The 288,358-nt window shown below is 46.5% G+C and overlaps 1 long non-coding RNA gene across 3 annotated transcripts; it reads right to left on the bottom strand.

Moving 5' to 3' along the window:
- Positions 1-103,459: 103,459 nt before the first annotated feature.
- LOC138562527 (uncharacterized) lies at positions 103,460-276,959 on the bottom strand. 3 transcript variants are annotated; one of them, XR_011299338.1, is made up of 13 exons: positions 276,942-276,957; positions 253,740-253,766; positions 233,046-233,072; positions 220,519-220,545; positions 202,869-202,895; positions 197,546-197,572; positions 193,111-193,149; positions 158,132-158,158; positions 136,715-136,741; positions 135,495-135,521; positions 134,272-134,304; positions 133,924-133,953; positions 103,460-104,793 (listed from the first exon to the last, which is right to left on the bottom strand). It is a non-coding gene; the product is annotated as an uncharacterized lncRNA (long non-coding RNA). The 3 variants fall into 3 exon arrangements; XR_011299337.1 differs by lacking the exon at positions 233,046-233,072 and having other exon boundaries at positions 276,942-276,959; XR_011299339.1 differs by lacking the exons at positions 135,495-135,521; positions 233,046-233,072 and having other exon boundaries at positions 276,942-276,959.
- Between the last annotated feature and the right edge of the window lie 11,399 nt (positions 276,960-288,358).

Here is a 288,358-nt window from a genome sequence, read left to right as displayed (position 1 = left end):
AGCATCTACACTGCAGACGACATATCTGAAGAAACCTGGTCATTTTTTAAAAAAAAGTAAGTACAGTACTACCTTTATATTGTAACTACTCCTCAAAGAGGTTGCATGGGTTATTTGTTTAATTTGGGCACCAAAGCAAACATTGATTTCTGAACCATTCTACCTACAAATATTCATGTATTGAACAGAGAATAACAGGCAGAATGGCTCACAAATCTCTGTGTGTTTGGAACTCAAATAACATACGTAATCTTTAGAAGGTTAGAATTAGAAAAGAAGTTGCTGTTGCAAGTTTATGGCATTTCGTTTATTAATAATGCTTCTCGTCACCACTAGCCCACTTTGTACTCTCATCTGAAGCACATTGTAGTAGTATACAAACAGTAAAATAGCCTTACCAAATCATTGCAAGCGTCCAATGCACATTCACACACCATGACAAAGAGCTTCCCCATCAGACTCATGCACGCATGCACACAGCACACATACATTGTACAACAGACCAAAGTATGCCTTCTTTTTTTCAACAGACACCAAATAATGCCTACCAAAAAACAACTCTGTAGAAAGGAACGCAGAAGTAGAGCAAATCAAAATAAAAGGGCCCAATCTAAGCATCCATCTGTTGTAGAGTTTGTAGAGAATGTTGGAAGAAACCATGTAATGCAGTCGGTTAGCAAAACAAAAGAAGCTTCAACTACCAAAACTTTACCTCCTCCATCAAAATGTATCACAAAACAAAAATAAATGTTGGCAAAAAATCGGCTACCAGTACAGCTAACAATGCTCCTACTAATCCTGATAGTGTAACAAGAACCCATAGTAAAAACATTATTTTGTCAAAAATGGTTTGTCACAGAGTCCTTCGAAATCTACTAAGAAGAGGACTGAAATCATCCTCACCCCTTAAAACCTACCAAAGAAAGTTAATCCTACAAGCTCTCGTGGACAGTGCAATCCTTCTCAAAAGGAAGTTGTTTATATTAGTGTTAAATAGGATGAAAGCACTAACAAAACTAAGTACCAAACTACAAAAGAAACTCAGCAATAAACGGAATGTGAACAAAAATAATTTGTTTAATGTTTGTGGTGGTAAATGGAGTCACACAACAACCACAGAACCATATTTTAATGAAGAAGCATACAAACAAAATCAAAGAAACACAATTGCCATCAACAGCAGTGGACGAGGGTATGAGAAAATCAATACTACCATCATGGAACAAGAAACACTGCTTACAAAAGTATTCTCTGAAAACTCAGAATTACCTCTCGATTCAGCAGAACTACACCGTCCAGTATACAAATGGCCGTGCACATCAATGTTTGCCATTCCAAACAAAGCTTTCAAATCTTTACGTCAGTTCCTCAATCAGTATGTAAAAGGTAAAGGACAAAAGTAAAATGAAAGTGCTGAAAAATATGGATATTTGTCCTGTGCGCAAATACACAGGACATTCATTAGCCTGCATTTGTGGGCCTATTTGCAAAAGCACCTTCCATGATATCAAAAGGATATCAATACATCATTCAAATGTAAGAAATCTAGTGTATAAAATATACTATGCAAAAAGACAAGCTTCAGAATTAGGCAATTTAAATAACACTCTTCTGCATGGTACACCCAAATACTTACAAGAAGAAATTGACCGTATTCAGAGAAAGTATTTTGGAAGTGAAAGCCACTTACAAAATGCAATAGTTTTAGAACATAGTAGCAACAATTCTGCACATAGCAACCTTATATTACACACATACAGAAAAGAAATAGTAACATTTAAAAGGTCATTGGCTCAAGTACCAAACCATGTGTGTGTGTGTGTTGCCGCAGAACGTTTTTCAAAAGGAACACAAACAATGTAGACATAGCATACAAAATAGAAGACAGTGAAGACTCTAAATGGTTTGAATTAGCTCTCCACCTTTTAGCAGAAAACAAATATGAACTAACTGAACGCCTAATGTGTTGCAGTTACTGTACTACAAAATTAGACAACAACCACACTCCATCACGTGCTATTACAAATAATTTGGAATTGTTCCCACTACCAAAAATCCTGCAACAACTCATTTTGTATGAGAGCATAATAATTCAAACAGTTCACCCATTTCAAGCAATTATACGCCTTCATCCAAAAACAGCAAAATTACCTTCCTCTGAATTGGTGAAAAGCATTTGTGGCAAAGTAGTTTATTTGCCATTAGATCTAACGGAAAATGTACACACTCTAGGAGTGCAACGTTCAATAGAGCATTCTTTAACAGTCTTGGTAAATGGTGTACCAACAAAGGACAAAAAAATTTGGCAACAACTGGTGGATTTACATAAAGTTAGACCAGCATTGCAATATCTAAAAGACAATAACAAGTACTACAAGGAAATAAATATTGATGAAAACTTAAGGGAAACAACTGAAATAATTCAAGAGCCATCAGAAACTGAACAATTTGAACTTCTAGATCCTGCTACAGTATCCACTTTTGGACCATTACACAATGTATCATTTAAATTCCAATGAAAGCATAGATGATGCATTAGAAACTTACCAAATGCGACAAACCAAAGGGTCACCAATGAGTATATGGGAAAAAAGTACAGAAGCACGTGCTTTTCCACTGATATTTCCTACTGGCAAAGGTGGAAGATATGATGATAGACCCACTCAGATTGGGGCATCAGAATACCGCTCATTACGAATGTATTCGCAAGATCCCAGATTTAGACAAAATGTGGAATACATACTCCACATACTCTATGAAAGTGAATTAGCAACACTATGTTATGGAGCTGCACACATTTTGAAACCTGGAAACCACTTTCAAAATATTTCAGCTACTCAGTTAATATAAAAAGTACAGAAAAAAGATGAGGTTTTACAATCAAGTATAACAAATTTGTTTGCAAACGTGCGTGGTACAAAGGAATACTGGTTCCGACGGCATGGAGACGTGCGTTGTATGATCAGAAACCGTGGACCACCGACTTGGTTTGTTACGCTAAGTTGTGCAGAATATGCATGGGAAGATTTACATGAGTTCCTACGCATAGCAAACAGCAACAAAAACAACATAGATATATTAACACCTGGAGAACTTTGCTCTCTAGATCCATTTAATGTGTCAAGATATTTCCATCATCGTTTCATTGCCATGCTACACTTTATTTGCAATAAAACTGTTCCTCCCCTTGGAGAAGTGCAACACTTCTTTTGGAGATAAGAATATCAAGCGAGAGGCGCACCACATATTTACATGCTGTTATGGATCAACGGCGCACCGAAATCTGGTCACGACAGTGATAGCACTGTTTTGCAGTTTATCCAAAAATATGTCACTTGTGAAATCCCTTCACAACGGACACATAGTGAGCTGCATGGGCAGATTTTACAGTTTCAAAGACACAAATGTGGCAAATATTGTTGCTGCAAATACAAAAACAAAGGTAAATACTACACCAAATGCTGCTTTGGTTTCCCTAGACCAGTTACAGAAACAGGTGAAGTAAACAACTTCATGTCTTCAGTTCGACATAGTGTTAAAGTTAAATCACCTAAGAACACGTATTGAAGAATCAAAATATATTAATGATTACATTGCAATCATTGCCCTCTTATGGAATGCAAACATAGATGTGCAGCACATTGCAGGCAATTCAACTGCTGTTGCAAGATATGTTACAGCCTACTTAACAAAAGCAGAAAAAACAGAGCTTCAAGACTTCTGGGATGACTTAGCATCAGACAAAACATGATCACAGAAATTGTACAGCCTAGGCATAAAAATGCTCTCTCATAGAGAATGTGGTGCCTATGAAGCAGCAGATTGTTTAACCAGTACTGCTTTGTATTGAAAATCAGACAACATAGTACGGCTAAGTCTTGGTCCTGCAAAATTTAGAAAAAGAGTGCTGAAATCATATGAGGATATAGAAACAATTGCCAGAAATGATCCCAACAGCCAAGACATTCTAAAAAACAATTTACTGGACACATACTATACGAACAGGAATAGCACTTTAGAAAGCATGTGTCTATACCACATAGCTCAAAACTTTGCATACAAAAATAATGTAAAACCCGATGAAAGCAAACGTAGATATAGAATGACCGATTGTGAAGGGAGCTTAGTTAATCATGCAAAATTGTCATTAAAACTCCTCAACAGAAAGAACTATATTACATGTCTCTGTTACAACTTTTCAAACCATGGAGAAAAGAGGAACACATACTAGAAAACTATGACTGCTATGAAGATGCTTTCAAAGCAAATGAAAGTTCTATCACCGATGTAAACTTTACGCAGTACAAAACAATGTTACACAATGAGCAGCAACAGGAAGAAGAGCTTCAGGCCCAACTAGATAAGGACTCTTCCGACAGTAGTCAACCTTCTGTAACAGGAAGTCAAGAACCACTAGGACAACCACTAATAGCAAATGAGGCTGAAGTAGCTATGGCAGTAGTAGAAAACACCATGGGCCTCATTACGACCCAGGCGGTAAGTTACCGCCTGGGTCGTACCCTTACCACCATGGCATAAACTATGTTTAGGCCATGGTGGTTGGCGGATTTACCGCCCCATTCCAAGGTGAGTGGGGCGGTAAATCACCATTTCCCATTTTACCCTTCCCCATTCCCATTTTTGCCCCATAGGGCATAATGGGAATGGGGAAGGCGCTAATTACGCCACCGTAAATTACGGTGGCGAAATTAGAACCATGGTCCTTTAGCGCCATGGATTTTAACGCCTGCAAAAAGCAGGCATTAAAATCACCGTGGTGGTAAGGGACCTTGTAATCAGGCGTTAAGGGTCGGCGCCGTTTACGGCGCCTTTAACCCCTTAACGCCTGACTCATAATGAGGCCCCATGTATCAGTATCAAGAAGATACAACAAGCAAATGTACAACAAGCAAAACTTAACAAAGATCAGCACATCATTTTTGAAGATGTAACAAAATTAAAATGTACATGGTGTACAACACGAAAATAAAGAATGTACCTGCCAAAATTACAAACCTATACTGCTGTATGTGAGTGGTGAAGCTGGATCAGGGAAAACATTCTTAATCAAAACCATCAGCAAGTTCCTTCACCAATTGACAAACAACAAACTGTCAGCTGTTGTAACGGCCCCCACAGGTTTAGCTGTCTACAACATAGGCGGTGTCACTTTACACCGATTACTACTGCTTCCAGTAGAGCATCAAAATAAATTAGACTATTACAAACTTTCTGCAGAAGCTGCAATGGAATTACACAGGGTATTAAAACAAATGAAAATGCTGCTAATAGATGAAGTGAGCATGGTCTCCAACCTAATGTTGGCTTTGATTCACCTCAGATTACAAGAATTACTCAAAACAAACTACGAAGTGCTCTTTGGAGTAAAACACATTATCATTTTTGGAGATCTTCTACAATTGACACCAGTGAAAGGTGACCCTATTTTTAAAACCTTAGGCCACAAACTCTGCCGGAAAACTGTTGGTAGCATAGGTAATGTCAACCTTTGGCAACATTTCCAATACAGAGAATTAACTGAGAAGATGCAGCAATCTGCAGATCTCACTTATGCCAACATCATAAAAAGTATTAGAGTTGGTGTACTATCGCAAGAAGCACAAGTTGTATTGAAAAACCGGCACATTCATGCACTTTATGGCGATAATGCATGTGCAACTGATGTTATGGAACAAATAGCGCACAAAAATGTCAATTGTATGGCCTTAATGCCAAGCTGTTTCAAATTCAATGAAACAATGTCAAATAAAGAAATGCAACCAATAATGGAAATTAGCGCCACAGACAAACTAGACGTACATGGTTTGACAGTACCCATGTGTGAGCAAGCCACAAGAAGACTGAATAGATAAGAAAATTCAATCTCCAACACAGCTGGGTTGGAGAAAATATAAAAATGATCCTTAAATTGTAGAGTAATGCTTAAACATAACTTGACGTCGAGCAAGGGCTAGTTAATGGAGCACTAGGTACAGTTGTTGGCTTTCAATCATACCCACGTGACAGCCAGCAACATTCAGTTTGTCAATATTCGCTTTCATAAAGTTTCAGAAGTGAAAAGGATAGAGCGCTCAATTGCTCGATTCCTTCTCTTCAAAGACATGCATGTACGTAGAGAGCAATTTTCTCTAATTCTTGCATATGCAGTTACCATTCATAAATCCCAAGGTCTTACCCATAGACAAAGCAGTGATAGATATAGGAAACACAGTCTTTAAGGAAGGCATGAGCTACGTAGCATTATCACACTTATGTACACTTGACGGTCTATTGCTAATGAACTTTGATGCAAGTAAAGTCAAAGCTGATAAAAGAAAACTAAATGAAACAGAAAAGCAACAGAATCTAACAGCAAATTCCTCAAAGAAAAGAAAATAAGCTAAAGATTCAGCAATTACCACAAACAAAGAAGAACCTTTTAGGGAATGTAAACCAGGGATGTCGGCAAATTCCGAAAAATGCACTCAGATACAGAACTAGCTGGTCCATTCAAATTTGCAAATGAAAGTGGGGTAAGTTGCTATGCACAGTACAGACCAATTATGTCTGCAACTGTTAGTGCTTCATAGAAATGCAACAAGCAATCCTGAAAACACATACAGTGTTCATGGAATAGGGCAAGAATTGGACGACTGTGATGGAATGGTGAGATTCACTGTGAACTCACAAGAAGATCCACAAGAATTTCTATTGTACTTACTGTTAGTATTGGAAAACAAAAGCATACCTGTAAATGAATTCTTCCAGATTTCGTACATGTGGAAACATACATGCACTCTCTGTAGCAATGTGTTACAGGAAGAAATCCCAAATGAGCGATTTGTGTATGTTTGCATACCAAATTGTGAAAGCTTTCCATTTCAGCAACTTGTACAGAATGCAAACCATGACAGATTATGTAGTATTTGCAATTCAGACAATCGCTCCACCTTACTGATACAATCACATAGTGCCTACATAATACTTATGCTTCCACGTTATAATGCAGATGCTACCAAAAACAACTGCAAACTGACTGGATTCACACGCGGTCAAGTGTCACTTGGAAAGAAAACCTTTACAACAATAGGTAGAATCTACCATGCAGGAACCACAACCAATGCAGGTCACTACACTGCATACATTAAAAACAAATGTGGACGGTTTGAATGTAATGATAGCACCATTACTCTAAAGCAGAGATTGCCAGCTAATCTTACAAATGCTTATTTAATCTTCTTAAAGCCAAAATGTAATAAATAATGTGTACTTCAAAATTGCCAAAAAATTAGGTGAAAGACTACAAACAGTTAGAATACGCCGATAGGTATCTAACTGTCCAAGAAGATATAACAATGACACAAATAAATGAATACCACGGATTTGTAGGAACAAATGCACAGTCAGAATACGCCTACAGGTATCTAACTGTTGTTAAAAATCGGAAGGAAGGCAACAAACATAACATTAATCAGAAAGATGAAGGAAACAGGATATAACAGATCTGTAGGAACAAATGCACAGTTAGAATACGCCTACAGGTATGTAACTGTTGTTAAAATTCGTCAGGAAGGCAACAAACATAACATTAATCAGAAAGATGAAGGAAACACTCAAAGGAAACAAGGAAGTAGTTAGTACCATAGCAAATGAATGTTTTTTTTAATCCGACAAGGATTTTTTTTTCCAGACCCAAGGATTAGAAAAGCAAACACAGAAACTGAGCACAATGCACAGTACACTGGTTTGTAAACTAAATATGAGGGTCAAAAAAAGGTAAACTCTCTATTATGCAATGTAGTAAGTTTTCATAAAATGCAAAGACTAACATACCTTTTTCTTTTATCACAGAAATTAAAAAAGGGATAATTCCGCCAAGTACGAAAGCCATTTAAAAAATGATATGTGGATTCTGAACAAAGTAAGGGGTAAGTATATTGGCAGTCATTTTCTACACATGCAAATCTACACGTCTAATCTATAGTAGTAATATGCTGCAGTGGCTGGAGGCTGGCCCTTGCATCTTCAGTGTGTAACCTACGACTTGCGCCTTGTGACCAAAGTACAAAGAGTATCGTTCCTAGCCACAACCATTGCTGCATATCGAAACCAAGGTCCTTGTAAATTAGCTACTTATAAATGTACTGTTGGGACCATCGTCTGCAGCCATGCAGCCAAGACATTAGGGCGTGCACACAACTAGCGCATTACACCACACCCATATTCACTTATAACTCCACTGCTTATGATTTCAGTCTTGGGTGCATGGCCTTTGGGCATGCAGTCAAGACTCTTGGTCCTGGCCAGAAACACCACAGCATATCAGAACCATTGTGCCTTCTCATTTCACTATATACAAAGTTGGTACGCCCTCCCCACAACCATATTAATGATGTTGCATAGTCCAAGTGTACCAATAGCTGTGATATGTTGCAGTAGTTTGTAGCCACAGGCTACGGATGTGAGTTTGAGGCCATAGAAATATTAATGTATGGGTTTACAGTATATAAAATGCACAGTTGCTTACAACTGCAGTGCTTATTACTTTGTTCAAATACTCTGCATCCTGGCCACTACTACCACAGCATATGACATCCATTGTGGCAAATAAGTACACTACATACAAATGTGCTTTTGGGGTAATGGCCTTTGGCCATATACCCATGATTGCATCCCCTCCCCACAGCCACCTGAGTGATGCACTACCACACCATATCACACCCATTGTGTCTTGTAAGTAAACTACATACAACTGTTCTGTTTGGTGCATGGCCTGCGGCCATGCACTCATGACTTCAGACCCTCCCCACAGCCACCGGACTGATGTTGAATACTAGGGGTGTCTCTGTAGCTCTGAAATGCTGCACTGTTTGTGGGCAGGGCCTAAAATCTTAGGTGTATGTCCATACATTTCAATATATGGTTGTGAAGTGGCTTATAACTCCAGTGCTTACAAGTTTCCTTTTGGGTGCATGCTTGGGTGTATGGCATACAGCCTGCAACCATGCACCCAAAAGTACACATGTTGGCCAAAACCACTGCACTAGATAAAACCCATGTGGGCTTGTAAGTGAAGAGGTTATAGCTTTGTTGTTGGGTGCTTTGGCCATGCAGCCAAGACTGCAGACACTCCCCACAACCAGGCAATTGATACGCATTACTATGGGTGTATCCATGGGTGTGACATGCTGCAGTGTTTGTGCAGTTTTGGAAGTAAGGCCTTCGGCCGACGGCCATGCATCCAAGACTCTAGGCCCTTGCCACAACCACTGTAGCATGTGACACCCATGGCGGCGTACTAATGAATATAATAATAACCATAGGAAAAAGTAATGCAATTATGGCATGTTGTCAATTTCAATGTTCGCTACCACTACGCGTGTCCTTACAACAGTTCCAAGTTTCATGGACACTGCATGGACTGAAATGCTACCGTTGTTACACCCCTCACTTTCTGTGCGTACAAGGTGGCCATAGAAAAAACATCTTGAAGACCGACCCCCAGAACAAATGCATTGTTCACCCATATCTTACTGTCTGAACCTGTCCCAACGCTCTGTGACACAGCAAAAGAGTTTTATAAATATAGCATGTGTACGCTGGTTGTCCCTCCGCTATCGGCGGATCCAAGATGTCAGGCGCAGCCAAACAATCTGACGCAGAACACGTCTCACAGCAGCCAATGGGCAGAGACGTCGCGTGTCCGCGGTCATGAAGCCAGCCCCTTAGCCAATCGGTATCTTGTTCGTGGACCGAACAGGTAAGTGTGACCGTGAAGAAGACATAGATATCACCAATTTTTTGCAGACCTACTTTTTCGACATTTTAATAAAAAGTGCTGCACGAAAGGTCACCAAATTTACAAAAGCACCAATCCCCTGTATCTGCCGCAAATTTCGTGAAAATCCGTCCAGCGGTTTGACCTGTAGCTGTGCGCAAAGTTTTTCCCCCATTCTGTCAGTGGGGAAAAAATACATTTTGGGACCCCCCCCTATAACTTTTGCCCCCCTGAACCAAACATCTCCAAACTTTGCAAAAGAATTTCAGAGTGGCCCATATACTTTATTTGCAAAGTTTGGTGACGATTCGTCCCGGGCGTGCGGAGTTATACGCCGCCCAAAAAGTGCTCTTCCTATGGAAACAGCAACTTAACCATAACTAACTACTGTGGCTGTGCAATATGGTTTAGTGTAGCTTGTGGCGGGGCTGTGGAGGCGGTGTGTGGCTGGCGAGGGATGGTTTGGGGCATTGTAAGAGGATTCAATTCAATACTACAGCTAAGTCAATGCCTAGTCTGGGATACTGAATGGAAACCCTTATTGATATATCTTTATGTCCAGTTCATGCGTTCTGGATGACTACCCCTATATAACACCCCTCTCTTGGAATCCCCCTGACCCCACTGAGCCAAGAAGTAGTTCTGTTTTGCAAGTTTAAAAGGTTTATTTGATAATTTAAACAATATATATAGATATCACGCTTTATAATAAATTAATAATTGAATATCACCCTGAATCTGAGCAGTAATCAATAATGGATAGTCTGGCACTAGCACACTTGTGAATAGGAACAGAAGAATAAGGTGGTAGAGAATGCTTTATATAAGTTCAGATGGATGTAATGTTGAATGAAAATGCAATACAGAAAATACTCAATATGATTTCAACAAAACAATGTAATCACTTTTCTCTGGCAATCCCCTCCCCCTTTATGCAACGCAAGGAAATGGAAGGAAAGCACACAGTTCTCAGAAATTCAATCAAATGTAATTCAGTTCACCCCAGCAAGCTTAGACTACAGAAGTTTGAAACACAGGCCCAAAATGCTTTTACATGTGCTGGCAAGGAAGTGAAAAATATGCTAAAATGCTTTTAATTCCCTCTAGAGGTTCAAGGTGAGTGATGGATACTTTGAATGAGTTCAGGATCACTTTAGCAATGCTCTATGAATGGTTGTCAGGTTGCAAACAAATTTTTTCAACGGAAGGCAAGCAGCTGCAGATTTTTACACGTGAGCTAACCTTTCAATTCGCGGCCAAATGTCAAATCGCGGCAGATTTTTCCGAGTGCGCCGGGCACGATTACAGAGGAACTACAAGGAATAGCACTATCGTTTTGGGGTCCTAGGACAGCCTAGGATCTCAGCTTCCAGATGAAAGTTACTGCAAGTCTCTAAGACAAACGGTCACGGAGATATGAGCGATATGGTAAAGGTCGTTTTTCAGATTTGAAATTTTAAAGTTCAAAAAGACAAGTGACAGCTAGCAACTAGAAAATGACAGGTGACAGTTAGGAGGCAGTTCTACTTAGATTAAAATAGTTTGGATTAGATTATTTTAACTAAGAGATTGGGTTCTGCACAGTTCTGCTAGGTACTCACAATGTATTTAGAAATAGGCCACGCCACAGATCTGGTCAGGTTTTCTTCACTCGCCACGGACGGTCTCTGCGCACAGCGTCTGGGTCAGCTCTCCTCTGCTGGTCTGGTCTGGGTCTCTGGTTCTGATCAGGTCTGTGGGTCCGGATACAGCGGTCTCCGGTTCAGCTGGTCTCTCTCTGGATACAACACTGCTCTCTGGCAAATGGCAAGGGTTCTTGCAAAGAATTCAAACAGCTCGCCTGGCTGTGATAGTGGCAATGATTTGAGGCCTGCTAAAGAGGGATTTAGCTTGTAGTTGACCTCTCTGCTACAAATTCTGAAGTAAAGTCTTGGAATTCCCTGAAGGTGGATAGATTGAAGTCTCTATGTTGGCTCTCTGAAGGTTGATGGAGGTAAAGTATGGATTTTCCCGGCAGAGCGTCCCGCAGCAAATGGAATTGAATGTCCCTATCTGTCCTGTCTGTCTGCTTTTATGTGCTTTGAAAATGGGTGTGTGTGCAGCATCACTAGCCCCTACCCCTCTCCACTTGTCATTGGCCACTTCCTCCTCTTCCCCTTGATTGGGGGAATGAAATGAAGTGTCATCATGATGAGGTCTGTTTATGATACAGAGAACCCACCCCTGTCAACTTTACACACAATCTGTATTTGACCAAAAGACATATTTGCACAGGTACACATTTGTTTAAAATTACATGCATCCATCACATATCACAGGAGGTATACCCTGTCCAAATCTGCTCTTCCTGGGAGCTTGCATTCAGAAATGGCAACATTTGCACTTTTTAACTGGTTTCGTAATATCGGACATTACCCCAAATTTACACACATGTGCGCAAGGAGTATGGACATTAATTGATGAAGTGTCAGATTTTTAACATGCATACATTTGAAGTAATACCCTCTTAACTGCTAGTTTGCCCCCAGATCATACCACCGGTTCTAAAAACCTCTTAAAATGTGGGCAGAAAAATCACAAGAATTATGGTATCATTTAAATAATTATGACAAGTCCGTACTATGAGTTATTCATCTTTTTCTAAAACCATATTCTGGCTACTGGGGTGTGTCTTTTCAGGTCACATGGTACAGAAACCAGTCTTTCCACTTTCTTCAAGCTCAGCCTCTGTCTCCAGTTTCTCCCCCTCCCAGTTTCTGCCAAGAGGAAGCCATTTTTATTACCCCTGCAATAAACCATCTGCCTGGGCCCTGGAAGGCCCATTGTTCAAGAGGAAGCCATTTATGGCCACTTCAATAAACCCTCTGCCTGGGTCCTATGTTTAGTCTCTAGCAGTCCCTTGGTAATTCAATCAGAGAAGTGTCATATCCCTTTTGGGTGGGAACAGCAAAAGGCGGGTAGGCCTGGGAACACAGCAGTTGTGCAAGTCTCAACTCCTGTCGGGGGTAGCTGGTGAAGCCAGGCCCCAGCTAATGTCACTTTTTGTTACCCAGTTTAAGTCAAGACAATGTTTACATATGCAGCTAGAATGCTGATTCTAAGTTTAAAACTATGACATTTAAACAATTGCAACCTATGTGACACTCAAATGTAGGTCACTCATTTCTTTTAAACATTTAGATTTTTAGTGTCTTTCAGTCCTGAAATCCACAGCTCAGCCAGTCTTGTTATAAACCTTCAAGTCACTTCAGAATATAACTTTACATTGTATCCACCTCTCAGTAAGTCTTTCTTTGGCCTGCTTTGGGGTCATCTATTCAGTTTTACACAAAACAAAAAACATTCTGGTGTTGTTTTAAAACGCCGGCTTTCGGATAGTGGTGAGTACTGGTAATGCACCCATTTTTGGGATTTAAGAAAATGAATTCCCCACAATTCTAGGTTGCTTTTGGCAATCAGCATTGCCATTCCCAATGGTTTCAGACTACTGTGCGGGTAGTCCAATGGTGGTTTTAGGCAGTGCCCTTCTGTGCCCATAACATCGGCAAAAATGAGTGGCAGCCTATTCTTCATGCATTTCCCTGTGCATTTTCTGGCCATCATGATGTTTTCCATGTCAGTACTGCACAGTTTTGAGGTAGGGCTCGGATGCATGGATAAATACATCCCACAAGCCCCCCTCTTGCGATGGCCATTCTGTTTCACTGGTGGGACTCGCAAGACCTGGGATGTTTCCTCATCTTCTTCCAATAGATGGCACAGTTCAGCATCTTTTCCTCCATCCGGTACTGGTCGATCGGTTCTCCTCGCCGGTCCTGATGGGAATATTGGGTGGTACTCCGGGCCCCCTTGCGTCTCTGCTCCCGGTCTCCGGATCGTCCTCCTTGGCCCGTCTCCAGGTTTTCTTTCTCCTAGGACGACAAAGGAAGAGCGGCAATACCTATTCATAGACATTTTTCCCCCACCATTGATATAGTGGGGTGGCATATAAATTTATAGTCAAAACATATGAACATGCACATTTCTTTTTGCATTCAAAAACGAAAACACCCACATTGAGAAACTCAGAATTTGATAGGCGATATGTAGGATCTTTTAAGTTAGAACTGAATTAATCTGAGACAGCACCCTCTAGGATTCCAGAGGATTCCTCCAGTTGTTGCAGAGTGTGCCTGGGATGGCAACACTTCAACTGGTTAATGTGGACCCACTTGTCTTCCCCCTCTGCCAAACCGCCTTTGGGGATGCGGATCTTGTAGGCCACAGGGGAGATTTTTTCTATAATCTCAAAGGGTCCCTTCCATGTAGGCAAACATTTTCGCTGTTTGGCCTGGTTCCTTTGGAAATTGTATAGATAGACCCGGTCCCCCACCTGATATTCCTTCCTGGAAGTTTTCAGGTCATAGTGGGTCTCTATGCTATCAGCTGATCTTTCTAGATTCCGCTGAGCATAAGCAAAAGCATGTTGAAGGTGTTTCCTTAAATTCTCCACATACTCATGAGTTGTGGAGGCATTTATCAGTGTCTGCTCTTGGGTCCTGTAGAGCAAATGCTGAGGAAGCACCATCTTGCGCCCAGTCATCAACTCAAATGGTGACATTTTGGTTGCAGATGAAGGGGTAGATCTGATGGCCATTAGGACCAGAGGTAATCGGATATCCCAACTTGGCCCAGAATCTGCCACAAACTTCTTTAATATGCTCACAATGGTTCGGTTATATCTCTCTACTGCCCCAGAAGAAGCTGGCCGGTCAGCAATATGCAACTTCCTTTTGACCCCCAGTATCTCCCACATCTTTGTCATTACTTCACTGGTGAAGTGGCTACCCCTGTCTGACTCAATCCTTTGAGGTAGACCGAAACGGGAAAAGATGTGGTTAATCATCAGGGCAGCTGCAGTTTCTGCCTTGCAATTTGGGGCTGGGAGACATTCCACCCACTTGGTAAACAAGCATGTAACGGTCAACATGTACTTGTTTCCTCTAGTCGAGCGAATCACGGGGCCTACAAAGTCGATTTGTAAATCTGACCATGGCAGTTTCATCCCCCTCTTTTGGAGGGGTGCACGGTGTGTGAGGGATGTTGGCTGAAATTGTGCACACACAAGACACCCCTTCAAGTATTGGTCGAGGTCCTGCCCCATGTGTGGCCAGTATGCTACCTCTCTTAAGATTTCCAATGTTGTGTGAAACCCCCTATGACCAGCGGTGGCCGCATCATGGGCGTGACTTAACATCAGGCTTCGGAATGAGGTAGGAACCACCCACTGATCGTGGCCAGCTTTGGATTTCCTTACCAGCAAACCGTCTTGGATTCGGAACATTTTTGGACATTTCATCAACACTCTTAGGTCCTCTTTCCCAATGTAATCGGTATCCGTCAGGGGAAAGTTCTCAGGGTCCTCAAGGTGTTTGTAAAACTTACCAATAATTGGATCCCCCTTCTGAGCTGTAATCAAATCAGCATCAGGGGTCTCCTTACTCCATTGTGCAATTGAAAGATCATTGTGAGCATTTGTCTGGGACCTAGTGATAGCAGTGACCTGGATTTCCCCCAATAGGGACTCATTCTCAATTAGATCCCCTTGGATGGCCCCGGTTTTGGCCAGCTGATCAGCTAAGTCATTTCCAGTTTTGTCTGGTCTCTCTACTTTGGAATGACCCTTGATCTTTTTCCAATAGATGGTCATCTCATTCGAGGTGACCAGATCATCAATGTTTTGGATCAACTTCCCATGTTTCAAGGCTTTGTTGTTAGCACATAACATGCCTCTGGTTTTCCAATTAACCAGGTGCTCCACGAACCCGTTCCGTACATAATCCGAATCTGTGATTATGACCAGTTCGCGGAGTTGATGCTGGACAGCAGTGAGGATGGCCTGATGCACAGCCATCAATTCTGCCACCTGACTACTTCGGGACCAATTTTGTATCCAGCGGAGGGTTCTGGGGACTCATTCACCCATGCATTCCCTACGCCGGCCACCAGTTCTTTCTCCCCGTTGTTGTCAACATGGTAAGAGCATCCATCCACATAGACAGTGGGCATTCCCTCACACTTGTCCTCTTCAAAGACTTTGTGTGGGGAATTAAGGTATGCCTCCATGTTGTCCTTGATTTTTAGACTTTCGTCCTCGAGGCAGTTTTCTCTGGCACAATCATGCAAGTCAGCCAGACCTTGCGCGAGGGGACTCGTCTTGTTTTGGCCATATCTGACCTCCACAGGAAAGCCTTGCATTGACAGAATCCAGGAAGTAATTCGGGAATTACTCACATTTCCGGCCCGGATTCTATCACTTTGGAGATATTGCAGAGACTGGTGTGGAGTCTCCACTATGATGTGTTCCCCTGGATAAACGGGCAGTAATTCTTCAATGCCCACACCGTTGCCAGGAGTGCCTTCTCACAATCGTTGAATTTTTCCTCCACAGAGGATAAAGTTTTGCTCGCATAGGAGATTACTTTATTGACCTTGTCATGCTTTTGGTATAATACCGCCGTCAAGCACGTGTTAGAGAACCCCGTCTCCAGGAGGAACTCCTTGTTTCTGACAGGGTAAGCTAGGCAGGGCGCTTGTGAGAGGCTTCTTTTGAGTTGTTTTACCGCCTCGGCTTGTTCTGGACCCCATTCCCACTTGACCCCCCCCTTCAGGAGATGAATCAGGGGTCTGGTGATCTCTGCGTAGCCCTCAATGAACTTTCTGCTTTAATTAGTCAGTCCAAGGAGGCTCCTTAGTTCCCGCAGAGTTGCGGGGTCTTTCAGTTTCTGAAGTGCTTCCACTTTCTTTTCCTGGGGACAGAGACCCTGAGGAGTAATCTCATGCCCCAAGAAATTAACACGGGTTCTACACCACTGTGCTTTCTGAAAGGAAAGTTTTGCTCCGGCGGCCCTCAACTGGGTCAGAACATAACGGATCTCCGCTATGTGTTCCTCCACAGATGAACTTTTGATGAGGACATCATCTACATAAGCCAGGTTACCCCTCGCACCCAGGTCGGGCATGGCCTTATGTAGGAAAATATTGAACTCATTACCGGAGTTAAGGTATCCGAAGGGAGTCTGGGTCCATGTGTACTGCTGGCCCCCAAAGGTAAAAGCCAGCTTGTATTGGTCCTCCCTACTGACAGGCACAGTCCAGTATCCATTGGTCAGGTCTATTGCAGTGAATACCTGTGACCCCTGGATCTGGGCCAGCCCTTGGTCAATGTAGGGCAGAGGCCATCGGGAAGTATGGACCCGTTTATTGAACTCCCTGAGGTCGGCGCAGAGTCTCCACTGGCCGTTTGGCTTCAATATTCCCAGCACCGGATTATTGAAGGTGCTGTGGACTGGAGGGATTATTCCCCGGGACTCAAGGTTCTTAATTATTTCAGTAAGGGACTCCATTGATGCGAGAGGCAAGCGATATTGCTTCACAAACACAGGAGTCATGCCAGGGTCCGTGGGGATTGTTGTTGTGTGGATGTCAGTGCGACCACAGTCATATGAGTCTACCGCAAAGAGATCTTGGAAATCCAAGAAAACTTGTTTCAACTTTTGCTTTTGTTCCAGAGTCACACAGGCGTCAGCTAGGTTGACTCTCTCTTCCACCATCTGCCTGAAGCCTGGAAAGACTTCTGGTTTGGCTATCTCCGCGGCCTCCTCCAGCTGGGTGGAGAAGTCCCTGGTCAGAGTGCTGATTTGGACTGGAGGCTTCAGGTGGGAAAGGCAGCCCTCATGGACCTGGAAAATCACCTCATCCCTCCTGAAGTCACAAGTCACATCTTCCTTACCATAAGGGCAAGAAATGTACACCAGGAAGTTCCCCCCATGCCGGGTAAAAATCCTGTCTGGTGTTGTATTGTCATCACTGTCACTGTCAAAGCAGTCCTTGGGGATTGGCCCTAACAGTTCATTACCTAAATCTATGGAAAAATGTCGGTCATCAACCGCCATCCCAATAATGGTGCCTGCGGCTAGAGTAATACTCTTTAAGTCGCTGTTATCCACCTCTATTGGAATGGTGTCATGTTCTATGTTGACTAATGGTGTTGGGTTTACTCCCAACCCTTGCTGTTGGAGAGAAGCATTTAGATGTATGTAAGCATCAGGGTTTTTCAAATGTTGTCCTCTTTTAGCTTTCACTTCCAGGGAGAATTGTCGGGTCCTTTCTGGGATGGTGACTTCCTCTTTGATCTGAATTTCAACTGCATTAGGTAGCAATTGAGCTGACCTAAATGCTTTTTCTGGATCATCAAAGCCCATGGGATTATCCGCTAATCGGGACCAATCTTTGAAGTTTATTAGGTCCAAACTAATGGTAAAGCGATTGAGAATGTCACTGCCTAAGTAAAAGGCGGCAGTGACGTCTCGCACGACCCAACAATTATGGACTATGCTCTTGTTGCCAATGGAGATTTTGAGCATACACCTGCTTGGCAGGAGATGTTTGGAATTGGGTGCTTCCAGGTCCATTTCCCATTTGTCTATCAGTTTGAATGTGGGAATGGCTGGATCTTTTGGGAGTTGGCGGAACATGGCTTCGCTGATGAAGCTCTTACCGTTGTTCACACACACTCGAGCGAGAACCGAGTCCTTCCCATCATTTAACTGGACAGGGATGAACAACTGCTCTCCAATTTGCTGAATATCAGCCAGGCTCTGAGCTGATTTCACATCTTTCTGGACTATAGGAGTGGGAGTTTCTGATTGTGGATTAGTATAGAATCTCAGAGTGTTTCCTTCCAGCGTGGAGTACCACTTTAGACTGGAAGGAAGGTTGATTTTCAGAAAGAGAGAGGACCCCCCATCACCAGTCTGTTGTCCTACTGCTATTACTGTCACGTCTGGAATTTGGTTATTCTGGAAGTGAAATTCTACTTGGTCAGATTGTTGTTCAACCATGTGGCATGTGCCGTTTAAACTAACATGGTTGACACTCTGTTTTAATTTTATTGGTCGGCTAGTCTGGGTCCAGAGGACCTTGTTTACACAATCTATTAGGGGTGACAACCTTCTCAGGAGGTCATTCCCTAGTAAACAAGGGGTGCCCTCTGGAGTCACAACTATGACTGGGTGTTTCAACTTGTGTCGCCCAATTTTAATGTCCAAATCTGCCGTCCCCTGAACGGGAATTTCCTTCCCGTCAAAGTTCTGGAGTTGTCCAGGAAGTGAGGTGAGAGGAATTTGGTAATTCTCTCCCCTTCCTGCATTCAGTTCGTCAAAGGCCCTTCTGGACAGAAGGGTAGCTTGAGATCCAGTGTCCACCAGTGCCAAAATTGTACCCTGCCCCTGTACTTGTACCGGGGTATAGTATCTTCCCTCCTTCTCCTCAAGGGGGCACAGATAATGCACATTTTTGGACAACTGGTGGGCTAACTTTCTGGTTTTGGACATCGCTAGCGAAGAGATTTGGGCAGAATTCTGTGGAGTGCCTTGGGAATCTGAAAGAAAAAATTGGCAACTGGAGATCAGAGCCATTGTGGGTTCCCCTGGCTCCGGTTCCGGGCCGCCCCCCCCTTTTTGGAGGCAGTCACCAGGATGGGTTTGAACCAGGGGATTTTCTTGCTGTTGGTTCTGGGATGAGATGGTGGGCGGCGGTAGCTCAGTCTCCACATCTCCCCAGTCTGAATTTGCATCCCTAGGGACCCATTTTTCTTTGGGAGGAGTTCCCCCCTCTCTGAAGGAGAAGATCCTTTTCCCAGGATCCTCTGAGGATCCCTCTCCCTCAAATTGGAAGATCTGTACCTCCTCCTCAAACTGAGTCTGTTTGGGTCTTTTGTTTCTCCTACCCCCCTCTGCTCCTTAGGAGGCAGACTTTCAGGGGCAAGAGATTTTGTTTCCGGTTCCTGGTTTTCCAGGGGCTGTTTACAAGTCGGGAAGGAAGCTTGCTCCAAGGCTTTACTCCCCCCTTCCCCTTGTGCCTCCTCCCTGGGAACCGGTGTGTTATCGGGGTGCTGCCCCCGTCATTGTTCTGGAGCACCAGGTCCAGAGTTGGGTGCGTTCTGCGCCGGCATGCCGATCTGAGGGTTCTGCTGAGCTCTCAGTATGTGACCCAGATCCCGCGCCATGTTTTGAACCTGGCGCTCTAACTGGGAAACCCGCTCAGGCTGATACAGGGCCCTGTTTTCTCCCCTGGGCTGATCCCAGGAAGGGTAGCTATCCCTTCATTGGTAGTACCCCTGGTTGGGAAGATTTGGATACCCCTCCACCCTTGGCCTCCCTTCTCCCGGATTCGGTTGTCTGGGCTCAGGGAATTGGGGAAAGAAGGGTGGAGGATTTTGGGGCTGGAAGTTGGGTGGATACCTGGGGAAGAAGTTCTGCCCAGGGTTTGGTGAGTTTCTGCCCTCCTGTGAGAAGTTGGGAGGGAAGTTCTCTGGGTTAGGTGCTTGGCTGGATCCCCTTTGGCTGGAGGAGTCCACACATAACCCAGGATGGGTCTGTTTCCCTTGTACCGGAGGCTTACATAATCAGGAGAGCGAGGGACCCCATTTGTGGGGCTGCCTCCCTGGCTCCCTGTCTGTGACTGGCCCGAGGACCTTCTGGGCCTAGCATTATTAGGTGCAGGTAGGTTTTTAGGCCCCCCCATCTCCAACTCTAAAACGGGGGTGACCTTTACCTCTGCCACCTTGGCAGCAGCAGGGGTGTTGTTGGCTTTGGGGTTTTTGGGCGCATTATTTTTATTTTCTATTGGCTTCTGCACCTCATAGATCCGGGTCGCCTGTTCAATGACCCAGTCTAAAGATCTTTTCTCGTGAAAATCCCTCACGGGCTGGGTCATTATGTATTTGGGCAAGGCATGGAAAAACGTATTAATAAATTCTCTGCTATCCGTGCGCACCCTTCTTGTGGTCTGTGCAAAAGCGCGCTTTAACTCCTGCACAAATTCTTGTGGGGCCTGATCCTCCCCACATTGTAAATTGTAGGCTGCCTTGCGAGCCTCTTGAGGATTTCTATGAGTAGAAAAATGTTTCAAGATGGCCGCCTTATAGGTGGACCATCTTAAATGATTTTGGTCCTCCAGCCCCGCAAAGAAACTGGAGTATTCCGGGGAGAAGGTCCACTTTACATATTGAATACAGCTTTGGATGTCCTTCAAATGGAAAGTCTCCATCATTTGCTCAAACAACTCTAAGTGCTCCCAAACAGAATACTTGGCGTTCTTATGATAAGGCGTGATGACGCTCCTGATTGCCTTAATCTGCTTTAAGGGGTCCTTAAGCAAGGCCCTTTTTGTCTTATTGGCCCTTTTGGTCCGGGTAACCCTGGTCCCTTCATCTTCTGACTCAGAGGCAGAATGTGGGGACCTGGTCTCCTGTGTCCTGTACCGCTCAGAGGAGTCTTCAGATCCCTCCTTGCTGCCAGGATTTGATGGGTACAAATTGCACTGTGCTTGGGTGCCCATACCCGGATGCCCGCCCCTCCATTCCTGGATGGTACTGGCCTATGAGCCCCATGCTCTGGCTGGATAGTAATCTGCCATCCCTGTGGCCCTGTGCTCATGTGCGCCAGGGGACATGGGGGTGGCAGAGTCCAGGGACTGAGAGAAATAAAGGCCTCTGGTACTAGGGCTCCTGGGGTTATGCTCAGGAGTTTCTCTTTCTCAGCGAACCTCATCTCTATCCGCCCCTGCTCCCTGTTGCAACGCAAGAGCCTGCGCCTTCAGTTCCTCAGTTAAGGCCTTACTAGCCTCTATCAGTCTCTCCTGCATCGCTACCTGTTGTTGGAGTCTATCATTGTGCTGGCAGAGAGCCTCATTCTCTCTCTGTGCCTCCTGATTGGTCCTGGAGCACTGGGCCAGTCTTTGCTGCAGGAGGGTTACCTCCTGTGCTGTGTCCCTATTGGCCTGCTCCTTTCTTGCCAGAGCATCCTCCACCCTCCTGGTGTGTTCTAACAAGTTCTGGCGTTCTTTTTGGAGGTCACCCAGCCCCTGGAGGGCCAAGTGATTTTCTTCTGTTTTTCTTTTTAAATGGCAGACTTCCTGGCCTAAGGCGTCTCTTTCCTGGCTAAGAGCCTGCATTTGTGCCGCCAGGTCGTCCCTCTGCCTTTGAAAGGCACCAGCTTTCTGGCGTTCTTCATCAAACTCTGCCTGGGTATCCAGGTCTTTCAAAATCAGCTTGTTGCTCTCTGCCTTCACTCTATCTAGATGACTTTGCAGGGTGGCTACCTGCTCCGTGCATGCCCTGTTAAAGTCTAATTGTTGCTCCAGCTTTTTCTGGCTCTGCAATAAGGAGTCCAAACTGTCTTGGTGCTCCTTCTGCAGGGCCAGAAATCTAGTATCCTGGTCAGCCTTTTCCTGTTGCAGTATATCCATGTCCTCCTTTATTTTAATGATATACTGCCTTCTATCATTTTCTGACTCCTGGCTCCTCTGCAGCCTCTGCTCAGAAGAGTCCAGATCAGATTGGGCCTTCTGTAATGCCAGCAGTTGCCTACTCGCCAGATCTTGGCCTTCAGCACATTTGTCCTGCATGGCTCCCATATGTAAATATAAATATGCCGCTACCCTGGCAATCTTGTTGTGCTCATCCTTGGCCTTAGAGGACATATATAGTTCACTCAGGGCCACATGTAAGGGACCCTGGTCTCTCCATGTATCTGACCCTGTTTCCGTGATCTGGGGTGTGATGGCCTGCAACCAGACTGTTTGGTCCTGGTGAGTCCACTCACCTCTCACAAATAACTTATGTAAGAAGTGCTCTCTGGCTATTTTCATGTCTACTAAGGTCGTCATTCTAGAGATTGGTCTCTGTCCTGACTTACAGAAGTTTGTATTTTATTTTTGCAAAACAGACCTTTTCCTTAGAGCGTTCCCTTGAGTGCTTTACAGCGTAACACAGCGTAGTGATCCGACCGGATATGTGTATCTGGTCAGTTGGCACGCTGTATTAATCTGCACAAATGGTAGATCTAACCCAAACGTCCCGCTCGAGCCCCCAATTTGTAAGAGGATTCAATTCAATACTACAGCTAAGTCAATGCCTAGTCTGGGATACTGAATGGAAACCCTTATTGATATATCTTTATGTCCAGTTCATGCGTTCTGGATGACTACCCCTATATAACACCCCTCTCTTGGAATCCCCCTTACCCCACTGCGCCAAGAAGTAGTTCTGTTTTGCAAGTTTAAAAGGTTTATTTGATCATTTAAACAATATATATAGATATCACGCTTTATAATAAATTAATAATTGAATATCACCCTGAATCTGAGCAGTAATCAATAATGGATAGTCTGGCACTAGCACACTTGTGAATAGGAACAGAAGAATAAGGTGGTAGAGAATGCTTTATATAAGTTCAGATGGATGTAATGTTGAATGAAAATGCAATACAGAAAATACTCAATATGATTTCAACAAAACAATGTAACCACTTTTCTCTGGCAATCCCCTCCCCCTTTATGCAATGCAAGGAAATGGAAGGAAAGCACACAGTTCTCAGAAATTCAATCAAATGTAATTCAGTTCACCCCAGCAAGCTTAGACTACAGAAGTTTGAAACACAGGCCCAAAATGCTTTTACATGTGCTGGCAAGGAAGTGAAAAATATGCTAAAATGCTTTTAATTCCCTCTAGAAGTTCAAGGTGAGTGATGGATACTTTGAATGAGTTCAGGATCACTTTAGCAATGCTCTATGAATGATTGTCAGGTTGCAAACGAATTTTTTCAACGGAAGGCAAGCAGCTGCAGATTTTTACACGTGAGCTAACCTTTCAATTCGCGGCCAAATGTCAAATCGCGGCAGATTTTTCTGAGTGCGCCGGGCGCGATTACAGAGGAACTACAAGGACTAGCACTATCATTTTGGGGTCCTAGGACAGCCTAGGATCTCAGCTTCCAGATGAAAGTTACTGCAAGTCTCTAAGACAAACGGAGATATGAGCGATATGGTAAAGGTCGTTTTTCAGATTTGAAATTTTAAAGTTCAAAAAGACAAGTGACAGCTAGCAACTAGAAAATGACAGGTGACAGTTAGGAGGCAGTTCTACTTAGATTAAAATAGTTTGGATTAGATTATTTTAACTAAGAGATTGGGTTCTGAACAGTTCTGCTAGGTACTCACAATGTATTTAGAAATAGGCCACGCCACAGATCTGGTCAGGTTTTCTTCACTCGCCACGGACGGTCTCTGCGCACAGCGCCTGGGTCAGCTTGCCTCTGCTGGTCTGGTCTGCGTCTCTGGTTCTGATCAGGTCTGTGGTTCTGGATACAGCGGTCTCCGGTTCAGCTGGTCTCTCTCTGGATACAACACTGCTCTCTGGCAAATGGCAAGGGTTCTTGCAAAGAATTCAAACAGCTCGCCTGGCTGTGATAGTGGCAATGATTTGAGGCCTGCTAAAGAGGGATTTAGCTTGCAGTTGACCTCTCTGCTACAAATTCTGAAGTAAAGTCTTGGAATTCCCTGAAGGTGGATAGATTGAAGTCTCTATGTTGGCTCTCTGAAGGTTGATGGAGGTAAAGTATGGATTTTCCCGGCAGAGCGTCCCGCAGCAAATGGAATTGAATGTCCCTATCTGTCCTGTCTGTCTGCTTTTATGTGTTTTGAAAATGGGTGTGTGTGCAGCATCACTAGCCCCTACCCCTCTCCACTTGTCATTGGCCATCTGCTCTTCCTGGGAGCTTGCATTCAGAAATGGCAACATTTGCACTTTTTAACTGGTTTCGTAATATCGGACATTACCCCAAATTTACACACATGTGCGCAAGGAGTATGGATATTAATTGATGAAGTGTCAGATTTTTAACATGCATACATTTGAAGTAATACCCTCTTAACTGCTAGTTTGCCCCCACATCATACCACCGGTTCTAAAAACCTCTTAAAATGTGGGCAGAAAAATCACAAGAATTATGGTATCATTTAAATAATTATGACAAGTCCGTACTATTAGTTATTCATCTTTTTCTAAAACCATATTCTGGCTACAGGGGTGTGTCTTTTCAGGTCACATGGTACATAAACCAGTCTTTCCACTTTCTTCAAGCTCAGCCTCTGTCTCCAGTTTCTCCCCCTCCCAGTTTCTGCCAAGAGGAAGCCATTTTTATTACCCCTGCAATAAACCATCTGCCTGGGCCCTGGAAGGCCCATTGTTCAAGAGGAAGCCATTTATGGCCACTTCAATAAACCTTCTGCCTGGGTCCTATGTTTAGTCTCTAGCAGTCCCTTGGTAATTCAATCAGAGAAGTGTCATATCCCTTTTGGGTGGGAACAGCAAAAGGCAGGTAGGCCTGGGAACACAGCAGTTGTGCAAGTCTCAACCCCTGTCGGGGGTAGCTGGTGGGCAGAATTCAGTTCCTTAAGCCAGGCCCCAGCTAATGTCACTTTTTGTTACCCAGTTTAAGTCAAGACAATGTTTACATATGCAGCTAGAATGCTGATTCTAAGTTTAAAACTATGACATTTAAACAATTGCAACCTATGTGACACTCAAAAGTAGGTCACTCATTTCTTTTAAACATTTAGATTTTTAGTGTCTTTCAGTCCAAATTTACTTAAACTGCTGAAATCCACAGCTCAGCCAGTCTTGTTCTAAACCTTCAAGTCACTTCAGAATATAACTTTACATTGTATCCACCTCTCAGTAAGTCTTTCTTTGGCCTGCTTTGGGTTCATCTATTCAGTTTTACACAAAACAAAAAACATTCTGGTGTTGTTTTAAAACACCGGCTTTCGGATAGTGGTGAGTACTGGTAATGCACCCATTTTTGGGATTTAAGAAAATGAATTCCCCACAATTCTAGGTTGCTTTTGGCAATTAGCATTGCCATTCCCAATGGTTTCAGACTACTGTGCGGGTAGTCCAATGGTGGTTTTAGGCAGTGCCCTTCTGTGCCCATAACATCGGCAAAAATGAGTGGCAGCCTATTCTTCATGCATTTCCCTGTGCATTTTCTGGGAAACTCTGGCCATCATGATGTTTTCCATGTCAGTACTGCACAGTTTTGAGGTAGGGCTCGGATGCATGGATAAATACATCCCACAGCATCCTCCCCATGCGAGAAAAAAAGGGGTGGATGACCAAATGTAAACCGACCAAATGAGGGTTGTTTTAACAATGAGGAGCAATGAAGTGGAAGCGGCGTCCTCTAGGTTACAAGCAGACCTATTGGTTTTGGCAATGGTTGTTTAGGGGTCACTTGCATGTGAAGTGCTATTTATTGTACACCCTAAATCGCTGTCTTCACCTGGGGCACAATCCATGCGAAATATGGATTTTGCAGCCCAGCCTCACCTCTCCTCTCATCTCTGTCTCCTGTCATCTCAGAGCATCTGCCAAGTCAGAAGGAGTCTCGCCTCGCTGATCAAACACACGGTAGGAAAGTAAAATGCCAGGGTGCTCCAGGGCATCCTGCTGAGAAAGGTTTTTCTGAAGCGCTGGAAGACTGGATACATTCCACACGCACAGGGCCACCTGAGAGAGCCGGTGAATATTAGTAACCAATTCGGACTTGCTGCAGAAAAGCCACATATCCAGGCCACATCAATGTGGTATAACTATGGCATCTTAAAAATACTCTACGTAAATAAATACCAAAACACACTGAAATCTACTATTAGTCCACCTGTAAACCAGTCGACCATTACTGTAATGCATTACCAGTTTTAAAAATGTGAACACTTTAGCTGCTAAAAAGCACTGTATGCTATTTTAAATCTATCATCACTTACCTAATTGTCCATTTTGCCAAAATGTATTCACATGAAGTGGTATCCTGCAAATGGGGTCATTGTCCAAAGCTTAGGAAAACTGTCAGGTGACCTCTGACCCCTTCTTGGCCTGAGGAAATGGTGCAATATAGGGGCTGAACTTAAAAGAATAGGCACAACTAGATTACAGCAGGGGCCTGAAGGGAGTTGACTAATGGAGGATCATCATTGTAGCGGGTACTGTCAGTAGCCTGGGGTGTACACAGGACTTCACACACTCAGTTATGTCCACCTTAAATAAAGGAGTGCATGCTATTCTGCCCCGCTGCATGCCCACTCCAGCGCTGCCACGCTGCATGCCACTCCAGCGCCACCACGCTGCATGGCCACTCCAGCGCTACCATGATGCATGTCCACTCCCATGCTACCATGCTGCAGGCCCACTCCAGCGCTACCACGCTGCATGCCCACTCCAGTGCCACCATGCTGTATGTCCACGCCAGTGCTACCATGCTGCATGCCCACTCCAGCATAGCACTACCACGCTGCATGCCCACTCCATCGTGCCACACTGCATGCCTACCCCAGCGCTACCATGCTGCATGCCCACTCCAGCACTACCACACTGCATGCCGACCCCAGCGCTCACACGCTGCATGCCCATGACCATGCTAATCCCTATGGACGTTCCCATCCAAAACACCTCTTCATGGGAACTCGTTAAGCTTGCTTGAATCAAGCCCTTCCATCAGACTTCCCATTTATAGTGCCTGCCAGTATTTGTTCAGAGCAGTCTTCTGAGGTTCAATGGGCCTCATTACAAGTTTGCACTTTTAATGGCGGAATTACTGGCATATTCCAAGTGCCGGCAATGGTGGGAATTCCCCATTTCATGGAGTCCAATAAGACTCCAGTGGCGGAATGCCGGTATTGCCGGCACCGGCAATACTGGTGCTGGTAATACCAGCATTTTTTGGGTGGTGGGGTGCCGGAATTACAGGCTGCTCGGAGCTGCTGGTAAATCAGACTACCCCACTAAGAAACATATTATATGCTGGTGAGGTATTGTGCCGGTATACAGAGTTACCAGCACGTTAACAACGCACTGCATACTTGTAAAATGGCCCATGACTTAATTGGAGTTGTAAACATGCTGTTTTACCAGGGCTGCCTGCAGCCACTCGATGTATAAACACTCTGCGTGTCCATCACTGAATTCCTGGTAAAAACAAGTATTGACAAAGCCATTGAAGTCCTGTTTAAAACAAGCATTTTTGGCTGGTTCATCCGTTTTAAGCTTTTGCAAGGCACTGCTGTATACCATGCGGGAAACTGACAGCACGTCATAAATGTCGTGTAATAAGGCATAACGGTTTATGTTCAAGTAAATCTATGTAGCACACCTTGCAAATCTGCCACCTTGCACCAGCACCTTGAGGCGAGCATAGAGGGTGTTTATGTAAATTATGGGGCTTGTACTAGTAGCTTTGGATGCTCTGCAGAAACATGCAGATGAATGGTAAACTGGCACTAGTCTCCCTAGGACCAAAAGCTGGAGTGAGAGCTTGTGGAGCTGAGCACCCCAATGCAGAGTCCTGCTAGATCGCACTTGCTTGCTATTATCCAGTTCCTGTTTGTTTAGTGCTGCATTTGTCATCTGTCCATATGCATAACAAAGGCAAACTCCACACCGCCCACAATCGGCTTCACAATACTTACCAGAATTCAAGAAAACACAAACTGAATAAAATAAGTGAATGCTAAAAAATATGAGCACAATTGGCAATGGAAAAAGTCACTCACACAATCCAAAGAACGAGAGACAGATTTGAGGACGAGTGGGGAGGTGTTGTAGAGTATCTCCGATCAGACTTTATGGAACAATGGTGCCCACACAACATTAAAGTAACAGACATCTTCCATGCATAATGTAGCCCTGAAAGAGAACTATGCCTGCCCGAAGGGGAGGGAGGGAGGAGTTTGGGGGGGGGGGGCATTTCTGTTTGTCATGAGTTGATAGGTGAAAATCAATAAAAACATGTTAAAAAAAAAAAGAATTACAGTTACCAACCAACTCTTTACAAGTAAGTAACTTTTAAAACACCTATTTTCTTTTCTAGGCAGAAGTCCCAATCCCTTGACAGTCTTTCCCTTTTTCTTTGAGCATGAGGGTTCTCAGTGGCAGAAGGCGGGGGTCACTAAGACTAGTGACCAATAGGCAGTGTCAGAATAGGTTCTTTAGTAGCAAAAGACAGAGTTCTTTAGGAAAACTGGGCAAACAGGTGAGAACTTCACTTTAGAGTCAGAAGAGGGTCCAGGGGCTTCGCAGAAGACACCCAAGCAGGATTCTAGCAGTGAGATCGGTTCACTGGACGAGGGACCTCCCAATTACAGAAAACATCATCTAACTACACAGAAATCCTAACAGGTTTAAGCCAACACAGTACGTGAGCATTGAAGAAGCTTTTGCAGCACGAGAACTTTAGGGTCTGCAGCCAAATACCCAGTCAATGGATTCCTTGTCGTGGAGACTGAAAACAAGACTTCAGAAGGGACTTTATAGCAGGAATCAATGAAGAAGGCTCTAGGTAAGGTTTCCCCTGTGGCTGAATGCGGTTCTGCGGATTTGGCGTCTTTTTAAGGAGCACAGAAGAAGACAGAAAATTGCAGTTGAATTCTCATTATTTTAAAGGTCCTGCACTCTGGTGAGGGGACTGTTCGGACTCAATTTGTGTCTCTGGAAATCCACCAGGATGCCCATGAAGTTTCAGTGAGATTAGGTATTCAGAAGACCATGCACCGCACAATGGCTTGAGGTCCCAGGGTATAGGGATATTGCAAAAAAGCAAGGTTGAGCAACACGTGGGATGGCTCAAGATTCAGGTCTTCTTAAATCCAGTGCGTCTCACCAGGTTCTAGGTCGGGGTCATCATTTTCGGAGATCCCAGGTTGATTGGAAGGAAGGGCTGCAGCAGGCTCGGGTTACACTGCAGGCTCTGGAGTTGCTGGAAATCATTGCCACCGCTTTTCCTTCATCATCCTCTTCTGTTTAAGTTCCAGTGGTAGACATATCTTCAGCTTCGAGGTTCGCAGTATTTGTTAGAAACTACAGCACAACCTCTGCATTCTCTCCCCGCATTTTACAAGAAGGGGCGGTCTAGTTGTCCAATCAGGACAGCCAGACCCAACTGGGATTTGTCCCCATTCAAGCAAGGCGTAAGACAAAGGGCTGGGGGTTTAGGACTCCTCACTCACTTTCTGCTCTCACAGACAGACTGGTGCCTGGGTGGTGAGGCCAGGGGACACCCGCCGAAAACAGAAATCACACAAATGAATATCCCATCCTGGATGTCAGGGGAAACAACAAGAAATGAAAAGAAACACTAAAATGGCAAACAAAAAAGACATAGGCCATTTTGGTAAAAATGAACACCCTTAGGTCCCTTTACTGCAGCTGGGAACACAGCCAGCGGTAAAGGTGCAGCAAATGAATACAAGGTATCAGGCCACCAAACATTAAAGGTAAGCTTGTCACTGTAACAGAATTGTTAAAGTTCTAGTGTGAAAGGGGATACATTGGGGGTAATTCAAAGAATTTGGCGCACAAGTGGCGCACGTGGCTGGCGCACACAATGCGCGTGCGGCAGTCTGCGCCAGCCGCGTGCACCAAAACCCATTTCAGCGCACAGCATATTCATGGATTCATACATCCATAAGCAGCCGTGGCACAGAGTGGCGCAGCGACCCTGCAGCAGCGCCAGTTACTCCCCAAACCCCGCCCTGTGTGCCAAAAAAATCACACAAATCCAGTACACGGCGCAAAGGCCACTGGACCAGCAAACAGCCACCCAACTATGAAAACTCGGAATACATGTACCCCGCTCGCAACAGTGAAATCATGTGTATAACTCCCTGCGCACCCCTCGGAATGCACATACCCCGCTCGCGCCAGCAAAATTGTGTGTAAAACTCCCCGCGCACCCCTCGGAATACACATACCCCGCTCGCACCAGCAAAATCATGTGTAAAACTCCCTGCGCACCCCTCGGAATACACATACCCCACTCGCGCCAAGCCAATTGTGTGTAAAACTCCACGTGCACCCCCGGAATACACGTACCCCTCTCGCGTCAGGTAATGGTGGTGCATGGTGATGCAGTCACAGTGTCAGGGACAGTGACATGCACAGGCCCCTCCGCGTCGACCTGTGCTGCCTCCTGCCCCTGCCCCTAGACTACACCAATTGCACCAATGGTACCACCCCCACCAGGCCCTATGTGCGGCTCAGTAGCGGCCTCCTCCTCCGCACACACCACCGGCCTGGATGGCTCTGCACTCTATTCTGCCATCGCAAGCCCATGTGGGGGCTCACCCACCCCTTCCGCTGCAGCCATAATGGCAGACGCAGCACCTGTCCCCTCGCTCCCAGATGATGGAATTTCCTGGGTGGATGACTGGGCCTTGTGTCGCCATCCGGTGGAGGCATCCCTGTCGCTTTCCTCCACAGCGCCACTGTGTAAAGGGAGACATTGAAGACAAGCATCAGGGTACTGTACAATAATCCCCTAGACAAGAACCAATAGCACATGAGTGGCACTGTCAAACGTCACTTCCATCATGTCCATCCACAACACATGGGTCAGTGCAGGCAACACACATGCAGAAACAGCATGGCACATGCAACAAACATTTGCATACATGTCCAAGGCACCGTAGTAACTTCCAATTGTGGGCTGAAACTCACATGCATCATGGGACATGGTGATCACATGCACACACATCACCGGAGGGTCATGCATCTGGCCCTGTACACCCCCAGACACAGTGGATTCAAGGATGACTAGGCTGTATCAGCGATTAAACACATCATCACGGACATGTGGCATGCATCCATAGCGCACACACTATTCAGACACATGGACATGTACACCATGCATGTCCATGAAACACATCTATCACACTACAAACATGTCACGGTACAGACACAGGCATGCATACATGTGTGCATTCAGCATGCCGTTCCGCATGATGCATTGTAACACATACACCATCCATGTGGGTCATGCCTGACTGGACTCACAGGCAGCACCATCATGTCCCTGCACACACACATCCATACATGACCCAATGTGACCCAGATCCCGTGCCATGTTTTGAACCTGGCACTCTAACTGGGAAACCCGCTCAGGCTGATACGGGGTATGGTTTTCTCCCCTGGGCTGCTCCCGGGAAGGGTAGCTATCCCCTCTCTGGTAATACCCTGGGTTGGGAAGATATGGGTATCCCTACACCCTTGGCCTCCCCTCTCCCGGATTAGGTGGTCTGGGCTCAGGGAATTGGGGAAAGAAGGATGTGGATACCTGGGGAAAAAGTTTGGCCCAGGGTTTGGTGAATTTCTGCACTCCGATGGGAAGTTTGGAGGGAAGTTCTCTGGGTTAGGTGCTTGACTGGTCCCCCCCCCTTGGGCTGGAGGAGTCCACACATAACCCAGGATGGATCGGTTTCCCTTGTAGCGGGGACTTAAATAATCAGGGGAGCGAGGGACCCCATTTGTGAGACTACCTCTCTGACTCCCTGTCTGTGACTGGCCCGAGGGCCTTCTGGAGTTAGAGTTATTCTGCGCAGGCAGGTTTTTAGGCCCCCCATCTCCAAATCTAAAACAGGGGCAACCTTTACCTCTGCCACCTTGGCAGCAGCAGGGGTGCTGCTGGTTTTGGGGGTTTTCTGCACATTACTTGTATTTTCTATGGGATTCTGCACCTCATAGATCCGGGTGGCTTGCTCAATGACCCAGTCTAAAGATCTTTTCTCGTGAAAATCTCTCACGAGCTGGGTCATTATGTACTTGGGAAGAGCATGGAAAAATGTGTTGATGAATTCTCTGCTGTCCGTGCGCACCCTTCTGGTGGTCTGCGCAAAGGCACACTTCAATTCTTGCACGAATTCTTGTGGGGCCAGATCCTCCCAACATTGCAAATTGTAGGCTGCCTTGTGAGCCTCTTGGGGATTTCTATGTACAGAAAAATGTTTCAAGATGGCCGCCCTATATGTGGACCATCTTGAATGGTTTTGGTCCTCCAGCCCCGCAAAGAAACTGGAGTATTCAGGGGAGAATGTCCATTTGAGGTACTGGATGCAGCTACTGCTGTCCTTCAAATGGAAAGTCTCCATCATTTGCTCATAGAGCTCCAAGTGTTCCCAAACAGAATACTTGGCGTTCTTGTGATAAGACGTGATGACACTCCTGATTGCCTTAATCTGTTTTAAGGGGTCCTTAAGCAAGGCCCTTTTCACGTTATTGGCCTTTTTGGTTCAGGTAACCCTGGTCCATTCATCCTCTGATTCAGAAGCACTGCTCCCAGAGGTGCTCGTCTGATCTTCCAGGTTTTCCCGGATTCTGCAAGCCTGGGAATAGCTGGCAGAATGTGGGGACCTGGTCTCCTGTGTCCTGTGACGCTCAGAGGAGTCTTCAGATCCCTCCTTGCTGCCAGGATTTGATGGGTACCCCCACTGTGACCTAACTGAGCAGAGGTTTTTAGGATGCCCTTAGGGGGCCTAATTTCCTGGGGTTCCCCACTAAATTGCACTGTACTTAGGTGCCCATACCTGGGTGCCCGCCCATCCATTCCTGGGTGGTACTGGCCTATGAGCCCCATACTTTTGGCTGGATAGTAATCTGCCATTCCTGTGGCCCTGTGCTCATGTGCGCCAGGGGACATGAGGGTGGAAGAGTCCATGGCCTGAGAGAGATGAAGGCCTCTGGTACTAGGGCTTCTGAGGTTATGCTCAGGTGTTTCCCTTTCCCAGCAAACTTCATCTCTGTCAGCCCCTGCTCCCTGTTGCAATGCAAGAGCCTGCACTTTCAGTTCCTCAGTTAAGGCCTTACTAGACTCTATCAGTCTCTCCTGCATGGCTACCTGTTGCTGGAGCCTATCATTGTGCTGACAGAGAGCCTCATTTTCTCTCTGTGCCTCCTGATTCGTCCTGGAGTACTGGCCAGTCTCTGCTGCAGGAGGGTTACCTCCTGAGTCCCATCCCTACTGGTCTGCTCCTTTCTTGCCAGAGCCTCCTCCACCCACCTGGTGTGATCTAGCAAGCCCTGATGCTCCTTTTGGAGGTCACCCAGCCCCTGGAGGGCCAAGTGATTTTCTTCAATTTTTCTTTTTAAATGGCAGACTTCCTGGCCTAAGGTATCCCTTTCCTGACCAAGAGCCTGCATTTGTGACGCCAGGTCGTCCCTCTGCCTTTGAAAGGCACTAGCTTTCTGGCGTTCTTCATCAAACTCTGCCTGGGTATCCAGGTCTTTCAAAATCAATGTATTGCTTTCCTCTTTCTCTCTGTCTAGTTGGATTTGCAGGGTGGCTACCTGCTCTGTGCATGCCCTGTTGAAATTGATGTGTTGCTCCAGATTTTTCTGGCTCTGCAGTAAGGAGTCCAAACTGTCTTGGTGCTCCTTCTGCAAAACCAGAATTCTAGTATCCTGGTCTGTCTTTTACAGTTGCAGTATATCCATGTCCTCTTTTATTTTAATGATATACTGCCTACTATCATTTTCTGACTCCTGGCTCCTCTGCAGCCTCTGCTCAGAAGAGACCAGGTCAGATTGGGCCTTCTCTAATGCCAACAGTTACCTACTTGCCAGATCTTGGCCTTCAGCACATTTGTCCTGCATGGCTCCCATATATAGATACAAATATGCCGCTATCCTAACCATCTTGTCGTGTTCATCTTTAGCTTTAGGAGCCATGTATAGTTTGCTCAGGGCCAGATGTAAGGGACCCTGATCTCTCCAGATATATCTAACCCAGATGCAGTGACCTGTTGTGTGATTGCCTGCAACCACGCATCCTGGCCCTGCTCAGTCCATTCACCTCTCACAAATAGCTTATGTAAGAAGGGCTCTCTGGCTATTTTGATGTCTACCAGTGTCGTCATTCTGGAATTTGAGTTCCTTCCTGACTTACAGAAGTTTCTATTTTATTTTGCAAAACAAACTGTTTCCTTAGAGCGTTCCTTTGAGGAGTGCTTTCACAGTGTAAAACAGCGTGGTGATCTAACCGGATATATGTATCACACAAGTGGTAATTCTAATCCAGAATCTCCGGCTACGAGCCCCCACTTTGTAAGGGACTTCAATTCAACACTACAGCTAAGTCAATGCCTAGTCTGGGAATGCGTATGGAAGCCCTTATTGATGTATTTTTATGTCCAGTTCGTTTACTCTGGATGACAACCCTTATATAACACCCCTCTCTCAGAATCCCCCTGACCCCGCTGAGCCAAGAAGTAGGTTTGTATTGCAAATTTAAAAGGTTTATTTGAAAATTAAGCAATATATATCTATCACACTTTTATAGTAAATTAATATTTGATAACACACTTATGAGGATGATAGTGATCAACAATGGATAATGTTACAGTGGTACACTCTTTAATGGCTTAGAAGTGATATAGAGAGGATAAAGTAGCTGAGAATGCTTTTATGGCTTCAAGGACAATGCAATGATGAATGAAAATGCAGTACAGAACATAAACTTGATATCTGTCAGCAACTGCTCCCTGTTGCATCCAGTACTTCAACAAAAGACAATGTAATCACTTTTCTTTGACAATTCACCCCCCCCCCTCTATCCAAGGTAAAGTGATGGGAGGAAAGCACACAGTTCTCAGGAATTCAATCAAATATAATTCAGTTCCGCCCTAGCAAGCTTCGAGGAATACAGGTAGGAGTTTTAAACACAGGCAATATACATTGATATGGTTGCAATTAAGTGAACATATGCGAAAAATGCTTTTAATTCCCTATAGGGGGTTCAGGGTAGTTGATAGATACTTTGAATCCGTTCGGGCCAGCCCTATCAATGATTCAGGGATGGTTATTAGGTTGAAAATAGATTCAGGGATGGAAGCATAAACAAATATTACTATAAGGAGCAGGAAGTCAGAATCTTAGCTTTAAGATGAAAGTTAAATCTCGTTCCTAGCACAAACGGTTCCAGAGATAAGGCCGATTTAGTAAGGTAGTTTTTCAGATTTGAAATTTTAAAGCTCAGAATGACAGATGACAGTTTTCAGTTTAAAAAATGACAGAATGACACGAATTTAGGAGGTAGTTCTAATAGGCTAAAATAGTTTGGATTAGATTATTTTAAACTAAGAGATTGGTTTTGGCACAGTGCTAGCTGGGTACTCACACTAGATTTTGGACAGGAATGCGACTTCGTCACGGATCGGGTCAACCGGTTGGACTGGACTCCTGGCGGTTCTCTCGCCACGGACGATCTCTGCCTGGTTCTGCTCACAGCGATCTGGGTCAGCTCTGCTAGCGGCACTGCACAGCGGTCTGGTCTCTGGTTCTGCTCTCAGCACTGCACAGTTCTGGTCTCTCTGGATCTCTGGTCTCTCTGGATCTCTGGTCTCTGGAGATTGATGGATTTGAAGTCTGGAGTCTCCCGGCAAAGCGTCCCGCAAGAAAGTGGAAAGTGAATGTCTCTACCTGGGTTTCAATGTTCCTTTTATGTGTTTTAAAAATGGGTATGTGCCTGGGCCTAGCTAAGCCTGTCCCTCTCACTTATCATTGGCCAAGCTTTCCTCTCTCCCTTGATTGGGGTAAGGGAATGGAGTGTCAGAGTGATGATGTAGGTTTTATGGTCAGTGGAACCTCCCCTTGTTAAATTGCACACAAATCTATTTCTGATCCAAATACATATTTATCTATGTACCATTTTTCTAATATTATAGGTCCAGTTAACATATTTTCTGTAGCACCAAACCATCCGATCCCTGTCTTTGTACGATGTTGTGTCCACTTATGACAGAATTCTCCTCTTTTCATCCAGATAACGACCTTTAAACCTTTCCAGATTTTACACAAATGTGCACCAGGGATATGGGTTTCAGATGATAAAGTGTCAGATTTTTAACATGCATACATTTGGAGCAACAACCTTTTTTTCCGCTACTTTCCCCAAGAACATACCACAGGGTCCTAACACCTCTTAAAATGTGCACAGAAAAATCATAAGAATGATGATGTTATTTATATAATTTTTCCAAGCCCGCACTGTGAATTATCCATCGTTTTAAAATCTTGCTCAAGGCCCCGAAGGGGTGTGGTTATCCAAAGCATAAGGTGGAATTTCTGGTTTATCCACTTCCCCCAAGCTCAGCTTGCTCTCACAGGCACTGCCCCTCCCAGTTTCTCCCAAGAGGAAGCCATTTTACGACCCCCCAAATATAACATTTGCCTGAGCCAGGGACAGTGCTTTGTTTAGTTTCCTGTAGTCCCCAGGTGCCACTCCCCTAATTCAATCAGAGAGGTGTCATCTCCTTTTGGCAGGGGCAGCAGAATGCAGCCAGGCCTGGGAACACAGCTGCTGAGCAGTTTCACTCCTGTCGGGGGTAGTTTCCGGGCAGAATTCACTCTCTTCAAGCCAGCAGCTAAATGTCACTTTAGTTCCCAGTTTTCTACATTCAAATCAAACTGACAATTTTTGCACATGCAGCTAGAATGCTGATTCTAAGTTCAAAACTATGACATTTAACAGTTGTAAATTATGTGACACTGAAAAGTAGGTCACTCATTTAATTTAAACATTTCGATTTTAGTGGTTGTAAATCCAATTTCAGTTAAGCTGCTGACATCCACAGCTCAGCCAGTTTTGTTATAAACATTGTTTTGGGCTCTTTCTCTTTCCAGAATTAGTATGCACACAAGAATACATTCTGCCAAATTCCTGCTGCTGTTCATTGAGATTTTTGAATATCTTGTGATGTTTAAAATAGGCATTTTTAGCTTGCATTCAGGGAAACAAAGGTGATTTTAAAGTGCTTTTTTTAGCCAACCGGTGCTGCTTTTTTTCCTTTGGCACACATTTCACTCATGGCACTCCTGGCCCATCATGCTTGCACTGGTGGGTGGCAGGTCAGGGGACCACTTTGTTGTGCACAAAACTGCGCGGTTCTCCAGGATTCTGGCGCAAATGTGGGCTTTTCCTCCCTCTTGGATTTCCTAAGCCAACAGCACCAAGTGTTGCAGCATAATAACTTGAACATGGGCCAAGACACCCAACAGTGCGCATATGTGGTCTTAGATATATAGGTTCCAGAATGGGACCCTTGAAACTGAGAATTGTACAACACTATTGTGCAATCAAGATTGCAAACATCAGCTATCCAATGACTATGCATTTTATGAAAATACACAATAGAGCGGTGAAATGCTTGAAGTTTGTTGGTTTTGCACATATCCCTGATTCATCCTAGTGTAGGGGAGTATGAACATATGGGCAAATACATCCAACGTCCTACACGTGCACAAAGGTATAAGCTGCAAAACTTACTATGAACAGGCACACAGTAGAAGCAGCACTCAGCTTCATTCAATGAAAGCTTTCATGCATAGGCCCTACGAGGCACCAGTAGCCATGCTATGATTAGACCACAACACACAAATATATACCTTATGAATGAACATGACCATGTGCCCCTTAGCTAGAGCTAGCATCATTCTGCATTAGTCTGAAAAACCGATAGAAGGAGTGTTTATACAAAAGAGTAAGTGATCGCTGAAGTTTTACATTAGATGAATACACACTACATGTAGGTTTCAAGATCTAGTTATCTTTCCCTGCAGGATGCAAACCTCCATCACCCTTCAGTAGAGAACAGTAGCCAGACCCTTGTAGAGAGGCACAAATTCCAAATTGCAACATTAGCACAGCCAAAGACTGAAAGCTGCAGAGTGATTAGTTAAAGCAAGGGGGGGCACAAGCTTTTCCAGGGTTTAGTTTGCAGTAATGAGATCAAGAACAACAGAATATTATACCAGACTCCAGAGTTTAAGGACATGACACTGCACCCTGATTGTCTGGACGACATCAGCTCTGCTGAGTTCCCACAGCCATGTCCCATAGAGTTATAACAATGTGTGTCCCTAGGCAGAACAAGCAAACCTACCTTAACTTCTCCTTCTCGAAGAAACAGTTATGTGAAACAACATTACCCAACATGTAGCCTTAATTAGGAATTAGTTAATAGTACATATGTTCATAAATAGCTCACATTGTATGAATGCAACAATGATAATGTCATGATTCCTGCCCCTCATGTCCCCAGACCTCCAAGATGTCAGGCTGGAGCCAGGCCAAGATATCCTACATGGCCCTCAAGGGCCTCTCCATCCCTCCAAAGACCCACTTGGAGTCAGACTTGGCGCATGTGGCACCAGACTCACTCACTCCCATAGGATAACATTGGGGATTGGACTTGTAGTGCATTGATGGGGACACGATTCATGAACCAGTGCCGCCTGCACTTCCTTTGTAGACCATGGGCCTTTCCGAATGACCAATCACGGGTCACTTTTGTGCTATCCTAACTGAGTGGTAGTGCCGCGGACTGGTCTGAACCCTTTGTCGCCCAAGACGATCCTTTGCTGCATGACTTCAGGGGCTTTCAGCAGGAGATGGAAAAGCTGTTCGCCCGTCGTACTCATGGGCAGGCATTAGACAACGAACTTCTGTCCCTACGCCAAGAGAATCAAGACCTATTAACATACATAGCCACATTTAATAGACTCGTAGTTGAAGCAGAATGGCCAGTGGAGAAGAGAACCACGTTATTTCGTCGGGGGTTGCAGGGGGAGCTCAAGGATGTTCTCGCACAAGTAGTGAACCCCCTGAAAGACTGCTCAGAATTCATTGACCTTGTTGTTCAACTGGATCATAGGTTGCAGGACCGAAGAGCAGATCGAACCAGACCAGACCCTCGCCCTATGTATGTGCGTTCAAAGGACAATATTGCCAGCACAACAGAAGGTTCAGGAGAGCCAATGCAAATCAGGGGTGTCAGCTCCCCCTTGACTAAAGCGGAAAGGGATAAAAGGAGACAGCAGCAGTTATGTCTGTACTGTGGAAGGTCAGGTAATTTCCTTAAAGAGTGCCATGTGAAGCCACTGAGGAGGACGGTAGGGGCCATGGACAAGGAAGATACCATCAAGGAATCAGAAAACTCCCCAGCCCGGCAAATGTAGGGGTCCACTTGTCGAGCGAAGAAAGTGAACTACAGACCTCCCATTTTGCACTATCTGTGGTCTTGATCAATCACCAACAACCATCTCGGATGCACGCAGTAAGAGCATACATTGACAGTGGAGCCATTGGGAATTACACTGACCAGGATCTTGCAGCAAAGATGGGGCTTCAGTTACGCCCTAAATCAACCACCGACACTGTTACCACTGTCGACGGCACGGAAATAGCTTCTGGTCCAGTATCCCAATGCACTGCAGCTTTAACCCTTCTGTGACAGGATGGAGACCAAGAATTTATCGTTTCTGACCTCATTAAGGCACCACAGTTCTGGTTTATTTTGGGAATGCTATGGTTGGTAGCTCACTATCCTCGAATCGATTGGCGAGCAAAAGAATTGGCCTTTCCCGAGACTTGCACCCACACATGTTATCGCCAAGAGAAACAACCAAAAGACACCAGAACCTCCACGCTTGCCACTGTGGGAATCAGCACCCTACCAAGTGAAAACCATGACTTTCAAGATGTCTTTCAGAAAACACAGGCTAATACCCTGCCACCGCATAGACCATACGATTGCCAAATCGACCTGATACCCGGCGCACAAATCCCTTGTGGGCGAATTTACGCACTCACAGAACCAGAAAACCAGCACCTGAAGGGCTATCATGACCAATACCTGACCAACGGGTTCATCCGTCCCTCGAAGTCTCCAGCAGCCAGTCCTCTATTCTTTGTACCAAAAAAGGAGCAGGACTTGAGAACGTGCATCAACTATCGCGCACTGAACCAGATTACCGTAAAAAAGTGCCACCCCCTGCCACTGATCCCTGAATTGCTTGATCAAGTCATAGATGCCCAAATCTACACAAAACTAGACCTGAGGGGGGCCTATCACCTTGTTCACGTAAAACAGGGGGACGAATGGAAAACCGCTTTTCGCACCAAATACGGCTTGTACAAATATCGAGTAATGCCCTTTGGTCTTTGCAAGGTGCCTGCAGCATTTCAATACTTCATAAACAATGTCCTACGGGAATTGATTGATGTCTGTGCTCTAGTGTACATCGACGATATTCTAGTATATTCTGCATCAAAGCAGGACCACGTTAAACACGTCCTATCCATATTGGATAAACTCTGTCAACACCAGCTCTATGCCAAGCTCAAAAAGTGCTCATTCCACCTCTCCGAGGTGGAATTCATGGGCTTTTTTCTCAGCCCGAATGGAATCCGAATGGATGTACACAAGGTAGATGCTATCCTGTAATGGCCATCCCCAAATTCATTCAAGGGGGTTCAAAGTATGCTGGGTTTTGCAAATTTCTACCGCCGGTTCATCCCAGGATTTTCACAAATCGTGCATCCCATCACGTCATTGCTAAGGAAAAGCAACAAAAAGGTCCAGTGGACAACAAAAGCCGAGGAAGCTTTCCAGGAATTCAAAGCAAGATTCACATCTGCCCCAATCTTACGCCACATCGCCTTGATCTCCCATACCCGGTGGAAACGGATGCCTCAAGCATGGCTATGGAAGCCATCCTCTCACAAAAGGACCCCAAAACAGGCCAGTTACACCCTGTTGCCTTCTGGTCACGTAAATTCACACCCCCTGAACTCAATTACGCTATCACAGTCAAAGAACTCCTGGCCATTAAGTCAGCCTTTAAGGCATGGCGGCACTACCTCTTGGGCGCCAGACACGCAATCACCATAATAACTGACCACCGGAACCTCCAGTACCTAAAAACGGCAAAGGCCCAATCCTGACGACAACTACGTTGGGCTCTTTTTTTTGCTGAATATGACTACAAGATTACATTTCGACCAGGGGTGAAAAACAGGAAGGCCAATGCCCTTTCCCATATGAGGGTGGAAGAACAAGGGTATCAGACCCCTGACCCAATAGCAATCATCCTGCATAACAAGCTCCTAGGAATCACAGCAACCATAACTCAGAAAGAATTAATCCAAAACCTGATGAGTCTGGAGCAATTACAAGCGTGGAGTGCACAAGGAGAACATTACATGATAAAAGATCAGTTGCCCTACTTCAGGAATCGTGTATTCTTACCAAACCAAGAACTACGAGAACAAGTCATGTCCGGTTATCATGATTCATTGATCGAGAGCCACTCAGGAATCGCTAAAAGCCTAGCCAAGGTAAAACGAAATTATTGGTGGCCCATGTGGCATAAAGACATTATCCAATTCATTCTATCTTGTGGAGTGTGTGCTCAAAACAAGTCATCCAAGCAGAACCCGGCTGGGCTAGTACAACCATTGGAAATCCCACCAGCACCCTGGCACATGTTGTCCCTCAATTTTATTACTGACTTACCACCCAGTCAAGGGTTTAACACTATTCTCGTGGTCGTTGACCTATTTTCAAAAATGGCACATTTCATTCCTCTTAAGGGGCTCCCAAATGCTTCCACTCTGGCAAAGTTATTTCTTGAAGGCATCGTACGGCTCCATGGGTTTTCTTCAGTTTTAGTCTCAGACCGAGGTACTCAATTCGTATCTAACTTCTGGAGAAAATGCTGCTCTATGGCCCAGATCGACATCCGGCTATCCACCAGTCACCATCCCCAAACGGATGGTCAAACTGAGAGGACAAATCAGACGCTCAAGCAGTATCTGCATTGCATGTTACACAAAGCTGAAGGAAGCTGGTTCAACCTATTATGGATAGCTGAATATGCTTATATTAATTCCCTAAACACCAGCACTGGGCAGACACCCTTTTATACCATGTATGGCAGGCACCCACTTACTTCTGAGTTGGACGTTCCTACAACCCTGGAAACGCCAGCCGTCAAAACATTGCACACAACCATTTCTCAAACCTTTAAAAGGGCAGCTGAGCACCTACTTCAAGATAAGAATCGTCAAAAGAAGTTTTCTGATCAACACCGAGCAAAGGCCCGCTACTACCAAGTGGGAGACAAAGTCTGGCTGGCGTCTAAACACGTGTCCATTAAAGGAAGCCGAACTTTCCATCCAAGATATCTGGGTCCATTCACCGTCACCTCCGTGATAAATCCTGTCAGACTAGCTTTGCCGGCAAACATGCAGATTCATCCTGTGTTCCACGTGTCTCTCCTTAAACCTGTTCAACCTGGGACCCGGGTAGCAACACCACCGCAGCCAGTAGTAGTTGCCGGGGAGCCAGAATTCGAAGTCAAGGACATCCTGGATTCAAAGTACGTCAGATCCAAATAATACTACTTAGTAGACTGGAAGGGGTATGGTCCACAAGACAGGACATGGGAGCCTTGTGATTACATCCATGCACCTCGCTTGCTTAGACGATTTCATCAAAACCATCCAAACAAACCAGGACCAGACAGAAGAACCACCTTGAGAGGGGCCTTGGGGGGAGTGCTGTCATGATTCCTGCCCCTCATGCCCACAGCCCTCCAAGATGTCAGGCTGGAGCCAGGCCACAATCACCTACATGGCCCTCAAGGGTCTCTCCATCCCTCCAAAGACCCACTTGGAGTCAGACTTGGCGCTTGCGGCACCAGACTCACTCGCTCCCATAGGATAACATTGGGGATAGGGCTTGTAGTGCATTGATGGGAACAAGATGGATGCCCCCACATATTTCGGTTCCCAGAACTGCATGTGTAGTCTAGTCTTTTGGGTGTGGTTCAGCCCAGAGACACCTGGGAAACCCAGAGACTATTTAAGCCACACCCAGGCTGAGAAACATGCTTTGTCTTTTCTGCACCTGCAGCGTGACACTCACCGTGTTCAGATCGGTCTCCAGTAGGCCTGCATCTTTCTTCTGCGCTCAGGTCCTGCAAGAACAAGAACACTGTTAGGAACAGCCTTACCTTGCGGTGCTTCTGCCCATCATTCATCGCTCCTTCTGTTCTGAGGGCATCTTCGGCGGTGTCATTCCCATACCAGCACGCTGCTTCCTAAGGAAAAGGGAAAAAAACAGAAAAAAGGCATTAGTAAGCATTCAGCAAATCGCTTATTTTTAAAGACTGTACGAGCTTCAAACGCTTACCTGAATCCCAGCCGCTCTGGGAGAACTCTGTCTCCGGAACTTCTCATCCATCTGCAAGAGGGAAAAGACACTCCAGATTAGCTTGGAAACATCTAGAAGCGCTGCATACCGCGCTTACTCACCGCATTTCTTCTTCATAACCGGCATCCAGGCTGAACACGTTGCGGCACCTAAAAGACACAGAAAAAGAACTCAGTTCAATACAAATACGAAAGGGTTGCATCGCGCATCGCGCTCTCACTCACCTTCAGCGCTACTCATCTCAGCAGCACGTCGCCATCCCCGGACGCCGGCCATCATCTAAGGAAGGAAAGGAACAAAGTTACAGAACTGTTCAAAAGACTCATTGTACTTACCTATCAGACTCTTGCCAGTGAAGTAACTAGGCAGCAACGAGCCTGCATCAATCAACGCACCCCTGCGCTGAAAGCAGGACGGAGAGCACACTTTCCAAGAAAACAAGGCCCAGTCACCAGTCGAGTAGACTCCAGGGAAGGGTTTGAGGTCGTAAGAGGTCAGAACAGACTGAGTGACGTCCCCGTGCATACCAGGTGAGTGTTACAGATAATGACAACCCACAAAACCACACCTCACAAGTGTACCATTACCCAAAATATAGAATTAACTAGCAACCAATGATCTGTACAGTAGCATACACCAAAGTCATATCACCTGAATGTAATAGTAAATAAAGACAATTTTTATGGCAATGTACACTGAGCAAACACATACCTATTTGGCACCATTTTAAAAGAGCAAGGTTTGTAAGCAGCTAGGCCTCAACACATAAAGTCAGAACTCGGACGGATGAACTCATGAGAAACAGGAAGGGCTTGTAAGTAATCTTTACACCAAGTGAGTTGTCAAATGATCTGATAGTACACAGTACGTAATGATGGGAACAGTTTTCTGGTGCCAACTGCTTAGTTCATTTAGGAAGAGATTTAAATGTTATACTTTTTTGTCACACTGTCACATCTCACATAATGATTGGTCAAGAGTTATGTGATTACTCACTCCACATCTAATCCTCCTGGAGCAGCCAATGGTAAACCAGATCGGACCAATACATGTTTCAACAATCATTGTCCAATCGAGGCTCGTGAGAACGGAAATGATTTCACTGATCATGAGCTACCTGGCATATACATCACTTTACAACATGGTTAGAATAGGCCAAAGCAGTTGCAGAATGTATGCAAGTGCCTTTATTGAAAATCACACCAGCCAATTTACGTTGAAGAAACTCGTAACATTTGATATCTTTTCCATTCTGTAACCACCAAATAACCAGCCATTTTCTCTACTTGAATTTGAATGTCTGATAGATGTTTCCCTGCCCTGGCAGCATAATACATGTTTGTTTTCTCATATCCCTTGAATTGCATTTGTTTGCTCTTTGGATTGTTTTTATTATTATTATTTTTTTTATATTTGTATTTTAATCATTTAGATTTTTACAAAGAGTAGCAGAAGATAAGAAGGGAAAAAGAAAAACAGAAAAAAAGCTTTGATTCTTAAGTGTTTAGTCTGAAGCTCTAAATGAAGAACAGTCTAGGCAGGGGAGCTTTAAGTGTGAAGCACTCTTGTCAAAGGCAAACCCTTGTCACACATCAGTCGTCCGCCGGTTCTTTTAATGTGTTGTAAGATGTTATACGTAGCCAACAGCCACGAGGTCTTGTCTCCCATCATCATTCTTGACCAGCAGAGGTCATCGTCATGTAACGCAAAGTCCGAAAGTAAGTGCTTTATGTAGAATGCTCTGATCCTCGAAGTGCCTGAACAAGAGAGAAGTAGATGTCGCACGGACTCCACCAATTCAGGCATACCACAGGATCTGCAGCTGTTGATTGTGACCAGTCCACGTATAGACAGAATTTCAGTAGTACATAACAGGTTCAGTTTCGCTCTCAGAAGCAGTTTCCTTGCCTGCTTTGAAGGAAACTGTTTTATGATTGGTTGTAGCTCATTCAATTTTCTCGGTTTCGGGGGAAGCAGCAGCTTTTTCTCCCATTTTGATCCAGCCTAACTCTTTTACTTTATTCAGGACCTTTCCTGGGTTGGTTTTAAGTAATTCTTCATCTGAAGCGACCTCATGTAAAGTTTCTCGATTCCGTTGTGACCACCTATTTAACATCTTACAGCGTGAATCTGTCAATTCTTGTAAGATGAGGTTGTAGAGTGAAGGTTTTTCTGCCAGTTGAAATTTACGATAAAGCATCAAAGAGTTGCATCTGGCTGAGGCCGCAAGGGAAAGTAGGCTTGTTTGTTTCTAATGCATCCTAAGACTTTTCTCCAGAAACGTGCCTCCAAAATAGACCATAAAGATGTTGGGATGTTAGGCATTGCGTCTGCACCATAAATTAATGTCGGAACGACCTTCATCTTGTAAAAGTTTATAACAGGAATCAGAGAAAATCGGCCAAATTTCCTGTCAATTACGCAACCTTGAGCCGTTAGTTTTTTTTGTTTTTTCTTTCAGAAATACTGAGTTGACGTTTTAGCCCTTTCGGCGTATAGTCTAGGAGTATCAAATCACATGCATACAAAAGTCTATTTATTTGGGTTATCAAAAGGGACTTGCCATAGACTAGACAAGGCAATAGACAGTTGAAATTGAGACAGTTGGAGTCCAAGCTGATCATACGTTTTGACTCCTTAAAACCTAAGGTTTTTAATGGAGATGAAGAATGATATGTGTGTTTACATTGACCCTTAGAAATATGTAATTTGGATGTGCTCTATGATGTACTGATTGATTGTATGCAGAGTGTGGTATCAGATGTACATTTTTTCATTCTGTTATGATTCACAATCTACTTTTTTTTTTTTATATATTCTGGTTTGTCCCCCACGACTTTGTTTCTGAGAGACTTGATGATGGAAAATGTATGTTTGGACTATATATATATGCATTTTTGCACAAATAAATGTGCAGTAAATTGCACTTTATTAGTGTCCTTTTGCATCTGTTTGTGATTTTTGCACTTGCAATTTTGGCACATATGAATGCCTATATATGGGGTGATTATAATCGCTTAGTACTGTATTTTGCTAGTTTGCACTATTTGCCATATTTGCACTTTATTATTTTGCACGTGTTTATATTATTATTGCAGGTTTTGCACATTATAATGCCCAAGCTTAACATAGCCCTTGTATATCATTAATGTTTTTCGGCATAAGAAATTGATGAATATTTATGTCATTAGGTTAGTGGGCCATTACATTTGAGCAGCAGCATGGCTGTCGGGAACAGTGTTTTTTGGGGGGAGACCAGATGAAGCACTTGCACTTTATATAATCATGATATGAATTTTAAAATGTATGATGATATAACAAGAATGTGTATTTTAGTAGTTTGTATTGTTTAATGTTGGATTGAGTTCAAAAATAGGTAGTAGTCTATGCCAGTATTTCGATACTCCGGGCCTCATTACAACCATGGCGGTAGGGGGTTAACGGGGCCGGTAGAGCTGCTGGCCCCGTTAACCCCCTACCGCCTCATTACGAGGTCTGCTCGCAGGACCCGCTAAGGACCCCTGGTAAAACAAGGCATCCTTAGCGGGTCCCACGAGCAGACCAGGATGCTAACAACAGGCCCGTCATTAATGGGCCCGTTGTTAGCATCCTCCCCATTCCCATTGAGCCCTACTCAGGCTCAAATGGGAATAAGCATGTACCGCATCCGGGTTCCTTGAATGGGGAAATAATGGGCCCTCCAAAATCGGAATGGCCCAGTACTTCCCCATTCAGGGAACCCGGACCTGGTACCCGGAATGTGGGTAACCATGCAGCAAAAAGCGGCATGGTTACCTCCAGGGTCGTAATGAGGCCCTATGTGTCAATAGATTTGGAAAATGATTTGAAGCAGCTGCTCCGCACACTTGCACTTTAATATACACCCGGTTTTGGTGTAATATGGAGCTGGGGCCTGGATCATTAGATGGCAGATGATAAATCCAGCTTGAATGGGATTAGAACTTGCACTTAAAAGCTACAGATGTACTACTTATTTAATATTGAATGCAAAGTTTTTTGAGCCACACTAGATTTACTATGTAGAAACGGTATCCCTACATATTATCCCCACCAAAAATATCGCCGTACATATAGTCGTCTGTCTCGCCATTGGCAATATTTTTGTGGGTGATAATTTGTGGGTGCAGGGTTGGTGGGGGTGTCCCCCGCACATTTAAAAATAATGAAGAGGTTGCAGGTGGGGGGTCACCCGCAGGGTCCATTGCTCAATATCATCGCTAAAAAAATGCAGAATTTTTGTATCGCAATCTCTTTGCAGGGATATTAACACATGTAACTGTAGAAACTAGTGGACAATTAATGTGAAAATATCTATATTGCATTATTTGTAATGAAATGTTAAAGGCATTAGTCCAACATGGTTGAATTATTCCAAATTGATGAGTGTGGTACTAAAGTCAGTCACATGACATGTGTGAACAGGAAATGTGCTTCATTCAAAACTTTATTTAGAGGAGCTATGTGAAATGGTGATTTGAATACTGGCTGAATATTGGCTGAAGAAGTCCAAGAGACGGGTGGAACTCGTGGCAATTTACCATGTGGCTGATATTGCAGTAATCTGGCGTGTTTTGGGATGAGACAAATGGTACCTCAAGCTTATTTTTATGAGTGTTTAAATAAATAGTCGGTACCACCTACTGGTGTCACAATCAAAACATCCACCCCACCCCACTCCACCTTCTTACCACCAGCCGCGCTCCCCTTGTTACCAAAAAAACACTCCACCCTGCCCACTTATGTTCCTTAAATATCTCCCCCTTCTCACTAAGAGATATGCCATCAGAGCCGCGTATCAAGCCATCGCTCATCCTGCATCATGCCAACTTGGCTGAACTCTTTAAAATCTGCTTGGATCTGGCCAATCCTGCTGCAGTCTCTACCTCTCCTGTCCCTACCCAGGCCTGATCAAGTCTGATCAAGTCTGATCTATGAAAGTCTTGTCAAAACAGTTTCACCCCTGTTCCTTCAAAACCATCAAGGCCCACATTGACCTCCTGGCTCCTGCTCTGGCCGACTTCTGCAACCACTCATTCGCCACTGGAGTCTTCCCATCCCCCCTGCAGCACTCCCTTGTGCACCTTCTTCTTAAGAAACCCTCTGCTGATCCCTCCTGCCCGGCTAACTATCGCCTAATCTCCATCACTCCCTTCCTGGCAAAGCTCTTGAGAAACTGGCTATCTCCCAGCTTAATCTCCACACTGAATCTGTTGGTGGTCTTCACGACCATCAGTCTGGCTTCAGAGCTGCCAGATGCGCGGAAACTGCTCTCCTGAACATCCATGAAGACCTGCTCTCCAACCTTGACTCTAACACCCCATGTGTCCTCCTCTTGCTTAATCTCTCTTCTGCTTTTGACACTGTCAACCATGCCATCCAGCTAAAGTGTCTCCGTGATAACCTAGGTATCACCGGTCAGGCCCTGAGGTGGCTGACTTCCTTCCTCTCTAACCTACCCTCCCAGGTCCAACTTGGGTCCTTCCTCTCTGCTATCTTTTTCTCTACCTGTGGTGTCCCCCAGGGGTCTAACCTCTCTCCCTGGCTGTTCAATCAATACCTGGCACTCCTTGCCCACTGCATTGCTGCTCTCTGCCCCAACTTTCAGTATTATGCGGATTACACTCAGCTCATTTTCAGGCTACCTTTGGCCACCTCTTCTCTGTCCCTCATCTTTGACTGTCTGCTATTCAGGATTGATGTGCCGCCAATTACCTCTGCATCAATGCCAGTAAAACTGAGATTCTCCTCATTGCTACACCCACTCCCTCCTTTCCTATAATTCTCTGGCCTGCCTCTCTTATCCCTCTTCCTTCTCCCACCTGCAAGGGTAAAAACCTCTGGGTCATCTTTGACTCCACACTCTCCTTCTCTCCTCACATCTCTGACGTCTATAAGCCTCACTTCCTCAGAGGTATTCTTCCATTCATCTCCTCCCCCCAGATGCTCATTGTCTCTAGAGCTGTGGTTCTCTTTAGGCAACAGCCTCTTTCTAAATCTGCCTCTTCTACTATCTGCCCTCTGCAACTCATCCAGAACAGGACTGCAAGACTTGTCCATGGCCTAAAGCCCATGAATCGCATCCGTCCAGGACTGAAATCTCTGCACTAGCTCCCACTGGCTGCGAGGATTAAGTTCAAAACCCTCTGCATTATCCACAAGGCCTTCTGGGGCCTGTGGCCTCAATACCTTCAACTCTCCCTTCCTAAATATTTTTCCTCCCAAGCACTTTGCTCATCCGCCACCCACTCAGGGTCAGTCACATCTCCAAGCAACGAGTTGGTGGTAGATCTCTCTCTTCAGCTGTGGCCTCCCTGTGGAACAGCTTCCCTGCCTCCCTGAAACATGAGGAGAACCACCTTTGGTTCCGGAAGCACCTTAAATCTTCCTCTTTGCTTCTGCTTTCTCTCCCCCTCTCCCCTGCTGAAGTCCTTGCTGATACTGAGACTGCACTGGTTACCTTGCCACCCATCTGATCTCAGGACCAAGCCCTGCCAGTTGCACGCCTGCACTGCCATCCTGGTAACCCTTGCACCAGGGGACTGTTTTCTGTATCCCTACAGTCCCCCCACCAGCACTTATGTCTGCACTCACCCTGCACTTGCCATCAGCTGGACGATATGATAGGATATGATATGATTTGATATGATATGGCATTTATAACGCGCCTATACACAAGTGTTTCAAGGTGCAACGAGGCAAGGGATGGGGAACAAAGGGAAGACAGACAATGATCCTACTAGGCCAGGTGTCATTCAGATCGCGCAAGTGCATGGGGAGGGGGAAATGGAAAGGTGCATGGGGCAAGGGAGAGGGGAAAGTGCAGTACATGGGATAGTAGAATAAATAAGATAAATAAAAATGACCAGCTGGTGTCAAGTGCAAGGTAAGTGCAGATATAAGTGCTGGTAGGGGGACTGTAGGGATACAGAAAACAGGTAACATAGCCCCCTCCTAAAAACAATGGATTTGCCATTGGTTGAGGGTAGTGGGACACTGTCGGGGTCGCAAATTCGGCAATCAGTAAAGGAGGGCTGCAGGAAAGAAGACGACGCTGCCTCAACTGACTTGTTTACATTTGGCTCTGTTCCCCCGCACAATCATAAGGTCCCTTACTCTTACAAAGTAGATAAGGGCTGGAAGACTTCCGACATCACACCTACTTTAAGATGCAACTCACAATTTTTTTGTTACAATGTACGAACGAAAAATGTAAAGGAAACAATGAATGACAATCCTAACACACGTGGTTACACTCAACTCACTCCTACCTCGCCTTTGCCCACATTCAATGGAGTGAGGGCAGGCTACGACTCAACCACAAGTTGTGCGGGAAGGTCTCTACATCCAAAGGCCCAACCTTACCGGTATAGGGTGCCCTCATGTAGGGCTAGCTGAGCGGGAACTCATCAACAGGCACCTTTCCTGAGTAAATGTCGAGGGTCATCACCACCAACCGACGAAGATCTCTTAATGGACTTGGCGGCTTCACAGGTTGAGGAACAGTCCATGTTGGAACCAGCCATCGATGCAAGAATTATCTCAGCATTTGCAAACACAATGTCCCCTTTTATGAAACTAATAGAGACTCAGAACAATCAACTACGCGACCAGACAACAGTCATTGCTATGTTACACTCCAAACTAATCTATGTGGAAGGCTTCATCAAGGCCTTACAGACAAATTTGGATGAAAATACGGATCAAATCACACAAACTATAAAGAGTATACTAGATCCAATTATTCTGGAAAAAGAAAAAAGGAGACCCGACAGGTTAAGCTGCAATTCACTGTCGGTGGGAGCCCAAGTGAATCTCACTCGCAATGAGGATTCAGTTCCACCCGTTACCTTGAAATCACTACCTTCTAATGTCCTTACAGCGGATAAAGCCAAAGTCCCTGCAACAAAAGACTCACAAACGTCAACTGAGAAATTCGCTGAGGACAAATCCAATGTGGGGACTGTGGACCCTGAGTCTAGTAAAACGAAAGGAGGTGGGGACCACATACCGGCTGCTACATCACTGGAAAATTCCAGAACGACGAAGGAGTTAGGGCAGGGCCCCCTAAATCCCACAATCAAAATGTATGACATGTTCAGATCACACAAAGGTGGACTTAAGAACGCTCAAAGTGCAAACCTGATGGTGAATAAAAAGGGGCACCTATTCAAAGACACGGGTATCCTCTCCTGGTCACGTTAATAGAGAAGGCAAACCCTACCAAAGTAATGTTTAAAAGGGCGTGAGTATTAAGTGCCAAGAAAGTAACTTCGGCTTACCCCAAAATATACAAAGTCCGGAAACACCAGCTGTTTTCAGGAGACAACCGTCCAACGTCAGTGTTCCATCAACCTCGTCAAGGTTTGAGCTAGAAGTATTAAGTGAAGAGGAATCAGAGAGTGAACCATCCTATGAAGGTACAGAAAACGCCTTAATGAATTTGTCCACCTACTCGGACGACAACGACCTAGAGGGGACAGAGGATGAAAAACATCCTCAAGAGGAATCTTGCAGACCCATTTTAGAGGACCCCTCAATTCCATCTGGGCCAACAAGGGATGCCAACAAAGTCATCAAGTCGAACGAGGGGACTGTTCCTAAAAGGATTGGGGCGCAAAATGGCACGGGTTTGCCTCGAAAAGAAGACATCAGGGGACCAACTAGGAACTCAAGAGTCGACCAAAATACAAAACGCCTGACTCATTCCCAGAGTCGGATGAGCAAAACTCCCTGTCCCACTCAGAGCAAGACTTTATGACAATGGAACAAAGGAGAAGAGTCTTAGAACTGAGGAAAGATGCTGGGGTTGAGGTGCAACGCCCCGGCATAACACACCGACGTGCTCCACACTAGGACTCTAGAAGAACAGTCACATGGGCCGAAAACAGCCCTGTGGCAAGCAGAGACTCGGTAGAAAAGCCTATCAACACGCAGCAGCCCAAAACACCACCGTCTAAGGACACGTTTAGATTATCCCTAGAAAGACCATTGGGATTTGCGGATAATCTGGCGATGAACAGAGGGAATGTAATGAGGCTGCTGCATTGTGTTCCAACTTTAGACCAAGTGAACTCCAAGGACATAGACTTAATCTAATTTCCCAGCGATGTAAGTTTCGACAGTGTGATACTACACATCGCGTCCTGGAACATCAAGATTCTGCTCATGAAAGAAGGGGCCAAGTTGAACGCACATGGGTTCACCTTGAAGGACCTGGACATTGCATTAAAGAGCTCAGGTACAACCCCACATTAGGGAGAAGGGAAAGGTGAAAGGGGGTCTTCCTGGGCCCAGACAGGTGACTCCAGTGCCCATGAACATCGCAAGAAAGAGGGGAAAGAAGACATTACAATTGCCATCCATTGTGGTAAAAGATCTGTCCACTTGAAGAAAAGTGAAGAATCTGCAGTAGGATGTCATGAAGGCTGGAGTTGGTTAGCGGGATCGCTTGCAGGAAGATAATAATACAACAGAGGGGTCATACTGACCCATCAAAGGGGAGGTCTATTGTAAGTTGGAACACAAGAGGGTTCTCGCACTTGTTTGGCAAAAGTGACCTAAACTTGACGAAATACGACCTTATTTGCCTCCAGGAGACTTGGATAAGGGAAATACCGCTCCTGGAGGGCTTCGAACTCTACATAAACCCTGCAGTGAATGGTGTTAAAGGTCGACCAATGGCAGGTCTCTCAATGGGTATTAAAAGCTCGAGTGGTCTAATTGTCATTTTCTCCATAAATCCAAATCCCTGGATCCAACTTACAACAGTATCTACGAACATGGTTCTAAGGGAAACAGACCACTGGAATATGCTGATTTGTAATGTTTATTGGAGGACCAGCCTTGGGCCCGATCAGAGTATACAAAACACTCTATTAAGGGCCATTGATAATGCGAGGGCAGCTTGGCCAAATCTGGATGTCCTGCTTTGTGGGGACCTGAATATGGAATGTTTCAACAAACAAGGCTCAAGAATAGAAGCATTGCCGGTTACAGCAACAGCAAATGCTAAAAGGGACCTTGATTTTGAAAGAGAGCTATTAGAGAGGAATATTCATATGGCAAATGGTAGTCTGCGTGGTGACCAACCCCCAGCTACATCTTGGAAATGTGGGGGGCAAGCAAGTACACTAGACTACATTTTTGCCACTGAAGAGCTGTTTCTGAAATGTACCTAGCTAAAAGTGAAATTTACGGACTTGAGTGACCACAACCTCCTGGAGCTCGAATGTGCAAACTGGGCGTCGAAAAGCCCTTCCACAGACTACCATCAGCAAGATTACGACTATGAAGTGACTTCGGGTGGAAACCGCCTATGAATAAGAAAAAAAGACACAGTGTTCATAACATCCTCTCGGACTGCGTTAAGCCCAGAAAAAACATGTTCTAGAGGGGGTATACTGAACAGGCCGGAGTTCCAATTGGGTTTCAGTGAAAATGCCCTGACCTCCAAAAAGACTGTCCTTCAACCAAGGCATGCCTTTGACGAACAAATTGCCACAAAAAAGAGAGTCTTAAACAGGGTCGGCAGACTGGTGAAAAAACATAAGACACCATACAACTTAACCATACTTAAAAAAAAAAGAAAACTTTAAGAACTGGTTAATTCAGCACATGCACCAAGTTTACCAACAAGACAGCGAAAGAATGTTGCACCTCACGACTAATAACAACATAGTGGGTGTGTGGAAACTAATAAACGATCTGAATACCCCAGAGGACTCCAAAATCATAAACCCAGTGTCATCGCACGTGTGAGAGGCACACTTCAAAAGCCTGTATGAGTCAAGGAAGGGGGGCCCAACTGGGTTACATATTTCTTCAGAAGCTCCATGGGAAGTCAAATTCGACGGAAAATACATAATTGAGCTTATAAAAAAATCTAACGCATCGAGGGTGGCGTGTTCCGACGGCCTTACCAACGAAATTCTGAAAAAAGATAAAGTCAAATGTGCGACATTTATGTTAAAACTGTTTGAGACCATCAATAGGGTGAAAAAGATTCCCGACTCCTGGACAAAATCTAGTGTCGTTCCCATCTTCAAGAGGGGAGACAGGTCAAATCCCAGCAACTATAGGCCTATCGCTCTCCTTGATGAGGTGGGCAAGATATTTGCAGCAATCATTTTGAAGCACTTGAATGCCTGTAGTCTGGAGTCTCACCATCAGGACCCGTGGCAGGTGGGTTTCCGAAGGGGGATTGGCACTGCTCTCAATGTCTTCATCGTTAACTTACTTAAGTATATGGTAAAGCAGAAAAAGATAAGAACCATATACAATGCTCCGATTGACCTAGAACAGGCTTTCGACGTGTTGGATAGGAGAATCTTGTGGGACAAACTGAAAAGGTGGGGGTGTCCACAGGATCTGAGAGAACCCATGGAAGCCCTGCTCAGTAAAACAACACTGAAAATCCGAATGGACAGAAGAGGCACAATATCAAACAGCATTCATTCAGGAAATGGGCTGAAGCAGGGCTGTCGTCTTGCACCAGCTGTCTTTTGTTTATTCATATCAGACATGGTAGAGGCATTCGTAACAACAAGATATTTCCCGCCCAAGATCACGGGGAACTCGGTGGGGTGCCTACTATTTGCAGACGACATGCTCCTGCTGGGCCAAACGGAAATTGGGTTGCAGGGACAACTGGAGGCTCTGACCACGTAGGTTCACAACAATGCTCTAAAGATCAACGCAAATCTAAAATTTTGATCTTAGGGGATGGTGGAAGGGCAGAAATTCCACTGGTCCACGGGTCCCTGAATGGGGAACCAATACCAGTAGTTGCATCAATGGTGTACCTGAGGATAACCCTAAATGACATTGCTCTGCTGATTAAACATTGCTACTGCAAGTTTTCCTTGACACCACTAATAGACTTCTACAAGATGAAAGCTTCATCGATATTGACATATGCTGCAGAAGCTAACTTTTTCATCAGTCCAAAGCTATGGCCTAGCTTGGAAGGTCTTTTTGGAAGAGGGTCTTGTCGCTCCCAAACTCGTTACCAATAGAATTTATACAGAGAGAATTGGGCGTAACGTCCTTGTACACCTTAATGGTATGGAAATCAATTTCCCCTTATAGGAAATGCCTTGACCCACCAGGATTAAGTGGGTTCACGATCATCAAGAAGGCGATAGAAGGGAATGTGGTCCCAGCCTTGAGGGTCTGGCAAGAGACGTGTCTTTCCATGCTGACTAACATTGCTCAATCAGAAAAACTATTAATGGAAAATCCAATTGGGGTAAAGATAAAGCTGCTAGACTTGGACTACATTTTGACAGAGGAAAAATTGAGGTCCTACAAATCGATTGCAAAAGGATTCAATAAACTCTACAAAAGAGGAACAGTTCTGCCGTATCTAGAGGGGTTTCCATCTCAGGTGGAAAGGCAGAACTTCCTAAGATTTCGTCTGAACCTCTACCCCACTAGGGAGGTCACTGAAAGAAGAAAAAAGGCCCGGGGGGATAGAGTCTTGTCTTGTTGTATCTGTGGCAACGGTACTGAAACCTTGAAGCACCTAGTACTGTTATGCGAGCCTCAATCAGATATGAGAGACAGGCTCCTGGGAAAATTCTTTGGGGAATCCAACATAAAACAATTGGAGAACTGGTGGGTAACATTAAAATGGGGGGGTTATCCTTGACATTGGCATTGTTACAACTTGTGAGGGAGATTTTCGACACTCTGGAGCATTTGGAAAAACCTTAACTCAGGTGGAACCTTACAAGTCTGGGCCTTGGGGTGGAGGGTGTTTTAGTGGGAACTGTTTGTGGGAGTAAAAGTGTAATGTTGTTGATAGATTACATGCTTTTGTATCAAGAAATTGTGCATGTATGTTTAAATTAAAATTATTTGATGCAAAATAAACAAAATGTTTTTTATAAAAAAATAGCCGCGGCTATAGCCGCGGAAACTGGAAAATGAAATGTAGGAAAAAAGCAATTTTCAGGGGAACAATCAAGCAAATTGGTCGGGGTGGTTAGAGAGCACCAAGTGACATTTCTGAGTTGGAGGAAGTGTAGGGACTGAGATTGCAACACAAAGCTTTCTGCAGCCTCGCTTATATGCACAATCTGAAAGCAAACTGCATCACAGAAACAGTGTGTGTTGTGGGGGAAAGGGAGAGGGCACGGGAGGTGAGGAGAGCCTCAGGGGGTGGAGTGAGATGGCACATATGAGAGGGGCACTTAGTGAGGGCAGCAAAGTGTTTTTTTCTACCCATTTCTCTGATAACAGCGGCTATAAATGACTACAGACAGCCAAGAGTATGTGTAGTGCTTTTGTTTAAAGGTATTTTTACAGCTATTGTGACGTCGAGGGTGAAAAAGACAGACCCTTCTTAGCTTCAAAGTGAGGAAGAGGCCAGTCTCCTCAGGCCATGTTGCCAGATGGATGAGCTGAAGACCACATGGCTTGAGGTGGCTGCCCCTTTCGTAGCTTTCAAGCTAAGCAGGGTCAATTCTTGTTACTGCATGGATGGGTGACCAAATGGGCATCTGCCTTATTTTTTTAAAACTGTGCTACTATCAGTCCTTGAAAGTTTGGCACTCAGAGAGCATTGTTTTGCGTTTTGCTGATTTTTTGCTGAATTGCATTCTGGTATTTTTAGTCTCCCAGAGAAGATGGGGGAATAATGCCGCAATTGTACACCTTTTGCCTAACATAGTTCTATCCAAATCTATATATTTGAGTGACACTATGGTATGTGTACTTTTCAAGTTATCTTTAGAGAGAACCAGGGCTTGAGTTACATTGAGCCTCTGAGGGAAAGTGAGAAAAGGTAGAATTCCTTTGAGAAGGAAGAACTGATAGTTGGACTTTGTGGCAATGTTCTGAGTGTGGGGGAGGAAGGAGAGAGAGAATTCAAAGATGACTCCAAGGTTGCTGGCTTTAGTTGAAGGTTCAGGGAGAGAGCCCAAGGCGGAAGGACAGAGAGAGGGGAAGAAGGAGGGAGCAGGGGTCCCAATGGGAAGGATCTCAGTTTTACAGGCGTTGAGGCAGAGATCATTGGAGGGGAACCAGGACTGGATGGCAGATAGGCAGACAGGGATGATGGAGGGTGAAAGGTGGTTAGCAGGTAGTCTGAAGAAGAGCTGTGTGTCATCTGCATTACACTGGAAGTTGGAGGTGAAAGAGGAGATGAGGCGTGCAAGGAGAGCAAGGTAGATGAAAAAGAACCAGGCAGAAAGAATAGAGCTCTGGGGGACATCACAGGTGGAGATGGAAGTAGGAGAGGAGAAGGGGCCCAGGATGACTTGGCGAGAGTGGTTAGTGCGGAACAAGGACAGCCAATCCAGTACCGATTCCGAGATACCTAGTGTATCGTGGAGCCTTTGTATGAGGATGGAATGGTTAACTGTGTCAAATGCAGAGGAGTGATCGAGTAGGATAAGGACAGCTGGGGAGTTGTAGTTCAAAAATGCGAGCAGTTCTGCACGGGTGTTCAGAAGAGCAGTCTCTGTGCCTCTGGATGCTCGGAATCCATATTGATGGTCGTGGAAGCCACCAACAAGTTCAGTGTGAGAGTTAAGTTGGGGCAAGGCCAGCTTCTCAAGTAGCTTCCCCAGGAAGGGGGTGATGGAGGGCAGATAGGGTCAGAGGTAGGACCAGAGGAAGGGTTTTTCAGGAGTGGGCGCACAAGGAAGCGCTTAAAGGGGAGGGGAAAGATCCAGTGATAAAAGAGTGATTGCAGAAATCAGCGACCTTCATGGTGCAGACAACTCTGGTAACTTCTTCAGGTGTGACAGGAGAGAAGGAGGAAAGAGGGGTGTGTTGGGGGTGTGTGGGATGGGTTGTGAGGGAGTGTAGAAAGGGTGGTCAGGATATCCTGCATTTTGTTGGCAAAGTGTGAGGCCAGTGCATTGCAGAGGGCCTGGCAAGGAGAAGGGGAGGAGGAGAAGACTGCGGAGGGATTGGCTAGCTCCCTGCAGATTTTGAAAAGTTATTGGATGCGCCAGAGACCTGTGCCTGAATGTGGGCTCTTTTCTTTGCATGGATGGTGAGTCTGTATTGCCTTTGGAGCAGCCGACAGGCCAGTTTGTCAGAGGAAGAGCCTGAGGTTAGCCACTTCTGTTCTGCTGCCCTGCACTTTCATTTTAGGGATGCAATTCATTGTTGTACCAAGTGTTACGCTTTGAGGCAGGTTTCAGAAGGATCCTCATGACTGGGGCAAGAATGTCAAGAGTGATGGTGATGGAAATATGGAGGTTGCTGAGTGCAAAGTCAGAGGTAGAGTCAGTGGTGGGGACTGAGGGTTGGTGAAGGTGGAGGCAAAGGCAGCCGCAGTAACTCGATTCATCGAGCTGGTGTTAGTGAACAAGGTTGGTGCACATTTTTGGTGGGCCATACAGGGGGCCAATGGGACCCAGATGGGAGGAGAGGAGAGAGTTGTCTGACCAGGAGAGAGGGGTGACTAATGGGGAGGAGAGAGTGGGCAGACTGTATGATGGCATCCAGAGTTTGTCCAGGTGTGTGGTTTGGCCCAGAAGGGAGAATGGAGAGGAAAAGCGGGGAGCAGAGGTCAGGGAATAGAGTGGATGCAGAGCCTGGGGAGTCCAGTTGAATTTTGAAATCATCCAGGAGGAGAAGGTTAGAGGTAGAAGAAAGTAAAGAAGAGCAAAAGTCAGCCCATTCCGAGAGGAATAGTGAGGTAGCGCCTGGAGGCCAGTAGATGGTAGGAACCGTCAGGGTGGAGGTGGGAGAAGTGACCAACTTGCAAATCAGACATTCAAAAGAGGAATAGGTCTGGGTAGGTTAGATGGAAGCAGGAACCCACTCAGGAAGATTAAGGCAACCTCCCCGCCAGTGCGGTGAGGTCAAGTCTTGGAGAATATCTTGAAGCCGTCAGAGAGTAGGGAATCAAAGGCAGTGACTGAGCTGACATTGTACAAAGTCTCAGTAGAGAAGGATATATAAATATCAAAATAATCAGGATGAGAGATCCTATAGACAGCTGCGTGGTTCTGAACATATGAATTTATTTCAAAACACAAGGTTTTTTTTTAAGATGAATTCTTGATTATTATACAAAACCTTCGATAAGCACGAAAGCTACAACAGACAGGTGTGATTATATACAGTGGAAATACAGGTAAGTATCAACCTCTATTATGTCGAGGTATAAGCTCCACAGAAGGGCACAGTCACAAATGACAGTAGGGTAGACCTACGGTTGAACAAGGGGCACCCAGGACGGAAAATGGTCCAGGGCATGATTAACACAAAAGTGTACACAACATTATCTACATAACATACACACAAAAGGGTTTATACAGTTGTGCCACAGGAGATCAATTATTTATACGTGTACCCACCTGGGTATATCAGGACCCCGCCAGGTGCCCTAGAATTTACTCTCTGTAGAGAAGGAGCCAAGTACCCCCACCAAAAGCTCCACCGCCATGTTGCCTATATGTTGGGTGCCAAAATGTGAAACCTTTATTTATTTATTACATTTGTATAGCACACGAGGAGCCATTAGGCATCACGGCTCTGTTTCTTGTGGGGCACTTAGTTACATGGGAAATTACAGTTGGATATTCATTTACAGGTTATACATTTATACAATTAACACACAAGTTATGTACACAATTAGAGGTTCTGTATTTATACATTTATGCAGTCATTTGTGTGTTGTATGCAGGGATTAGGAGAGTAGCAAGGTTTTCATGGCTTTTTGAAATGGCATGAGTGATTCTTCAGCGCGCAGTGGCGGTGGTAGGGCGTTCCTCTGTACGCAGGCAAGGTATGGGAAGCTGGCGCCTCCTGCTCTCACCCTTTTCACCATGGGCACAGTGAGCAATTTTGTGTATTATGTCCTGATCGGTCTTATGGATGTGGCAGGGTGCATTTTTTGTGATGGGTGGGAGGATGCTGCCTGGTGGATGCCCTTGTGGGTCAGTGCCAAGGTTTTAAATATAATCCTTTCTTTGATTGGGAACTAGTGGGCTTGTCTCCTTGCTGCCGTAATATGTTCCCTTTTGGGAAGTCCCTTGCTGCACGTAGTGCACTGTTCTGGATGCCTTGCAGCTTCTCTAGCTTTTTTGCAGATGCTCCTAAAAAGAGGGCATTGCAGTAGTCCAGGTTGGAGCCGGGTATAGCTCTAGCTATGTTGGTGCAATTGTCCTTGGTAAGGAAGGGTCTGGTTGACGAGTTTGGCATGGTAAGCAGCCGAGGAGGCGATCGCATTCACCTGCCTAGTCATGGATAAGTTGGAGTCTAGGTAAACTCCCAGTGTTTTCACTGATTCTGATACTGGGATTTTGATAGAGTCGATGGTGAAGTGGCTGAATTGACTGTCAATATTCTTGAGTGTGTCAGTGGATCCTACCAGGAGGATTTCAGTCTTGTCTGAGTTCAGGCATAGTCCGTTAGCTGCCATCCAGGTCTGGATGGTGGTGTAGATGTAGTTGAGGGTTCTAGAGTCAGTGTCATAATCTCCTGTAAGAGTGATTAGGATCTGAGTATCGTCTGCGTAGTTGATGTAGGAGATACCCAGGGGATCAAGGATGAGGAAGTGCCAGTGCCAGTGAAAATGCCTGTACCATTGAAAATCATGGAAACGAGGTATCCATTGAAGAAACCCTAAATACGTTTGCGAAGATATGATGTCTTTTTGGATAAAGTCTCAGAGGAAGTGTGAAAAAGAGCAGGAAATACGACTGGTGATGTCATGCCAAGTAAGACTGATGCACCCAGAAAAGAGGCAAGGGGCTAAAGAACATAAACATTTCATGAGATCTGAAGGGGAGGTGTTAAAGATGAGCAACATTTACAGTCTCGAGATGAAGATGCTTATGCTACAGAAACGATGAACAAAATGCAAAGTCATTTCACAATTGTACAGGCGCAGTAACACAAGCAGACAAAGTATTCTTAAGGCTGGCTACGTAGTGAATAGATTGCGGCGATGCGCCAATGTATATGCATAAGAACGTATGGAATATGGATGCTCCACAAAGCACTTTAGCAGAGCTTGGGCCCCCTGAAAAGACAGGATTTCAGTGTGGCGCAGTTGGAAAATAGCTAAATGGCGGAGAAGAACTCAAGAAAGGCTTGGCAGGCCCAGCACCAAGAAGTCGAGGCCACAGTGATCCTGGGTATTCATTCAGTAGTTAGAAACTTGAGAAAAGAACAAACCCTGTCTGAGGTGGGATGGACAATTACTGAAGATGACAGAGGTTCATCATTTAATAGTATTTAATACAGCAAAAAGCTCAGAAACGTGGTCTCCAGTCCCATGGTCAGATGAAAATAGACACTGAGTCGAGCTACTCCGAAACCAGGAGACAAGCTCTGCCTGTACACCCTTTTATTATCAGGCACAGAAAACATTTACAAGGCCAAGTTCAAAGCCTAATTGACTGGCAGACTGCAAGAGTGATGATGAATGTCAGGCTAATTGGGTGGGAAGCTATGGTCAAGTCCAGCCCATGAGTGCCTGGTGTGCCAGCCCGTGTGCTGCTAGCGTGTGGACTAATCCAGAGGGGTACGAGGGTGCCAACCAATTATAGAAGACCATGTAACAGAGATCCCTATAGTTTGTGTAACCAATAGGACGTTGTGTAATTTGTGACATCGTAGATTGTACATACTAGAGGAGGGCTTAGTTGCCCATCTGATGTTGGAGACCCAATCACTTTCCCTGTTGAGTATGGAACGTATACTTAGATGTTCCCTCTAATCCTATCACTTTCCCAAGTAGGTTTTTGTAGTGTTCCACGTAGGTTGGCGTAATTGATGATGAGTTTTGACTATTATTGAAGTAAATTTTTGCCAAAGTGCATAGCCCAAACCGCTCCCCCTTTCGGTGCCCCCTTCTCAAAAATAGATATATCTTTTTAGCAATGACACGGCCACCAGCTTGTTTTTCTCTCAATTCAAGAAATAGCCACGGCTATAGCCGAGGATACTGGAAAATGAAATATAGGAAAAAAGCCATTTGCAGGTGAAAAAACAAGCAAATTGGTGGGGGTGGTTAGAAGGCACCACGTGAAATTTTTATCAGAATGAGGAAACAACCCCTTGGGTTTTTCTGAAGGTGGCAAGCTTGCTTAAGTATTTGGCTACCATGATTTTTTACTCAGGTTGTCATTTTCCCAGTGCAGATGCTTACTCAAAAGACCACAAGTTCTAGTTTTGTATTGGGATTTTGTTTTCCAGGGAATATTTCACTAAAGATGGCTGGGTTTAAAAGATGAGCACCTTTTGTACTTTGCCAGCATATTTATTGGAACTTTTCCACTCTCAGGTAATTGTTCTGGTGTTCATTCCTTTTTTAAAAATTGTATTTTATTAGCATCATTGCAATACATCTTTGTGCAGGAGACCTGCAACTACTTTTCATAAAACTGATGCCAACCGGGTTTCGAAATGTGTCTCCCTTCCCACCCCCCATGCAATAAACAAACCCGCCCCCTCCCTATCCCCAACAATGTTCCGGCTCCTTCAAGGTAGTCTCACTGTCCAATCCTCCCAGGTACTTGTATCCTTCCTTTCTACCATACTCCGAGGTTTTTTGGGGTTGGTGCGGGGCACCCCTTCCTTTCCCCCTCACCGTGGGTTCTGTCCTTTATTCATATCTCCATCCATATTATACTCTACTAGATATCCTTTCCCTGGGTTAACTCCCAATTCCAGTTCTGTTCCTCACAACCCCTCTCCCATCCCATCCTCCTTGTTTGCCTCGTGGGGATGTTCTGGGTCAAAGGTTTCTAAGAACGGAGCCCACTCCATTGCCTCATGAGAGAACAATAGTGTATCTGCCGCATCAGCGCCTCCATCCTGTAGAGGTCTAGTGCCTTCGTTACCCACTCTTTCTTACATGGGAGAGCTGTCCTTTTCCAACACCCCACCAAACACGCCCTAGCTGCCAACAAGAGGAAGTGCGGCATGCAAGGTAGTTTTCTCCAATTGTCCTCCACTAATTCAATTCCAAACAACACAAGGAACGGGACCAACCTCCTTCTCACCCATCCAGATCCCTTATCCATCCCAACACTTCCTTCCAATACTGCTGAGCCTTTGCGCAGTCCCACTACACATGCCAATAGTCAGCCACCTGGCCACTATTCCTCCAACAGTGCAGATCTGGCCCCGGGTACATCTCATCTCACCGGGTCTCATTGCCACCTATTCAACAGTTTGAGGCCGTGTAATTTATACTGGCAAGCAATCGAGGTTCAGTGCGCGTTTAGACAAAGCTTCTTCCATAGGTCCGGGTCTATGTCCCTTCCCAGGTCCCTCTCCCATCGCAACCTGTATGCAGGGATATCCTCCCCCCTAGTTTCCAGCAAAGCCTGGTATAATCTCGAAATAAGACCCCCTCCATCTCATTATCAAACTGATGATATACTTGATGACACACAAGGGTTGTACCCATTAAAAGAGCAAAAAGCAGCAACATGATATACTAAACCTGCATATGAGCCAATGACTCATAATAGTGGGGACGCTCTTAATAGAGCTAAACTAGCCAAGACCACACCAGTGCATATATGTGACGTGGATAGTGAACAAATCACATTACAGGCAAGACTGACAAGAGCTCGGGAAGAAGTCCTGAGAAATAGGGAAAAACAGAACAACAAAGAAGAGATAGCCATTTCCCCAAATGAATGGGTAGGAGGGCAAATATTATTAAAATTAGAAGGGAAAACGTAAGTGAGCTCGAAGAAGAGTACAAAGTCAGTAAAGACAGAGAAAGACAAGAGAAAGAGGATGAAGAGGAAGAAAGAAGGAGAAAAGAGAGGAGAGAAAAGAGAACAGAAGGATTGACGACAGAGAAAGACGAAGAGAAGAACAGAAAGAAGAGCAAGATAAGGAAACAGAACAACACAATAGAGAAGAAGAAGCAAGGACAAGAAAGAAAATGAAATGAGATGACAAGAACAAGAAATGGAAAAGGAAAATTGTTGAGAAGAGGAAAGAGACAGGGAAATAGAACGAGAAATGGCATCAAGTAGGAGGAAAAGCGAAGAAAAAAGAGCAAAGAGCGCAAACAAAAAGAAATAAATAAGAGCTCAGGGAAAAACAATAGGGAAATGGAAGAGATGTTCAGAAGATGTTCCTATCAAGATGAAAATGAAGGAGAAGGCATAGGAGAACGGATTAGAAACATTTACGAAAGTAGGCAGGACAGTGGGTTACATATGTTAGGGAGAATTCTCTGTTAAGGCTAATTTCCCAAACCTAGTGAGTCCCACAGCAGCTTTGCTGGATTTTTGGGGTTTATTTTTTTCTCCTGCTAAGAGTGAGACTCTTTTTCTCCCACTCTTAGGCATGATTTGAGAATGTCCTTTGACTTTGTAATGTGTTTACCGGCTATGGGGTCTTTTACTCCATAGGGATTCATGTGTTTTTGGGATGTGTGTTACACAGCACCCTCAGTGCAGTAACACAGGGGTGTCATAGTGACCCCCAAACATAGACTCCATACCCTGGGACTGACTACTGTAAAGTCACCATTGGCTTTATTAGTCCAAATTTGTGAACAGAACCAGTACAAACCAATATATCGTGGAAGTACTGGAAGGGGTTAAGCAGATTACCCCTGGGTCTGTTTTCAAGGGGGCACTGTGCAGTCCCCCCTTTTTGAGTTTCTGGCTGGTGGCAGTGGTTACCACGCGAAATATTCCTTAAGAATATTTACTATGGGATTTTCCCATTTATTTTAAACGCACCACTTTTTGGTGCAATGTTAAAGATACCGCTGGGTTATTTATTTAATATTTATTCCCCGGTTGGGTCTTTTTGCCAGGACTCGGTTTTAAAATGGCGTTTGTGTTCGCCTCTGTAACTCCAAACCCAAGTCGAGCCCTTTGTTCCACTTTTGGCGGGCTTCTGCACAGAAGCCTCCAAAAGTGGTGCCACTCTGTCTGGGTATACAGGATGTGTGGGAGGGGGGTCTAGGCACCCTGCACTGAGTTGCCTTGGCAACTCAAGTCGCACTCTTGTGTGATTGGCCCAGTGGTGAGCCGCCCGGCTCACCACTTAGCATGTTTGATTGACAGCTAGGACTGGTGAATGGGGGTTTTCTGCATAAAATCAGGGCTTTGGGGGCTGGAACCTCAGAAGTCGTCACAGGACCTAAAGAATCCGAAGAGGGATAAGCTGAGCCAACCTGCAACAACAACACCACCGGTGGAGCCCTGCTGAACCGTCTCACCACTTCCCAACAACAGAGAAGATCTTCATCCAGGAGAGTCTTCTTCCTCTGAGCTGGTGGGGTTAACCAATTCACCTTCTTTTTTCACCTCCTGGATCGTCCCATGGTTGAATCACCCGTGCCAAGCACCCCGGCGGCCGGATAGCCACGCTTCACCACTACCGCGAATAAAGGGATTGTACCTTTTAATCTTGGAACTCTGCGGCTGGCTTCTTCCCTGGCAGTGCAATGACCTTCAGCCTTCCTCCATGTCGAGATCTTCTCTTCCCCTGGATGAAGCATTGACTTGCACCCGCTGCCAGGAACAACTGCCCCCGCTGGAGCTTCCTCACCATTTCAGGTACTGTGTCCCACCTAGTCTCCCTTGCAACAGACCGTTCAAGGTGTCCCGTAAAACCTTGACTCTCTATCCTGGGGTGACCTGGGACCTGTTAACTAACTTTTTCTGAACTGATCGAACTCTTTTCGAACTATCTGCAAAGACTTTTAAAGTACAATTCAACTGTGTGATCTTGGACACATTCTTGCTCTAGAGTAGACTCTGCCTTTCTTGCCTTGCTGGTGTTTCTTTGAAAAGTGTTGGTATTTGACTGCTTTCTAAATTCTGCCTTTTCCCTCCCTAACCTATTGGAGTGCCATCTTAGGTTAAGCGCTCACCTCTATCTGCAAATAAGTGGTGTTTTTAAATAAGACTTGTTCAATAAGTAATCAGGGGGGTGTATATATTTCTAATGACTGTGTTTGGAATTTGCTTGCCATATTAGTGTTAGTGTATTTTACAAGTGTGGTTTTAAATAAATAATCATATACTTTTATACCCAAGCTCTGGTCAGTGTTTGCTTGTGCTACTGTATTTTTGTAAGTAATGTGCATACTCTATATACTGTCTAACTCTTCTTGAGAGAAGTCTGACTGCTCAGCCACAGCTACCAGGTAAATCTGGGTGGTACAGCCTGCTACCAATTGGGTTTACTGCCAACTCCTGTAGTCCTAAGCCTTTTGCAGTGGTCCCCAAGGGAACTGCACAGGTTTCTGCCTAACAACATAACATGCCTAAGGGTAAGGGAGAGCCACTATTTAGAGACAAAGAAGATGCTTGTGACGAAGAGGTGGAGGAATATTACAGATCCAGCATGAAAACGGGAATGTACACTAAAGACAAGGGAGATGAGGATAGTGATGGGTGCAGAAAAACAAGGTTATCAGATGAGGAAGACAAATAAACTGTGGAGGCTCAGTTAACAGACACAGAAGCCCAGCTAAAGAAAACATGGCAGAGCCTAAAGAAGGGATGGCAGTGTCCGGACACTATAGAAATGTGTGGGAAGCCAAATAGGCAATCAAGCAGTTGCAAGAACAATACACCATATGTAACTATATTTTGGAATCTACCAGGAAGAGAGTGAATGAGTGTGACAGACATTGATGTAGGAACAGAAGGGTTGACTGGATTTGGAAGCGGGATGACTATGACAGAGTTCCCAGGGGATGACGACCACAATACATACCGTGGCCACAAATGGACAAAAAAAAACCTGAGGTGTAATCTACCATCTTTAACTTCTGGAGAACTATCTTATATGAAATCCACCCACCTTAGGAACTTTCTTTATACATCCGCTTTAGGTTAGGTATTTTGCATATAGCATGGTATACCCGCTCATGGTCATCTTCAAGATCTTGTGAATGTCCCCTCTGTAGAAAACTACGAGTTGAGTTGAGATGTGAGCACAGCATGTCGGATGCACCGGCACCGTTATAATATGTGCGGGCGCATCCAAACTCCTGATTCCCATTGAGCGCTGTGGGCTCAAATGGGAATGGGGAGTAATGGATTCCGGCCCCTGGCAATGGGGACATGCAGGGTCCGCCAAGGTCGGAATGGCACTGTACGTCCCCAATGCCAGGGGCCGGAAAAATGCAACTCTGGCGGCAGCCGAGCCTGTTTTACAGGCACGGCTACCGCCAGGGTTGTAGTGAGACCCACTGACACATTTTATGTTAACTTGGCTTGTCTCATTACATTTAACGGATAGGTACTTAAAAGTTATGCCGATTGACTCGAGGAAAAGAAGTACACAAGAAGCTATGCAATTTCTAACTTGTACAGTGGAGTGGAGTGGAAAGTTGTGTTTGCCTCTGCTAGATATGTGCATCGTACCTGTTATTAAGAAGGAGGTTGATAAGTCATGTATAATTCAATAATCTTGAAGTATCGAGAGGCTGCGAGCTTGCTGTCCTCATAGAAGGTAACATCACTTGTAACATAATAACTGTAAGCTGATTTGATTTTAATTGCCATGTGTTTTTAAGTTTTCTTGTACATATGATTATTTAAAAAATATTATACAAGAAATTATTTTGATATATTGTGCTGAAGGTCCAAACCGAATAAAGCATTTGAAACAACTTCCGGAGGGGCGGGGGGTGGATTAATGAGCTAGAAAGAATGACTGCAGGGATGACGATAGCAATAGGTGACATAAAAAGCATGCTTGCTGTCATTATTGGGGATAGAGCTGATGACATTTGGAAGTGAGCAGGGTATCCCCGAATAACAGTTCAGAATACAGCGCATGATGTAGCTCCATTCAATGATTGCGGGACAGACATGTGGAGAGCGGATAAAGTACGACATCATGACAAGTCAGACAGGAGCGTCATCATGACACACAAATTAACTGATGACGAAGATCCTTTTGCATATGTTCAGGCGAGTAAAAAACATTGGTGTCTTTAGACGAGGGAACAGTGGGATACAAATACATCTATTTTTTTTTTTTAATCACATACTATGTCTGGGCTTACCTGAGCCCGTACAGAGACAACTGAAGAAGATAGTGGGGATGGAAGCAAAACCATGGCCAGAAATTCAATTGACTATAGTAAACCATTGTCAATCAGTGCAAGAAGAAGCAAGAACGAAATGCGAGGAAAGGAAGTTAGAGGAAGCAAGGTTGGTTCAAAAGAATTTGGCTAGGTTTTCCATTGAGCGAGCTGTAGTGACAAGGGGAGAATAAGGGCAGATGTCAGAGGTACAGCAGATACAGCCAGTAGCCAAGGGAACTTTGCAGTGAGGGGAACATGCAGAGAGGCAGAGGATTTGGACCTCAACCACCACAACAGAATAGATTTAATGAGGGACCATCCAGATTTGGAAGACAGGAACAGCAATGATGGTCATGCGAAAAAACAGGTCATTTTGCCGGAGCGTGTATCAGTAGGGGAGGAATGCGACAGAACTGGCAAGGGCAGAGAGGGGGGGCAGCTTACCCTCCAACATACAGTGCAGAGCAGAGCAACTTGGATATTATGCCCAAAATCACACATCATAGGAGACATTTGAACCACAAGTACAAGCATTCCCACAGAAAGGGCCCATAGAAAGTCAACCAATACCCTCACAACAACAAGTTTCCCCATAGACACTGTCAAAGCAAACACAACAGGCACCTTTGCAGGCAAAACACGCACAGATACAGCAATCACAATCACATGCACAACAGAAGGCAGTCACAACATGAAACACAAATACAGAACAATCAGCAACAACCCCTAGAATATGAGGTAATGGGACCATGGTAGGAGGGACTCCTTATATCACCACAGGAATGAGTTTGGCCCCACAATAGGACAACTCACAGAAGGACTTCATGTGTTCCATCCTATCCGTTACACCAGATCCACACGAGGAACCAAAGGTCAGGGTAACCATACATGACAAAATGTTTTCTTTCCTTGTTGACATGGGAAAAAGTCGATCTTTTGTCAGAGAGGGAAAATATCCAATGTCAGGCATTGCCATAATGCGTAACGATTTTCTGGGGCAGCTACAAGAGTTCCAATTACTGACGATTTACCTATTCAGATAAGGTAACATGACATTTCCATGCCACTATTATATTATTGACAGACACCAGTTAATATTTTAGGGTGAGAGTTGATGAGCCGACTGACCATGACTATATTGTTTACTGACCAATGGATTATATGTTCCACACCAGGCATTCATTATATGAATGTGCAATAAGTCATATCAGCTTTTCATGGTCAGCAGGTTCAAAGAGATTTACCTTTAACTCAGACATATTCTTCTATGGGGTACAGTTACTAATTGTTTGGCTTCTAGTAATAGAAGGCAGAACACTGTGTTTACCTTCAGACTTTTATTCAGACCTGAGACACCAATACATGAGGAGCTTGGACAGACTGGTCCAATTGAACCAGAAGAAGCCATTGTAAGAGAAGGAGTGGTGATTCTCCACGGGACTGACAATGATGGATAGGAATGCAGAACAGTGTTAGGTCTTCATTATAGCACCAATATTAGACCTCTGTTAAAGGGACTAAAGGAAGCCAAAGAGATAACGGTGGTATAGCATTGACAGAAGAAATGACAGAAGCATTTGACGAACTAAAAATTGCAATTTGCACTGCACCAATTTTTAGAATTCCTGATTACATTGAAGAATTTTGTTTGTTCTCACATTGAAACGGAGTGCTAATGACAGCGGTGATCACCCAAAAGTCTATGTTATGGCAAAAACCATTAGCATTTTACAGTGGGATTCTAAATCTAGTTATGCAAGGCCACTATCCTTGCAAACAAGCTTTAGCTGCTGCAGCTTTCACAATAGAGAAATCTTCCAAAATTTAATTTGGGTGTTCAATCACATTGTACATGGAGCATGCCTTATGCCATTCTTGAAAAACCCAGAAGTGCATTGACCACACCAAGAGCGTCAGCATATGAAGTAATACTTTCCACACCAGCGATCAAAGTTGTTAGGCGTAAGGTAGTGAACCCAGCAATGTTCACAGCAGAACTAATACAAGGAGCAGAGGATGTGCCTGATTGCACCAAATACACAGAACAGTATGAGGAGATACCACAAGTAAAAGAAGATGCCTTTGAGGAGGGAGAAATTCTCTTTATTGATGGATCAGCAGCAATCGACCAGAGCACAGGGGAAAAACATGTTGGAGGCAAATCTTCTTGGTGATTTTGAGGTAGTGAGAAGCGCTCAATTACCATCCACATTTTCAGCGCAAGCAGCAGAATTGGTAGCGCTTATTATAGCACTTGAAGCACATGAGGATGAAATTCAGGCTCTACCTATGTGAGTCAGCAGTACATTCAGGACTGTCACGGTGGAAGAGGTGTGGTTTTCTGCGAGCAGATGCCACACCAGTCCAACATGCTCCACTATTGTATAGACTTATAGAAGCGCTGCAGACACCATCAGCCATTGCTGTGGTAAAATGGACAGTGCATACTAAGAGTGTAGACTTAATTTCATGCTGTAACATAGCGCAGATGTAGAAGCTAAAAGAGCAGTGTATTTCCCAGAAATAATTGAGTTCCAAACAGTATCTATCAAACATGTCCGAACTGCACAAAACATGATCATGAAGGACGAGTTCAATAAATTATCTATGGCCCAACTCATTGAATTACAGGTATGAGCACCAATAGAAGATCAGGAATCATGGACACATGGGGTGTTCTCTTTCACACGTAGATGAGATGTGTGACAGAATAGCACAGGGAAACCGATCATGCCACTTATGTTACTCTACATTGCATTAACTCAGCTACATCATCCTGCTCATGTAACCCGAGAGAGCCTTGCACTTTTCGATATCAGAACACTAGTTCATGCTTAATCTGGCCAGACATGTAGCAGCTTTCATTGCGAAATGTTTAGTATGCCAACAATTGACTACAGGACATACATTACAAACAGTGTGAGGAGAAATACCCCATATCCTACTGGACCATTCCAGCACCTGCATATTGATAATGTAGACATGCTCCAAATCTGTAGTGGGTACAGGTGTATGCTAGTGTTCCTATGCCTTTTCAAGATGGATTGAAGCAGGTCCATACACGCATCATGGTGCCTTATGCCCAGTAAAGTTCCTCATACAAGAGGTCTTCTCAAGGTGGGGAGTGTAGGAAGTCCTTTGGTCTGATAATGGCCTGATAATGGCCTGCACTTCGTAAATGAAGTATTTGAGCAGATCACGATTCTATTGGGTATAAAGCACACATTTCCATCTGCTTATCACCCACAGGCGAAAAGTGTTTGCAAATGCCTCAATGGATTGCTCAAAGAGAGAATTGCCAAATTAAATGTTACTCTGAAGAAGAGATAGCTCCATTGCCTACCCTTAGCTTTGTTCACTTTGCAAAACCAGCCCAGCTCAGATCACCACCTGACTCCTCATGAGCTGATGACTGGATGCTGTATCCACATGTTCCTTGCTCATCCTACTTGAGCACTTATAGATGTACCTAGTATGTCTGAGGTTTTAAGTGATGAAAAGCATATTTACCTGATGGCTATGACCGCAAGGGTGTTTGTTAATGTCTCAACAGCTTTGTGACCGATCTGGGGGTAGAAGAAGTTTGATGAAGATCACAGACAATTTAAAAAACAAACTTTTCTCTGGCAACCTGTGTTATATCATGTATGTGCTACTAAAAAGCTGTTCAAGGAAGTGGCATCAGCCTCACTTAATGGGCCATATTTTGTCGAAATAAACACACACACAGCTGAGAAAGTGGAAGGAAGAAGAGCATGGCTTCATCTCAGAGCTGCCAAACTATACAAAGGAGAGACCATCCTGCTGGAAGTGCCGGAGACTGAGAAGGAAGAAGAAGCAACCCAGGTTCAGACGAGAGCAATGACCAGAAGCAGATAGCAACTGACAGATTGAACCTGGGGATGCTCTTAATAGAGCTAAACTAGTCAAGACCAAACCAGTGCATATATGTGACATGGATAGTGAAAGAATCACATTACAGGCAAGACTAACAAGAGCTGAGGAAGAAGTCCTGAGAAATAGGGAAAAACAGAACAACAAGGAAGAGATAGCCATTTCCCCAAATTAATGGGTAGGCAAATATTATTAAAATTAGATGGGAAAAACATAAGTGAGCTCGAAGAAGGGTAAAAAGTCAGTAAACACAGAGAAAAACAAGAGAAAGAGGATGGAGAGAAAGAAAGAAGGAGAAAAGAGAGGAGAGAAAAGAGAAGAGAAGGATTGAAGACAGAGAAAGACGAAGAGAAGAACAGAAAAAAGAGCAAGAGAAGGAAACAGAACAACACAATAGGGAAGAAGAAGCAAGGAAAAGAAAGAAAATTAAATGAGATGACAAGAGCAAGAAAGGGAAAAGGAAAAGTGTTGAGAAGACGAAAGAGACAGGGAAATAGAGCGAGAAATGGCATCAAGTAGGAGGAAAAGCGCAAAGAGCGCAAACAAAAAGAAATAAATAAGAGCTCAGGGAAAAACAATAGGGAACTGGAAGAGACGTTCAGAAGATGTTTCTATCAAGATGAAAATGAAGGAGAAGGCATAGGAGAACGGATTAGAAACATTTACAAAAGTAGGCAGGACAGTGGTTTACATAACATGCCTAAGGGTAAGGGAGAGCCACTATTTAGAGACGAAGAAGATGCTTGTGACGAAGAAGTGGAGGAATATTACAGATCCAACATGAAAACGGGAACGTACCCTAAAGACAAGGGAGACGAGTATAGTGATGGGTGCAGGAAAACAAGGTTATCAGATGAGGAAGACAAATAAACTGTGGAGGCTCAGTTAACAGACACAGACGCCCAGCTAAAGAAAACATGGCAGAGCATAAAGAAGGGATGGCAGTGTCCAGACACTATAAAAATGAGTAGGAAACCAAATAGGCAATCAAGCAGTTGCAAGAACAATGCACCATATGTAACTATATTTTGGAATCTACCAGGAAGAGAGAGAATGACTGTGAGAGACATTGATGTAGGAACAGAAGGGTTGACTGGATTTGGAAGCGGAGTGACTATGACAGAGTTCCCATTATTAGCAAAAGGGGGATGACGACCACAATACATACTGTGGCCACAAATGGACAAAGAAAACCTAAGGTGTAATCTACCGTCTTTAACTTCTGGAGAAATATCTTGTAAGAAATCCACCCAATTTATGAACATTCTTTATACATCCACTTTAGGTTAGGTATTTTGCATATAGCATGGTATACCCGCTCATGGTCATCTTCGAGATCTGGTGAATATCCCCTCTGTAGATCAGCAAATGAAACACTGGGCCCCATTATAAGTTTGCCAGTCCGGGAACTACAGTACCAGTAAGCATGTCGATACTGTAATTCCCGGACTGGAAAATAGCCCAGATTCTGGCCCCTGGCAATGGGGACATACAGGGTCCGCCAAGGTCGGAATGGCACTGTACAATGGCACTGTACATCCCCATTGCCAGGGACCAGAAAAAATGCAACTCCGGCAGCAGCCATGCCTGTTTTACAGGCACGGCTACCGCCAGGGTTGTAATGAGGACCACAGGCTCCTTTTATGTTAACTTGGCTTGTCTTATTAGATTCAAGGGATAGGTACTTAAAAGTTATGCTGTTTGACTCGAGGATACGAAGTTCATGAGAAGCTATGCAGTTTCTAACTTGTACAGTGGAGTGGAGTGGAAAGTTGAGTTTGCCTCTGCTAGATATGTGCATCGTACCTGTTACTAAGAAGGAGGTTGATAAGTCATGTATAATTCAATAACCTGGAAGTATCGAGAGGTTGCGATCTTGCTGTCCTCAAAGAGGGCAACATCACTTGTAAGATAATAATTGTAAGCTGATTTGATTTTAATTGCCATGTGTTTTTAAGTTTTCTTGTGTATATGATTATTTAAAAAAATGTTATACAAGAAATTATTGTGATGAATTGTGCTGAAGGTCCAAACCGAATAAAGCATTTGAAACAACTTCCGGAGAGGGGGTGGGAGGGAGTAACGAGCTAGAAAGAATGACAGCAGGGATGACGATAGCAATAGGTGACATAAAAAGCGTGCTTGCTGTCATTATTGGGGAGAGAGCTGATGACATTTGGAAGTGAGCAGGGTATCCCGGAATAACAGTTCAGAATACAGCACATGATGCAGTTCCGTTCAATAATTGCAGGACAGACATATGGAGAGCGCTTAAAGTACGACATCATGACAAGTCAGACAGGAGCGTCATCATGACACACAAATTAACTGATGACGAAGATCCTGTTGCATATGTTCAGGCGATTAAAGAACATTGGTGTGACAGAAAGCAGACAGCAACTGACAGATTGAACCTGACTAAGAATAATGCACTTTGTGTCAAGAAATAAAAAGAACCCTTCAAATCAATATTAAACTACCACAAAAAACAGAGGGTGCACTGTAAACCCACAGAACAGAATACAAAGATATTACAACTAATTCTTCTGTTACAGAAGGTGTTTCTTGAGGTTCTATTGTACATTGTGAATTCTTACCCTGTTTTAAGAAGTGAAGACATAACTACAGAATCAATTATTAGAAGTTTGGCAGATCCAAAGATGAGTTTCGTCTTTGGAAGACTAATCATTGAAGCGTTTATACAGTTTTTGCAGTTATATCTGTAAACAGTCACCTACAGTTTTTAAAGGAAACATTAAATAACATAAGTTAATCTTGATGTTGCCAACACATAAACTATTATTTTAAATTTTCTCCTACATATTGGATACATTCTCTGATTTCAGAGAAGAAACCTTACACTCATAGCTGTATTAGCAAACCCCAAAAATTGTTTTATTATTGAGAGAATTTTGATTGCCATTATAGTGCAGACCTCCTATGAGCGTTAGTCTTTCATGAGCACAATTGGACAAAATGAGTATTTCAGTTCTATGAGATACATGATGCTAGGTCATAGACAGACTCATTAATGTGGTTATTTACAACATAATGATGCTGTGGCAATAATGCTCATAGCTACATTTGTCACATTTTGTTTATTTTTTGTCTTTGCTCTTATTGCACTACGATAAATGGTCATGTGTAATGTATCCAAACCCATATATGAACAAACTACCCCTGTTCGTATGTTATATGAGATAAACACACAAGAAACCTTTATAGTCACGGAAGAATCCAAACATCTCAAAAGAGAAACAGCGAATACCTTTGGACACATTCATTTTTATTTCACTGATAAAGCCCAAATAGCCAATAACATGTGGTAAAACACATGAGCCAGGTGGGGAGAGCGACATCCACAGAAAGCTGTTATGTGTGTTCCCTTATTCCCTATGCCATGTGAGCATCCGGAATATTTGTAGCAACAAATATACCTGCAGCAAGAGCACACTGCTTGATGCACCTTGCACTTTGCTTCACCAGAGGACAATTCCAGGGACAGATTCCAAGGACAGATTCACTAGTATCAGTGAATAAAGAAACATCTCAATGAGAAGATAATTACATACGAGTGAAGTCGAGAACTCAAAAGGAGACAGTGAACCAAATAATACAATATGAGCTATCTGGAACAGATGGAGCAGGAGTTAGATTTGAGGAGAACCAAGTATTGCAATGTAAGGACGAAAACGTGAAAGAGATGCCTTGAGCTGGGAAAGAGGCCAATTGCAAATCAAAGGAACAATCATTACCCATGAAAGAAGGACTGATGGACTGATCGTGTGCAAAGCAATGGCGATATTGGAACAATAGGAAGAAGTTGTGGTGAATGCAGAGAAAGTATGTAAGGATCAATGGCCTAAGATCACAAAGCCATTAACTTGGGTCGATGATGAGGAGTGAAGAGGTACCGGCAAAATCACCCTCTCCTCCCCCGCTGATGAAGTATGTGATGCAGAAGAGGAACCAAACATATTGTGACCGTCCATACTATTTTGCACCAATTCCCAGTTCTCCAATCATTGACAAATACGCAGAGAGGTACCCGCTCAGCCAACCTTATAGACCAGGGTCGGTACAGACCCTACTCAGAGTGGATGAAGACCCTCAGGCGGCAACTAAGGAGACTTCAATTGACAGCATTGATGAAGCGCCAAAAGGCCACGTTACTGACATCGTTAGAGACACCACATCTTATCAGCGTTAGACAAGAAGCACACGTGCCATCCACACAAAGAAACATACACACACATCGAGTACATGAAGAACACGGATGCACAGCTCTATAGTTAGCAGACAGACACATATACATACTGTCACCGCTTTATTATTTTGGCACTAGCTTAAACACAGCAATGCAAGAAACCACAAGAAGCAAGAGATCTTGTCTGAATGCTTGGAGATGCTTATATGCAAATTAACCTTTTGGAACTGCAGGAGCACCAATGGGACCTGACAGAGCCAAGTGTGACTAACAGATGGAGAATATAGAATAGCATGAACATGTAGAAGCACATTATGGCTTAGGACAATTACAGCAGGCCACAAACCTGATATGAACAGCACTCTCACAGACTATAGCGATGCACATGAGTTACACCCAGACACATATTATTACCTTGAAAAGATACACCTCGAGCTGAGAAGCATTTGAGATCCTAGGCCTCGGGATGGCAGCTCTAGCCAATCACAGTTCAGGATCCTAGGGGAGGATAGTAATGGGCAAGAACCAATGGTAGGACCCTCACACCGCAACATTCTATAGTAGTAGATAATTGGGGATGGGCCAGGCTAGCCACCTGACATGCGAGAGCCAGTGAACTAACTTATATAGGGTATAAACCCTGACACTTACCCACAAGTATCTCTCCAACCAGGCTCCAACATATCTCTCCAATCAATTTGCACCTCGCACCTCCATGCGACCGCAGAGATCTGCACAAGCCAATTGTCTGACCCTCCCCAAATTCAAGCGACAGAAAGCTGGCGGCTGCAGCGTCCCTGTTCTGGCAACCAAACTATGAAACGCACTGCCTCCAACACTCAGGTCAGAACCCCCCCGTATGCCTTCAAACGCAATACTAAATTGTGGCTCTAGAACAGTGACAACTAGCACCATTTCCTGCTCCTTCTCTGCACTGCTAACTTAACCACCCTGCATATGATGTGTATATACTTACCTCTATAAATATTGTAAATATTGTAAACATAGACTCTACTTTCCTTTATATGATGCACTCAATGCCTCCATTTATCTGCCTGCTGTAACCATAAAATATGCGCCCAGATGCCCGAGGGCAAGGCGCGCTTAACAAATAAAGAAATTGAAATTGCAATTAAATTAAATTGTCCACTTTAGGTGGACTACCACTCAATACCCAATCCCAGGCGACGATAAGTTTTCTGGAGAAGGGCTCAAGTTGTAGCATCTCTCTGACATCAGGAAGACACAAAAGTATTCAGACTTACATGCTAGACCTGATAGACAAAGGCAAAACAGGCATTCTTATGCTACTGGACCTTAGCGCCGCGTTTGGTCTGGTGGACCACCAACTCCTGCACAATGCATTGGCGAAAATAGCAGGTTGCACTCCTAAGGTGTTGGCTTGGCTGGCATCCTTTTTGAAAGACAGGTGTGCTAGAATCCAATTGGGAGATACATTTTCTAAGGCCATTTTGTAAGGAGTTCCTCAGGGAGCAAACCTATCGCCACTGTTGTTTCATTTTTACATGAGAAGCTTATGTGAGCACTTGGGACACATGGGCGTGTTTTTCACCAATTACGCCGATGACATGCAGCTCATTTTTGAACTCGAAGGAGATTACTGTATTGACAGTGTGAAAATAACAGAGGTTTATCATATCATTGATAACTGGATGCAACATCACTGGATGAGGGCCATAAGACTATTCGTTAACGAAGTGAATGCAGCAACCATTGCAAGAGCGAGTCATTTTGTCGCACCTTGACTACGGCAATGCCCTACTGGTAGGAGCTACGAAGAGGGAAATACAAAAGTGCCAAGTCGTGGAAAATGACGCTGTCTGGCTTATTAAGAGTATCAAAAAAAGGGAGCACGTAACAACTGGGAGAAGATCCTTATACTTGTTAAGGGTAGAGGAGAGAGTACATTTTAAGGCTATGACCATAATTCATAGATGCCTGTATGGAGAAGCCCCAAGCTATTTTAAGAAACAATTCTCCTTGTTCACGCCTCAATGATGCCTTAGATCAGAGAATAAGGCCTATCTGAATATTCCTAGAGCGAATCATGGGCATGGGTGTGGAAATTCTTTCCCAGTCAAGACAGCACAATGTTGGAACAAATTGCCATTTACACTACGGCGGCAAGTGAAAACTCACCTTTTCCAATGATAGCCATCTTTTCTTTGCCTCTCTGTCAAAACACTTAAAAACATATGTTAACAATTCCTGCGCCCTGATGCCTGTGGACTACCGGCGTGTTTTACACATATACATAAACATAGACATAAAACTGGCCTGCGAGCCAGGGAATACAGATACGTCCTCGGAATGCTCTTCATTCCTTGAACTGATCCATTTTGGTTTTGGCTGTAATAAAACATAGTTCAACTTGCTGTCTGTCTGGGCCTGCGTTCCTTTTGGGTGGGAAGGTGTTGGGCCTTCCATGAGTTCTGAGTCCGAGAACTCCTTGTAGCCCTTGAACCTACCTGGGAGTTTGTCCGAACAAGCTGGTAGCCAGTGGATGGTTACCTGCACAAGCCCGGCACTAAGCTGACTCCTTCACCGCCGAATATGAGAGGCTGTGGGACTCTCGCACAATTTGAGAAGACAGGAATATGCGTGCCCGTTTAAAGCTCGTCAGTAGCCGTTTCGAAAACATCCCGCCTGAGATCTGCGAGTTATCCAATTAGACCAGAACAGGGAAGCAAGCGCTTTGACAGGGAGTTGGCAGCTGAGCAGTTTCAGCGTAACGCAGAATGTAGTATTGGCCAGACCAACAGCAATTGTGGGTGTGAGGGAGGGCATTGAGTATTTTGGGGTATTGTTTGGCAGTGCCGAGCATTGACAGAGCATGGTCTAGGAGTGTTAAAGTATTGACTAGTATTGTTTTAGTGAGTAGGGACAAGGAGCGTAGTTAGAAGTCAGTTTTCTCTGTCTAGGGTATATTCGGACTTTACGGTAAAAGGTCCTGATGAGCAGTATGGACTAAGTAGCTGAGAGGATTTGGATGACAAGAGTTTTGTAACAAAGTGTTCCTGTGGGTTGGGCATTTTAGCTCGGGTCATAGATGACGGTATTCCCGTGAGGGTTAGCTGGAGCTCTCCTAGATTGCAGAAGGTGAATTGACTGGTTAAGTCTCCTGGAGAGAGGCGTTTCACATGTTAGGCAATGCAATAGGGGCACTTCAATCACAAGAGAATATTGGTATACTCTGCCTGGAGAGTAGGAAAACCGCTGTGGGGTTTGTGTGGGGTTGGGGCAACGGGTTGTTGTTGTATGTGTACGATCATCCATTTACCTGTATTGTGAATTTAGCTTGGTGACGTCACCCTTAGGTTGGTGCACAGGAAGAAGAGTTTTGATGGTGAGGAGCCAGTATTATGAATTTGGGATTGGAAGACATGGTGAACCAGTGGTGGTGTGATGAAGGTACATGCGCAGGATTGTGGTTGTGTGCCTGAGGAGGCAGCGATTGCGAAGGCGGGGCGGTGCGGGGACCACACCTGTAAAGGGGCAGAGCCAGGGAGGCTCGTAGAAATTGAAACGTAGTATTCGTGTTCTGTAACCCCTTTTATTTTTGAACAGCAGACTATAGAAATCCTCTACTTGAGGTCAGGTACACGGTATTGAAATGTACCAGGGCACTAGTGTGGAAGTGACCCACCTTCAGCACTTGCGTAAAAAGTTAGTACCTTACAAAGAAAAGCTTTGTAAGTATAGCATAGATTGGTCCAAAGATACAGAAGGTAAATTAACAAAGCCATGGCCACCATGTGGAAGTTTCTCCAAGGACTTGCAGCAATTGCTATTGACACACATACAGGGTGCTTATAAGGGGAAGTAATTGGCAAAACGCATGGCCATATTTGAGTTGTGGCGCATGTTCCAGGAGCGAGAGGGGACAATGCAAGGCGTCAGTGGATGCTAAGCCACCAGGAGGTGAGGTGCAACGAGACCCATCCTTCCCCACCTCCCCAAGCCCCCCTGAGTGTAGTATCTGATGATGCAGATGACAAACAGGGGATGTATGCGATGAGAGAACTGAGGGCATCAGAGGGGTATTGAAATCCTACATACAAGCCACCACCATACACTAAAGAGGATAAGTAGAAGGGTACGGGACAGCCAGTCAGTAGCGATGGGGCGAGCAGCGAGGAAAAGCTGCATGCAAAGGAAGAGTTTGGAAACCTAAGAACAAGCAAATGGATCACTGCGCAGATGCTCTTAATGCTTAAGGGGAAGACAGATGGAGAGGCAGAAGGGGCGATTGAGGCCATAAAGAAACTAGAGAGGGACAGCGGAGTGACCAACTTGGCAGAATTGATGGAAGAGTAAGACAGGGAGAGGAGAAGATGGAGTGGGACAATAGGGAGCAGAGAACAGAAGAGGAGCAGAAGTACTTAGAAAGGGAACGAGAAGAAAGGATAGAAAGGGATCTCAAAGAAAGGTAGAGCGCTGAAAGAGAAATGAGGGAGAAAAGGGAGAGAGAATTAGAGAAGGCAGAGAGGTGAAGAGAGATAGCAGAGCAAGAAAAACACAAGTTAGAAGAGAGGGAACAGAGGAAGTTGCAGTTGGATAGACTGGCAAGGGAATGAGCACGTTAGGAGGAAGATGAATGGGCAATAAGAGAGGTAAAGACGGGGGTAGCACTAGAGTGAGAAAGGACTAGAACCTGGGAGGATGGAAGCGCATAGCCGGACAACACGTGTTCACGAGGCAGGAACACAGCAGAGGGAAGTGGAACAAGCCTAGGGGTCTGGAGACAGGAGGTAGCAGGTATAACTTAGTGGATATTGACCTCAGCACAAAGCATAATGCAGACTCGACTTCAAAGAGATTGAGCTTTGCTGACGACTTTTGCAGCAACATGGACACAGAATCTGACAACGATGACAAGCGCAGTGGGGACGAAGGGGAGGACCATGGGGAGTCACAGCCCATGGGCCAGACAAATTGACATCATGGGAAGCTCAGGCTGACAGACATAGAGAAGGATAGGTCGGCTCAGGGGAACGAGCACAGCAGGGGGACAACATGTGCACCACATACAAAACATATGTTAACAGACTAAGGGAATCACCTAGGACGTGGGAGGGGGGAGACTGCACAACCCTGCCCACAAGGGCGATTGTCTAGGGCCTATGACGACAGCAAAAGGGTACCACCATTAGAACCAGTAGATGTATGCAGGGACACTGAAGACGAGATAGGGCCTTGACAAATTAGACTGTACCGAAGGACACCAGAAGAGAGGGCGGCTTATTCACAGATGCCCTTATTAGACAAAGGGCCTCATTACAACCCAGGCATTAACCATGGCGCTATTAGCGCCATGGTTGACGCCGGTACCTTACCGATTCCGCCATGGTGAATGGCAGAATTACCACCCCATTCCAAGGTTGGCGGGGTGTTAATTCCCCATTCACCATTGGCTCTTCCCCATTCCCATTTTTGCCCCCATAGGGCTCAATGGAAATGGGGAAGGCGGTAATTACGGTACCGCAAATTGCATTACCGTAATTACCTCCAAGGTCCCTTTGCGGGTCACATCCTTAACGGCTGGTAAAACCAGCCGTTAAGGGAGGACCCACAAAGGGACCTCGGAATTGGGCAGTAAGGGATTACCGGCACCAGTGCCCTTACCGGTACTGGTAATCCTTTACCGCCCGGGTCGTGATGAGGCCCAAAGCCTTCTATTTCACTGCCTGCCTATTCGCCGGCTGGCGAGGAGCCGGCCAGCCTACTAAGGCACAACTAACAAGGCTCCCCCTGCTGCCCTGAGCCTGCCCAGAACTGCCAGACGCGTAAGCCAGTAACTCTGCTGGTCTCATGTCGCATCTCCTGCATCAGCGCTACTTGATAATACCTGCATTAAAAAGGTGTCTATGGCCCCCCTCCGCTTCAGCTTCTCCAAAGTATCAACGGTAGAGGTTGAAAAAATCATCCTCACCCTTAAACCTTCGAATTGCCAGGGTGACCCTTGTCCTGCACAAATCACCAAAGACGCTGCCAGAGACCTCTCACCGTTCATCACCAAGCTCATTAACTCATCCTTCTCCTCAGGCACTATCCCCAGCAACCTCAAAGAGTCTTGGGTTCTCCCCTTACTTAAAAAACCTTCCTTAGACCCCTCAATACCCACGAACTACAGACCCATCACCACCGTCCCATTCCTGCTTAAAATACTAGATAAGATAGCCTATCTTCAAATTAAACAATACCTGGGAATACGGCAGTCAGGCTTCAGACCACAACACGGGACTGAGACAGCCCTCATTGACCTCAAGGCACAAATTGATACCCTTAGAGACAACGGGAAGATGGCCCTACTACTTCTACTTGACCTTTCAGCGGCATTTGATTTAGTAGACCACAAAATACTAACCACCTAGACTCGGCAGCCCACTTCTCGCAAGATGCGATCGTCTGGATTCAATCCTTCCTCAACAACATGTCCATGCGTGACTTTTCTACCATAGCTTCCGCTGGCCCTATACTCATTACCTGTGGGGTCCCCCAGGGATCACATGTCTCCCCCACTCTGTACAATGTGTTCACAAAGCCCCTGTTCAATGATCTCTATGGTCTTGGTATCACCTACACCAATTATTTTGATGATACCCAGATCCTCATCCCGCTGACGGGAGATTACGACAACGATTTAGCCTTGGTAAACAAAGTGTACCTCATCATCCAGGCATGGATGGACTCTCATAGTCTATGCCTGAATGATGACAAGACAGAGCTCATTATCTTGGGCACCACCCTCTACCTAAACAAACTCGACCATAAATACTCAAGCTTTTTCATAGACGCTAACCCGATTAATGTAGCCAAGGAAGTTAAAACACTAGGATTTTATCTTGATACCACCCTTTCCTTCCACAAATAGGTCAGTTCCATGGCCTCATCCACAGCCTACATCTGTAAATTAATTAGAGCAGCTAAACCCTTCCTCTCGACCCATACTTGCATCACTCTAGCCAGAGCCCTAATTGTATCCAAACTGGATTATTGTAATGCCTTGATTGTAGGAGCCAACAAATATATTACAAACAAAATCCAAATCCTGCAAAATAACGCTCTCAGAGCAGCTCTGAGCATCTTCAAAAAAGAACATGTCTCCAACACCAGGAGAGCCAACAACTCTCTTACCACTACTGACAAAATCAAGCTGAAGGTAGCTTCACTTACGCTCAAATGCCTCAACAATGCAACCCCGGCTATCTTGTAGAAAGATTTAAGAGGTACACCCCCAAACGATAAACCAGAACAGCAAACACCAACCTCCTCACAGTGCCCAGATTTAAACGATCCAATATGGGGGAATAGCTTCCAGGTGAAAGCGGCCCAACATTGGAACTCCCTGCCACCCACCTTAAGGACAGCCCAAACCTACCCTCACTTCAGGCTTTTTATATCCACTGGATAAAGGAAAATGACTGATAACCACCTGCTACATGCCTCCTCATGTACATTCTGTAATTTGTTGTTAATGCACCCGCCATGTACCCGTACCTGTAATACCATTGTATATATCTGTACATTTTGTACAGCAATATAACCAAGCTGAGAATATTCTTAATGCTCATGTGCCCTGATACCCTAGGGTCTGGCGTGTACTACAAATTAATAAACAAACAAACAAACAAACAAAACAAACAAGAGGGGGTTAAGTCCTCAGTATGTTCCTTGTAAGCACACTGACAACGAATGTGAAGTGCAGGTTACCATCATTGAGCGCGGGAGTGGGGAAATGGATTTATGAGATGGAAAAGATGACAGCGGGTCACCGACTGGCAGTGGGTGACGTAAAGGGGCTCTTAGTATCAATACTAGGAGATGCAGCTGATGACGTATGGAAGAGAGCTGACAGGGGTGATGACACAGAACACAAGCATGATGGTGTACCATTCACAACATGCAGGGCAGTGGTGTGGAAAGCATTGCGAACACAATACCCAGACACGTCAGACATTGGGAAGATTACTTCATGCAAAATGACAGATGACGAAGACCCAGTGAAGTACATTCAGGAGATTCAAGAGCTTTGGCATCTCGAAACTCTAGAGCCTTGGGACAAAACCATAGCTATATTTAATCACATTTTAGTGAAGGGACTACCAGAACCGGTACAGACAAGCTTGAAGAAATTGGTAGGGATGGAAGCGAAGGGATGACCAGAAATACAACTCACAATAGTGAACCAATGCAGATTGTGGCAGGAGAAGGTTAAACAAAAGGCAGAAGACAGGAAAGCAGATGAGGCCAAGTTAGTGCAGCAGAATCTATTGAAATATGCAGTGGAAGAGGCGGTGATAACCAGCCCCACCCAACCAATGCAGACACAGCAACAATATCAACAGCCAGCACAATTTGTACCGGCCATGGGAGAAGGTTATATGGGGCGGGGCAATTCACAGCAGGGATTTTGGGGAATGGGAGGTCAAACTAGGGGCCGTCTCTTTGGGCCACAGATCCATCACAGCCAAGGGGGATTTTGGGGTTCTGGGCAAGAGATGCAGGAAGCTCCAGGGGATATGTCAGGGGTTTCCCAGGATTAGGGAGGGAGCCTCCACAGTGCTCGGCATGTGGATAGCTAGGACACATTTCAAGAGCATGCCGGTTCAGGGGGACACAACAGAATTGGGGAGACCAAGGCCAGCAGGCGTATCAAGGGGGCCAAGAAGATTATTACATGCCAGATCAACAACCACAAGGACCGATGCAAGGTACATATCAGCAAATGCCACAAGCCCAACCATGAGCACAAACACAAGCACAGGCACAACTGCAGGGGCAGACTCAAGCCCCACAGATGACAGCACCGATACCACAGTATTTACAAGCACCACAGATCAGGGGAAGCACACAACAGCTAATACAATTACCAGACAAAGACATATCAGCACCTGACACAATGGCTACAGTACCAGTTTGCAACTGTTATCTCAGTGCTCAGGTGCCTGCGAGCTTGTAGTGCCATAAAAAACGAAATATTATAACTTGATATTATTATGATTAATTATTATTATTGTTATATTATTATTATATTTAATATATGTACCCTCAATAGGACAGCCCACAAAGAAACTTGATGTGTCCCATTTTGTCGATCACACCCAACCCTGTAAAGGAACCATGCATAGGGGTGGCAATAGGTGACACAAAGTTTTCCTTTCAAGTTGACATTGGGGCGACTAGGTGATGCATCAGGGAAGGAGTATCTAATTTGTCAGCAATGCCATGAACACTCAAGGATTCTCTGGGGCTCGCGAAGTGGTTCCTTTCACTGAAAACATTTCCTTATCTATAGGAGATCATGACGTATCACTAGCTTCACTTTACACTCGACTGACACCTGTAAACATATTGGGATGAGACATCAAGAGCAGACTAAACATGACCATTTCATTCACAGACAAAGGCATAATATGCCCAACACCAGGCATACACATGTTGAATGTGAGACAGAACATTCAGACACGGATGCACAGTACAGAGGGGGGTGCCAGTGGACCCCGGAATGTTCCAGTATGGGATAGACACTGCCATTACCTGGGTGCCAGGCATTGCATGGAAGGTGTGGTGAGTGCCAAATGAATACCTGTTCAGGCCAGAGACACCACTGGATGAACCAGAAGGAACGATAGTGTCCATTGAGATTGTGGCAGTGGTGGCACGAGAGGATTGGATTGCAGTGAATGCAGTGGATGACACAGCAAGGGCATGGAGAGCAATAATTACAGTTGCAGAAGGGTGCAGGCTCACAACAGTGACAGATGATGAGCTATTCAGAGAAGAGAGGCTGGAAGTGGAGATGGTGCTCGAAATAAGTGTAACATTTTGGTTGCAAATCTACTACAGGGAGGTACCACAGAGAATGGTGATGGCACTGGAGGCGCCGCCCCCATTCTGAGAGGAGGACATGGCCAAGGTACCAGACAGCTTATGGACCACAAGTGCTTATGAAGTGGGATGCATAAAGAACATAGGGGGAGTGAATATTAAACTGAAACCAGGTGCAATTTTACCAAGAGTGAAGCCGTACCCTCTACCCAAGAAAGCAGACGAGAGCATCTATGAGGTGTCATCAGAATCTCCATGCAACATATCAGGGTCCCCGTCCGTAATGCCAACGGGGGACATGGCATTTTATCCAGGACCTAAGACCTCTTAAACATAGAGTATCCAGTAGCAGCAAACCCACTGACAATTTTGTGTGGCATTCCAGTGGAAGCAACCTGTTTCACAGTCATTGGGGCTCATTAAGAGTCCGGCAGTAGCCATGCCGGTATAAACAGCACGGCTGCCACCAGAGTTTTCTTTTCCGGCACCGGGCAATGGGGACTTACCGGGGCACCATTGCTGGGTGCCAGAAAAAATTACTCCCCATTCCAATTCTACTCCCATCGGGCTCAATTGGAATGGGGAGGATGGCAGCACCAGCACCATTCATGAATGATGGCGGTGCTATCGTCAAGGTCTGCGAGCGGGTGCTGTTCCATTAAACCCAGACTCACAGGACTTAACCAGCTTTATGTACCGAAGCTAAAAGTGGCAACACACACGTTTGCACAGGGGTACTGCGAGTTACCATCCATCTTTAACAGGGTGATCCAGATGAATTTAAGCAACATACAGACAGAAAGCACAATTCTACAGTATGTGGATGACATTCTGAGTTGCAGCGAGACAGAAGATCAGTGCAGACAAGCCTCAGTACACATGCTGACAGTGTCAGCAAAGAGTACAAGGTGGACATGGCCAAACTCCAGTACTGTCAGAAGGATTTGTTGTACATAGGGCAGATGATATCTAAGAATGGCTGACATATTGCCTCAAGGACAGAGACAATACTCAACACACCTCCTGCCCAAAACAGTGAGGGAAATGCAGTGATTGTTGGGGTTGTGCAATTGCTGCAGAGCATGGGTTTTCAATCACAGCACATACATAAGGCCACTAATGACTCCACTCAAGGAAGTCCAGAAGGGAACCGAGATACTGACATGGACCACAGAAATGACTGACACCTTCCGAGGAACTGAAGCAAGCCATATGTACAGCTCCAGTGTTCGGGACCCCAGACTACAGAAAGGAGTTTTTCCTGTTTTACCACACTGACAGGGTAATGATGAAGGTGGTACTGAATCAGAAGACAAGCATGGACCAGAAACCAATTGCTTACTACAGTGGACAGCTTCACCCAGTGATGAGAGGGCATTATCCATTCATGCAATCATTGGCTGCAGCAGCCTTCAAAGTGGAAAGGTCATCAGCGTGACAATGGGGTGCACCACCACTCTGTATGTGGAGCATGCACGTTTTGTGATCCTACACAAGCCAATGAGCACACTGACCACCCAAAGAGCATCAGGATACAAGGTAATAATATCAAATTCAGGACTGAAGATAGTAAGACGCAGGACTGTTGACACAGCAGAATTCTTGGCAGATGTCCACCAACTAGGAGACTATGCACATGACTGTACACAGAATATAGACACGTAAGGTGGAGGAAGATGCACTTGAGGGGGGAGACGTACTGTTCATTGATGGTTCATTGACAAATGACCAGACTGATGGGATCAGAAGGACTGGTACTGCAGTGGTAAGACTGAAGGAGGACGGGACAAGTGAGGTGTTTTTGAGTGAACGGCTACCATCCCATTATTCAGCACAAGCAGCAGAACAAATGGCTCTCATATTGACACTAGAACACAGTGTGGTGAAGAATGTGCCGATATATTCTGACAGTGCGTGTGTCACATCAACAGTGCATTCGGGGTTGGTGCGGTAGCTCTGGAGAGGGTTCTGTAGGGCAGATGGAACCCAAGTGCAGAACGCGCTCTTGTTAGGCAAATTGATAGACGTGATTGCATATCCACAGGAGGTGGCACTAGTAAAATGCCAGGGCCACACAAAAGGGGAGGACCCTATTTCAAGAGGAAACAAAGCAGCAGACTATGAGGCAAAGTGTGCAGCGTACTGTGGGAAATTATGGGAGCTAGAAAAGAGGCTAAAAGCCCAGGGAGGGATGAGGAACATGGTGATGAGGAAAGGGTACAATGCACTACCAGAGACACAGATTATGGAATTGCAGGGAGCTGCACCACAGGAGGAAAAGGAGCTATGGGTAAAGAGAGGATGCTCAATGTCGCCAATAGATGCCTTATGGCGACAGAAGAACACAGGGAAAGTGGTTATGCCACTAGCATTGTTGAAAACAGCACAAGCACAATTGCATTAACCAGCACACATAGGGAAGGAGGTCATTGCTACACGCATTGGAGAAACATGGTTTTGCCCAAATATGAATGAACATGTAGCTGAATTCATTAATGGCTGCTTAACCTGTCAGCAGTTCAAAGCAGGTCACACCTTGAGAGTTGTGAGAGGAGCCATACCAAGACCTGTCGGGCCATTCCTACACCTCCACATAGACTACGTGGACATGATTCAAGTTTGTCAGGGGTATCGCTACATGATAATGGTAGTTTTTCCATTTACCAGGGGATAGAGGTGTGGGCGATGTTCCAACGTTGATGCATTGAGACCAGCAAAGTTTCTGGTCTGGGACGTTTTCCTGAGATGGGGCATGTGTGAGGTTCTGTGGTCTGAGAATGGCCCTCAATTTGCCAATTAACTGTATGAATACATCATACCAAAACTGGCTTCACTGTTTGCCTCTTGCACTGTTTGAGTTGCGCAACGAGCCAGGGTCCGACCACCATTTAACACTCCACAAGGTGGTGACAGGACAGCGCATTCATCTTCCCCTGGATCCTCCCACCAGTGCATTAAAATATTGTGAGAACAGTGTAGATGTGTTAGGTAATGAAATGTATGCATATAATACTTCCTTTGTCTCTAGTGCTTCCTTTATCTCTTGCCGGATACAACGGACCCAGGACAGGCCTGAAGACAACAAAGAGATTGACTGTGATGATACAGAACCAGAAAAGGACAAACACACTCAGTGAAGGTGAGTGGACACAGTGCAATTCTTAATGCACTGGACTGCACCCCGATTCACAGGCCCACACATAGTTGAGGCCATAGCAGATTGAGTCGTGAGGTTCGCTGGTAGGACTGTTTTCAACCATATCCAGGACATCAAGCCCTACAAAGCAGTGGCCTCCCTTGGCAACAGAATTGCAGCGACGGACAGGGCCAATGTTCAAGATCTCGATGAGCAACAAGTGCAAGCAGATTTCACAGAGATAGGGAAGCCAGGTCACCCAATGGTTCGATGATCCCAAGTAGCAGAAGTAGCCACTGACACACTTAGATAGATGAGTGAAATACTGTCTGTTGTTTTTCTTTCCGCACCCACAGGTCTACGTGAATGTAGTGAGGGTGATATAGAATGTTCTTCTGAAGTTGCCTCTCATTGAGCACCCTGACACAGTCTCCAACCAGTTTGTGCACTATATAAGAAGACCCAGAAGATTCTGAGCTCGATCCAATACAGTATATTTCCTTGTATTTATAGAATATTTGGCCCAAGCATACCCACAACTTGAACACAGTGCATACCCGGTTCTGCCCACATTAAGAGACACCTCAGTAAAACAGGTCTGGGAGGAGGTCTTTGCTTTTGCAATCAGCGATTATTTAGTTTGCGCATCTTAAAAAGTACTCACAACTACTAAAACAATACTGCTTTTCTTCACGAATTTCAGGCGGGCGACTTTATCATCTCATCAGGCTGCAAGGATCCAGTAGCGTGATGAGATCCTCTGATGCAGCCTCTGGTCATGACAGAGACAGTAAAACATATTACTATCATGGTGTGTTAACTGGTTCTCAGTAGCGTAATGGCAATTGTGTTCTGGCAGCTTTACACTGCTATGCGTATTACTGTTGTGCCCTCTATTAGCATTACCCCAACCCTAGCAGGAAGGATGACCATGTCATGTGGACGAGAAGACACTGCTGATAAGGTAAAGAGAGGTAAGCGCACTGTTGATCCAGGCATGAAGGGAGTTGACATGTATCTCACAGACACAGCACGGGTTACAAATAACATGTGGTATAAACACATGTCCAGAGTGGCTAGGGAAACCACCGGGAAGAGCTGTCATGTATGCTCCTTAATCCCCTAAGCTATGAGTGCTTTTCGAACATTCATTGCAACTGAAACACCTGCAGCAAGAGCTGATGTATCTTGTGTTGGTGCAGACGCGAAGAAGATTTCAAGGGAAGACAGCAACATTGAGATGGATGTCTAAAGCAATGTTTCCATATGAAGATAATTACATAAAGACGCTAGACCTGATGAACAACTATTGGCAGGTGCATGAAGGACTGCATAAGGTGCAGTACATAACTGATGGCCCTAAGAAAGGAGAGACGAAACCTACAACACTGAAGGAATTGCCATGTCCTTGGAAAAGAGTAAAGGAGATAGGAGGGGAGTCTGGATGCTGGGAAAGACCAGAGCTACTAATGTATGGGCAAGTGTACACTAATGACGGACGGGAAGATGGAGTGGTAGGAAGCAAGACAATGACCTTAGCAAAGTCAGCAGTGAATAAGGTATCAGGAAGAAAACGACAAGTGCCTAAAGAAATGGGATACAAGTGCAAATTTTCTGATGTGGGTGGTGAACGAAGCTGGACCGATGCCAAAAATTCCTCTGAAGACACCAGCCCTGTGCTATCAGGACAATGGCGATTTAGAAGTTTGCGAGAACGCCGGATGCAAGACAGTAGAACAACTCCCAGCCATGAGAGCAGGAACAGCAGTGCTGATGAACCACTATTGGGCGTATGGATCAAAAATCTATGAGAAGCTGCCACCTGAATGGGGAGGAGTATGCTCCCTGGTGCACATCAAAATGCCATCATTGCTGGTACCCAGAAAGGATGTAAAGCTCGATGACGTCCCAAAGATGGACAATAACAGGCCCCTTACTCCCTCTAAGATCTCTTCTGTGCCTTCTGAAGCTCCTGCTCTCACCCTTCCCCCTTTTATTCCATATTCTTCTAACCACTCTCCTCCCCTCTGTTATGCATATTACCAAACTCCTCCCTCCCCGTACTCATCGCTCTCCCCCTTCTGCCCCTCTCTCCCCTTACCCCTTCCTCTCCTCCATCTCTCTCTTCCTCATGTCCATCCCCCTCCTCAATCACCTTCCCCACTCCTCCAACTCCACACCTACCCCCGTCACCGTCCTAATCTTATCTTCCCCCCTATTGTTCATCCATCCAGCCTCATCAATATTACTCTCTGAAACACCAGATCCCTCTGCAACAAGACCAGTGCTGTCCGGACATGTTCTTTCGTCTCAACCTTCATTTCCTATGTCTAACCGAAACCTGGATCCTCCTTCACAACTCTACTGTCCCTGCTTCCCTCGCCACCTCCTCTTCATCCTTCTCTCACATCTCTCGCCCTTCTGGTCGTGGCGATGGCATTGGCCTTCTCTTCCACCCTAAATATCTTTCCCTTCTTTTGAATATCTATACAAATCCTTTTCTTCCCCTCGCCCCATCTCCTTTCTAATCCTCTATCGACCTCCTGGCCCCCTTTCCTCCTTCTTTGGTGACCTTGATCACCTCCTCTCTCTTATTTCCCCCTCACCTTCTCCTCTAACTGTACAATGCGACTTTAATCTGCACCTCTCTATTCTCCCTCAATCCTCCCCCTTTTCTCTATCCTTGATTCCTATCTCCTTTCCCCTCTCCCTTCCTCTCCTACTCACTCTTCTAGCTCCACTCTTGGCCTTATCTTCAACTCAACCTACCCCTCTTCTACTGTCTCTACACTACCTATCTATCTCTCTGACCATGCTTTACTCTCCTTCTCCCTTACTTCCTGTCCCCTTTCACCTTCTCCTGTACCCTCCTCTACTATCTTTTCTCAACGGGACCTTTGCGACTATAATCCCTCTCTCTTTTTCAACACTTGTTTTTCCTCTCTTCCCCCACTTCCTGACTGCTCTTCCCTTCCGCCCAGTGAAGCACTATCCACTCTCACCTCTTCTATCTCCTCGACTCTTGATTTACTCTACTCACTCTCCTCTTTCCGTCCTACTATAAATCCTCTCAACCTTGGCTCCCTCCTCAACTTCAACTTCGACGTCTTGAGTGACTCTGGCTCAAATTTCCCTCACCATCCAACCAAACCTCATATTTCTCCTACCATTCTCTTTATGACTCATGCCTTGCCTCTGCTAAACGTTCATACTACTCTAAACTTCTCCACACTCAAGCCCCTCACCCTCGCCATTTTATTCCAAACCCTCTCTCGTCTTCTCTCCCCACCTACTACTGACCCGTCAGCCTCTTCTACCCTTTCTCTTTCTGACTTTGCAAACAACTTCCCCTCCAAGATTCTTTCTCTTTGTCAAAAAATGAACTGCTCCTCCTTCTCACTCCTTTCCCCCTCCCTAGTCCCCTTAAACACGCATGTCTGACTTCTCGCCTGTCTCCCATTCTGACGTCTCCCTCCTCCTGTCCAAAGCCCATCCTTTGTCTGCCCCTACTGATCCTCTCCCCTCCCTTCTTATCCCCAAGTTCTATCCTCTTCTTATTCCTTACTTAACTTCTTTCTTCAACTCCTGCCTTTCCTCAGCCACCTTCTCCTCTGCATTTAAGCATGCCACCATCACCCCTATTATGAAGAAACCTTCTTCTGATCCCCTTCTTACCTCTAATTTCCATCCAATCTCTCTTCTCCCATTCCTCTCTAAACTACTTGAATGCCTTGCTTATTCCCAGCTCTCAGCCTTTGTCACTAAGCTTTCTCTCCTACCCCCTCTCAATCTGGTTTTAGACCTAAACACTCTCCCGAAACTGCCCTCACTTGTATCCTTAACTCCCTTATTTCTGCTCAATACTCTGTCCTTATTCTCCTTAACCTATCTGCTGCTTTCGATACTGTTGAACACCCCCTACTTCTCAACACTCTTTCTTCTTTTGGTTTCAAAGGCTCTGTTCTTAATTGGCTCTCCTCCGGCTCATTCGCTGTCTCCTGGAGCGGCCGTTCCTCGCCTACCCTCCCCTTGGAATACGGTGTGCCCCAAGGTTCAGTTCTTGGCCCTTTCCTATTCTCTTTCTACACCTCTCTCCTTTCCATTTGGTATCTCTCACCATTTCTATGCTGATGACACCCAACTCTTCCTCTCTTTCTCTTCCTTCTCCTCTGACCTCCACCTTAAACTCTCTTCCTGTCTTACTGCCATTAAAAACTGGATGTCATCCCGCTTTCTTTCTCTCAATACTGATAAGACTGAATTCTGTTCTTTCCCTCCAATACTCTTCCCCCACCCTTTCCTCCACCTTTCATTCACTTGCCACCCTCCAATCTTCCTATCTCTGCCCACGCTCACAATCTAGGCATTCATTTTGACTCTTCCCCCTCCTTTACCCACCTTATTTCTCTTACCTCTCGTGCCTGACGCTACCACCTCTTCAATATTTGCAAGGTCCGCTTCTCTCTTACCTTCCATGCAACAAAAATAGTAATCTCATCCCTTATCTTCTCTTGCTCCTCCCTACTCTTTGGACTACCTGCCTCTCATCTTGCTCCCCTTAAAAATATCTACCACTCAGCTATTGTACCCTCTGTCTCCTTGCACCGCATGACTCCATTTCTTCTTCACTCTCCTCCCTTGGCTGGCTTCCCTTTCACTCCCAACTTAAATTTCATTTCCTCTGTCTAGTCTTTAAATCCCTCCATGACCTGGCTCCCCCTTATCTCTCCTCTCTTTCTATAATCCCTCTGGCTCCCTCGGTTCAGCTGACCACTTCCTTCTCACCGTTCCCCCTTCACCATGTGCCTCCTCCCGTTTTTGCTCCTTTCAGCTCCTAGCCCGCCTCCACTGGAACTCCTTGCCTCTCTCAATTCACTCTATCCTTACCTTTTCCTCCTTTTGCACTTCCCTGAAATCTCTCCTTCTCCATTCTCCACCTTGAAACCTTCTCCACCTCTCATCCTCTACCCTTCCCTCAAATCTTCCCTATGATTCTCTCCTCCCTTCCCCCTCCCCTTAACCTCCCTCACTTCACCCTTATATGCCTTCTGTTTTCCCCTCCTCCTTCCCTTCCACTCGCCTCCACTTGCCCCTCACAGATTAATTGCTCTACTTACTGTTTTTATTGGTTCGATTCACTGCAAATTGCTTCTTCTGTTATAATGTTCTAATGTTATATGTATTCTGTTGTTATAATGTAAGGCACTTTTGATGAAAGCCTTATATAAACATAATAAATACAAATACAAATACAAATACAAGAAGAAGTCAGTCAAGATAGCACCAACAACCCAAACAGAGAAGGTGGAGAAGCAGAGCGGATTGAGCAGAGTGAAGAAAGGGGGGAATTACTTCTCAGCAAAGTCAGAAGAAGCATTGGACAAAATACCAGCAGAACACAGACTATATAGCAGAACCCAAATGTTCTTTATATCACTAATACCAGGTCTACAAACGTACACAAATGCTAAGTGGTTACAGATTCATCGTTGGGAGCTGATGGTAATAATAAACTCAACAGTGAATGGGTTCAATGCCATAAAGGAGGCACTCAGAGCAATAAAATTGGTGGTGCTCCAGAATAGATGTGTTCTGGATCTCCTCACATCAATGGAAGGAGGAGTCTGCACAAAATTAGGGTGTTTGTGTTGCACATTCGACCAGCTAATGATGAAGATAATGGAACTCGCTCAGGCGCAGTTGAACAATTGGCACAAATGCATGAGAAGATGTAAGATGAAGCACGAGGGGCAGGGAAAGACAAGAGCTGGCTAGCGTACATATGTTCACGAATGCCATCGTGGCTGTCAGACGGACTGAAGATACTAGCTGGAGCACTTATATTAGGATCAGCATCAGCATGTGCAATTAAAATATGCATTGAAAGATGCAAGAAGACAGCAGAAGAGGCAAATGGGATTGAGATCCTGATGGATGTGAACATAGGAGGAACAAAAGATGAGATTGTTGCAGAATGAGACAAGTTGAGAGAAAGGATTTCGCAGTGTGAAATATTTCCAGCAGGAGTGAAAAAGCTGGACAACCCGCATGAGCCGAAGTTCTATGAAGGGAAGTGGGTCTGGTGCAACCCCGAAGGAGTATGCTGTTACATGCACTGGTCATTCAATGACCACACCAACTATTATGAGCATCTCAGAGGAATAACAAAGATATGGCAGCCCAGAGCAGGAGGACAGCCATATAAGGATGTGATCAACAAGTTGACCAGAGGGGGGACTGAAGAGAGATGGGCAACATCACCACCTCCTCCCCCACGATGAAGCACATGTTGTGGAAGATGAACCAAAGATTTTGTGACCATCCATACTATTTTGCACCAATACCCAGTGATCCAATCATTAACAAGTACGTCAAGAGGTACCCACTCAGCCAAACGTACTAACCAAGGGCGGTACAGCCCCTATCCAGAGTGGATGAGGAACCTCAGGCAGCAACTAAGGAGACTTCAATTGACAGTATTGACTAAAGTGCCAAGAAGCCACATTACCAACGTCATTAGACACACCACGACCTAGCAGCGTTAGACAAGAAGCACACGTGACATCCACACAATGAAACACACACAGACACTCGAGAACACGAAGAACACAGTTGCGCAGTTCTATAGTTCGAGGACAGACACATATACATACTGTCATTTCCTTATTATTTTGTCACTAGCTTAAACACAGCAACTCAGAGACCACAAGAAACCAGAGCTCCTGAATGAATCCTTGCAGATGCTTATGTGCAACTAACCTTCTGGAACTGCAGGAGCATCTATGGCACCTAACAGTCCAGTGTGACTAACATATGGAGAATATAGAATAGCACAAACATACAGAAGCCCTGAAATGGCTTGGAATATTTCAGCAGACCACAGACCTTCGGTGTAGAGCTTAGCTTAGCGGAATTCAGGCTGCACAGAGAAGCAAACGTGTGAAACAAGTCTGGCTGCCAAAACCAGAGATACGAGTGGCATTCCATTCCCTAAACGGCAGTAACACCACCTGCAGTGAAAACAAATAATTCTCTAATATTCAGAGTAATTCGGCGCTCAGAAGGAGCCCAAACATAGTCTCTAGACATGTTACTCGAAAAGGTTGGATGAAGTATTGAAACCAGCGCTGGGAAAGAAGACCGATCTCACGCCGCCAGACAGAAGCTACAATGAGAGACAAGAGTTGCATGATATCAACAGGCACTCTCATAGACCATTGTTATATACACACGTTACAATGCAGACACGTAGTTGTTCTTGTTACCTTGAAAAGGTACATCTTGAGATGAGAACCATTTCAGATCCCAGGCCTGGGGACCTGGTATCCTAGGGATGGGTAGCGGCGGGCAAGAAAAATGGTAAGACCACCACACTGCAACATTGTATAGATAATTAGGGATGGGCCAGGCCAGCCAACTGACATGTGAGAGCCAGTAAACTAACATGTATAGTGTCCACTATAAGTGGACTATTACTCAACACCCAATCCAGTCACACGATAGTTTTGCTGGATAGGGGCCAAGGATGTGACAACAATGTGACACAATACGTAACCACAAAACTGGCCTGCATACCAGAGAACGCTGAGACATCCACAGATTTTTCTTCTATCCTTGTAGTGATCGTTGTTGGTTTTGGCTGTAATAAACCGTAGTTGAATTTACTGTCTGTCTGGGCCTGCGTTGCTTTTGGTGGGAAGGTGTTGGGCCTTCCATAAGTTCTGAGTCCACAAACTCCTAGTAACCCTCAAGCCTACCTGGGAGTGTGTCCCAACAGGGGCTTCCCTCATGGAAGCAGTGACGACATCCTGGGATTCGTCGCAATATATAAATACTGTAGTTTCCCAAAGAAGACCAGATCCAAACCGGACTAGACTTCATAATACAACCATCAAAACATGAACAATGAGTAGTCTGTGTTGGATGAACAGTTCTACCTTGCTCAAGATGAACAGTATTGAAGGCAACCTTCTCGATGCTACAACTCCCTTTGCAGAAATTGAGAACCAGGAAGAGGTGATGGACATAAGATTAACTAAGCAAATTGCCAAAATGCCCAGCAATGCCTATCTGGCTCAGTCTCCTCTGTGTGTTTAGCCATCGACCAATCCACCAGAAAACATGTGTCTGTCAATTGACTCCATAGTTACCAAGATTGGAGTGGTCCCTATTTGAACCTTTGAATATCTGTGCAGGGGACTTATCTCAATGTATCTTACCCACATACCCAACAAATGGTGTACTGCATGGATCCTCCTGCTAGTTGGAACATCTAATTGTAATGCTAAACAGTGTCTTGATCTGCGGACCTCCTTGGTCACAAACCATTTCATCTTTGAAATAACAGACAAGAGCCATGCCATATCCATTTCTACTGGTTGACAAACAATAATGATGGGTGGAAGAAACAGGAATGACATCCAGAAGGTCTCCTACAAGAATTCCACACCATTGGAATTTTTTTCTCCATTATATACATTCTGACATCTTTGCACTCTTCAAGATTGCAGTGGCCGCATTTGGATTCAAATACACAAAACAAGACCAAATATCCTATATCCTGAAAAAATGGTTGAAACAACTTCAATAAAATGAAGCGTTGTGGCAATAATTTGGAAAGATAGTGGAGACCTATTCCTTAGAGCTGACCCTAAAATACCTTGTTCTGATCCACCAATGTCTGGTACACGTTCCTAGAAAAATTGTAGCCTCTGACAATCTAAAGTTCTTCTCTGACAGAAGCCATGCATTCGATGTTATTGTGGAACCATCAGGCAAGCTGGGCTAACCCGCTGCCTCCGTCAACAAGGTCTCCAATCCTGAAATTAATATGATTCTGATGCCTATGAAAACACTCTCTTCCAAATGATATCGTTGATGTAAAAGTGATAAAAAACATTATGTTCATGAGAGCAAAAGGGATTAAAGTGACCATGCCAGTCTTTAGGGCCCTAAAATGGACCAGAGGGCAGTTACCAGTTAATAATTACTTTAATGTTTTTGGCAGCGACAAACCAGACTTATAGATGCTGTGTGGACCATTCCAGTCAGCTCAAATGTGGCAGTCACTGTAGTCCTGGTGGTGCACAGATGTCGAGTCATGGTCGAACTGATGGTTGCTACTGTTCGAAGGGCTGCTTGAGCGATGCAGATTGTGGAAGTCACCATGTTCTGTTTGGCGGTCGAGGTTTGACAGCATGTGAGTTGATGGGAGGATGTGCAGGTGAGTCTGTTCGATGCAGTGCTTGAAGATTGCAGTTTGGGAAGAGCACTAGCATTGCTTCAACCATTGACTACGAGTGATGAAAAGGCTGGAGGTTTGTACAGCGGTTCAAGTGTTCATGTGGCAATGCTTCAATATTCGGGCAGAGGCAACGATGGACATCAGATGTCAGAACTTGTTTTGTATATGCAGTTCAGATGTATGAAGGACTGCGAGTGCCAGAGGCAGCTTGGGAGAGTCCTGTTAGAAGTATTGTGTTAGAACAGGCTCGGGTTATGGTTTGCAGCATTTCGATTATGAAATTGCAGGGATTTTTGCTGTCTTGGCTTTCTGGTACTGTGAGTCCCACTGCAGGGTCTCAGGGGCAAGAGCAGTCCATGTTCTCTGGCTCCCAAACCTCAGGGGGCTGCAACACACAGAAGTCCTTCGGCATGGTGAGATCCTGGGTACAAATGTGACTTGGGGATGTTTAGAGTGAGTGTGTACCTGCCTTGGACTTCCTGTACTGACCTCACAAATGGAGGACTATAGAAAGGACTGCTTCCACAACAGCGTTCAACATATTCTTCTTCAAGGGCTGAAGTCCAGAGAATGAATCAGAAAAAGGAGTGGGAGACCCCTACTTTTAAATGCAACTGCCCATAGGTGGGTGGACTAAAGCAAGCCTGATTCAATGGGTCCAACCTCTGTGTATGAGACAAGTGGTATTTGACTTCTGACATCATACCAAAAGTGCTATGTGTTGAAGGAAGTGGAGGGAACACAAAGAAAGAAAGAACATAGAAAGAAACCAGAGAGTGGACTCTTTCCCCAGCTGTGTGCTGCTCCCTCTGTCTACACTAACCTGTTCCCTTTCCTTGTCAATATCAAAGGCCCTATTGTAATGTAGTACTATGGTTTGGGTCTAGCCTCTTTAGGATGGGGTGGTTGTGCCCTTTGAATCCTGTTTCCCAGACCATCTCTTTGTGGCAGGCTGGATCACTGGAGAGAGATGGTACCTGGAGAGAGATGTTACCTGACCTCACAAAGGATCAAAAGAAGAGGCATAGCCATCATGTCTCCTGCCGTGTCATTTGACAAGGCAAGGCTGCCTGACCAGAACATGCGTAACCCTTCCACAAATGAGCTTGGCGCATAGTGCTGACACATGTATAATGTCAAATTGATATAGCTTGTATAGTTATGAGAGATGCAAGCCAACATACCTTAAACTCAGATATAGAGTATATTTAAAGTTTACAACTGCCACCAGGATAGTAACTCTCATAGTGATGTGGTTTTGGGAATGGGGTGTATGTCCTAAATGCATCGCCTGCCTTGCAGAGACTTAGCTGTCACTGTAGCTGTCAAAAGGGCACCTGTTCGTCCTGAACCTGCTCTGTCACTGGCAAGCAAGTGCTGCAGACTAGGTCACTGATCCAGAAGGACACTGTGCCTCTGGCATGGAGCTTAGGAAAGTGGTATCTGGTTAGCAGGACATACTTTCTGGGGTGGAATTACCAGCATTATTGTATTATGTAATATAAAATGATAAAGCCAGGGCTTATGCACCCTTGCCAGATGGAAATTCCTCACACTGTGTGTTAGGGAGAATTCTCCAGAATGGCTAATGTTCCTTACCTACTGAGTCCCTCAGCAGCTTTCCTGGATTTCTAGGATTTTTTTTTTCACCTGGTAAGAGTGTGAGCTTTTTTTCCCACTCTTACATGTGTTTTGCTGTGTGTGTTTAACATTTTCTTGTGTTCATAGACTGTGGAGCCTCACCTACTCCATAGGCATCATCTTTGTACTGTGTGTCACACAGCACCTTCAGTACAATGACACATGGTTGTCTTTTTCAGACTTCCCAACTCGGACTACATTTTCTGGGACTGGCTGCTGTCTCTCGCAACATGTAAAGTTGCCATTGACTTTATTAGTCTTTTTAAACTTACAGACCCAGTACAAACTATTTTGCATAGAGTTCTGGAAAGGGTTAATATGTATCCCTTTTTCTCTGTTTCTCATGGAACATTGTTTTGTTCCCATTTCATTAAGATTTGGCTGGCGGCAGTGGTAACTACCCTATTTTTTCTACCGCAGTTAATTTAAATAGCCTTGGTATTGATTTAGGCTATCTTAGTAGCCTCGAACTTAAACCTGCTGGACCATGTACGTTTTTATACTGTTCCAGCTGGGTTTATTCACCATTTCTTTTTGTAAAAGTCTTTTTCATGTTTTACTATGCACGCCAAACCAGGTTTGATTCCTTTGTTCGCCGACCTTTGGCGGGCTTCTGCACAGAAGCCTGATTTATGCACCTGAATGTCTGAGGGGGACAGGATGTGAGGGAGGGGTATGAGACTCCTTGCACAGGGTCTCCTTGGAGACCCATGTCGCACTCTGATATGATTGGCTGTGGTGACATTCCCGGTGGGAACGCCACCCTGATGTGTGATTGACAGCCAGGCTGTGTGAATGAGGGAAAACTGCATAAATAGCAGGTCTCTGGGACTGAGAAGGCTGAGTCGCCACTGGATTGAGAGCCGATGAGAAGCTGACACAAGTGGACCTCTACCACGACTGAACCTCCCGGAGAAGCCCTGCTGCGGATACAAATCTCCAAACTTCGACGACAGGGAAGATCTGCAAGGAATCTTCTCCTCTTGAGCTGGTGTGAACAACCAGTTTGCCAAACTGCAAGCCAGGCCTCCTCTGGTCAAATTTGCTGTGCACAGCTACAGTGAACCGTATAGCCAGGAAGAACGCACCTGCTTGGGTTTTAAGGAGCACACCTTTTATTTGTCGCTTTGCTCTGCTGCTGGTTTCTTCCCTGGGCAGTGAAGGACCCTCCAGTCTTCCTCCTTCTTGTCAGTCCGACATTCGCTTCAGGAACCGTGAGCCGCAGGACCTGCCAGGAATGTCTGCCTCAGCTACAGCATTCTTCTGCTCTAAAGGTACTGTGCTAACCCGATTGTTTGTTTCGTCTGACCACGGTGAAGTGTGTGAAAATCTTTCGCAATATGAGGGCTTGTCCTTCTCTATTCATTAAAATGACTTTTCGTTCAAGCAACTTCGTTCTGAACTGTTGCCAAAGACTTAACCACAAAACTACCCTGAACTGTGTGATCCTATGCAAAGATTTTGGTCCATTGACTTCAGCCCTGACCTCTTGATTTGATTTCTTCACTGTAGATCATTTTTCTAGATTGCCCTGCTTATTTACTTGTTGGTGCTGCTTAATTGTGAATAACCATGTCTTTCCCTCCCTTTTTAAATTGCTGGAGTGCCATTTTGCTCACACTGCATTTTGAGCTTAACTTGTCTAGAATCTATTGGGTGGTGAGTAGTATATTAGGAGTGTGATTTTTCTACTGCTTTAGTTAAGTGAATTGTTTTACAACTGATGTGTAAATAAATGTATATTCTTTTACTCAGAAACCTTGAGTCAGTGTTGGTTTGAATCATAGTAATTGCTGTCCTTTGTGTAACTATTGATACTGCTCACTTGCTCTCGAGATAAGTCTGGCTGTTCAGCCATCGCTACCACTTTACTGTGTAGTATAGGTTTGTACCAAAAGTGAAGGGTACTGCATATAATTCTGCCTACCACTGTGCATGCTCCAACATGTGGCGTGGTCTGAGGATAAATGTACCCACCCTTCCCGGTTTCTCTGGGCATGCTGGACCACCAACAGCAGTCTCAATGTAAACCGAGAGACAAAACGAGCAGGAAGTTGTCAGGTCAGCATCATCCAGCCTGGCATTTACCTTGTCAATCAAACTGCAGGGTAATTTCAACTGACATGCTAGTGGACAGCTTGAGGAGTAAAGGAACAGACCTAATACTCCCAGGACAGCCTGACATAGAATTGAAAGCTGCTGGACTTGCTAACTTGCTTCCCCCAGACACAGATCATAATAATTTGCATTGATATAGCACTACGAACAGTCAGGTATCTGAGTGCTGCTTATTATTACCAATGGTGTGTTGTGCTCATTTATCAACCTCGGAAGGCTGAAAGGATGAGTTTGGCCCTGCTGGGATTCAGACTTGCGCCGGCAGGCTCTGCACGTTTGTCCAAGCGAGCGCTCTACTCGCTGTTCTATTTGACCAGCGATCGCATTTTCCAAAGGAAATGTTGTGCACTTGTTAGATCTCCATGGATTGTGCGCACAGGCTCACCTGAGCCTTTATCTCCCAACAGGTGATGTAGTCTATGGTCACCAATCTCTAGGAGGGACAACCCCTTTTCTTATAGCACTAGGAGCAACCACCCTGCCCCAGGGCCTCACTGGCACTCCACATTAATCATGCATCCTTCAGGAGCTTGGGGTAAACACACAGAAATGAGACAGCATTGGAACAGTAAGGCTGCAGAGAGTCCTGGTGCTGCAGGAAAGGGTATGAGGATCCCACAGTAGGCCTGCCATTGCAGCTTGCCTTACACCTGTCTGTACAGTGGGAGCTGTTCACAATGTGTGAACAAATCATAAAAGTGAGGTGTTGGTGTCCTTGTGTTGTCTGTGATGCCACATGTAAGATTATGAACATAGGGTCGGTGGAATGTGGGTTGTCCATGGCTACATATTGTTCTACAAAATAGCAGATGCATAACACTCTCCCAATATATTTATTGTAAAACAGAGAGAAAAGGCCCAATCTGTTTAGTTTGAACTGCAGTCCATGATAAGCATTTTTATTAGAACACTTTCTTGCATTTGTAGAGGACTTTGAAGATATCAATTTGACAGGAAAAAACCAGCTCACAACTTTGTGTTTCTGTTTGCATCTCTTTTATTATTGCGGCAACATCAGCTCACAATCTGGAAAGGGACTTAGCCTATTTAACAATTTAACATTTCAACAGCATAGCATATTGATCTTCTCATTAAGACAAGTAAACAATGTAACATTTCAACAGCATAGCATATTATCTTCTCATTAGGACAAGCAAACAATGTAACCTTTCAACAGCATAGCATATTATCTTCTCATTAGGACAAGCAAACAATGTAACCGTTCAACAGCATAGCATATTGATCTTCTCATTACGACCAGCAGATAATGTAACATTTCGACAGCGTAGCATATTGATCTTCTGATTACGACCTGCAGATAATGTAACATTTTGACAGTGTAGCATATTGATCTTCTCATTACGACCAGCAGATAATGTAACATTTCGACAGCGTAGCATATTGATCTTCTCATTACGACCAGCAGATAATGTAACATTTCGACAGCGTAGCATATTGATCTTCTCATTACGACCAGCAGATAATGTAACATTTCGACAGCGTGGCATATTGATCTTCTCATTACGACCAGCAGATAATGTAACATTTCGACAGCGTAGCATATTTATCTTTTCATTAAGGCAAGCTGATAATGTAACATTTCGACAGCGTAGCATATTTATCTTTTCATTAAGGCAAGCCGATAATGTAACATTTCGACAGCGTAGCATTTTGATCTTCTCATTACGACCAGCAGATAATGTAACATTTCGACAGCGTAGCATATTTATCTTTTCATTAAGGCAAGCCGATAATGTAACATTTCGACAGCGTAGCATATTGATCTTCTCATTACGACCAGCAGATAATGTAACATTTCAACAGCGTAGCATATTGATCTTCTCATTAAGACAAGCAACAGTGTAACATTTCAACAGCGTAGCATATTATCTTCTCATTAGGACAAGCCGACTAATAGTTAATAAAACATGTTTCCTCACCAAACAAGATAGTGGAGGCACGAACAACAAAGAATCAGCTGTCAAGTGCAGCGCTTCAGAACATCAGTAAGGCTGAACAATTCAATGTGGAAATCATACAGCTTATGGTTCTTTCATTAGATTGCTGCAAAGCATACATTTCGTTAAGATTTGTCACCCAGATATATCAAAATTTCATCATATAAATTAGTCCCAAAGGCAGCGCCGATCCAGATTGACTATTCAGTAAAGGGCATCATTTTGATTGTTGGCAGGAGAGCCTGTAAATCAAAGACATTAATTTGAGATGTATTGCCATCTTGCAGAAACAATAGCATTTTAGGTATTTCTAGTTGCTACTTTGGTTGTTTTTGGTTACTTGCCTTCTGCAGTGGTAAAAACTCAAGCATACGAGAATGCTTCACATCAAACAAACTGAGAAATATCAGGTGGATGAGCAGGTTACTTACTTGCATATTATTCTTTCCGATGTATAGAAGGAGTCCTCCCACCAATTCCTTGTGCATGAAACCTGCTTTAGGAGCAGTCTGGCCTGGAATGTTTGTCAGCTGCCCACCAGATCTGGCTGAGTGACTCGGTGCACACCTCCATCATTATCCCTTGGCTCCCGTTTGCTTGTGTGCCATAAGTGTTGCCATCAAAATAAATACCCCCAACCATCGCTGCCACCTTCCTCAAATCCACAATTTGTTCTCCTGGTCATCTGTGAGGAACCGTAGAATTGCTACCCTTTAGACTCGCATTGGATAATGGAAATAGAATTCCAGAACTGTACTAGTGGGGCACAGCGACAGGGCACACGCCAATCACAGCACCAATTTAGGAACTTCTGCCAGCAACTGCCATACATGTCCTTAGTACACAGGTGCTTGGTAGAGAGTATCACCTCCTCAGATAGCAGTTGCTGTACATAAACCTTTCAATAGCCAAGCATGAAGGTAGCCAAGCATGACGGGTCAGGATCCTGGCATTGTTGCACACCAAGTATCTCCCCAGATAGCAGTCGCCCTACATAAACCTTTCAATAGCCAAGCATGACGGTCAGGATCCTGGCATTGTTGCACACCGAGAACCTCCTCAGATAGCAGTCGCTGTACATACACCTTTCAATAGTCAAGCATGAAGGTAGCCAAGCATGAAGGGCAGGATCCTGGCATTGTTGCACACCGAGAACCTCCTCAGATAGCAGTCGCCCTACATATAGCTTCAATAGCCAAGCATGAAGGGCCAGGATCCTGGCATTGTTGCACAATGAGAACCTCCTCAGATAGCAGTCACCCTACATAAACCTTTCAATAGCTAAGCATGAAGGGCCAGGATCCTAGCATTGTTGCACACTGAGAACCTCCTCAGATAGCAGTCGCCCTACATAAACCTTTCAATAGCCAAGCATGAAGGGCCAGGATCCTGGCATTGTTGCACACCGAGAACCTCCTCAGATAGCAGTCGCTGTACATGAACCTTTCAATAGTCAAGCATGAAGGGCCACGATCCTGACATTGTTGCACACCAAGAACCTCCTCAGATAGCAGTCGCCCTACATAAACATTTCAATAACAAAGTATGAAAGGCCAAGATCCTGGCATTGTTGTACACCGAGAACCTCCTCAGATAGCAGTCGCTCTACATAAACCTTTCAATAGCCAAGCATGAAGGGCCAGGATCCTGGCATTGTTGCACACCGAGAACCGCCTCAGATAGCAGTCGCTGTACATAAACCTTTCAATAGTCAAGCATGAAGGGCCAGGATCCTGGCATTGTTGCACACCGAGAACCTCCTCAGATAGCAGTCACCCTATATAAACCTTTCAATAGTCAAGCATGAAGGGCCAGGATCCTGGCATTGTTGCACACCGAGAACCTCCTCAGATAGCAGTCGCCCTACATAAACCTTTCAAAAGTCAAGCATGAAGGGGCAGGATCCTGGCATGGTTGCCCACTGAGAACCTCCTCAGATAGCAGTCGCTGCACATAAACCTTTCAATAGCCATCCATGAAGGGCCAGGATCCTGGCATTGTTGCACACCGAGAACCTCCTCAGATAGCAGTCGTCCTACATAAACCTTTCAATAGTCAAGCATGAAGGGCCAGGATCCCGGCATTGTTGCACACCGAGAACCTCCTCAGATAGCAGTCGCCCTACATAAATCTTTCAGTAGCAAAGCATCAAGGGCCAGGATCCTGGCACTGTTGCACACCGAGAACCTCCTCAGATAGCAGTCGCCCTACATAAACCTTTCAGTAGCAAAGCATCAAGGGCCAGGATCCTGGCATTGTTGCCCACTGAGAACCTCCTCAGATAGCAGTCGTCCTACATAAACCTTTCAATAGTCAAGCATGAAGGGCCAGGATCCCGGCATTGTTGCACACCGAGAACCTCCTCAGATACCTCCTCAGATAGCAGTCGCTCTACATAAACCTTTCAATAGCCAAGCATCAAGGCCAGGATCCTGGCATTGTTGCACACCGAGAACCTCCTCAGATAGCAGTCGCTCTACATAAACCTTTCAATAGCCAAGCATGAAGTGCCAGGATCCTGGCATTGTTGTACACCGAGAACCTCCTCAGATAGCAGTCACCCTACATAAACCTTTCAATAGCCAAGCATCAAGGCAAGGATCCTGGCATTGTTGCACACCGAGAACCTCCTCAGATAGCAGTCGCTCTACATAAACCTTTCAATAGCCAAGCATCAAGGCCAGGATCCTGGCATTGTTGCACACCGAGAACCTCCTCAGATAGCAGTCGCTCTACATAAACCTTTCAATAGCCAAGCATCAAGGGCCAGGATCCTGGCATTGTTGCCCACTGAGAACCTCCTCAGATAGCAGTCGCTCTACATAAACCTTTCAATAGCCAAGCATGAAGTGCCAGGATCCTGGCATTGTTGTAGAGCACTTAGCATTACACAGCCTCCCTCAGCAGCATCTGTGCCAGAATGGTGAAGATCTTTGTTTTTACCTTCTGCTTCCACTTCATCAGCATGAGGGTGATCAGCGGGAAAGGAGAGATCATGTAGACTCGGTCAAACTCTCTAGGAGCAACTGGGCGCTAATGTTGCACAGTGCAAATGGAGGAAGCTCCTGTCCTAGGTTATGAGGACAATGCTGCTCTGTTAGTGAGAACCTCTAAATCCTTGCATATTTTAGTAGAAGGTTCCGTGAATTTTATAACCCATCTGGGAATTAAGCTGAACAAGGAGTAATGCTATGTCATGTGCTTCTCATTTGGTGGGCAACATGATCCGAGGGCTCATCTGCAGGATCATAAGGTGTCTTTGTGTAAGCACTTTGAATATCTGGGGATGATTTTCAAGTGCCGGCTCACATGCAAGGATAATATACATGCAAAGAGACTAAAAATGCAAAGGGTAATAGGTTGCCTTTTTAGATTTGCGAAAAACCCCTACATGATTCGTCTGTGTCACATTTACTCAGTAACCACACAAGGAAACTTACTGGGCTTCATCGAGAGGAAAACTGTTTTGCTTTCCCGTCGTTTGAAGGTGCCCAGAAAACCTCACCTGATGGTACCGGGGCTACATCAGGCAAACAGATACATGAGTGTCAAAATGTTAATAAATGCTAGGTCTGGAAAAGCTGTGCCTCATGATACGGGGGCTACATCAGCCAAACAGATACATGGGTGTCAAAATGGTAAAAATGCAAAGTCTGGGAAAGCCTCACCTCATGGTACTGGGGGCTACATCAGGCAAGCAGATACTTAGGTGACACAATTTTAGTGAATGCAAGGTCTGGAAAAGCTATGCCTCATGGTACAGGGGGCTATATCAGGCAAACAGATACATAGGTAACACAATGTTACTAAATGTAAGGTCTGGTAAAGATGCACCTCATGGTACGGGGGGGCTACAACAGGCAATCAGATACTTAGGTGACACAATTTTAGTAAATGCAAGGTCTGGAAAAGCTATGCCTCATGGTACAGGGGGCTATATCAGGCAAACAGATACATAGGTAACACAATGTTACTAAATGCAAGGTCTGGAAAAGATGCACCTCATGGTACAGGGGGCTACATCAGGCAAGCAGATGCAAGAGTGACAAAATATTGGCAAATGTAGAGTCTGGCAAGACCCCACAGTGCCAGTAATGAATTAAGGGCAGGATGATCCAGTAATTTGAACTCAATTGAGATCAGAAGATTCTTGTTCGATTTAGTGCCAGGTGTAGGAGAGATGAAGGGTGACACAGTACTCATAAATAATTGGCTCAACTTTCTCAATAAAACATTGTGCCCGTAGGTCAGCAAGAGATTGTGAGTCTATATTAATGGAGGATTCTTGTTTTTTGCACAAATTATTTATTAGCAGAAACTTTTTTGTAGTGTTTAATGCAGTCTCAATTATCCGTCCGTAAAAAGCTTTTTTGCCCTGGAGTATTTCTTTTTCATAGTTCAATTGGTGCTCTTTTAGAATCTGATGTGTGTCTGCATTGTACGAACGCCAGCATTTCCTTTCTAGGCTTTTTATTTTACATCTTAGATTATGTAAAGCATAAGGGGACCACTCTTTACTTTTTTGTGTTTTGTTTTCTGTCTAGTTTAAGTTAGAGGTTCAGGTTGGTTGTGAGCATTCGGAACGAAGCTGGTGACCCTGTATCATGGTGAATCTTTATATAATCTAGACATTTTCCAGAGTCATTCTCCCTCATCCAAATCCTCACTTATTAAGGACTTACCTGCTTTAATCAGGAAGTCGAGAAACATGAATGTACATAAACATATAAAATCTGAGCTTTTTCATGCAGCCATTTTAGGCAAAGCGACTTCCTGCAATGTGATATTGCTAACCCTTCACTCGTCATAACAGTCATGTGCATCTAGTCCCGATTGATAAAAGTGGAAGACATGGCTCAAGTGGCTAACCTGCACATGACCACAAGGGGAATCCCAAATGCCTGGCACAAGAGGCCACCTTTCCCCGAGAAGATCTTCCCTATATGATGGGCGGAAGATGTACCCACTGCAAGTCATTGGCCTCAGTGATTGTATTTGTAATCACCTTAATAAGAGTGACTCCAAATGGCTTCAACCCCCTCCTATTCAATTGTTGGAAAACAAACAGGTTATCTCATTTCTGTATGTTTTCCATTGTTCCTCCACTGCTTGCCCAATATCTAGGGTGTGAACACCCCCTGCAACTCTGACTATCTCCGATACCAAGTAGAAGGATATTCAATAAGAACCACATCCAGGTCTGGTTATGAGGGCCTCAGAACAGATCCTAAAATAAGGAGGGAAACACACAGGTGCTCCCACATTTCAAAGATTGCGGAAAGAAGATATTGCCACTAAAAAGAGAGTCTTTCCTGGCAACTACTTGAGTTCTGCATCCTGAGGGGCTTGAATGGTCTCCTGCACGGACTCAAGGCACAAGGACAGGTCCCATAGGAGAGTGCAACATGTAAAAGGGGGATTTATAAAAGGCATGCCTTTGTTACTCTACATACAAGCCAACCCAAGCAAGATACATTAGATATCCACTCCTCTCGTGAGGTGAAAACTGTCAAACCTTTCCTGACTCCCTCCATGAGGAAGTCCAGGATGACTAATACGAACAGTCAAGGGGCTACAATGGGTGACGCTACCCGGAAGTGTATTACTTCTATGATAAACTTCTCAGGTTGACTGATATCCGGAGAGCTGAAGACTATCGCTGCTTCTGAAATTCCAAAGTCCAAACCTGAGATTGGCTAGGCTATGGATACAAAGAGCCGGAAACTCCAGAGAGCGTACCAAAGCCATTCTCCACTGCTGAATGAGGGAAACCAAGTTCTGCTGGTCCAATAAGGAGCCACAAAAATAGCTTCTGCCCTCTTCAACCTGCTCTTTGCCAATACTCAGGAATAAGCAGGATGAAAGGGAACGTGGACAGGCCGACCCTGAGCAATGGAAGAGACAAGGCATCCACCCCCACGCAAAGGAAATCCGATGCTGAGAACAGTAATGGGGAATCTCTGGTCCTTGAAACTGTCCACACAGAGGGTGATATGTGGGATCCCAAGCCTCATGAAGCTATCAGGAAAAGCCTGTTCCATTAGGTAAAAGTAAGGGATGAAGGAAACACGGAACTGAGTGATCTACGACAATATTGACAAACCCCCCAGAGTGAGCTGCCTCCATATACAAATGACATGGAATTCCATCCATCACATCAGGTGGGCTTCTAGAAAACCAATGGAATGTATGCTGGTCCAGGTATGGATGGTTATGACAACACCATATGACCAGTTATACTGCTTGTGAAGAAGAGCATACAAGATAGCACTTGACTTTATTTCACTGACTGGCATCCCACCTTACAGTGCCTGAAAAGATACCCAGTGTAGCTCCCAACCTAGACTGCTGGCATCTGTTGTTAGAATTATTGACTAATAATGTTCAAGAGGAACTCCCCTTTCCATTGCTTCCCTCAGTAACCACCAGAACTCAGCCCTATCTGAGTTTGGGGTTGGATGTCAATCTGGACGCTGTATTCCCAGAGGTCCGATCCCACTGCCTGGCCAGAGGAGCCCCCATGCATTTTGATGTGAGCCCTGGCCCAAGGGCAACTGTGGCTGGTAGGCTCCCTGGAAAGGAAGTGAATGCAGGCAGAATCTAAGCTTGGCAGCCCATGAAGCTGGAAAGAAGGCTCGACCCATGTCTATTCTGAAAGTTGCCCTGATGAAATCTACATACCTCTGAGATGTAATCCTCCTACTACTGGAGGCATCATATGGTAACATTCCTGGAGCCCGAACTGAGGCAGAAAGGGCATCCAATGACCTGGAAATGATGCCCGGCTATGGCCTACCTGAGGTATTTCCAATAGTCCTCTGACTCAGAATGTGGGGATATGAATCACTCACAACTATCCTCGTCATGAAGGTAATTTGGAGGATCTGCTGGATCTTCATCTTGAATGAGGCAATTGAGAGCCAGATATTGAGATACTTTCAATTTAGGATGAATCGGAAACCCACCAATGCATTCTCCACCAGAAAGAACATTCACCACACTCCCTGCCACCCCCAATCTAAACTGCCAAAGCTCTGTATACCCCACTTTGACAGGAGGTTCCGAATCCGCTCAATGAGTGCCACTGTTCCCATTGAAGAAAGAATTGACCTAAGTTTAAACTATAAATTGTGTGCTGCCACCCCCATGCCCAAGGGTCCTTTATCCAGTTCATCCAAGTCGACCTAAATGCTACTATTCTTCCCCTCACTGGTCCAAATTGAACCATAGGATGGCCTTGATTTTCAGGATTATTGCCTTATGGAAGAGACGGGCTGCTGGCATCTTGGTGCCCTTGATGTAGGGAAGGCGGTCACTTCGCTGGCAAAGTCAGGCATTTCGTACTGGCAGGAACCCCGATTGAAGCATGGCTCTTTATTAGGGTTATTTCTAGAAAACCCCTGGTGTGATGAAGAAAATTGCTTATCCTGGAATGATTTCTTGTCTAGAGTCAGTGAAGTAACATGTTTTTCTTGATACTATGAACTGTTGAGCTCCTGATCATTATGGTATGATGGGCCGGTCATGCTGTTTCCACCTGTTAAAGTTGTCACCATTATGCCATCCATTTCTGCATCTGGCATCAACTGGAATTGAGCCTTAATGATGTTTCTTTCTAGAGCACAGTCAGATTCCTTGCTGATGGGAATATTCAGAAAAGGTAGGTCTTCCATAAGAGGTTGCAAGAGTTAGATTCATAGGCAGTGGTACAAAACCCTGGTCCTGAATAATCTCTTAATAGCAGAATCAACTTTCCGGCCCACCTGGTGAGAAATGACAGGTCCTGGCAGGAAGATATTTCCCTTTGATTGACTGGTGAAGAGTGTCAGAGCGGTACCATGTCTCCCCAAGCACCTTATGTAAAAACTGGAGGGGGGTGTCTATTCTTCCACTCTCTATATGGTAGAGGAGAGGCACAGAGCACCCCAGCCAAGATTCTCTCTTGTGGTAGCAGTGGACGAGCAATCAAGGCCTTGCTTCTCAGGAGGTGATGCAGGCTGGTTCTTAAGTACAGTGTAGTCCCCAAGCCCCCACAAACGAATGTCCACACACTGTATTAGTTAAAACACAGTCTTTATATAATTAATATTCAAGGTTATGTACACTATCACAATAACTCACTTTGTGCTCAGACAATCAATAATGGTAAATATATACAGTTCTAAAGTGGTACCACAATTATTATCAGATCTCATTAAAGTACATCAACTATACTGTCAAAATGCCACACAGATCAATAAAGAGGAAACCAGCAGTAGAGAGGGGAAGGAAAGCAGGTTGGTTGAACAATTGGCAGAATACTGGCATTTGCCAGCTAGGCACAATTCTGTGTGGAGATCCCCCCACCTGGGCAACCTGTAACGCAAAGATGTATCACAAGCCCAGTCCAAATATTGTTCTACAAGTCTTATTTCCCTCTACAATAGTTCTACAGCCCCAATGTACCCGGAATTGTAGCTTTCGTCGTTGGGAAATCGATGGCCCTTCTTTAAGGCAGGAGTCACGGGTCGTCGAACATCCAACGGAGAACAGGGTGAACTACAGCAGTGAAGTGGCAGCTTCGTTCCTAGCGGTGCTCGTCGACGACGGAGCGTTGCCATCCTGCAAGGAAGAGGCGTGTGGGGCACCTCGGTGATGGTAGTTCTGGACCGCAAAGAGATGTTGAAGAACTGTGGCCAGCAAGGGCGTCGAGTCGTCAGCGTCTCTGTGGTCTTTAGGTGGCAGGAAACCCACCGGTGAATGCTCCTCGTTGCATCGATGGTCGGGCCTTCTCGAGAGGGATAAAGCGGGCAGCGATGCAGATGAGAGCGTCCTTGGCTCAAATTAACTTCTTAGGCAAACAGGAGCACGGCGGCTCCAGTCGGCGACAGCGGTCTTCGACAGTGGCAGACAACAGTCCGGGTGCTTCTCTTTGGGATTCTGCGGCAGTCCCCTCTCCGGTCAGCAGCTGTCATAGGTCTGTCTACCAGGGAGTTTGGCAAAGATCAGCTAGTGCACGATGGTCCCTCGTAGCTCGGGAAGAGGGTGCCTTACCACGTCCTCTCTGGGTCAGTTCTTGGAGACACAGCAGCTTTCAGATTGTGAAGGAGAGCAACAGCAATTCTTCTCTTCCAGCAGGGCTTCAAGGTTAAGCTTCAGTTTCACTCCAGTTACTCTTCAGCTTCTGAACACGAATTCTAGCAGTGAGAGGCCCCCAGGTATACTAGTTGATCTCCCATTCATTCTGCTGGGTCACACTCAGGCAACCAATCGGTCAGAAGGGCATTCATGCAGGCAGGCATCCAATCAGGGGCATAGTGCATTCAGGCCATTCACTCCTCTCCAGACACTCACAACAAGTTATGTGTATTGGGACAAGTACCAAGCCATTCAACACTCTACACTGCATTCATACCAGTTTCGGGCAGGGCTGTCTCAGTCATTGTGTCAAACACCAGATACTAGACACCCACAACACAGAATGCGTATTCGTCACACACTCCATTCACCCAGGTCCCACCCACAGGGTGCACCCACAACATACAGTCACTGGGAAGGCTCCAGCCAGTCTGGTCTGGACTTCACAACAACACCATATATGGAACTTCCACCCAACAGCCGGTCAGGGGGAAGGGACAGAGTCAGGGCTTCCCAGGACTTTGGGAAAACAAGGTAGCAGGCAATAGAAAGCAAGAGGCCACCGCGGCAGGGATATGATAAAAAGCAGTAAAAACAAGGCAACGAAAGCCCTGTCCATCCGATGCATTTGCAGCATCACACCTTACAAGAGAGCTTCTTTGAGGGGAGAGGCACCTGTTGGAACAAGACTTGCAACTGGGTCCTAAGCCAGAATTAGGGAGCAACATCAGGTCCTGCGCATGCCGCATCTACAAGGCCACAGAGATCCTTGTGATCATGTTTGTAAAATGACACCCGTACGTTTATGAATGCACAGAGGGCACAAGCATTAATAAACTGTATTTGTAGCGATCAGCTAAATAGAAAAAAAAAAGATACTGGCCCAATGTGAGCCTTGACCCTGTGTGAGGCTTCTTTTTTGAGTGTACAACACATTATCCATATTTATATCATCAGGAATATGTCAAGATTTGGGGTAATGAATTTGAGTACTTAGCAGCATCACTACCCTGGTTACCTGCAGGGGACAAAAATACACAGAAGAATCTATCTGGTTCTTTCGAAATTGCTCTTTTCTTGATTACTAACGGATGTCACTAATAGCAGCTCAATTAGTTCAGAAAGCATTTTTTTCATTGACTGAATAAGAAATCCAGTGGGAAACATGTCTGTCTTCCTGACATGTGCTTAACCATACTTATTTTGAGGCTGATTTCTCTTTGCCACTGTCAGGTCTTTAGCGTTGTATGAAAAAGGCAACTCAGTGTGCAGAGATGAGAGAGAGAGAGATACAACTTAGAATCCTAAAAGTAATCTCCACATATGAGTCTTGACCCTGTGAGGGGTTCCACTCTAAGAGCACAGAGCTGTGTATTGTTCATTTAATCAGGGGTTTGCATACCAAATCAAACCTGGGCATTTACCTTTCTTATTGTTCTCTCGAGCGGAACTGCCTGTCCATTCCCAGGTTCAGATGGTCCAGAGCCGGCGGGCCAATCTTCCCTGCCTCGGTCGCCACTCCCCCATCCATCAGGTCAGAAACCTCCTACAGACTATTCTGAAAGCAATTAAAGACCCACTTGTTCAACTAAGCAGCGCGCCGCTAGACCTGCTTGCTATATATGTACCTCTCTCCTGCTTGTATCTAGGCTCCTAGACGCCTCCGGGCTAAGTGCGCTCATAGAAATGAAAATAAAGAAATGAAAGAAATGGGATAGAAGTACGCACATAAAGCGGTCTGTGTTTATCTTTTAATGTATACTTCTATTGGAATGTTAATTGGTGATAGACAATAACTGTAACTCGCCGTTTTCATTTTCACACACTTGTGGTATTGTAGAAATAGATTACCCTAACAAAAATATATAACTCCTTAGACACATGTACTGATTTCCCATCATAAAAGAAAACACTTAATTCATCCTCGCCTAATAATAGACACCGTCCCCTTCTAAAATAAGACCCGTTCATGCATTTATACTGAAAGAATCTCATGATTTAACATACAATATACTCTTAGATATCAAGTGGCCCTGAATCAACCGATAGTCGATGGCGGGTGGAAAAGCATTCTCCAACCCTCCGGCTGTGCTGGTCCATCTATATTAAAGTGCCCCTACCTTGCTGCTGTCCTCGTGCTTATATGGCAATGGAAACCATTTTAGACCACCTATAACTACAACGAACACAAAGCACAGCAGCAAGACTACTCCTCAGACTCACTAAAGAAGGATACATCACACCGGCACTTAGAACACTACACTATCTACCAGATTTAACGCAAATTTCCTTCAAAACACTCTGTATAACAGGCACAGCAGTCCACGTCTTGAGCACACAGACAAGTGTGCGAAAGTCCAACATGTCCTTAGTGAGTAACTCGTAAGGATCCTTGATGATGTGCAACAAAACGCCTGGCTACGAGACCTCACTAAGAAATCTGCAGCGCCAGCCAAGCTATGGCCCTGATGAATGTGTCAGCACAGCAGATGCTGTGTTCAATCCAGCCAGAGGGTCTATGGAAGGAGCCCGAGACCCAACACGTACAATCTTCCTTGGGCCATGGGCTGGATACTATTTGGACTGAGTGACACATTATGATGTCTGGTGGATGCAGTATCCTGGACAGCCATCCAAGTTTCCTTCTAGTGCCCTGGGTATAACTCTGGATATGTTGCTATGGTTAAGAACAATTAGTTATTATGGCCTCTGGGATCGCCTTAGGTGCAATGCCTAAGGAGTTAGAGTCAGTTCAAGTGATGTGAGCAGGAAACCAGACATAGCTGAAGGTGTGGACTATAGCTACCTCCAAACAACCAGAGCTATTGGAGGCTATCAATATATGCATATGGATTAGACATTAATTTTCTGCTTAGTACATGTGCTAGGGTACATGAAGCCTTTTGGTTGATAGAGATATCTGGGTCTGGAGATTTAGTGTACGATTTGACCATACATTGGTCAAAATAGGTTCCACATAGGTTTGCAAATCTTCTAGAACCCTTGCCTAGGTCCTCAGAATCACTGATGTAAAGACACATTTTTGAAGAGAAAAGGAAGCATTTCAACTCACACCCAGGTGCACTCTTTCTGGTGTTATTTATGTTGCAGCTGTAGGTTTCCAGGATAAACCAGTCATGGCTGCCCTTATCGGTTTAAGGCTTTTTTATTTTCTTAGCAGGACTGATCATTTGCTCTTCAAATCCCTGTTCAGCAGGGGTACTGTACGCTGATGTCCCTCCAAGAGTGGGTAATGTAAGCTGGTGCCCCTCCAAGAATTGGTAATGTAAACTGGGACCCCTCCAAGAATAGGTAATGTAAGCTTGTTCCCCTCCAAGAGGGGGTAATGTAAGCTGCTGCCCCCCCAAGAAGGGGTAATGTAAGCTGGTGCCCCTCCAAGAATGGGTAATGTAAGCTTGTGCCCATCCAAGAAGGGGTACTGCAAGTTGCTGCCCCTCCAAGAAGGGGTAATGCAAGCTGGTGCCCCTCCAAGAAGGGGTAAGGCAAGCTGATGCCCCTCCAAAAAGGGGTAATGCAAGCTGATGCCCCTCCAAGAAGGGGTAATGTAAGACTGTGCCCCTCCAAGAATGGGTAATGAAAGCTGCTGCCCCTCCATGAATGGGTAATGTAAACTGGTGCCCCTCCAAGAAGGGGCAATTTAAGCTGCGGACCCTCCAAGAAGGGGTAATGTAAGCTTGTGCCACTCCAAGAATGGGTAATGTAAGTTGTTGCCCCTCGAAAAAGGGGTAATGTAAGCTGTTGCCCCTCCAAGAAGGGGTAAGGCAAGCTGGTGCCCCTCCAAAAAGGGGTAATGCAAGCTAGTGCCCCTAATAGAAGGGGTAATGTAAGCTTGCGCCCTTCCATGAAGGGGTAATACAAGCTGGTGCCCCTCCAAGAAGGGGTAATGTAAGCTAGTGCCCCTTCAAGAATGGGTAATGTAAGCTGATGCCCATCCAAGAAGGGGTAATGCAAGCTGCTGCCCCTGCAAGAAGGGGTAACACAAGCTGGCGCCCCTCCAAGAAGGGGTAAGGCAAGCTGATGCCCATCCAAAAAGGGGTAATGCAAGCTGCTGCCCCTTCAAGAAGGGGTAATGTAAGCTGCTGCCCCTACAAGAAGGGGTCATGTAAGATTGTGCCCCTGCAAGAATGGGCAATGAAAGCTGCTGCCCCTCCATGAATGGGTAATGTAAGTTGGTGCCCCTCCAAGAGTGGGTAATGTAAGTTGTTGCCCCTCCAAGAAGGGGTAATGTAAGCCGTTGCCCCTCCAAGAAGGGGTAAGGCAAGCTGATGCCCCTCCAGAAAGGGGTAATGCAAGCTAGTGCCCCTACAAGAAGGGGTAATGTAAGCTTGTGCCCTTCCAAGAAGGGGTAATACAAGCTGGTGCCCCTCCAAGAATGGGTAATGTAAGCTGGTGCCCCTTCAAGAATGGGTAATGTAAGCTGATGCCCATCCAAGAAGGGGTAATGCAAGCTGCTGCCCCTCCAAGAAGGGGTAAATCAAGCTGGTGCCCCTCCAAGAAGGGGTAAGGCAAGCTGATGCCCCTCCAAAAAGGGGTAATGCAAGCTAGTGCCCCTCTAAGAAGGGGTAATGTAAGCTTGTGCACTTCCAATAAGGGGTAATTTAAGCTGCGGCCCCTCCAAGAAGGGGTAATGTAAGCTGCAGGCTCAATGGAATTGGGGACGATGCTAACAATACATCCTGTTAATGACGGGCCCGTTGTTAGCATCCTGGCCTGCTAGCGGGTCCCACTCTGCACGTCTGGTCTGACCAGGAGTGCAGAGCGGGGCCCGCTGCAGACCTCGTAATGAGGTGGCCCAGACTGAACCGTGCTGGTCCCTTACTTAGGCGTTCATTCCGTGGCCGCCTGGGTCGTAATGAGGCCGAATGTCTTACTTATGTTTCTTCTAACAAGTGTTCTTTGCTGCAGAATTTGCAGGTCTTGTGACTCTATTCACTTTGTTGTTCGCTTTTCTCCTGCTGTCTGCCACTTTTTTGTGCCATGTGACTGATGTACAGGGGTGTTGCTAGGTCTGCAAAGGATTTGGGGTATGCTAATTTTGGGACAGTCTGGGGGCTAGCTACCTTTTTGGTTGTAACCCCTCAGCTTCTATCCAGGGCTATAACCATAAGACCCGGAGCTAAAGCCCCCTCACCCCCACTCCTACCAACACCTCTGCTGATGTAACTGGTTTGTCCATCTTATACAAAGGATCCTCTGAGAAATATGAGAAGAGGTCTCAATGGAAGGGGCGAGCCACGCCCCTTTGGGGAAGTGCATGGATGGAACCTGTCCTGTGATAGAGACATCATTTGGATTTCTGCATCGTTGATGGACTCATTACACATGGATTTTTATTGTATTGGTGGAAGTGGCTGGGGGGATTCTCTATCGCTGTAAAGGCTAGAGTAGAGTTTGCAGAATGTTCTCGTCCTTAGTTTTGCGTTAGTCACCTCACTGATAGACATAAAGGTTGGGGCTTGGTGGTCAGTTCCTGTTCGAAGAGGTCTCTGGTATTTGTCTTACAAGGAAAATGAAGCTCGATGCATGAGCTTGGTTTCACCAACAACATGAAGCCCTTGATTTTTTTACCAGGATGAGGAATTATGTCACAGTGTTACACATTTAGTACAAAAAGAGTAGAGGGTGTTGGAGGACATGTATTTCATATTGTAGGTTTCATTTTTGCTATGTGATTTGTATGCTCGGATTTATTTTAAAAAAGGCCTTATAACCTCTTCCTTTTCAGCCAACGTGAACCAACTGAATAATAATGACTGATTAATTACAATGTATTGTGCTGCTCAGTTGTCATTAATACATTTATTTGTATTGTATAGTAGCTGCAAGGGTAAGACTTTTGTGTAAGGGATCCCTTTGGTGTCAAGTCATGTGAACTGGCTATACCCTGAGGCCTTGTTTAGGAACTGATGGAAAAGTACCAGCACTCGTAAAGAGGAGGACGATGACCCCTGCGGCGATTCAGCAGGAGCTTTCTATCAGGACTCAGGTCAAGCGATCAACATGTCAGAGATCTGCGCTGATGATGGCCTTAATGGTGTCTGATAGTGGAGGGAGGCCTCCACCTTAAGTATCATGGTAAAAACACCTTTCTGGAAGAATCTTAGATAGTTCATTGAATGTCATGTGGAAATGTCCAACAAAGGTGGAGGTCTGGTAAGAAGGTCAGGCTTTTGCAGAATTGTTCCGGGAGAGTAAATATGAAGCTCTGTTGATTGTCATGCAAGACAATAAAGCTTTCTCTATCTATGCTACTATTCGAGAATTCTTTTGTGACCTGTTTCTCGGACAATGCTTGAAATTAATATTCAATGTGAGCACCTGTGACGACTTGCTCTCTGATCTCAACTCCTGCTCTCCTTCCGTTCTCATCCTCCTGGATCTGTCTTCTGCTTTTGAAACTGTCAATCATGCCACCCTCTTAAATCAACTCTGCAATACTCTGGGTATCACAGACTGGGCACTGGCTTGGCTGACCTCTTTCCTTTTGAATCGGCCCTCCCAGGTAGAAATGAGCCCTTTTCTCTCCTCAACCTCACTCTCTACCTGTGGCATCCCTAAGGGCTCGATCCTCTCGCCTTGGCTTTTCAACATTTACCTTGCCCCTCTTGCCCACTTGATCTCCACCTTCTCTGCTCATTTCCAGTGTTATGCCGATGACACACAGCTGTCCTTTAAGCTGCCCTCCTCTACCTCCTCTCCTTCCACTCTCATTCCAGACTGGCTGACTGCTATTCAGGCATGGTGCACTGCTAATGATCGCTGTCTTAATGGCAGTAATATCTAGACCCGTCTCACTGGACCTAGTCCCCCATCAACCCCCCTAATCTCTGGCCGCTGTCCTTGGGCCCCCTCCACTCACCCTCTTGTGAGGCAAAAAACCTGGGAGTCACCTTCGACTCCTCTCTCTCCTTCTCACCTCACATCACAGACCTTGCCAAGCAGGCCCACTTTCAGCTCCACCTCCTCAGAGGCATTGTCCCTTTCCTCACTTTCCCTAATGGACTACTGCAACAGCCGCTTCCTCAATCTTCCTCTTTCCTCCCTCCACCATATTCAAGTAATCGAGAATAGGACTGCAAGATTGTCCTTGGCAAGACCGCATCTCTCCAGCCCTAACATCTCTCCACTGGATCCTGGTCGTTGCAAGCATCACATTCAAGACCCTCTGCATCATCCACAAGGCTCTCTGTGGCCTGGGACTGCGCTATATATAACTTTCGCTTTCTAAATAGCTCCCTGCTAGAGTCCTTTGGTCTTCCAGCTCTAACTCTCTACAGGTCAAGCGTTTTCCAAGCAGAGAGTGGGAAGTAGATCTCTCTCCTCCACAGGTGCCTCCCTCTGGAATGGCTTCCCTGCCCCTCTCAGACTTGAGGCAGAATTCCTTAAATCCTGAGCACTCCTCAAGACTTTCCTCTCCTCCTCCTCCTTCCAATCCCCTGCTAATGTCCCCTGCTAATACGACTGGCTGCCTGGTCTTTTCTGAGTCCTACAGGGACCAGGCCCTCGTCCTACCAGTCTTCCGCAGTACCCCATTACAAGCATTTGCCTTGGGGCACCATTCCCTGACCAGCCTACTGAGTCTGGTCCACCCTGTTCCTCGCACATTTATCCTCACCCCTTCCTCAATGTGCAATTCCCCTCCATGGGCTCCTCTAGCACTTACTGTGCCTGAGCCCTGAGGCATCACCCCCCCTGCACTTGTTTACTGCACTTGCACAATCCGAATGTCACAAGGCCTAGTAGGACAGTTTCTTGTTGTTTATCCTCTCCTGCCCCCTCCCCCCTCTGTTTATCTTGTGTCGCCTGAAAACACTTTCTACTGTATAGGAAATGTCCAATAAATACATGCCAGAGGGTTCTGAGCTGGAACGAGTGGTAAGTGTCCATCTACCTGTTGAAGCAGGGATCTGAGTAGACTTTATGTCCCCTCTACTCCCTCCTAATACCTGCCATCATGCATTCGGTTTTGGCTCTCATTGTCTTAGTTCTCTTCCTAGGCCCATGGCCAGAGACATATATCACAAGGTCTGACCGCACAGCTCTGCTCCACTACACAGTGCTGGCCTGCAGCAGATTGTGGGTTTTTCAGATACCTTCAGAGCCTTTGATTTTAAGTTCAATAACTCATACACTGTCCACAACTGATTTAGGAGACACCTCAGCTAACTATGTGTGTCATGTAAATGGTTCCTATTGTCATTTATTAATACCAGATTCTTTGAAGAGTGGGGTTCGATTGGTAATGTCAAAACACATCCCTGCCCTCCCGCTATCTCACTGCAGGCGTTCACTAGTCACAATACTTCAGCATAATGGCCTCTTCACTCAGGGAAAAGGGCTCTCTTCTTCATAGGAAACATAGCAGGTATTTCTGTGGGCAACGAACTGGCAGTTATGGCTGCTGCCTCGGTCTGCATTTGTTTAGCCAACAGTGGACCAATGCTCCCTTTATTAAGTTACAACATGTTCAATGAGAGAACGAGAACTATAAAGCTGGTAACATAGCTCAGCGGGTTGAGTGCTCGCTGATGCAATATATGTGTGTGATCTGCAAGTTAGACTTCCGGCAAGGCCTACTCAGCCTTTCATCCTTCCGAAGTCGATAAATGAGTAGCAACCTCTGGTTGGGATGACAATGATGTATGTAAATATGCTCTATGTACAGCTCTTAGGCTTAAGCACTATATAAATAACACATCTTTATCATTATTATCATTAAAATGTTCACCAAAAAAATCTGTGAAACAAAAACTGGGGATGAATGAACATAGAACCCCTTTGAGGACAGGAGAAAGCCAGAAAGGGATATACATTGTCCTCCTTATTACCAACATCCCAATATGTTTGTTGGCTACATTGGAGTTAAATTGTATGATGACTTGAAGCTTCCTGTAAGAATGGGTGGTGTGGTTTCTGATCCTCTGTATGCACAGTACTCTCTGGGAACAAGCGAACAGTGAGAGGTCCCACCACATGGCAGAGGGAAGGATAAGAGTCAATCAGGATTGGAACAGGTGGAGGGAGTCAGCCGCCGAACTGGAAAGGTGCAATTCCCTCCTCATGGGAGGTGTCATAGGAGACAGAGAGCGTACACCCGTTGTGGCAGATCTGACTGTGGCAGAAAATTGAGAACCCTGCCACACCATGAACCGGGAGTGCCCGGCAGAGAGGACCAGCGGATAGAACAAGCTGTCAGACAATGGGCGTGCTGAGAAGCTGGCACTGGAGACCCGCAAGAAGCCAGCAGGAAAAGGGTGCAAGCTGAGCCAAAGCAAAGCACCACGAAAAAGCAGATGCCTGTGCCAACCTCCACGAGTCTCCAGTGGAGCGCCGCCATGAGACCAGAGGTACGTGGTTGTTCTTAAGGACTAGAAAGTGGAGGAGAGGTCCACCAAGGCCCTAAGGCAGGGTGTGATGAACCAAACCTGAAGGCAGGGTGAGAGGGCCCAAAAGACCCCAATGCAGCGTGAAAGGCACAGGACCCCAAGGGGAGATGAGCAAAGTGAAACCCCAAGGCTGGGTGTGAGATAGAAAAGCCCAGGGCGGGGTGAAATGACCAGGACCCCAAGGCAGAGTGAGAGGCCCAACAAGACCCCACAGTGGGGTCACAGGACCCCAAGTTGGGGTGATAAAAGTGAAACCCCAAGGAAGGGTGAGAGAAGTGAAACACCAAGGCAGGTTAGAGAAACAATACCGCAAAGCGGGTAAGATAAGCAAAACCCCAAAGTAGAAAGTTGGGTGAGAGAAACCAGGCGGCAAGGCGGGGTGAGAGAAGGGAAACCCCAAGTCAGGGTGAGGGGCACGAAAACCTAAGGCGAGATGGGGGAAGTGAAATCCCAAGGCAGAGCAATACATTCAAGAGCCCAAGGTGGGGTGATAAAAATGAATACCAAAGGCGGGATAACAACCAGGAACTATCTAGAGGGCGGGAATGCCCATAATTGTCTTGGTAAGGATTACCAGGACATCCTCTCAGGGGTGGGGATATGGGCCAGATCTTCCTAAATCAGAGGGTACGACAAGAGACACTTTTTAGAACTTAATTGAATTACGATTGAAACTTCTTTAGACTGGGCAACAAGGGCGAGGGGACATTTTAAAAAAGGCACACCAGGGTGGGGATCAGAAACCTGCACCATTCTCTTGCTAAGGCCATAGGCCTGAATGTACCTTTGTTTAATTATATGTTTCTTTTATAAAGGTACGCACAGAACTCAGGGGTCGGATAGCATTCAGGATATAGGACTTGTTTTGTACTGATCTTCCTGACGAGCATCCTTTTACAGCTGCTTTCTAGTATAGGGACAACAATCGTGGATTCATGGACAGTTTAGGATTGTGATGGCTAATTTAAAGAAGTCAGCTACAATGCCACATTGTCCATCTCCTGATTCTGACCTACCACAAAGGGCCCCACATTTCATATGATGCAATACTCTGTATGTTATATTTTATAATTGACTGAATTACACATCTATTGGGAGATAATACCCCTAACACACCTTTCGGAATCAGGTAGAGTAATCACTGTTACACAGGGTCTTCTCCCTCTTCCTAATACTCACTCATTGGGAGTCATCATATGTCTGTTGGTATCCTGCTGGCAATCCTGGCGGGATACCGGCAAATGCTATTACTGGTCCCGCTACCTGATATCCTGGTATTACTGGGATATTACAGGTATTTGGAAGGGCAGTAAATCCCCATTCCGTGGAGTCCGCTAGGACTCCATGGAGGGGATTGCCTGTGTTAACAGTGCTGGTAATACCAGCAATTCCTTTTCCGGTGAGGGCTTGAATTATCTCCAGCTCTTGGCTGGAGGTAAATCAGGCAACCCTCACCAGCAAACCTGTAGTTTGGTGGTGTGTGAAAAGTGGCGGTGATGGAATTGCTGCCACTTTTACCAGCACTTTTTGGACCTTTTTCTCTTCCCCTCATGCCACAACCTCTTACATAATGGCATTAAGGGGATCCAGTAACGTGTCTCATCCTGCTATCCAGTGCTGTCTTGCAAATCCCCCGGGAGGTTGTATTGTATTACATTAAATTGTATTGTATTGGGGAGTTTTGCAAAGCCCAGCGTTCACCCAAGTATAACTTGGTGCTGTATAACTGCAATGGTACTGAACACATTCTGATGTCTACAGTGAGTTTTAAGGAATCCTGAAAAACATATTTTAAGTTTTTTCCTAAAAGTCATAAGATTCATCTTTTTTGCGAGAGTAAGTGGTATTGCATTCTATAGCTTAGCGGCCTGTACCGAAAAGGACGTCCCACTCAGTTCTCCTTTGCATATTCGTGGATGCATACCTACCATTCAATACCAGATTTCAAGGAACGCTTAGGAATGTACCAATTAGAACTTGAAAGAAAGAGGAGATTTGCACGAGTGCTTTAGGCTTTTAACTGCAATGAATAGGCTCTTGAAAACTAGCAGCCATTTTGTGTATCCTCGTTAGTTTGTTTTGGCCGTTAGATGGAAGACAGAGGTATATAATCATAGATATAGTATTATAATCCAATCTAGAAGAGATAAAAGCATTAATTACCCTTACCTGGTATGTAAATATTAGATTGGGGAGCAAATATAAAATTTTCTGGACATGGAAGGAGCTGACTTAGTAATTGTTCCCAGTTGATTTATTAAAGTGAACTCCTTATCAACGATTATCCATAGATTGTTAACGTATTGTCTCAGTTAAGGATACTGGCCTAAGCTTTTAGAAAGAAGTATTCCACAGTGATGGATTAAGACTGACAATCAAAATGTCTTTTTTTCTGGATTGATTTTCAATGAATTTGCATCAGACCAGCTTTTAATTGCAGAAAGACAGTCTTTGACTTTATCATTCCATGTACTGTTAGTTTTATCTTGGTCCAGGACGATTCGAGTGTCTTCAGCAACATCATCAAAAGACAGCCCATAGCTTCAAATCAGGTCTACTAAGGGGTGCAGATTGAAATTAAAAAGTAGAGGAGACAACGCAGAGCCCTGTCAGACACCGCAGTTTATAGCATATTGTTCTGATGAGAAAGCCCCTTCATGGTACGGGGGCTACATCAGGCAAACAGATAGGTGACAAAATGTTAGTAAATGCAAGTTCTGGAAAAGCAGAGCCTCATGGTACGGGGCCTTCATCAGACAAACAGATAAATAGGTGACAAAAGGTTTGTAATGGAAGGTCTGCAAAAGCCGCACCTCATGGTACTGGGGGGCTACATCAGGCAAGCAGATACTTAGGTGAGAACATGTTAGTAAATGTAAGGTCTGCAAAAGCCGCGCCTCATGGTACTGGGGGCTACATCAGGTAAGTAGATACAAGAGTGACAAAATATTGGCAAATGTAGAGTCTGGCGAGACCCCACGGTGCCAGTAATGAGGTAAGGGCAAGATGATCCAGTAATTTGAACTCAATTGAGATCTGTAGATTCTTGTTCCATTTAGTGCCAGGTGAAGGAGAGATGAAGGGTTACTCATGTGTGTGAGCGAGGGGTCGTTAGGGCCCTCTGTCCCATCTTGCATTCAGGACAGCTTGAAACATGTGCCTCCCCATATCAGCCTTATGCTGGTGTTGGCATAGATGGGGCTGTTGGGCAAGACATGTGGCATCCATTTTGTGCACCCTCAACTCCATCTTTTGTGTAGGCCTCACTGCGATAATAGGAAAAGGCTTCTCTCCTCTTTGCAGTGCCGCGCATATCGCGCTCATGGCCCCCACATTTTCCCTCTGTGTCTGTGCACCTCCATTCTCACGCTCAAGCCGGAGGTAATTGCAACAAAACAAATGTAACATCTCGCTCTTCCTCTGAGATCACTGTCCCGTGTGTGAACCAGCTTGAGCCAGGCCTCGTAGCTCATCCATGTCCACAAACCTGCTCGTGCCCCCTCACCCTCGCTGTTGGAAAATTACGGCCAGTATAACCCTGTTTCCCTTCAAGGTATTCTCTTGATGTACCAGATATGTGACCCTGCCATGAAGCCCCCCCACACAGCCCCTAGCTAAAAGTAGACCTCTGTCACAATATATTGTCTCTTGTAACGAACAAACATCAACTTGCCCCACAGTCTCTTGATAAATCCAGACCCACCCCACAATTGATGTTATCATATTGGTCAAGACCCCTAACCTGGTGTCACATATAAGCCCTAATGAGTAATAGTGCGGTCCCACGAATACAATGTATAGGGTTACAATGATTTACTCAAAGGAACTGTGATGACTATTATTCAGTGTATGTTTTATTAGAATGTATTATGTTAGCTCAGTTAGTGGCCACTTTGCATTGCAGCGACCTGACCCTCACCCCACCCGGACACAGGCAAATGGACCTTGTGATGCTCGCCCTCCCGCCAACTGAACAGCCAATCCAGAGGGAGCAACACCTACAGTGACCTATATTATTCAATCTTTATCCAATCCTGTGTCCTTGCGGTCCCTTATGTAATGATGTCATTGATGACGATTTTTGCCTTCAAAAATGGATGTAATTGTATTGTTTGCCAGAGCGCTCTCGGGCAGCAGAGTTCTCTGGATGCCAACTCTAGATAAAAGGTTTTAACTCTCGCAACCTGTTCTCTTAGTCTCATTCCCCGTTGGGGTGTTTCTTGTTTATTTGTATTGCACGTTGTAAGGCGGGGATGAGTCTTTACACTCAGTATTCATAAATAATTAGTTCAACTTTCTGTATAAAACATTATGCAGTCGGTCAGCAAAGGATTGTGGAGCTAAATTAATGGAGGATGTTTATTTTTTGCACAAATTATTTATTACCAGAAACAGAAATTAGTAGTGTTTAATGCAGTCTCAATTATCCGTCCATAAAAAGCTTTTTTGCTCTTGATTATTTATTTATCATAGTTCAATTGGTGCTGTTTTAGAATCTGATGTGTGTCTGCGTTGTACGAACGCCAGCATTTCTTTTCTAGGCTTTTTATTTTACATCTTAGATTATGTAAAATTTAAGGGAGCCACACTTTACTTTTTTGTGTTTTGTATTCTGTCTAGTTTGGGTTGGAGGTTCAGGTCGGTTGTGTGCATTTGGACGAAGCAGGTGACCCGGTATCATGGTGAATCCTTATATAATCTAGATATTTTCCAAAGTCGTTCTCCCTCATCCCAATCTACACCTATTAAGGATTTACCTGCTTTAATCTGGGAGTCGACAAACACAACTGTACATAAACATATACAATCTGAGTTTTTTCATGCAGCCATTTTAGCCAAAGCGACTTCCTGCAATGTATTATTGCTAAACCTTCACTTGTCATTCCAGTCATGTGCATCTAGTACCGAGTGATACAAGTGGCTCAAGTGGTTACCCTGCACATGACCCCAAGGGGAATCCCAAATTCCTGGCACAACAGGCCACCTTTCCTCGAGAAGATCTTCCCTATATGATGGGCAGAAGGTTTACCCACTGCAAGTCATTGGCCTCATTGATTGCACCTGTAATCACCTTAATAAGTCTGACTCCAAATGGCTTCAACCCCCTCCTATTCCATTGTTAGAAAACAAACAGGTTATCTCATTTCTGTATGTTTTCCATTCTTCCTCCACTGCTTGCCCAATATCTGGGGTGTGAACACCCCCTGCAACTCTGACTATCTCCGATACCAAGTAGAAGGATATTCAATAAGAACCCCATCCAGGTCTGGTTATGAGGGCCTCAGAACGGATCCTAAAATAAGGAGGGAGACACACGGGGGCTCCCACATTTCCTAGATTGTGGAAAGAAGATACTGCCACTAAAAGAGAGTCTTTCCTGGCAACCACTCGAGTTCTACATCCTGAGGTTCTTGAATGGTCTCCTGCACAGAATTAAGGCACAAGGTTAGGTCCCATAGGAGAGGGCAACATGTAAAAGGGGGATTTATCAAAGGCATGCATTTGTTAATCTACAGACAAGCCAACCCAAGGGAGATACATTAGATGCCCACTCCTCTCGTAAGGTGAAAACTGTCAAACCTTTCCTGACTCTCTCATGAGGAAGTCCAGGATGACTAATGCGAGCGGTCAGCGGGCTACAATGGGTGACGCTACCCAGAAGTGTATTAATTGTATGATAATCCTCTCAGGTGGAGTGACATTTGAAGAGCTGGAGACTATCGCTGCTTCTGAAATTCCAAAGTCCAAACCTGAGATTGGCTAGGCTACAGATACGAATAGCTGGAAACTCCAGAAAGTGTACCAAAGAGATTCTCCACTGCTGAAGGAGGGAAACCAAGTTCTGCTGGTCCAATAAGGAGCCCCAAAAATAACTTCTGCCCTCTTCAACCTGCTCTTTGCCAATACCCAGGAATAAGCAGGATGAGAGGAATGTGGACAGGCCGTGCCTGAGCAATGTAAGAGACAAGGCATCCACCCCATGCAAAGGAAATCCAATTCTGAGAACAGTAAAGGGGAATCTCTGGTCGTTGAAACTGTCTGCACAGAGGGTGATAGGTGGGAACCGAAGCCTCATTAAGCTATTAGGAAAAGCCTGTTCCATTAGGTAAAAGTAAGGGATGAGGGACAAACGGAACTGAGTGATCTACGACAATATTGACAATCCCCCCAGTGAGAGCTGCCTCCAAAGAAAGGACATGGAATACCATCCATCCCATCAGGTGGGTTTCTAGAAAACCAATGGCATGTATTCTGGTTCTCCTTTCTATTTACATGAGTTTAGTCCAGGTATGGATGGTTCTGACAACACCATATGACCAGTTACACATCTTATGAATGAGAGCATACAAGATAGCACTTGGCTTGATGTCACTGTCTGGCCTCCCACATTCCAGTTCCTGAAAAGATACCCAGTGTAGCTTCCAACCTAGACCGCTGGCATCTATTGTCAGAATTAATGACCTACCCGAGATTGGGGTTAGATGCCAATCTGGATGCTGAATTCCCTTAGGTCTGATTCCACTGCCTGCCAGATGAGCCCCCATGGTGCTTGATGTGAGGCACTGTTAGGGAGAATTCTCCAGAATGGCTAATTTCCCTTACCTACTGAGTGCCTCAGCAGCTTTGCTGGATTTCTAGGATTTTTTTTTTCACCTGGTAAGGGTGTGAGCCTTTTTTCCCACTCTTACATGTGTTTTGCTGTGTGTGTTTAACATTTTCTTGTGTTTATAGACTGTGAAGCCTCACCTACTCCATAGGCATCATATTTTTACTGTGTGTTACACGGCACATTCAGTGCAGTGACACAGGGTTGTCTTTTTGGCTTCCCAACTATGACTCAATTTTCTGAGACTGACTCCTGTCTCTCAGAACATGTAAAGTTGCCATTGACTTTATTAGTCTCTTTTAAAACTCACAGACCCAGTACAAACTATCTTACACAGAGTGCTGGAAAGGGTTAATACTTATCCCTTTTTGTCTGTTTCTTTTGGAGCATTGTTTCTCTCCCTGTTCTTTAAGACTTGGCTGGTGGCAGTGGTAACTATTTTTCCTACCGCGGTTATTTTAAATAGCCCTGGTATTGTTTTAGGCTATCTTGGTAGACCCAAACTTAAACCCGCTAGACCATATACGTTTTTATACGGTTCCGTCTGGGTTTATTCGCCATTTCTTTTTGTAAAAGTCTTTCTCGTGTTTTTATCTGCGCGCCAAACCAGGTGTGGTTCCTTTGTTCACCGTCCTTTCGCGGGCTTCTACACAGAAGTCCTCCTTTGGCGCCTGTATGTCTGGGGAGGATAGGATGTGAGGGAGGGGTCAAGGACTCCCTGCACGGGGTCTCCTTGGAGACCCTTGTCGCACTCTATTCTGATTGGCTGTGGTGACTGTCCCGGCACGACAGCCCCCCTGCTGTGTGACAGCCAGGCTGTGTGAACGGGGGAAAACTGCATAAAAAACAGGTCTCTGGGTCTGTAAAGGCAGAGTCGCCACTGGAATGAAAGAACCGAAGAGGACTTGACAGAAGAGGACCCCTACAACGACTGAACCGCCCGGTGAATCCCTGCTGCAGGTCCAAATCGTCATACTCCAATGACAGGGAAGCTCTTCAAGGAATATTCTCCCCTTGAGCTGGTGGGACCAACCAGTTCACCAAACTGCAAGCCAGGCCTCCCTTCTCTGGTTGAATTTGCTATACAGAGCTACAGTGAACCGGATAGCCAGGAGGAACGGAACCTGCTTAGTTTTTAAGGAGCACACCTTTTATTCGTTGCTTTGCTCTGCTGCAAGTGTCTTCCCTGGGCAGTGCAGGACCCGTCAGTCCTCCTACTTCGTGTCTATCTGACAGTCGTTTCAGGTACCGTGAGCCAGCAGAACCTGCCAGGAACAACTGCCTAAGCTACAGCCTTCTTCTTCATTTACGGCACTGTTCAAATACGGTTGTTCGTTTCATCCAGCCGCGGTGAAAGTGTGTCAAACCTTTCACCAATCCGAGGGCTTGTCCTTCTCCACTATTTATAGTAACTTTTCGTCTGACAAAATTCATTCTGAACTCTTTGCAAAGACTTAACACCAAACTACCATGAACTGTGTGTTCTTGAGCAAAGACTCCATTGACTTTGGGCCAGGACCCTTGAATCTGATTTCCTCACTGTAGTTTCTTTTTCTAGATTGACCTGCTTACTTACCTGTTGGTGTTGTTCAATTCTTGCCTAACATTGTGTTTCCCTCCCTTTTAAATTGCTGGAGTGCCATTTTGCTCAAACTTCATTTTGAGCCTAACTTGTCCAGAATCTATTGGGTGCGGTGTAGTGTATTACTAATGTGATTTTTCAACTGCTTTACTTTAGTGAAATGTTTTACAACTGATGTGTAAATAAATGTATATTCTTTTACTGAGAAACCTTGAGTCAGTTTTTGTTTGAATCATAGTAATTGCTGTTCTTTGTGTAACTATTGATACTGCTCACTTTACTCTTGAGATAAATCTGGCTGCTCAGCCATCGCTACCACTTTACTGTGTAGTACAGGCTTACACCAAAGGTGAATTTGTACTGTCACTTGTAGTCTTACTTGTGTGTGGGGTTCCCAAAGGGTACTGCATAATATAATTCTGCCTAACAGGCACAAGGACAGTTGTGGCTGCTAGGCTCCCTGAATGCAAGTAACTGCTGACAGAATCTTCGCTTGGCAGCCCATGAAGCTGTAAAGAAGGCTCGACCCATGTCCATTCTGAAAGTTGCACTTATTAATTTGACATGCTTCCGAGATGTAATCCTCCTACTACTGGAGGCGTCATATGGTAACATTCCTGGAGCCCGAACTGAGGCAGAAAGGTCATCCAATGACCTGGAAATGATGCCCCGCTATGTAATACCTGAGGTATTTCCAATAATCCTCTGACTCAGAATGTGGAGATATGAATCCTTCACATCTATCTTCGTCATGAAGGTCATGTGGAGGATCTGCTGGATCTTCATCTAGAATGAGGCAATTGAGAGCCAGATAATGAGATATTTTCAATTTAGGATGAATCGGAAACCCACCAATGTATTCTCTACCAGAAAGACCATTCACTACACTCCCTGACAACCCAATCTAAACTGGAAACGCTCTGTGTAGCCCACATTGGCAGGGGGTTCTGGATTCATGCATGAGCGCCACTTCATGGATATAGACTTTTACACTGTTCCCATTGAAGGAAGAATTGACCTAAGTTTAAACTCTAAATCTTGTGCTGCCTCACCATGCCAAAGCTCCTTTATCCAATTCATCCAAGTCGACCTAAATGCTCCTATTCTTCCCCCTCACTGGTCCAAATTGCACCTTGGGAGGGCCTTGATTGTCAGGATTATTGCGTTATGGAAGAGGAGGGCTGCTGGTGTCTTGGTGCCCTTGATGTAGGGAAGGCGGCCACTTCGCTGGCAAAGTCAGGCATGTCGTAGTGGCAGGAACCCCGATTGAAGCAAGGCTCTTTATTAGGGTTGGTTCTAGAAAACTCCTGGCGTGATGAAGAAAACTGCTTATCCTGGAATGATTTCTTGGCTAGCGTCAGTGAAGTAAGATGCCTTTCAAGATACTATGAACCTTTGAGCTCCTGATTATTATGGTATGAGGGGCCGGCCATGCTGTTTCCACCTGTTAACGTTGTTGCCATCATCCCATCCATTTCTGTATGTGGCATCAACTAGAACTGAGCCTTAATGGTGTTTCTTTCTAGAGCACAGTCAGATTCCTTTCTGATGGGAATATTCAGAAAAGGTAGGTCTTCCCTAAGAGGTTGCAAGAGGTAGATTCATAGGCAGTGGTACAAAAGCCTGTTCCTGAATAATCTCTTAATAGCAGAATCACCTTTCCTGCCCACCTGGTGAGAAATGACAAGTCCTGTCAGGAAGATATTTCCCTTTGATGGACTGGTGAAGAGTGTCAGAGTGGTCACCATGCCTCCCCAAGCACCTCACAAGAGAGCTTCTTTGAGGGGAGAGGCACCTGTTGGAACAAGACTTGCTACTGTGTCCTAAGCCAGAATTAGGGGGCAACATCAGGTCCTGCGCATGCCGCATCTACAAGGCCACGGAGATCCTTGTGATCATGTTTGTAGAATGACACCCGTACGTTTATGAATACACATAGGGCACAAGTATATGGCCTTAACTGCGACCGCATGTTTTATATAACCTAGCCCCTGGTGAGATCGGAGTCATGCATCAGCCGTGAGGACAGAAGAACTCAGTTTTCCTCTGATCAACTCAGAAGCCCTGGAAGGTGAGATCTCAACTATAGTCCAGGAAACAGGAGGGGAAACAGGAGGAGGGCCAGAGCCCCACCAAGTGCAGTGTATCGGAGAACACAATGCTGCCCTTGAGCAGGTGCAGACTTCCTCCTCTCTGGTAACTTCCACCCCCCCGCATGCTAAGCTGCTGAAGGTTACTTTCAGTGCCTCTGATGTGCAGTAACATCAGATATGAGACCAGTTACTGGACCCTGTGTATGTGTCGTGTCAATGTGGCGTGACATGAGAGGAGGTGTATGGGGAAAAAGGTTGTCGATCTGGTTCTGTGGGGGTGTAGAAACCCCCAGTGTGTGAGCATTGGGAAGAGGGAGGATGGATCCGGGCTAATGTCTTTCAGACCTGCTCTCAAAATATTTTTATTCTGAGTTTTGTGTCTCTCCACTGTAAACACCAGGTAATTCATGAACTGCATTTGAAGCAATCAGCTAAATAGGAAACAAAGATACTGGCCCAATGTGAGCCTTGACCGTGTGTGAGGCTTCTATTTTCAGAGCACAAAACATTAGCCATATATCATCAGGAATATGTCAAGAGTCGGGGTAATGAAAGTGAGTACTTACCAGCATCAATACCCTAGTTCTTCTTGTTACCTGCAGGGGACAAAAGTACACAGTAGAATATGTCTGTATATTTCTAAATTGTTTTTCTCTTGATTACTAATGCATGTCACTAATAGCAGCTCATTTAGTTCAGAAAGTACATTTTTCAATGATGTTTGTCTCTCCACTGTAAACACGAGGCAATTATTAACTGTATTTGAAGAGATCGGCTAAATAGAAAACAAAGATACTGGCCCAATGTGAGCCTTGACCCAGTGTGAGGCTTCTATTTTAAGAGTACAGCACATTAACCATATTTATATCATCAGGAATATGGCAAGATTCGGGGTAATGAAAATGAGTACTTACCACCCTTAACACCACCCTTGTTGTTCCTGTTACCTGCAAGGGACAAAAGAACACAGTAGAATCTGTCTGTTTCTTTCTAAATTGCTCTTCTCTTGATTACTAATGGATGTCACTAATAGCAGCTCTGTTAGTTCAGAAAGCAAATGTATGCATTTCTTTCATTGACTGAGTAAGAAATCCAGTGGGAAACATGTATGCCTTCCTGACGTGTGCTTAAACCATACTTATTTTGAGGCTGATTTACCTTTCCTACTGTCAGGTCTTTAGTGTTGTATGAAAAAGGCCACTGAGTGTGCAGAGATGAGAGAGATACAACTTAGAATCATAAGAGTAATCTCCACATATGAGTCATGAACCTATGAGGGGTTCTACTTGCTACTGGGTCCTAAGCCAGAATTCAGGAGCAACATCAGGTCCTGCGCATGCCGCATCTACAAGGCCACAGAGATCCTTGTGATCATGTTTGTAGAATGACGCCCGTACGTTTGTGAATACACAGAGGGCACAAGTATATGGCCTTAACTGTGCCCGCATGTTTTAAATAACCTAGCCCCTGGTGAGATCGGAGTCATGCATCAGCCGTGAGGACAGAAGAACTCAGTGCTCCTCAGATCAACTCAGTAGCCCTGGAAGATGAGATCTCAACTATAGTCCAGGAAACAGGAGGGTAAACAGGAGGGGGGCCAAGGCCCCACCAAGTGCAGTGTATCAGAGAACACAATGCTGCCCTTGAGCAGGTACAGATTTCCTACTCTCTGGTAACTTCCACACCCCTGCATGCTATGCTGCTGAAGGGTACTTTCAGTGCCTCTGATGTGCAGTAACATCAGATATGAGACCAGTTACTGGACCCCGTTTATGTGTCGTGTCAATGCGGCGTGACATGAGAGGAGGTGTATGGGGAAAAAGGTTGTCGATCTGGTCTGTGGGGGTGTGGAAACCCCAGTGTGTGAGTATTGGGAAGAGGGAGGATGGATCTGGGCTAATGTCTTTCAGACCTGCTCTCAAAATATATTTATTTCAGGTTTTGTGTCTCTCCACTGTAAACACCAGGCAATTAATGAACTGCATTTGAAGAGATCGGCTAAATAGGAAACAAAGATACTGGCCCAATGTGAGCCTTGACCCTGAGTAAGGCTTCTATTTTAAGAGTACAGCACATTATCCATATTTATATCATCAGGAATATGGCAAGATTTGGGGTAATGAAAATGAGTACTAACCAACACCACCCTTGTTGTTCTTGTCACCTGCAGGGGACAAAAGTACACAGTAGAATCTGTCTGTTTCTTTCTAAATTGTTATTCTCTTGATTACTAATGGATGTCACTAATAGCAGCTCAGTTAGTTCAGAAAGCAAATGTATACATTTTTTTCATTGACTGAGTAAGAAATCCAATGGGAAACATGCATCTCTTCCTGACATGTGCTTAAACCATACTTATTTTGAGGCTGATTTACCTTTCCTACTGTCAGGTCTTTAGTGTTGAATGAAAAAGGCCACTGAGTGTGCAGAGATGAGAGAGATACAACTTAGAATCATAAGAGTAATCTCCACATATGAGTCATGAACCTATGAGGGGTTCTACTTGCTACTGGGTCGTAAGCCAGATTTGGGGAGCAACATGAGGTCCTGCGCATGCCGCATCTACAAGGACACAGCGATCCTTGTGATCATGTTTGTAGAATGACGCCCGTACGTTTATGAATACACAGAGGGCACAAGTATATGGCCTTAACTGCGACCGCATGTTTAATACAACCTAGTCCCTGGTGAGATCGGAGTCATGCATCAGCCGTGAGGACAGAAGAACTCAGTGTTCCTCTGATCAACTCAGAAGCCCTGGAAGGTGAGATCTCAACTATAGTGCAGGAAACAGAAGAGGAAACAGGGGTGGGGGGGCAGGACCCCAACAAGTGTAGTGTATCAGAGAACACAATGCTGCCCTTGAGCAGGTGCAGATTTCCTGCTCTCTGGTAACGTCCACACCCCCGCATGCTAAGCTGCTGAAGGTTACTTTCAGTGCCTCTGATGTGCAGTAACATCAGATATGAGACCAGTTACTGGACCCCGTTTATGTGTCGTGTCAATGCGGCGTGACATGAGAGGAGGTGTATGGGGAAAAAGGTTGTCGATCTGGTCTGTGGGGGTGTGGAAACCCCAGTGTGTGAGTATTGGGAAGAGGGAGGATCGATCTGGGCTAATGTCTTTCAGACCTGCTCTCAAAATATATTTATTTCGAGTTTTGTGTCTCTCCACTGTAAACACCAGGCAATTAATGAACTGCATTTGAAGAGATCGGCTAAATAGGAAACAAAGATATTGGCCCAATGTGAGCCTTGACCCCCAAGTGAGGCTTCTATTTTAAGAGTACAGCACATTATCCATATTTATATCATCAGGAATATGGCAAGATTCGGGGTAATGAAAATTACTACTTACCAACACCACCCTTGTTGTTCTTGTTACCTGCAGGGGACAAAAGTACACGGTAGAATCTGTCTGTTTCTTTCTAAATTGTTATTCTCTTGATTACTAATGTATGTCACTAATAGCAGCTCAGTTAGTTCAGAAAGCAAATGTATACATTTTTTTCATTGACTGAGTAAGAAATCCAGTGGGAAACATGTATGTCTTCCTGACATGTGCTTAAACCATACTTATTTTGAGGCTGATTCACCTTTCTTACTGTCAGGTCTTTAGTGTTGAATGAAAAAGGCCACTGAGTGTGCAGAGATGAGAGACATACAACTTAGAATCATAAAAGTAATCTCCACATGAGTCATGAACCTATGAGGGGTTCTACTTGCTACTGGGTCCTAAACCAGAATTGGGGAGCAACATGAGGTCCTGCGCATGCCGCATCTACAAGGACACAGAGATCCTTGTGATCATGTTTGTAGAATGACGCCCGTACGTTTATGAATACACAGAGGGCACAAGTATATGGCCTTAACTGTGCCCGCATGTTTTATATAACCTAGCCCCTGGTGAGATCGGAGTCATACGTCAGCTGTGAGCACAGAATAACTCAGTGCTCCTCTGATCAACTCAGAAGCACTGGAACATGAGATCTCAACTATAGTCCAGGAAACAGGTGGGGAAATGGGGGGGGGCCCAGGACCCCACCAAGTGCAGTGTATCGGAGAACACAATACTGCCCTTGAGCAGGTGCAGATTTCCTCCTCTCTGGTAACTTCCACACCCCTGCATGCTAAGATGCTGATGGGTACTTTCAATGCCTCTGATGTGCAGTAACATCAGATATGAGACCAGTTACTGGACCCCGTTGTGTGTGTGCTGGTGTAGTGGTCCCCGCTGCGTGCGTGTCAGGACTGCGTCATGACGCTGTAATAATAAAAGGGGCTCTGCTGGCACCGCAAAGGCAGAACAGCAGAGCCCCAGGAATTGGAAACTGTGTCTGTGCATTTGTGGGTTGTGGGCCTGCCACGTGGTCGTGGCCTCTTGTGCAATGCGGCCCAAGTGCCCTCGGAGCCGCGGCTGTGGGAGACTGGGGGTGACACCCCCACACTGTGAGGCTTGCGTCCGGTGGCACCGGGCATCGTAGGGTGCTCCCCTGCTCCAGGTTCACCGGCTGTTCCCTGGTGCGCCTATCTTGTCAGGTGATTCGGACAACATCTGTGGGCTGCCCCGGAGACCGGAGGCTGCCCACAACACTGGCGATGAGGTCGCGCCCGCAAGCTGGTGATTGTGGTGGGCGGAAGAACGGACCCGCGCACACGGCCGCAATCGGCGGCCGTGTAGGAGAGGCACGTGGGGGCCGCAGGATTGCGGGTGGCCCGGGGCCTGCTGCGGTCCTCCTGCGCTGGTCGCCTGGTGCCCGCGGCGGTGCTGCGGAAGGCGGAGTCATGCAGCTGGACGAGCATAGGGCGACCGTCCCGCCCGGTGGAGCACAATAAGCGGGTGGTGTTTGGCCCGCGATAGGAGCTGGAGGGGGCCCGCACCGCGAACAAAGGAAAGGGGCGTGGCCTGGAGCTCCGGCCCGTGAGTCGCCTGCGAGCCTCATCAGAAGACCTGCTTTGTTCCCCCAGGCACCAACGGGGAAGAGCGAGAAGGGGCATGGCCTACCTGCGAGCCCCGCAAACATAGGAAAGAGGGCGGGGCCAGGTCCCTGCTTCACCTGCAGAGCCTGAAAGAGGGATTCCCACGCCCGGGCCGCTGTGGTGAACGGCCTAGCTGTTAGGGAGAATTCTCTGTTTAGGCTGAATTTCCTAACCTAGTGAGTCCCCCAGCAGCTTTGCTGGATTTCTGGAGTTTGTTTTTTTCCATCCTGCCAAGAGTGAGACTCTTTTCCTCCCACTCTTGGACATGTATGTGTGTAATTCCTTTGAATGTCAATGTGTTCTATGGGCTATGGGGTCTTTTACTCCATAGGGTCTCATATGTTTTTCTATGTGTGTTACACCGCACCCTATGTGCCGTAACACTGGGGCGTCCTAGCGGACCTCCACCATAGACTCCATACCCGGGGACTGACTACTGTCTCCCCGGGCATGTAAAGTCACCATTGGCTTTACTAGACCTAAATTTACTAACAGAACTAGTACAAACCATCTTATTGTGGACGTACTAGTAGGCGTAATTCGATTACTCCTGGATCTGTTACTCGAGGGGGCACTGTCCCGTCCCCCCTCGTCGAGTTTTGGCTGGTGGCAGTGGAAACTACTTGTTATGTCCGACCCCGAACATAACCCTATGGGATTCGTCCCATTGTTGGAGATTGATACTTTGCCTCGTTAATCTCTAACGTACCACCGGTCTACTTATCTTAAATAAGTTTATCGGATGGTATTTTCTGCCAGAACTCGGTTTATAAAATGGCGTCTGTGTTCGTCTCTGTGACTCCTAAACCAAAGGTTGAGCCCTTTGTTCCACTTTTGGCGGGCCTCTGTACAGAGACCCTCCAAAGTGGTGCCATTCTGTCTGGGTTACCACAGGGGTGCGGGAGGGGGTTTAGGCACCCTGGACCGAGTTGCCTTGCCAACTCCGGTCGCACTCTGGAGTGATTGGCCCAAGTGGTGAGCCTCCCCGCTCACCACTTAGCGAGTGTTGATTGACAGCATGGCTGAATAAATGGGGGTTTTCTGCATAAAAGCAGGGCTTTTGGGACTGGATCTTCAGAAGTCGCCACAGGACCTAAGAATCCGACGAGGGTAACGCTGAGCCGACCTGCACGACGACACCTCCGGTGGAGCCCTGCGGAACCGACTCACCACTTCCCGACGACAGAGGAGATCTCCCTGCCGGAGAGTCTCTTCCCCTGACTGGTGGGAACAACCAGTCCCCTTTGCTTTTTATTCGCCTCAGGACACAGTGGTCGAATTGCCCGTGCAGAGCCCCTCGGCAACCGGATAGCCACTACCCCCGCACCACGACCAAAAGGTGGTGCCTTGTGACGGAGCACTCCGCGGCTGGTCTCTTCCCTGGTGGTGCACCGGACTTCACTTTTCTTCGACGGCGAGATCATCTCTACTCTTGGCAAAGACCCGACGTGCATCCACCACCAGGAACAACTGCCCCCGCCGGAGCTGCCCTCCACAACAAGGTACCGTGTCCGCCGGGCTTCCCTTTCGATCGGTTCGAGTGAGGTGTCTTAATCCTCTCCTTTCGTTGGGTCGCCCCCAAGCTTTTCTCATTTATTGTTCTGAACTGGTTCAATTTGCCGATAACAATTTGCTACAAGGACTTGAAGGCCTCTCCACTAAAGACTTTTTGGGACATATCGCCTTGCCTCTCTCCGAGTGGGCCTGGCCTCTGAACTTTACTCTCTATTGTGATTCCTGCCTTCCTGCCTTGCATTTTACCCGTGAAGTATTGAACTGTGTTGATTTCGTAACCTGCCTATCTTTTTCTCTCCCGTCCTAACTAATATTAGAGTGCCATCTAGGTTGAGGTATACACCTCTGTCTGTAAATAAGTGGTGCCGGTAGAGCCTAGACTTGTCGAAATATTGCTAGGGGGATTGATCGTTTCTTCTTCGTAGAGTAATTGTGTTTGATTTGTTTGCCGTGAAAGTGCCATAGTGTTTTTGATAGATGTTTCATTATAAATAAATACCTTAATATCTTTACATTAAGCCTCGTTGCGTGTTTGCTTGTCTTGCTGTGAAGAATTGCCCTATTTTTTATACTCCACATACTGCTCAACTCTTCTTGAGGGAAGTCTGACTGCTCAGCCACAGCTACCAAGTGAATCTGTGTGGTACAGACTGCTACCAAGCGGGTTAACCGCCAAACACCTGTAGTCCTCAATCTTTTGCAGTGGTCCCAGAGGGAACTGCACAGGTTTCCACCTAACACTAGCTGCAAGTAAAGGATAGCCCTTCCACATATGGGCCTACAAAAAAACGGACATTGCCCCTCCACAGGCCGCATTTGTGCCAAGCCCTGGGGGTCTCGGCTCCACCTGGAGTGCTTGTGCGCCCCTGGGCAGGAAGAACGTGGGCATTCAAAGGGGTGAACATTGTGGTGGGGACACCCTGTTTGTCACCAGCCACGGCAGGCACTCATCAACACCGGTAATTGCACCCGGCATCCTCACCTGCATTCAGCATGTCGGACGACGAGGGAGTATGTCGGGGTCAGCTGGCACCAATACCCTATCTTGATGTCCTGGGTGTGCCGGCAAGTCTGGGGGCCCGGTGGGTGGCCTGGGTGGAGAACCTGGAGCTGTACTTCGCGGCAATGGAGATCAAAGACGCAGCCAAACGTCCAAAACTCCTATACTCTGCCGGACTGGCCGTTCAGAGGATGTTTAAGACATTTAGGCCCCGAGATCAGCCATCGCAGCCCTGAATGAGTATTTCAGACCCATGGTCAACAGGGACTATGAATGGTTCAGGATGAGGTCTGCGAGGCAGTTCCTGAACTTACTGAACTTTAGATTGTAGTGAGGGTTTAATAAAGGTATGTACACATAGTCCCGGTTGCCATTATGGAGGGACATCTTGAGGCCGATTCATGGAATAATTAGCGCGGCGCAAGTGGGCAAAAACGTGCGAATCGCAGTGGAATAGCGAAAATCGCAGTGAACGTGCGAAAATCGCACGAAAAGCAGCGCACGTCGATTCATGGAAGGCCGTGCGCGAGAAAACCAGCGGATGTGCGAAAAAAAAGTGCGCGGCGCACGTTGGCGCACGTTGGCGCACAGGCCATCTAACAGCGTGCGCCAGGTCACAGCGAAAATCGCACAGGCCACAGCGAAATTCGCACATAGCGCGGCGCACGCAATAAAAGTAGGCGGAACACGGGCGTAACACTCGGAATGGGGAACAACTTGCCAAAACGTGGGCGTCACGGGGGAAGTACAGGGCACAAGTGCGCGGAACGCCCACACGCTCGCCTACAACACGTATTCATGGAATAGAATAGGGGAAAAAAGCGCACGCTCAAACCAGCGCACAGGCACAAACACGACCGCCACAAGAAAGGAGGCGGTAGCGTCTCTGCGGCTGTAAGAAATGTGCGCCAAAAGGTGCGCCAACAAATAGCACCTATATACTGCCATGATGAATGTCCCATACTGTGGCCCTCCAGGAAAAATGACGTGCAAAGGGGTACCCACAAACACGGACACCCGCTGACAAAAAATACGTGTGCATGTATACCGGGGTGCGCGGGAAGTGTCACACGCGATTTGCAGGGTACGTGCATCACAGGGGTTCGCGTGAAGTTATTCACACGATCGGGCCTGGGGGAGCGGGCTACGTGTATTACAGGGGTTCGCGTGAAGTTCCTCACGCGATCGGGCCTGGGGGAGCGGGCTACGTGTATTACAGGGGTTCGCGTGAAGTTCCTCACGCGATCGGGCCTGGGGGAGCGGGCTACGTGTATTACAGGGGTTCGCGTGAAGTTCCTCACGCGATCGGGCCTGGGGGAGCGGGCTACGTGTATTTCAGGGGTTCGCGTGAAGTTCCACACGCGATCGGGCCTGGGGGAGCGGGCTACGTGTATTACAGGGGTTCGCGTGAAGTTCCACACGCGATCGGGCCTGGGGGAGCGGGCTACGTGTATTACAGGGGTTCGCGTGAAGTTCCTCACGCGATCGGGCCTGGGGGAGCGTGCTACGTGTATTTCAGGGGTTCGCGTGAAGTTTCACACGCGAATAGCCTGGGCGCGTGAATTTGAGGGGTGCGCGGGAAGTTCCACACGCGATCGGGCCTGGGGGAGCGGGCTACGTGTATTACAGGGGTTCGCGTGAAGTTCCTCACGCGATCGGGCCTGGGGGAGCGGGCTACGTGTATTTCAGGGGTTCGCGTGAAGTTTCACACGCGAATAGCCTGGGCGCGTGAATTTGAGGGGTGCGCGGGAAGTTCCTCACGCGATCGGGCCTGGGGGAGCGGGCTACGTGTATTACAGGGGTTCGCGGGAAGTTCCACATGCGAATAGCCTGGACGCGTGTATTTCAGGGGTTCGCGGGAAGTTCCACACGCGAATAGCCTGGGCGCGTGTATTTCAGGGGTGCGCGGGAAGTTCCACACGCGAATAGGCTGGGCGCGTGTATTTCAGGGGTGCGCGGGAAGTTCCACACGCGAATAGGCTGGGCGCGTGTATTTCAGGGGTTTGCGGGAAGTTCCACAAGCGAATAGCCTGGGCGCGTGAATTTGAGGGGTGCGTGGGAAGTTCCACACGCGAATAGCCTGGGCGCGTGTATTTCAGGGGTGCGCGGGGAGTTCCACACGCGAATAGCCTGGGCCCGTGTATTTCAGGGGTGCGCGGGTAGTTCCACACGCGAATAGGCTGGGCGCGTGTATTTCAGGGGTTCGCGGGAAGTTCCACACGCGAATAGCCTGGGCCCGTGTATTTCAGGGGTGCGCGGGAAGTTCCACACGCGAATAGCCTGGGCGCGTGTATTTCAGGGGTGCGCGGGAAGTTCCACACGCGAATAGCCTGGGCGCGTGTATTTCAGGGGTGCGCGGGAAGTTTTACACGCGAATAGCCTGGGCGCGTGTATTTCAGGGGTGCGCGGGAAGTTTTACACGCGAATAGCCTGGGCGCGTGTATTTCAGGGGTGCGCGGGAAGTTTTACACGCGATTTCTGCACGGTACGTGTATTTCAGGGGTGCCGGGGAGTCCCACATGTGATTTGACAGTGTGGGTCCTCCCAGGTGTACCCTGTACACCCTCCACGGCCCCTGCAGGCAGCCCACACCACAGGGGACTACCCTGCATCCCTGGTCATGTCCCGCAGGCAGCCCACCCAACATGGGCATGCCCCCCAGCAAAGGCACATGTCTCCTTGAACACCAACACATGTCCCCTTGCACCCCCACCCCCCAGCACTGTGGGGCACATGCCAGCAGTCCCCCACCCATGTCCAACTCATGTCCCCCACCACCCCCACCCCCCAGCACTGTGGGGCACCTGCCAGTAGGCCCCCACCCATGTCCAACTCATGTCTCCCACCACCCCCACCCCCCAGCCACCAGGGTCACCCTCCACCAGGGCCCCACTCATGTCTCCCACCACCCCCACCCCCCAGCACTGTGGGGCACCTGCCAGCAGGCCCCCACCCATGTCCAACTCATGTCTCCCACCACCCCCACCCCCCAGCACTGTGGGGCACCTGCCAGCAGTCCCCCACCCATGTCCAACTCATGTCCCCCACCACCCCCACCCCCCAGCACTGTGGGGCACCTGCCAGTAGGCCCACACCCATGTCCAACTCATGTCTCCCACCACCCCCACCCCCCAGCACTGTGGGGCACCTGCCAGCAGGCCCCCACCCATGTCCAACTCATGTCTCCCACCACCCCCACCCCCCAGCCACCAGGGTCACCCTCCACCAGGGCCCCACTCATGTCTCCCACCACCCCCACCCCCCAGCACTGTGGGGCACCTGCCAGCAGGCCCCCACCCATGTCCAACTCATGTCTCCCACCACCCCCACCCCCCAGCACTGTGGGGCACCTGCCAGCAGTCCCCCACCCATGTCCAACTCATGTTCCCCACCACCCCCACCCCCCAGCACTGTGGGGCACCTGCCAGTAGGCCCACACCCATGTCCAACTCATGTCTCCCACCACCCCCACCCCCCAGCACTGTGGGGCACCTGCCAGTAGGCCCCACCCATGTCCAACTCATGTCTCCCACCACCCCCACCCCCCAGCACTGTGGGGCACCTGCCAGCAGGCCCCCACCCATGTCCAACTCATGTCTCCCACCACCCCGACCCCCCAGCCACCAGGGTCACCCTCCACCAGGGCCCCACTCATGTCTCCCACCACCCCCACCCCCCAGCACTGTGGGGCACCTGCCAGCAGGCCCCCACCCATGTCCAACTCATGTCTCCCACCACCCCCACCCCCCAGCACTGTGGGGCACCTGCCAGCAGTCCCCCACCCATGTCCAACTCATGTCCCCCACCACCCCCACCCCCCAGCACTGTGGGGCACCTGCCAGTAGGCCCACACCCATGTCCAACTCATGTCTCCCACCACCCCCACCCCCCAGCACTGTGGGGCACCTGCCAGTAGGCCCCCACCCATGTCCAACTCATGTCTCCCACCACCCCCACCCCCCAGCACTGTGGGGCACCTGCCAGCAGGCCCCCACCCATGTCCAACTCATGTCTCCCACCACCCCCACCCCCCAGCCACCAGGGTCACCCTCCACCAGGGCCCCACTCATGTCTCCCACCACCCCCACCCCCCAGCACTGTGGGGCACCTGCCAGCAGGCCCCCACCCATGTCCAACTCATGTCTCCCACCACCCCCACCCCCCAGCACTGTGGGGCACCTGCCAGCAGTCCCCCACCCATGTCCAACTCATGTCTCCCACCACCCCCACCCCCCAGCACTGTGGGGCACCTGCCAGCAGGCCCCCACCCATGTCCAACTCATGTCTCCCACCACCCCCACCCCCCAGCCACCAGGGTCACCCTCCACCAGGGCCCCACTCATGTCTCCCACCACCCCCACCCCCCAGCACTGTGGGGCACCTGCCAGCAGGCCCCCACCCATGTCCAACTCATGTCTCCCACCACCCCCACCCCCCAGCACTGTGGGGCACCTGCCAGCAGTCCCCCACCCATGTCCAACTCATGTCCCCCACCACCCCCACCCCCCAGCACTGTGGGGCACCTGCCAGTAGGCCCACACCCATGTCCAACTCATGTCTCCCACCACCCCCACCCCCCAGCACTGTGGGGCACCTGCCAGTAGGCCCCCACCCATGTCCAACTCATGTCTCCCACCACCCCCACCCCCCAGCACTGTGGGGCACCTGCCAGCAGGCCCCCACCCATGTCCAACTCATGTCTCCCACCACCCCCACCCCCCAGCCACCAGGGTCACCCTCCACCAGGGCCCCACTCATGTCTCCCACCACCCCCACCCCCCAGCACTGTGGGGCACCTGCCAGCAGGCCCCCACCCATGTCCAACTCATGTCTCCCACCACCCCCACCCCCCAGCACTGTGGGGCACCTGCCAGCAGTCCCCCACCCATGTCCAACTCATGTCCCCCACCACCCCCACCCCCCAGCACTGTGGGGCACCTGCCAGTAGGCCCACACCCATGTCCAACTCATGTCTCCCACCACCCCCACCCCCCAGCACTGTGGGGCACCTGCCAGTAGGCCCCCACCCATGTCCAACTCATGTCTCCCACCACCCCCACCCCCCAGCACTGTGGGGCACCTGCCAGCAGGCCCCCACCCATGTCCAACTCATGTCTCCCACCACCCCCACCCCCCAGCCACCAGGGTCACCCTCCACCAGGGCCCCACTCATGTCTCCCACCACCCCCACCCCCCAGCACTGTGGGGCACCTGCCAGCAGGCCCCCACCCATGTCCAACTCATGTCTCCCACCACCCCCACCCCCCAGCACTGTGGGGCACCTGCCAGCAGTCCCCCACCCATGTCCAACTCATGTCCCCCACCACCCCCACCCCCCAGCACTGTGGGGCACCTGCCAGTAGGCCCACACCCATGTCCAACTCATGTCTCCCACCACCCCCACCCCCCAGCACTGTGGGGCACCTGCCAGCAGGCCCCCACCCATGTCCAACTCATGTCTCCCACCACCCCCACCCCCCAGCACTGTGGGGCACCTGCCAGTAGGCCCCCACCCATGTCCAACTCATGTCTCCCACCACCCCCACCCCCCAGCACTGTGGGGCACCTGCCAGCAGGCCCCCACCCATGTCCAACTCATGTCTCCCACCACCCCCACCCCCCAGCCACCAGGGTCACCCTCCACCAGGGCCCCACTCATGTCTCCCACCACCCCCACCCCCCAGCACTGTGGGGCACCTGCCAGCAGGCCCCCACCCATGTCCAACTCATGTCTCCCACCACCCCCACCCCCCAGCACTGTGGGGCACCTGCCAGCAGTCCCCCACCCATGTCCAACTCATGTCCCCCACCACCCCCACCCCCCCAGCACTGTGGGGCACCTGCCAGTAGGCCCACACCCATGTCCAACTCATGTCTCCCACCACCCCCACCCCCCAGCACTGTGGGGCACCTGCCAGCAGGCCCCCACCCATGTCCAACTCATGTCTCCCACCACCCCCACCCCCCAGCCACCAGGGTCACCCTCCACCAGGGCCCCACTCATGTCTACCACCACCCCCACCCCCCAGCCACCAGGGTCACCCTCCACCAGGCCCCCACTCATGTCTCCCATCACCCCCACACCCCAGCAGTGCAGGGTCACCCTCCACCAGGCCCCCACTCATGTCTCCCACCACCCCCACCCCCCAGCAGTGCAGGCTCAACCTCCACCAGGCCCCCACTCATGTCCCCCTGCACCCCCACCCCCCTGCCACCATGTGCAGCCCCCACCAGGTCCTCACAATCCCCAATCATGTGCGTAATGGTCATCCTCCACAGCCAAAAAGACCTACCAAGTAACCCATTCACCCACATGGAAATGGAAATCACATGTTACACCCCCAATGTACATGAAGCAAATTAACCCATGTCCGTCACACACATATTTTCAAATTGAATGGGAAAACACACAACATGACATGCATGAAACCAATGAGATGAAACCACACAGTGAACAATGGAAAAAAAAATGTATTGAAAAAAATACAAATGCCAAAGAAAGAAAACTAACTACAATGTAAATGTGAAAAAATAAGCTGCATGTCCGCATAAAAACACAAAACTAGAAAATCAAATCAAAAAAATTATGTCCAAAGTGAAATGTAAAAACTCTCCATGCAACAAAGAACTATGTACAAAAATAACAAGGGTCCATCATCACAACTGAACTAAGGAAACCTCCTAAAAAACCTACCTAAAATCAACTATATACAAAAAGTGGAGCAGTGTCCGTCGACTCCAAATAATAATAAGAACGAAAGGAAACCTAAAACTAAAGAACTATATACAAAGGCGGCGGGCAAGTCCAGCGGCTCACTCTGTGGTGTTCCGGGCCAGGGCATCATCGAACTCCTGTTCGATGTCCCGGAGGCGGTCCAGTTCCATGGCCCCGAGGGTCCGCAGGGACGACGCCGTGTCCTCCTCCAACCCCCTGCGGATTGCCTCGAGGCACTCGGCCCGCCTCAGGGCCCTCCGCATGGAGTTCTCCGCCCTGACCATTGTGAGCCGCGCCTCTTCCGCCCGCCGCCGCTCCGCACCTATGGCGTGGCCCAACCGCTGCCACACGGAAGACACTCTCTGTCCTGGGTCCTCCTGCCCTCTGGCCGATGCCTGCCCCTCCGATGTCGAAGGCCCCGAGCCTTCATGGCTCCCACCATCTTGCTGCTGCTGCTGCTCTGCCTCTGCCCGTGCACTGCCTCCTGCTGCCTGCACATCCTCCGCCGGCTGGGGTGCACCTGTTGATGTGGCCACCCCTGCTGGACGTCCGACTCCCGACTGTGGCAGGGATGCCTCCTCCACCAGCCTGGCCGCACTGTCAGAGGCAGCTCCACAGGGCACCCAGGTGACTGATGGGTGGGAAGATGGCACAGAGGACGACTGGCGCGTAGGGGGTCCAGTTGAGGAGGGGGTCGGAGCAAGCCCCATCAGACAGCGGAATCCGGCCTGGGTGACCTGTCCCAGCAGGCTGACGTGGTCAACGAGCCATTCGAGATGACGTGCAGTCTCTCCATGAAAAGACTGCAGGTCACCTCGCATGGCCCGTTGACGCAACGCCACGCCAGCCAGGACAGGCTCAACCCGGTCCTGGATGGCCACGTCCGCAGGCAGAGGAAGGCCAGTTGACGTCAGCTCATCCCCTGCCTGAAAACGGGTCTGGACGTAGGCATCCCTGCTGGTGCAAGATGATGCAGGGACAGGATCGGGGACAGGATTGCACACAGGCACCTCCGCGGCCGCCTGTGCTGCCTCCTGTCCCTGGTCCTGGACTGCACCACTAGCACCAGTGGGATCCCCACCTCCAGACCCCGTCTCTGGTGCTTGCGCGGCCCCCTCCTCCACCAAACCCCCCACCAACCTGGATGACTCTGTGCCATCTTCCCCTGTTGGGCCCTGTGGGGTCCCAGCTGCCCCTTCTGCTGCCGAGGAGTCCAACTGCAACCTCCGCCTCTTGGACCTCCCCCCGGCAGCTGCGGCCTGGGACGCGGCACCGGACTCCTCACTCCCCGACGAGATGACAACACGGGAGGGGAGCCGGGCCTTGCGTCTCCGGCTGGCGGTCGGATCCCCGCCGCTGTGCTCCACAGCACCTTCTCCGCCCTCTTCATCAGTTGACGCTGCAGACAGGGAGAAACAAAACACAGGCATCAGGGCACTGTACAATGGACACATACACGCATGACAGTTGCACATGAGTGGCATTGGCAAACCTCAGACATGTCATCACAATCCCCAACACACATGTCATTGCAACTGGCACACATGAGCCATACCACAGCCATATCGCAACTGCCACCACCATCCCTACACATACAACAGCATCAGCAGCCAAAGGGGAGCCATACATCACATGCAACACAGGAAGTGCACCACACATGTACACACACCACCACACTTGCATGCATGTCTACACCTCTGCCAAGTGTCGCACTGTTCAGACGGGCATCCATGTCACATCTGCCAATCAGGCTTCCACATACCGCTGTCACATGCATCCATGTAGCATCACTGTTGCACCTTTGACAAATACACACACATGCACATGTACACAGTGCTCATACATGCAGCCGAAAACAACATACATGCCTGACATCACGGACATGTCTACTTACATACACATTCATCCAAACATGTGTGCACGCACAACTGCATTTGCCATGCAAGCCCACACACACAAGCACCATCCATGTCTCACACATTACAGCCCTCGCATGTGTCAGCCCCACGGCCCTGTACACCCCCACCCATACTCCACCCCATACAAACAGATGTGCAACCGGCACAATGGGGAATGATCACCACACGCCCTGCTCACAACCAGGATGCATGTACACTCACCGCTCGACTCCAGACGGCTCTGCTTCTCTAGGACCTGGACGTGGAGCGCTGGGGATATGCGTTCCAGGACCCCCATCTGTTCTTCCGACAAGTGGCCCCGGCGCCCCTTGGCATCCGCTGCCTTCAAGAGGCGCCGGGCCTTGTTCAGGGTCCTGGACCTGAAGTCCTCCCAGCGCTTCCTGACATGTTGTAAGTCCCGGACTGCCACCCCCTCCGCGTTGATGGCAGTCACGATGTCTGTCCAGATCCGAGTCCGTCCTTCCTTGTCGGCGCGGGAACTTCCAAAGAGGGCATCATACTGCCCCAGGACTTGCTCCACCAGGACACCAACTTCGGTGGCACTGAAGCTGGTGCCCCTCTGCCTCTCTGGCCGGGGGTTGTCAGTGGTCACAGATGGTGTTAGCCCCGACATGACAACCCCAGAGGCAGGAGTGGGTGGGCAACTGGGTCCTGGGGCTGGGCTGTGGAGCGATGGAATTCCAGTCGGGAGTCTTCTGTTCCAGCAGGGGTGGTCACAGCAACAGCACCCCTGGCTGATGTGCAGGCAGCAAATGGCAGTGCACGTGGGCAGCAGGCAGTCAGGCAGCAGCAGATAGCAGGTGGGAGCGTGCTCGGGGCTCTGGGGGGCAGTAAATCGGCCTTCTGGGCAGGAGCGTGGTCTCCCGTGTGCTCACGCGTGGCCAGCTTGGTACGGAGTGAATTGGCACGTGAAAATCCTGCACGTCAGCGTGAAAACCGAGGAAAGGCCCTTAGCGCGTAAGCGCGTCAGCACGCATACGCGATTCCATTGGACCAAAGGCCCTCAGCGCGTAAGCGCGTCTGTGACGTGACCCGCACGGGTGTTTCCCACACAGCACGTGATGACAGAGCACACGTGGATAGACTGCACGTCAGAGTCTCATCGCGTGTAATTGGACAAAAGTGCGTGTACACGCGATTGGCCTATGTACGTGTATATGAGGTGTGCGCGGACACTTACACACGCAAGTACGTCAGCGCACCTGTATCCCGGTGTACGGCCATTTCCACCAATCACACGCGATGAGACTCTGACGTGCAGTCTTTCCACGTGTGCTCTGTCATCACGTGCTGTGTGGGAAACACCCGTGCGGGTCACGTCACAGACGCGCTTACGCGCTGAGGGCCTTTGGTCCAATGGAATCGCGTATGCGTGCTGACGCGCTTACGCGCTAAGGGCCTTTCCTCGGTTTTCACGCTGACGTGCAGGATTTTCACGTGCCAATTCACTCCGTACCAAGCTGGCCACGCGTGAGCACACGGGAGACCACGCTCCTGCCCAGAAGGCCGATTTACTGCTCCCCAGAGCCCCGAGCACGCTCCCACCTGCTATCTGCTGCTGCCTGACTGCCTGCTGCCCACGTGCACTGCCATTTGCTGCCTGCACATCAGCCAGGGGTGCTGTTGCTGTGACCACCCCTGCTGGAACAGAAGACTCCCGACTGGAATTCCATCGCTCCACAGCCCAGCCCCAGGACCCAGTTGCCCACACACTCCTGCCTCTGGGGTTGTCATGTCGGGGCTAACACCATCTGTGACCACTGACAACCCCCGGCCAGAGAGGCAGAGGGGCACCAGCTTCAGTGCCACCGAAGTTGGTGTCCTGGTGGAGCAAGTCCTGGGGCAGTATGATGCCCTCTTTGGAAGTTCCCGCGCCGACAAGGAAGGACGGACTCGGATCTGGACAGACATCGTGACTGCCATCAACGCGGAGGGGGTGGCAGTCCGGGACTTACAACATGTCAGGAAGCGCTGGGAGGACTTCAGGTCCAGGACCCTGAACAAGGCCCGGCGCCTCTTGAAGGCAGCGGATGCCAAGGGGCGCCGGGGCCACTTGTCGGAAGAACAGATGGGGGTCCTGGAACGCATATCCCCAGCGCTCCACGTCCAGGTCCTAGAGAAGCAGAGCCGTCTGGAGTCGAGCGGTGAGTGTACATGCATCCTGGTTGTGAGCATGGCGTGTGGTGATCATTCCCCATTGTGCCGGTTGCACATCTGTTTGTATGGGGTGGAGTATGGGTGGGGGTGTACAGGGCCGTGGGGCTGACACATGCGAGGGCTGTAATGTGTGAGACATGGATGGTGCTTGTGTGTGTGGGCTTGCATGGCAAATGCAGTTGTGCGTGCACACATGTTTGGATGAATGTGTATGTAAGTAGACATGTCCGTGATGTCAGGCATGTATGTTGTTTTCGGCTGCATGTATGAGCACTGTGTACATGTGCATGTGTGTGTATTTGTCAAAGGTGCAACAGTGATGCTACATGGATGCATGTGACAGCGGTATGTGGAAGCCTGATTGGCAGATGTGACATGGATGCCCGTCTGAACAGTGCGACACTTGGCAGAGGTGTAGACATGCATGCAAGTGTGGTGGTGTGTGTACATGTGTGGTGCACTTCCTGTGTTGCATGTGATGTATGGCTCCCCTTTGGCTGCTGATGCTGTTGTATGTGTAGGGATGGTGGTGGCAGTTGCGATATGGCTGTGGTATGGCTCATGTGTGCCAGTTGCAATGACATGTGTGTTGGGGATTGTGATGACATGTCTGAGGTTTGCCAATGCCACTCATGTGCAACTGTCATGCGTGTATGTGTCCATTGTACAGTGCCCTGATGCCTGTGTTTTGTTTCTCCCTGTCTGCAGCGTCAACTGATGAAGAGGGCGGAGAAGGTGCTGTGGAGCACAGCGGCGGGGATCCGACCGCCAGCCGGAGACGCAAGGCCCGGCTCCCCTCCCGTGTTGTCATCTCGTCGGGGAGTGAGGAGTCCGGTGCCGCGTCCCAGGCCGCAGCTGCCGGGGGGAGGTCCAAGAGGCGGAGGTTGCAGTTGGACTCCTCGGCAGCAGAAGGGGCAGCTGGGACCCCACAGGGCCCAACAGGGGAAGATGGCACAGAGTCATCCAGGTTGGTGGGGGGTTTGGTGGAGGAGGGGGCCGCGCAAGCACCAGAGACGGGGTCTGGAGGTGGGGATCCCACTGGTGCTAGTGGTGCAGTCCAGGACCAGGGACAGGAGGCAGCACAGGCGGCCGCGGAGGTGCCTGTGTGCAATCCTGTCCCCGATCCTGTCCCTGCATCATCTTGCACCAGCAGGGATGCCTACGTCCAGACCCGTTTTCAGGCAGGGGATGAGCTGACGTCAACTGGCCTTCCTCTGCCTGCGGACGTGGCTATCCAGGTCCGGGTTGAGCCTGTCCTGGCTGGTGTGGCGTTGCGTCAACGGGCCATGCGAGGTGACCTGCAGTCTTTTCATGGAGAGACTGCACGTCATCTCGAATGGCTCGTTGACCACGTCAGCCTGCTGGGACAGGTCACCCAGACCGGATTCCTCCGTCTGATGGGGCTTGTTCCGACCCCCTCCTCAACTGGACCCCCTACGCGCCAGTCGTCCTCTGTGCCATCTTCCCACCCATCAGTCACCTGGGTGCCCTGTGGAGCTGCCTCTGACAGTGCGGCCAGGCTGGTGGAGGAGGCATCCCTGCCACAGTCGGGAGTCGGACGTCCAGCAGGGGTGGCCACATCAACAGGTGCACCCCAGCCGGCGGAGGATGTGCAGGCAGCAGGAGGCAGTGCACGGGCAGAGGCAGAGCAGCAGCAGCAGCAAGATGGTGGGAGCCATGAAGGCTCGGGGCCTTCGACATCGGAGGGGCAGGCATCGGCCGGAGGGCAGGAGGACCCAGGACAGAGAGTGTCTTCCGTGTGGCAGCGGTTGGGCCACGCCATAGGTGCGGAGCGGCGGCGGGCGGAAGAGGCGCGGCTCACAATGGTCAGGGCGGAGAACTCCATGCGGAGGGCCCTGAGGCGGGCCGAGTGCCTCGAGGCAATCCGCAGGGGGTTGGAGGAGGACACGGCGTCGTCCCTGCGGACCCTCGGGGCCATGGAACTGGACCGCCTCCGGGACATCGAACAGGAGTTCGATGATGCCCTGGCCCGGAACACCACAGAGTGAGCCGCTGGACTTGCCCGCCGCCTTTGTATATAGTTCTTTAGTTTTAGGTTTCCTTTGTTTTTTCTTATGATTTGGAGTCGACGGACACTGCTCCACTTTTTGTATATAGTTGATATTTAGGTAGGTTTTTTAGGAGGTTTCCTTAGTTCTGTTGTGATGATGGACCCTTGTTATTTTTGTACATAGTTCTTTGTTGCACGGAGAGTTTTGACATTTCACTTTGGACAAAATTTTTTGGATTTGATTTTCTAGTTTTGTGTTTTTATGCGGACATGCAGCTTCTTTTTTCACATTTACATTGTAGTTAGTTTTCTTTCTTTAGCATTCGTATTTTTTTCTAATACATTTTTTTTAACATTGTTCACTGTGTGGTTTCATCTCATTGGTTTCATGCATGTCATGTTGTGTGTTTTCCCATTCAATTGGAAAATATGTGTGTGACGGACATGGGTTCATTTGCTTCATGAACATTGGGGGTGTAACATGTGATTTCCATTTCCATGTGGGTGAATGGGTTACTTGGTAGGGCTTTTTGGCTGTGGAGGCTGACCATTACGCACATTGTGAGGACCTGGTGGGGGCTGCACATGGTGGCAGGGGGGTGGGGGTGGTGGGAGACATGAGTGGGGGCCTGGTGGAGGGTGACCCTGGTGGCTGGGGGGTGGGGGTGGTGGGAGACATGAGTGGGGGCCTGGTGGAGGCTGCCCCTGCACTGCTGGGGGGTGGGGGTGGTGGGAGACATGAGTGGGGGCCTGGTGGAGGGTGCCCCTGGTGGCTGGGGGGTGGGGGTGGTGGGAGACATGAGTGGGGGCCTGGTGGAGGGTGCCCCTGCACTGCTGGGGGGTGGGGGTGGTGGGAGACATGAGTGGGGGCCTGGTGGAGGCTGCCCCTGCACTGCTGGGGGGTGGGGGTGGTGGGAGACATGAGTGGGGGCCTGGTGGAGGCTGCCCCTGCACTGCTGGGGGGTGGGAGACATGAGTGGGGGCCTGGTGGAGGGTGACCCTGGTGGCGGGGGGGTGGGGGTGATAGGGGACATGAGTGGGGGCCTGGTGGAGGCTGCCCCTGCACTGCTGGGGGGTGGGGGTGGTGGGAGACATGAGTGGGGGCCTGGTGGAGGCTGCCCCTGCACTGCTGGGGGGTGGGGGTGGTGGGAGACATGAGTGGGGGCCTGGTGGAGGCTGCCCCTGCACTGCTGGGGGGTGGGGGTGGTGGGAGACATGAGTGGGGGCCTGGTGGAGGGTGACCCTGGTGGCGGGGGGGTGGGGGTGATAGGGGACATGAGTGGGGGCCTGGTGGAGGCTGCCCCTGCACTGCTGGGGGGTGGGGGTGGTGGGAGACATGAGTGGGGGCCTGGTGGAGGCTGCCCCTGCACTGCTGGGGGGTGGGGGTGGTGGGAGACATGAGTGGGGGTCTGGTGGAGGCTGCCCCTGCACTGCTGGGGGGTGGGGGTGGTGGGAGACATGAGTGGGGGCCTGGTGGAGGGTGACCCTGGTGGCGGGGGGGTGGGGGGGATAGGGGACATGAGTGGGGGCCTGGTGGAGGCTGCCCCTGCACTGCTGGGGGGTGGGGGTGGTGGGAGACATGAGTGGGGGCCTGGTGGAGGGTGACCCTGGTGGCTGGGGGGTGGGGGTGGTGGGAGACATGAGTGGGGGCCTGGTGGAGGGTGCCCCTGCACTGCTGGGGGGTGGGGGTGCAGGGGGACATGAGCAGGTGTGAAGGGTAGTCCCCTGTTTTGTGGGCTGCCTGCAGGGGCTGTGGAGGGTGTACAGGGAACACCTGTGAGGACCCACCCAGCCTAATTGCGTGTGATAATTCCCGCACACCCCTGTAATACACGTACCAAGCCAAATCGCGTGTGATAATTCCCACGCACCCCTGTAATACACGTACCTGGCCAAATCGCATGTGAAACTTCCCGCGTACCCCTGTAATACACGTACCCTGGCCAATCGCGTGTTGTACTTCCCGCGTACCCCTGTAATACACGTACCCTGGCCAATCGCGTGTTAAACTTCCCGCGTACCCCTGTAATACACGTACCCTGGCTAATCGCGTGTATAACTTCACGCGTACCCCTGTAATACACGTACCCTGGCCAATCGCGTGTTAAACTTCCCGCGTACCCCTGTAATACATGTACCCTGGCCAATCGCGTGTTAAACTTCCCGCGTACCCCTGTAATACACGTACCCTGGCTAATCGCGTGTTAAACTTCCCGCGTACCCCTGTAATACACTTACCCTGGCTAATCGCGTGTTAAACTTCCCGCGTACCCCTGTAATACACGTACCCTGGCCAATCGCGTGTTAAACTTCCCGCGTACCCCTGTAATACACGTACCCTGGCTAATCGCGTGTATGACTTCACGTGTACCCCTGTAATACACTTACACTGGCTAATCGCGTGTTAAACTTCCCGCGTACCCCTGTGATACACGTACCCTGGCCAATCGCGTGTTAAACTTCCCGCGTACCCCTGTAATACACTTACCCTGGCTAATCGCGTGTTAAACTTCCCGCGTACCCCTGTAATACACGTACCCTGGCCAATCGCGTGTTAAACTTCCCGCGTACCCCTGTAATACACGTACCCTGGCTAATCGCGTGTATGACTTCACGTGTACCCCTGTGATACACGTACCCTGGCCAATCGCGTGTTAAACTTCCCGCATACCCCTGTAATACACGTACCCTGGCTAATCGCGTGTATGACTTCACGTGTACCCCTGTAATACACTTACCCTGGCCAATCGCGTGTTAAACTTCCCGCGTACCCCTGTAATACACATACCCTGGCCAATCGCGTGTTAAACTTCCCGCGTACCCCTGTAATACACGTACCCTGGCTAATCGCGTGTATGACTTCACGTGTACCCCTGTAATACACTTACCCTGGCTAATCGCGTGTATGACTTCACGTGTACCCCTGATATGCACGTTACCCGCTTTGCGTTCCTTGTTTGGCTGCCCTGTAAACTGGTCCAGGGTTAGCGCAGCCCTTTGCGATGATTTAGCGATTTTGCTGGCTTTTCCTTGCGCGAGGGCGTTCTTGGGGGCGTTACTGGCGCTGCTGCAGGGTCGCTGCGATACTCTGTGCCACGGCTGGTTTGGGAGCATGAAATCCATGAATACGCTGTGCGCCGAAATCGGTTTTAGCGCACGTGCCTGGCGCAGTCAATCGCACGCGGACACTCTGCGCCAGCCGCTTGCGACACTTTTCTGCGAAATTCTATGAATTACCCTGTATATGTTTGGTACATGGACAATGGGCCCGGCCCTCAGCAAGGACGAATGCCTACTCTGAGTTACTGATTGGGGCATGTGGCATGGCTGAAGCTCTAGGTTGAAATGGGGAAAACAATTCTGCTTAAGGCTGCAGCCCGGAGCGCTGGACGGGATTGAAGTAAACTTGTGCAATGAGCATCAGAAAGGACATGAATGGATGCGTTTGCAAATCTGTCCTGTGCATATTTTTGAAAGTGTTGAAACCTAAGCATGAAAAATAGTGATATGAGTTTGGTGCATGAACAATGTGCCTGGCCCTTGTCACGGTTGAATGCCTACTCTGATTTACGTAATGGGTCAGGCGGCATAGCCGAAGCTGTAGGATTAAATGGGGAAAGAAAATCTGATTGCGGCTGCAGCCTGGCGTGCTGGATGGGATTGCAGCAAAGTTGCACAAGGAGCATCAGCAAGTCATGAAAGAATGCTTTTGGAAATCTATCCAGTGTTTTACTTTTTTGAAATTGTCAAAACTAAGTACAGACAAGTGTGATATAACGTTTCTGCCGTGGGCAGAGGCCCTGGCATTTGACAAGGACAAATGTCTACTTTGATTTGTCTTTTGGGGTATGCACTGCTGATAACGACTCACATAAGTATGCGTTGCAAACAATATGTTTGTTAAAGGAGGTTTAAAGTTCTTTCATATATGTTAAAAGAGGAACTATTAATAACTTATATACAGTGTTGTAACATTATGAAACATTTTCACTTAAAACATAAAAACATATTCAATTGACAGAAAATGCTTTATTAAAGGGAATTTATGGTTAAGATGTACCCCACCCTTGGTACTCCTGTGAACCAGGAGTTAGCGAGTGGCCTCCTACTGTGGACACCGCCTGGCACTTAGACACCAGATTTAAGTATGATGTGTTATAATAACCACATATGTAATGGCTTGCTCACTTTCACCCTTCATATTAAATACATCACATGCTGTTACCATTTCCAAATGCTTCCAAATGCTACACGTTATTCTGACTTTCCATAATAGGCCAAAAAAAGTAGAGGCGTTGAGAGCCTTACTACTCTTTCAAATGTATCACCGTTGCGGTTTATACTTATCTCCCCTCACCACTAAAGGCAACACACTCCAGTTAAAACCTATTCAGAAATAGGCCACCAAGATCATTCAGCTCACCTCATTTATTCCATATTCCAAATCAGTACACAGAATAAAGAAAATGGACACTTACCTGAAGGCGAGGACCCATTGCTGGGTGCTAGAAGAGGATTGAAAGACACAGTTGAGCCATTCCCTGTTTGAATTGTATATGGTCTTGTTTGTATTAGTAACGGTCAGTATCAGCAACGTATTATATTAGAAACCAGATGTACATATAAAAGTCACATATGTTACAAATTGCTGTCATTCACCCTTCAAATTCAAAACATCCCAATTAAATTGTGCTACTCCTTCCACATGCTAAGACCCATTCTGCACTTCCTTAATATGTCACATAAAGTGGATGTGCCCCAAGCCAAAATACTGCTCCAGAGTATTCTTTTTTTTTTTCAAGACAATTTATTAAGTGTACAATAAAAAAGAAAAAATAAGAACCGTACACCGTACATCAAGAACATAATGTCTCACAGAAAATATCATAACGTGATGAGTTAAACATATTAAACATCACATAATATCAAACCCATCAAAAGAAGTATTATCCTGTGAAACACAATATTCCAACCCACAGGCATACACAAAACAGCACAATAGACAACACAAATGGGAAGAAAAAGAAAGAAGATAAAAAGAAGACAAAAAAAACACATTTGAAACCCCCTTCACCCTATTCCCCCTCCCCGAAATGACATATCCAACAAACCAGATCCACAATCATATCAATCATAAAGGCCCATAAAGGTCCCCATATTCTCACATACTCCTCGTTTTTATCTTTACACTCTATTGAAACCTTATCAAATTGTGATAAAACATGCAATTTGGTTAGCCACTCATCAACATTAGGCTTTATTCTCTTTTTCCAAGTTCTGAGAATCATCTTAGTTGCTACCACCATAGCTCTATCAATCAAATTAGTATGCTTCCTAGCACGGACACATCTATCAATATGAGATAACCAAATTATGCTCGCTGCAGATCTCTGTAAGGATATTCCATAAATCAAATCAATCCTGTCAATAACCTCATTCCAAAACAATTGCACTCTAGGGCACTCCCACATCAAATGTAAAAGTGTGCCTCTACCAATACCACAACACCAACATAAATCATCCGATTGAAGCCCTAATTTAAACATCTTAACAGGTGTCCGATAAAGCTGCCCAATAACCTTCTCTCAAATCAGACGTATTGCCATGTCTGTTCCGAAGTTCAAAATCACCCTCAGGATACCATTCCAATCCACATCAGTAATGACCCTTCCAATATCATTTGACCAATCTTCCTTCAATCTAGTCCATGCTGAATGAAAATTCACATTAAAAGGCATAAATTGCATATAAATTCTCACACAAAATTCCTGATCTTCCAATAATTTGCTAATTTCCGGTTTCTTCCCTACAGAACCACCAGCCATAACTATCCTCAAATCAATCATAGAAGCCAGAGCCAGGTATCTATTCAATTCTATTCGATGCAACCCATATCTTCCCTGTAGTGCCTGGTTCCCATACATCACATCTCCTATCGTCAGAATTCCCTTTTTAATTCAACTGATCCAATTCAGACATTTGTTATTTACTTGAAGAGCTTCATTATACCATAGAGAAGCTTCTGGGCTGAAACCATAACCCTGTCCATTCTCACTAAACCACAACCCAACCACCTGTCTAGTTACCACTACGGGGATCAGTTTCAACCTTTTATTCGGCATTTTACCCATAGTATAAATATTCCCGAGATCACATTCAACACAGTCCTAATATTATCATACCCATATCTTCCCGGAATAAAACCCACCTGAGACTCATCAATCAGATCCTACACAATTAACTTTAATCTATTAACCCAAATCTTTGAAAACATTTTTAAATCAACATTAAGCAATGAAATGTGTCTGTAATTTCCACAATTCCAATGATCTTTATTTGGCTTTGGAATCACTACAATCAATGTTTCTTTCATTGAATCACACAGTAGTCCCAACGCAATAAATTCATTGTAAAGTTCACATAAAATTGGCTCCAATTGAGTATCATATTTCCTATAGAACTCTGAAACCATCCCATCCGGGCCCAGTGATTTCACATCTTTCATTTGAGATATGGCAGTACACACCTCAGAAACCTCAATATCAGAGTCTAGTAAGGTTTGTTTTTCCAGAGATAATTTTAAGATTTAAGATCCTCCCTATACAGCCTCTCATAAAATGTCCTAAAATAATCGCAAATCTCTCCATTCCTGTGCAAAATATCACCTTCCTCTGTATGAATAGAAGAAACACATGTATCAGATATTATCCCTTTAAGCTTATTAACCAATAACTTGCCATTTCTGTCCCCAAACTCCCAAAACCGCTGTTTAGAATAACACATGCTTTTACTTGCCAAGTTCTGTACTCGAGTCTCCAGCTCTGCCTCTAACTTTCTTAATTTCACCCTATTCCGACTCAGATTATCATTAGCACATACCTTTTGCATTTCATTAACTTCCACTTCCAAATTCTTAATCTCTTCCTCAGTTCTCTTTTTGCAAGAGCCATTCTACTTTTCATTTCTCCCCTTAGCACCGCCTTAAAACAATCCCAGACAGGCCTGATTCCGAATGAACTAATATTTTCATCAAAGTAACAAGTAATAAACCCTTCCAATCCCATCATAACCAAATTATCCTTTAGCACATTGGCTGCATTCTCCATCCTCTAGGTTTATCCCTGCAAGCATCCAATATCACCAGAGCATGATCAGAGATACCTCTTTCCAGAATATTTGAGGACACCACTTGATCATTAAGAGTTCTACTAACAAAAAAATAATCAATTCTCGAGTGTGAGTCATGCACAGGCAAATAGAACGAATAACACTTTTCATTATAATGGAGTTCTCTCCATATATCGATCAGTCCATATTTAAACACAAATGCCCTTAATTCCTCACTAATCTTTCCACTACAATATCTAGACTCCGATTTCCGATCAATCTTACTATCCATCACTACATTAAAATCACCTCCCAAAACAATTACCTCACCTTCCATACCATCCAATAAGGAACCCAACTGGCTGAAAAACAACGCATTTGGAGAGCATGGTGCATAAATAGTACCAACTTTCATTTTCTTACCCTCATACAGAATGTCAAGCAATAAAATTCTACCGTCTTCATCCACAACTGACCTCACCATCTTAATCGGTAGACCTCTCCTAATCAAAATACTAACTCCTCTGGACTTAGAATCAAAACTATTTGATATTATCTGAGAATACCTCGAGTTAGACAAATAGCCTTCACTCTGTTCATTAAAATGAGTCTCCTGTAGGAAAATCACATCAGCCTTACTTCTCCACAACCTTGCCAAAACATTACACCTCTTCACAGCATTACCAATTCCTTTAACATTCCATGAGACGAAAGTCAATGGAGCCATGTCGTTATAATCTGTGTAAATATATCCATATGACAAACTACATACTCTGGAGGGAGAATCCAGTAAACAAAATCTGACAATGGATGAAGGGATACACGCAACAACAAAAGACACACACAAAGACAGACAAACACAAAACATGAGCCATGCTTAACAAATCCATTCCGATATGCATCAAACATACAATTAGCATCAATATATACAGTAAATACAGTATTCTGAACCATATCCACCAGAAACCCTATGCCCTATATACCAACCAAACCAAATACCTTAAACAATATCCACCCTATACATCCTAAAACCGTGTGAAACCCCTCCCTCCTACATTACAAAACCCACAATGTGTCAATTCCCATCCACCCTAACACCAGCGCAATATCATAAACATGTATTACATTGTCTCCATAACTAATTTATCCATCAAACCTTTACACTACAGTCTCAATACCATTTGCCCTACAATGACCGGCAACTATATTTATATATATATACATATATATATTATACCCAAAAGTATCAAACCACCCTTGCATCAATCAGCCCCATGCAATCAGTCTCAAATTGTCACTAATCCTCCATCCCCAATCCCAAACAGCACACCAACAAATCGCCATACTCTATCAAATATACTAATTGAAGGCATCCCCTATACCGCAACTCTCAGCCTCAGGTTGATCAGCTATTCAACTGAACAGTTGAATGTATCATCTACAACATAACATCTAATAAACCCAGTTGAGAACTGAGTTAGACCAGACAGGAGCCACCCAATAGGTCAAAGTGTCTCCACCCAGCCTCGTAAACGTTGACTCTTATCATGGAAACTCAGACCGAAAGATGACCTGCCACCCAAATCAAGGTGTCACATATGCGGTAGATTATCATTAAGATAGTTCAGCCTAGACACTGTCAGAATTGCACATAGTTAAACATTGACATAGCCAGATAATGCCAAAACAAACTCAGCCCAATCCCTGAGAGCATAACAATGAACAGCAACCTCCAAGTCAAATTACAGCCTATTCCATGGCCCAGGGGGCGCTGCATCAGGCCAATGACAGGCATAGAAACATACACTGGTTCATGCCGGCCAAGATAAATCCATATTGCACAATATGCACAAAGCAGGCATGAAAGTGCACCATGACCCCTCCAAATCAGCACTGCGCATTAAGTTGCACGTAACGTAATCCGGGCCCCAAGGAGATTAAGCCAGCTAGCCAAATGTTTCCTTTCACGCTCTTTTCCACACTCCTAGACTAATCCTCGCATTCCACAATGCCCCCTCCCACACATGTTGTTGGATAACAGTGACAAAAGACTGTCATGTACAAGACCCAGAACATGCATAATGCTTGGCATTTTTCCACAATTTTCATGCTTCAGAATCAGTTTCCAAAATTGCTCCATATGGCGTAAATCATTCACATATCATCTCCCCACTTACATACAATATTCATGCTGGTGCAGGTGTATACAGTGGGGGCCTAGCACACAAACAACACCAAAACCGCTCATTCCACCACAGAGCCAGCACAAACGACTTAAGAATAGCCAGCCTGCAAAGAGGCCAACAATTGTGCGTTATGTGCCATTTAAAGAGCAACACTAGTATTATACCTTGGCAGCACACAGCAAGTCCTTAAAAACCAGAGGGCTAGCAGTGATCAAGCAAAGTAAAATGAACAGCGGAAGAGACATTCAGGGTCAGTCTCAGCTGTTCAGCACTATGAGCAATATACCACTGAGTTGCTGACTGTGTCCACCATCATATGACAGGGCTGTCAACACGATCGACAAGTTGTACAATCCACAGGAGGCCACTGGATGGAAAACAGGGAATATTAAGCGAGTCAAAAATCTTTCCGAAACCTATAAAACAAAAGGACCCCCTTCTACCAGTCAACAGTTCTTAAATGCATCACATAAGTGGTCCGGTGAAAGTATCCCAGTAACAACAGATCCAAGTCTCAGTGCCGACTTCACTTAAAATCTCTTCCACTCCAGGCTACAATCACGCAGACATTTGGAAGTACATCATACAGACCCAAATCGATATACACCTGTGGTCGTAATACACTTGGCCTCTCCTGTAGCACTGCCGTCTGACCCTATTTATATAAGAACACAATAGGAGCAACACTGCAGCGGGCTGGACAACCCCAGTTTCACGAATGCTAATGGTACCAACGTCGAGATTCCACGTCTCGTGATCGCAAGGACCTTCACGTTCCCAGGAGTCTGTTTCTGAGCCTGACGCGGTGAAGGGAAGACGCTGATGCAGCGCCACTCTCGAGCTTGGAGTTGGTCAGTCTACGGCAGTCCATATACCTGAGAGAAAACACCTTGTATCCAGTTGAGGTCTGTTTTCTGTTTTCATTGGCTCGAAGAAGAACCGCAAAGACATTTGCGTAGCAATAGCCAGCGGACGGAAGATCCAGAGCTCGACCATCGGAGCCCGCTGAAACCTGTGACATCAAAACGAGGTAAGATCTTGCTGGAGGACAAACTAACAGCGCAAGGAAAGCAAGGGCAGCGATTACCCAGGCTTTCCAAGAAGCCTTAAAGAAGCCCGATTCCACCAAACACTGACACTAATATCCACGCTTTCGCCCCTTCTGAGGTGCCGATGAGAATATCGTCAGTGGGAGAGGGGGAGAGAAGGTCAATGGAGCTACCACCTGTTTTTGCCCCAGGAGAGGAAAAGGGAAGGGAAAAGAGAGAAGAGACCAAGAGGGGTGAAAAAATCTCCTCACCCTCACAAGCTGGAGTCCATCATCCTGGGAGAGGGTTGAGATCGGAAATGACGGAAGGAAGTTACGTGGACGGAGTCTCTTTACATACGGAGATGACCAATATATCAGTTGGGGAAAAAAAGAGAAAGGATGAAAGCACGCTTGCTTCCTGTGTAATTAGCGGCCTAACAGAGAAAATGGATGGGAAAGATGCCGCTGTTTTAACAGACGAACCGGACAGCGTAAAATCTAAAATGGGGTGTATAACGGAGAGTACTGTCCACCCCATATCCAATGTCCAGAGTCTCCAAAGCCCCCCGGCAGGAGGCAGCATGTCTTACCTCCAAGACCAGGAGCTTGGAAAAATATCACTTGAGATATCGGACTCGGACCCAGTGATCTTAACAGATAATGTTATAGACTTGGAGGAAAGGCTGGACCTCTCACAGATAATAGAAAATCCATTAAGCTCTACGAACAACGAGGAGGGAAATGAACCTAGAAAGAAGGCAAAAAATAAAATCATCCTAAAGAAACAGAGACAATTAAACTTGAAGGAACTGAAATCTAAAAAACCCAAGACAAATAACACTACAACAAAGCCACCTATCCTGATGAGAAAAAAAGACAAGGAGCAGAAGAAACTGGAAACCGAGATGAAAGGAAAACGGGTGTATAAAAAAATCAACCCGATAAATAGAATAACGACAGACCTACTCACTGTCTCACACTTTTTTCTGAAAAAGCAAAACACAAAGGTTCAAAATTTGGGAGACCTTTTGGAGGCAGAAATCCTACAAGGGGCAGACATAGACCCCAAGATCCATTTACCAGGTTGCAGGTTTTTTCATGGTCAGGTATGGCTAATGCACAAACCAAGCAAAGCTTGGAGAAATACCCCAACAAGGGGGAAGGACGCAAGAGCCATGACGTAACAAGACCAACTGCTCAGTGTGGGAGAAATTCGACAGAAACAGACTCCCCACAGAAGCAACGAGAGAACGTGGCAACTAATACACTGAATAGCCCGGGAGAGGGCATGACGAGACAGCCACGTTGTTCTGTACTGCAAAACACTTTAGAGCCAACTAATGTTAAGTTGACAACTCAAACGAAGGAGAACCGAGCACAGCTAGAAACTAAAACATTAGTAGGCAAATGTGCTTCAACAGTTGGAATGCAGAGAGAGTAATCGACACTACGATCAACTGAACTACATGACAGCATAGCGCCAGTTCTAACGAAAGAGAAAACCACTAATAAAGAGCAAACACCGTTAAGGAACCAGACAGAAGGCAATCTCAGAAGCCCAACGAATGGAGTCGTATCGAGGGAAATGAGAGGCAACAAAATGAAATCCCATACTTCAGGGGAAACCCTCCCGAATGAAAAAACACCAACGAGGAAGCAAAACGAGGGAAAGATCATCAGTGCAATGATCAGAAAAACACCATCTCCAGAACCCCGAAAAAAGAGAATATCGCGCGAATGTGAGATTAATGATATCATCAAAGGGGGTACAAAGGGAAATAAACCACCACAACTACAGTCTACCCCACTAACAAGAAGACATTCTTTATCAAGACTCCCGGAATACCCACAAAAAGAAACCCCGACAAAAAAAAATTGACCTTATGACAATATGACAATAATGTCCACCTTCACTATAGCTCTGGCACCTTTTACAAAGCTATACGAGTCACTTAATGATACGATCAAAGATCAGTCTTCATTACTAACAACGCTGCACACAAAAATGATGTTTTTAGAGGACTACATTACAGCATTACCAACGCAAAAAGAGCTGTAAAAGTCCACCATCGGTGAACAATTACAGAAACCACGCAAGTAGAATCAAGGAATCAAATGACACAAACAGGTTTGGAGGAGGAAGGACAAAACGAAGTGCTACGCAGAGTGGAAATCCGGAGACAGAAGACAAATGATAATTACAAAAAAAGAAAAGAGGAAGAGGAATCCGCAGGAGAGAGAGTCATTGGGGAAAACCTACCAGAAACATCCCTACAATCCCTAACGCAAACCGGAGGTCAAAGTAACAAATCAGATTGAAAAATAAACTCTAACAGAAAAGAAATGTAAAGTGAAACAACTAGGAAACGTGTGAACGGCTGTGTGGTCCTGAAAGAAAAGAAATCATCAGAAATACAATTGGATTGTAAACTACAGGATACACAGCAACAGTGAACACAAAATTTGAGAGGTGAGATATACCCGGTATTCTCCCAGATCCAGGGAGACAAACTCACCAAGAAAAGGAAAGTAATATTTGAATCCCCTGACAATAAAGAGAAGAAACAGGAAGCATACGATCAGGAAACAGAGGATGAAGTAGCCCTGTCTATCTTAGCACAACGGTTAGTACCAAACAACCCCCCTCAACTTAAAGAAATGGAAGAGGGAACGAGAAAAAAAACTACTAATCCATTGATTAAGAGAATTGTGAGGTAAGATTCAGAAGAATCCACAAACCTATTAGATCTATCACAACATCAGGAGGAGGAGGGAGATAACGAAACAAGTCATATAAAGGAACATCTAGAGAATACGCAAACTCTAAGAAACAGCTCTAGAGATATTAACCTGGATGGTGATTTGTCACCATTTATCTCGCTAGAAGAGGAAAAAAATTGATAATGAAGAAAGAAAAAAACGAGACAGGACGACATGGGGGGAAAAACATACCGAAAGAGAACTAATAAACAATTACTCTAACAAGAAACCTCAACGCCTACAGGACGAGAAAGAAAAAACTAAATCCCCTAGCGTTAACACATCTAGAAGAGCTTTCAGGGATAACCAGAGATACAAACCAGGAAGACAGCGAGAACACCAATCGAGATCGAGAAATCGAAACTCGAGCTATACAAACACCAAAAATGACAGATTAACCTATAAAGAAAAAATAAAAAGCTGTAGAAGCTTTCATCTGGAAAGTATAGAAAAATCAAACGGTACTATTCTGAACAGGAAGAACATAATGACCTTGCTACAATGTATACTACCTTTAAGAACAATAACCTCTGTGGATATCAGGATTGTAGAATTCGCAAAGCGAGGCAAATAGGATTGCATCTACCTACATTTCCCTTCTCCGGTGGTAAGAACAATGATGGAACAAGCCACCGAAAATTTCTTGATACTGGGATACGAGTTAACAATATACAAAGGGCCTCATTACACGGTAGGCGGTGAGCCATGGCGCTATTAGCGCCATGGCTCATGCCGGTAAAATTCCGGCACCGCCTTGGCGGAAAGGGGATTTACCGCCCCATTCCAAGGTTGGAGGGGCGGTAAATCCCCTTTCCGCCATTGCCCTTCCCCATTCCCATTTTTGCCCCATAGGGCTCTATGGGACTGGGGAAGGCGCTAATTACGGCACCGCAATTTTGCGGTGCCGTAATCAGCTCCGAGGTCCCTTAGCGGGTTGGTATTTAACGCCTGCAAAAAGCAGGCGTTAAAACTCCAACCCGCTAAGGGACCTCGTAGTACGGCGGTAAGGGTTAACGGTCACCGTTGCCATTAACGGTGACCGTTAACCCTTACCGCCGTCCGTGTAATGAGGCCCAAAGACTCAAATCAGCAAAGGGAAAAAACAACGCGAACAGGATCCCCATCAAAACGAAGGGATGAGCAAAGGAAATATGAACATTTAAACCCGGATAGAAAAGCAGCAGCTTCATCGGCAAAAAGAAAAAGAACTCGAGCTACTGATGAGAACGAAAAATCTACAGAAAGAATCAGTAGTCGTAATAAAAGTAGAAATGAAAAAGATCAGGAAGGGAAAACGCAGAGATATAGGAGGGACTCGACATCTCCACAAAATGAATTAGTTAAACCACATAAAGACCCTACGGGGGCGGGTCGGTTCCCTAAAGGACCCCAACCAAAAATAAAGATCACATTCAATCCAGATGATAATGAAAAAGAAGAGCTATCATCGGCAAATCTGGAAAAAGAATGGAAGAAACTGAAAGAAGGTCAAAAATGGAGATGGATCTCCAAAGTTCTCAATCAAAGTGATTCCAGTTAGCAAACGAAGACTAGGAATTTGTAACCTCCACCAAATAAGGAAACCAGGGAGGAGACTGTATCATTGAAATTTGCTTCCTGGAACACTAGAGGTTTTGCACATCTCCTAAAACAAAGTGACGTACATCTAGGAGACTTTGATATTCTCTGTCCCCAAGAGACATGGTTAATGAGCAGCCTACAATCGATGGTTATGAAGTATATCTTTCTCCAGCGGCAAAAGGACTTTCAGGTAGACCGTCATCCGGCCTCCTGACAATGTTACGTTCAAACAAACATCTACAAGTGACAAGTGAAAACTAAACATATAAAAGACGTACAGGCAGCCCAAAAAGCAAAAAAAAATATAAACACTAGCTAAGATCACGTAGAGCAGCAATGCTCCAAGCAGATGCAGAGCTGATGCTAAGATCAATGAACGGGCGTAACTCTAGAGATTTCTGGACATTAATTAAGCAAACAACGAATACTCAGAGAAACGCAATCGATAATAACGTAGGAGAAGGCAGGTGGATTGAGCATTTCACCAATCTCTATAAAAATTCCAATTCCAATTCCAAAATTCCAAACAAAGACCGTAAACAACAAAGTGGAAGTAAAATGGGTACTCCCAAATGACATACCTTCAATTATAACGAGAATCAAACGACTAAATACCTCTAGAGCTCCAGGGCCGGATGGCCTGACTAACGCCCATCTAAAGGAATCGCCACAAAACTGGGCACTATTTATTAGCAATGTATTTGACATCATTGAAGAAAGTAAATCGATTCTGAAATCCTGGAAAAAGGCTATAATAGTTCAAGTTTATACGAATGGCCCAAGACAAAATCCAAAAAACTACAGACCAATAGCGTTACTAGACGTTATTGGGAAAATATATGGTTCAACCTTGTTGGAGATGTTCGAGAAATGGCCTAATGAAAATGATCTGATGGACCCTTTTCAATCAGGCTTCGTGAGGAATGCAGGGACTCTGGCCAACATATTCTTGATTAACATCTTAAAAAGCAGAACAAAAGAAGGAAAACCGGGTGTATATATGGCCTTTATTGACCTGGTTCAAGCGTTTGACCAGGTCAATAGAGAGCGCCTCTGAAGAAAATTAGAAACAAAAAAATGCCTGGGTAACATACTAGAGCAAATTAAAGCACTCTACACAGAGACATCTTTATCAAACCGCCTGAACCAACAAGGAGCGTTATCAAACCCCATAGAAACAGCAAGAGGGGTGAAGCAGGGCTGCCCGTTGGCGCCAACGTTATTTAACGCCTACCTGTGGGACTTCAGAGATTCGGAAGCTGAAATTAGATCTTACTCCCCAAAAATAAGTGGGACCACCTTGTCTCGACTACTATACGCGGATGACCTAATATTAATAGATCAAACGCCGATAGGACTACAAAGGCAACTTGAAAATCTTAGCAGATATGTTGAAAAAAACAATCTAGAGATCAATAAGAGTAAAACAAAAATCATGGTGCTACAAAAAAGTAACACCCCAAAAAACCCATTTACATGGCAGTTGGAAGGTGCAAAGATCCAGACGGTAATGGAGTTTAAATACCTGGGAGTGTTACTGAGCAACAACCAAACGGAAATAAGTATGCAATATCAGCTCTGGGAAAGAATGAAGAACTAGCTAAGATCATTGAAAGGAAATTTTGCCAGTATTCACTCAAACCAATTATACAATTCTATCGTTCAAAAGTGATTCCATCAGTTACATATGGAGTGGAGGCCTTCTTTAACATCCCAGAAGAAGTCTGGACAAAGTTGGAAAGTTACTTTTGGAGACAGCTTTTAAATCTTCCAACATCCACGCCCATGCCTTTAATAAGAAGGGAACTATGTATCCTATCACTGCAAGGCATTGTATTAAGAAATAAACTGATGATGTTCAGGAAAGTGATCATGCCGGAGAGATCGAATATTTTTGAAATCATCCACAGAGAAATCTCAGGATCAAATTCCGAAACTTTAAAGAATTGGCAACAGAAAAATACCCTATTACTGGAAGAAATAGGATCTTTAGAAGAAGAGCTAATTCATAATCCAACAAAAGTTGCAACAAGAATAGAAACTTGGGATTGGATAAAGACTCTTGACACAGCGGGGTCATACAAAATAGCGGCACACGCAACACCGATTTGTAAAAATCTAAATGAAATAAGATCATAATTGAAGCTCTTTCCAAGTAGAAAACATCGCCAAACATTTTTGAGGGCACGCCTTAACATTCTGCCGACAAACGAGATAAGGGCAATCAGAGGAACATCAGCTACTGATAAATGCTGCTTTTGTCAGGGAATGGGGTAGAAGGAAACTTTAAGGCACCTGCTCTTAAACTGCAAGGGTTTAACTGAATTGTAAACTATGCACATGCTACATCTGTTTGAGGATCTACTCTTCTATGATGAACAATACTGGTGGAAACGCCTAATAGAGTGTGAAGGAGTAAAGGAAACAGATGCAGTGAAACAATTTTTGCAAAACATCGACTTCAGAAAAACATGAATAAGGAAAACCGTGAGGAAGGAAATAGCAAGTAATAGCGGGATGTGGGTTTTTGGACTTGAGTGAAGTAATTTTGTAAAAGAAAATGTGAAAACATTTTTTAAGTCAAAATAAAAAATTAAAAAAGAGGAACACAAACCATTCTACCATGTATCTCGGTGGGTTAAATCGGCTAGAGGTCACACCTGTTACAGTGCCGTGTCGATGTGCCAGGCGCTATAGATATTGAATGTTTATTTGGCGTGTGCCTTTGACGTTCTGTGCCATCCCTGTGCATAGCAGTACTGGCCCCCTGTAGACCTCCTCCGCCAGTACCCACGGGGGTCTGCAGACATCAGACATGGAGGCATGTGTCATGAAGAAAGCCCCCCATGCTGCTTTGATTGTACCCAAAGGCTTGATTCTGCAGTTCCAAGTTATTCAGAAAAAGATGGCCGGTTCTTCCAGGGCCTGAGAGGAAATCAGCACATCTTAGTCCTCAGTTCCTTGCAGTGACTCCCTTCTCCTGGCCTCAGTGGCTCAGCGTTCAGGGCTGTCTCCAGAGAGTCTCTGTTAACAATCCTTAAATGTTCTTGGAGTTCTTCCCAGGGATTTCCCTGGCTTGACCAAATGTCCAGCAGTTGGTTCTTTTCAGCACTATATATATTCCGGTACTTCCATTGTATTCTTCGTTATTGACTAAACAGGGGAGACCACACAGCGTTCTTGGATTCTTCTACTATTCCCACCAACACTGTTGTTGTAGAGACCACTCTAGTAACTTCCTTGGTCCAGAATATCTCTCTTATGATTATTGTGACGAGGAAGATTACTCCTCGTACACTCTTCAATTCTGATGCCGTTATCATTGTTACTGTCACAAGGGAGATTACCCTGATGCACTCATTAAGCTTTGTAGCTTTGACACTGTTACTGTGACGAGGGAGATTACTCCTGATGCACCCTTTACTCTTGGTAGCTCTAGTGCTCTTACTTTGACGAGGAAGATTTCTCCCATTATATTCTACACTCTTGATAACTTTGGCACTGGTACTGTCACAAGGGAGATTACCCTTGATGCACTCATTAAGCTTGGTAGCTCTAGTGCTCTTACTTTGACGAGGAAGATTTGTCCCATTATATTCTTCACTCTTGATAACTTTGACACTGTTACTGTGATGAGGGAGATTACTCCCGATGCATGCTTTACTCTTGGTAGCTCTAGTGCTCTTACTTTGACAAGGAAGATTTCTCCCATTATATTCTACACTCTTTATAACTTTGGCACTGGTATTGTCACAATGGAGATTACCACTAATTCCCTCTTTAAGCTTGATAGCTTTGACACTGTTACTCTGACGAGGGAGATTACTCCAGATGCCCTCTTTAATCTTGGTATTAGTTGTTTGTTTCCCTGGACTCCACCAGGTTGTTCCGAAGCTCCTGAAACCTTGCCTGTCCTGTGAAGGTGTCTCTGGTTCTTCCCAGGTTCTCAGGTTTTTCATTCTTCGAGCACACTTCCAGCATATATTCTTTCAGGCTCTTGTTCAAATATGTGTCTCCCAGAGTCTTTGGTCTGACAGCCTCGGCGTCCTTGTTCGATCTCATTGTCCAACTCCCAGAGATAATGCCACCGCCTGGACTACCCCAGTCCTTAAGAGAGTTGTTGGCTCCCTGTCGGCTCACATAGTGCTTCCTCTGCTGCTCTCGTTACATTCTCATCTGAGCCAGCTCTTTCGCAGAGCTGTCATGGTCCGAGGTTCGAACTTCCCGGGCTCTGCTGGCTGTAACGCTCACCTGATTCCCACGGAGGCGCAGGTCTGGCTTCGAGTGCTGATGCTTCTTCAATGGTGAAGCGCAGGACTCTGAAGATGGACAGGAAGGGCCCTCTACTCTGGCTTCTCCGGCTCGCAGGAATATTCCCCTGTGCGTGAAAAGGGAGTATTACCTACTGACTGAGATATGCTCAAGCCTCCCACTCTCTTCCAACCCTCCACGATACCCTTCCACGATTCCCTGTGAAGTCTCATCTTAGGGTCAGGAAGGATGAGCTCTCCATCCTGCTTCTGATGCAGGGGCGCGTTGAAACCCAGTTACTTCACTGGATTGAGGATTGATGGGAGTTCAGGTAAGCTTGACTATTCAGGTAAGGCTCTGTAAATGTTCTGTTGCAAGTTCAAAAGAGATATGGCGCCGACCCGAAGTGAAACGTGCAGTTCCAGTTCCAGTAAATGGCAGGTTAGTTCTGGATGAGCGCTCGGGAACTGTCTTTGCATTCGCTCATTCAATGTCTTTGTCTTTTTTCCCCATAGGGGCCGGGGTCCGGAAAATGCCTGGAAGCGGCAAGACCCGAAATGAAATGGGAATGACCCAACAGGTAAGTCTTATTCCCTTCCTTCTCTCACCTCTTATTCTTGTCTTCTTCTCTAGGCTCTGGGAAGTGGCTGTGTATCCGGATGATCACTGCTGAAGATGGAGGAACCCAGGAAAGGTGAGTGAAATGCAGCGCTGCAGCGATCGTAACAAAATGCTTTTAAAAATAATGTCTTCCCTTTCAGGATCGTCGGTGATGTCTCCGTGGTGCAGATTTAGCTGGTAAGGTCTCTTGTCTCCCTTTGCAGGTGACCCAGGATGCTGACAGGTGTGGCTGAAGTCCAGATGCAGGAGCTGACATGGTGAGCGTCCAGCTGCGAGGAGCAGAACAACGCGAAGCATGAGTTGCTGATCGCGTGTGGTTTAAATAGCTTTGGAAGAAGTCCCAAGTCTGTATCCTTCCTCCGATCAGGTTTGTATCCTTTCCCGACCACACCCGGGTGGAAAGTAGTCCCACAGGTAAAGTAGTTCCATTCAGGCCTCAAGAGGGCCTGGATGTGGCAGCATGGTCTGCATCAGGTAAGTGCACATTAAAACACTTGAACACATGTCTAGCTTTATGAGCCTGGCGCCTAAGGCGCCAGGACAGGGGTCTAACATGAGCCTGGCACCTAAGGCGCCAGGACTGCATCCAAAGGGCCCCAGCTTGGGCCCGCTGGCACTCCCCTGGGGGAAATGATGCCTGCCTCTGGGGTTGCTGGGTCGGACCTGGGTCCTTGGAGGTAGGCATCATGACACTGGCTCGGTGCCAGCTGTTTATTTCATCAAGTCCTTTTTTGTTTTTTTGTCTTGTATCTGTTTCCTCCCCAGCATAGTGCCAAAGTCCTTCCTTTGTGTCAGTGAAATACTTTTCATGCCTCTTCAGGGTACTGTCTGGACCTAAAAGAGGCATAGGTTGCATTATTCCTTCAAACTTTCTCAGTAGTTTAGGGAGAGCAGTAATTATCACTGTGTCTGTACTTTCCATTCTTCCTCATCTCAGTGATGTCAAGTCTTAACCAGGAAGGGAATATTGCAGTAACGAATAGTAGTGCATACAGGGGATATCTCTGAGGATCTGAGATATATCTTGGCATCAAGGACAAACGCGTTAGGGAGTTCCATCGTGAAAAAGGAGTCCCTATCACCATGAGGGGAGTCTCTCGCTGCAAGGTCCCACTTTCCGCCACCCCGTGGGAAAATACTGCGTAGAGGATTCATCTCCCTATTCTCACATGGAAGGATCCCCCCCGTGGAAAAGTGAAGAGATCCCTTAAATTGTTACACTCTGCACTTCCGACCAATTATCTATTTGCTGTCACTCCTCTTGCTGGCTCCAGAAAACTCAGTGGCCTTGGGGGTGTATTCCTTTTAAGGCAGTCCTTTAGAGATCCACTGCGTCTCAACTCAACCGCCTCAATATTAAGTCATCTTTACTCTCCGTTGAAACAGTCTCCGTCGGCTTCTGACTTCACCAGTCTATTGATGGGGCAGGCGTTGTAGGCTCGGTCAGCTCAACTTCATGACGACTGCCTCCACAGTATTAACCACAGAAAATCAGATCTCGTGGTCTTTATGCATTTTCACGTTACCCTCTATGTGCATCAATGTTGCTGAACATCTGATCCTAACTGCTGATCATCACTTTGAGGTCTGGTTAGATGCAAGCTATTCGAACCTCTGGGAATCTTCATACTCTTAATGAGCCATACACTGCCCATAAACATCTCCACTAAAGTTAGCAAAGGTTTAGCCATTTGGTCCAGTAGATTTGGAAGGGGTTGTATTCTGTCATTATCCTGGACACATTTTCCTTTTCACCCCAGGCCAACGGTTGCTGTCTAAAAGTACACAATGTTGACTTCATGCTAGACCATGCACTGGTGTAATTATGTAACTATTGCTGAATGCATCATGATTTAATTTAGCAGTCGTGCTACAGAAAACAAGCATATACATAATATCTGGAAATGAGTCCTGTGTCTGTATGGGATTTCCTCTGTAAAATGGAAGCACATTGCGTTGCTTGTTCTCTCAGCGGACATATTCCAAGCCGGCAATGAAAATGGATGTTTACTGTTTTCGTGTCAACCATATGTCCCACACACACAACAGGAACGAAACACAAAGTTGAGCCATACTCGCTGTGCATCAGAACTATTGCTACCATTACTTTTAGATTCTAGAGTTACAAGCTATTCAGAAAAAGATGGTCCACTTCATCCAGGGCCTGAGAGGAAACCTCCACATCTTAGTAGTCCTCAGTTCTCTGCATTAACTCCGAGAAGACAAAGCCATTTCCATAAAATTCTTGTGTGCCATTCTTAAGAGTACTGGGATGTTGGCAAGGATACAATCATTGGAACGTCACCATGCAAGGTCCTCCCAGGGACTTGTGATCAGCAAACTACTTTGATCTTGCCATCGACTGTTCAATTGGGAGAAACTCCTAGTCGGGCTGCACAGTGCTGCAGGTGTCTGCATATGGAGCAATTTCTTTAGCTGCATGAAATCATTGTGCACCCGTCTGAACTTGACCTCACACTTTTGCTCTGTGTTTGCCTAGGTGTTGGTCACATATAACGTGGTGAGAGACCCTTCTCAGGTGGAGGATTCTCCTTGATCCTGATTGCACCAGATTGGTTAAACAAGATACTGCTGCAGATTGCATCTGCACTTGGCCCCAGATTTTGCTGTGTGCGCCACGGATGAAGCACGTGTAGCGTATTCAGCGTGATTATCGAGGTTCAGGCTTTTCCTGCATCGTAATGCTGCTCTGCTGAAAAAATGATCGATTACTGTAGATTACATCTGCACTTGGCTACTCTAAAGGGTTGGCCCTACCTAACTGAATACAAACTGGATGGCATCTCACTCACTCATTGTCAACTTCACTCCAACTGAAGTTCTCTACTTCTCATCCAAACAGCCTAACTCTTCCTCTTCCAATCTTCTATTTTTCTCTCCTGATTACCTTCACTTCTATGCTTCTGCTCCAACCCTTGGTGTTGTCTTCGACCAATCTCACAACTCGACATCTCCAAAATAGGCCACACATAAGCTCCTCAATATCAAAAAAATAAGACATCTTCTTCCCTTCACACTGTAAAGCACCTAACCTCCTTGTTAGTTCTCTCTACTGTGCAGGTCTACTCTATGGTCTTCCCAACTATGTTTTTTCACCTCTTGACACAGTCTTCACCTTTCCTGTCCATTCATTCTTCAACCGTCACTGCTTCACCTCCACCTCCACAGCCTGTTGTCAGTCAGGACGGTTAACAATGCAACAGAGGGCATAGTATAAACTCATTCCCATTATCTTCAAAACTATATACGAACTTGCCCCAACCTATCTATCAGCCAATTTGGCGCCCTACTCTCCCCTAAACTTGCTAAGATCGTCCTCAGCTCGCCCCATTACCACCTGTCGTACCCCGTGCCCCCCTCTCGGTTTTGCTCTCTTCTTCTCCTAGATCCCTCACTCTGTAATGCTCATAATTATCATCTTCTGACTACTGCCACAATTTCTTTTTTAACCCAACCTCCTAACTCTCCTCCCAAAAGTAAGAACCATGTGCATAGCATTCTACGCCACTACTTGTCCCTGTGCTCCCCTGCCCTTACTGTGCTACGGCAAAGCACTTATCCCTCACCACTTCATCCTAAAACATAGCACTTCCTCCATTATCCCATTCCTACGTCAAGCCCTACTGTCCTTGTGCCTTGCTCATGTTTCTACCTCCCCAGATCTTATATCATTACTCTCTCTCCCATTGCTAAGGACACTGCTCTTCCGCTATGTAAATGCATGTTAAAACTTTTTGTAAGCATTGTTTTATGAAAAAGTGCACTGCATTGCCTGTCTTGTCCATGAAATAAATAAATACCATTGCACAACCCTGAGGAAGTATGTTATAGGCCCTTATATTTTTAGTGTATTTCTTCTTTTTATTTTTACAACTTTATTTAAAGATTCATCAAAAGAAATATATCATTCCAAAACATCAATTATAATAACATTAAAAGTACAAATGAAACAAAAAAAAACATTATACATATCGATACAAATAGAACAGAATAGATAAGAACAATCAATCAATTATCCCCACTAATTGCAACAATCCCAATTCGAAATGATACAAAATCAAAAATCAGAGGAAAATAAGAAAAATCACAAACACGCCACCACACAACACAGACAAACACCACAAATTTAACACAATAGCAAATTAACCACTCCAAAACAAAAACCATAGCCCATTAGCACTTAACTCACACATAGAGCTCATTATAATCATCCCATTGCTCCTTATAAAATTCTTCTTTATTTAAAGCAGGACACTTAATCCTCTCAAACCTTGAGAGCAACTGCACCTGCGATAACCATTCATCAATACTTGGTTTCTTTCTCGTCTCCCAGAGGCGTAAAATTTGACGAGTCGCCACCAGAAACACTTTATTAGCCCAACACAGAATTGCATAGCTAAAATGACCATGAGTGCCCACTGATGATTTCAGAATTACTCAATCTTCATCCTAACTGGAACATTCCACAGAACCTCCCAATCCTTCATAGAAATATCTCCATCCAGTTCAACACACCACAGAAGTCGAAGAGCATTCCATGAAGGTCTGAATTTCTCTTCTACCGGGAACAACTTCAAATAACTACACACTTCGCGAGGAGCAACTACAATAAAACTACACCGTTCTGGTCTTTGTAACAAAGGATCACTAAGGGTTAATAATCTCTCAGAAATCAAATCTCTCAACAATCTGTATCTTCTCATCTCCCTATTATGTAGCATAAACTTCTGCTTCAGAGACGCAAAAGATGTCATACCCTCATCACCCCACACGTCCCTAATAAGCAATATACCCTTGTTCATCCAACTCCTCCAGCAAAACATCTTATTATTGATCTGCAACCCGAGATTCTGCCAAATGGAGGCCTCCCCATAGAAATGAAGTCCCTGCCCCCCACTTACAATCAATGATGTAACTGCATCTTTGGAAGCAAGGACAGTTTGCAATGTACTGACTGATTTAGGTAACTTACCAAGCGAGTACAGAGATTCAATTTGGAAGGGTCTCATCATAAACTCCTCTATCTGAGCCAAAACTGGAATTTCTGATTCATTCAACGAGAAATAGGATCTTTGGTTTCTTCGAAACGCCCCATAAGAACTCCTGAAAGACTCGATCTACACAGCCCAGACCTTTTTTCGTAAACCTTAAAGGTAGCGATTGAATAATGTACAGAACCTTAGGTAAGAGCACCATTTTGATAGCATTAACCTTGGCCCAGATGGATAACGAGAGTCTACTCCGCCTACGGAGCATGGTCCTCAAGGTTTCCAGAACGTTATCTATATTGAATTCGGCCATACCTTTCACATCCCTAGATAAAAATACAGCTAAATATTTCACCCGACAATTTTCCCATTTACAATTCCAATCTAATAATCGTCTACACACCTGAGTGTCTGAAGCTGGAAACACAACTGTCTTCTCCCAATTTATTTTATAACCTGAGAGACTACCAAACTCAGAAATCATATTCTTCAAGATGCTACCCCCTTCATCAGGATTACTAAGAACAATCACTATATCATCAGCATACGCTAAAACCTTAACCTCAACTTCACCAATTGTAAAACCGGATAGACAACCCGACTGCCGAATATATAATAAAAATGGTTCAAGAGCCATATTAAAAAGTTAAGGCGATAGTGGACATCCTTGACGTGTGCCTTTAAATAATGTAAAAGAATATGAAATCACCCCATTCACCTAGACCCTGACAATGATACCCGACTGTAATGCCCCAACAACATTTATAAATAAGGGTCCAAAACCCATCTTAACCAAAGTAAAATTTAAAAAAGCCCAAGTCATATTATCAAATGCCTTCTCGGCGTCAAGAAATATGAAAATTAAATCATCCGGTCCTGAGGATGACAAATTCAAAATATCCAAGATGGTCCTAATATTATCATATCCATGACGTTGTTTCATAAAACCCGCTTGAACCCAATTAAAGTACCCATATATTTATCCAAACTTGAAGTTAAAATGTTCGTAAATGATTTAGCATCCACATTCAAAAGCCAAATGGGGAGATAATTACAACAATTCGATGCCTCTTTCCCTTCTTTGGGGATCACCGTAATCACTGACGCCCTCATTGAAGGACATAAGACACACTCCATAAGAAACCGATTATAGAGTTCACATAATTCCGGAGTTAACTGTTCAGTAAAAGTAAGGTAAAAGTCCGTCGGTAATCCATCTGGGCCAGGCGACTTACTGGACTTCAGTTTTTTAATAGTCTCTATCACCTCCTCCACCAGAATAGGAGCATCCAGAAAGTCTCTGGCCTCATCAGACAGACAAGGAACTTCAATCTTATCAAAGAACTCTACCAGAACACTGCACATGGTCTTCAGATTATAAAGATACATAATAAGTGCGGAAACATTCACCAATTTCTATCCTTTTTACAATAATCCTATCAGACTCATCTTTTATTTTCTGGACAAATGATCTCTCACACAAACCTTTCAACCTATTCTAAAGCAAGTTACTGTTATGTAGTAACTGGGTGATTGCATCACCATGTAGAACCCCTGCGGCTCGGGTTCCAGATGACGTTGTCTGTGTGGCTCGTTATTCGAGCTACAGCGAGAGAACGACATCGGAGCCGCCGTGGCTGCAAGGGAACTCTCCATTATGAAATAAACCTGAGAAAATACCTGAACTGATTCAAGTGTGATACGTGTGGTAGAATACATGGACATGAACCTAACAAGTGGCGACGAGGATGGGATGGTTGTTCCGTGTTGGGGAGAGTTCCCATAAAAGAAGACAATGGAACGACGGAGTGAATCATCGTTGAGGAAGTAAAGTGAGGTACGGTAGCCACATGTATAATTGCCGTACAACTATCTGCGATGAATTTAGATTTCAAGGAACTTTTAAAAAAAAAAAAAAACGGATGCTGACTTGCCGTATGTTTTGAAGTGGGCGCGAGGTACCGCTAAAGACTACTGCATTATTTGAAGACGGCGCGCGGTGCCACAACAGAGAGAGGAGCGGCCAAAAAGTGCAACGTGATGACGTGTGTCACGCTCTTAGAGTAAAGCACCCGAAATAACGTGCTTTGCGTGCCACCATTTTGTTTAAAAAAAAAAAAAAACACGATTGTTTACAGTATGTGTGTTGCGTATTACGAACAGCGATCTTAAACATTACTAAAGGAGCGCTGTTGAAGCATCCGACTCTGTGAAACTGGCAACACTGTTACATTAGCAGCAAAGCGTTATGCACGAGAAATTTATAAGCCCAAAACTGAAACAATTTAAGTGAACATAAAGTGAAAACTGCAGAAGTATAACACAAGTCAGCTGAGTGAACAAAATGAACAGTGGCAATAGGGATAAGGGAGAGAACAGACACAAGAGAGCTAGAATAAAAATATATATATATATATATAAATAAACACAAGAGACAATGCAGAGTATACCGGCTCCAGAAAAGTTTTATCTCATCCAGGAAATCCCGTATTGTCCTGGGAACAATGGTTGGACAATTTTCAAGTCTATATGAGAGCTATAGGTGGTGCAAAGTTCAGTGATGACTTGAAGGAAGCTACACTGTTGAATTGCATAGGTACAGAAGCATTGAGGATTTTCAGGACATTACCTGGGGATGCTGACTCTGGTGGTAGTTCAAGTGATGCTACGACCAGTTCCAGGAAGTATGAGGTGGCATTAACTAAATTAAGCAGACATTTTGGAAATAAGACTAATGTTGTTCTAGAAAGATATCGATTTTTTACCAGGAAACAACTTAAAAATGAGTCGATTGATGTGTATGTGGCGGCATTGAGAGGTCTCATTGCGACATGTGATTTTTCTGGTATAGCTAATGAGTATCTACGAGATCAGATAGTTCTGCATGTGGCTGATCCAAAGATACAACAGAGACTTTGGCAGGCGAAAAACCCGACGCTGGAGCAAACATTGGAGATAGCAAGATCCATTGAACTTGGGGATAAATGCATGCGTGAAGTGCAAAATAAACAAGAGACATTTGACAAGTGTACGGTTCAAACTGTGCAGTCTGAGAGCTCAGAGGAAAATGAAGAGTCATTGATTGCTATGGTAAAGAAGATGGTGAGATTGGATAAGGGTACGGGCTCATGGCAAAACAGAGGTAACTTTTCAAGATACCAAGCAAATTGTGATAAGTGTGGATGGTTTAAGCATGTGGATCCAGGAAAAGACTGTCCAGCTGTGGGTGCAGAATGTTTTAAGTGTGGTCAAGTGGGACACTATGGAAAGATGTGCAGAAGCATCAGAGCAAGGGGAAGATATTTCATGCGTGGAGGTAATTATAGAGGTCAAAGATTCAATAGTAGGAAAATTACATCTGGAGTGAGAACAGTGGAGGAGGATCAGCAACAAGATGGAGTAGCTGCAATTTCTGATGAATTTAGCGAAGCGATGCAAATTTTGGCTCTTTCATCCAGTGGAAGGGTTGCAGGCCCGTGGGTACCAATGAATGTGGATGGAGTGACCATACAAATTATGGTCGATACAGGATCTCCGTATACCATAATTGACAAAGACACGTTTGAGGGAATTTTGAATAAGAAGATGGGAGATCTACATATGACGAGTGTCAAGGCGACAGGGTATGGCAAATCCCCTATTGACATTGTTGGCTATGTTTGGGTACAGTTATCCTTTGAAGGGAGACATACTTATTGCAAGTTATATGTGGCACTAAAGGGCTTTGCAATAGTTGGTTGGTGGGAACAAGCGGCACTAAAGATTAGGATTCACCCGGGAGAAATTAAGCCTATATTGAGTGTTTTGGATAAATGCTGTAATTCCCCCGATGGTTTGGTTCAGAGATTTCCGGAGGTATTCAATGAGAAGATTGGGATTCTCAAAGGATTTAAACATCGCATTGTTTTGAAAAGAGGAGCAAAACCGGTAGTACATAAAGTGAGGAATATACCAGTTGGAACACGGGATTCTTTGAGGAGAGAATTAGAAAAATTGTGTTCTCAAGATATCATTGAACCGATAGAAAGCTCAGAGTGGTTGTCGCCCATTGTGATCGTAAGGAAACAAGGGGGAGACATTAGGATGTGTGTTGATTTAAGAGATCTGAACAACAATATATGGGTAGATCGACATCCCCTGCCAAATATTGGAGAAATGCTCACCACTATGGAGCCAGCCAAATATTTTTCCACACTTGATTTATCATCCGCATACCATCAGGTTGAACTAGATGAGAACTCCAGACATCTCACGTCCTTTATAACACCATTAGGGGCGTTTCGTTTTAAAAGAATGCCATTTGGCCTAGCGTCGGCGGCTGCTGTTTTTCAGAGATTAATGCATCATCTATTTGAAGGGTTACCTGGGGTGTACTATTTTCAAGATGACATTTTAATATCAGCCATGACCGAAGAGGATCATGATGCTAAACTTCTTGGAGTTCTGCAAATACTACAACAGAGAGGTCTTACATTGAAGATTGAGAAATGCAAAGTAAAAAAAAATGAAGTGACTTATTTGGGCCATTGTATTGATGTGGATGGAATTAAACCTAAAGAAGCTTTGGTGGATACCATACTGAAAATTCCTGAGCCGTCCAACAAAGATCAATTGAGGAGTTTGTTGGGCCTTACAGAGTATTATGCGAAGTTCATTGATCACTATACAGACAAAACGATACATATGAGAAACCTGATGAAGAAGAATGTGAAGTTTGGATGGTCTGTGGAGTGTGCGAAAGAATTAGGAAAAATCAAAGAACTGATTAACAGAGCACCTGCCCTGAAAATGTTTGATTTTAGTGCCAAAACTGTTATATCTGTAGACGCGAGTAATTCAGGCCTGGGAGGTGTACTTGAACAAGTTCAAAATGAAGAAATGGTTCCTATTGCCTTTGCTTCTAGGACACTCAAAGATGCTGAGAAAAATTATTCTACTATAGAAAAAGAAGCTCTGGCTGTAATGTGGATTTTAGAACATCTTAAGGGGCTGATATGGGGTATCCCCATCGAGGTTAGGACTGACCATAAGCCGTTGATTCATATCCTGAATCCAAGAAATCCACATTTAACATCTCCCCGCATAAGAAGGTGGATTCTCATCATAATGCAGTACAATTGTTCTATTAAATATACTCCAGGCAGGAGTAATGTGGTTGCAGATTGCCTGTCCCGTTTGCCATACTCATCAAGTGATGAAAGTAATGATAAAAATGAAGTAGAAATGGACAGTGTCATTGCACAAATACATCCTGGTTTCACTAAGGAGGATTGGATGGAAGCTGTCAAGGCAGATGAGGAACAGGAACAATTGAGGCTAGCAATAGCGAGTGGCTGGAAGGAGGTGCCTGAACGGTTAGTGCCATGGGAAGATAAGAAGGAGGAAATGTCATGCAATGAAGCCTGCATATATCGGGGTGATCGCATTGTGCCGCCCACGAGTTTGAGAGAGAGGATCATGCAAATAGCACATGAAGGACATATAGGGAGAAATCTCACTAAAAGAAGAGTAAGAGAGGTATATTGGTGGCCCAGGATGTGGAATGAGTTAGAAAACATGGTGAAGGAATGCTCCGCATGTGCGGTGAGCGATAAAGGAAAAGTTGCCAGAGCCACACCTTTGCAACCCATAGAAATACCAGTGTCGGTATGGACAAAGTTAGCCATTGATATTTCAGGACCATTTGAGATATTGGAGCCACATAAGATCTACATCATAGTGTTGGTTGACTACACCTCCAAGTGGGTTGAATGTGGCATTGTAGAAGAGTCTATGTCGGCAATAAAAGTCAAGAGATTTCTGGAAGAAATATTTGACAGGGAAGGAGAGCCTCAGGAGTTGGTGTCAGATAATGGGGCACAATTCATGGCAAATGATGTACAAGATTTTCTCAAGGAAAGAGCAATTAGACATAGAACTACTTCTTTATACCACCCTATAGCTAATGGTTTGGTTGAGAGAATGAATAGATTTATCAAGGACACGATTCAATTAGCTGTTGCAAACAACATTCCCTGGAGAGAGACTCTTAAAGAAGCATTGCTCACATATAAAGTCACGCCACATTCCACAACAGAAGTAGAACCATTCACTATGATGAGGGGAAGAGTGGCTACCAACAGACTGAGACCAGCTTGGTTAAAAGGAAGAAACAACAGAGTTGTGGACATGGAAGCTGTGGTGGAGAGAGTAAAAGTCAAACAAGCAAAGTATAAGAAATATTATGACAGACAGAAGAGTGTGAAGGAAAATTTGGTAAAGGAAGGTGATTGGGTGAGAGTGAAAGAACCCAGAAAAGTTGTGAAGGGAGAATCCAAGTATCGTGACCCACAGATGGTAGTGAGTTGTTCTGGGAAGTCTGTAATATTGGAAGATGGAAATCGGTGGTCATGCGATGATGTAGTTAAAATCGATGGAGAGATGAAGCGAGCTCTAGACAATGTTAAAAGAGTGGGGTGGCGTGATGTCAACAAAAGTGAAGAAGAATCGACAAACAAACACGCCAATGTTACAGAAGTGAGGAAGGACTATACATGCTTGGCAAAAACCAGGAGCAGAACACCATATTTTAAAAAAGATTTTATGTATTATTAATAAACTGTTACAAGAGGACAGCGTGTACCCCGGAAAGTAGAGAAGATGTGTATCCTTTTTACCTGATGGAGTAGCCCAATGTTTTGAGTTTCTGGTTAATAGTTTTGTTGTTTTTTTTTCTCTGTTTTTTTCGTTATCTAGGAATGGTTAGTTACTTGTGTTATTATAAGGGGGAGAGATGTTATGTAGTAACTGGGTGATTGCATCACCATGTAGAACCCCTGCGGCTCGGGTTCCAGATGACGTTGTCTGTGTGGCTCGTTATTCGAGCTACAGCGAGAGAACGACATCGGAGCCGCCGTGGCTGCAAGGGAACTCTCCATTATGAAATAAACCTGAGAAAATACCTGAACTGATTCAAGTGTGATACGTGTGGTAGAATACATGGACATGAACCTAACAGTTACCCCCAGAATCCCCTCTCTCCCAGAAGCGGTGTTTAGAATAAAAAGTCCCACATTCTGCTTGAATCTCAGACTCCAGACGTAATTGCTCATATAACCTATCCATCTTTAAACGATCATTCACTGATCCAGTAGGTGCATACGCTGATTGCGATTTACCCAGATCTAGCTCAAGATTTCTCATGTTTGCCTCCCCTTCTTTCCTCACTCTAGATGTCCAATTCATCAATTCACCCCTAGCTGAGGCCTTGAATGCACCCTATACTATTAAACTATCCGCTGAACCCTTATTAACATCAAAATATCCAGACACAAAACCAGAAAGTGACTGTAATGCTTTTTCCTCCTTCAGAATAAATGATTTTAGCCTCCACCTAGCAGAATCCGGAGAGTGCGGAGCAAGACACAATCAAACCAAAACCAGAGAATTATCCGAAAGATCTCGCTCACACATTCTAGCTTCAATTATCGTCTCATATGAGTAAATAGTCAATCCTTGAAAAGGAATCATGAACCGGAGAGTAAAATGAAAATTCCACTGTCTTTGGATGCAAAACTCTCCAAGAGTCAATTAAATCAAAGGCATCCACAAAATCACAACATTCTCTACTAGATCTGTGGCCAGTTAAAGAGCACACCGAGGATCTATCCATTTTGAAGTCCATAACACAATTGAAATCTCCACCTAAAATGATTACTTCTCCCTCATGTCAGCTAAAAGTTTAGTTACAATATCAAAAAAGAGAGACCCCGCTGCACATGGGCCGTAAACTGAGCCGACTGTAAACAGTCAACTAAAATGGCCCGACCTGCATCATCCTTAACTATTTTATCAACTCTTAAACCCAACCCCCTTCTGACCAAAATCCCAACTCCCTGTGAATTAGTAGAGTAACCATTTAGCCACACTTTCGTATATCTAGAATTAGTAAGGAGGTTCCCAGTGCCATCCTCAAAGTGCGTCTCTTGAAGTAGAACCACATCAATCATTTCCCTCCATATTCTGGATAGAATTTTTTTCCTTTTAGAAAGACACCTCATACTTTTATTATTCCAAGTACCTACAGTTAATATACCCACACCTTAGTTCCCTCTGATTCAAAAATTATCAGCGTCACTGTTCATGTGACCTCAATAAAGTGCATTAGATCAAAATGATGAACAAAGGGCAATGAGCTATGGAAAATCGAATCGGAGCAAAAAAACAACACAAATCCTGCTAAACAAACAAACAACAAAACAAAAGACACAAACATACAAGTAAATTGAACAAAAAGAGCCCAATAACGAATGGGCTCACTATGAGTTACAATATGGACCTATTCATGACCACCCTTCAGAAAGCTGTGCCCATTTAAAAAAAAATATATAAACTATACATCTAGTTAGTGCAGCAGCACAAGTCATGAACAATGAGTAATAATCTCCCCCAAACTGGAACCTCAGAGAGCCCCAACAATACCCAAGAAAACCCATCACTCTAATAAAGTAGTGCAGACGCTGCTGAGGATATAGTCTCAGACAATCTCACCTACTGCAATCAAACATTTGTCCATCAACAGCCACTCAAAATAAGCGACTGTATAAATAAAACAATAACGTCTTGACCGTGCTCAGTGACACGATGATTATAGTGTGGAAACGATTGAATGGAATAGAAAGGAAAGTGTGTTTCACTCCACATTAGCCCTACACAATAGCACAGAGACAACTTTTCACATTACACAAGCCAGCATAAGATTGCTAGATCACTTGAGAGAAGTATACATATACCACCAAACCGCCCATCCATAACGACGGTGTCATAGACTGTGTGCGCCAACCGCAGCAACCACAAGATATATTACTACAAGTGCGTTCCCATAACCAGTGCACAAACAAAGACACATAAGACCTAGACAACTGGAGGCTTGCATAGATTGCCAACACAAAATGATCACTTGTTGAGTAATATGCAAAAACATATATACATCAAAACACATCCAGAAAGCACAGAAAACCCATAGAAGAATATGGTACACAATATTTAAGATAGTGTCAAGCAAAGACTGGCACATGTACTCTGCTGCATTTAAATGTACATAGAACAGAGTTCATCTAGTACAATACTTCCCCACTCATCCACTAACGCCATGGTAAGTGTCTACCTCAATCGTACCACAAATCATCAGGCATTTTATGAACAATTTCAAAAAAACATACAAGGTCCAAATAATACACCCACTCTCACATAGCAAAGTAGAGAAATGGAAGTCATAGAATGTTCAGATGTTGTAAACGCCATGGAAGCTTCCTGTGTTTCTCGGATCATCCAGAATCTTTATGAGTTGAAAAGCCTCAACGTATTGAATCACTAACCTGGGTTATTTAAGGTGGATGAGTAACAAATGATGGTGAAAGAAGTGATGTGCTGTCTTTGTGGAATGCTGCTGATGCCTCTGGCAGAATCACACTGGCGCAGTATTGCACCTGTCTACCTCTTACCCCCTGTTTTTTTTTTCTTGGAAGTTTTTGCCTGATTTTTAGAGAGCCACCCAGACAGAAATGGCATGTATCCAGAGGTCTAGCTGATCCTAACCAACTTTACCATTCATCATGCAACTTGCTGTGCGTAAAGTTTTATGAAGCTGCACTCATTAATGCGCGTTGTCAAGACCACAACAAGCTTAGTACAGAAAACATTCCCCAAGGTGAACAACAAGTGCGGTATCACACACGGGAAGGCTGCGTGCAATACCAGAACAAGTGAGTACAAAACCCAGAGTGCCAGCACAAGTGAAATGATGACGCCGTGTGATATGAACAGCCCCCAAGGACTGGCAATCAGCTCCTTATTTGCACCGGATGAGAGATTCAATCATACTTTTGTCCGACATTGGAGCCGTTCTTCATGAAGGAAATCCGCTCGAACATGTGCCTCAAATACCATCCAAATTCAAATCGCATTGTCTGTCACAATCGCGGTCAATATATTACTGTCAATACCTTCCTCTGATAGATTTCCTACGGCCCCCGCCGAACTTCAACAGTAAATATAGGTTTTCGTGACACATACTGATGTGTATTACTTTATATTACTTTATAGACACATTTCTGAAACAAGCTGTACAAAGCTAAGAAAGTTGAATATGCTCAGGCCCTGAAGAAGGATTCTGTTATAACTCTATTTACCATGACTGGAGCGCTTTAGGGGACACAACCCCAGGAGATTTAATTTGTGTATCAACTATTTCCTATGATATAGTAGTGTAGATGTGAATATAACACTACTGTTATCTTATTTCACTGGTATAGGACCATTTATTGTGATGCAACATACTTCATTTTTAAGTGTCCCCTCTTTTTTGAATGCTTGAATTCTACTTTTTGAATTCTGTAACTATATGTAAATAGATTTTATTTGTGCAATACAGACTCATATGTGTGTTTTTGTCTATCTCATTGGTTTCAAAATACATACATGAATGTTCGAATGTTACTCACCGATTGTATGCAATCAGCCACCCGAGAATTATCACTGAATTTATGTTTAACTTACCAGTCTATCTTTTTGTATTTAGTAACAGTTTGAGTAACAGTAACAGTGGGGTACTTACCCCTAAGGAGTGCACTAAAGGGGGTGCAAGTTAGCAATAACTGGCTTATGGTCCATTGTTCGTCTCCATGTCTCAGGTGGCCCTGAGACATTTCTTCTCCCCCATCTGCACCTGAAGTTTTATGAATTTATCATACCTATTTAAGAACTGAAATTCTGAGTTTTTAGTACCCTTCCCACCCCGCTTGCCTCCTATTTGCTAGGAATGACATGAGAAAGGTTCCAACCAAAAATTACAAGATCCTGGCACAGAAAGAGTATGACTTTAGGATACAAGGAGAAATATAGTCCATTCCTGGGGCCTTTGAAGCCTCAACTTTTTGATCGTTGTCAGAATGCCATCCCCCGAAAAGCATCCTTCCCATTTAGGAAGTTCATGAAGTAGCAACCACCACCGTTAAAGAGGTGGAGTTAATGGCAGTATATATAGGGCCTCATTACACAGTAGGTGGTAGGGGATTACCGGCACCGGTAAGGGCACCGGTGCCGGTAATCCCCTACTGCCGTATTATGAGGTCCCTTAGCGGGTCCATTCCTTAACGCCTGGTTTTATTTTGCGGTACCGTTATTAGCTCCATCCCAATTCCCATTGAGCCCTATGGGGGCGCAAATGGGAATGAGGAATGGTTCCCGGAATGGGGACTTACCAGTCCAGCAAAGGTCAGAATAGACCGGTAAGTCCTTATTCGGGGAACCATTCCTCATATATTCCTCTTATAACTGAAATAATGGGGAACAAATGATATAAATTCCCCTAGAGTGAAAAACATGGTCTATCCAAGAGGATGATCTCCCTCGCTTCCAGGTTACGATGACAGGCAGTAGGAGATGAATACCCCAGGAATTCATGCCATTTATTCACATGCCACCTCTTTAATTCTCTGGTTGTTGGTTTCAAGAGAGAGCGAGATTCCCTATAATAAAGAGCTGCGCAAGCAATCCGAATTAAAGCCACCCGCTATGATAACATTGATAGGACTTATATTACGAAGATTGATATATATATATATATATATATATTTTTTTTTATATATATTACGTGGCCTGTGGTAGCGCCCACGTAGCCATGGTTAAGTTGCTAAACCCATGGGAAGAGCACGGTTTGGGTGGCTTATAACTTTCGTTCCCTTGGACGAATCCTCACCATACTTTGCAAAATTTGGTGAGGTTTGGTCAAGGGGGGAGTGTGGGGGTCAAAGTTATAGGGAGGTCCCAACAGTTCTTTTTTCCCATAGACTTTCTGGGAAAACATTTCTGTCGCGCCTACAGCCCAATCCGCTGGACGGGTAAAAACATCTATATTCCAAACCGCTGGATGGATTTTCACAAATTTGCGGCAGGAATGGTGGCTTGGTCCCGAAAGCGTGCTTTTGTCAATTTGGTGTAAATCCGTCCAGTAGTTTTTTTTTTTTAAACAACCAAATTGTAATGCAAACAAATTAGTGACATTTATGTCTGCTCTGCCGACTCACTTCCCTGCTCCGTCTGCGGACTGGCCTCTGATTGGCTAGAAAAATTTGCTAACTTTTGCATGGTCAGCTGACATCGGGGAAGCGGCCGTTGATTGGGTGGTGAGAAAACGTGAAATGTGTCAGTTTTCCTGAAACGTCCGCCATCTTGGATTTGCACATTTTTTTTCAGTCCGCGGACAGAGCAGTGATAACACAAAAAAAAGCATCATTGCACTTGTCAAACTCAACAATCAATCTGTGGGGATGTGGGGGGACGAGGAATTGGATTGAATATGGCCATAAGACACCAAAAAACAGGTTGTTTCACCCCCCCCGAAAGTCTGCAAACACTCCAGATGTCCTGGGGCAGTTTTGTGCACTTAGCGGACACTTCAGATGTCTTTTGCGCCACTCAATGAAACTGCATGTAACTAGAACTAGAACTAATCCTAAATAGTTTTGCAAAGTTTGGTGGGATTTTCTCGAGAGGGGGCGAAATTAGAGGGGGGTCTCAACATTTTTAGATGGCTTATAACTTTGTTGCTAATTGCCGAATAAGGACAAAAGTTTTGAGAAAGATTATAGACCCAACCTTCAATGTTTGTGTAAAGACTGAATGGATTTTGTCAAGTGGGGGCTAAGTTATATGACTATTGTATGTACATACATTTTGATACTTTAAAAAAAATAAAACATGGGCTGATTTGAAGCAAACTCGTGAGGAGCATTGGCAAGGACATTAAAACATGGTTTTGAAAATGTGCCTGTGTTTTATTTTTTGACAAGTGTCATAATGTAATTACAAAAAATAGTCATATACATTTGGTGACTGAGGTATAGCCTGTGGCTGTGGGCAGTAGTCAGATTGTCTGGGTTATGGCATGATGTGGACAATCTGGCTACTGACCATGACCGCTAGGGACAAAAAATGGTGTTGAAGTGGGTATGGGCCTCATTACGAGGATGGAGGTAACCATGGCACTTTTAGCGGCATGGCTACCCCCATATCGGGTAACGGGTCCGGGGTCCTTGAATGAGGAATTACTGGGCCATTCTGACCTTGGAGGGCCCGGTAATTCCTCATTCAAGGAACCCGGACCCGGTACATCCCCATTCCCATTGAAGCCACCATAGGGCTCAATGGGAATGGGGATGATGCTAACAACAAGCCTGTTAATAACGGGCTGAATCGCTGAATCATGTGTCGGCTGACTTCTAACAAAAAATATAGCATGAATATTGGTTTTGAAGACTGCTTCATTATGACAACAGTTACTTATTGAATAACTGAGTGCTGAGGTGAACAGGACTCACTCTCCTATTCAGAACCTAACACTTGAAGAAGGAAGGGCACATTCACAACGAACCCCATCGCCTGCAGCAGGGTAATCTTTCTAAAGTGCTAGATGAATCGCAGTGATCTACCCATTCTACCACCCTGCAATTACTTTATAATCATGAACTCTGATTTGATTATTGGGGCATGCAACATGACAGAACCCTAGGTTTGAATGGAAGAATTATTCTGCTTGCGGCTACAGCTTTAAGTGCTGTACTGAATTAAAACAAACCTGCGTCAGGGACATCAGCAAGGACCTGAAAGCATGATTTTGTAAATCTATTTTCTGTTTTATTTTTCCAAAGTGTACAAATGTAAGCACGATATATGGTTGGTGCATGGACAATGGACCTGGCCCTCAGCAAGGGCGCATGTCTACTCTGAGTTACTTAATGGGGCATGCGGCATTGCCTAAGCTCTAGGTTGAAATGGGGAAAACATTTCTGCTTAAGGCTGCAGCCTGGAGCGCTGGACAGGATTGCAGCAAACTTGCGCAAGGAGTGTCAGCAAGGACCTGAATGGATGCTTTTGCAAATTGGCCTGTGTTATATTTTTTTGAAAGAGTCGAAACCTAAGCACGAAAAATAGTCATATAAGTTTGGTGCATGGACAATGGGACTGGCCCTCGTCACGGTTGAATGGCTACTCTGATTTACTTAACAGGGCAGGCGGCATGGCCAAAGCTGTAGGTTTAAATGGGGAAAGAAAATCTGCTTGCGGCTGCAGCCGGAGGGCTGGATGGAATTGCAGCACAAGGAGCTTCAGCAAGGACCTGAAAGGATGTTTTTGGAAATCTGTCCAGTGTTTTACTTTTTTGAAATTGTCCAAACTAAGTACAAAAAATAGTGATATAACTTTTCTGCCATGGGCAGAGGGCCTGGCATTTGACAAATGTCTATTTTGATTTGTCTATTGCAGTATGCGCTGCTGATAACGACTCACATAAGTATGTGTTGCAAACAATATGTTTTTTAAAGGTTTATAGTTCTTTCATATATGTTAAAAGAGGAACTATTAATAACTTATATACAGTGATGTAATATTATGAAACTATTTCCCTTATGAAAACATATTCAATGGACGAAAAAACGTTGTTAAAGGGACATTACAGTTAAGATGTACCCCAGTCTGGGGACTCCTGTGCCCCAGCAGTTAGCTAGTGGCCTGCCACTTTGGGAATCGCCCGGCACGTAGATACCAGATTTAAGTATGATGTGTTATAACAGCCACATATGCTATGGCTTGCTCACTTTCAGCCTTCAGATTAAAGACATCACAACAAATGGTTTCACCATTTCCAAATGCTTCCAAATACTACACGTTATTCTGACCTTCCTTAATAGGTGTTCAGAGCCTTACTACTCTTTCAAATGTATCACTGTTGCGGTTTATACTTAGCTCCCCTCACCACTAAAGGCAAAACACTCCAGTTAAAACCTATTCAGAAATAGACCACCAAGATCATTCAGCTCACCTCATTTACTCCACATTCCAAATCAGTACACAGAATAAAGACAATGGACACTTACCTGAAGGTTGGGATCCAGAGCTGCCTCCATAGTTGCCTGCTAGAAGAGGATTGAAAGAAAAAGTTGAGCCATTCTCTGTTTGCATTGTATATAGTCTTGCTCGTATTGCACTGTTACAGGATAATGGCTTAGTTACAGTACATCGATAGGTGGATATGTTACATTTGCTCACAGGAGAACATGGCTTGGTTGTATTACTTGGTAGGTGCCTGGCTTACATTGGCCCATACCTGAGCCTACATAAGACGGATTGGTTACGCATGTGATAGTGCAGCACACGGTTACAGGTTGAGCTGCATATCATGCTTCATTGTCAATAGAATACAGTTGTTTGATATTAGACATGTAGTGGTAGCTGGGAAGAGGCCTTAAAGCGGTGTGTGTGACTTTTTAGGCAAACTGTCTTGTTCTGATTGCTTCCAGTGCCTGGAGGCAATGAAGGGTATGCTCGCCTCTCCCACTATGGCATGTTTAACTCTGGTAACAGGCAATAGATTGGCGTATGGTGTTCTTGTGGGTCTGAAGGCGTGAGGAATGATGACTCTGTGAGATAGGTAGGGGGTGCTGTGTGATGGATCCATTTGTGCATGTGCGCGGGAGAGCAAGCGTTTTGAAAAGAATGCACTGGCGGACAGGCAGCCAGGGTGCTTGCTGTCTGGCTACTGAGGTGTGTTCTCTTTTGTGGATGCCCACAGCTGCACAAAAGGCGTTATTTTGAATGGTTTGGGGTTTGTCCACATTTTTTAGTTGAGATGTCCATGTAGATGACATTGCAATAGTCCAACCTTGAGCCTATTTAGGCTCTACAAATTGACAGGCAATTTGTGGTGGAGAGCAACGGTCTGGTGGCGTTGAGGAGTTTGGAGTAGTAGGCTGCCGAAGCAGCGATTGCGCTCTCTTGTCTAGACATAGTTAGGTTTGAATCTAAATAGAATCCCTGTGTTTTGACTAATTGGGGATGGGGATGGTGGTATTGTCGATGGTGAAGGATATATACTGGTCATCAAGTTTGATGGGAGAGTCAGTGGGGCTAACAATAGTAGTTCAGTCTTATCCCCATTTTAGCAAAGCACATTTTCAGCCATCCATGGTTGAGAAACTTATAAAAGTATATGTGTATGATTTTTGAAAGCCCACTTGGAACTATAGAATGAGCCCAATTTCTCTACTCAGGAATCCATCTCTCTAAGCAACAATGCTGCAAAGACTGTGCTACAGGAGTCCAGGATTCCCATTGGTCAATCATTTCTTGGGCTCACACTCTCCTTTCTTATAGATAGGAATGACATAAGAAAGGTTCCAAGTAGGGGGTAAGATATCTTTCTGGATACTATCATCGACCAAAAAATACAGGATGCTGGCCATAACACCTCAAGACCTTCCTCTTCTCCTCTTCCTTCTCTCTCCCTCTACCCTGCTAACCTAGCTCCGTGCTCTTTCCCTCTCTCCCTCCTCTTCCATACAGCTGCTGTCTGGCTGGCAGGTGTATCTCAGAGTTTCACAAGTCCGTGGCACTCCCTACCAATCCTCTTCTGCACTTGACTCAGGGCCCTACACGCCACCCACACTCACTGCACTTAAGAATTAACCCAAGAAAGTGACTCTCTCTGCACTTACCCCAGTCTCCTCCGACCGGGTGCACTTGGATCTCCCCTTCCTGTGACCGTCTGTGCACTTGCATGATCCGTACGCACCATGCCTGAGGATCGTCTGTTCTCCCTTGATTTCACCCCTCAATTTGCACTGGTAAACCTACATAATCCCCGTCTAAGCATCAATGCTGCAAAGACCATGCTGCTGGCATCCAGGATTGCTATTGGTCGATCATTTCTTGGGCTCTCTCTCTTTATCTCCTTTATTATAGATAGGAATGATATAAGAAAGTCGCAAGTTAGCCTTGGTCTATCCCTTAGGATACATCTCAACTGAGTTCTTTTCAATCTTTAGGCTTCTGTTGTTTGTTCATTATAGACATGTTCTACTCTTTTTCTACCCCCACAAATAACTCTTAACAATCTTTATAGGCAAGCAAAAATAGTCTCGCTATAGGTAAAAACACTTCTTACACCAAAAGCCAAAATGTTCTCAAGAACAGTTAGCAAAGACAGATTTAATGTATCTAGTTTTACTGAATTCTAAAGTACACTAAAACCATTTCTACAAGGAGTAGTACGAGTGAAGGAGAGATCCCACCAAGACCTGTGAATGAAATATCGTGTGTAAAGGTGATAGACACGTCAGTGCTTCTGAGGCTGGACTGATTAAATAAGGGTGAACTAATGATGTAAAATTCCCTAGAGAGAAAAACATGGTCTATCCAAGAGGATGAAATCCCTCACTTCCAGGTTACGATGACAGGTAATAGGAGATGAATACCCCAGGAATTGATACCATTTCTCCAGATATCACCTCTTTCAGTCTCTTGTTGTTGATTTCAAGAGAGAGAGAGATTCCTTAGACGAAGAAGTGAGATCCCCTACAATATGGAGCTGCATAATCTGAATTAAAGTCACCCCGCTATGATTCTCTCCCCCCTCTCCCCTACTGAACTCCTGGCTGATACTGAGACTGCACTGGTTACCTGGCCACCCACCTGATCTCAGGCCCTAGCCCTGCCCTGCCAGTTACATGCCTATACTGCCTAATGGGCAACCCCTGCACCTGGGGACTGTTTTCTGTATCCCTACAGTCTGCCCACAGTCTGCCCACCAGCACTTATGTCTGAGCTCACCCTGCACTGTCACCAGCTGGCCGTTCTTTTATTTATCTTGAGATGTATTATCCCATGTACTGCACTTTAAAACCCCCCGCACTTTTCTGTTCCCCCTTCCTTTGCACTTGTGCAATCTGAATGACACCTGGCCTAGTAAGATCATTGTCGGGCTGGGCAGAGGTCACCCTTGCAGTTGGATGGCTTGCGTGAAAGAATAACGTTCTGAACCTCAAGAATGGATGTTTTGGTAAAGTTGAAACGGGTGATGGAATCAGGTTCCTTCAAAGGAAAGTCAGGAGTATTATTCTTCGGATGAGGTGGGTGATAAAGTGGTTTTTTTTGTGGCTATTTTATTTTGAAGGGTAGTTACTTTATTGGAGATTGCCAGTTGTATGTCTGAACACCATGTTTTGTCTTTGGTGCAGGTGTCAGGAATGGGGTTGGGAAACTCTAATTCCTTAAGGATGGTAAACAATTCCTTCATACTAGAATTAGCATTGCAAACACGCTTATTGTCGGAGTTAGGCTTCACCACATAGATTTTGTTTTTTTAATGTGATGGCATTTCTGTTAATTTAGTTCTATTGGCTTCTGACGGGAGTAAACTCCAGGAGGTTTCGCAACTCCTCTTTAATTGTTGTAGGTCCTTTAATTGAGGGGTGAACCACTTGTTTAGATGGGTTTTGGGTTTGCTAGGTCTGAGTTTGATTGGGGCAATGTTGTCGAGTGAGGTTAACATAATGGTATTGTACTCCTCAACAAGTGTTTCTGGGTCTAGGTGATCGGACAGCTGGTTGAGGGTAGGGAGGATGGCTGGGATCACTTTATCCACTATGATACTCTTTTTATTCCTAGTTAGGCAAGGTGGGGCAGTTGGGGTGACTAGAGGAAGTGATCTGATGGTAGAAAGTTCAAAGGACAGGAGGAAATGGTCTGTCCAAGGTTGCCGGGAGATGGTTATGATACTGGCAGTACAATTGTAGTCCACCACCCAGTCAAGAATTCTCCCTTTGTTGTGTGTGGGTTCAGTGATTTTTTGGGCTATGCCAAGTTCGGAAAGAATACTGGCGATGGATGTGGCGTGTTTGTCTAGTGGATCATTAAAGCCCAGGTTGAAATCCCATAAGAGTAGTAGTTGAGAAGTAGTTTTGAGATTATTGGATAGCAGGGTGTAAATGTCCTCCTCAAACGTCCCAGTAGGGCTGGGGGGGCTGTAGATAAGGTGAATAGTGAGGGTCTGGCAGTTAAGTAGCAGACGTTTGACTGTGAGGACTTCACAGGATTCGGTAACTTGAGCGGGTGTAATTCTCATAGAATGCTGGATTTAGAGATAATGGCAATGTCACTGCCTTGTGTCTTATCTCTGTCCTGTCTAAGTATGGTGTATCCATCAGGGTCTGCTAAAGAGAGTAAGGGTCTTGATGCTTCGTGCAGCCATGACTCAGTGATGGCAAGAAAATCCAATAAAAATACCACTTTCAAATGCTTCACCTTATTATGACCTTCCTCAATACCCCACATAAAGTATAGGAGTTCAGAGCCTTATTACTCTTCCAAATTGATCACCCTTTCAGTTTATACTTTACTCTGCACACCTCCAAAGGCCAAACACTCCAGTTAAAATATATTCAGAAATAGGCGGCCAGGATGAATCTGCTCTCCTCGTTTACTCAGAAGAAATACTCCAAGTCAGTATACAGAATAAAGACAATGAACAATTACCTGAAGTTTTGGTTGTAGGTGTAGTTGCTAGAAGAGGATTGAAAGACAAGTTTGAGCCATTCTCTGTTTGAATTATATACAGTCTTGCTCTTATCAATAATGCTTAGTACCAGCAATGCATTACATGAGAAACCAGATGCACATATAATTTGTATCAAAAGTCACATATGTTACGACTTGCTGTCATCCACCCTTAAATTCAAGACATCACAAAGAAATTGTGCTAATCCTTCCACATGCTACAACTCATTCTGCAATTCCTTAATAGTTCACAAAAAGTGGAAGTGCCCCGATCCAAAATAGATCACTGCTCCAGACTATTCTAGATTGTACCCAAAGCCTTGATTCTGCACTTACAAGATATTCAGAAAAAGATGGCCAGATTCCTCCAAGGCCTGAGAGGAAACCATTACATTTTAGTAGTCCTCAGCTCCCTACATTAACTCCCAGAAGAAAAAGACATTTCCATAAAATCTGTGTGTGCCATTCACTAAGAGTGCTGGGATGTTGTTGAGGTAACATTCATTGGAACATCACCATGCAAGATCCTCCCAGGGTCATATGATCAGCAAACTACTCTGAACTTCCCATTGACTGTTCAAGTAGGAGAAACTCCTTGTCAGTCTGCGCAGTGCGTCTGCCTCACACATTTGCTCTGTATTTGCCTAAGGGTCGGGTCACATTTGCAAAAATGAATGATTGCTGTAGATTTCATCTACAATTGGCAACTCTAAAGGCTTGGCCCTACCTACCTGAAAAATAACTCGGCTGCTCGTTGTCAGGGTTGTTGCCAAACTAAAGAGTCTGTTCTCTGTGCAACTCTGTCCTGCACTGACCCTACCACTGATCAAAAGAAAGTTTTAACAAACAGAAATAGCTCCAGGATAATGACTCCCTTCTCCTGGTAAACTGAGTCAATATTAGGGTGTTCTTCAAAAATAATTTGCAATGGCTTCTGATTCAACAAATGGTAAGGCCATGAGAATGACTCCCTTCTCCTGGCCTCAGTGGCTCAGCCTTCAGGGTTGTCTACAGAGAGTCTATGTTAACAATCCCTAAATGTTCAAGCGTTGGTTCTTTTCAGCACTATATATATTCCGGTCCTTCCAGTGTATTCTTCTTTATTAACTAAACAGGGGAGACCACTCCCAAAGTGGTCTTGGCTTGTTCTACTATTCCCACCAACACTATTGTTGGAGAGACCACTCTAGTAACTTCCTTAGTTCAGAATGTCTCTCTAATGATTATTGTGACGAGGGAGATTACTCCTCATGCACTCTTCACTTGTGATGCCTTTAACACTGTTACTGTGACAAGGGAGATTACGCCTGCTGCAATCATTAACCTTGGTAGCTAGGTGTTGTTACTGTGACGAGGGAGATTTCTCTCATTATATTCTACACACTTGATAACTTTGGCACTGGTACTGTCACACATGAGATTACTCCCTATGCACTCTTTAATCTTGGTAACTCTAGGGCTGTTACTGTGACAAGGGTGATTTCTCCCATTATTTTCTTCACTCTTGAGAAATTTGACACTGTTACTGTCACAAGGAAGATTACTCCTGATGCCCTCTTTAATCTTGGTATTGGTTGTTTGTTTCCCTGGACGCCACCAGGTTGTTCAGAAGCTCATGTTACCTTGCCTGTCCTGGGAACACATCTCTGATTCTTCCCAGTTTCTCAAGATTTCATTCCTCGATCAACACTTCCAATAGCTATTCTTTCAGGCTCTTGTTGTGTCTATGTGTCTCACGGAGTCTTTGGGTTGACAGCCTGACAGCAGGTCGTTGTTCGACCGCATGGTCCAACTCCCAGAGATCATGCCACCGCCTGGGCTTCCCCAGTCCTTAAGTGAGTCAGTTCCCTGTCGGCTCACATAGTGCTTCCTCTGCTGTTTCTGCTTCTTCTTCTTGTTACCTTCGCCTCCATGTACCAGCTCATTTGCAGGACTGTCATGGTCCGAGGTCCTAACTTCCTGGGCTCTGCTTGATGCCAGCTGTTTATTTCATCAAGTCCTTTTTTGTTTTTTGTCTTGTATCTGGTTCCTCCCCAGCATAGTGCCAAAATCCATCCTTTGTGTCAGTGAAGTACTTTTCATGCCTCTTCGGGGTACTGTCTGGACCTAAAAGAGGCGTAGGTTGCATTACTCCTTCAATCTTCCTCTCTCAGTAGTTTGGGGAGATAAGTTATTATCACTTCGTCTGTGCTTTCCATTCTTCCTCGTCTCAGTGATGTCAAGTCTTAACCAAGGAAGGAAGGGAATATTGCAGTAACGAACATTATTGCATACAGGTGAGATCTCTGAGGACCTGAGATATATCATGGCCTCAATGGTAAGAGCGTTAGGGAATTCCATCATGTAAAAGGAGTCCTTATCAACATGAGGGGCGTCTCTCCCTGTGAGGTCCCACTTTCTGCCACCCTGCGGGAGAATACTATGTAGAGGATTCATCTCCCTATCCTCACATGGAAGGATCCCCCCCTGTGGAAAAGTGAAGGCATCCCTTAAATTGTTACACTCTGCACTTCCGAAGAATTATCTATGTGTCCGTCACTACTCTTGCTGGCTCCAAAAAACTCAGTGGCCTTTGACGCGTATTATTTTTAAGGCATGACTTTAGAGATCCATTTTGTCTCAGCTCAATCGCCTCAGCATTAAGTCATCTTTACTCTCCTTTGAAACAGGCTCTGTGGCTTCTGACTACACCAGTCTGTTGATGGGGCACTGAAGTTCAATAAAAGGCCCCTACCTAGGTTCAAATTCTGTTCCTCGAGCTGGCTTTAGGGTTTATTTTAGTGGAAGGTTGTAAAGGCATCCTGACAAAGTTTACATTATGTGTGGGAGCGAGGGGCCAGTAGGCCCCTCGCAGCCTTCACTTCTCAGTACAAAACTCTGACCAAGTGCCTCGAGTAGTGGGTACGCCCCTCGCCCTTATGCAATGTTAACTTTGGGTGACATTGCGTAGATGTGTCCACTGAGCAGGACACACGGCATCCATTTTTTGTACCCCTTTTGACTCCATCTTGTTGACCAGGCCTCACATTGATAGTACAAAATGCTTATCTCACTTTCCCCGCAGCAGCAGCTTGGAGCACATGGCCCCCACCCTTGTTCCCACTCTGACTGGAAAACTCCACAGCACTATTCTCATGCTGAAACCGGAGGTGCTTGCAACAAATAATAAATGTAACACATCTCTTTTCCTCTGAGATCACTATCCTGCATGTGAACCAACATGAGCTAAGCACGTAGCTCACCCATCTCCACAAAAGTGTCCTTGCCCTCTTACCCTCGCTAGTGGAAACTTATTGCCATTCTAACCCTGTGTCCCTGTAAGATATTCCTTTCATGTGCCAGACCATTGACCATACCGTGATGCCTACACAGCAAACCTTTAACTAACATTAGACCCCTGCTGCACTATATCATGTCCAGTACTAACAAATGCCACATACCTGAGATTCTTGCACGTGTAAGATACACTCTGGTCATTGTATTATAGTGGTCAAGACCCTTAACCTATGACTTGTGTAAATCTAAATACCATAGATAGTATGGGCGCCTGAATGACTTTTATAGAAGCCATGATAAACTACTGACAGTCTTTTTGAACCACTAATATTTAATGCATGCATTATAAAGAATGAATTATATTAGCTTAGATAGTGACCACCATGTTTCACAGCGACCTGAACTTCACCCATCCGGAGCACAGATGTCTGACGTCAATCCTCCCGCCAACCAAGCTGCCAACCCGGAGGAAGAGATGCCACTGACAGCTGAGACAGCGTACAACTGACCAATACGGAATCAACATAGTATCCTATGTTAATTGCATCATACTACTGTATACTGTAAAAAAATGTAATGTAACAATAATTTGTCACAGCGCTCTCAGAGATCTAGATATACTTTTTCCTTGAACTGTTGCAGCCTGCTCTTTTGTGGCTTATTCTCTGTCTGGAGAGAGTTTGTTTTATTCATTTTGCACGTGTAAGTCAGGGAGGGAACAAACATTTGTTCACCACAGTGTGGCAAAAATCTCAGATTAAGTGAAATGTGCCTTTCTGATGGGGGGCTCTAACATGAGTCCAGCAGCCACCACACAAGTCGCTCAGTTCCTGATGAGGGAGACAGGGATCCCTCTTCATCTGAATGTGTCTCTTCTGCCTGATGGTACTCATGCTCTCACACTCACATTTCTAGTGTTAAGCATGTTCTCTAGTGATCAAACTCTTAAGTTATGGGCCTCCCTAGTGTGTTTTAGGCTCTGTCAACTCCACTTCATGACGACTGCCTCCACATTATCAACCCAGAAAATCAGATCTCGTGGTCTTCCAGCATTTTCACGTTACCCTCTATGTGCATCAATGTTGCTGAACATCTTATCCTCACTGCTGATCATCACTTTGAGGTCTGGTTAGATGCAAGCTATTCCAACCTCTGGGCATCTTCATACTCTTAATGAGCCATAAACTGCCCTTAAACATCTCCACTAAAGCTAGCAACGGTTTAGCCATGAGGTCTAGTAGATTTGGTAGAGGTTACATTCTGTCATTATCCTGGACACATTTTCCTTTTCACCCGAGGCCAACGGTTGCTGTCTAAAAGTACACAATGTTGTCTTCATGCTAGACCATGCACTGGTATAATTATTTAACTATTGATGTATGCATCATGAGATAATTTAGCAGTTGTGCTACAGAAAACAAGCATATACATAATATCTGGAAAGGAGTCCTGTGTCTGTATGGGATTTCCTCTGTAAAATGCAAGCACATTGCTTTGCTTGTTACCTCAGCTGACATATTCCAAGCTAGCAATGCAAATGGATGTTTACTGTTTTCGTTTCGACCATATGTCCCACACACAACTGGAACGAAACACAAAGTTGAGCCATACTCGCTGTGCATCGGAACTAGTGCTCCCCTTAGTATTGGAATTCGTTAAGATCAACCTATTAGTTCACAAACCAGATTTAAATATGGTGTGTTATATCAGCCACATATATTTATTATTGCTTACTGTCACCCTTCAGATTAATGACAACACAGAAAATGGTGTTACCACTTTCAAATGCTTCACCTTATTATGACCTTCCTTGACACGCCACATAAAGTAGAGGCATTCAGAAACTTGTTACTCTTCCAAATTGATCACTGTTTCAATTTATACTTTACTCTCCACACCTTCAAACGCCACACACTCCCGTTAAAATGTATTCAGAAATAGGCGGCCAGGATGATTCTGCTCTCCTCATTTACTCAGAGGAAATACTCCAAGTAAAGTATACAGAATAATGAAAATTGACACTTACCTGAAGTTGTGGTTGTAGGTGTAGTTGCTTAAGGATTGAAAGACAAAGTTGAGCCATTCTCTGTTTGAATCGTATATAGTCTTGCTCTTATTAGTAATGCTCAGTACAAGCAATGCATTAAATTAGAAAGCAGATGTACATATAATGTGTATCAAAAGTCACATATGTTACGACTTGCTGTCATTCACCCTTCAAATTCAAAACATCACAAAGAAAATGTGATAGCCCTTCCACATGATAAAACTCACTCTGCACTTCCTTAATATGTCACACAAAGTAGAGGTGCCCCCAACCAAAATAAATCACTGCTCCAGACTCTTCTTGATTGTACCCAAACGCTTGATTGTGCAGTTGCACGTTATTCAAATAAAGATGTCCAGGTTCATCCAGGGTCTAAGAGGCAACCTTCACATTTTAGTATTCCTCAGTTCCCTACATTAACTCCCAAAAGACAAAAACATTTCCATAAAATCCTTGTGTGCCATTCCTTAGCGTACTGGGATTTTGGCAAGGATACAATCATTGGAACGTCACAGTGCATAGTCCTCCCAGGGACTTGTGATCAGCAAACTACTTTGAACTTGCCATTGACTGTTGAAGTAGGAGAAACTCAGAGTCTGGCTGTGCAGCCCTGCAGGTGTCTGCTTATGGAGCAATTTCTTTAGCTGCATGAAATCATTTTGCACCCGTCTGCACTTGGCCTCACACTTTTGCTCTGTGTGTGCCTTGGGGTCGGGTCACATATAACGTGGTGAGAGACCCTTCTCAGGTGTAGGATTCTCCTTGATCCTGATTTCACCAGATTGGTTAAACAAGATACTGCTGCAGACTGCATCTGCACTTGGCCTCAGATTTTGCTGTGTGTTCCACGGATGAGGCACATGCAGCGTATTTGCCTGATTATCAAGGTTCAGGCTTTTCCTTCATCTTAATGCTGCTGCGTTGCAAAAATGAACGATTGCTGTAGATTTCATCTGCACTTGCCTACTCTAAAGGCTTGGCCCTACATAACTGGAAAATAACTTGGCTGCTTGTCATCAGGGTGGTTGTCCAACAAAAGAGCCTTCTGCTGCGCAACTCTGCCCTGCACGGACCCTACCGCTAATCAAAAGAAGGTTTTAATAAACAGAAATAGCTCGAGGATAATGACTCCTTTCTCCTGGTAAATTGTGTCAGTCATAGGCTGTTCATCAACAACCATTTGCAATTGCTTCTGATTTCTCCTGGCCTCAGTGGTTTAGGCTTAAGGTCTGTCTCCAGAGAGTCCTTATCACCATGAGGGGAGTCTCTCCCTGTGAGGTCCCACTTTCCACCACCCCGCGGGAGAATACTGCATAGAGCATTCATCTCCCTATCCTCACATGGAAGGGTCCCCCCCTGTGGTAAAGTGAAGAGATCCCTTAAATTGTTACACTCCGCACTTCTGACCAATTATCTATTTGTCTATCACTCCTCTTGCTGGCTCCAGAAAAGCCAGTGACCTTTGATGCGTATTCCATTTAAGGCAGGCCTTTAGGGATCCACTGCGTCTCAGCTCAATGGCCTCAGTATTAAGTCACCTTTATTCTCTGTTGAAACAGGATGTGCCTGCTTCTGACTACTCCAGTCTGTTGATGGGGCACTGAAGTTCAATAAGAGGCACCCACCTAGGTTCAAATTCTGTTCCTCAGGCTGGCTTTAGGGTTTATTTTAGTGGAAGGTTGTAAAGGCATCCTGACAAAGTTTATAGTATTCACCCCAGTGTGGCAGACATCTCTGATTAAGTGAAATGTGCCTTTCTGATGGGGTGCACCCTAGTGAAAGGGCTCTAACATGAGTCCAGCAGCCACCACACAAGTCACTCAGTTCCTGATGAGGGAGACAGGGATCCACCTTCACCTGAAAGTGTCTCTTCTGCGTGATGGTACTCATGTTCTCATCCTCACATTTATAGTGTTATAGTGTACATGTTCTCTACTGATCACACTCTTAAGTTATGGGCCTCCCCAGTGCATTGTAGGCTCTGACAGCTCCACTTCATGACGACTGCCTGCACATTATTAACCCAGAAAATCAGATCTCGTGGTCTTCCAGCATTTTCACGTTACCCTCTATGTGCATCAATGTTGCTGAACATCTTATCCTCACTGCTGCTTTGAAGTCTGCTTAGATGCGAGCTATTCAAACCTCTGGGCATCTTCATACTCTTAATAAGCCATACAATGCCCTTAAACATCTCCACTAAAGTTAGCAATGGTTGAGCCATGGGGTCTAGTAGATTTGGAAGGGGTAACATTCTGTCATTATCCTGGACACACTTTCCTTTTCACCCCAGGCCAACGGGTGCTGTTTAAAAGTGCACAATGTTGACTTCATGCCAAACCATGCACTGGCGTAATTATGTAACTATTGCTGAATGCATCATGAGTTAATTTAGCAGTTGTACTACATAAAACATGCATATACATACTATCTGGAAAGGAGTCCTGTGTCTGTATGGGATATAGGGGGTAATTTATAGAATCCAGCGCACAAGTGGCGCATGCAGCTGACGCACCGTGTGCGTGTGTGACAGCCTTTGCCAAACGCGTGTGCCAAAATCTATTTCCATGCACAGCGTATTCATGGATTTCAACATCCATTACCAGCGGTGGAGCTGAGTGCCGCAGCAATCCTGCAGCAGCGCCAGTTACGCCCCCAACCCCTACTCGTGCGCCATGCACAGCGCACAAATCCCGTACATGGCGCAGAGGCCAGTGGACCAGCATACAGCCCCCCAACCACAAAAACACCTGTAAAACTCCCCGGGAACCCCTCCGAATACATGTACACCCCTGCACGAAGGAGAATCACACGCAAATGGGCCTGTGCGAGCGGGGTACGTGTATTACTAGGGTTCACGGGGAGTTTCACACGTGATTGGCCCTGTGCATGCGGGGTACGTGTATTACTGGGCTTCGCGCGGAGTTTCACACGCGATTGGCCCTGTGCGAGCGGGGTCCGTGTATTACTGGGGTTCGCGCGGAGTTTCACATGCAATTGGCCCTGTCGGGCGGGGTACGTGTATTACTGGGGTTCACGGGGAGTTTCACACACAATTGGCCCTGTGCGAGCGGGGTACGTGTATTACTGGGGTTCAGGGGAATTTCACATGCAATTTCGCTGTCAGAGCGGGGTATGTGTATGCACTGGTAGTCCCACACGTGAAATGGCAGTGTGGGTCCTCCCAGGTGTGCCCTCTACCCCCTCTACGGCCCCTGCAGGCAGCCCACACCACAGGGGACTACCCTGCACCCCTGGTCATGTCCCGCACGCAGCCCATCCACCATGGGCATGCCCCCTAGCCAGCCCACATGTCGCTGTGCATTAGTGATCACCAACTCATGTCCCCCAGCACCCCCACCCACCCAGCAGTGAGGCTCAGGCCCTGACTCATGTCCCCCAGCACCCCCACCCACCCAGCATTGATGGGCACCTCCAGGAGGCCCCGACTCATGTCCCCCAGCACCCCCACCCACCCAGCAGTGAGGGGAACCTGCCAGCAGGCCCTGACTCATGTCCCCCAGCACCCCCACCCTCCAGCAGTGAGTCCCAGGCCCTGACTCATGTCCCCCAGCACCCCCACCCACCCAGCAGTGAGGAGCACCTGCCAGCAGGCCCTGACTCATGTCCCTTAGCACCCCCAACCACCCAGCAGTGAGGGGCACCTGCCATCAGGCCCCAAATCACGTCCCCCAGCACCCCACCCACCGAGCATTGACTGGCACCTGCCAGAAGGCCCTGACACATGTCCCCCAGCACCCCCACCCCCAGCAGTGAGGCTCAGGCTCCGACTCATGTCCCCCAGCACCCCCACCCGCCCAGCATTGACAGGCACCTGCCAGCAGGCCCCGACTCATGTCCCCCAGCACCCCCACCCCCTAGCAGTGAGGCTCAGGCCCCGACTCATGTCCCCCAACACGTCATCATGATCCACAATCATGGCCTCATGGCCTCCCAAATCCCACTGCACGCCACCCCTGTACAAAGACCCAGCCAAGTATCCCATCCACCTCACATTGAAATGCCCATTACATGATACAACCCAAAAGAATGTACATCAACACATGTTTGTCACACACACACAATGGGTGCTGGTGATTGTGAAAACCTACACCGTGACATGCATGAAACCAATGAGAGAAGTAATAAACAAAAATGTATTGAACACAAAAAGAATGTAATCAAATGAAAACATGAAAAAAATGTTTGAAAAAAAGATGAAATGCAGCATGTCCAAAACACAAAAAGAAAAACATGAAGTCTGAATCCAAATAAATCGAAATTAAAATGTGTCCAAAGTCTCTGGCCACCAAATCAAATCCAAAATAACCGGAAACAGTAAAATCCATTGCTCCATGGTGAGAAAAATAATAATAGATAAATCCACTGTTCAACTATGTACAAAGAAGTAATCCAGGGTCCATGAGCCCAACGAATGAAATGAAACCCAGCAAAAAAAAAATTAATAAAGAACTATATACAAAAAGGTGGGGCATAGTCCAAGCGCCCCAAATGAATGAAAAAGATAAAGGAAACCTAAAACTACAAACTATATACAATGGCGGCGGGCTTGTCCGACGGCTCACTTCCCGATTTCCCGGGCCAGGGCATCATCGAATTCCTGCTCGATGTCCTGGAGGCGGTCCTCTTCCATGGCCCCGAGGGTTAGCAGGGACGATGACATGTTGACCTCCAACTCCCTGCGAATTGCCTCGAGGCACTCAGCCCGCCTCAGTGCCCTCCGCATGGAGTTCTCCGCCCTGACCATTGTGAGCTGTGCCTCTTCCGCCGGTCGCTGCTCCGCATCTATGGCCTGGCCCAACCGCTGCCACACGGAAGACACTTGTAATCCTGGGTCCTCCTGCCCTCTGGCCGATGCCTGCCCCTCGGATGTTGAAGGCCCCGAGCCATCATGGCTCCCACCTTGTTGCTGCTGCTGCTGTGCCCGTGCCCTGGCTCTTGCTGCCTGCATGTCCTCCTCCGGCTGGGGTGCAGTTGTTGAGGTGGCCACCCCTGCTGGACATCCGACTCCCGACTGTGGCAGGGATGTGTCTTCCACCAGCCTGGCCGCAGGGTCAGAGACAGCTCCACAGGGTACCCAGGTGATACATGGGTGGGAAGATGACATGGAGGACGACTGGCGCATAGGGGGTTCAGGTGAGAAGGGAGTCGGAACAGGGTCCAGCATATGGAGGAATCCAGCCTGGTGACCCGTCCCAGTAGGTCAACGCGTTCAATGAGGCATCCGAGATGACGTGCAGTGTCTTCACAAAAACACTGCAGGTCACCTTGCATGCCCCGTTGACACAACGCCATCCCAGACAGGACAGGCTCTACCCGGTCCCGGATTGCCTCGTCCACAGGGAGAGGAAGGCCAGTTGTTATGCGCTCATCCCCTCCCTGAAAACCGGTCTGAATGTAGGCATCTGTGCTGGTGCAGGATGATGCAGTCACAGGATCGGGGAAAGGATTACACACAGGCACCTCCGCGGCGGCTTGTGCTGCCTCCTGTCCCTGCCCCTGCACTGCACCACTAGCACCAGTGGAATCCCCACCTCCAAACCCCATGTGTGTCCCTTCCACGGCTTCCTCCTCCACCAAACCCCCCACCAACTTGGATGACTCCATGCCATCTTCCTCTATCGGACCCAGTGGGGTCTTAGCTGCCCCTTCTGCTGCCGAGGAGTCCACCTCCGACCTCCGCCTCTTGGACATACCGGCAGCAGCTGCGGCCTGGGACACGGCACCAGACTCCTCACTCCCCGATGAGATGAACCTGGGAGGGGAGCCGGGCCTTGCGTCTCCGGCTGGTGGTGCGATCACTGCCGCTTTGCTCCACAGCAACCTCTTCGCCCTCTTCATCAGTTGACGCTGCAGACAGGGAGAGATAGAACACAAGCATCAGGGCACTGTACAATGGACTGATACACACATGACAGTTGCACATGAGTGGCAGTGTAAAACTACAGACATGGCATCACACTCCCCAACATGTGTCATTTCAACTCACACACATGAGCAAATCCACAGGAATATTGCACCAGGCAGCACCGTCCATACACAAACCACAGCACGAGCAGCCGAAGGTGAGCCTGACGTCACATGAACCACAGAGAGTGCACAACACATGCACACATGCCACCAGACTGACATGCATCTGTACATCTCCACCACTGCAGTGATAAGGTCACCATCCATGTCACATCTGGCAATCAGCCTCCTACATGTCAGTGTCACATGCATCCATGTTGCATCACAGTTGCACACTTGTCAAATACACACACATGCACACAGTGCAGATACATGCAGCAGGAACCACCATCCATGTGTGACACCACAACCATGCCAACGTACATTCACAGAAATTCAAACATGTGTGCTCCCACACCTGCATTTGGCCAGCATGCTTAGCAACAAATACACCATCTATGTCTCACACATGAGATGAATCACATGTGGCAGCCTCACGCCCCTGTGCATACACATCCATACATGGCCCTACAAAAACACATGTGCAACCTGCCCACAACACGCACAGCGTCCAATCAGAATGCACGTACACTTACCGCTCGACTCCAGACGGGTCTGGCTCTCAAGAGCCTGGACGTGGAGCGCTGGGCGTATGCGTTCCAGGACCCTCTTTTGGTGGTCAGACAGGTGGCCCCGGCGCCCCTCCGCATTCTCCGCTGCCTTCAAGAGGCGCCGGGCCTTATCAAAGGTCCTGGACCTGGAGTCCTCCCAGCTCTTCTGGACATGTTTGATGTCACGGACTGCCACCCCCTGCTCTTTGATGGCAGTCACAATGTCCATCCTGTTCCTGGTCTGTCCTTCATTGTCGGCACACGAACTTCCAAAGAGGGCATCATACTGCCCCAGGAATTGCTCCAACAGGACACCAACTTCCCTGGCACTGAAGCTGGTGGCCTATGCCTCTCTGGCTGGGGGTTGCCAGTGGTGCCAGATGGTGTTGTACCCGACATGGCAACCCCAGAGGCAGGTGTAGGTGGGCAACTGGGTCCTGGGGCTGGGCTGTGGAGCGATGGTATCCCAGTCGGGAGTCTTCAGTTCCAGCAGGGGTGGTCACAGCAACTGCACCCCTGGCTGACATGCAGGCACCAAATAGCAGGGCACGTGGGCAGCAGGCAGGCAGGCAGCAGCATATGGCAGGTGGGAGCATGCACGGGGCTCTGGAGAGCAGTAATTCAGCCTTCTGGACAGGAGCGTGGTCTTCCGTGTGTTGTTGCATGGCCAACTTGATATGGAGTGATTTGGCACGTGCAAAAATAGCACGTCAGCGTGTAACTCGAGGAAAGGCCCTTAGCGCGTAAGCGTGTCTGTGACGTAGCGCGCACAGGCCTTTCCCTTGTGACGGGAGCATAGTGGATCAGCGCGCGTGTGAAAAAACTGCACGTCCACGTGTGAATGCATGTAATCCAAGGAAAGGGGTTACGCGCGTATGTGACACGATGCGCGCGGGTGTTTCTCTCGTGACGTGGGCATAGTGGTTTAGCACGCACGTGAAAATACTGCACGTCCGCGTGTGAATGCGTGTAATCCGAGGAAATGGATTAAGTGCGTAAGTGAAGCGACGCACGCAGGTGTTTCCCTCAGCATGTGTTAAAGGTGAGCGGGGCCAGCATTTCGCTGTACGAGCCTTTCGTGGAGACTGATGTGTATCAAAAGTCACATATTTTATGACTTGCTGTCATTCACCATTCAAATTCAAAAAATCACTAATAAATGGTGTTACCCCTTCCACATGCTAAAACTCATTCTGCACTTCCTTAATATGTCACATAAAGTGGAAGTCCCCGAGCCAACATAGTTCACTTCTCCAGGATATTCTTGATTGTACCCAACGGCTTGACTTTGCAGTTACAAGGTATTCAGAAAAAGATGGCCAGGTTTATACAGGGCCTAAGAGGAAACCACCACATCTTAGTAGTCCTCAGTTCCCTGCAATAACTCAGAGAAGACAAAGACAGTTCCATAAAATCCTTGTGTGCCGTTTGCTATGCATACAGGGATGTTGCTACTTCGTGCTGTTTCGCGCGCCATTACAACTTCACAGCGGATCAAGGACGTATCTCTTCTTTTGGCGGGGGTATTGGCTACCAGTGTTTTTCATTATCACGCTAGTCAGACGATGAGTCGCGCACTCTATTTTTCCCACTGCGGGTGCCCCTGTGTATCGCACCCATTTTCGAGGTCATAGAAGCCTGCGTGTCCCATGCGTACACGTTTTCCGTGTTACTGGGTGCCACGGCGTACTTCCGGAAGTTAATTCCACGCACGTAGGCTGCAGGGTTGCAATCACGGTTTTACTGCAGTTTTGGGGCGCCTGAATGTTGCGTGACCCGTCACTACATCACCGGGGTCACACACAGCCTTGCAGGTGCAGGGGTGCTGTTAACATCTTGCATCCCACCCCCTTCACCACAATTGCCCAGTACAATTGTGGTGTACATCTCCCATTGGCGCTCCTCCATCTGTCATGGCACTAATCCATCTGTGCCATGGTTGGGAGGCCACCAAAGGTGAGGGGCACCTCAGCTGGACAACCTCCTCATGGCGGGCGTGGACAGGGATGTGGCCAGGGTGACCAAGGAGTAGGGGGACTCCAGGGTGTCCAGGGTGGCTGCAGAGGGGGAAGAGGCAGGGGTGCGCCACTTGAGCACGATGTTGTGCCATTTGTCGGTGCAGTCGGTGCATAAGTGCAGTCGGTGCATCTCTCTGAACCACACCCCCTGTGGTTCAGAGAGATGCAGCTTCTGCATCTGGCACTGGTGCCCATGTGACCCGGCAGTCTGTTTCATCAAATGCCACGTGCCCAAGGGTAGTGGTAGCTGCAGGTGCAGCTGTGGACACCACCACCCAGGCTCAGGGTCTGCCAGCGCAGACTGCGTTGGCACTTGGAGAGTCCTTGGAAGATTTCCAACAGGCCAGGAGGGAAACCGTAGGTGCACGCAGGGTTGCTCTTACCAAGACACATGTGCCTGGGGCAGTAATGTCATCTGCTGCCCTGAACAGCCGGGTGTTGGCAAGTGCAGGGGCAGATGCGGTCAACAACACCCCGGTTGTGAATCTGCCAACCAGGACAGTCGCGGTCAATGACCCTGCCACAGCGGATGTTGCTGCGCAGGGTCCATTAGAGGTCACCCAGCTGCCACTGACGCAAGTCAGGCCTTTGCTCGTCCCTCCACCTGCCACTCCCTTGGCTCAATCCACCGGTGCCACTGGCCATACTGTTCAGGGCAGCATTTGCCAGCCAGGGTCTGCGCCACAATCCAAGAGGAGGAAGGATGCACCTGCAGCACAGGCTGAGACCCCATACACAGCCACAACCTCCTGCATGTTGAGAAAGAAGCCTTTCTGCAACCAGGAACTGGACTTCCTCATGGAGTATGTGCGGGACCACAGCTGTGACATGCTGGTGGGTCCTAATTGTCAGACTACGACTGCCCACCGTGATGCCCACTGGAAGCAAGTTGCGGAACATGTGATTGCATTCGGCCATGAGGTGCGCACGGTGCAAGAGTGCAAAAAGCGTTGGAATTAACTCAAACGCAGCGCTAAGGCTAAGCGTGCCTCAAATTGCAACTTGACTCTGGTGACTGGCAGTGGGCCTGCACCTGAGGAGGAAGACCTCACTCCGCATGAGTCACTCGTTGAGGAGTTCATACCATCTGAATCAGTCGAAGGAGTGGGAGAGATGGCAGACTTTGATGCCCAGTCCAGTGAGTGTTGCTGCATGTTTGTTGAGGACATGTGTGTTTTACTTGTGTGATGTGTTGTGCATGACTGCCACTACATGTCACATGTACATAGTTCTGATGTGCAAGTAATGCAATGCTTCCCTGATGCATGGCTGCTCTGCTGGATGGTGGACATGTGGAGCGGACGGGGGCTGTCCGCATCACCACTATTGCACCCTAGTCACATGCTGCTCACCAGGATGCCCCTCCAGTCCATGTTCCAGCTCACTGGCTCTTCTGCATGTAGCGTGGGGTGACCTTCCTCTCAGCACAGGGACTATGTCATAGCATGACTGATGTGCATGTGTCCTCTGCCTGCATGTGGGTACTCCATGTAGGCATGCTCCCTTGCCCCTCCACCCCCGGTCTGCACCCCAATTCCACCTTTGCGCTGGTCTGCTTTAATTTTGCTGTTGAGTACGTCCCTGTTCATGCGTCCTGTGTACATGCTAACTTCCAGCGGCCAATCTGCCAGGCATATGCTGTGTGGTACATCCTTTGTACTTGATGCAGGTTGTCTCACTTGGACTGTGCAGAGGTCAGATACCCCGCAGGGACATGAGTGCCCATTCATGCTCCATGTGTATTCCACCCATCCCCCGATGTGTCCTTGACTGGATGATCATTGTAGTACGAGTCCAGGGTGACCTACATTGCATGGCATTTCATTAGCCTTCCCATGTCCACTGTGGCTCAGTACTGCATTGCACACATGTTTAGGGTGTGACAGTCTGTGTGGGTCACAGGCCTCAGCTTGTTTAATGGCCAATGACTCTGTCCAACTGGTGTAGTGTCTTCTTCACACGTGGGTGTACTCCAGAGGTTTCATCATGTGTCCTGCTTACTGTCCCATCATCATTTGCTGTGTTGTCACTTGACTCACATGATGCAGTTGATGCTAGTCAACCCTGTCCGTCAATACACAGGTCTGTGGTCAGACTTTTCATACCATGCTAGGCATCCCTGCATTTGCACTTGGGGGGAGGGGTGGTTTGCTTGTAGCCATGCAACCATTGAATGCACATTGTACGTGATGCCTTAAGTTGACCTTGCACTGCCTTCACATTTTCTGACACACATCATGAAGTACTTGTACATGTAGATAGTGAGTAACATACAAATTTGCTGCACTGCATTGACCCACTTCTGTGCAAACTGACACCATTCTACATGTCTAATCACAGAAGCAATGTCAAGTTGACCCAGCATGCATGGCAGGTTCTATTTTGTGTGTGACATGTCTGCTTGATCTGCTTGGTGTCTGCGTGATGTCTGTGTGTGTTGTGTGCTTCTAACATGTGTAGTGACCTTTTCTCTCCCGACTTTTTAGATGATGATGCAATGGAGCCAGAGGATGGTGTTGTCATGCCAGGCACAGGGTTGTTATCACTACAGCAACCCGGCACAAGTGGGGGTAGTGGGGTGGTAGGCCACGAAAAACCACATGTGCTATAGTCCGTCTTATCTCTGGCTGGAAATGAGTCCAGCCCTGATGAACACTCTGAGGTCCATATCGAATTGGATGTGCATCAGTTCCATATGTCAGGGGTGAGTGATTCTGATGTGGTCACTCCTCTGTCCGCGACACCTGCACTGAGGAGTCAGACAGTGGTGGAACCTCCGCCTGTGGTGGATCGGGAGACAGGGTCACCCACCACACCAGTCACTGATGTGCCTGGGACATCACATTGATGGGGGAATGTAGTCGTACAGCCGCGGACGGTGCCAACACAACGAGGACACTCGGTCCTTGGGTCCCGCAGAGGTCAAGCCCAGCAACGCGGTCACCGCGCGCAACTGCAGTATACTGAGTGGGAGCAAGACATGACTGCCAATTCTGAAAGGCAGGGGGCAGAAATGGAGAACATCGCCGAGAGCATGGAGCATGTGGCCCAATCCGTGCTCCCCCATGCTAGGCAGGTGCTTCTCCAGCATCAGGCGGAACAGTCCACGACCTGCTCGCTCAGGCTGGGCATGGCGGCCTCAGACAGGGCAGGCCAGGCTGAAATGTTGTCTCGGCGTAAAGCTATTGCTGCTCACGCAGAGGCACACATGGAGGCCCTGAATCAGGAGTATGCTTCCCTCAGATCCGCTCTGGGTGTCCTTATGATTTCCCAGAGGGAGCGGGCAGAGGAGAGGTTTGCGCAGCTTGAGCGTACCCTCTTGGCTGAGCTACATGCGTGCAGGGCTGTCCAGCCAGGCCTTGCAGGAGGAACTCTGTGTTACATGTGCTACCTTGCAAGAGGAAGCACGTGTATCATGGGAGGTTCTGCATGCAGACCTACGTGTCATCGCCACACAGAACCAGGCTCTCCCGTCAGACTTGCTGCCGATGAGGGGAAAGCTGCGGCTAGGCGTGATCAGGCACCTGTGTCACATCCTCCTTTCCAGGAAGAGCCAGCCTCGGACGACAATGTACCTCCCACATAGGTCGGGCTGTGCAGGCGTTGAGCCCATGGAGGTTTTTTTTTTCCTCAACATCATCGCATGTGGGTGTTGAGCAGTACCCTGTACCTCCCGCCTCCTGGCTGCCTCCACCCCGGGTTGTATGTGGCCATTTTTGATTTTTCTTTTAGTTTAGTTAGTTTAGTTTCTATTTGAAAGTTGGTTTAATTAGGTAATGTAGGTTTTTCAGTTAGTGTAATTAGTTAATATAGTTTAAAATTGCTTGTTTATTGTGCTTTCATGTGACGGTGTGGTGCTTTGTGGCTTTTGAAAGCATCCACTGTCTGTTCCAGCTGTGCCCTTCAAGCTTTTCTTGTGAATGTGTTTGCAGCTTGGGGTCCTGACTCACATATGCCACTCCTGCTTCCCTTATCCATGGACTCACAAGGATGGTTCGGTGTAACAGCCTATTACACAAGGGCTTTGGACTGTCATATCTGTGGCATGACTGCTGCTGTCAAACTTGTGTTAACACCCCTAGTGGGGATGATGGGGGTGTTATTGACCACTGTTCTTCTTTCGCTAGATGGGGGGTTTCATGATTCATGTGTACATTAATTGCTATGCATTGTGTAGTATGTTTCTTATCTTTACTGTACATGTGCATGTTGCAAATCATGCCGTATATAGTGTGTACCACACTTTGCCTGTGATGTACGTCTCTGACATGGTCCAGTCATGAAATGCCTGAAGAGACACACACCGATGATTTTAAAGCATTAATCATGTGTTTCATGCCCTTTCTGCAGGGGGATGAGCCTCCAGACCACCTTTGCCAGCAGACATGGCCCATTGGACGTCGGGAAGCTGGACACGTTAGGTGGTGCCGACATGCGCATGTAGCAGAGGCACAGGGATTGCGCTCATACATCCAAAAACAGCTGACGTGTTTCAAGGGACTCCAGGCAAGGTGAGCAGCACAGGGGGGCAGACGGTGAGCTTGGACAAATATTGGTGTTGAAGCACACAATACAGCTGAGATGCATTGGTGGACTAATGGCTAGTTGATGGGAAAGTTGTCTGGGCACCTGCAGGGGCATTGGCACATACCCTCCGGTCCACCATGGTCCATTGAGGCACTGTATTAGCCATGTAGCATTCCAAGACATGGAAAGAAGCAGCTCACAGGGACAGACAGCGAGGGACAGACTCGTGTGCAGTGCATTTCATTTCCAACACATGCACTACCTACTTTATTTTGGTCATGGTGGAACACGACTTGTTCTGAAGTCATACCTTGCTATATGCGTCTGGCTGCTTACCCAGGGAACATTGCATGTTGTGTGAATCTTGACACATTGGTCTTCCGTTTGCCACGCACCCACCGGCGCCTGACTTACTGCATTGACTGTGTATGAACCATCACAGGGGTAATGTTACGTATGGGTACGAAGCATACACACCACATTGTTTGTAGAGTAGTTTGTTACTTTGGGGCATATATGGTGGTGTGTTTTTGTGATATGGGCACGCACAGATTAGTAACTGTGGCTCTCTTTGCAACATTGAACTGCTCCTGTTACCATACCTGAGAGTGCGCCGGCAGGAGGCTAGCACTCACCCCAGTGATAAGTTTCTCTTTGTCTTCCATTTGAGTAATTTGTTACTATGTGCATGATGATCAAGTTTGGTGTAATTGTGTAGGTGTTAATGTGAGCAGTACAGTTTTGTGCATTTCCTACTTTCCCGTGTCAATCCTATTCCCCTCTGCTGCCCCTCATTCCGGTTATCCAGTATAGCAATGCCTGTCCCAACTGCATATCCCTGACCCTTCTTCCCCACCAGGGCCTCAGAGGCCTGTGTGAGTTTGACCTTGCAGGCACCCAGACCACAGTGGGGGTGGTTGGTTCGTGCCACTCCTGCGCCTGAACACTGGAGCTGTGACACTACACATCAGTTCGTGGTGCATCATTCTGTGTTATGTACCACACATGGTACACATCCTGTTGTGACATTGTTTTACTGTGCTACCTTGGTTGTTACGTCATTGTGGTAGTACTTGGGCTTTGTGACATACTGCTACTTCAAGTCATCTACCAGAGGCTCTTCTGGTTTGTTTTGCTGCCTGCAGGCTTTTTGCTTGGCTTCTGTGTTGCTTTGAGTTCTCTTTGATTTGGTGTTTTTGCAAGTCAAGGTGGCCTCTGAGGGTGCTGGACACTTTTTACACACAAGGTGGAAGATGGTGACAAAGGGGAAGGGTGATCCTGTGGCCAGGTGAACTTCAAGGATGAAGGCTACATAACCCAGGTGCAGTTGTTCAGTGGGTCATGGTGATTTGTGAGGAAAGGGGGGTGTTTTGTTGTTGAGAGTTGCCTTGCCCTACACTGTGATGCGCACCCTGGCATTGTAATTGTTATATCCTATGTACATGACGTATTCTGCTGATCAATGCCTGTTCATGTGTTGTGTTTACCTTTCAGGTGTGAGGGAATAGTTGTGGCTTGACATGCTGGGATGTACACATGGTCAATGTTCACATGTGATATGTAGAGGACACTGATGGTCACTTGATTGCACATGCATATATTGAGTGCATGTCCCTACTGACCCACACACTCGCACTATGATCCACTACATGTACAACCACCCTTCCATGTCCACATGTACACTCTGTTTGCCTTCTGGTGCCCACTGTGTCCCTGCAGCACATGATCTATGACCAATTGTGGATCCTGTACATGCGTAATTTGCTTTTTGATGTAGTTTGTTGTTTAGGTGTGATGTTCAGGGTGTGCATCACACACAATGGCTGTTCACTATGCTGTGCGCTGAGCAGTGTGTTGCAGGAGGTGGACACGGCACACAGAAACTGCAGTGTTGATTTTGCAACGCACAATGTGCATGTAACCAGGCATTCATTGTTATGTTACAACTACAACTGTTGGAATGCATTTGGGTATGACTTCTTTTGGGTGGATGGTTGTTGGTCAGTCATTTCATCTGATTCCATGTCAGGCATCATTGTCTGATGCCACTTTACATTTTTCACATGTCCATGTGTACCTTATTGGTACTGTGTTGGTGTATAGATATTGCTTGCCATGTCATGTTGTGGTTTGGGAGGGTTTGGGTGACATACCAGTGATAGTCATGGCCTGTTTTGCAGGTCTGTGTGATTCACACCTTGCATGTGTGCCTTTGGTCACACAGGATTGCTTATGTTTAAGTAGCTAGGGATGCACACAATGTGGCACTTTCATGGCAATATTCTCAGGGTGGTAAGGTTGTGACAGTTGACTGTCTCTTTGTCATCATCGATTGGCACCTGGTATGTGCCAGGCCTGTGTGCACTCCGCAGGGGTGGGAGTTTAGGTGAAAAATGTGGCCACAAGCTGGGTCCGGGCTTCCTCACCACGTGCCCTATCCCCTCCCATGGGCAGCACTTGTGCCTGTGGTTGGGGATGTGGGGGCACCACCATGTCCACCGGTACGCCCTGCCGTGTTGCAACATTGTGCAGGACACATGCTGCCATAATGATCCTGCACACTACTGGGGGTGCATAGAGTAGCTGCTCGCCAGAGCGGTCAAGGGAGCGGAAGTGTGACTTGAGCACTCCGAATGAGCGCTCCACTATGGCCCTGGTTGCAATATAGGCCGTGTTGTATCTTACCTGGGGTGGTGTGGTGGGGTTCCGGATTGGCGTCATCATGCGGTTGCTCAGAGGGTAGGCACTGTCCTTTGGAGAGGTGATGATGGTTGTGATTATTGGGGTTTGTGTATTTGTGTGTGTGTGACATGCATGCATGTGCACAGGCATTTGTACTCACCTAGGAGCCATGTGTCACCATGCTGCCCAGGTTCCAGGGCCGGGCTCAGGGCAGAAATTCTGTATATGAAACTGTCATGGGTGGAGCCAAGGTAGTTTGCATAGACAGAGGTGATGATTCCCTTTGCATCGCATACCACCTGCACGTTGATGGAATGCCAGTGCTTGCAATTTAGGTAGATGCGCTCAGTGGCCCTAGGTGGACGTAGGGCCACATGGGTGCAATCTACGGCACCAAGCACTTTGGGGAAATGTGTCACCCTGTAAACATCCTGGACAACTGCATGCCTTTCTGCGGGTGTTCTGGGCATGTATATGTGCCTGCGAACTGAGGGGCGCGCAGTCATGATTGCCAAGACCTGGTGTAGGCAGCATGACTGTGTGGCCTGTGAGACACCCCCACTATGGAAGTAGTCCGGTGAAATGACCCAGTGCTCAAAAAATGCAGGACATTGAGCACCTTCTCCAAGGGGCTGAATGCTTGGGAGCAGAGGGTGGGGAATGTAAGGTCATCTTCCCAATCCCTGAGCAGGTCTATTATGATATGAGGTGGAAACCTATACCTGCCGTAGACCTGGTTGTCAGGCATCCCAAAAAGGCTTGTCCGGGGTGAAAAAATGCGGGCCCTGGCTATTCTCCTTCTCCTGCGGTGTCCCATGATCAGTGCTGCGACAAATGGGGCATTCATTTTAGCTGTATATACGTGTTTGTTGTTTGCGCACACTTTTATACTGTGCACGGGGACGCTTCCGACTTTCTTCGTGTGGCGGACGCGTTGACGCCTATGCGTGTCTTTTGCTATGCGCGGGTTTATACGGGTTGTTCGCGTGCGTGTGGGCATTCCGTGTAGTTAGTTCCCTGCAGTACTTCCCCAGTTACGCCTTCTTTTTCACTCGTTGTTCCCCATTCCGCGTTTTATGCCCAGGGTCCCGCCCCCTTTTTGGTGTGTGCGCGGACGCTGTGTGCTTTCCCTGTGCACAGCGTTCGGGATGGTGCAATGACGTGTGCGCCACGCATGGGTTTGGCGCACATTTCGGGAAAAACACGCGCAGGAGCTTCCATGAATCGCACACATTTTTCACGCTAGCGCCTGCTTGTGCCAGCTTGCGCCACTTTTTTGGCGCCCGTTTGTTCCATGAATCGGCCAGTTAGTCTGTAAAATGCAAGCACATTGCTTTGCTTGTTCCCTCAGCTGACATATTCCAACCGGCAATGAAAATGGATGTTTCCTGTTTTGATTTGGACCATATGTCCCACACACAACTGGAACAAAACACAAAGTTGAGCCATTCTCTCTGTGCATCAGAACTAGTGATCCCTTACTATTATATTTTACTAACACCAACCTATTAGTTCACAAACCAGATTTAAATATGGTGTGCTCTAGCAGCCACATATATTTTGTCTTTCTTACTTTCACCCGTCAGATTAAAGACAACACTGGAAATGGTGTTACCACTTTCAAATGAGACGTTCAGAGCCTTATTACTCTTCCAAATTGATCACCGTTTCAGTTTATACTTTACTCTCCACACCTCCAAAGGCCAAACATTCCAGTTAAAATGTATTCAGAAATAGGGGGCCAAGAATATTCAGCTCATCTCCTTTATGCAGTGGAAACACTCCAAGTCAGTACACAGAATAAAGACAATGGACACTTACCGGCAGTTGTGGTTGTAGTTGTAGTTGCTAGAAGAGGATTGACAGACAAAGTTAAGCCATTCTCTGTTTGAATTATATATAGCCTTGCTCTTATCAATAATGCTTGGCTCCTGCAATGCATTACATAAGAAATCAGATGTACATATAATTTGTATCAAAAGTCACATATGTTATGACTTGGTGTCATTCACCCTTCAAATTCAAAATATCCCAAATAAATTATGGTACCCCTTCCACATGCTAAGAAGACCCATTCAGCACTTCCTTAACATGTCACATAAAGTGAGGTGCCCCGAGCCAAAATAGATCACTGATCCAGACTATTCTTGATTGTTCCCAAAAGCTTGATTCTGCATTTACAGGCTATTCAGAAAAAGATGGCCAGGTTCATCCAGGGTCTGAGAGGAAACCTTCACATCTTAGTAGTCCTCAGTTCCCTACATTAACTCCCAGAATACAAAGACATTTCCATAAAATGCTTGTGTGCCGTTCGCTAAGCGTACTCGCATGTTGGCGAGGATACATTAATTGGAAAGTTACCATGCAAGGCCCTCCCAGGGTCATGTAATCAGCAAACTAATTTGAACTTCCCATTGACTCTTCAAGTAGGAGAAACTCAGAGTCGGACTGTGCTGCGCAACAGCTGTCTGCTTGTGGAGCCATTTCTTTAGCTGCATGAAATCAATATGCACCTGTCTACACTTGGCCTCACACTTTTGCTCTATGTTTGCCTAGGGGTCGGGTCACATATTAAGTGGTGAGAGACCCTTGTAAGATGTAGGATTTTCTTTGATCCTGATTGCACCAAATTGGTCAAACAAGATACTGCTGCAGAGCGCATCTGTACTTGCCCGCAAATTTTGCTGTGTGTGCACTACGGATGAAGCACATGTAGCGTATTCAGCGTGATTATCCAGGTTCAGGCTTTTCATGCATCTTAATTCTGCTGCGCTACAAAAATGAATGATTGCTGTAGATTTCATGTGCACTTGGCTACTCTAAAGGGTTTGCCTTACCTTACTGAAAAATAACTCGTCATCAGGGTGGTGTCCAACTAAAGAGTCTGTCCTCTGTGCAACTCTGTCCTGCACTGGCCCTATCACTAAACAAATGAAGGTTTTAACAAACAGAAATAGTTTCAGGATAATGACTCCCATTTGTTGTCAATCTTAGGCTGTTCATCAACAATCATTTGCAATGGCTTCTGATTCAACAAAAGGTAAGAGCAGGGGAATGACTCCCTTCTCCTGGTCTCAGCGGCTCAGCCTTAAGGGCTGTCTCCAGGGAGTCTCTGTTAACATTCCGTATATGTTCTTGGAGTTCTTCCCAGGGATTTCCCATGCTTGACCAATGTCCAGAAGTTGGTTCTTTCAGCACTATATATATTCCGGTATTAGCCCCAGATTTTGCTGTGTGTGCATCACGGATGAAGCACATGTAGCATGGCCAGCATGATTACCTTCTATTCCTACACATAGTGAAACTCATAGGTCACATTGTTGGTCCATATCCTACTTCCCTGTTCAACTCCTCTTTTGAAAGTGCTTTTGTTTCCATAATCCAACACGTTGGATACTCTAACCACTAGCCTTAAGAAACCTGGCCTAGAACCTACCTGCCCTGCACATTTTAGTAGTGTCTCTCTTCTACCTTACTATTCTAAAATTCTAGAGCATGTCGTGTTTAAACTACTCTCTCGGTTCCTTGACAAACACAACTGCTGGGGCCCTCTGCAATCTGTATTCCGACCTGTGCACTTTACTGAGTAAACTTGCCTCAATGACAGCAACTGCATCTCTATCACTTGTCATACTAAACATTCATCTATTCTTATATTCTTTTGGACATCTCTGCTGCCTTCAATATCATCAACTATTCTGACCATCTCTCAGCATCCTGGTCATCAGGAACAAGCCCTCACTTGGTTTGCTTCATATCTCGTCCCCAGACACATCAAGGCTCTCTGGAACAGCCTTTACTCCCTACCCACCCCCTTACTGCTGGTGTTCCCGAAGGGTCTGCACTGGGTCCACTTCTCTTCACTCTGTATACCTCTGAGTGCATAGTGGAAACTCATTCCCATCATCTTCAAAACTATATACAAGCTTGTCCCACCCTATCTATCAGGCAATCTGACTCCCTACTCACCCCTACACTCCCTTAAATCATTCTAGGCTCGCCTGATTACCATCTCTCATACCCTGAGCCCCGTCTCGTTTTTGCTCACTTCTTCTCCTATATCCCTTACTCTGTAATGCTCATAATCATCATCGCCTGACTACTGCCACTGTATTTCTTTTTTTAATCCAACATCCTAACTCTCCTCCCATCTGAGGAACCACGTGCATAGCATTCTATGCCACTACATATCCATGTTCTCCTTAGCCCTTACTTTGTTAAAGCAAAGCACTCATCCCTCACTCCTTCATCCTAAAACATAGCACTTACTCCACTACCCCATTCCTACGTGAAGCCCTACTGTCCCTGGGCCTTGCTCGTGTTTCTACCTCCCCAGGTCTTATATCACTACTCTCTCTCCCATTGTTAAGGACACTAGTCCTCCGCTCTGTAAATAAATGTTAAAAGTTATGTAAGCATTTTTGTATGAAAAAATGCATTGCATTCCATGTAATTTCCATTAAATAAATAAAAACCATTGCAAAACCCTGAGGAAGTATGTTGTAGGCCCTTATATCTTTAGTATATTTCTGAGAACTTGTTGAACTGTTCTGACGTCTAGGGTGCTTCCTTTTATTATTTCCCTTCCCCTTAGATTGTCTTGGTTGCAATCTTGGATGGAAATGCGCCTTCTAATTTCTTGAAGCCCTGACAGCGTTTCTTATATTGAGCAGTTTTCCCATTGGTACACGGGCTGCTTGGTGCCCCACTGCGCCAGTCACTGAGCTCCTTAGGAAGACTTGGGTTTCCCCTTGTCCTGATTGTGGGTCTATGTTCCTTCCTGGAGGCCCTCTTTATATGTCTTGAAGGATTCTGCTATTCTCCACGTATGCTGCTGCGCCACCAGGGTTCTGACAGATCACCTGTTTGTTTACCTCATTCCATCTGACTCAGGAGAGCCAAAGACTGTCAGCTCCTTCTCTTCACTGTTATGCTATGTGCCTGCTACTGGGCTACATCATCCTGTTCATATGGCGTGGAAGTTCAATAGACGCTCCCTACATAGGTCAACTTTGGTCCCCATTCTAACTCTGCTATTTGTAAGCAATAGATTCTACTGGCATCTTGGCCCAACGTATATTTATTTTACCGTGGCCAGTAAAGCTCTCAGACTAAGTAATATTTTACTTTTTTCTAGGCTCCAGCCTAATTAAAGTAATTTAACATTTTCTAATTTCATCTCAATTTAATTCTAGTTGCAGACAAATGTTCTATGTAAAAGCCACAACCATGCAAGAAAGTGTTTTACAAGGCAGCCTCTTTGTCCGGCTTTTACTCAGAGGTCATATGCAAAGCCAAGATTCTGAGTGATTAAAATGACACTTACGTTACAGAGGAAAAAACAATCAGTTGTAGTTTTCGTGTGTCCTCTTATGCACAGCCTGCCTCTTACTCACAAGCCGATTTCACAAACAGCATCTCTTCTGTTTCCAAACCAGATTAATAACGTTTATTGAAAACTATATTTCTCAATGAGTGAACCTTATATACGCATTTGAGTTGCAGGTGCTGAATTTAATGGTTGGAGTTACTTTATCTCCGGGCACAGCTTGAGTGGCTCCTTAAAGCAGGTCTGTTCATTGCTTAATGAGGTGGGCCTTTCGCCGAGGGGCTGGTTCATTGCATATGGGTGTCGCCCAGAACAGCAATAATCCCTTTTCCTACAAATAACTACTTTTATTGTCTGTGTTTACCAAACATATATTTTTTATACTTTCATATTGAATTGATTTGTATTATATATATATTATTTGCATACATGTAGGAAAGGAAAATTCATTACATCCATTAAGTCAAGAAAAATATTTTAATAGTACATACAATATAGAGACATATTAAATATAAACCTAAAATCAACATACTTTGTGCCTAATTCAGAGTTTGCAGGTATCCTTGTATGCCCTCAGGATACTGGCAATCGGAATCACTGTTAGCGGCACTTGGTCTGCCGGCATTACCGGCAGATTACAAGTACCGGTAAGAGCGGTTAATCCCCATTCCATGGAGTCCAGCAGGACTGCATGGGGGGATTTACTGGCATTACCGGCACTGGTAATTACTGGCTATTTCTCCTGGTGGGGTGGTGGAATAACCTTCAGCTCTTAGCTGTGAGGGTGCCTTAGGTAATGTCAGCACCCCCAGTGGCAAATTCGGAGTTTAGAACAAGGAAATCATCTCTCCAAGCATAAGGGCAGCCCACAGACGCTCACCAACATTAGCATATTTATTTATTTATTTGCATTTATATAGCGTGCACACAGCCCAGAGTCATCAAGGCACTGTTACAAGATAATGGCTTAGTTACAGTACATAGATAGGCGGCTAGGTTACATTTGCTCACAGTATAACATGGCTTGGTTGTATTACTTGTTATGTGCCTGGGTTAAATTGGCCCATATCTGAGTCTAGATAAGACATATTGGTTACGCATGTGATAGCGCAGCACAGGGTTACAGTTTGAGCTGCATGTCATGCTTCATTGTCAATAGAATACAGATGTTTGACATTAGACATGTAGTGGTAGCTGGGTAGATGCCTTAGGGCGGTGTGTGTGACCTTTTAGGCAAACTGTCTTGTTCTGATTGTTTCCAGTGCCTGAAGGCAATGAAAGGCAAGCTTGACTCTCCCACTCTGGCACGTTTAACTCTGGTAACAGGAAATAGATTGGCGTATGGTGTTCTTGTGGTTCTGGAGGCCTGAGGAATGATGACGCTGTGTGATAAGTAGGTGGTGCTGTGTAATGGATGCATTTGTGCATGTGTGCGGGAGAGCAAGCGTTTTGAAGAGAATGCACTGGTGGACAGGCAGCCAGTGTGCTTGCTGTCTGGCTACTGAGATGTGTTCTCTTTTATGGATGCCCAGAGGAGCTGCATTTTTTAGTTGAGATGCCTGTGAAGAGGACATTGCAATAGTAATCGGGTATATATATATATATATATTATTACTTGTTTTGGTTGGGGGTAGAGTTCCATTAGACCACCAGGATTGTTTGTGTTTGAAAGGAGGGGTGGCCCTCTCCCCCAACCTAAGTGGATGAGGGCATCTTATGTAGCCTTCCCTGGGTGGCAGATTTCTGCCCCTAGGAAGGGTTACATGAGATGCTCCCATCCACCTCCCCCACACCCCCAACAGCAAACTAGGATTCCTGGGTGGTGTTACGACAGCCTACATGTGGGAAAAAAGGGGGCAACTTTGGCCGAGATATCTCATGTAACAATGAAGTTACAAGGGATTGAATGGCGAAATACCAAAATCGCCAAAAAAGGCCTTGGCACTGGGGGGGGGGGAACTACCCATGGCAGTTAAGGGGTTAAGATGGTAAAGCCCCATAGGAGATATAATTTGCAAGGTAGCCAGTGAGTTAATGCTCCAAATGCAGATTGTGCATTGGAATATGTAACACCTGTGTTCAGCAGCTGGCTTAATCTTCTGGTGGGATAATAGGCAGAGTGAATGCATTCAGCTTCCGATGCAAAACAGCATTAACCAGGTCAATTGGTTCAGAAAAAGTGGTGGAAAACCCTATTACTGTCGCTTTTTCTAATTGGCCAGATTTTCGTGCATTTTCTGGGTGGAGTTCGGGGGCCAAGTGGACACACCAGGACCCCCTGTATTTCCCACTCCACCAGACAAATGCGGCCTTACTGCCAGCATGGATTCTCATGCTGGAAATAAGGAAAGGGATTCCTCTGGGATCTGCTTGGAAATGAAACCTGGTAAAAGCGGGCGGAGTCCAGAGGAAGCCATTGTCAATTCTGCCAGCAATCGCTAATTGCGCAAGGTATTTACACTCTTCCAAAGTGGAAAAGCAATGTGATTTCACCTGCCTTTTACACTAAAATCTTCCATTTTGTGGCAGAAAAGTATAAACTTGCGCCAAAGGAAGTGGTCCACTACATGTAGTTTACTTTGCGCCTTGATGCTTGGGGGTTTTGCGTGATGCTACACATGTAATAAATAAATAAATACATTTAACATGACCCCAGATAAATGGTAATTCATGATCAGAATGAGTGAACATGGCATGTCGCTGGTAAGAGGGTGTCCTGTGCTTCTTGAGTGCGTTGGCAAATGCCCTTAATTGCCATCTTGCGTTAAGCAGGTGCTTAAACCCATCAGTGTGGATTGCGCAATAATATGTCGACAGAGGTATTTCAAATGGCTAATTTCGCTCTTTGGGTGACATTGTAAAAGTGGAAGAATGTTGCCCAGCATGTGCCACTTTCTCTGCGGAGTGAATTGTGCACACCCCGAGTAAGAAGTGTGAAAAACCCACAAAGGCACTGTGCCCTGCTCTTTCTGACTCGGGTAAGTCTGAGGTGGCAAGCCTGTACCCTAGTTTATGTGGCAAAGGATTCCAGACTTCTGAGGCTGATAACATTAGTAGCATTGAGTTACATGTCACCTGACAGGTATGTGTGATGAAGTTGCAAAGCAGAGCTGTTAGTGGGCTAAAGCAGGAGGCAATGTCTGCCTACCCTCAAAGGGTACGTATAACCAAAAGTAATACGCCCCTACCCCCATCATGGCTGTGTGGGCCAGGCTACAAACCAGGGCAAGAATGCCATCCAATCATTCTTGCCCACGAGTATGGTACCCCTCGTACTCCAGGAACCCTGTTGAGCAACCTCTGTGCTTTCCAGATGATACTAACATTATTTAAAGCCAGAAGTCTAAAAGGTAATCACTTAATTGCAGCTGGAAATTAGCTCCTGGCATGATCAAAATGTCTTATCCAAGTGTGACATCATACACTTCATTTATAAGCTGTATGTGTGTTCTCGCGTTTCTTCATCCACTGAATTACTGTTAGAAACAAAGGCAAGAGTTGTGTCTCTTGTGTAGGCATTAGGAAGGCAGTTGCCAGCCTCTGGCATAATATGCCCATGTTCTTCCAATATTGGCTAGCTGTTTCCCTCTTGTGGCCAGGTAGAACCATCATGGCAGTGACTGGCAAATGCCTTTCCCCTGCAGGCAGAAAAGCGAAATAAGAGGCCAATTCAAGACACAAAACAAATAGAAGTTAAGACAGGCTGCAGCTGCCATTGCTGTGTTAGGGAGAATATGTTGAGTGTTCGAGCAAGGAGGTATGTATTAAGCAAGCAGGCAGTGAGACAAGGGAGAGGCAAAGAAAGGCCACAGGGGCTCTTTGAATAATGTAACAGGGCAGAGGACCCATGCTCTGCCGTCCTAGTAACATATGAGAGAATCAAATAGATCAGGCTCTGCAGAAAATGTTAAACGAAAAAGGAACAGAGTCCAGCTCTGCATTCAGAATAACAAAGGCAAAGAAAGGCTGGGCTCTGAAGCCAGCATGAGATGGAATAAGAGGGACAAAACTTATCGTGAGAGGCTGGCCCCACATAGCGGGCTGCCCCTCTGTCCACCCCCCTGGGTCCACATATACCCCACCTAATAGGCATCCCCCGGTCCGACACATCCGGCCGCGGACCTGGGGAGTGCTTGTAATGAAAACTGCTTTGTTGTAACCACCTTCCTTCTACGGTAACCAGACTATGTATGTCCTCATGTAACAGCGCCACGATGCCCCCGGGCTGATGTGCGCTCTAAATAAATCTGAATAAATAAATAAATAAATAAATAAATAAATACATAAATTATTAGGAGGTGGGCTTACGATCGCTCATCCTCCTTGTTTGCTGTACACACACCCCCACCCACCCGGAGGACAGTTAAAGCAGCAACATCACACACCTAGTCCCTCTACTCCCATAACAGGGCTTACTCAGAGGTACAAACAAGATTTCCTCTTTCTTTGAAACCCCCACCCTTCCTTCCAAGAGATACTCACACGTCTCCTTGCCCCACACAAAAAAAGTAGCAACTTGCAGTTGGTAGAAAAGGCTGCAACTCCTTTATTTGGCAGGAGTCCACTTACAGGTGATCTGCCTCTTAACGAGCTGGCGTCCTAGCTGTGGCCCACTGGAAGTTATTTCCTCTCTCTTACCATGAGCTCATAGTCGGATGAAACATCCAGAAATGCAACATACAAAGACATGTTCTTTGCTGCTGCATCCTTTAATGTTCTTCTGTTTTCTTTTCTCTTGTTTTATACAGTGATATTTGTAATTTAATACGTACTGCTATTTTAATTCTAGTTTTGTGAAAAGTCGAGTTCTTTGACTAAAACACAATAAATAAATAAATAAAGCAAAGTCCCCAAGATGTCCCCTGTCCCCCCCAGATTGTATGTGTCTCCTACGCCCCTGATCTTCACATAGTGAGAAACGTTCAATTATCCTCTGTAGCCCGATATGGGTAGGGTGAAAAAACAATACATTAGCAGCTAATGCCAGCCAGTGCAGTGACATCTTTCAGGAAGGCAGCTGGAATGACCCCATAATCTGTCGGGATAGGCAATGTATACGTTGAAGAGCTTGGGGGCGAGGATACCACTCTGGAGCAGGCAACAAAGATCACTAAAGAGCACAACAGAGGATCCTCTTTTGTCAATTTTAATAATTGTTTCAGTATCTCTCAAGTCCTCAGTTTAGACCACAGTCTCTCCCTAATAACTCGATCAAAAGCACATGTCATGCCTATGCTTGCAATATAGATGTTTTTATCCATATTCAAGTGAGAAAGAGCATGGAGATAAGATAGCAAAGTGGCAATGGGTGAGGTGCCCTATGATTTTTGAAAGGCCATTTGGAACCATAAAATGTGCCCAATTTCTCTACCCAGGAATCCATCTCTCTAAGCAACAATGCTGCAAAGACGATTCTGCTGGCATCCAGGATTGCTATTGGTCGATCATTTCTTGGGCTCTCTCTCTTTATCTCCTTTCTTATAGATAGGAATTATATCAGAAAGGTTTCCAAGTAGGGGGTATGATATCTTTTTGGATAATATCATCAACCAAAAAATACAGGATCCTGGCCCAAAACAAGGGGTTTGACTTAAGGATACAAGGAGAAATTCCAGTAGTCCAGATCAAGGGCCTTTAAAGTCTACAACATTTTGATTGTTGCCAGGATGCCATCCCCCAAAAAGTGTCCTTCCCATTTAGGAAGTTCATGAAGTAGCAACCACTACTGTTAAAGAGGAGGAGTTAATGGCAGAATATATAGTCTTGAAATGAGATACCCACGCCTCCTCAGTGATCGTACAAATGGCAATGTTGGTTGCATAAAATGATCATAGTTGGTAGCTTCCCAAATGTATGAGGGTCTCTTGCCATTAAGTGTGTACAAAATATTCCAGCTATCATTCACATCAATATCTCATGCTCTTACAAACGTTTTGATATCTCTGTCGAAGTCGCTAGTTTGCCTTGGTCTATCCTTTAGGATACATCTCAACTCAGCTCTTTTCAATCTTTTGGCTTCTGTTATTTGTTCATTATAGACATGTTCTACTCTTTTTCTACCCCCACAAGTACCTCTTAAAAATCTTTATAGGCAAGCAAAAATAGTCTCGCTATAGGTAAAAACACTTCTTACACCAAAAGCCAAAATGTTCTCAAGAACAGTTAGCAAAGACAGATTTAATGGATTTAGTTTTACTGAATTCCAAAGTACACTAAGACCATTTCTACAAGGAGTAGTAAGAGTGAAGGAGAGATCCCACCAAGACCTGTGAATGAAATATTGTGTGTAAAGGTGATATACATGTCAGTGCTTATGAGTTTGGACTGATTAAATAAGGGTGAACTAATGATGTCAATTTCCCTAGAGAGAAAAACATGGTCTATCCAAGAGGATGATCTCCCTCACTTCCAGGTTACGATGACAGGTAATAGGAGATGAATACCCCAGGAATTGATACCATTTCTCCAGATATCACATCTTTAATTCTCAAGTTGTTGATTTCAAGAGAGAGAGAGATTCCTTAGATGAAGAAGAGAGATCCCCTATAATATGAAGCTGCACCATCTGAATTAAAGTCGATCGCTATGATTCTCTCCCCCCTCACCCATGCTGAACTCCTGGCTGATACTGAGACTGCACTGGTTACCTGGCCACCCATCTGATCTCAGGCCCTAGCCCTGCCAGTTACATGCCTATACTGCCTTATGGGCAACCCCTGCACCTGGGGACTGTTTTCTGTATCCCTAGAGTCCGCCCACCAGCACTTATGTCTGCACTCACCCTGCACTGCCACCAGCTGGCCGTTCTTTTATTTATCTTGAGATTTATTATCCCATATACTGCACTTTAACCTCCCCCTGCCCCGCCGCACTTTTCTTTTCGCCCTTGCACTTGCGCGATCTGAATGACACCTGGCCTAGTAAGATCATTGTCTGTCTTCCCTCTGTTCCCCCTCCCATGCCTCGTTGCACCTTGAAACATTTGTGTATAGGCGTATTATAAATGCCATATCATATCATATCATAACATTGATAGGATTTACATAACCAAACCACATGTCCAAGATTAATATGGACGAATGCACACCAAACTTTGCAAAAAAACTTTGCAAAAAAAGTATATGGTGCACTCTGAATTGTGTTGCAAAGTTTGGTCCGGGGGGGGGGGGTAAAGTTGTAGGGGGGTCCCAACATTTCTTTTTTTCTCATAGGATGAATGGGGGAAAAACTTTGCGCACGCCTACAGCTCAAACCGCTGGACGGATTTTCACCAGATTTGCGGCAGGAGCAGCAAATTTAATTACCCACGGTAATTGGTGGGTATGAGTGGATCTAGGGTTTGCTTTTTTAGCAATGGCAATACCCAGGATTGTTTGAGGATGCTAGGGGCAATGCCAGATGCACATGAAGCATTGATGAGTTTGGAGACAAACTGGGCAAGATCTCTTGCAGCATCTTTTATGAGCTGGGCTGGGCAGAGGTCACCCTTGCATTTGGACGGCTTGCGTGAAAGAATAACGTTCTCAGCCTCAAGAATGGATGTTTGGTAAAGTTGAAACGGGCGATGGAATCAGGTTCCTTCAAAGGGAAGTCAGGAGTATTATTGTTCGGATGAGGTGGGTGGTTAAGTGTGTCTTTTTTGTGGCTATTTTATTTTGAAGAGTAGTAATTTTATTGGAGAGTGCCAGTTGTATGTCTGAACAACATGTTTGTCTTTGGTGCAGGTGTCAGGAATGGGGTTGGGAAACTCTAATTCCTTAAGGATGGTAAACAATTCCTTCATGCTAGAATTAGCATTGCAAACACGCTTATTGTAGGAGTTAGGCTTGGCCACATAGATTTAGTTTTTGTAATGTGATGACATTTCTGTTAATTTAGTTCTATTGGCTTCTGACGGGAGTAACCTCAGGAGGTTACGCAACTCCTCTTTAATTGTTGTAGGTCCTTTAATTGAGGGGTGAACCACTTGTTTAGTTGGGTTTTGGGTTTACTAGGTCTGAGTTTGATTGGGGCAATGTTGTTGAGTAAGGTTAACATATTGGTATTGTACTCCTCAACAAATGTTTCTGGGTCTAGGTGATTGGACAGCTGGTTGAGGGTAGGGAGGATGGCTGGGATCACTTTATCCACTGTGTTACTCTTTTTATTCCTAGTTAGGCAAGGTGGGGCAGTTGGGGTGACTAGAGGAAGTGATCTGATGGTAGATAGTTCAAAGGACAGGAGGAAATGGTCTGTCGAAGGTTGCGGGGAGATGGTTATGATATTGGTAGTACAATTGTAGTCCACCACCCAGTCAAGAATTCTCCCTTTGTTGTGTGTGGGTTCAGTGATTTTTTGGGCTATGCCAAGTTCGGAGAGAATACTGGCGATGGATGTGGCGTGTTTGTCTAGTGGATCATTAAAGCCCAGGTTGAAATCCCATAAGAGTAGTAGTTGAGAAGTAGTTTTGAGATTATTGGATAGCAGGGTGTAAATGTCCTCCTCAAACGTCCCAGTAGGGCTGGGGGGGCTGTAGATAAGGTAAATAGTGAGGGTCTGGCAGTTAAGTAGCAGAGGTTTGGCTGTGGGACTTCACAGGATTCGGTAACTTGAGCGGGTGTAATTCTCATAGAATGCTGGATTTAGAGATAATGGCAATGTCACTGCCTTGTGTCTTATCTCTGTCCTGTCTAAGTATGGTGTATCCATCAGGGTCTGCTAAAGAGAGTAAGGGTCTTGATGCTTCGTGCAGCCATGACTCAGTGATGGCAAGAAAATCCAATAAAAATACCACTTTCAAATGCTTCACCTTATTATGACCTTCCTCAATACCCCACATAAAGTAGAGGCGTTCAGAGCCTTATTACTCTTCCAAATTGATCACTCTTTCAGTTTATACTTTACTCTGCACACCTCCAAAGGCCAAACACTCCAGTTAAAATATATTCAGAAATAGGCGGCCAGGATGATTCTGCTCTCCTCGTTTACTCAGAAGAAATACTCCAAGTCAGTATACAGAATAAAGACAATGAACACTTACCTGAAGTTTTGGTTGTAGGTGTAGTTGCTAGAAAAGGATTGAAGGTTGAGCCATTCTCTGTTTGAATTGTATGCGGTCTTGCTCTTATTAATAATGCTCAGTACCAGCAATGCATTACATGAGAAACCAGATATACATATAATTTGTATCAAAAGTCGCATATGTTACGACTTGCTGTCATCCACCCTTCGAATTCAAGACATCACAAAGAAATTGTGCTAATCCTTCCACATGCTACAACTCATTCTGCACTTCCTTAATATGTCACATAAAGTGGAGGTGCCCCGAGCCAAAATAGTTCGCTACTCCAGACTATTCTTGATTGCACCCAATGGCTTGATTCTGCAGTTAAAAGATATTCAGAAAAAGATGGCCAGTCCTCAGCTCCCTACATTAACTCCCAGAAGAAAAAGACATTTCCATGAAATCTGTGTGTGCCATTCACTAAGAGTACTGGGATGTTGTTGAGGTAACATTCATTGGAACGTCACCATGCAAGGTCCTCCCAGGGTCATATGATCAGCAAACTACTCTGAACTTCCCATTGACTGTTCAAGTAGGAGAAACTCCTTGTCAGTCTGCACAGTGCGTCTGCACTTGACCTCACACTTTTGCTCTGTATTTGCCTAAGGGTCGGGTCACATTTGCAACAATGAATGATTGCTTTAGATTTCATCTGCAATTGACAACTCTAAAGGCTTGGCCCTCCCTACCTGAAAAATAACTCGGCTGCTCGTTTTCAGAGTTGTTGCCAAACTAAAGAGTCTGTTCTCTGTGCAACTCTGTCTTGCACTGACCCTACCACTAATCAAAAGAAAGTTTTAACAAACAGAAATAGCTCCATGATAATGACTCCCTTCTCCTGGTAAACTGAGTCAATCTTAGGGTGTTCTTCAACAATAATTTGCAATGGCTTCTGATTCAACAAAAGGTAAGGCCATGAGAATAACTCCCTTCTCCTGGCCTCGGTGGCTCAGCGTTCAGGGCTGTCTACATAGAGTCTATGTTAACAATCCTTAAATGTTCTTGTAGTTCTTGCCAGGGATTGTCCCTGGCTTGACCAATTGTCGAGCAGTTGGTTCTTTTCAGCACTATATATATTCTGGTACTTCCTGTGTGTTCTTCTTTATTAACTAAACAGGGGAGACCACTCCCAAAGTGGTCTTGGCTTCTTCTACGATTCCCACCAACACTATTGTTGGAGAGACCACTCTAGTAACTTCCTTAGTTCAGAATGTCTCTCACATGATCATTGTGATGAGGGAGATTACTCCTCATACACTATTCACGTGATATACCTTTAACACTGTTATTGTGACGAGGGAGATTTCTCCCATTATATTCTACACACTTGATAACTTTGGCACTGGTACTGTCACAAGAGAGATTACTCCCTATGCACTCTTTAATCTTGGTAACTCTGGGCTGTTACTGTGACAAGGGTGATTTCTCCCATTATTTTCTTCACTCTTGCGAAATTTGACACTGTTACTGTCACAAGGGAGATTACCCCTAATGCACTCATTAAGCTTGGTAGCTTAAGCGCTGTTACTGTGATGAGGGAGATACTCCTGATGCCCTCTTTAATCTTGGTATTGGTTGTTTGTTTCCCTGGACGCCACCAGGTTGTTCAGAAGCTCCTGTTACCTTGCCTGTCCTGGGAACACATCTCTGATTCTTCCCAGGTTCTCAAGATTGTATTCCTCGATCAACACTTCCAATAGCCATTCTTTCAGGCTCTTGTTGTGTCTATGTGTCTCCTGGAGTCTTTGGGTTGACAGCCTCAGGGTCGTTGTTCGACCGCATGGTCCAACTCCCAGAGATCATGCCACCGCCTGGGCTTCCCCAGTCCTTAAGTGAGTCGGTTCCCTGTCGGCTCACATAGTGCTTCCTCTGCTGTTTCTGCTTCTTCTTTTTGTTACCTTCGCCACCAAGTACCAGCTCATTTGCAGGACTGTCATGTTCCGAGGTCCTAACTTCCTGGGCTCTGCTTGATGCCAGCTGTTTATTTCATCAAGTCCTTTTTTTGTTTTTTGTCTTGTATCTGGTTCCTCCCCAGCATAGTGCCAAAATCCATCCTTTGTGTCAGTGAAGTACTTTTCATGCCTCTTCGGGGTACTGTCTGGACCTAAAAGAGGCGTAGGTTGCATTACTCCTTCAATCTTCCTCTCTCAGTAGTTTCGGGAGATAAGTTATTATCACTGTGTCTGTACTTTCCATTCTTCCTCATCTCAGTGATGTCAAGTCTTAACCAAGGAAGGAAGGGAATATTGCAGTAACAAACAGTAGTGCATACAGGTGAGATCTCTGAGGACCTGAGATATATCATGGCCTCAATGGTAAGAGCGTTAGGGAATTCCATCATGTAAAAGGAGTCCTTATCAAGTCTCTCCCTGTGAGGTCTCACTTTATGCCACCCTGCAGGAGAATACTGTGTAGAGGATTTATCTCCTTATCCTCACATGGAAGGATCCCCACCTGTGGAAAAGTGAAGGCATCCCTTAAATTGTTACACTCTGCACTTCCGAAGAATTATCTATGTCTCTGACACTCCGCTTGCAGGCTCCAAAAAACTCAGTGGCCTTTGACGCGTATTCTTTTTAAGGCATGCCTTTAGAGATCCATTGCTTCTCAGCTCAATCGCTCAGTATTAAGTCATCTTTACTCTCCGTTGAAACAGGCTCCACCGGCTTCTGATTACACCAGTCTGTTGATGGGGCACTGAAGTTCAATAAGAGGCCCCTACCTAGGATCAAATTCTGTTCCTCAAGCTGGCTTTATGGTTTATTTTAGTGGAAGGTTGTAAAGGCATCCTGACAAAGTGTACATTGTGTGTGGGAGCGAGGGGCCAGTAGGCCCCTCGCAACATTCACTTCTCAGTACAAAACTCAGACCAAGTGCCTCCAGTAGTGGGTAGGCCCCACACCCTTATGCGAAGTTAACTTTGGGTGACATTCGCGTAGATGGGACCACTGAGCAGGATACAAGGCATCAATTTTTTGTACCCCCTTTCGACTCCATCTTGGTGAGCAGGCCTCACTGCTATGGTACAAAATGCTTCTCTCCCTTTCCCCAACACATGGCCCCCACCCTTGTTCCAACTCTGAATGGAAAACTCCACAGCTCTATTCTCACGCTGAAGCCGGAGGTGCTTGCAACAAATAATAAATGTAACACATCTCTTTTCCTCTGAGATCACTATCCTGCATGTGAACAAAAATGAGCTAAGCACATAGCTCACAAATCTCCACAAAAGTGTCCTTGCCCTTTTACCCTCCTAGTGGAAATTCAATGCCATTCTAACCCTGTGTGCCTGTAAGATATTCCTTTTGTGTGCCAGACCACTGACCATGCCGTGATGCCCACACAGCAAACCTTTAACTAACATTAGACCCCTGCTGCAGTATATCATGCCCAGTACTAACAAATGCCACATACCTGAGATTCTTGCATGTGTAAGATACACTCTGGTCATTGTATTATAGTGGTCAAGACCCTTAACCTATGACTTGTGTAAATCTAAATACCATAGATAGTATGGGCACCTGAATGACTTTTATAGAAGATATGATAAACTACTGACAGTCTTTTTGAACCACTAATATCTAGTGCATGCATTATAAAGAATGAATTATTTTAGCTTAGATGGTGACCACCATGTTTCACAGCGACCTGACCTTCACCCTTCCAGAGCACAGATGTCTGACGTCAATCCTCCCACCAACCAAGCTGCCAACCCGGAGGAAGAGATGCCACTGACAGCTGAGACAGCGTGCAACTGACCAATACGGAATCGACATAGTATCCTATGTTAATTGCGTCATGCTACTGTAAAAAAATGTAATGTAACGATAATTTGTCACAGCGCTCTCAGAGACCTAGATAAACTTTTCCTTGAACTCTTGCGGCCTGCTATTTTGTTTCTTATTCCCCTGTCTGGAGAGAGTCTGTTTTATTAATTTTGCACGTGTAAGTCAGGGAGGGAACAAACATTTGTTCACCCCAGTGTGGCAGAAATCTCTGATTAAGTGAAATGTGCCTTTCTGATGGGGTGCACCCTAGTGAAAGGGCTCTAACATGAGTCCAGCAGCCACCACACAAGTCACTCAGTTCCTGATGAGGAAGACAGGGATTCATCTTCAGCTGAAAGCGTCTCTTCTGTGTGGTGGCACTCATGTTCTCACCCTCACATTTCAAGTGTTAAGCATGTTCTCTAGTGATCACACGCTTAAGTTATGGGCCACTCCAGTGCGTTGTAGGCTCTGTCAACTCCACTTCATGACGACTGTCTCCACATTATTAACCCGGAAAATCAGATCTCGTGGTCTTTCAGCATTTTCACGTTACCCTCTATGTGCATTAATGTTGCTGAACATCTTATCCTCATTGCCGATCACCACTTTGAGGTCTGGTTAGATGTAAGCTATTCCAACCTCTGGGCATCTTCATACTCTTAATGAGCCATAAACTGCCCTTAAACATCTCCACTAAATTTAGCAATGGTTTAGCCATGTGTTCTAGGAGATTTGGAAGAGGTTACATTCTGTCATTATCCTGGACACATTTTCCTTTTCACCCCAGGCCAACAGGTGCTGTTTAAAAGTGCACAATGTTGACTTCATGCCAAACCATGCACTGGTGTAATTATGTAACTATTGCTGAATGCATCATGAGTTAATTTAGCAGTTGTACTACATAAAACAAGCATATACATACTTTCTGGAAAGGAGTCCTGTGTCTGTATGGGATATAGTGGGTAATTTATAGAATCCAGCGCACAAGTGGCACATGCAGCTGGCACACTGTGAGCGTGTGCGACAGCCTGTGCCAGCCGCGTGTGCCAAAATCCATTTCCATGGACAGCATATTCATGGATTTCAACATCCATTACCAGCCGTGGCGCAGAGTGGTGCAGCGACCCTGCAGCACCGCCAGTTACGCCCCCAACCCCTTCTCGTGCGCCATGCACAGCGCACAAATCCCGTACATGGTGCACAGGCCAGTGGACCAGCATACAGCCCCCCAACCACAAAAACGCCTGTAAAACTCCCCGGGGCACCCCTCCGAATACATGTACACCCCTGCATGGGGAGAATCACACACGATTGGGCCTGTGCGAGCGGGGTACGTGTATTACTAGGGTTCACGGGGTGTTGCACACGCGATTGGCCCTGTGCGAGCTGGGTACGTGTATTACTCGGGTTCGCAGGGAGTTTCACACGCGATGGGCCTGTGCGAGTGGGGTACATGTATTACTGGGGTTTGCGGGGAGTTTAACACGCGATTGGCCCTGTGTGTGCGGGGTACGTGTATTACTGGGGTTCGTGGGGAGTTTCACACGCGATTGGCCCTGTGCGAGCGGGGTACGTGTATTACAGGGGTTCGCGGGGAGTTTCACATGCGATTGGCCCTGTGCGAGCGGGGTACGTGTATTACTGGGGTTCACGGGGAGTTTCACACACGATTGGCCCTGTGCGAGCAGGGTATGTGCATTACTGGGGTTTGCGGGGAGTTTCACACGCGATTGGCCCTGTGCGAGCTGGTTACGTGTATTACTGGGGTTCAGGGGAATTTCACATGCAATTTTGCTGTCAGAGCGGGGTACGTGTATGCACGGGGAGTCCCACATATGAAATGGCAGTGTGGGTGCTCCCAGGTGTGCCCTCTACACCCTCTATGGCCCCTGCAGGCAGCCCACACCACAGGGGACTACCTTGCACCCCTGGTCATGTCCCGCATGCAGCCCATCCACCATGGGCATGCCTCCTAGCCAGCCCACATGTCACCGTGCATTAGTGATCATCAACTCATGTCCCCCAGCACCCCCACCCACCCAGCAGTGAGGCTCAGTCCATGACACATGTCCGCCAGCACCCCCACCTACCCAGCAGTGAGGCTCAAGCCCTGACTCATGTCCCCCAGCACCCCCACCCACCAGCATTGACGGGCACCTGCCAGGAGGCCCTGACTCATGTACCCCAGCACCCCCACCCACCCAGCAGTGAGGGGCCCCTGCTAGCAGTCCCCGACTCATGTCCCCCAGCACCCACACCCCCCAGCAGTGAAGCTCAGGCCCTGACTCATGTCCGCCAGCACCCCCACCCACCCAGCATTGACGGGCACCTGCCAGCAGGCCCCAACTCATGTCCCCCAGCACCCCCACCCCCAGCAGTGAGGCTCAGGCCCCGACTCATGTCCTCCAACAAGTCATCATGATCCACAATCATGGGCCTCATAGCCTCCCAAATCCCACCGCACGCCACCCCTGTGCAAAGACCCAACCAAGTATCCCATCCACCTCACATTTAAATGCCCATTACATGATACAACCCAAATGGAAAGAATGTACATCAACACATGTCTGTCACACACACACAATGGGTGCTGGTGATTGTGAAAACCTACACCGTGACATGCATGAAACCAATGAGAGAAGTAATAAACCAAAATGTATTGAACACAAAAAGAATGTAATCAAATGAAAATATGAAAAAAATGTTTGAAAAAAAGATGAAATGCAGCATGTCCAAAACACAAAAAGAAAAACATGAAGTCTGAATCCAAATAAATCAAAATGAAAATGTGTCCAAAGTCTCCAGCCACCAAATCAAATACAAAGGAAACAGAAACAGTAAAATCCATTGCTCCATGGTGAGAAAAATAATATTAGATAAATCCACTGTTCAACTATGTACAAAGAAGTAATCCAGGGTCCATGAGCCCAACGAATTAAATGAAACCCAGCAAAAAAACAAATTAATAAAGAACTATATACAAAAAGGCGGGGCATAGTCCAAGCGCCCCAAATGAATGAAAAAGATAAAGGAAACCTAAAACTACAAACTATATACAATGGCGGCGGGCTTGTCCGACGGCTCACTTCCCGATTTCCCGGGCCAGGGCATCATCAAATTCCTGCTCGATGTCCTGGAGGCGGTCCTCTTCCATGGCCCTGAGGGTTAGCAGGGACGGTGACATGTTGACCTCCAACTCCCTGCGAATTGCCTCGAGGCACTCGGCCCGCCTCAGTGCCCTCCGCATGGAGTTCTCCGCCCTGACCATTGTGAGCTGTGCCTCTTCCGCCGGTCGCCGCTCGACATCTATGGCCTGGCCCAACCGCTGCCACACGGAAGACACTTGTAATCCTGGCTACTCCTGCCCTCTGGCCGATGCCTGTGTCATGAGTGCCCCCAACGCCCTCCGAAACCAGTTCAATGCCCTCCTCCTCACCTGAACCTTCTGAAATATTGTGATTCCGCCTTTCTTTCTTTCTTCCAATGGGTCATTTTTTTTGTAGAGAAAGGGCCTGCTCCAAGAGGCTGCCACTGCGGCCGCTGATAGAACACGGCACACCACAGGCTGCTCTCACGGAACAAGCCCAAAAGGGGAAAAAAAGCCGGAAGGCTAAAAAAAAACCCTGATAGGAATCCTGGATGGTATTCAGGATACTGGTGTAGAAATGAGTCCAGGACTGAAGACCGTACCGGTGGATGCACGGGAAGGGTGCCGCAGGGAGTCCCAGTTGCGCAAAAAGGACTGCCAGAAAGTTGGACCCAAGTGACTATCCAGATGAGTACCGGCAGAGAGTGGCAGAAGGCTGAAATAACAGCTGACAAGGAGGATTACGGGAGGAAAAAATATGGAAGCAGCAGAAGGTAATACAGGGCCAGGCAAAAAGGACCGGGGGATATAGGGACAAAAGGAAAAAAGCAAACGGAAGGGCAAAGGAGATAACAGGATGAGGAGGAGGAAAGCAGGGAGGAAGGGCGCTGGTCCAGGAAAAAAAAGGAATAAAAAAAAATAAACAGATGAAATAGCAGGAATCACAGGAAGAGCAGGAAGCGTATCTCCAGGGCAGAGAAAGCCACGGATGCAACGCGATGGCTGCCGGCTACAATAGGAAGTTAAATCATCTGGCGGCCGCACGTCGCAACCGCTAGTCTGGGAACAGGCGCTGGGCCCCGAACATAGTGGAACGCTCAATGGTGTCCAAGAAGCCAGCGATTCCAGAGACGATGGGGAGCCCAGCGCGTGACAGTCTGCCCCTCGGATGTTGAAGGCCCCGAGCCATCATGGCTCCCACCTTGTTGCTGCTGCTGTGCCAGTGCCCTGGCTCTTGCTGCCTGCACTTCCTCCTCCGGCTGGGGTGCAGTTGTTGAGGTGGCCACCCCTGCTGGACATCCAACTCTGGACTGTGGCAGGGATGTGTCCTTCACCAACCTGGCCGCAGGGTCAGAGGCAGCTCCACAGGGTACCCAGGTGATACATGGGTGGGACGATGGCATGGAGGACGACTGGCGCATAGGGGGTTCAGGTGAGGAGGGAGTCGGAACAAGGTCCAGCATACGGAGGAATCCAGCCTGGTGACCCGTCCCAATAGGTCAACGCATTCAATGAGACATCCGAGATGACGAGCAGTGTCTTCACGAAAACACTGCAGGTCACCTTGCATGCCCCGTTGACGCAATGCCATCCCAGACAGGACCGGCTCAACCCAGTCCCGGATTGCCACGTCCGCAGGGAGAGGAAGGCCAGTTGTTATGCGCTCATCCCCTCCCAGAAAACGGGTCTGGACGTAGGCATCCGTGCTGGTGCAGGATGATGCAGTCACAGGATCGGAGACATGATTACACACAGGCACCTCCGCGGCGGCCTGTGCTGCCTCCTGTCCCTGCCCCTGTACTGCACCAGTAGCACCAGTGGAATTCCCACCTCCAGACCCCGTGTGTGTCCCTTCCACGGCCTCCTCCGCCACCAAACCCCCCACCAACTTGGATGACTCCATGCCATCTTCCTCTATCGGACCCAGTGGGGTCTCATCTGCCCCTTCTGCTGCCGAGGAGTCCACCTCCGACCTCCCCCTCTAGGACATACCTGCGGCAGCTGCGGCCTGGGACACGGCCCCAGACTACTCACTCCCCGACGAGATGACAACCTGGGAGGGGAGCCGGGCCTTGCGTCTCCGGCTGGTGGTGTGATCACTGCCGCTTTGCTCCACAGCACCCTCTCCGCCCTCTTCATCAGTTGACGCTGCAGACAGGGAAAGATAGAACACAGGCATCAGGGCACTGTACAATGGACTGATACACACATGACAGTTGTACATGATTGGCAGTGTAAAACTACAGACATGGCATCACACTCTCCAACACACATGTCATTTCAACTCACACACATGAGCAAATCCACAGGAATATGGCACCAGGCAGCACCATCCATACACAAACAACAGCACGAGCAGCGGAAGGTGTGCCTGACGTCACATGAACCACAGGGAGTGCACAACACATGCACACATGCCACCAGACTGACATGCATCTGTACATCTCCAAAACTGCAGTGATAATGTCACCATCCATGTCACATCTGGCAATCAGCCTCCTACATGTCAGTGTCACATGCATCCATGTTGCATCACAGTTGTGCACTTGTCAAATGCACACACATGCACATGTACACAGTGCAGATACATGCAGCAGGAACCACCACCCATGTGTGACCCCACAACCATGCCAACGTACATACACAGAAATTCAAACATGTGTGCTCCAACACCTGCATTTGGCCAGCATGCTTAGCAACAAATACACCATCGATGTGTCTCACACATGAGAGGACTCACATGTGGCAGCCACACGCCCCTGTACATACACATCCATACATGGCCCTAAAAAAACACATGTGCAACCTGCACACTACTGGCACACCACAACACGCACAGCGTCCAATCAGTATGCACGTACACTTACCGCTCGACTCCAGACGGGTCTGCCTCTCAAGAACCTGGACGTGGAGCACTGGGCGTATTCATTTCATGACCCTCATTTGGTGGTTGGACAGGTGGCCCTGGCGCCCCTCCGCATCCGCTGCCTTCAAGAGGCGCCGGGCCTTGTCAAGGGTCCTGGACCTGGAGTCCTCCCAGCTCTTCTGGATATGTTTGATGTCACGGACTGCCACCCCCAGCTCGTTGATGATCCTGATACTGGTCCATCCTTCATTGTCGGCACACGAACTTCCAAAGAGGGCATCATACTGCCCCAGGACTTGCTCCACCAGGACACCAACTTCCCTGGCATTGAAGCTGGTGGCCTCTGCCTCTCTGGCTGAGGGTTGCCAGTGGTGCCAGATGGTGTTGTGCCCGACATGGCAACCCCAGATGCAGGTGTGGGTGGGCAACTGGGTCCTGTGGCTGGACTGTGGAGCGATGGTATCCCAGTCGGGAGTCTTCAGTTCCAGCAGGGGTGGTCACAGCAACTGCACCCCTGGCTGATGTGCAGGCACCAAATAGCAGGGCACGTGGGCAGCAGGTACGCAGGCAGCAGCATTTGGCAGGTGGGAACATGCACGGGAATCTGGGGAGCAGTAATTCGGCCTTCTGGGCAGGAGCGTGGTCTTCCGTGTGTTGTTGCGTGGCCAGCTTGATTTGGAGTGATTTGGCACATGTAAAAATTGCACGTCAGCGTGTAATTCGAGGAAAGGCCCTTAGCACGTAAGCGCATCTGTGACGTAGCGCGCACAGGCCTTTCACTCGTGACGGGGGCATAGTGGATCAGCGCGCACGTGAAAAAACTGCACGTCCACGTGTGAATGCGTGTAATCCGAGGAAAGGGGCTATGCGTGTATGTGACACGATGCGCGCGGGTGTTTCTCTCGTGACGTGGGCATAGTGGTTCAGCGCGCACGTGAAAATACTGCACGTCCTCGTGTGAATGCGTGTAATCCGAGGAAATGGACTACACGCCTAAGTGAAGCGACGCGCACAGGTGTTTCCCTCAGCATGTGTTAAAGGTGAGCATTTCGCTGTACGTGCCTTTCGTGGAGACTGATGTGTATCAAATGTCACATATTTTATGACTTGCTGTCATTCACCCTTCAAATTCAAAAAATCACTAATAAATGTTGTTACCCCTTCCACATGCTAAAACTCATTCTGCACTTCCTTAATATGTCACATAAACTGGAAGTTCCCCGAGCCAACATAGTTCACTACTCCAGGATATTCTTGATTGTACCCAACGGCTTGATTTTGCAGTTACAAGATATTCAGAAAAAGATGGCCAGGTTTATACAGGGCTTGAGAGGAAACCACCACATCTTAGTAGTACTCAGTTCCCTGCAATAACTCAGAGAAGACAAAGACAGTTCCATAAAATCCTTGTGTGCCGTTTGCTATGCGTACTGGGATGTTGCTACTTCGTGTTGTTTCGCATACCATCACAACTTCACAGCGGATCAAGGACGTATCTCTTCTTTTGGCGGGGGTATTGGCTACCAGTGTTTTTCATTATCACGCTAGTCAGACGATGAGTCGCGCACGCTATTTGTCCCACTGCGGGTGCCCCTGTGTATCGCACCCATTTTCGAGGTCATAGTAGCCTGCGTGTCCCATGCGTACATGTTTTTCGTGTTACTGGGTGCCACGGCGTACTTTGGGAAGTTAATTCCACGCACGTAGGCTGCAGGGTTGCAATCACGGTTTTACTGCAGTTTTGGGGTGCCTGAGTGTTGCGTGACCCGTCACTCCATCACCGGGGTCACATACAGCATTGCAGGTGCAGGGGAGCTGTTAACATCTTGCATCCCACCACCTTCACCCCAATGGTCCAGGACAATTGTGGTGTACATCCCCCATTGGCACTCCTCCATCTGTGCCGACACTACTCCATCTGTGCCATGGTTGGGAGGCCACCAAAGGTGAGGGGCACCTCAGCTGTGCGACCTCCTCATGGTGGGCATGGACAGGGATGTGGTCAGGGTGACCAAGGAGTAGGGGGACTCCAGGGTGTCCAGGGTGGCTGCAGAGGGTGAAGAGGCAGGTGTGCGCCACTTGAGCACGATGTTGTGCCATGTGTCGGTGCAGTCATGCCACCACCCCCTGTGGTTCAGAGAGATGCAGCTTCTGCATCTGGCACTGGAGCCTGTGTGACCCGGCAGTCCATTTCATCGAATGCCACGTGCCCAAGGGTAGTGGTAGCTGCAGGTGCAGCTGTGGACACCACCACCCAGGCTCAGGGTCTGCCAGTGCAGGCTGCGTTGGCACTTGGAGAGTCCTTGGAAGATTTCCAACAGGCCAGGAGGGAAACCGTAGGTGCACGCAGGGTTGCTCTGACCAAGACATGTGTCCCTGGGCCAGTAATGCCGTCTGCTGCCCTGAACAGCCGGGTGTTGGTAACAGATGCAGCCAACAACACCCCGGTTGTGAGTCTGCCAACCAGGACAGTCGCGGTCAATGACCCTGCCACAGCGGATGTTGCTGCACAGGGTCCATTAGAGTTGCCAGCCAGGGTCTGCGCCACAATCCAAGAGGAGGAAGGATGCACCTGCAGCACAGGCTGGGACACCACACACAGCCACAACCTCCTGCAAGTTGAGAAAGAAGCCTTTCTGCAACCAGGAACTGGACTTCCTCATGGAGTACGTGTGGGACCACAGCCGTGATATGCTGGTTGGTCCTAATTGTCAGACTATGGCTGCCCACCGTGATACCCACTGGAAGCAAGTTGCGTAACATGTGATTGCATGCGGCTATGAGGTGCGCACGGTACAAGAGTGCAAAAAGCATTGGAATTAACTCAAACGCAGCGCTAAGGCTAAGCGTGCCTCAAATTGCAACTTGACTCTGGTGACTGGCAGTGGGCCTGCACCTTAGGAGGAAGACCTCACTCGGCATGAGTCACTCGTTGCGGAGTTCATACCATCTGAATCGGTCGAAGGAGTGGGAGAGATGGCGGACTTTGATGCCCAGTCCAGTGAGTGTTGCTGCATATGTGTTGAGGACATGTGTGTTTTACTTGTGTGATGTGTTGTGCATGACTGCCACTATATGTCACATGTACATAGTTCTGATGTGCAAGTAATGCAATGCTTCACTGATGCCTGGCTGCTCTGCTGGATGGTGGTCATGTGGAGCAGACGGGGGCTGTCATTATCACCACTATTGCACCCTACTCACATGCTGGTCACCAGGATGCCCCTCCAATCCATGTTCGAGCTCACTGGCCCTTCTGCATGTAGCGTGGGGTGACCGTCCTCTCAGCCCAGGGACTATGTCATAGCATGACTGATGTGCATGTGTCCTCTGCCTGCATGTGGGTACTCCATGCCCCTCCACCCCCGGTCTGCACCCCAATTCCACCTTTACGCTGGTCTGCTTTAATTTTGCCGTTGAGTACGTCCCTGTTCATGCGTCCTGTGTACATGCTAACTTCCAGCGGCCAATCTGCCAGGCATATGCAGTGGGGTACATCCTTTGTACTTTATGAAGGTTGTCTCACTTGGACTGTGCAGAGGTCAGATGCCCCGCAGGGACATGAGTGCCCATTCATGTTCCATGTGTATTCCACCCATCCCCCGATGTGTCCTTGACTGGATGATCATTGTAGTACGAGTCCAGGGTGACCTACATTGCATGGCATTTCATTAGCCTTCCCATGTCCACTGTGGCTCAGTACTGCATTGCACACATGTTAAGGGTGTGACAGTCTGTGTGGGTCACAGGCCTCAGCCTGTTTAATGGCCAATGACTCTGTCCTACTGGTGTAGTGTCTTCTTCACACGTGGGTGTACTCCAGAGGTTTCATCATGTGTCCTGCTTACTGTCCCATCATCATTTGCTATGTTGTCACTTGACTCACATGATCAGTTGATGCTAGTCAACCCTGTCTGTCAATACACAGGTCTATGGTCAGCCTTTTCATACCATGCTAGGCATCCCTGCATTTGCACTTGGGGGAAGGGGTGGTTTGCTTGTAGCCATGCAACCCATTGAATGCACATTGCACGTGATGCCTGAAGTTGACCTTGCACTGCCTTCACATTTTCTGACACACATCATGAAGTACTTGTACATGTAGATAGTGAGTAACATACAAATTTGCTGCACTGCATCGACCCACTTCTGTGCAAACTGACACCATTCTACATGTCTAATCACAGAAGTAATGTGAAGTTGACCCAGCATGCATGGCAGGTTCTGTTTTGTGTGTGACATGTCTGCCTGATGTGCTTGGTGTCTGTGTGATGTCTGTGTGTGTTGTGTGCTTCTAACATGTGCAGTGACCTTTTTTCTCTCGACTTTTCAGATGATGATGCAATGGAGCCAGAGGATGGTGTTGTCATGCCAGGCAAGTGTTGTTATCACTACAGCAACCCGGCACAAGTGGGGGTAGTGGGGTGGTAGGCCACGAAAACCCACATGTGCTACAGTCCATCTTATCTCTGGCTGGAAATGAGTCCAGCCCTGATGAACACTCTGAGGTCCATGTTGAATTGGATGTGCATCAGGTCCATATGTCAGGGGTGAGTGATTCTGATGTGGTCACTCCTCTGTCCCCGACACCTGCACTGAGGAGTCAGACAGTGTTGGAACCTCCCCCTGTGGTGGATCGGGAGACAGGGTCACCCTCCACACCAGTCACTGATGTGCCTGGGACATCATGTCGATGGTGGCATGTAGGCGTACAGCCGAGGGTGGTGCCAACAGAACAAGGACACCCGGTCCTTGGGTCCCGCAGGGGTCAAGCCCAGCAACGCGGTCGCCGCGCGCAACTGCAGTATACTGAGTGGGAGCAAGACATGACTGCCAATTCTGAACGGCAGTGGCCAGAAATGGAGAACATCGGCGAGAGCATGGAGCATGTGGCCCAATCCGTGCTCCCCCATGCTAGGCAGGTGCTTCTCCAGCAGCAGGCGAAACGGTCCACGACCTGCTCACTCAGGCTGGGCATGGCGGCCTCAGACAGGGCACGCCAGGCTGAAATGTTGTCTCTGCGTGAAGCAATTGCTGCTCACGCAGAGGCACACATGGAGGCCCTGAGGCAGGAGTATGCTTCCCTCAGATCCACTCTGGGTGTCCTTATGATGTCCCAGAGGAAGCGGGCACAGGAGAGGTTTGCGCAGCTTGAGCGTACCATCTTGGCTGAGCTACATGCGTGCCGGGCTGTCCAGCCAGGCCTTGCAGGAGGAACTCTGTGTTACACGTGCTACCTTGCAAGAGGAAGCACGTGTATCACGGGAGGTTCTGCATGCAGACCTGCGTGTCATCGCCACACAGAACCAGGCTCTCCCATCATACTTGCTGCCGATGAGGGGGAAGCTGCGGCTAGGCGTGATCAGGCTCCTGTGTCACATCCTCCTTTTCCAGCCAGCCTCGGACGACAATATATCTCCCACATAGGTTGGGCTGTGCAGGCGTTGAGCCCATGGAGTTTTTTTTTCCTCAACATCATCGTATGTGGGTGTTGAGCAGCACCCTGTACCTCCCGCCTCCTGGCTGCCTCCCCCCGGGTTGTATGTGGCCATTTTTGATTTTTCTTTTAGTTTAGTTAGTTTAGTTTCAATTTGATAGTTGGTTTAATTAGGTAATGTAGGTTTTTCATAGTTACTGTAATTAGTTAATATAGTTTAAAATTGCTTGTCTATTGTGCTTTCATGTGATGGTGTGGTGCTTTGTGGCTTTTGAAAGCATCCACTGTCTGTTCCAGCTGGGCCCTCAAGCTTGTCTTGTGAATGTGTTTGCAGCTTGGGGTCCTGACTCACATATGCAACTCCTGCTTCCCTTATCCATGGGCTCGCAAGGATGGTTCGGTGTAACAGCCTATTACACAAGGGCTTTGGACTGTCATATCTGTGGCATGTCTGCTGCTGTCCTACTTGTGTTAACACCCCTAGTGGGGATGATGGGGGTGTTATTGACCACTGTTCTGCTTTTGCTAGATGGGGTTTTCATGATTCATGTGTACATTCATTGCTATGCATTGTGTAGTATGTTTCTTATCTTTACTGTACACGTGCGTGTTGCAAATCATGCCGTAGATAGTGTGTACCACACTTTGCCTGTGAAAGACGCGCTGGTGGTGTGATTTCTGATGTACGTCTCTGACATGGTCCAGTCATGAAATGCCTGAAGAGACACATACAGATGATTTTAAAGCATTAATCATGTATTTCATGCCCTTTCTGCAGGGGGATGAGCCTCCAGACCACCTTTGCCAGCAGACATTGACCATTGGACGTCTGGAAGCTGAACACGTTAGGTGGTGCCGACATGCGCATGTAGCAGAGGCACAGGGATTGCGCTCATACATCCAAAAACAGCTGACGTGTTTCAAGGGACTCCAGGCAAGGTGAGCAGCACAGGGGGGCCAGAATGCAGCAAACCTTTAACCAGGCCAGTTGCACGTGCATGCTTAGTAGCAGCACTGATGGTGAGCTTGGACAAATATGGGTGTTGAAGCGCACAATACTGCTGAGATGTGTTGGTGGACTAATGGCTAGTTGATGGGAAAGTTGTCTGGGGCACCTGCAGGGGCAGTGGCACATACCCTCCGGTCCACCATGGTCCATTGAGGCATGTATTAGCCATGTAGCATTCCAAGACATGGAAAGAAGCAGCTCACAATGACAGACAGCGAGGGACACACTCGTGTGCAGTGCATTTCATTTCCATGTAGCATTTGACACATGCACTACCTACATTATTTTGGTCATGGTGGAACACGACTTGTTCTGAAGTCATACCTTGCTATATGCGTCTGGCTGCTTACCCAGGGAACATTGCATGTTGTGTGAATCGTGACACATTGGTCTTCCATTTGCCATGCACCCACCGTCGCCTGACTTACTGCATTGACTGTGTATGAACCATTACAGGGGTAATGTTACGTATGGGTACGAAGCATCCACACCAGATTGTTTGTTTGTAGAGTAGTTTGTTACTTTGGGGCATATATGGTGGTGTGTTTGTGTGTTATGGGCACGCACAGATTAGTAACTGTGGCTCTCTTTGCAGCATTGAACTGCTCCTGTTACCATACCTGCGAGTGCGCCAGCACTCACCCCAGAGATAAGTTTCTCTTTGTCTTCCATTTGAGTAATTTGTTACTATGTGCATGATGATCAAGTTTGGTGTAATTGTGTATGTGTTAATGTGAGCAGTACAGTTTTGTGCATTTCCTACTTTCCCGTGTCAATCCTACTCCCCTCTGCTGCCCCTCATTTCGGTTATCCAGTATAGCAATGCCTGTCCCGACTGCATATCCCTGAACCCCCTTCCCCACCAAGGTCTCAGAGGCCTGTGTGAGTTTGACCTTGCAGGCACCCAGACCACGGTGGGGGTGGTTGGTTCGTGCCACTCCTGAGACTGAACACAGGAGCTGTGACACTACACATCAGTTTGTGGTGCATCATTCTGTGTTATGTACCACACATGGTACACATCCTGTTGTGACATTGTTTTACTGTGCTACCTTGGTTGTTAGGTTATTGTGGTAGTACTTGGGCTTTGTGACATACTGCTACTTCAAGTCATCTACTAGAGGCTCTTCTGGTTTGTTTTGCTGCCTGCAAGCTTTTTGCTTGGCTTCTGTGTTGCTTTGAGTTCTCTTTGATTTGGCGTTTTTGCAAGTCAAGGTGGCCTCTGAGGGTGCTGGACACTTTTTACACACAAGGTGGAAGATGGTGACAAAGGGGAAGGGTGATCCTGTGGCCAGGTGAACTTCAAGGATGAAGGCTACATAACCCAGGTGCAGTTGTTCAGTGGGTCATGGTGATTTGTGAGGGAAGGGCAGTGTTTTGTTGTTTACAGTTGCCTTGCCCTACAGTGTGATGTGCACCCTGACTTTGTAATTGTGGTATCCTATGTACATGATGTATTCTGCTGATCAATGCCTGTTCATGTGTTGTGTTTACCTTTCAGGTGTGAGGGAATAGTTGTGGCTTGACATGCTGGGGTGTACACATGGTCAATGTTCACATGTGATGTGTAGAGGACACTGATGGTCACTTGATTGCACATGCATATATTGAGTGCATGTCCCTAGTGACCCACACACTCGCACTATGATCCACTACATGTACAACCACCCTTCCATGTCCACATGTACACTCTGTTTGCCTTCTGGTGCCCACTGTGTCCCTGCAGCACATGATCTATGACCAATTGTGGATCCTGTACATGCGTAATTTGCTTTTTGATGTAGTTTGTCGTTTAGATGTGCTGTTCAGGGGGTGCGTCACACACAATGGCTGTTCACTATGCTGTGCGCTGAGCAGTGTGTTGCAGGAGGTGGACATGGCACACATAAGCTGCAGTGTTGATTTTGCAATGCACAATGTGCAGTGCATGTAGCCGGGCATTCATTGTTATGTTACAACTACAACTGTTGGAATGCATTTGGGTATGACTTCTTTTGGGTGGATGGTTGTTGGTCAGTCATTTCATCTGATTCCATGTCAGGCATCATTGTCTGATGCCACTTTACATTTTTCACATGTCCATGTGTACCTCATTGGTACTGTGTTGGTGTATAGCTATTGCTTGCCATGTCATGTTGTGGTTTGGGAGGATTTGGGTGACATAGCAGTGTTAGTCATGGCCTGTTTTGCAGGTCTGTGTGATTCACATCTTGCATGTGTGCCTTTGGTCACACAGGATTGCTTATGTTTAAGTAGCTAGGGATGCACACAATGTGGAATTTTCATGGCAACATTCTCAGGGTGGTAGGGTTGTGACGATTGACTGTCTCTTTGTCATCATCGATTGTCAACTGGTATGTGCCAGGCCTGTGTGCACTCGGCAGGGGTGGGAGTTTAGGTGAAAAATGTGGCCACAACCTGGGTCCGGGCTTCCTCGCCACGTGCCCTATCCCCTCCCATGGGCAGCACTTGTGCCTGTGGTTGGGGATGTGGGGGCACCACCATGTCCACCGGTACGCCCTGCTGTGTTGTAACATTGTGCAGGACACATGCTGCCATAATGATCCTGCACACTACTGGGGGTGCATAGAGTAGCTGCCAGCCAGAGCGGTCGAGGGAGCGGAAGCGTGACTTGAGCACTCCGAATGAGTGCTCCACTATGGCCCTGGTTGCAATATAGGCCGCGTTGTATCTTACCTGGGGTGGTGTGGTGGGGTTCCGGATTGGCGTCATCATGCGGTTGCTCAGAGGGTAGGCACTGTCCTTTGGAGAGGTGATGATGGTTGTGATTATTGGGGTTTGTGTATTTGTGTGTGTGTGACATGCATGCATGTGCACAGGCATTTGTACTCCCCCAGGAGCCATGTGTCACCATGCTGCCCAGTTTCCAGGGCCGGGCTCAGGGCAGACATTCTGTATATGAAACTGTCATGGGTGGAGCCAGGGTAGTTTGCATAGACAGAGGTGATGATTCCCTTTGCATTGCATACCACCTGCACGTTGATGGAATGCCAGTGCTTGCGGTTTAGGTAGATGCGCTCAGTGGCCCTAGGTGTGCCACCCTGTAAACGTCCTGGACAACAGCATGCTTTTCTGCGGGTGTTCTGGGCATGAATATGTGCCTGTGGACTGAGGGGCGCGCTGTCATGATTGCCAAGACCTGGGGTAGGCAGCGTGACTGTGTGGCCTGTGAGACCCCCCACTATGGCAGTAGTCCGCTGAAATGACCCAGTGGTCAAAAAATGCAGGACATTGAGCACCTTCTCCAAGGGGCTCAATGCTTGGGAGCAGAGGGTGGGGAATGTAAGGTCATCTTCCAACTCCCTGACCAGGTCTAGGATGATACGAGGTGGAAACATATACCTGCCGTAGACCTGGTCATCAGGCATTCCAAAAAGGCTTGTCAGGGGTGAAAAAAAGCGGGCCCTGGATATTCTCCTTCTCATGCGGTGTCCCACGATCAGTGCTGCGACAAATGGGGCATTCATCGTAGCTGTATATACGTGTTTGTTGTTTGCTCGCACTTTTATACTGTGCACGGGGACGCTTCCGACTTCCTTTGTGTGGCGGATGCATTGACGCCTATGCGTGTCTTTTGCCATGCGCGGGTTAATACGGGTTGTTCGCGTGCGTGTGGGCGTTCCGTGTAGTTCCCTACAGTACTTCCCCAGTTACACCTTCTTTTTCACGCCTTGTTCCCCATTCCGCGTGTTATGCCCAGGGTCCTGCCCCCTTTTTGGTGTGTGCGCGGAAATTGTGTGCTTTCCCTGTGCACAGCGTTCGGGATGTTGCAATGACGTGTGCGCCACGCACGAGTTTGGCGCACATTTCGGGAAAAACACGTGCAGGAGCTTCCATGAATCGCACACATTTTTCACGCTAGCGCCTGCTTGCGCCAGCTTGCGCCACTTTTTTCGGCGCCCGTTTGTTCAATGAATCGGCCAGTTAGTCTGTAAAATGCAAGCACATTGCTTTGCTTGTTCCCTCAGCTGACATATTCCAAGCCGGCAATGAAAATGGATGTTTCCTGTTTTCATTTGCACCATATGTCCCACACACAACTGGAACGAAACACAAAGAGCCATTCTCTCTGTGCATCAGAACTAGTGCTCCCTTACTATTACATTTTACTAACACCAACCTATTAGTTCACAAACCAGATTTAAATATGGTCTGTTATAGCAGCCACATGTATTTCGTCTTTCTTACTTTCACCCGTCAGATTAAAAACAACACAGGAAATGGTGTTACCACTTTCAAATGCTTCACTCTATTATGACCTTCCTCAACACGCCACATAAAGTAGAGGAGTTCAGAGCCTTATTACTCTTCCAAATTGATCACCGTTTCAGTTTATACTTTACTCTCCACACCTCCAAAGGCCAAACACTCCAGTTAAAATGTATTCAGAAATAGGGGGCCAGGAATATTCAGCTCATCTCCTTTATGCAGTGGAAACACTCCAAGTCAGTACACAGAATAAAGACAATGGACACTTACCAGCAGTTGTGGTTGTAGGTGTAGTTGCTAGAAGAGGATTAAAAGACAAGGTTAAGCCATTCTCTGTTTGAATTGTATATAGCCTTGCTCTTATCAATAATGCTTAGTACCTGCAATGCATTACATAAGAAACCAGATGTACATATATTTTGTATCAAAAGTCACGTATGTTACGACTTGCTCTCATTCACCCTTCAAAACATCCCAAATAAATTGTGCTACTCCTTCCACATGCTAAAACCCATTCTGCACTTCCTTAATATGTCACATAAAGTGAGGTGCCCCGAGCCAAAATAGACCATGTCTAAAAGTGCACAATTGACTACATGCTAGACCATGCACTGGTGTAATTATTTAACTATTGCTGAAAGCATCATGAGCTAATTTAGCAGTCGTGCTACCGAAAACAAATATATACATAATATCTGGAAAGGAGTCATGTGTCTGTATGGGATTTCCTCTGTAAAATGCAAGCACATTGCTTTTCTTGTTCCCTCAGCTGACATATTCCAAGTGGGCAATGAAAATGGATGTTTACTGTTTTCGTTTGGACCATATATCCCACACACAACAGGAATGACACACACAACAGGAACGAAATACAAAGTTGAGCCATACTCTATGTGCATCGGAACTAGTACTCCCCTTACTATTAGATTTCACTAACAGCAACCTATTAGTTCACAAACCAGATTTAAATATGGCGTGTTATAGCAGCCACACATATTTTGTATTGGTTACTTTCACTCATTCTGCACTTCCTTAATAGGTCACATAAAGTGAGGTGCCCTGAGCCAAAATAGTTCACTGTTCCAGACCATTCCTGATTGCACCCAAAGGCTTGATTCTGCAGTTACACGTTATTCAGAAAAAGATGGGCAGGTTCATAAAGGGCCTAAGAGGAAACCTTCACATGTTAGTAGTCCTCAGTTCCCTGCATTAACTCCCAGAAGACAAGGACATTTCCATAAAATGCTTGTGTGCCGTTCGCTAAGCGTACTCGCATGTTGGCGAGGATACATTAATTAGAAAGTTACCATGCAAGGCCCTCCCAACGTCATGTGATCAGCAAACTAATTTGAACTTCCCATTGACTGTTCAAGTAGGAGAAACTCAGAGTCGGACTGCGCAGCGCAACAGCTGTCTGCTTGTGGAGCCATTTCTTTAGCTGCATGAAATCATTGTGCACCTGTCTGCACTTGGCCTCACACTTTTGCTCTGTGTTTGCCTAAGGGTCGGGTCACATATTAAGTGGTGAGAGACCCTTCTAAGGTGTAGGATTTTCTTTGATCCTGATTTCACCAAATTGGTCAAACAAGATACTGCTGCAGACTGCATCTGCACTTGGCCCCAAATTTTGCTGTGTGTGCACTACGGATGAAGCACATGTAGCTATTCAGCGTGATTATCCAGGTTCAGGCTTTTCGTGCATCTTAATTCTGCTGCACTGCAAAAATGAATGATTGCTGTAGATTTCATCTGCACTTGGCTACTCTAAAGGGCTGGCCTTACCTTACTGAAAAATAACTCGTCATCAGGGTGGTGTCCTACTAAAGAGTCTGTCCTCTGTGCAACTCTGTCCTGCACCTGCCCTATCACTAATCAAAAGAAGGTTTTAACAAACAGAAATAGTTTCAGGATAATGACTCTCATTTGTTGTCAATCTTAGACTGTTCATCAACAATCATTTTCAATGGCTTCTTATTCAACAAAAGGTAAGACCAGGAGAATGACTCCCTTCTCCTGGTCTCAGTGGCTCAGCCTTAAGGGCTGTCTCCAGGGAGTCTATGTTAACAATCCTTAAATGTTCTTGTAGTTCTTCCCAGGGATTTCCCTGGCTCGACCAAATGTCCAGAAGTTGGTTCTTTTCAGCACTATGTATAAACTCATAGGTCACATTGTTGGTCCATATCCTACTTCCCTGTTCAACTTCTCTTTTGACAGTGCCTTGTGTCCATAATCCAACACGTCAGATACTCTAACCACTAGCCTTAATACACCTGGCCTAGAACCTGCCAGCCCTGCACATTTTAGTAGTGTCTCTCTTCTACCTTACTATTCTAAAATTCTAGAGCATATCGTGTTTAAACTACTCACTGGGTTCCTTGACACACTCAACTGCTGGGGCCCTCTGCAATCTGTATTCCCACCTGTGCACTTTACTGAGTAAACTCGCCTCAATGACAGCAACTGCATCTCTGTCACTTGTCATACTAAACGTTCATCTATTCTTATATTCTTTTGGACATCTCTGCTGCCTTCAATACCATCAGCTATTCTGACCATCTCTCAGCACTATCTATCCTAGGCATCAGGAACAAGCCCTCACTTGGTTTGCTTCATATCTCGTCCCCAGACACATCAAGGCTCTCTGGAACAGCCTTAACTCCCTACCCACCCCCTTACTGCTGGTGTTCCCGAAGGGTCTGCACTGGGTCCACTTCTCTTCACTCTCTATACCTCTGGTCTTGGCACCTTGATCTCCTCATATGGCTTCTCCTATCAGCTCTTTGCAGATCTTCTTCTCCTTTGCCTCCTTATCTGGTGAGCTACAGTCAAACATGTCTAACTGTCTCTCTTCCATAATAATAAATGGATGGCATCTCACTCACTCATTGTCAAGTTCACTACAAATGAAATTCTCTAGTTCTCATCCAAACAGCCTATCTCTTCCTCTCCCCCTCTTCTATTTCTCTCTCCTGACTGTCTTCCCTGCTAAGCTTCTGCTCGCAACCTTGGTGTCGTCTTCGACATATCTCACAACTTCTAACTCGACATCTCCAAAATAGGGCACACATAATCTCCTCAATATCAAAAAATAAGACATATTCTTCCCTTCACACTGAAAAGCACCAAATCACCCCTTTAGTGCTCTCTCTACTGTGCAAGTCTACTCTATGGCCTTCCCAACTATGCTTTTTCACCTCTCGACACAGTCTTCACCTTTCCTGTCTATTTATTCATTCAACCTTCACCGCTTCACCTCCACCTATGCAGCCTGTCGGCAGTCAGGACGGTTAACTATGCAACAGAGCACATAGCATAAACTCATTCCCATCATCTTCAAAACTATATACAAACTTGTCCCACCCTATCTATCAGGCAATCTGACTCCCTACTCTCCCCTACATTCCCTAAGATCATTCTCGGCTCGCCTCATTACCATCTCTCGTACCCTGAGCCCCGTCTCGTTTTAATGTCTTCTTCTCCTATATCCCTTACTCTGTAATGCTCATAATCATCATCTCCTGACTACTGCCACTGTATTACTTTTTTTAATCCAACATCCTAACTCTCCTCCCATCTGAGGAACCACGTGCATAGCATTCTATGCCACTACATAACCCTGTTCTCCTTAGCCCTTACTTTGTTAAAGCAAAGCACTCATCCCTCACTCCTTCATCCTAAAACATAGCACTTACTCCACTAGCCCATTCCTACGTGAAGCCCTACTGTCCCTGTGCCTTGCTCATGACTCTACCTCCCCAGGTCTTATATCAATGCTCTCTCTCCCATTGTTAAGGACACTGGTCCTCCGCTCTGTAAATAAATGTTAAAAGTTTTGTAAGCATTTTTGTATGAAAAAAATGCATTGCATTACCTGTAATTTCCATTAAATAAATAAAAACCATTGCACAACCCTGAGGAAGTATGGTGTAGGCCCTTATATCTTTTGTATATTTCTATATTTCTATTTAGTATATTTCTGAGAACTTGTTGAACTGTACTGACGTCTAGGGTGCTTCCTTTTAGTTATTTCCCTTCCCCTTAGATTGTCTTGGTTGCAACCTCGGATGGAAATGTGCCTTCTAATTTCTTGAATCCCTGACAGCGTTTCTTATATTGAGCAGTTTTCCCATTGGTGCACTGGCTGCTTGGTGCCCCACTGCGCCAGTCACTGAGCTCCTTAGGAAGACTTGGGTTTCCCCTTTTCCTGATTGTGGAGCTATGTTCCTTCCTGGAGGCCCTCTTTATATGTCTTGAAGGATTCTGCTATTCTCCACATATGCTTCTGCGCCACAAGGGTTCTGACAGATCACCCGTTTGTTTCCCTCATTCCATCTGACTCAGGAGATCCAAAGGTCTGTTCTTTCTCTCCATTTTAACACATGACCCTGGGGATCCACAGGCTGCCAGCTCCATCTCTTCACTGTTATGCTATGTGCCTGCTACTGACCTACACCTTCCTGGTCTTAGGGTGCAGAACTGCAATAGACGCTCCCTACACAGGGTAACTTTGGTCCCCATGCTGGCTCTGCAATGTGTAAGCAATAGATTCTACTGACATATTGGCCAAACATATATCTATTTTACAGTGGCCAGTAAAGCTCTCAGACTAAATACTATTTAACTAATATAACATTTTCTAATTTCATCTCAATTTAATTTTAGTTGCAGACAAATGTTCTATGGAAAAGCCACAACCATACAAGGAAGGGTTTTATATGTTCTTTGAAATAGTGAGGGGGGGTCCTCTTTACAAGGCCCGGTCGGCTTTTACTCAGAGGTCATGCAAAGCCAACATTCTGAGTGATTAAAATTACACTCACGTTACAGAGGAAAAAACAATCAGTTGAAGTTTTCGGTGTCCTCTTATGCACAGCCTGCCTCTTACTCACAAGCCGATTTTACAAACAGCATCTCTTCTGTTTCCAAACCAGATTAATAACGTTTATTGAAAACTATATTTCTCAATGTGTGAACCTTATATGCATTTGAGTTGCAGGTGCTGAATTTAATGGTTGGAGTTACTTTATCTCCGGGCACAGCTTGAGTGGCTCCTTAAAGCAGGTCTGTTCATTGCTTAATGAGGTGGGCCTTTCGCCGAGGGGCTGGTTCATTGCATATGGGTGTCACCCAGAGCAGCAAGAATCCCTTTGCCTACAAATAACTACTTTTATTGTCTGTGTTTACCACACATATATTTTTTATACTTTCATATTGAATTGATTTGTATTATATATATATTATTTGCATACATGTAGGAAAGGAATATTCATCACATCCATTAAGTCAAGAAAACTATTTTAATAGTACATACAATATAGACACATATTAAATATAAACCTAAAATCAACATACTTTGGGTATAATACAGAGTTTGCTGGTATCCTGTTATACCCCCAGGATACTGGCAGTCAGAATCACTGTTAGCGGCAATTGGTCTGCCGGCATTACCGGCAGATTACAAGTAAGGGTAAGAGCGGTTAATCCCCATTCCATGGAGTCCAGCAGGACTGCATGTGGGGATTTCCTGGCATTACTGGCACTGGTAATTACTGGCTATTTCTGCTGGTGGGGTGGTGGGCTAACCTTCAGCTCTTAGCTGTGTGGGTGCCTTAGGTAATTTCAGCACCCCAGTGGCAAATTTGGAGTTTAGATCAAGGAAATCATCTCTCCAAGCATAAGGGCAGCCCACAGACGCTCACCAACATTAGCATATTTATTTATTTATTTGCATTTATATAGCGTGCACACAGCCCAGAGTCATCAAGGCACTGTTAGAAGATAATGGCTTAGTTACAGTACATAGATAGGCGGCTAGGTTACATTTGCTCACAGTATAACATGGCTTGGTTGTATTACTTGCTAGGTGCCTGGGTTAAATTGGCCCATATCTGAGTCTAGATAAGACAGATTGGTTACGCATGTGATAGCGCAGCACAGGGTTACAGCTTGAGCTGCATATCATGATTCATTGTCAATAGAATACTGATGTTTGACATTAGACATGTAGTGGTAGCTGGGTAGATGCCTTAGGGCGGTGTGTGTGACGTTTTAGGCAAACTGTCTTGTTCTGATTGTTTCCAGTGCCTGGAGGAAATGAAGGGCAAGCTTGCCTCTCCCTTTCTGGCATGTTTAACTCAGGAAACAGGCAATATATTGGCATATGGTGTTCTTATGGGTCTGAAGGCGTGAGGAATGATGACTCTGTGAGATAAGTAGGGGGTGCTGTGTAATGGATGCATTTGTGCATGTGTGCGGGAGAGCAAGCGTTTTGAAGAGAATGCACTGGTGGACAGGCAGCCAGTGTGCTTGCTGTCTGGCTACTGAGATGTGTTCTCTTTTGTGGATGCCCAGAGCAGCTGCATTTTTTAGTTGAGATGCCTGTGAAGAGGACATTGCAATAGTCCAACCTTGAGCCTATTAGGGCTCTACAAATTGACAGGCAATTTGTGGTGGATAGCAACGGTCTGGTGGCGATTGAGGAGTTTGGAGTAGTAGGCTGCCGAAGCAGCGATTCCGCTAGACATAGTTAGGTTGTAATCTAAGTAGACTCCCTGTGTTTCGACTGATTGGGTGACGGGGATGGTGTTGTTGTCTATTGTGAAGGATACATACTCGTCATCAAGTTTGATACGAGAGCCAGTGGGGCTAACCATAATAGTTCAGTCTTATCCCCATTTAAGCAAAGCAAATATTCAGCCATCTGTGATTGAGAAACTTATAAAAGTATTGAACTCTATATGTGTATGATTTTGGAAAGCCCACTTGGAACTATAGAAAGAGCCCAATTTCTCTACCCAGGAATCCATCACTCTAAGCAACAATGGTGCAAAGAATGTGCTACAGGCGTCCAGGATTCCTATTAGTCAATCATTTCTTGGGCTCACTCTCTATCTCCTTTCTTATAGATAGGAATGATATAAGAAAGGTTCCAAGTAGGGGGTAAGATATCTTTCTGGATAATATCATCAAGCAGAAAATGCAGGATCCTGGCCATAACTCCTCAAGACCTTCCTCTTCTCCTCTTCCTTCTCTCTCCCTCTACCCTGCTAACCTAGCTCTCTTCTCCTTCCCTCTCTCCCTCCTCTTCATTAAAGTGCCATCTGGCAACCCTGACACTGCCCGCCAGTCCTTTTTCACACTTGCCTCAGGGCCCTGCACCCCACCCACACTCAATGCACTTGTGAATTAAACCAAGAGAGTGGTTCTCTCTGCACTAACTCCAGTCTCCTCCGACCGGGTGCACTTGGACCTCCCCCTTCATGTGACCGTCTGTGCACTTGCATGAGCAACGTGCTTTAAGATCGTCTGTCTGTTCTCCCTTGTCTTCACCCGTTAATTTGCACTGGTAAAACTGCAGAGTCCCCGTCTGGCCTATTTGCTGCTTCTCAAACTGTTAAATGTATTTTACACACTTACTCTGCCTATGCAGACTATTATCGTCTCAGAATTTCAAGGGCTCTGTGCGACTTTTGTTTCTTTCCCCTGTTCCCACCCTTCTTGAGCGCTTTGAAACACTTGACTGTGTATGATAAAATATACTATACCATACCATTTGTGGACATTAGATAATCAGATGTTTCAGAGTTTCAGGTGCATTTATATTAGGGCAGAGCCCACAGCTATGTTTGTACTACCAAGCACAATTGTATACCTAGCCTATTCCAGGGGACCAATCTCATTAAATGTGAGGCGCATATATAGGGTTCCCAATTTATTGCAGGGAAAGAGTGTCAGGCAGCTAGCTAAGTACTCACGTCTATGAACAACAGCTGTATATTCAGAATATAGAGAATAGATTCCCATTTGCTGTATGGTTTGCCTCCATTTCCCACAGATATAACTTTTTCTTTACCCCAACTGGGTTGTTTGTTAGTTCCCATATATCAGAGCCAATTTCTCTCAGTATGGATTCTTGTGATGTGGCAAATAATACCAGCGAGGGAATCGTGTTCTCTAACCAACGCTGTCTGAGATCCGAAAATAGAGAATTCTTAGGCGAATAGACAAACTTTGCAAACAATGAAAGAAAGCTTTTTCTAGAGTACCAAGCATTTTAATGAAATCAAGCCCAGCTCATGTCTGAGAAATGCAGTTTGGAACAGACACTGCACTTCAAAGGGTCCTCGTACATAGCTAGCCTTTAAGTGTGTTAACAAAGTCAAAATATCTAGACCATGAATCAAATCTGGGACTATTTTCCCAAAATAAAACTTATTTCTTGCTAAAACTGAAACCCTCTGAAAGAGCCAGCAAATATGCTGAAGTTGGGCCTGCATAGGCTTGATCTTCCCCCTCCATCTCTGTTCTTAAAGTATCCTAGTGGAGTGATTAGAAATAGTCCAGGTAGGTCAGCACATCAACTCTATTCAGTTGCGTATCGCCAAGCGATCAACGACAGATCGTACTGACCTGTTTCTTTGTGAAGATAATGATTTTTGATCATTGATCTCTAAATTGTTAAGATCTTCACCATGGGCGTAGGACATGAGGGGGACAGGGTGGACAAATCCCCCCCACAATTTTAAGTGGGGCGGTGTAATGTCATTTATCCCCCCCAGAATATGTGTTTTGTGTGTTGTGCAGGGATCTGTTTTTTAAGTCGGGGGAGGCGTTGCTTACTATGTAAACTGCCCTTTCCCACTGGCCGCTAAAAGCGTGGGGCATTACCCTGGGGGCAGATGGGTGATCATCTGCCCCCAGGGAAGGGGGCAAACAAAAAAATAGATTATTTTTTTTAAACCTAGTTTTGGGTGGGGTGGGTGCGGGTGGGACCACTAGCCACCAGGGATTTTTGCAAGGGGGTGGTCCTCTCCCCCCACCCTAAGTGGATGGGGGCACCTTATGTAGCCTTCCCTTCGAGCAGACATCTACATCTAGGAAGGGTTACATGAGATGCTCCCATGCATTTGGGGTGGGGGGGAGGTCACTGCAAATATTGGCAGATCCACACCCCAAGCCTGTGGCAGTACGTTTAGCTCCCCCCGGGGACAGATGGCCAAAGACATGTGCCCATCTGCCCCTAGGAAAGGGCAAAACAAAAATATTTATATTATAACTTGTTTTGGGTGGGGGTGGGGTGGGCCCACTTGACCACCAGGATTTTTTGTGTTTGAAAGGGGGGTGACCCCCCACCCTAAGTAGATGGGGGCTACCTTATGTAGCCCGCCCGGCAGCAGATTTCTGCCTTAGGAAGAGGTACATGAGATGCACCCATCCATTTGGGGTGAGGGGAGAGGCCACTGCAAATATTGGCAGAGCCACTCTGCCCCCAAGCCTGGGGCAGTATGTTTAGCCACCCCCCTGGGGGAAGAGGGTCACACACATGTGCCCAGCTGCCCCTAGGGAAGGACAAAACAAATATATATATATATATATATATATACATATATATTATTACTTGTTTTGGGTGGGGGTGGGGTTCCACTAGACCACCAGGATTTTTTGTGTTTGAAAGGAGGGGTGGCCCTCTCCCCCCACCCTAAGTGGATGGGGGCACCTTATGTAGCCTTCCCTGGGGGGAAGATTTCTGCCCCTAGGAAGGGTTACATGAGATGCTCCCATCCATTTGGGGTGGGGGACACTGCAAATATTGGCAGAGCCACCCCCAAGCCTGGGGAAGTACGTTTAGCCCCCCCTAGGGGCAGATGGCCACACATATGTGCCCATCTGTCCCTAGGAAAGGGGCAAAACAAACATAAAACAAATTATAACTTGTTTTGTTTGGGCGTGGGGGGTCACTGAACCACCAAGGATGTTTTTATTGAAAAGGGGGGTGGCCCTCTCCCCCCCCCAAATGCATGGGGGACATCTCATGTAGCCCCACCGTGGGGCAGATTGCTAGCACAATCTGCTCCTAGGAAAGAGGCAAAACAAAAACAAAAATAACATTTTTTATAACTTGTTTTGGGTGGGTGTGGGGGTGTTAAGAAAGATTTCGTAATTGTAGGTAATTTTCCTTCCATGTGGTAACCCCTAAACTTTTTGCTGTTGTTTTTCACCTTATTCTTGACTTTGCCAGAGAAGTGCAGCCTTCTGCCGCACTCCTCTGGGCTTTCGCTCCTTTCTTACGGAGATACTGACATGCCCTTAAGACTGTCAGTACCGGGGAACGCTGTTTCCCGTAGTTTCTTTTATCATGTTGCGGCTTTCGTGCAACATGACACAAGAGGGCACTGTAAGCTAAGTTACAGCTCTCTTGGGTCTCTAGCCTTCTACAGGCCCTAGATACTCGTTTAGGATTGTATCTGATCGGTGCAAGTAATTCAGGGACGGGAATGGTGGCAGCGATCGTTTCTTGTGTTTTGAGCTCCTTTTGGCCTTCTAAGCGCGTTTCTCGCGCTTAACCCAAAATGGTGGCCTGGCTCCCAAAATGGCCAGACCACGAGGCTCCTTTGTCCTGTCCGCTGACCGTCTTGCTCCCTTCACCTTCCCCAGGTCGAGCCGACCCGGGGCCTTCCTTATTTGGGCATGTACTTTCCCGCGAAACACAGATGCTTTCGCGGGCTTCTACATGTCTTGTGTGTGCCTCCAGGGTGTGGGCTGGGATGTCTGGTCCCAATACACATCCTGGGTGCCAGGGAGTCTAGGGTGGTGTGAATGCCTGGGACCACCGTGGTCCGTGATTGGTCCACGAATGGTGTGAGTGTTGATGAGCGGATCTCCCATTGGGTCCCCTCCGTTTTGGCGCGAAGGGAACCGTGGATAAGAGGGGGCTGGAAACACCACTACCAGGTCGATCTCCTGAGTTCTCACGAACGAAGGAATACAGGAGCCAAGTATCCTGCAACCAAGAGGCTGGACCGAGGAATCGCTGGTGACCCGCTGAAGGACTTCTCCTCTGCACTGCTGTTGCCTTGTGAAACCCTTTTCACCTTTGATCAAACCAGAAGGCCTGTACTGGTACTTCGACCCTTGGAATAGCGGGAACAGCTATTCTCGGCATCTTCACCATCTCCTGCCAGTAAGCCTTCGGAAGCGTCTCTGGGCCATCCAGCTGACTGACCAGCTTATACGGGAGTCTTGCTCTGTAACCGCCGCCAGGTTGTGTAGTATTTTGAGTCCTTGTCACTCTCACACGCTTCGTACACTTGGCGTTCCCAGGTCTGAAGTGAGTAGTGTACATTTGGCTCAGATACACACGGCCGCTCCGTTGCCCTGCTGTGGTAACAAACTGTGCGGGTTTCTTTGATTGGGACGTCTTTTTACTCAACACGACCACGAGGCGTTCCCTGCTCTTCTGAACCTGCCAGCTGCTGAAACTGACTCGGAGAAGCCTGGGTCTGCTTGCATCGGGCACCAGCGCGTGCAGGTACTTTGAGCACGAGGCTCCACTCTTCGCAGGGCTCGGACTTCCATCTAGTTAGGTGCCGCTGAAGGCGAACTGGGTCTAATCATTATTTCGCACTGCCTGTTTTCCTTCCCTTTTAGGTGGACTACACATTTCGTGCATATAACGCTTGCGACTGTCGTATTCGTATATATATTGTGTTGATATGGTATGTGTTGGTTTACTATCGTGATATTGTGATTTTCTCGCTACGGTCATTGTTTTAAAGGCCTTGAAATAAATGTGTATATATTTTTTATATAACAACTGTTTGGAGTAGTTTGTAAGTGATCTTGCTTTGTGTGCTCATTGCAGGCTTTCAGTCACCCTCACCCCTCTTGAGACCTAGTCTTGACCGCCGCGATCGCTACCTTGATTGGTCTGGCTCGTCCAGAGGTTACCCTGTTCCAAGTAATTAGGTTGGCCTTCTGAACTTCTGCGCCACCAGGACAGAGTTCAGAAATCCGTCTTAACAAATTGGTGTACAGCGGTGGGATACGACTGAAGGTATCCAGTGTTGCGCACAAACTAAGGCATTTCAGGTTATTCCAACCAGGACACATAGTGAATTGTTGTAATATAACTTTAAAAAGGCCATAGTACTATCTGGAAACAAATACCTTGTTAACTTTAAATGCTTCCAAATCAGAAACATTGAAAAAGATGTGTGCGGAGGGAGGTGTTTCCTCTCAAGGCACGAAATTGGAAATGATCCAAAGAATCGTGGCGTGGCAAGAAGCGCAGCTTGACGCTATAACTTCTGAGGACAGTGCGGAAGGTGGTGGGGCTGCTCTCACTGGTAGAACCGACGGTTCTGCCGCTGCACTGATCCATCGCGACCACGAGGACAGGGAGGACGAGATGTCTAATGTTTCCTCTGCCAGTGCTGATGGGGAGGCTATGCTTGAATTCAAGAAGCAAGAGCTGCGGTTTAGGCAGCAGGAGCTTGAATTCAGCATAGCCAAACTAAAAATCGAACAGGCAGAAAAACAAAAAGACGGGGATCACCAGTTGGAACTGGCCAAGCTTCAGGTTGCAAATAGGTCTAAGGGTCCTGGACATGGGTCTGGGGCCTCCTCTCATCCACGGTTTCCGAAAGATCTGCTCAGTGTGTATGAAGAAAGGAATGACATTATGGACTGGCTGAATGCGTTTGAGTATGCATGCGAAGTTCAACAAGTTGACAATGCTGATAAGATTGCATGGTTACTCAGCAGACTGCCCCATTCTGGCTGTAGTGCCATTATGGAAATGCAGAAGGCTGAGCGAGCTGATTTCGCAATGTTAAAGCAAACTCTCATTTTAAAGTTTGGGAAGACTCCGGCCCAATATTTGAAACGTTTCAGAGAGTATAAGAAAAAGGAAGGTGGTACTTGGGTATCTTATGTCACTGAATCCTTGAAAAACTTAACTGGCTGGGTCGAAGGTTATAAGGTTTCTACCTTCGAAGGCATGATAAATCTTGTCATGCTGGAACACATTTTTGCATCTTCTTCCCCGGAGCTTAAGCAGCATTTGGCCGATTCGAAGGAGATAGATCCTAAGAAGCTGGCCATTGCAGCAGACTTATGGGTGTCACATCGAGTGTCCCATAAGAACAAAAATCATCCTGGTAAGCAGGAGGAAGGGAAAAAGTCCAAAGATATGGAGGGTGGAGAATCTGCTAAATCTTCTTCTCATAAGGGCCACAAAAAGAAAAATAAGGGTAAGACACAAGAGAACTCGCAGGGTAGTGGAGGTCAGCCTCCGAAACAGAACTCTGGTTACAATAAGCCTCCCTATGTAAACAGACCCAATGGATCTTGTTTTGCTTGTGGAGCAACTGACCACGTGAAGGGGGATCCCCGGTGTAAGGTTAGACCTTTGGGGGTCCACTCCGCTAATCTGGCCTTCTCCTCCTACGAGGAAGAAGAGATTACAGGAGCATCCTTCTCCTCAGACTCATTTCCCAGCGGGATAGAGGCTGAGGTAGTTTTAGTTTCCCTGGGTTCCTGGGAGCCTAAAGTCGCAGAGGCTTATGCTAGGATTCCGGATAATACCAAGCACTACTTTAAAGACAGTGTGCTGATCAATGGAGTAGATACTCCAGCTCTTAGGGATAGTGGGTGCAGTCGCACTGTAGTGGATTCTACCTTGGTAGACTCAGAGGAAGTTGCCAGAGCTACTCTGATGCCCACTAAGTTGGCTGACGGCCCCCTCCGTATGTTTCCAGTAATACCTGTAAATCTTACTTTAAATGGTACAGCAGTCAGGATTCCAGTGAACATTCAGAGAAACGTCCCGGGAAAGGTCTTGTTAGGTAATGATCTCAGAGCTTTAGGGCTCGTAGGAGACACTGCCGAAAGACCCTACACACGGTCTCAAGCACGGGCAGCATTGGCCAAGACCAATACGCCGCCCCAGCCGAAGGGGAAACCCAAGGCGAAAGGAGTCGACAAGTCATGACGAGGGAAAGAGAATATTCCCCCGAGCTCGCCTACCACTGCGGTGGAGGAAGTTGGTCAATCGCCCGGGCCTGACGAGGAGGTGGCGATGCCTGAAGTATTTGACCCCAACGATCATCCTGAACTAAAAGACTTGTTAGTTGAAGGAGGTCCTGATAGGGACGAATTCAGTAAAGGCCAACGTGAGTGCCCATCTCTGGAAGGTCTAAGGAGACAGGCCTGCTCCCAGCTTGAGGGTGAACCTCCTGGGACGCATAGGATTTATTGGGAAGGTGGACTCCTGTATAGTGAGCCCACAGAGTCTACAGAAGGAGACCATAGGAGGTTGGTGGTTCCCCTTGCTGTTAGGCCCTTCCTCCTGCAGTTGGTGCATGAAGTTCCCCTTGCTGGTCACCTTGGTATGAAGAGGACCAAGCAAAGGTTATCCATGCACTTCTACTGGCCCAAGATGGGGGTGCAAGAAGAAAGTCACTGCAGGAGTTGTGCCTCCTGCCAGTTGTCTGGTAAGGTTGGCGCGACAATCCAAGCTCCGTTGGTATCGCTCCCAGTTGTGGGGGTACGATTTGAAAGGGTAGGGATCGACATTGTTGGTCCCCTTGACCCGCAAACATCCTCGGGCAATAGGTTTATCCTGGTGCTGGTCTACCATGCAACCAGGTATCCTGAGGCCACCCCATTGAAAACTGTAACTGCCAAGTCAGTTGCAAAAGCTTTACTCGGCATATTTACTAGGGTTGGCTTCCCTAAAGAAGTTGTGTCGGATCGTGGCAGCAACTTTATGTCGAAGTATATGCAGGCTATGTGGAAAGAATGTGGGGTCACCTACAAGTTCTCTTCTGCATACCACCCCCAGACCAATGGTCTGGTGGAACGTTTCAACAGAACGTTAAAGAGCATGATTGGGGCTCTGGAGGAACCTCAGAGAAGAAAATGGGATCTTCTTTTACCATGATTACTGTTTGCCTACCGAGAGGTACCACAGGAGGGTGTTGGCTTCAGCCCCTTTGAGCTTCTGTTCGGTCATCCCGTACGGGGACCCTTAGCCATCGTCAAGGAGGGATGGGAGATGCCCACTCCCCCTATTACTACCAACGTAGTTGATTATGTGCTAGGGCTCAGAAAACAGATGGTACTTCTGATGGGCTTGGCTAGTGATAAATTGAAGGCAGGGCAAGCGCTGGTGAAACATTGGTATGACCAGAAAGCTTCCCTCATCAACTTTACACCTGGTCAGCAAGTCCTGATCATGAAACCCATAAGGCCTCGAGCTTTACAGGACAAATGGTCAGGCCCTTACACAGTGGTGGAGCCCCTGGGTGAGGTTAACTATTTAGTGGACCTTGGAAGGCCTGGACAGGCTCCAAAAGTGTTTCACGTGAATAGGCTGAAGGCTTTCGTCCCAAGAGTCGAAATCCCAGCACTGCTACTGGCTTCAGACGTTGAGGAAGAGGAGTCTGAACCTCTCCCCGACCTGTTCCAAAGCGGTCCTTCAGATAGCTCCTTTGAGGGTGTCCGAGTGGCCCCTCACCTGACTTCTGATCAGCAGGCTGAGGTGAAAAGTTTGCTTAGGCGGTTTTCCCCCCTGTTTTCACAGTCGCCTGGTTTGACACCTTGGTGCAAGCATAACATTGACACAGGAGACAGTGTACCTACAAAAAGTAGGGGATACAGGATGTCAGACAAAGTACGGTCTTATATTAAGACCGAGGTCAACAAGATGTTAGACCTTGGGGTGATTGAACCCTCTAGTAGTCCTTAATCCAGCCCTGTGGTTTTGGTTCCAAAGGCAGGCACTTCTGAATTGAGGTTCTGCGTGGATTACAGGGCTCTGAATGCTGTCACCAAGACAGATGCACACACCTTGCCTCGAACAGATGCGCTGGTGGATACTTTGGGTGCCTCCAAGTACCTCAGCACGTTTGACCTCACTGCTGGCTATTGGCAAATAGCTTTAGCAGAACATGCCAAGGAGAAGACAGCATTTTCTACTCTAGACGGCCTTTACCAATTCCGGGTAATGCCGTTCGGGTTGAAGAATGCACCTGCCACTTTCCAGAGGCTTGTGAATCATGTGTTGAATGGGTTGGACGAATTCTGTCTTGCATATCTGGATGATATAGCAGTTTTCAGTGCCACCTGGGAAGACCATGTGAAACACCTCGGGATTGTGCTCCAGGCTCTTCAGAAAGCACACTTGACCATAAAGGCTAGTAAATGCCAGATTGGACAAGGCTCAGTGGTTTACCTTGGACATGAAGTAGGTGGAGGGAGGATACAGCCTCTTCCCAGTAAAGTACAAGCAGTACAAGACTGGCCTACCCCCACTATGCAAACCCAAGTGAGAGCCTTCTTAGGACTCACGGGGTATTACCGCAATTTTGTGGCAGACTATGGCACCATAGCTGCCCCTCTGACTGCCCTCACAACTCCGAAGAAACCCAAGAAGGTAACTTGGACCGACGAGTGTGAAAAGGCCTTCAATGGCTTAAAAGACTCCTTGTGCCAGGCCCCTGTCCTCAGGGCCCCTTATTATCAAAGACCTTTTATCGTGCAGACGGACGCCTCTGACACTGGGATAGGAGCTGTACTATCACAAGTAGATGAGAAGGGTAAGGAACACCCTATTGGTTTTATTAGCCGCCAGCTTAAGGACAGAGAGCTCAGATGGTCCACAGTAGAGAAAGAATGTTTCTCTGTTGTGTGGGCCCTAAGCAAGCTGAGGCCCTACCTCTATAGGACCCACTTCACTGTGCAAACTGGCCATAAGCCGTTAAAGTGGCTAATGAACATGAAGGGGGAGAATCCAAAGTTGCTTAGGTGGTCCATAAGTCTACAAGGCTTCGACTTCACTATTGAGCATAGGCCAGGTGTCCAACATAGCAATGCTGATGGGTTGTCCAGAATGTTTAACCGACCTGAACAAGAGACTCATCCAGGGGTGGATTAGTTCCCCCTGTCCATAGTCTGGGAGGGGCGAGTGTTAGGAAAGATTTCGTAATTGTAGGTAATTTTCCTTCCATGTGGCAACCCCTAAACTTTTTGCTGTTGTTTTTCACCTTATTCTTGACTTTGCCAGAGAAGTGCAGCCTTCTGCCGCACTCCTCTGGGCTTTCGCTCCTTTCTTACGGGGATACTGACATGCCCTTAAGACTGTCAGTACCGGGGAACGCTGTTTCCCGTAGTTTCTTTTATCATGTTGCGGCTTTCGTGCAACATGACACAAGAGGGCACTGTAAGCTAAGTTACAGCTCTCTTGGGTCTCTAGCCTTCTACAGGCCCTAGATACTCGTTTAGGATTGTATCTGATCGGTGCAAGTAATTCAGGGACGGGAATGGTGGCAGCGATCGTTTCTTGTGTTTTGAGCTCCTTTTGGTGTTCTAAGCGCGTTTCTCGCGCTTAACCCAAAATGGTGGCCTGGCTCCCAAAATGGCCAGACCACGAGGCTCCTTTGTCCTGTCCGCTGACCGTCTTGCTCCCTTCGCCTTCCCCAGGTCGAGCCGACCCGGGGCCTTCCTTATTTGGGCATGTACTTTCCCGCGAAACACAGATGCTTTCGCGGGCTTCTACATGTCTTGTGTGTGCCTCCAGGGTGTGGGCTGGGATGTCTGGTCCCAATACACATCCTGGGTGCCAGAGAGTCTAGGGTGGTGTGAATGCCTGGGACCACCGTGGTCCGTGATTGGTCCACGAATGGTGTGAGTGTTGATGAGCGGATCTCCCATTGGGTCCCCTCCGTTTTAGCGCGAAGGGAACCGTGGATAAGAGGGGGCTGGAAACACCACTACCAGGTCGATCTCCTGAGTTCTCACGAACGAAGGAATACAGGAGCCAAGTATCCTGCAACCAAGAGGCTGGACCGAGGAATCGCTGGTGACCCGCTGAAGGACTTCTCCTCTGCACTGCTGTTGCCTTGTGAAACCCTTTTCACCTTTGATCGAACCAGAAGGCCTGTACTGGTACTTCGACCCTTGGAATAGCGGGAACAGCTATTCTCGGCATCTTCACCATCTCCTGCCAGTAAGCCTTCGGAAGCGTCTCTGGGCCATCCAGCTGACTGACCAGCTTATACGGGAGTCTTGCTCTGTAACCGCCGCCAGGTTGTGTAGTATTTCGAGTCCTTGTCACTCTCACACGCTTCGTACACTTGGCGTTCCCAGGTCTGAAGTGAGTAGTGTACATTTGGCTCGGATACACACGGCCGCTCCGTTGCCCTGCTGTGGTAACAAACTGTGCGGGTTTCTTCGATTGGGACGTCTTTTTACTCAACACGACGACGAGGCGTTCCCTGCTCTTCTGAACCTGCCAGCTGCTGAAACTGACGTGGAGAAGCCTGGGTCTGCTTGCATCGGGGACCGGTGAGTAGCATAGCTAGGATCTGGACGCCCTCCTGCAGGAGCCCATTGCTTTTCCCCGCTGTGTAAAACAGCACCCTTGTCCGTACTCGCGCTCTGCTTCTGCCCACTGTGGAGGCTGCGCTTGAGTCGCGGAACTTGTTCTTCTTCTTTTGTGCACTAAACTGAACTGCCTGACTTCCTTCGAAGAGACTCCCCTTTTGCCCGTTGGCACCAGCGCGTGCAGGTACTTTGAGCACAAGGCTCCACTCTTCGCAGGGCTCGGACTTCCATCTAGTTAGGTGCCGCTGAAGGCGAACTGGGTCTAAGCATTATTTCGCACTGCATGTTTTCCTTCCCTTTTAGGTGGACTACACATTTCGTGCATATAACGCTTGCGACTGTCGTATTTGTATATATATTGTGTTGATATGGTATGTGTTGGTTTACTATCGCGATATTGTGATTTTCTCGCTACGGTCATTGTTTTAAAGGCCTTGAAATAAATGTGTATATATTTTTTATATAACAACTGTTTGGAGTAGTTTGTAAGTGATCTTGCTTTGTGTGCTCATTGCGGGCTTTCAGTCACCCTCACCCCTCTTGAGACCTAGTCTTGACCGCCGCGATCTCTACCTTGATTGGTCTGGCTCGTCCAGAGGTTACCCTGTTCCAAGTAATTAGGTTGGCCTTCTGAACTTCTGCGCCACCAGGACAGAGTTCAGAAATCCGTCTTAACAGGGCGTGTCTAAACCACCATGGTTGTTTTTAGTGGAAAGGGGGCTGCCCACATGTATCTATTCGGAAATGCATAGGGTTCTCTGTTTTCCTTGGTGGCTTCGACACCCTAGGCCCAAATATGTAGGTTGTCCACATGAGCAAAATCTGCTCTGCCGAAAGGTTTGTGGTTATCAGTGGGTTAGCCTTTTCCCTTTTCGCCGAGGTAGGTGCATCCACACATGTGAGGTACCGTTTTTGTCGGGACACATGTGGGAACGCGGGAAGGTAGGACATCTGTTGTTGGCGGCGTGTTTCGGTGGGTGTGCAGAAGGAAATGTCTCTGAAATGTTCATACATTTCACTATGGCCACCACCTGAAACACGCCGCCAACAACACATGTCCTACCATCCTGCGTTCCCACAGGTGTCTCGATGAAAATGGTACCTCACATGCGTGCACCTACCTGGGTGCAAAGGGAAAAGGCTAACCCACTGGTAATCCCAAGCCTTTCGGCAGAGCAGATTTTGCTCATGTGAACAACATACATATTTGGGCCTAGGGTGTCAAAGCCACCAAGGAGAACAGGGAACCCCATGCATTTCCAAAAAGAGGACACCCGTGGGAATCAACAGAGGTCTAACTTGCGCGAATCGCCCCAGAATGTATTACAGGCAATCCCTGGCAAAGTCTGAAATTTGTTGAAAAAACTACAATTTTCAGACATTTCCCTCTTGCCACCCACCGAAACACACAGCCAACACCACATGTCCTACCTTCCCGTGTTCCCACAGGTGTCCCAACGTAAACGGTACCTCACCTGTCTGGGGGCACCTACCTGGCTGCAAAGGGAAAAGGCTAAACACTGGTAACCCTCAAAGGGTTTGGGGAGACAACCTACAGATTTGTGCCTAGAGTGTCGAGGCCAGGAAGGAAAACAGGGTACCCCAGGCATTTCCGAAAAGAAGACACCTGTGGGAATCCAGGTTGTTCAGAAGCTCCTGTTACCTTGCCTGTCCTGGGAACACATCTCTGCTTCTTCCCAGGTTCTCAAGATTTCATTCCTCGATCAACACTTCCAGTAGCTATTCTTTCAGGCTCTTGTTCGACTATGTGTCTCCCGGAGTCTTTGGGTTGACAGCCTCAGGGTTGTTATTCGACCGCATGGTCCAACTCCCAGAGATCATGCCACCGCCTGGGCTTCCCCAGTCCTTAAGTGAGTCGGTTCCCTGCCGGCTCACATAGTGCTTCCTATGCTGTTTCTGCTTCTTCTTCTTGTTACCTTCTCCTCCAAGTACCAGCTCATATGCAGGACTGTCATGGTCCGAGGTCCTAACTTCTGCTTGATGCCAGCTGTTTATTTCATCAAGTCCTTTTTTGTTTTTTGTCTTGTATCTGGTTCCTCCCCAGCATAGTGCCAAAATCCGTCCTTTGTGTCAGTGAAGTACTTTTCATGCCTCTTCGGGGTACTGTCTGGACCTAAAACAGGCGTAGGTTGCATTACTCCTTCAATGTTCCTCTCTCAGTAGTTTGGGGAGATAAGTTATAATCACTGTGTCTGTGCTTTCCATTCTTCCTCGTCTCAGTGATGTCAAGTCTTAAGCAATGAAGGACGTGAATATTGCAGTAACAAACAGTAGTGCATACAGGTGAGATCTCTGAGGACCTGCGATATATCATGGCCTCAATGGTAAGAGCGTTAGAGAATTCCATCGAGGAAAAGGAGTCCTTATCAACATGAGGGGAGTCTCTCCCTGTGAGGTCCCACTTTCTGCCACCCTGCGGATTCATCTCCCTATCCTCACATGGAAGGATCCCCCCCTGTGGAAAAGTGAAAGCATCCCTTTAATTGTTACACTCTGCACTTCCGAAGAATTATCTATGTGTCCGTCACTCCACTTGCTGGCTCCAAAAAACTCAGTGGCCTTTGACGCGTATTCTTTTTAAGGCATGCCTTTAGAGATCCATTGCGTCTCAGCTCAATCGCCTTAGTATTAAGTCATCTTTACTCTCCGTTGAAACAGGCTCCGCCAGCTTCTGACTACACCAGTCGTTGATGGGGCACTGAAGTTCAATAAGAGGCCCTTACCTAGGTTAAATTCTGTTCCTCGAGCTGGCTTTAGGGTTTATTTTAGTGGAATGTTGTAAAGGCATCCTGACAAAGTTTACATTGTGTGTGGGAGCGAGGGGCCAGTAGGCCCCTCGCAGCATTCACTTCTCAGTACAAAACTCGGACCAAGTGCCTCCAATAGTGGGTATGCCCCTCGCCCTTATGCAATGTTAACTTTGGGTGACATTCGCGTAGATGGGACCACTGAGCAGGACACAAGGCATACATTTTTTGTACCCCCTTTCGACTCCATCTTGTTGACCAGGCCTCACAGCGATAGTACAAAATGCTTCTCTCCCTTTCCCCGCAGCAGCAGCTTGGAGCACATGGCCCCAACCCTTGTTCCCACTCTGACTGGAAAACTCCACAGCTCTATTCTCACGCTGAAGCCGGAGGTGCTTGCAACAAATAATAAATGTAACACATCTCTTTTCCTCTGAGATCACTATCCTGCATGTGAACAAAAATGAGCTAAGCACATAGCTCACCCATCTCCACAAAAGTGTCCTTGCCCTCTTACCCTCGCTAGTGAAAACGTATTGCCATTCTAACCCTGTGTCCCTGTAAGATATTCCTTTCATGTGCCAGACCACTGACCATACCGTGATGCCCACACAGCAAACCTTTAACTAACATTAGATCCCTGCTGCAGTATATCATGCCCAGTACTAACAAATGCCACATACTTGAGATTCTTGCATGTGTAAAATACACTCTGGTCATTGTATTATAGTGGTCAAGACCCTTAACCTATGACTTGTGTAAATCTAGATAATATGGGCACCTGAATGACTTTTATAGAAGACATGATAAACTACTGACATTCTTTTTAAACCACTAAAATTTAGTGAATGAATTAGATAAGCTTAGATAGTAACCACAGTGTTTCACAGCGACCTGACCTTCACCCATCCGGAGCACATATGTCTAACGTCAATCCTCCCGCCAACCAAGCTGCCAACCCGGAGGAATAGATGCCACCGACACCTGAGACAGCGTGCAACAGACCAATCCGGAATCGACATAGTATCCTATGTTAATTGCGTCATACTACTGTAAAAAAATGTAATGTAGCGATAATTTGTCACAGCGCTCTCAGAGATCTAGATAAACATTTCCTTGAACTCTAGCAGCCTGCTCTTTTGTATCTTATTCCCTGTCTGGAGAGAGTCTGTGTTATTCATTTTGCACGTGTAAGTCATTGAGGGAACAAACATTTGTTCACCCCAGTGTGGCAGAAATCTCTAATTAAGTGAAATGTGCCTTTCTGATAGGGTGCACCCTAGTGAAAGGGCTCTAACATGAGTCCAGCAGCCACCACACAAGTCACTCAGTTCCTGATGAGGGAGACAGGGATCCATCTTCAGCTGAAAGCGTCTCTTCTGCGTGATGGTACTCATGCTCTCACCCTCACATATCTAGTGTTAAACATGTTCTCTAGTGATCACACGCTTAAGTTATGGGCCTCCCCAGTGCATTGTAGGCTCTGCCAGCTCCACTTCATGACGACTGCCTCCACATTATTAACCCAGAAAATCAGATTTCGTGGTCTTTCAGCATTTTCACGTTACCCTCTATGTGCATCAATGTTGCTGAACATCTTATCCTCACTGCTGATCATCACTTTGAGGTCTGGTTAGATGCAACTATTCCAACCTCTGGGCATCTTCATACTCTTAATGAGCCATAAACTGCCCTTAAATATCTCCACTAAATTTAGCAATGGTTTAGCCATGTGATCTAGTAGATTTGGAAGGTGTAACATTCTGTCATTATCCTGGACACATTTTCCTTTTCACCCCAGGCCAACGGTTGCTGTCTAAAAGTACACAATGTTGACTTCATGCTAGACCATGCACTGGTGTAATTATTTAACTATTGCTGAATGCGTCATGAGTTAATTTAGCAGTCGTGCTACAGAAAACAAGCATATACATAATATCTGGAAAGGAGTCCTGTGTCTGTATGGGATTTCCTCTGTAAAATGCAAGCACATTGCTTTGCTTGTTACCTCAGCTGACATATTCCAAGCCGGCAATGCAAATGTATGTTTACTGTTTTCGTTTGGACCATATGTCCCACACACAACAGGAATGACACACACAACAGGAATGAAATACAAAGTTGAGCCATACTCTGTGCATCGGAACTAGTGCTCCCCTTACTATTAGATTTCACTAACAGCAACCTATTAGTTCACAAACCAGATTTAAATATGGTGTGTTATAGCAGCCATATATATTTTGTATTGGTTACTTTCACCCTTCAGAATAAAGACAACACAGGAAAGGGCGTTACCACATTCAAATGCTTCGCCTTATTGTGAACTGCCTAAATACGCCACATAAAGTGGAGGCGTTCAGAGCCTTATTTCTCTTACAATTTAAAATTTCAGTTTATACTTCACTCTCCACACCTCCAAAGGCCAAACACTCCGGTTAAAATGTATTCAGAAATAGGCGGCCAGGATTATCTGCTCTCCTCCTTTACTCAGTGGAAACACTCCAGGTCAGTACACAGAATAAAGACAATGGACACTTACCTGCAGTTGTGTTTGCAGGTGTAGTTGCTAGAAGAGGATTGAAAGACAAAGTTGAGCCATTCTCTGTTTGAATTGTATATAGTCTTGCTCTTATTAGTAATGCTCCGTACCAGCAATGCATTACATTAGAAATCAGATGTACATATAATGTGTATCAAAAGTCACGTATGTTACGACTTGCTCTCAATCACCCTTCAAATTCAAAACATCCCAAGTAAATTGTGCTACTCCTTCCACATGCTAAAACCCATTCTGCACTTCCTTAATATGTCACATAAAGTGAGGTGCCCCGAGCCAAAATAGTTCACTGCTCCAGACTATTCTTGATTGTACCCAAAAGCTTGATTCTGCATTTACCAGCTATTCAGAAAAAGATGGCCCAGTTCAACCAGGGCCTGAGAGGAAACCTTCACATCTTAGTAGTCCTCAGTTCCCTGCATTAACTCCCAGAAGACAAAGACATTTCCCTAAAATCCTTGTGTGCCGTTCCTAAGCGTACTGGGATGTTGGCGAGGATACATTCATTGGAATGTCACCATGCAAGATCCTCCCAGGATCATGTGATCAGCAAACTACTTTGATCTTGCCATCGACTGTTCAATTAGGAGAAACTCCTAGTCGGACTGCGCAGCGCTGCAGGTGTCTGCTTATGGAGCAATGTCTTTAGCTGCATGAAATCATTGTCCACCCGTCTGCACTTGACTTCACACTTTTGCTCTGTGTTTGCCTAGGGGTCGGGTCACATATAACGTGGTGAGAGACCCTTCTCAGGTTGAGGATTCTCCTTGATCCTGATTGCACCAGATTGGTTAAACAAGATACTGCTGCAGACTGCATCTGCACTTGGCCCCAGATTTTTCTGTGTGTGCACCAAGGATGAAGCACATGTAGCGTATTCAGCGTGATTATCAGGTCCTGCATCTTAATGCTCTTGCGTTGCAAAAATGAACAATTGCTGTAGTTTTCATATGCACTTGGCTACTCTAAAGGCTTGGCCCTACCTAACTGAAAAATAACTCGGCTGCTCATCTTCAGGGTTGTAGTCCAACTAAAGAGTCTCTGCTCTGTGCAACTCTAACCTGCACTTACTAATCAGAAGAAGGTTTTAACAAACAGAAATAGCACCAGGATAATGACTCCTGTCTCCTTGTAAACTTAGTCAATCTTAGGCTGTTCTTCAACAATCGTTAGCAATGGCTTCTGATTCAATAAAAGGTAAGGCCGGGGGAGTGATTCCCTTCTCCTGGTCACAGCGGCTCAGCCTTATGGGCTGTCTCCAGAGAGTCTCTGTTAACATTCCTTAAATGCTCTTGGAGTTCTTCCCAGGGATTTCCCTGGCTTGACCAATGTCCAGCAGTTCTTTTCAGCACTATATATATTCCGGTATTAGCCCCAGATTTTGCCATGTGTGCATCATGCATAGTCAGCGTGATTACCCTCTATTCCTACACATAGTGAAACTCATAGGTGCCATTGTTGTTCCATATCCTACTTCCCTGTTTAAATCCTCTCTTGACAGTGCCACGTTTCCATAATTTGTATTTGTATTTGTATTTTATTGTTATTTATATAGCGCTTTACTCCAAAGCGCTTTACAGTTTAACAACCTGGAAGCAACAAACAAGGCACAGAAGCCATAACAGTATACATGATTCAAGTTGGGAGGATGGAGATCATGGGGAGACAGGGAAGATAGAGGAGCAAGGAAAGGGTATTAGGAGGAGAAAGAAAAGGTGAAAGGGAGGGAGGAAGGAGTCAGGGAGGGGAGCGAAGGAGCGCTTTCAAGAAGGAACGGAAGGTAGAATAGGTCTAAGTGTAGCAGATAGTGAGGGGGAGGGAGTTCCAATGAAGGGGGGCAAGGAGCTAAAAGGAGCGGAAACTAGACGAGGAACAGGGAGGAGGGGGGACAGAAAGTAAGAAGAGATCAGCCAAACACAGGTAGCGAGAAGGGGTATAGAATGAGAGAATAGAGGAGAGGTAAGGAGGGGCAAGGTCATGAAGAGATTTAAAGACAAGACAAAGGAAGTGAAATTTAAGTTGGGAATGGAAAGGAAGCCAGCCTAGGTTGGAAAGTGAGTTGGAGATGGAGTCATGGGGAGAGAGAAGAAAGTGGGAACGGATGGCAGAGTGCTAGATGGATTTAAGGGGGACAAGATGAGAGGTAGGGAGACTGGAAAAGAGAGAAGAGCAATAGAAAAGGTGAGAAAAGATAAGGGAGGAGATTAAGAGTTTAGTAGCATGGAAGGTAAGAGAAGAACAGACTTTACAGATATTGAAGAGGTGTTAGAAGGGAAGAATAAGACCTCAGTTTTGTCAGTATTAAGAGAGAGATAATAAGAAGACATCCAGTTTTTAATGGTGATGAGTCAGGAGGTGAGATTTAGATGAAGATCAGGAGAAAAGGAAGAAAAGGAGAGGAAGGGCTGAGTGTCATCTGCATAGAAATGGTGAGAAATTTCAAAAGAGGAGATGAGAGGAGCGAGAAGAAAAGTATAGAGAGAGAATAAGAAGGGTACAAGGACAGAGCCTTGGGGAACACCATAGTCCAGAGGGAAGGTGGAGGAGGTTCAACCGCCCCAAGAGACGGCGAAAGTACGGTGGGAAAGGTAAGAGGAGAGCCAGTTAACGACTGAGGCGTTGAAGCCAAAGGACGAAAGAGTATTGAGAAGTAAGGGGTGATCGACAGTATCAAAAGCAGCAGAGAGGTCAAGGAGGATGAGCTTAGTGGATTGTTTAGCGTAGCGAGTGGTAAGGAGGGTGTTAAGGACATAGGTAAGAGCAGATTCAGTGGAATGTTTTGGGCGGAAGACAGATTGAAAGGAGGAAGGAGAGAGTGGTTGAGAAGAGGCTAGGCAATCAAGTCGTTTAGAGAGAAAAGCAAGAAGTGAAATTGGGCGAAAGTTAGATGCAAGAAGGGGATTAGCAGAAGGCTTCTTAAGGATAGGGGTAATAGTGGCATGTTAATGTTGTTAATGTTAAAGGATATTTGTACCGCGCACTATCACCACAGGAGTGGTCCCCTGGCGCTCTGGCGGCTCTTAAAGAGGGAGGGGGGTGAGTTAGTGGGAATAAGCAGGAAAAGTGCAAGAGAGCAGTGATGTGCTGATGGCAGCCTCAGCCCGGTGGGTCCGTCCCGTCCCGTCGTGTTCTGTTGTGCAAGTCTATGTGGGGTTTGTTTTGTTGTTGCAGTGTAGTGAAGTTAGTGCGGATTGCTGCGTTTTAGGCTTGTGGTTGTGTTTGGTTAGAGTTTGAGAAGTGTATGCAGAGGGATGAAATTGTTAGTGGATTAGTTAGTTGGCATTGCTGTCCTTGCAGTTATGTCTATGTCTGATGTTTGCTATCATTCACTATTCCATCGTTGCTAATTTTCAATATTCTGTCTAGATGTGAGGCAGGCTAGTGATCACAATTCCAATCAAGTGTTGCACTTACCATCATTCACAGTTTCATCTAAGTGTGTTGCATGCTAACATTCACATTTCTATCTAGATGTGACACAAGCTAACGTTAAGAATTCCATCTGAGTTTGCTACATGCTAATATTCATAATCCCGTCTAGATGTGATGCAAGCTAACAATAAGAATTCCATCCAAGTGTGGCGCAAGCTCACATTCACATTTCTATCTAGATGTGACACAGGCTAAAGTTAAGAATTCCATCTAAGTGTGGTACACGCTAACATTCACATTTCTGTCTAGATGTGACGCAGGCTAAAATTAAGAATTCCATCTAAGTGGTGCAAGCTAACATTCACATTTCTATCTAGATGCGACGCAGACTAAAGTTAAGAATTTCATCTAAGTGGCGCAAGCTAACATTCACATTTCTATCTAGATGCGACGCAGACTAAAGTTAAGAATTTCATCTAAGTGGCGCAAGCTAACATTCACATTTCTATCTAGATGCGACGCAGACTAAAGTTAAGAATTTCATCTAAGTGGCGCAAGCTAACATTCACATTTCTATCTAGATGCAACGCAGACTAAAGTTAAGAATTTCATCTAAGTGGCCAAGCTAACATTCACATTTCTGTCTAGATGTGACGCAGGCTAAAGTTAAGAATTCCATCTAAGTGTGGTACATGCTAATATTCATAATCCCGTCTAGATGTGACGCAAGCTAAAGTTAAGATTTCCATCTAAGTGTGATACATGCTAACATTCACATTTCTATCTAGATGTGATGCAGGCTAAAATTAAGAATTCCATCTAAGTGGCGCAAGCTAACATTCACATTTCTATCTAGATGCGATGCAGACTAAAGTTAAGAATTTCATCTAAGTGGCGCAAGCTAACATTCACATTTCTGTCTAGATGTGACGCAGGCTAAAGTTAAGAATTCCATCTAAGTGTGGTACATGCTAATATTCATAATCCCGTCTAGATGCTTAAAGGCAGTTGTAAGGTGGCCGTAGAGAGACAATTATTGAAGAAGGAGGTTAGATACGGAATAAGAAGGGGGTAAACCTTTTGAATAGGAAGGGTAGGTATGTAATCCGAAGGGGCAGCAGTAGGGTGGGATTTGGTTAGGAGGAGAGAAACGTCAGAGGAAGTGATAGGAGAAAATTCAGACATACAAACCGAGGGGGAATGCAAGGAGGGAGGGGGATGTGAGTAAGAAGGAGAGGAGATCATTTTATGGCAAAGAGAAATAATTTTTTCAGAGAAGAAGTTAGCAAATTTGGATGAAGAGAGAGGGGAAGTAGAAGAGAGGTCAAGAGGGGGCGGGGGGAGTAGACGAGAGAGGGTTTGAAAGATACGATAAGGATGAGAGAATTGGGAGTGAAGGAGGTTAGACTAGTAGGAGTGTTCAGCTGAATTAAGGCAGGAGTCATAAAGCGAGTGATATGAAAAGTAGGCAGTTTGGTTAGGGAGAGTAGGGGATTTGAGCCAGCAATGCTCGAAACGGCAGAAAAGATGCCTCTTGATTAGGAGGTGAGGGGAAAGCCAGGGTTGAGAAGGCTTACGAGTAGGGTGGAAAGAAGAAAGGATATAGAGTTGATCGAGACTAGAGGTTGGAGAGGAGGACAGAGAAGAAATGGCAAGGTCAGTTGGGAGAAAGGAGAAGTCAGAGAGGGGTGGAAGGGATGAAGCAAGTGTCAAAGAAGAGTAAAGGGTTAAAGTTTTGTAGGTCACGTCGGGTGAAAGAAGTGGAGAGGGGTGCGGAAGTGGGAGCAGGGGAGCAAGGAGTAAGTGAGAAGGACAGCAGAGTATGGTCAGACAGATAAGTGGGTAAAGAGGAAACAGGGGAGGAGGAGTAAGTAGAGTTAAAGATGAGATCAAGTGTGGAGCCGGAAGAGTGAGTAGAAGAGGAGGGGAGAAGAGAGAGAAGATAGGAGTCAAGGATTGCGAGAAGGGGAGAGAGATGAGGAGGAGTAGGAAGTTGAAGGTTGAAATCATTGAGAACAGTGTGGGGGGAGGGCAAGGGGGAGATAAGAGAGCAGCGATGATCAACATCCTCTGGCAATAGATCAGGGCTAAGGATAGGCTCAGTAGGCACTATGAGATAGAGGAGGTTCTGGGGTCCCTCATTGAAGAGTCAGGATAGGGCTGTAATGGAAGGTGTCACTTCTGTCCAAGGAAGACAGGTGGTGGTCTTCAAAGCTCAGGTAAAAGAATTGAGGTAGCTGCCGAATTAACTACAATGCAGGGTCCAGGTCAGAAAAAGGGGGGTGAGGTAGGGGATGGCCAGCAGAGAGACAGCAGGCTACAATTCAGGGTCCAGGTCAGACGAAGGGGGATGAGAGAGTGGATGGCCAGTAGACAGGACTGGAACCTCGGGATCCACTTGAGCAGTAGGTGGATGTGCTGCAGAAGGCGAGCAGTAAGTTAATAGAGGTGCAGGTCAACTCAGAATCCGGACGGGAGGCCACACCAGTGCCGATGAGCCCTAGGTGAAAGGGGCAGGCACAGAGGAGAGGCTCCAGGGCAAGCTGGTGGGGAGGCAAAGGTCACTACTCCCAGCAGAGCATTCACTGTCAGCAGGCAGGGACGGAGCCCAGGGATCCACTAATCAGCAGGTCAAAGCACTGCAGCAGGCGAACGGGAACGGTAAGATGATAGAGGCGTCCGCCCACTCGGAATCTGGGCTGGAGGCCACAAACATGTTGGATACTCTAACCACTATCCTTAAGAAACGTTGACTAGTGGTGTTGAGTTTACCCCCAACCCTTGCTGTTGGAAGTGGTAATTAAGCTGAATATGGGTGTCAGGGTTTTTTAGTTTCTGTCCTCTTTTAACTTTAACTTCCAGTGAGAATTGTTGGGTCCTTTTTGGGATGGTGACTTCCATGACCAGTGGGTGTTCCCCACCTCATTCTAAAGCCTGATGCTAAGTCACGCCCATGATGCGGCCACAGCCGGTCATCAGGGGTTTCATATGACACTAGAAATCTTAAGAGAGGTTGAATACTGGCCACCCATGGGGCAGGACCTCGACCAATACATGAAGGGTTGTCCTGTGTGTGCACAATTTCAGCCAACATCATTCACACACTGTGCTCCTCTCCAGATTTACAAGTCGACTTTATTGCGCCTGTGATTCGCTCCTCCAGGGGGAACAAGTACATGTTGACGGTGACATGCTTGTTCACTAAATGGGTGGAATGTCTCCTGACCCCAAATTGCAAGGCAGAAACACCAGCTGCCCTGATGATCAATCACATCTTCTTGTGTTTTGGACTACCCCAAAGGATTGAGTCAGACCGAGGTAGCCACTTCACGAAACAGCTGGTAAGCTGCAACGAAGGCCTGCCTGGCCTTGTCCTACTTCCTGCATGTCCCCCGCATGTCGGGCGCATCGCGGCGCCACAACAAGGCTAAGCCTCGCATATCCAGCTCCCTACATCCGCCGGCAGGCGGATGCGCCGGCGGCCCTACGAAGGCCATACAAAGGCCTGTTGAGAGCCTGTCTGGCCCCCACTTCGTCGTCCCATCCAAGGGAAGACGGCAGGAGCCCTTTCCCCATCGCTGGAACCCGAAACAGCTGGTAAGCTGCAACGAAGGCCTGCCTGGCCTTGTCCTACTTCCTGCCTGTCCCCCGCATGCCGGGCGCATCGCGGCGCCACAACGAGGCTAAGCCTCGCATATCCAGCTCCCTACATCCGCCGGCAGGCGGATGCGCCGGCGGCCCTACGAAGGCCATACAAAGGCCTGTTGAGAGCCTGTCTGGCCCCCACTTCGTCGTCCCATCCAAGGGAAGAGGGCAGGAGCCCTTTCCCCATCGCTGGAACCCGAAACTGCTGGTAAGCTGCAACGAAGGCCTGCCTGGCCTTGTCCTACTTCCTGCCTGTCCCCCGCATGCCGAGCGCATCGCGGCGCCACAACGAGGCTAAGCCTCGCATATCCAGCTCCCTACATCCGCCGGCAGGCGGATGCGCCGGCGGCCCTACGAAGGCCATACAAAGGCCTGTTGAGAGCCTGTTCGGAGCCATAGGGGCCAGGGGCCAGGAACTCTGCCCTCACCGCTCCAGGTAAGCTAATGCTGCCACCTGCCACCTGTTCTTGTGCCTGTTCATGCCCGACTCTACCCTCTGCCCATCTTATTCCAGGTAACTTTCAGCCAACAATACTGCACTACTCCCAGCTACCTACTGTCTCCAGCACTATGTGCGTCTGTGACACCCCAGGAAATAGCAACCAAAGTGCATAACCTATGTGCACCACAGGACTCTTAGGTGTTACCCCATTGCATTTTGCCAAACTGTGCTATTTGAAGCTAGGTGTTACCCCACTGCATTTTTGCCAAACTGTGCTATTTGAAGCTAGGTGTTACCCCACTGCATTTTTGCCAAACTGCGCTATTTGAAGTTAGGTGTTACCCCACTGCATTTTTGCCAAACTGTGCTATTTGAAGTTAGGTGTTACCCCACTGCATTTTTGCCAAACTGCGCTATTTGAAGCTAGGTGTTACCCCACTGCATTTTTGCCAAACTGTGCTATTTGAAGTTAGGTGTTACCCCACTGCATTTTTGCCAAATTGTGCTATTTGAAGTTAGGTGTTACCCCACTGCATTTTTGCCAAATTGTGCTATTTGAAGTTAGGTGTTACCCCTTTGCATATTTGCTGCCTACCACTATTCCTGCGCATATTCCGTTTACAAAGCCACCTTTTTTCAGATAACACCCACATTGCTACTCCCACCCTGCTCACATAACGCCAGCGCAGTACTGCAGAAAATGCTAACTATATTACTCATCTTCTGTGCAATGGCCACGCCCGCATCCCTAGACATTCCCATCCAGGATACCGACTCAGGAGCCCCCCCTCCCCAGCCAGGCACTAGTCTCACCCAACTAGTTACCATCCTGACCCTTCCTACCCAAGATATCATTGCAAGTCGGGTCCTACAACTTTTGCCTCCCACCCTTGCACTACCACCCAAAGAAACAACAAACTTCGCGCAAGACTCTCTAAACTTCATGAGCCGCCCCGAAGATTCCTGTCTGATTCCAAATGCGAAGCCAAAAGTTCTACCAAAGGCACCACTATCCCCACAACCAAGTCCAAACCTATCATTCATACAAACATCTCGGCAAAAACGGATGTACATTCCTACAAAGGAGCTCTCCTCAATACCAGATCACTGGTTGCACATGCCCTTGATATTGCAGACCTAATTATCAAAGTCAAATTAGACTTTATTGCTCTAACTGAAACGTGGCTCCACAATGCAGCAGGCCCATCTCTAATGCTAGCCATCCCAGACGGCTACACTATATCTAGGCAGGACCGGGTAGGTAACCGGGGCGGTGGCATCGCCATCATATCGAAAGTAAGTTTAGCTCTCAGACTAGCCCCGACCCAAACTCTGCAATCGTGTGAATCCCTCACCGCCAAACTCTCCATAAACAATACCCAATCCCTCACTATCCACCTGATCTACAGACCTCCAGGTCCACTTGGAACCTTCGAGGAAGATCTACACAACCTAATTTCTAACAATGCGAAAACCACTTCACAACTACTGCTACTAGGGGACCTTAATCTAGGGTTCAACGACCCAGCAGACATACATGCCTCTACCATAGCCAATACGATCTCATCACTCGGACTCTCACAAAAAGTCAACCTACCCACCCATCTGAAGGTTAGAACCCTAGACTGGGTTGCTGATGCCAATTGCTCAGCGGTCATCTCCGCCACCACACCACTTCCTTGGACCGACCATTCGCTGGTCTCATTTAACCTATTGACCTCTAGATCACCTACCACAACTGTGTCACTGGCACCACCCTGCCTCACAAGAAACAAGAAAAATATCTCAATAGAAAAAATCATCCCAGCTATCCTTCCAACCCTAAACGCATTGCCAGACAATCTAGATCCCAACACACTAGTTCACGAATATAATAAAATCATGTTAACTACCATGGATAAAATTGCCCCACTCAAACTTCGCTCCAGTAAGCCTAAAACCCATTTAAACAAATGGTACACACCCGAACTCAAAGTCCTCCGTCTAAAAAAGCGCAAATGTGAAGCTGATTGGAAATCATGCCCCTCCAGTGAAAAGAAAGCCATCCTGGACACTATTTCTCGTCATTACAAAGCTGAAATCTGCTTAGCTAAACGGAATTCCTATAACATCCGCATTGCCAACTCCAACTCAAGTATGAAGGAGCTCTTCTCCATACTAAAGGAACTTGAGTCACCCACAGCCACACCCGACACCTGCACCAAGAACCAGACCTGGTGCACAGACATCTAACAAGCACTAGCAAATAAAATAAACACCCTACAAAATAAAATTCATCTAAAAAAAATTCCCTAAACCTCACTAACCCTCTCACATCTCCGCCTAAAGTCTCACCAAGTACACACACTAACTCATTCACCTTCTCTAAAACTACCACACTTGAGGTTGAGAAAATCATCCTCTCTCTTAAACCATCAAACTGTAAAGGCGATATCTGCCCTGCACACATAATAAAGGACGCAGCCAGAGACCTGTCACCCTTTATCTCTAAACTTATAAACGCCTCCTTCTCCTCAGGCAGTATCCCCTCCAACTTAAAACAATCTTGGGTACTCCCCCTCCTCAAAAAACAGACGCTCGATCCCCTCATCCCTACCAACTACCGACCCATCACAACTGTACCCTTCCTAATGAAAATCTTGGACAAAGTTGCCTATGTCCAGATTCAAAAATACCTAGAACTACACAAGCTACTAGGCGCCAGACAATCAGGTTTCCGCCCACTACACGGCACGGAAACCACCCTCATTGATCTGAAAACCCAAATTGATGACCTGAGGGACAAGGGCAAGACAGCACTCCTCCTCTTACTTGACCTCTCCGCGGCTTTCGACCTCGTCGACCACAAGGTCCTCTGCAGACACCTTGACTCAGCTGCTCATTTCTCCCCAGAAGCTATCAAATGGATTGAATCCTTTCTGAGTGAGAGAACTATGAGAGTCTTCTCCCCTTCAGCAGCAGCAGACCCCTCTCCTATCACTTGCGGAGTCCCGCAGGGCTCATGCGTCTCCCCCACCCTATATAACATCTTCACCAAACCCCTGTTCGACGAACTGACCATCTGGGTGTCACCTACACTAATTATGCTGATGACACTCAGATTCTCCTCCCACTTTCAGGGGATCACAGTAAGGACAGTGAGTTGGTGAATAGGGTATATCTCATCATTCAGGCATGGATGGCATCTCATGGTCTATGCTTGAATGATGACAAGACAGAGCTCATCATCTTAGGTACCCCTGCTAATATCAAAAAACTAGGCCGTGAATATGCCGAATTCAACATAGATGGTAATCTCATCAGAGTATCCAGGGAAGTAAAAACCCTTGGCTTTTATCTGGATGCCACTATGTCATTCACTAAACAGGTTAACTCACTAGCATCTACCACTGCGTACACTTGCAAATTAATAAGGGCAGGCAGACCATTCCTATCCAATGACAGCTGCCTGATCCTGGCAAGAGCACTCATACTATCTAGGCTTGATTATTGCAATGTCCTCTATAGCGGTGCCAACAAAGCCATTATCCACAGGCTCCAAATCCTACAAAACAATGCCTTGAGAGCTGCCCTTGGCATTAATAAGAGAGATCATATCTCAACCACTAGACGCCAACAGAAATGGCTCTCTACAGACAACAAAATCAAACTAAAGTTGGCCTCCCTAACCCATAAAGCCCTCAACAATGCCGCCCCCAGTTATCTGATGGACAAGGTAAAGAGAAAGTCCTCCATCCGACAAACAAGAACTATCAATTCCAACCGTCTGATAATCCCCAGATTCAAACTCTCCACCATTGGTGGGAACAGTTTCCCGGTGAAAGCTGCCACGCTCTGGAACTCTCTGCCTCACAACCTAAGAGCTGACCAACCATACTCGCACTTTAGAAGACACCTCATCAGTCACCTTAACTCCAATAACCCTTGTATTTAGCTGCAC

The sequence above is a fragment of the Ambystoma mexicanum genome, unplaced genomic scaffold, assembly GCF_040938575.1.
Source record: "Ambystoma mexicanum isolate Mex_15411 unplaced genomic scaffold, UKY_AmexF1_1 Mex_scaf56, whole genome shotgun sequence".
Taxonomy (NCBI): Eukaryota; Metazoa; Chordata; class Amphibia; order Caudata; family Ambystomatidae; genus Ambystoma; species Ambystoma mexicanum.
Note: the sequence above shows the minus strand (reverse complement) of the source record. Positions and strands in the feature narration are given on the sequence as shown.